Here is a 251660-nt window from a genome sequence, read left to right as displayed (position 1 = left end):
GATGGAGGTTTGAAGAGAGGGCCAGCTCGCTTTCATTCGATAGCACACGGAAATTCCACACTGTAGAGCACTATAGGCAAGGGTTTACGGGGCAAAGCCAAGGGCAGGAGATGGAGTCTTAGCACCATTCTCCAAACTCTCCCAAGCTGATTCTGTGCTCGGGAAATACCACAGATGCTTCTTTGCTGAAAATCTTCCATGCGCCAATTTGTTGGATCAATTACCACCAGAGCGAGTTAGGTATTTCTGACCCTGAAATTTCATGGAATAACCCAGGACCCAGGGTTATAAAAGCCAAATGGTCACCTTGAGTCACCTTCTGTTCCCAGACACCCTCGCCCCTGAGAAGAGAGTGACCCAACTATTCCAAGTGAGGGTGACACCCCCCCTTCCCCCCACCCCTGCCAACACCTGCCTCTCTTGGGGCTTTTACCTGACCTCTGGCCTAACCTCCTTCAGCTGAGCTGAGTTCCCCATCTCCTCACCTCACACATTCCCTCCTTTATCCCACGATAATTGATAATTAAAGAAAGAAAATTCTCAGTCCTTAAATGTTTTCCAAACGTTCAAAATGAATGCCCCCAAACAGTACACGCATCTGAACATGTAATGTTCCCTCCTCTGCCCAACTCTCCAGTCCACCACCAACTACATGCCCACCAAAAAAAAAAGAAAAGAAATCCAAGGAAGCTGATTTTGAACAGGAATTTCAACCTCTCTTCTCACTAGAAGTCTGACAACTTAGGGGGAAGAGCCCTTCTTCCTTCTGGCAAAATACAGGAGAACAAAAAGGGCCAAATGCCTAGAAACTACATAGGTAATCTCTGACCTAAAGAGCTGACAATACTCTAAATAAAAAACTATATATTTTTTTAAATCCTAGTTTGGGATTAACATATGCACACTACTATATATAAAAGAAACAACAAGGATCTGCTGCACAGCACAAGGAACTATACTATTATCTTGTAATAACCTATAATGGAAAAGAATCTGAAGAAGTATGTGTATATATAGACGTATGTATGCATATGTAATATACAACTGAATCACTTTGCTGTACACTTGAAACTAACACAACACGGTAAATTAGTAACTACACTAATTTTTTAAAAAGTTCTTCAGCCATGTGAGTACAGTAAGTTCTTCCCAGACCCAATGGCTCTGGGTGAGCAGGACCCCTAGTGCCCTTGCAAGTCTGTGATCCTGAAGCTCTGAATGAGTGATTTTGCCCTTATTTCTTCACCAAAAGATTGAAAAACAGGTACCTAATGATCTTCCAGTTCCCAAGGTGAGGCTTCACCCTGTCAAACGGCACAGGGACAGATAAATGCACCGCAAGATGAAATGCTCTTGGGGGAAGAAATCTGGCAAACAGTCTGACTTTTAAAACAATTTTCCTGTATGTGACCTCAGTATAGATAATATAACTTACTTCATCATTCAGGTTATTTCTTTGTTTATTCACGGATTACTTATTTCGCATCCCCCAGCAGCTTTCGTGTTCTAACAGTATCTGCAAACAAAGGAGATACAGGTACCTAGTACATAGATTAAAAACCTGCCTTGAATACAGAACTTAAATTCTGATATGGGAAGGCAGATAATAGACATATCAATATGTATGTCAGGCCTCGATCATCTTTCTAATGGAGAAAAATTTCGTAGAAAAGGATGACAATGTGAAGCGCTCTTTTACTTATTTATTTTTAAATCATTTTTATTTATTGATTTGCTTTTGGCTGTGCTGGGTCTTCACTGCTGCGCACAGGCTTTTCTCTAGTTGCGCCGCCGCCCGCCTACTCTTGGCTGCAGCGCTCAGGCTTCTCAGGGCACCAGCGCCTCTTTCCCTGGAGCTCCGGCTCTGAGCACAGGCTCAGCAGTTTCAGCATACAGGCTTGGTTGCTCCACAGCATGTGGGATCTTCCCAGATGAGGGGTCAAAGCCGTGTCTCCAGCACTGGCAGCTGGATTCTTTACCACTGAGCCACCAGGGCAGCCCTGAAGTGCTCTTTTATAACGGGTGCTCAGACTCCCAATCTATCCCTTCCCCCTTCCCCCACCGCCCTGGTAACTATAAGTTTTCTCAGTAGGAACAAATCATAAGTCTGGGAGTTTTGGAGTTTGGAGATTTGGGATGGACATGTACACACTGCTGTATTTGAAATAGATAACCAACAAGGACCTACTGTATCACACAGGAACTCTACTCAATATTCTGTAATAACCTAAATGGGAAAATAATTTGAAAAAATAGATATATGTATATGTACATATATGTATATGCAGCCATTCCCTTCTCCAGTGGATCTTCCCAGCCCAGGGATCGAACCCGGGTCTCTCGCATTCCAGGCAGATTCTTTACTATCTGAGCTACCAGGGAAGTCTGAGATATACATGTATGTATAAGTGAACCATTCTTCTGTACACCTGAAACTAACGCAACATTGTTACTCAATTATACTCCTAACTATACTCCTAAAAACTATAGTAATATAAAATAAAAATTAAAAAATAAACAGCCCCTCTTCCCCGTCAAAAAATGAAATGGGTGCTCAGGACATGCACTTCTGAAAAGAAGTGAGATCTCTAGGGGAACATCCATCCTTCTGGGGAGAGGAAGAGAAGTGGAAAGATCTTGGACAGGCAGGGAGCCTGGGGAGTTAAGGAAGGACAAAAACCCCGGGGGCGTGGAACACAGTCTGGGAGGCTAGTGAGACGGGTGACATCAGGGAGCAAGCCGTGACTGGGCTTTATAACCTGAGGAGGACATGGTATTTTATTCTGAGGGAGATGAGAAGCTACTGGAAGGTCAGAGCTAAGGAGAGTTAAGGTCTGACCTATTGTTTTCTTCTTTTCATCTTTTTTGTTTTAAAAAAAAGTTTATTGGAGTCTAGTTGATTTATAATGTTGTGTTAGTTTCAGGTGACAGTGATCCAGTTATACATATACATGTATTCATTCTTTTTTTAGGTTCCTTTCTCATGTAGGTTATTACCTGTTTTAAAAGGATCACGCTGCCTGCTGTGTGGAGAGGAGACATCACAGGGACAAGGATGGCAGTGGGAGGCCAGTGAGAAAGCTATAGCAGCCATCTAGGGGAGAGACTCGGGGGGTGGTCAGACTCCAGGAGTGTTTTGAACGAGAGGCCAACAGGCACTGCTTGTGAGTGGGAGGTGGTGGGTGAGGAGGAGGCAGACTGACTGGCTGGAGTGACTAGAAGAACCAGCAAGGTCAGCAGACCCCATGGTCCAGTCCTGCTCCATCACCAGGAGCATGACCTTGAACAACCTCTCTGGGTCTCCATCTCAAAAGTGAGATGGCTAGACTAAAAATGTCTAAATTTCCTGGGGACTCTGACATTTTTCACTTCACTTCACTTTGAAGTAAGAATATAAAGCAGATCCTTTTTAAATACTCAGGTACAACATCTGTGTTCTTATGGCACAAATAATTCTCTTTTCAAATTCTATACTGTCATCATCCCTTTCAATTGTCTCTTCTTCCATTTCCAGTTAATCCAGCTCTACCAAGTCTCCACTGTCAAAGGCTTTGCTCCATGTCGCTATCAACAGCTTAGTGAAAATTTGGATCCCCTGCAAGATTCGCAACTTCACTCCGAAGTCTATTTATATTTTGTTTGCATTAGGGTTGTCAAATGTTTCTAATACCCTGAAATTAGCTGAGATGAACTGAGAGCCAAAAATGTTAAAGATATTGACCCAATGGGCAGGGTTAAAACTCCAGTGTTAAACAGGGAGGATTGTTTGAGTGAAGACTGATTTTATAAGTGGTCACATTATTACCAAGAATTTCCTTGTTAGAATGGCTTTTCCTTCCACATGCAACTGCGGACTCGGATAATGAATACTCAGAGAACAAAAGGATCCTTACTCCCAATAAAAAACAGCTTTAAAAAGTTTCCCATAATGGGTCTGAAATGTCATTTAGCAGATAGGCATGGCATTTTAACACCTAGCTCCCTGGTGGCTCAGACAGTAAAGAATCTGCCCGCAATGCGGGAGACCATGGTTCAACTCCTAGGTCCAACTCCTAGGTCGGGAAGATCCCCTGGAGAGGGAAATGGCAATCACTCCGGTATTCTTGCCTGGACAATCCCATGGGCAGAGGAGCCTGGCAGGCTACAATCCATGGGGTCTCAAAGAGTCAGACACGACTGAGTGACAAACACTGCAAATCTTTATGTGTGTGTATTATAATTATGAGTACTAAATATTCCATGCAAAGACTTCCCTGGTGGCCCAGTGGTTAAGAATCTGCCTTGCAATGCAGGAGACACAGGTTCAATCCCTGGTTAGGGAACTAAGATTCTACATGCTCTGGGGCAACTAAGCCTGCATGCCACAACTAAGACCCAAAATATTCCATGGCCCCCAGTTGAGAAAATATTTTGGAAAACCTGTCCTTAGACTTATCATATTTATTATATAGACATAGATAATAAGGATGAAGAAAAATGTGGAACAATGCACTTACTATTTTCCCTTGTAAATAAATTCTTTTTTTTTCCTTTATAAATTTTGGCAGTAGCCCACGGTCATTATACAGCCCTTTACTACTCAGAGCTGGCACAGTATTGACTTGCTGCCCACAGCACCATGAGAAGGTCCCAAGCAAGTCCTGTGCTCTCTGGAATGAGAGAGGCTGGGGGAGCCAGCAGAGGCATATTGATGGGAGCAGAGAGAGACAGGAACTGGTAAACTGACCATGGAGGTCGTGCTGGGGCTCTCTTGTCCCATTTACCATTTCACTTGAGTTTCATAGTACAGATTCTATGGGGAACCCATCCCAGAGTCCCAGCCAAGAATGAGCCCCTTTGGAGATCCTGCAGGTCTTAACACCACTTCCCCTAAAGCAACTGATGAGGAAGGTGACATCCATCCTGGGCGAATTAAAAAAAAAAAAAAAACGTAGAGGAAGCAGAGGAGGGACATTCATATCATTCCCATTTGCTAGTTTAAGCATTTAAGACAAGAGAAAATTCTGTGTAAGGCAATGGAATCTGGGACCTAATAAGAATAAAGTTTTACTTAGCATCCAGAAGAGTAAGCTAGGGAAAGAGAAACATAAAAGGAGATGGTGCTCCATTAACACCTTTATTTTCTTTGAAAACACATGTCACAGGGAGGAAGCATATGGTTAGTTCTGTGGGACTCATCAGGATCAGGGGAAAGCACTTCAAAACCTGCATCCTTCTTATGGGGGTGCATGTGAGAGAGTGCCGATTAGCAATTGCTTCTATGGCTTGAATTAATGTGGCACTAACTGACAGCCACATTCGCTCAGAGATGGAAGGATGAAGACAATAACGTGCCTCCACTTCCCTGACCCACAAGACACACACACCCACACGTGTGTGCACGCAGGCATCCCATGACAGACACCACTAAAGGATACTGATAATTCCATGTGAGCTGCAAGCATCAGCACTCGGAGGAGAGCTTGCTGCAGTAGCGCTTTGTAAATATCTGTTGAATGCATGGATTCCTGCCCTCTTCCTCCCTGAGCCTAGAGGCTGACTTAGAGTCCTGCTCAGTTCAGCGGTTGAGTTCTAAGAAGTTTACCAATCAAATAGCATGGCACACAGATTAAAACCTGCCTGTGGTCCCTTCACAATTAGCTAAATCATAATGCTCTCCCTTTAAAAGATGCAATTTGTATAGAAAATACAGGTAGATTCCTGGATTACTTTGAGCTCCATAATGACATCCAAGTTAATTTTATGTTGTTGTTTTCACTGTGGGGCATACAGCTTCACATATTTGTAAACAACAAATTCTATTTGAAATATAAAGCCTATATAATAGATGCTCTCATAAGTCACTATTTATTGGTGCTGCTTACACATATTTAATAATGATGTTTTTCTCTAATTACTGTGTTTGGACTATATTTTAAGATCTCTCTCTCTCTCTTTTGGTAATTCAGATAGACATCATGATGCTCACCCATATTTCCAGTTCTCTTTCCCCTCTGAACATACAGACAATCACATTTTCCTAACCCCAGGTAATCAGGTGAGGTCATGTGCTTGGTTTTGACCCAAAAGCTATCACTGTATGTCACTTCCAGGTTGAAGCACTTAGATGATGCTCAGTTTTCTGCGTACTCATCACTCACCTTGGTTATCCTGAAATCATGTTTTAATATCAAGGGGCCATAAAATCCAAGCAGGCTGGACTGTTGGGTTGTACTCCATTGAATGACAGCCACCTGAGTGAGAAAGAAACCTGATTATGTAAAGGCCCTAAGCTTTCGCTGCTCCTGGTTACTGTAGCATTATCTAGCTGACCCTCAAACAGTAGTGATGAGGTCTGTCAGTTGTGATGAAATACCTGTCCCCTTATCTCACTCCAGTGCAATTTAAGAGCAGCAATCTGATTCTCAAAAGTTACAGGTCAAAACAGTTGATGAGAGACCTCCCCGGGTAGTTCAGTGACTAAGACTTTGTGCTCCCAATCAAGGGGGCTTGGGTTCGATCCCTGGTCTGGGAACTAGGTCCCACATGCCACAAAGAAAATTGAAGATCCCATGTGCTATGATTAAGACCTGGAGCAGCCAAACAAGTATATAAATATTTTTTTTAAATAGTTGATGGAAGAGCAAAGCAGAACAGAGATGAAGGTAGAAAGGGCCAGGGAATCTGAAGAGGGGAGCTGGTAGGGACAAAGAAAGATAGCCAGAAGAATCCATTACCAGGAAGTTTGTGGTAATGCACTTGGCAATGGGATTTGTCCTTACCCAAGACATCAGAAACACTGATGCCATCTAAGTGAACCCCCAGCTGTCACTCCTAACTTCTCCTACTCTCTGTTTCAATGCCTCCCTCAAGCTCAGCTATGGGCACAGTCTCCCATTCGCTGAGTCAAACTGAGCTAAGCAGAACCCTCAACTGATTGAAGCTGAGGCTTCTGACTCTGCACTTCTCAAGCAACTAGTTCCATATAAGCCAGAGCAAATTACTTTAGGAGTAAGTTTCTGGAACCTTACTCCAGAAACTGGTTTGGCAAGTATATTGCAAAGTATATGTTCAATCCTAACTTGATCTAGTAGTAAAGAGTTTGCATGATTTCAGACTGTTTCCCAAAGACAGGCTCCAGGAAAGAAGACTATAGCATTATTAGTAGCAGCAAAAACTGGACATGGTCTAAGTGATCAGTAACAACAACAAAATCAGAGAATAACCACGTAAGAGAATATCATGGGTAAAGCAAAATGGAGTTTTCAAAGAATGTCTCAAAGGATGTGAAAATGACTTATAATGTTATATAAACAAAAAGATGCAAAATTTTCTAAACAGAATCATCTGAATTTTACATAACAACACATTATATGCATAAAAAGACTAGAAGAAAATATATTAAAAAGGTTACCAGTGACAATCTTTGAGTGATGAGTTCTTTTTATTTCTTCTTTGAAAGTGTCTACATTTTCACATTCTTATTAATGAATATATATGATTTTAAATTAGAGGAAAACTTTTATTTTAAACAAACTGAATTTGTATCAGGACTTCAGTGATTTTAATTATTCCAGGGTGTGTTCTAGGGTGAGGAAAGCTTTGGCTCCATCTTCTATACTATCTAAATACAATCCTAAACAATTGTCATTATTGAGCAATATGATGGCTCTGTCAAAGTGGTGTTTTATTTTTATATTTTTCAGTTGATCTACTAATTAAATAAAATACAATTACAACACTACTCAGAGCCTTGTTGTTAAATCATTTACAAAACCTTTTGGTAATATAAGACTATACTCAAGTTGGCTCTTCTGAAATCCAGTGGTTCATAAAATAATTCAGCATGGCTGGGAGGAAGGTGCTGGATTCTCTAGGCCTTTGGCCCATCCTACACTGACCTTTGTCAGTTGACACACAGCCCTGTGTAGAGAAGAGGCCGCCCCCCGCCAGGGCTGCACTACAGGCCAGGGCCAGGCAGCCAAGCAGGTATGGAGTCTGCCCTAATGTCCAAGACCCCACAGAGCTGGAAGGAGTCTGGGATGGCACTGAGTTTCCAGAATTGCTTTAGGAATGGGAGGAATCTCAAAGGTCAGTTTCAGTCTGGAAAATTTTGAGATGAATAGCGTAAGGAACACCGGATGTTGTTCCTGGGGCTTCCAAATAGGTTCGAGTTCCCAGGCACCAAGCAAAGACTTTTCCTTACCTTCTCCTCTCCCTCCCGTCTTGGAGTTCACCAGGAGCTCACGCATGGAGAGCCCCCTGCTCACGCTGCCGCCTGGGCTGCTGAGGACAAGCCAGTCGGCTAGTACTTCCTGGACAGCCAGCACACACCAAGCACTGCCCAACATTTGAGGTAAACAAAGCAGAAAAGCCCCATTGTGTAATGGTTCTCAAACTTCCTAAGTATGCCTGCACATCACCAGGGGATCTTACTAAAACTACAAATTCTGTCCCAGGTTAGGGCCCGGGAGTCTCACAAGCTTCCAGGTGACATTGCTGTTTCTACTATGTGGGTAATATGTTAAGTGTCCAAGATCTAGCGGGAGGGGAAAAATATATACAGAAACATACATATATAAATAAATATTAAAAATATAAATACACAAAAGATCTAGTGGGAGGGGAAAATAGATACAAAAAAACATAAGTGGTTGTTGCCATTCAGTTGTTGAGTCATGTCTAACTCTTTGTGACCCCATGGACTACAGCACGCCAGGCTCTTCTATCCTCCACTGTCTCACGGAGTTTACTCAAATTCATGTCCACTGATTTGGACATACATACAAAAAGAAATAAGCTACCATTATTAAATACCTCAGTTCAGTCACTTCAGTCACTCAGTCGTGGACTGCAGCATGCCAGGCTTCCCTGCCCATCACTAACTCCCAGAGCTTGCTCAAACTCATGTCCATCGAGTCGGTGATGCCATCCAACCATCTCATCCTCTGTTGTCCCCTCTCCTCCTGCCCCCAATCCTTCCCAGCATCAGGGTCTTTTCCAATGAGTCAACTCTTCACATGAGGTGGCCAAAGCATTGGCGTTTCAGCTTCAACATCAGTCCTTCCAATGAACACCCAGGACTGATCTCCTTTAGGATGGACTGGTTGGATCTCCTTGCAGTCCGAGGGATTCTCAAGAGTCTTCTCCAACACCACAGTTCAAAAGCATCAATTCTTTGGCACTCAGCTTTCTTTATAGTCCAGCTCTCACATCCATACATGACTACTGGAAAAATACGCTGCCTAGGTTAGTCATAACTTTTCTTCCAAGTTGTAAGCATCTTTTAATTTCATAGCTTCAGTCACCATCTGCAGTGATTTTGGAGCCCTAAAAAACAGTCTCTCACTGTTTCCATTGTTTGCCCATCAATTTGCCATGAAGTGATGGGACCAGATGCCATGATCTTAGTTTTCTGAATGTTGAGTTTTAAGCCAAATTTTCACTCTCCTCTTTCACTTTCATCATGAGGCTCTTTAATTCTTCTTCGCTTTCTGACATAAGGGTGGTATCATCTGCATATCTGAGGTTATTGATATTTCTCCTAGCAGTCTTGATTCCAGCTTGTGCTTCATCCAGTCCAGCATTTCTCATGGTGTACTCTGCATGTAAGTTAAATAAGCAGGGTGACAATACACAGCCTTGATGTACTCCTTTATCAATTTGGAACCAGTCTGTTTTTCCATGTCCAGTTCTAACTGTTGCTTCTTGACCTGCATACAGATTTCTCAGGAGGCAGGTCAGGTGGTCTGGTATTCCCATCTCTTTAAGAATTTTCCACAGTTTATTGTGATTCACATAGTCAAAGGCTTTGGCGTAGTCAATAAAGCAGAAGTAGATATTTTTCTGGAACTCTCTCACTTTATCGATGATCCAGCAGATGCTGGCAATTTGATCTCTGGTTCCTCTGCCTTTTCTAAAACCAGCTTGAACATCTGGAAGTTCACGGTTCACATACTATGGAAGCCTGGCTTGGAGAATTTTGAGCATTACTTTGTTAGTGTGTGAGATGAGTGCAATTGTGAGGTAGTTTAAGCATTCTTTGGTATTGCCTTTCTTTGGGATTGGAATGAAAACTGACCTTTTCCAGTCCTGTGGCCACTGCTGAGTTTTTCAAATTTGCTGGCATATTGAGTGCAGCCCTTTCACAGCATCATCTTTTAGAATTTGAAATAGCTCAACTGGAATTCCATCACCTCCACTAGCTTTGCTCGTAGTGATGCTTTCTAAGGCCCACTTGACTTCACATTCCAGGATGTCTGGTTCTATATGAGTGATCACACCATTGTGATAATCTGGGTCATGAAGATCTTCTTTGTATAGTTCTTCTGTGTACTCTTGCCAGCTCTTCTTAATATCTTCTGTTTCTGTTAGGTCCATATCATTTCTGTCCTTTATTGTGCCCATCTTTGCATGAAATATTCCCTTGGTACCTCTAATTTTCTTGAAAAGATCTCTAGTCTTTCCCATTCTGTTGTTTTCCTCTTATTTCTTAGCTTTGATCACTAAGGAAGGCTTTCTTATCTCTCCTTGCTATTCTTTGGAACTCTGCATTCAAATGGGTATATCTTCCTTTTCTCCTTTGTCTTTTGCTTCTCTTTTTTTCTCAGATGTTTTTAAGGCCTCTTCAGACAACCATTTTGCTTTTTGCATTTCTTTTTCTTGGGGAAGGTCTCGATCACTGCCTTCTGTCTAATGTCACAAACCTCCATCTATAGTTGTTCAGGCACTCTATCAGATCTAGTCCCTTAAATCTATTTCTCACTTCCACTATATAATCATAAGGGATTTGATTTAGGTCATACCTGAATGGTCTAATGGTTTTCCCTACTTTCTTCAATTTAAGCCTGAATTTGGCAATAAGGAGTTCATGATCTGAGCCACAGTCAGCTCTCGGTCTTGTTTTTTCTGACTGTATAGAGCTTCTCCATCTTTGGCTGCAAAGAATATAATCAATCTGATTTTGGTATTGACCATCTGGTGATATCCATGTGGAGTCTTCTCTTGTGTTGTTGGAAGAGGGTGTTTGCTATGACCAGTGCGTTCTCTTGGTAAAACTCTGTTAGCCTTTGCTTTTCTTCATTCTGTAGTCCAAGGCCAAATTTGTCTGTTACTCCAGGTATTTCTTGACTTCCTACTTTTGCATTCCAGTCCCCTATAATGAAAAGGACATCTTTTTTGGATGTTAGTTCTAAAGGGTCTTGAAGGTCTTCATAGAACCATTCAACTTCAGCTTCTTCAGCATTACTAGTCGAGGCATAGACTAGGATTACTGTGGTATTAAATGGTTTGCCTTGGAAACCAACAGAGATCACTCTGTCGTTTTTGAGATTCCACCCAAGTACTGCTTTTCAGACTCTTTTGTTGACTATGATGGCTACTCCATTTCTTCTAAGGGATTCTAGCCCACAATAGTAGCTATAATGGTCATCTGAGTTAAATTCACCCATTCCAGTCCATTTTAGTTTGCTGATTCCTAAAATGTTGATGTTCACTCTTGCCATCTCCTGTTTGACCACTTTCTATTGAATACCTACAGTGTGCCAAAGCACAGTGTGAGAAGAGTATTACAGGAGCTCTGACCCTGGGTTTCTCCCAGCCTGAATCTTAGTCACAGGTGTCTGGAGGGACTCTAACACTCCTGGGACAGAGAGGAGGTGCCTATGGTCAAAACTGTGCCCTGTGCAGATGAGCCACCGTTAGAGCAGTTGGCATGTTAATCTCCTTGCACACCTCAACCCTTCCATCAGGTGCTGTGAAGACATGATCCAATAATCTCAGCAGCTGAAGCTTAACTCATAAGGAAACCACAACAGGAATATAAGCACTACAAACGGGTCTTTAGATCACTTCTTAGGTCCTTTCCAGTCCTAGGACCCTGGGAGTATAACAGATGTAGAAACCCATAATGGCCATTAGCCAACTTCTGGCCAAGCAGAGACATTGTAAAAGCATAGATGAGCAGAGAAGATTACTCCTGAGCCAAGTTCATAATGAAAGTAAACGTCTTGCGTGCTAGAGACTTCCTTCTAATGTCTGTTCACATTGAAAATGAAGTGCTCAGAAGCTGACTGGAAGCTCTGTGTGGGTGGACAGGCTTATCTGTTGGGAAAATCTCAGCCCCTACCCTGGATCTACTGAAACAGAATTTGCATTTTTAACAAACCCCCAGGTGATGTGCATACACAAAAATTTGAGAAGCACTGAACTATGTGCCTTTTCTGCCCTGTTTGCCCCTGCACTCCGAGGGCCATGACAATGTTTGGCATCTACTAGCTGCCCAGTGAATATTTCTTGACTGGCCATTATATGGACTGTAATTTATAGTGAAATCTCATGCTACATTTTAATTTTAAAAGCAGCAAAATTGTTTTCTTTTTAACTTTTTATTTTATATTGGGGGTATAGCCAATTAACAAACAATGCTGTGATAGTTTCAGGTGAACAGCAAAGGGACTAAGTCATAACATATACATGTATCCATTCTCCCTGCAAACTCCCCTCTTATTCAGTCTGCCACATACCGTTCAGTAGAGTTCCATGTGCTATACAGCAAGTCCATGTTGGTTATCCATTTGAAATAGAGAAGTGTGTACACATCCACCCCAAACTTACTCACTATCCCTTCCCTCCATTCATCTCCCCCCTGGCAGCCATCAGTTTGTTCTCTAAGTCTTTGAGTCTGTTTCAAAAGTAGCGCAACAGTTGAACCCAACATCTAGAAGTTCTGAGGAACCAGGCAGCCTGACACTCTTTCTGGTGGCATTGTCATATATATTAGCAGGACACTGGAGCTTTGCCTCCTTAAATCTCTCTCTGCTTTCCTTCTATACCCTGCTAAAATAATGAGCAAAGGAGCAAAGGACAAAGAAAACAGGAGAGGAGAAGATAGTTCACAACAAATATTTCCCAACATTTTGGGGATGGAAGGTTAGATGCATGAGTGGTAACTGGTTCAGTAGAGTGGGAAAATATGACCATAAGAGCTTGTAGAGAGGAGGCCCCAAAGTGGGGCTGCTTCACAGTAGAGGCCCAGGGAGGCTCAGGGGCCTTCCTCAGGAGGCAGGGTGAGGGTGGAGTTAGGAGGGGAGGACTGGCTGCTCCCCATTCCTACCTGTGGCAACCTAGAGATCACTCTTCCCCAACTCCACGAATTTGGAAGATTTATTTTTTGCATTATTAGATCAGAGTGGCTCTCATGAAGACACCAGGCACTACAGAAGGAAGAGGTGAGATGTTTTACTGACGCAATGGCATTAGGTGAACAGTGACAGCATCCTGGCCTCCTCCACTGCCTCCAACACTGACAGCCAGGTTCACACACACTAAGGAGACTGATTATACTCTGAAGAACCCAAACTAAGGACAACCAAAGATGCTGATCTGTGACACATCCCCAGTAAGATGACCTGTTCCCGTCAATCACCCTTCAGTGAAGTCTGCCAACACATAAGTCTGGCCCCACACACAGACCTTGCAACCAATCTCTAAGGGCTTTGGTTTTAGTAAACAGGTGTTAGAGGAACGTCTTCACCATGAAATATAAGGGAACTTGGAACAGATCACCACAATATTTCTGTTCTCACATTTTCTTTAAAATTTTGCTCCTTCTTCCATTGAGAGGTGGGGTTTATGTTCTCTTTCCTTGAATCTGGGTGGGACTCCAACTAACAGAGCCACTTGGGAGCCAATGGCCACCAGGCACGTGTGGCTTTTGAGCACTTGAAATGTGGCTATTGCAAATGAAGAACTGAAATAATCATTTTATTCAATTTTAAATCATTTAAATAAAAAAACTGAAACTGTAGAAAATATTTTACCAATAAGTAGATTGTTTGGATGGGACCGTACTTCCCATTAACTGTTGAAAATTTTGCATCTGAAAAAAAAATTAGCATTTGGATTGAGATGTGTTACAAGTCTAAAATCTAAACTGGGAACTTCCCTGGTGGTTCAGAGGTTGGGAATCTGCCTGCCAATGCAGGGGACATGGGTTCAATCTCTGGTCCAGGAAGATTCCACATGCCACAGAGCAACCAAGCTTGTGTGCCACAACTACTGAAGCCCGCATGCCTACAGCCGATGCTCTGAAACAAGGAAAAAGCCACCACAATGAGAAGCCCGTGCACCACAGCAAAGAATAGCCCCCACTTGCCCCAACTAGTGAAAGCCAGAACACAGCAGTGAAGACTCAGAGCAGCTGAAGATAAATAAATGAATACATTTTTTTAAAATAAATAAAATCTAAACTGAATTTTGAACAGTATGAGAAGAAAGACTGTAAAATATCTCATTAGCAGTTTTATATTAATTACATATTACAGTATTTTGTATATATTAAATTAAATTAAATATAAGAATTCTGATAGCAGTCCTCACTAATGGGTTTTAGACTGTAATTGGACAGGAGTTAGATAATTTGAGTGAACAAATCAGAATCTGATCAAATGATAAGACTTATTCTCCCTGTTGACAAAGAAGAATTCTAAGAGACTCTAAGTAACTAAAAATTTCCTGCAGTGTCCCTCATATGTCATGGCCCTGGAGCTGTTGGTCTCCAATTCTTGATAAAACCCAAATTTCCCACCCAATGCCTGTTAAACCACAGATCTATTCCTCTTCATTCCTCTCCTCCCTCCCATCTTACTGATGCTCTGGCCAGTTTCCTTCTATACCTGCTGACTGTGGTTTTGCTGTTTAACCACTTTGTACTCTCGTGGACCAAGAATGCAAGGGGATAATGAACAATTGAAAACCATTGCTGTGTTAGGGTAGTGAGACTATTAAGACTTTTTCTCTAAGGCAATTATATTATCTTAGCAGCAATTACATCTCCTAATGAAAAAGGGTAGGCATGTATTGCTCTGTTCCTACTTCCCTGGTGGCTCAGACTGTAAAGAATCTACCTGCAATGTGGGAGACCTGGGTTCAATCCTGGAGGAGGGAATGGCTACCCACTCCAGTATTCTTGCCTGGAGAATTCCATGGACAGACGAGCCTGGTGGGTTACAGTCCATGGGGTCACCCAGAGTCAGACATGACTGAGTGACTAACATGCACAGAATTACAACCCCTCTAACAAAAGATTTCCAAGAACACCGTAAGAATTCTATGTTTTCCCCGAAGTTACTCAAGATATGTCTTGAGTCATCTAGAATATTGATTTCTTTTTTAACTTTTCCTTTACTTAAAAAAAATAGCCTGTTTCTCCAGTGGAAACATAATATTTGGTTTAGAAATGACCAATGTCTCAAAAAGCATTGATTTCCTGCCACCTACTCTTCTCCCAAATGCCAAATTAATGGTATCTGATCCTAACAAAGTAAGGCATCCACAGCTAAAAATGTCTTTATAATGGGGGTAGGGAGAGCGGGGGTGGGGGGGGGAAGCAGGGGTAATTTTTTTCCCAATATGTTTGTCATTATTATAGGTTATATATACAGAAGGAAAGTTAATTAAGCTTTAAAAAAAAATCCATCACACATCAATGGCTGCATTTTAATGAGTACAAAAAGTTGAGGTGTTTACTACCAATTAAAGTGGTTTTTAAATAAGCATTAATTAACACAGAAATTCAGAAGAAAGTTATACCTTGTCAAAGAAAGGCCAGTGCAGGCTATGCCCACTTCTGCTCCCATTCATATTCAGATAGTAATTACCACCAACCCTATATTTTCCATAATAATGAGGAGATGCTGTCATGTCTATCAAACAACAACACACACACAAAAGTGGTAGAATTAGAAATTCTCAACCTGAAGTAAACTTTTCAAATTTTTCCTTCTGGGTTTTCCCCTCATCTGTGTCAGAGTTATTCAAAGAGGAAGTTGGCCTGATTTTAATGGTGAGGTTTCTCTCTTTTTCCCTCTTTTGCAAAGAACACTATATAAGGAGTACTCATTGGTCAAGTTTACATCAGCAAATCTAAACAATTACCCAATCATGATTTAAGAGGGCCTGCAGTTCTTCCTTTGTTTCTTCATGATTATGTTAATTTGCATAATACTACTTACTACTCCACTTCCTTTTAGAAAATTATTGTCTATCTTAAGGTGATGAGGAGAAAGACATAACATCTGCAAAGCCCACAACCTAACTAGCACACAGTTTGATGGACAGTCTCCTCCTTGAGTGAAAAGTAATGGGGAGCATACTCGAGTCTGGGTAGCACCTAGGAAGATGCCAAAGGGTGGTCACAGGAAAAGGGTTTTCAAGCACCTCAGGCAACATGTTCCAGAGACGGATCCCCACCTCACAAATCAGGTTTTCTTACAGATGAATGTATTCATGCCAAATTCACATATAATTAGCCAGTAAATCAGTGTGTTAATTTACTAATCTGTAATAGAGGAGTTAAGAAACTCTCTTTCTAGAGCTTGGAATTCTCATGTTTCCTCTCCCTCCCCAATATCAATGTATTTAGGAAAGAAAGCTGAGTTATTAATCAGAAAGCTCCTTGGTGAACTCAAAATCAGATCAGGAAAGCAGAATGGTGTGGGAGGGTTCTGCCCAATGGAATTTCCCCTGCACATAACAGGGAACCTCTTTCTTGTAGTCAAAATACTCTGACCCTTTGCAAAGAAGTGCCTCTCACTTATTCAGTGTAAACAGGTTGACTTTGGTTTCTCTGGACTCCAATTTTCAGTGAAGATTCTTCCTCTATTTCACTGGTACATATCTTGCTTTATCTACCAGTCAAGTTCTTCTCTTTGCAGTAATTTAAGTAGTCAAATTCTCACCATGTGAGAAGCTCCTCCCAGCCAGTCTTTAGTGATCCAAGGATAGAAATCAAACAAGAAAGGTCAGTTCCAGGAGTCTGCACAGGACATGTTTTCAATCCAGTTGCCTAAGTTGCTGTAGAATCGATTCTTGAAGCTAAAGGGTGAGAGGAAACTAAAGGGTGGAAGAAATTTCATCATCTCCCAGAAGGAGGTAGTTTCTCCCCAGTGTGCAAAAGGTGACACCATGTTTCCAAAAGTTTGCACAAAAAAAGTGGGAGGGAATCTACTGGTCTTCTTCAGCCTTGAATTGTGCATGAATAAAGAGATGGATGAAGAGATGGTTTGATTATGCAGCCCTTTAATTGCCAGAGTGTATTTTCAGTGCACACCCAGTGTAGCTTCAGAATTTCTATTTATAAGACAGGTTTAGGGAGCAATCCAGTTGGAAGGGGCTTAAAGAACTTGTCTGGAAGCCACATTTGCAAAGCAAACATGCCATTTTTACCTAGATTGAATGTTTCTTGGAGTGGCCTGGGGTTGCTGATGAACACTGAGGGAGGAAATGAGGACTCTGCCCGTTGCTATGGGATTACTGAGGGTGGGAGCCAGGTCTAATTTATCTTTGAATCATGTAAATGCCTAGCAGGATGAGCAGTACAAGTGGTCAAAATGTTTATTAAATGATTGATGAGTGAGTTTTTAGTTCCATGTTAAAGATGGTAAGTTCATGCTTGGGTTTGATGCCTTTATAAGCCCACTAGCTTCCCTCTAGTTTTATGACTAGTGATTGAGCTCTTAACTTGTACCAACCAACTCGTATACCTGCTCTTCTCACAACCAGGCCCAGGAAGAGGCTGATAATTGACCAGCAAAAAGCTACAAAGAAAAAAAATCTACAAAACCCAGAAATTTAGTTGGAAAGAGAACAGGCTGAATTGATATGCAAGAGAAGGAGGGGCTGGTAATCAATGAGGAGTAGGAAGCAGACTGTGGCCCATGCCTCACTGATGAACCGCAGAGCACAGATATCTTGCCATTCAAGTTGCAAGCATTCTCCATCATACTTTTTTTTTTAACTGTAGCTGTTTACAGTTGATGTTCACCTCTGTCTTATCTGATCCATTTGCACAGGAATAAACAGTCTTTGAAGAACAGTGAAGTACCAGTGTGCTTCTTAGAAGAGAATAGTAAAAGGCTGGCAAAGTCTCAAATTCCAGAAGTATGAAAATCTCCTACCTTGACCGCCACTTTGGTCTTTGCTTTTTCTCATTCTTTTCACTCTTCTTGCCTTTATAGGAAAATGCTTGTTTGGGGCACTGTTTAAACATGCAGTCAATTGTACTTCTTTTTGGAAAAGTGTGCAATTTTCCCCCATAGTATAGAGAAGTGTAACATGCCTCCTTGGTCAAGTTTGGCAAAAGGAAGTGTCTCTTTTTCTGAAGCTCCTCAGTTATGTTACCTTTATCTGGCCTTATTAAAATGGAAAGAACTTCCCCTATGTGTGTCCCATTCTTCTACTTATCAGACTTGAGATAGATTGTGCCTTTCTACTCAATTTGGACAATGAACTGAGTTTCATTTTTATTTATGGGCTTCATAAATCCGTTTCACTTGCTGCTTTTCATGCCCCAGTTCCATGCTGTTGTGTTGGGATTTCCCACTCTGCCAGGCAATTAAACAAAAAACTCATGGAAAAGAAATTTCTTTACAAAACTCTTTTAAATCCAAAATACACACAATCATCTCCATTTCAGGTCCAATATATTTAATGGATGGGGCTTTTAAGTCTTTTTTTTAAGCATCCAACTCTCCAAATTAATTCTTTCACTGTCATAGCCAACTCCTCATTTGAGTTCTAAAGATTAGTTCAAAATTCCAAGACAGAAAGCACACTTAATTTTAAACCCTCTGTTTGCAGACCAGGTGGCAGACATGTGAGATGATACTACAGTGGCCACGTGGCTGATGGGTTTGAAGAACAGGAGGGGACCGCACATCATGGTCACCTGAGCTCAGAGCAGGACAAGCCCAGAAACCTAGGGCAGCACCAATAGTTCCTTGTCCTAGGCTGGATTAAAAAAACCAACCAACAAACAAGAGCAGCCAAACTCAACCACACAGACCTACACTATTAAAGGAAGCATGGAGAGATGTAGTCCCCTTTCTCAGTGCTTTGTCACCCTCAGAGGAAATTACTGCTATTTCTTTAAATACATGCTGCTGCTGCTGAGTCATGTCAGTCGTGTCCGACTCTGTGCGATCCCATAGATGGCAGCCCACCAGGCTCCGCCGTCCCTGGGATTCTCCAGGCAAGAACACCGGAGTGGGTTGCCATTTCCTTCTCCAATGCATGAAAGTGAAAAGTGAACATGACCAGACAGCAATTTTCTACCTGACAGTTCAGTTCAGTTCAGTGGCTCAGTCATGTCCGACTCTGCAAACCCATGGACTGCAGCACGCCAGGTCTCCCCGTCCATCACCAACTCCTGGAGTTCACCCAAACCCATGTCCATTGAGTCCATGATGCCATCCAACCATCTCATCCTCTGTTGTCCCCTTCTCCTCCTGCCCTCAATCTTTCCCAGCATCAGGGTCTTTTCCAATGAGTCAGCTCTTCACATCATGTGGCCAAAGTATTAGAGTTTCAGCTTCAGCATCAGTCCTTCCAATGAATATTCAGGACTGAGCTCCTTTAGGATGGACTGGTTGGATCTCCTTGCAGTCCAAGGGACTCTCAAGAGTCTTCTCCAGCACCACAGTTCAAAAGCATCAATTCTTCGGTGCTCAGTTTTCTTTATAGTCCAACTCTCACATCCATACATGACCACTGGAAAAATCATAGCCTTGACTAGACGGACCTTTGTTGACAAAGTGATATCTCTGCTTTTCAAAATGCTGTCTAGGTTGGTCATAACTTTCCTTCCAAGGAGTAAGCGTCTTTTAATTTCATGGCTGCAATCACCATCTGCAGTGATTTTGGAGCCCAGAAAAATAAAGTCTGTCACTGTTTCCACTGTTTGCCCATCTATCTGCCATGAAGTGATGGGACCCAATGCCATGATCTTAGTTTTCTGAATGTTGAGCTTTAAGCCAACTTTTTCACTCTCCTCTTTCACTTTCATCAAGAGGCTCTTTAGTTCTTCTTCACTTTTCTACCTGACAGGGCTTCCCCCAATAGGACCCAATAAATCAGAATCCCATCTAAGAAAATTTACAGATTGAGTTCAGGCATAGTTCAGTCCTGTTACACAGAAATCTAAGAAAAGAAATCCAATAAAACTTTATTTAGACAGAGACCCAGTAATCTGAATCTTGCATTGCTCAGACACAGGCCAAGCTAAAGTTTACTTTGATGCTTTCTCTGATTTCCATCTCTCTCTCACACATACCCTATAGACAGATGATAGATAGATAGAGATACCCCAGTAGAAGTGGGCAAAGAATGTTTAAATCTGGCCCTATCAGGCTATAAGCGATTTAAGACCAGAAACCACTGCTGGTTCCTCTTTGTGTCTAGTCCATGGAAGGTGTTCCAAGTCTGTTAGATTCATTCACCTGAAATTCTTTAAATGTGAAGTGAGCAGGCTGTTGCAGCTGTCATGTCACCAGTCACTAGGGTTGACCCAGATGTTCTGACTGTGAAGGTGTTTCCTCTCTCCCTCTATGTGGAGCTGAGGAAAAGATAAACTAGAAAGGGAGAATTTATAAGTGTGTACACTGCACGATGTTGACACGGTTGACACAAGTGTTTTGGTCCAGCTGGCAAGTATCTCCCTGGAGTAGACGGGGGTGGACCAGAATGTGATGAGAATGTCACCAACCATTAGGATCATCCACTTCACTTTGCAAACCACATAACTAACTGGCTTCAAACGTACTTACCTAGTAGGGAGAAAATAGAGATAACGCAAGTACCCTCATTCATTTAGCAGTTACTATTATTATAGGAAATTAATCAACTGACATTCTGATTTATATCACAATCTTTTGAACCTTTGCTAATGTGGATCTATCCCCCTGAACCTGATGAATTATGATGAATCAAGTTCTGGACCTGGCCAATGTGGGGTCTAGAGCTCGCCTTTGTGCTAACCAGAGCAGGGGTATAATACCATCGAATTTCCTGCCTCCGCAGCCATTCAGCTCTCTTAAACCTTTCTAACACTGAAATATTAGCTAGAATAGTACTTTGTCTATCCCACTGGATTGGTAAATTGCACTGAAGTAAAATCCCTCAAAAACCAAAAGGATGTTTGCAAAAAGGAAAAAAAAATCCTTTTCCGTAACAGCACTGAACAGAGACGAACCTGAAACAATGTAGAGATTCGAGGCCATTTCATAATGTCGTGCAGGTTGTACACTATACAAAAGCATCATCAAAGAGTCACTTTTCATTCATAGTCATTATTATATATTTTTGCATTTACTGGCCAATAGCAGTAAGTGCCCAAGGAAGCGCTGTCTTTTTCTAATGTGATGAAGACTAGCAGAAGCTCTGTAGAAACTTACATCTAGCAAAAGGACAAGGCAGCGAGTATCCTCTATTTCTACTTACACATTTATAGAAAAATATATAGAAATAGAAATAGCAATTTTATTTTTATTTATGTCTTATGTTTGTGTGTATATATTATGTGTATATATACATATTATCCCTGGAGAAGGGATAGGTTACCCACTTCAGTTTTCTCCTGCCTGGAGAATCTTGAACATGGACAGAAGAGCCTGGTGGGCTACAGTCCATGAGATCGCAGAGTCGGACACAACTGAGCTACTAAGCACAGACAAACACACATATATATGTATTATATATATGTAATATCCCCAAGAAGTCCCTCCATGCACCCCACCCAATCATAATCCCTCCTTTCCCCCAAAGGAACAGTTATCCTGTTATAATTTTAACTTCTTGGCATTTAAAAAATCATTTTATCACCCAAACATGCATCTCTAGATACTGTTGTTTAGACGTGCCCTTAAAAACTTCAGTGTGTTTCTTTTCATCTATCATTTTCATATCTCCATTCATCTCCATCATTTTCATATCTTTATAAATTATCTGTTTGAGACTTCAGAAAATTTGACATATAATTTCCCAATGATTTGACATTGCTGACTACATGTATGTGCATGTTCAGTCGCTTCAGTCATGTCCAACTCTTAGTGACCCCATGGACTGTAGCCTGCCAGGCTCCTCTGTCCATGTAATTTGACAGACAAGAATACTGGAGTGGGTTGCCATGCCCTCCTCCAGGGGATCTTCCCGACAAAGGGATCGAATCTGCATCTCCTGCATTGCAGGCAGATTCTCTACCCACTGAACCAACTGGGAAGCCCCTGCTGACTACACACTTATGGAAAAGTTCACATTCCTATGACTTCTGTGTTCCCAGCAAATGGCAAACTCAGTCCAGTTAAGTATCAGACTACTTTTGGACCTCTTCATGAAGACTACGGGTGGTGTTTAGCAACATTATTAAGAGTCACAAAATGTCTGGTTGTCTTTCTTTTTATAATCTTAGCAGCCATTGGTGTTTAATTCTTGTATCCATCCATTGAGGGTCACAAAATTGTGATAATCTAATTCTATTCCTTCTTTTTCAGTCTGTAGCTAGAATAACTCTGTAAGAAACTCTGTCCCTCATTTAATATTTGGATACCCAGAGATATAGTTCATATAAAAATCAGGATAAATGCTTCCTTTCCTTTGTTTCCTAGTTTACAAGATAATGAATTCAGTTCAGTTCAGTCGCTCAGTCATGTCTGACTCTTTGCGACCCCATGAATCTCATTATGCCAGGCCTCCCTGTCCATCACCAACTCCCGGAATTTACCCAAACTCATGTCCATGGAGTCCGTGGTGCCATCCAACCATCTCATCCTCTGTCGTCCCCTTCTCCTCCTGCCCTCAATCCTTCCCAGCATTAGGGTCTTTTCCAATGAGTCAACTCTTCACATGAGGTGGTCAAAGTATTGGAGTTTCAGCTTCAACATCAGTCCTTCCAATGAACACCCAGGACTGATCTCCTTTAGGATGGACTGGTTGGATCTCCTTGCAGTCCAAGGGACTCTCAAGAGTCTTCTCCAACACCACAGTTTAAAAGCATCAATTCTTTGGCGCTCAGCCTTCTTCACTGTCCAACTCTCACAACCATACAAGACTACTGGAAAAACCATAGCCTTGACAAGATGGACCTTTGTTGGCAGAGTAATGTCTCTGCTTTTCAATATGCTGTCTAGGTTGGTCATAACTTTCCTTCCAAGGAGTAAGTGTCTTTTAATTTCATGGCTGCAATCACCATCAGCAGTGGTTTTGGAGCCCAGAAAAATAAGTCTGACACTGTTTCCACTGTTTTCCCATCTATTTGCCATCAAGTGATGGGACCAGATGCCATGATCTTAAGTTTTCTGAATGTTGAGCTTTAAGCCAACTTTTTCACTCTCCTCTTTCACTTTCATCAAGAGGCTCTTTAGTTCTTCTTCACTTTCTGCCATAAGGGTGGTGTCATAGGCATATCTGAGGTTATTGATATTTCTCCTGGCAATCCTGATTCCAGTTTGTGCTTCATCCAGTCCAGCATTTCTCATGATGTACTCTGCATATAAGTTAAATAAGCAGGGTGACAATATACAGCCTTGACGTACTCCTTTTCCTATTTGGAACCAGTCTGTTTTTCCATGTCCACTTCTACCTGTTGCTTCCTGACCTGCATACAGGTTTCTCAAGAGGCAGGTCAGGTGGTCTGATACTCCTATCTCTTTCAGAATTTTCCACAGTTTATTGTGATTCACATAGTCAAAGGCTTTGGCATAGTCAATAAAGCAGAAATAGATGTTTTCCTGGAACTCTCTTGCTTTTTCAATGATCCATCGGATGTTGGCAATTTGATCTCTGGTTCCTCTGCCTTTTTTAAAACCAGCTTGAACATCTGGAATTTCACGGTTCATGTATTGCTGAAGCCTGGCTTGGAGAATTTTAAGCATTACTTTACTAGTGTGTGACATGAGTGCAATTTTGCGGTAGTTTAAGCATTCTTTGGCATTGCCTTTCTTTGGGAATGGAATCAAAACTGACCTTTTCCAGTCCTGTGGCCACTGCTGAGTTTGCCAAATTTGCTGGCATATTGAGTGCAGCACTTTCACAGCATTATCTTTGAGGATTTGAAATAGCTCAACTGGAATTCCATCACCTCCACTAGCTTTGTTCATAGTGATGCTTCCTAAGGCCCACTTGACTTCACATTCCAGGATGCCTGGCTCTAGGTGAGTGATCACACCATTGTGATTATCTGGGTCGTGAAGATCTTTTCTGTACTTAGAACATCTCAAAATGATTTGTTTTATCCCATATTACACAGCAACAATCTCAGAATGACAGCAGTAATATTACCACCAAAATGATTATCAAAAATATTTTTAAATTTTTGTATATGCTCTCACTATTTCCCCAGTAAAAAATGGATCTGTTACATCTACACTGTCAGGAAATATTGTCATTATACACTACACACTTTCCCCCTTTGTCCTAATTCTACAAGCATCCGTTTATTTAATGCTTATGTTTTATGTTGGTGTCTCTTTCATCAACTCAGTCATCTACAATATATTCTCTAGTAGATTTTTCAGGAAAAGTTCATGCAAACAATACTCTGTGAATACTCACATGTTGATAACTATTGTGCCCTTTATACTTAAAAATTAGCTTTGTTGGGTGTAAAATCCTTGGCTCATTCTTTTTTCCCTTATTTTAAATACAAAGGTTGAACAACACAAAGGTTGGGGACCTGACCCTCCACACAGTAGAAAATTCAGGTATAATTTATATTTGGTACTCCATATTCACAGTTCCTTCATATCCATGGATTCACACTTACAGATTCAAAGAACCACGGACGGTGTAGTATTATAGTATTTAGTATTGAAAAATGCATATAAGTGAACCCACAGAGTTCAAATCTGCCTGTTCAAGGGTCAACTCTATGTGATTCATTTCTCTCCCTCAATAAAACACTGTTGATGAGAAGTGATTAATGATAAACTTGTCTCCTTTGTAAGTCATGCACACTTTTTCTTCTAGAAGCTCAAAGGATTTTTTCCTTTTCTTGGTGTCAGTCATTCTGTTGCCATTCTCAGGTCTGCAGTGTGCTATTTCTGTATTTAGCTTCAATTTTTTTTTAACTTTCAAGAAAGTTTTCTTGAATTAGCTTTTATACTTCAATTGCCTTGCTTTGATTTTCTTTGTGATCTCCTACCAACCATATATTCTATTTCTTTTGCCTACTTTTGGGACTTTTCTTTTGCCCATATTTGGGACTTTTTCTTGAACCCTTTTCATCTCTTTCTCTCTTAAATTTTTTATTTTTTAAAATTTTCTGGCATTCAGTTTCCAGTTCCACATATAAGAAGTTTAGAAGTCACCATTCTAGCCTAACAGCTTGTAAAATTCTATACAGAGTGAGAAACCAACAACTCTTCCTAGATTTGTAAGAAAGGAGCAAGGACACAGGGAAACTGCTGTCCCTAAGACTGGAGAGACAGACAAGTGAATAAAGGGAGTCATGGCTCACCAGAGCAGAAATTCACATATGGAAGACTCACAGGTATGAATCAAGGTTGTGGTAAGAAAATCTGAATTGTCATTAACAAAGTGATAGAGGCTCAGTGTGGACAAGCTTGAGATTTAAAGTCTCCAGGGGACTCAGTTATCAGGGTCCCCACAATACCATGAGATTTACCTCCAGAAACTCAACCAGGTTTCCATAGTACATACCAGAGAAAAAGTCCCTTGTGCTTTCATGCTCCCAGCAAGGGAGCAAAAAAGGAACCATTTTGTAATATGTCAGGGCATTCTGTTCTTCTTAACAAGACCTTTCCTTGGGGGAAACTAGTTACCCCAGCATAATCTGCTGGGATATTATCAGAGCCTAACTGATCTGGGGAAGGAAAATAACCAACTTCAGTCTCCTCTAGTCTTCCATGTGGGAGAATGGAAATACCAACTCCAGTCTAACCACCCTGTCCTACCTAAGGGGGTTGAAATAAACTAAGAAACTCCATGAAGTTCACAATCCAAAGGCATAGTTTCACTAAAAGAGTGAGCCCTAATCACAAGACTATAGAGTGCTTCCTTTCTTTCCATACCTCACAACGACATTACTAAAGGCCTATTTACAGCAGGCCACTTTACACATTATATCATGTCTGGCTATTAGGAAAAAATTACAAGCCATGCCAAAAGGTGGAAAAAAAAACAAAAAAAACACCATCTGAAGTCACAGAGCAAGCAACAGAACAGAAATGTTGGCATTATCATATTGCAAATTTAAAACAAGCATGATTAATATAGTAAGGATTCTAATGGGTAAGACAGCATGCAAGAACAGATAGGCAATGTAAGCAGGCACGTGGAAATCCTAAGAAAGAACCAAAAAGAAATGCTACAGATAAAAACAAAAACACTAAAAGAAATGAAGAATATCTTTGATGGGCTTCTTAGTAGACTAGAGACAGCTGACAAATGAATCTCTGAGCTAAAGGATATATCAAGAGAATCCTTGAAAACAGAAAAGCAAAGAGAACAAAGACTGGGGGGAAAAAATAGAATATCCAAGGACTTTGGAGTAACTACAAAAGATATAACACACGTGTCGTGTTAATACCAGAAGGAGGAGAAGGAAAGGAACAGAAGAAATATTTGAAACACTAAAACAGAATTTCCCCCAAATTAACGTCAGACATCAAACCACAGATCCAGGAAGTTACATCTAGAGGAACAAAGATACAACTCACATCTGACTTCTCCTTAGAAACCACGCAAACAAGAAGAGAGTAGAGTGAAATATTTAATGTGTTGAGAGGGAAAAAAATCGGACTAGAAATTTGCATCCTGAGACACTAACATTCAAAAGTGCAAGATTAAAAAAGACCCTCAAACAAAAATTAAGGGAATAAATAACATTCAAAAATCAATTAACAGGGACTTCCCTGGTTGTCCAGTGGTTAAGAATCCACCTGCCAATTCAGGGGACACAGGATCAATCCCTGATCCAGGAAGATCCCACATGTTGAGAAGCAACTAAGCCCATGTGCCACAGCTACTGAGGCCACACTCTGGAGCCTGGGGGCCACAAATATTGAAGCCCAAACGCCCAGAGCCTGCGCTCCGCAATGAGAGAAGTCACCACAGTGAGAAGCCCATGCGCTGCAACTAGACAGTAGCCCCCACTCTCTGCAACCAGAGAAAGTCCATGCACAGCAACAAAGACCCAGCACGGCCAAAAATAAAAACAAATAAATATTTTTAAAAGAAATCGATAAATGAATCCATCATATCAACAGGCTGAAAAAGAAAAATCACATGATCGTATCAGTAGATAAAGAAAAAACATTTGAGGGGCTTCCCTGATGGCTCAGTGGTAAAGAATCTGCCTGCCAACACAGGACACATGGGTTCAATCCCTGATCTGGGAGGATGCCACATGCCGTGGAGCAACTAAGCTGTGACAAGAGAAGCCAGCACAAGAAGGAGCCCATGCACTGCAACTAGAGAGTAGCCCTGCTCGCCGCAACTAGAGAAAGCCAGCACACAGCAACGAAGACCCAGCATAGTCAAAAATAAATAAATGAATTATTTTTAAAATCTTAAAAATAAATGAATAAAAGTGTACCTTTAAAAAAAAAAAGAAAAGCCACTTTACAAAATCTACCCCACATTCATACAGACTCTCAAAGAAGTAGGAATAGAAAGAAGCTTCCTCAGCTTGAAAAAGCACATTTATAAAAATGTCTACAGCAAGGGGTAAACTAGGAGATTGGGATTAATACATACACTCTACAGTATATAAAATAGATAGCCAACACGGACCTACTGTATAGCACAGGAGACTATACTTAGTGTTTTTTAATAATCTATAAGGGAAAAGGATCTGAACAATAATATATATATATATATTTTATATAATATATCATATATATGTAACTGAATCACTGTGATATATACCTGAAACTAACACAACACCATAAATCAACTATACTTCCATTTTTTTTAAAGTACAAAAAAAAGAGATGAAATAAAGTATTCCTTATTAAAAAAATATCTACAGCTAATGTACTTAATGGTGAGAAACTCAAAGCTTGCACACTAAGATCAGGGAAAAGACAAGAATATCCCTTCTCACTGCTCCTTTTCAAAGTCCTTCTGGAAGTTCTAAGCTTATGCAATAATATAAGAAAAGGAAAGAATAGGTATGTGGATTGGAAAGGAGAAATAAAACTGTATTTGTTCACAGATGACATGATTGTCTATGCAGAAAATCTGAACAAACTGACACCCCCTAAAAAAAATTTCCTGGAACTAATAAGCAATTATAGCAATGTGGCAGGGTACAATTTCCTATATAACAGCAGTGAAAATCTGAAATTTTAAATTAAAAAACACAATACCATTTACATTAGCACCCTCCAAAAATGAGATACTTTAGTATACATTGAACAAAAATAAAAAGACAAGACCTTTGTACAAGGAAAACTATAAAATTCTTATGAACAAAATCAAAGGACTAAATAAATGGAGAGATAGTTTATTCTATTTCATGGATAGAAAGACTAAATATCGTCAAGATGTCAGTTCTTTCCACTTTGATCTATAGGTTTAGTGCAATCCCAATCAGAAACTCAGCAAGTTATCTTGTGGATATCAACAAACTCATTCTCAAGTTTACATGGAAAGGCAAAAGACTCAAAATATCCAACACAATATCGAAGGACTAAGTTAGATACTGACACTACCCAATTCAAAGATTCACTATAAAGCTATGGTAATCAAGAAAGTGTTGGGGGAAAAAACAGAAAGTGTGGTATTGGTGAAAGAATGGACAAATAGATTACTGAACAAAGTAGAGACCCCAGAAGTAGAACCACGGACAAAGCAATACAAAGAAATATTTTCAACAAATGGTGCTGGCATAACTGAACATGCAAAAAAATGAATCTAAACACAGACCTTACATCTTTCACAAAAATTAACTCAAAATGGAATAACAGGCCTAAAGATAAAACAAAAAAAATCCATAAAATTCTTGACTATAACACAGAATAAAAACCTAGATGAATGTAGGTATGGCAATGACTTTTTAGATATCAGACCAAAAGCACGTTCCATGAAAGAAGTAATTAATAAGCCTATGACTTTGTTAAAATTTCAAATTTCTTCTCTGCAAAAGACAATGTCAAGAGAATAAGAAGACAAGTCACAGATTAGGAGAAAATATTTGCAAAGTACATATCTGATAAAGACTGTTCTCCAAAATATTCAAAGAACTCTTAAACTCAACAATAAGAAAATGAGAAACCCAAGTTTAAAAATGAGCCAAAAACCTTAACAGGCACCTCACTAGAGAAAATATACAGATGGCAAACAAGCATATGAAAAGATGCCCCACATCATGTGTCATTGGGGACATGCAAATTAAAACAATAAGATACTATACCACACACGTATTAGAATGGTCAAAATCGCAACGCTGACAATATCAAATGACATTGAGGATGTAAAGCAACAGAAACTTTCACTCATTGCTGGTGGCAACACAAAATGGTACAGCCACTTTGGGAGACCACCTGAGTTTTTTAACCAAACGAAACATCCTTTTACCACACAATCCAGCAATCATTCTCATTAGTATTTATTTAAATGAGTTGAAAACTTACACCCACACAAAAATCTACATATGGATATTGATAGCAACTTTATTCATGATGGCCCAACCATCTTAGAAGCAACCAAGATGTCCTTCATCAGATGAATGTATAAATAAATTATAATACATCCAGATAATGGAAAATTATTTAGCATTAAAAAGAAGTGTAGTGTTAAGTGTTAGTCGTGTCCGACTCTTTGCAACCTCATGGGCTGTATGGACTGTAGCCCACCAGGCTCCTCTGTCCATGGCATTCTCCAGGCAAGAATACTGGAGTAGGTTATCATTTCCTTCTCCAGGGATTAAAAAGAAATCAGCTATCAAATCATGAAGACACAGAGGAAACTTATAAGCATATTACTAAGTGAAAGATGTCAATCTGAAGGTTGGCATCACATATGATTCCATCTATGACATTCTAGAAAAAGCAAAACTATGGAGACAGTAAAATCTTCAGTGGTTATCAGATGTCAGGAGTTGGAGGAGGTAAGGAGGGATAAATAGGCATTTGCACAAAGTATTTGGGGGGCAGTGAAAATATTGTTTATGCCATAATGATGGATACACATCATTATACATTTGTCAAAACCCATAGAAAGTGCAGCACCAAGCGTGAACCATAATGTTAATTTGGACTTTGAGTGGTAATGATGTGCCAAACCACGCTCATCAGTTGTAACGAATGTATCAGTTAGTCTAGTGGGGGATGTTCACAGTGGTGGAGGCTATGTATGTGTGAGGCAAAGGGCATTTGGGAATTTGTAACTTCCCCTCAATTTTGCTATGAACCTGAAACTGCACTAAAATGTTTTAATTTTTTTTTAATTATAGTTTTTCATTTTCATTTTATATTTCTCTTAAGGTATTACCTGTCATGTTTATGCACGCTTTTGGTCCTCCTACTTTAGTCTTCATTTCTTGAATAACTTTTTCTTTTACCTCTGTCTTTCCTGAGTTGTCATCTCATTTCTGAGTTTTCTACTTATTTCTGTCATTCTTTCATGTCATATAATTTTCTTAATGTCTTTCAGTTCATTTTGAAATTGTAAATTTTCATCTGTTTGTGAGAATGTCTTTCTGGAATGCTTTCATTGTCTCTAAGGACTTTATTCTAGCCCTAATTCTCTTTTTTCTTATAATAACTTTGTATGGGACATGATTATTTTCTGTTGTGCATTTTTATGTGAAATTAGTTTTCCTTAAACTACGAGAATGAAGCAGGTCAAATTTTCAAAGGCTCTAACTTCACAGAGCTCCTTCTGTTGTTTTTGTTAAGGTTTTTTATTTTGTTTTTAGGTATGTCATCTTGCTTTCTGCAGTTTCCTCGCTGCTCTTCCTTTCCTTTGAACTGGGCCTTTCTCTTGTCCCTACTCTGCTCAGTTTTGATTCCATTCCCAGCAATTTCTTCCCATTCTAGGGTCCTGGACTAGAAGGCGGCTCTGGCAGGTCAATTTTGAAAGTTCAAGGAACCCGTCCCTTTAATCTCTTGTATTGCAAACTCTCTGCATTTACCAGTTGTTTAAGCAGGCAAAACACCTTCACCTTCAGTTGCTGTTCTCAACTTGGTCCACTGAGTTTCCCAGTGAGTACCGGCTGGCTAGCCAGGAATCTCCTGTTCTCTGGTCCAGTCAGAAGCTATACTTTTGCTTCCTTTTGTTTCCCACACGAGTTTGCTTATCATGCGAGTCTTGTGGTTCTTGGTATTTTGTCCCCAACTGCTTGCATTCTGGGGTACCAGGTATCTTGTTACCTAGTTTTGTTGTAAATGTCATCCATGAATTTTTGACTTCACTAATCTAATTGCACTGTTATGTTTTTACGTGGGATTATGAGCAGTATGCTACTGCCATCATTATCACCAACTTGCCAGAATTATCACCATCTTTTAATTCCAGCTAATTTTTGCTTTGTACTTCCTCTTGATTCCTTCCTTCAGCCTGTCACAGGAAGAACTTGGCTTCAGCTTGTCCCTGTATTAGAGAGTGTGTGTGTGTGTGTGTGTGTGTGTGTGTGTGTGTGTGTGTGTGTGTGTGTGTGTGTGTGTGTGTGTGTGTGTGTGTGTGTGTGTGTGTGTGTGTGTGTGTGTGTGTGTGTGTGTGTGTGTGTGTGTTGAGGTGAGATGTATGAAGACAGGGTCATGAATGAGTCGAGGCTGCTAATTGGGGGCAAAATTGCAAAAAGTTAAAGACACAGTCCCTGCCCTTAGGTGTCCTTAGGTGTTTATAACCTAAGAATCCACACACACTTGCTTAGTGAAGCAGAAGTATAGCTACCTGGTTTTCAATCACAGCTCTTATTAGCTTGCCATGCCAAATGGAGGAAGGCAACTCCTAGGGACTTTAGTTCCTCCCTTTGTAAAACACAGGGCGTACTACAGCCCTGTTCAGTTGTGTAGGTTGTGGGGTAAGAAATGAAATAACAGAAGCATATATGGTCTGGTCATCAATGGCCTGCGTCCTAGGGGGTGGGGGACAGCAACTCTATGCTGTTCTTCACCCTGTCTCTGCCCTTCAGGGCCTCACATAGTGCTTGACACATTCTGAGTACTCAGTGCTTGCATCTTGAAAAAAAGTACTAACAGCCCTATTATGGGATTATTAATTTAAAGAGTTCCTTGGCTGCATCAGCGATAACAAAAGTTAATCAGCCCACGTTTGGGACTCGAGAGGGTAGCCTCCAAAAGGACCCTTCACATGGAAGAAATGGCCTTCACTCCAAAAGTCAAGCGTCAGAAGACAGAGAAGAGCTGAGTTTTTAAAATGCATGCTTTATTATTCAGCCTTCAGCAGAAATGTCACCTTTCTAAAGCAAGCTGTTATCATGCACTCCCCGTGCCAAACAGGCGCCTCTGAGGAGCAGGATTTTATCTCAACATTTTTAGTGATTTGTGTTTCTCTTTCAAGGAGCTCCATGCCTTAAGGCTCCTGAAACACTAACAGCACAAGACGGTAAGGTTACAGGAGGAGCAGACTCCAACAACATGAAACAGGGATTTTTGCAAAACAGGTCTAGGATCGGCATCAAAGCTCTAGTCTGCAGCCGCCCTGCCCAATAATTCATGCCCTCGCAGTGCAGCTCATTGTTTGCTGGTGGGCTCCTTGGTCGACACCATATTCTCAAAGAAACTCCGTTTTGTGACAGGGCCCCCATTAGCAGGCTCAGCCACATGACAGGCCTCGAAGCAGCCAGCACAACTGCCGGCAACGCTTGCCAATAAGCCAGATGCTGCCACATATTGGCATCTGGGTCCTGGAATCGCAACCATGTTCTCAGTCTGGCTAGGGATTCTGACCCCAGCTACGGAAGGAGACAAAGGAAGGAAAGAAAGAGACGGAGCGCGGGGAGGGCGGGCAGGCTGTGGAAGAGTCTCTAGGTAATTTCCCTACCATGGATTTAGAGCCTCCACAACAAAAGACTCCTTGGAAAGCTGCTACCAACGCTGCCATGGGCGGGAGAGGTAGAGATGGGGAGCATTCTAAACCCAGCGAGCTGCTTTGGCACCTGGGGAGTGGGGTGGCTGATTCGAAAGGAGACAGCTGCAGCGAGCAGCCACATTCTCCAGGCTCCAGGCACAGTGAGGCCCACAGAGGAGACCAGCCACCGTATGGGGCTTCGACCCGCAGCTGGGGGGCAGAGAGTGGCAACACCAGGGTGGCTATCGCTTTCCGCTTTCTGGGTGCCAAGACCGACCAGCGCCGGCAAGGCCAAAGAAATGGCCAGGGTGAGATTCAGACCAGCCATCTTCAGGGGATCCTCCTGATCCAGAAACGTGTGATCGGGGTGGGGGTGGGGGCGCAGTTTGAGCACAGGAACGGGGTGCAGGCAAAAAGAAGCTCTTTGCCTTCAAGTGACTTTTGATGCTAAGATGACACCAGCCCAAGTGAAGCTTCGGATCCTGCTGAAGTCCTGTGAGGTGGAGGTATGGCCCAGGAGGGCTGGGCTGCATGAGCAAAGGTTAGGGTTCGAAATGAGAAGAAAAAGGAGGCAGCAGTTCTTCTTTCTTAAAATCCTGAATTGTACCCCGCACCTCCTTTTCCCCCATCATGTCCGTCAAGAGGTGTTCAGGGCCTTAGGCTTGAAATACTGGTCGGACGAACAAGAGAATGAGTCGATGTAGTGGAAAGAGCCCAGCTTCTACTGTCAGAAGACTGGGGAGACAGCCCCAGAGGACATCTGCCAGCGAGAGGGCTGCTTCTCCTAGGGGCACACTGGCTTTTTTCTGCTCATTAGATACTGTATTCGGGTACTAGAAGCACGTGGTGGTGCCTCTGCTCACAATTTAGTGGTGAGGAGGAGGTGTTAGGGGGAGCCTCTGTCTGCCGGGGCTTCCTAGTGGCTCAGATGGCAAAGAATCTGCCTGCAATTCAGGTTCGATCCCTGGATCAGAAGATCCCCTGGAGTAGGAAACGGCAACCCACTCCAGTGTTCTTGTCTGGAGAATCCCATGGACAGAGGACCCTGGTGGGCTACAGTCCATGGGGTTGCAAAGAGTCGGGCGCGACTGAGTGACTAACACTTTTCTATCTACCAGCAAAAAAATTCTTCAAAGCATGTTCTATCAATGGTGGCTTAAGCAACAGTGTCACTTTTGAAAAAGGATAGCACATTACTACTGAGACTGAGTCCAGCCATAGCAAGAGTGTAGAGACCCTTCCCCCTGTTGTCCTCATTATCTATCTTCTGCTGTCACCTGTTTCCACTGATGCAAAAACTCCTTGGGCCAGCCTCCTGGGAAATAAGCTAAGTGCTGGGAAATGTCTTCAAACTCAAAATACACACACAGGAAGAATGCTGGTGTTGATTCAAAGCAGAGGTTATAAACTGAAAATGAACTAAGCCAGTGGTTCTCAAACTTCATCGTGAATGAGAATCACCTTGAAGGTCTTGTTAAATAAAATCAATTGCTGAGATTTGGGATAGGGTTCGGGACTATGCATTTCTAACAAGTTCCCAGGTGATGCTAACATTGATGGTCTGGGGACCTCTTTTTTTTTAATCTCCCTAAAACTTTCTTATTTGGGAGTAATTTCAAATTTAAACTCTCAAGAAGAGTAAAACTCTCGCTGTTCCTTTGACTCAGACTGGGATCTCTTTTTGAGGACCACTAACTAAGCTAAGCTATGTCTGAGGAGAGAACAATCACCTGGGAGGACACACCGCCTTCTAAGAACAGGAAAGTGAAAGTCACTCAGTCGTGTCCGACTCTTTGCAATCCCATGGACTTAGTTCCTGGAATTCTCCAGGCCAGAATACTGGAATGGGTAGCCTTTCCCTTCTCCAGGGGATCTTCCCAACCCAGGGATCGAACCCAGGTCTCCCACATTGCCGGCAGATTCTTTACCAGCTGAGCCACAAATGAAGCCCAAGAATACTGGAGTGGGTAGCCTCTTCCTTCTCCAGCGGATCTTCCCGACCCAGCAATCAAACCAGGGTCTCCTGCATCGCAGGTGGATTCTTTACCAACTGAGCTATGAGGGAAGCCCCTTAGAACAGGAGCGGAACACTATCCACGTAGAAAACAAAACAACTGTTTAGAAGGTGGGATGAAGTGTCACAAAATGATGAAACTGAGAGGGGACCCCGAGGGTTTTAAGCTCAGAACAGTAAACAGCATTGTCAACCAATGGGTGGAAATATAGAAATTCCTGGTTTGTTTCTCTAGTGATTCCTTAGGGGTGATTTTACAAACTACACATCCGTGACTCCTAGGATAAACTGACTTCGAGAAAAAAAAAAAAGGAAAGCAATTATTTGATAGCGAAACTCGGCACCTGGGAGACACGGACGCGCGGACAGTCATGCACCACTCTTCTGCATTCTGTCGCCTGAACTCGGGATTTTATCTCCTGCCTGTATTTCTGCAGTTAACTCCTAACTGATCTCTTGACCTCTTATCACCCTCTCTCCAATTTATCTTCCATTCTAACCCTGAAGTTATCTTTTTAACAGCAGGCTGCAATAATGTCATCTCTCTGAAGCCCCCTACAACTTAGAGAAGAAAGTCCAAATGTCTCTAGGTGGCATTTAACCTGGCCCCAACCTACCTTTCGAAAGCATATGCCTACACACCAGCCCAAATAGAATAGGCACAGTTTCACCTTTTCCTAGCTCCGGGCCTTTGTACACAACTGTTTTTTGTTCCCCTGGAGACTTTCCTTCTTCCCAAACAAAATCTTGAAAAAAAGAGAAGTCCTTATGTTTAAAAATACTATTCAAAGGTCAAGGTTCCATTCCAGTACAGGCAGCCTTCCCGCAGTTGCTCTGATCTCTCCTTTGTAGGCTAACCATACTCTATTTGTACCTTCTAACACTAACACGTCCTGCCCTACTTATTATTTATGCTTTCTTCCCCCTGAGTTTTATAAGGTCCTTGAAGACAAGTACCATGTCTTTTGTTCAGTGGCCAGAGAAGCCCAGGGGAGGCATGGTGGGCAGAGGAAGAAAAGATGAAGGGAGGAAGATGGAGAAGAATGAGCAAAGGCAAGCACAAGGAGGGGAAGCGTTCCGTTTTACAGTTTTCTTAGGCTTTTAGAATGTTCTGCTGAAGACAGATCCTTCAAATATCTAATACATTTTCTTTCCAGAACCACCAAGACTATAAAGTTGTACAGATTTTTGTCTTGCCAACACATCAGGTCTTTTGTTAATTTTTCTTACTTTCTATGTCACTACTGAGTCTGTCTATTCCATGTCACTATTTCATGCCTGTCTCCCATGGGATATGTGCAACGTCACATTGCAGTTGTTATTTTGGTTCAAATAACGAAACAGGTTCAAGTCTTCTCACATGTGTCAAATCCCCTTTGACATTTGCCTCTTTGGATGGGGCTGGTCAAACTCCTACCTTGTGGTTTAGCTTTAGAAGGAATTTGATCAACATGCCCAGAAGAGTTACCTTTTTGATATGAACACTTTTTTGAGATTTACAAAAGCAGGATGCCAACATCTCTAAGTGTGACCAGAAGCTGGTTTGCTGGCCATTCTTCCTTATTCATTGAGAGGTGTTCTTGCCCAAAGAAATCAAAGCAGCTGTTCGGAGACACTCCTGGCCCTTCCTTTACTGCAGATATACCAGCTGTCCTCTGCAAGAAAGCAGAGCTAGAACCAACTCTGGGTAAGTGAGTCAATTAATTCTTTCCAAAAGGTAGTTTAGCATCTCTTTTCCTGGAAGAAGAGAAATAGTTTATCTTTCTGCCTAACTCTCGCTGGGGGAAGAACAAAGAATAGCACTTCAGCTCAAAAAAGCATACTCTATTGTTCCAGAAACCTGGGCCAACACACCTCACCAGCGCCCTGCTTCACTCTCATAGAGTAACACTCAAGTCATTTTCTCTCCTACACCTCCTCACATTTTCTCAGTCGCTATTTCTCCCTGCACCAGATCCCTGGATGGAGGGAAGAAGTCATGTGGCAGGGACAAAAAAGGCAGGGCTCTGCCATCTGACTACATATCACCACTATTATAAATCTTCCTAAAAAAGGAAGCTTGTCCTCTGGTTTCCTATTTACTGCTCTTTAGAGAGTCAGTGCTGCTGAATCATAAAAACCTGTAGTACTCTGCTTCCCATTTCCCTGCTACGTTTACAATCTTACCGAGAAGTGACTGACTCCACAGCTTTTGCCATTTAGTAACCCTTCAACATGGACTTTATATGAAATCCTTGAAATGAGCTGAGCAGACCCCAAATACTCAAAAGTCCAAATTACCTAGACTGGTAGAGGTTAATGTTCTGTATTAAAAAGGAACAGAAGGTATCAATTTTGTACTTTGATTGTGCCTACCCAAGAAGTGAGTCAAATAAGCATATGAAATATGATAGATGAGGGCAACAGGGGTAGGAAAACCACAGAGTTGTGGAGAAAGGTCTAAGAAGTGAGCAAATGTAGGTGTGTCCTACTCCTTTCACCTCCATGCACTTCTATCTAGACCTTCAACTCTCCTTTTCCAGTGTAAAGCTGACAGAGAAACAGCCCTTTAATATTTCAATCTATTTTTAATTTTTATAGCCACATAACCACTAAGAACTGTGCTACTGAGCGAATACATGGCAGTAACCCAAGTATCTGGGATTACTAAAAAATAATTACAAGAAAACAGTTAAGTACCAATTTAAGATTTTCATTAACTTTGTACTTTTATAATGTTGGTTAACTCTGAAAAAGTCCACCATATACTTGTGACGCTTAGAACTCAACTACCTTTTCATTCTATAGGTAAGGGAACAGATCTAGAATATTGTTATTAAAGTTAAAAGGCTAGTTAGTCACAGAGGTGGGACCAGATACCACCCTAAGACTTTCTATTTCACAATCCTTAGAGAAAGAACTTGAAATACCAGGTTTCATTACCCAGAGCATTTAGATATACCAGAGGTTAAATCCATTACTCTAAGAAGAAAGATGATCCATCTTACGCCTTGGCCTCTGCTATGAAGTAATCCCTGTGTGTGCTAAGTTGCTTCAGTTATGGTCTGACTCTTTATGACCCTGTGGACAGTAGTCCACCAAGCTCCTCTGTCTATGGGCTTCTCCAGGCAAGAACACTGGAGTGGGTTGCCATATCCTCCTCCAGGGGATCTTCCTGACCCAGGGATTGAAACCAAGTCTCTTACATCTTCTGCTTTGGCAGGCGGGTTCTTTTCCACTAGCGCCACCTGGCAAGTATTCCCTAAGTGAGTCCAATAAAGATGCTAGAAAAGGCTCCCAAGCTAAACTCAATCTTGGTTTGCAATGATTTTGAAATAAGACAGTGTAGGAAAAGTCTGAGGGTCAAAACACAATAGAAATTATAGCTGTTTAGAAAGGCTTAAAATACAGGTTTAAACATGTTAACAAGAAGTCAGTAATTACAAGTAAATTGAAGACATACATATCTCCCAAAAGTCTTAACTCATACCATTGTTAAAACAAACTGTTAAAATCACAGCATTTTTTTTTTACTCTTAGGGACCTTAACTTACCCCTTCTGTGAAACAGAAATGGTAGCTTTTCATATCATGTCTGAAGATAGGTGGCATTATGCCAAATTATTGGCAACCTGCTGGAAAAGCTCTTTATAAAGAACGTAAAAAAAAAAAAAAAAAGAATGTAGTAAAATGACAGTCAATGGCATCGGTAATTTCATACAAAAATATAAAATCAAATGAGAGTAAGGACTCAAACGGATGTCTGTACATCAATGTTCTTAAAGACACTGCTTACAACAGCCAGAAGGTAGAAATATCCAAATCCACTGACAGATGAATGGATAACAAAATGTGATATATACATATAATGGAATATATTCAGCCTTAAAAAGAATGGAACTCTGACATATGATACAGCATGGATGAACCTTGAAAAGACTATATCAAGCAAAATAAGTCAGACAAAAAAGAACAGATATTATATGATTCCACTTCTGTGAGAGACCTAGAAAATAAAGATTCATATAGAAAGTAGAACAGTGGTTACTAGGGGGTGGCAGGAGGAGGAATGGAAAGTTCTTGTTTAGTGGGTAAAGAGTTTCAGTTTGGGGTGATTTAAAAGTTCTGAAATGCAGTGGTAATGGTTGGGAAAAGTGAATATACTTAGTAGCACTGACTTGTATACTTAAAAGCAGTTAAAGTGGTAAATTTTGTTATGTAAATTTTGATACAATAAAAAACTAGTTGAGAAAAAATAAATTAAAAAAAATCAAATGAGAAACAGTAAGTGGTAAGTTCTCTGATTTTGATTTTTCTAATACATGTCATCAAGTAAAAACAGACTTGGGTCCATCACCTCAAAGCCATTCACCCTGTGTTTATTACTCTATGTAATTCATGTCCACCATGATTTTGAATGATGTATTTACATTAAATACAAGTTCCAAACACAGAGAGAAATAGAGAAACTGAAGCAACGGATGTATGTCAACACAGTTCCATCTGTTAACACTGCCCTTTGAAGCCAGGGGTGAAAGTCACATGGCAGGGCTGGGAGCTCCACCTTAGCTGTGAAGTCCTACTTTCATGTCATAGGGCACTTCTGGAAGGAAGCTCTGTAATGACCAACTCTAACTACTTGCAGATTTCCTACTAGTCCTACACAGGAAGTCATTCTTGGGTCTCACCTGCCTGAGTTCCTGTTTTGAGACCTGGGGGCTGGTGAGTTGAAATCCAGTTCCAGGGAGTGATGTCATCTCAACTGAGCTATGATCCTGGTGACCTGCTCCCCATCCTGGTGTTGTTGCAGCCCTTCAGCTGGGGTTCGGGTTATAAGGGGACCAAAAAGGAAAATGGGGGAGTAGGATAACAGAGCAAGGAAAAATGCTTGCACATTTCCTTCGTTCCACTAAAGCATTTTCTGCTTCTATTTAATTTGATGGGCAGACCTGGCCAATGGCAGCTGGAAGCTGCAGAGGCTTTTGGGGTGGGGATAGGCTCTGTCACAGATCTTGAAAATACAAAGAATTAAAACATACAGAAAACTTTCATTATGTTTGTGGCACCATTTGGAAATGGTGACTTATTCTTTCATCTTTGGATAAAGTTTAAAAAAAAAAACAGAAATTAACTTAAAAAGTTTGCATTCTGTTATAACCACAGTACGACTACAGGAGCTATCTTAGCAACAGAAAGAAATAACAAACAAAAACCTATAAATATTCACGTTCTTTCAGCACAATGTCAAGTAGATGAGGAGGTCAAATCTAGAAATCCTGTCAATAAGTAATAAAACAGGACTGCAGTTCAATCCCACTGAGATGAGATCCTTTGGTTCTTAGGATACTCAGCCAAAAAACTAAAACGATGTCAAACACAGTAAGAAGCAGAAATTGCTAACCTTTCAAAATGAAAGGAAGAGAGGTCTTTGAATAGAAAAAAACTGTAAGCAATTAAAAGAAAGAGAGACTTCAATTTTTAGCACATTTATTTTACATCATGATTCTTTTAGTTCTTATTAAGTTGATACAATTTGGGGAAATAAATACTCCCTTCCCTTTTTTGTTGCATATGTATTAGTAGGGGTGGGAAGAACAGAATATGACAATAGGCAAAGGGTGTAGAAAGGGGAAAGACAGAGGGAGAGCAGAGTGCTCATATGAACCCTACTGTTAGCAATATCAACCAAGGAAGTACAGAGTTGACAACAGGACGTGTTTTTTCTTACGCGGACTTCAGAAAGAATGAATATGGGACCACATTTGGTATACACTAATTATATAGCATTGTGGTTGAGGTTTCCTATCAGACATGATGTGTATGTTCTTTTTCTTCTCATTTTTTAAGCTTCATAGATGACATTACTTGAGAAGCACTTTTAGTATATATACCTTGGTTAGCGAAAAGCATAGTCAGCTGCCATGTAGAGGTCGTCCTTTCAGGTAACACTTCATTCTACACTTGGAGCCTCATCTCAGAGGAAGTTCTTGAAGGGCATTCCTCTTTTAGTTGGGTTTACAGCTCACCTGCACCACTAAATGCAGATAAAATAAAGATCACACCTTGGTTTGTATATAACAGCCCCTTGCAAAGGTAGCCAATATCTTGTCCAGACAGTAACTGTAAAGGAATTGTTCTCTCTCAGGCCTTTTCTCTCCATTTCCTCTAAAGCCCTTCATCCCAATGCTTGGTGTCCCATGAGTATGAGGCAGGCTGCCTCCGTGCTAGACATGCCTGTTGCAGACAAGGCCAGAATGTGTGCAGAGAACCCTGCATTCTGTTCATCTCATCAGTTCTGCCCAATCCACAGGGGTAAAAAAAGGATGAGATTTGATATCTTCAACACCAGCAACTCCAGCACCAAGCCGCTCCACAGGGTTGAACTGTAAGAGCTAAAAAGGAAGGATTTAAGTAAGTAGCGGGAATCCAACTAAAGAATCAAAGGAAAATAAAAACATAATGAAAGGAAACTACTTCTAAATTCAACCTCAGTAACAAACGGACTTGATGACAGCCAACTGACTATATTTCCTTTAAAGAGGATTGTGTCTGTAACACCACTCTAGCTATGGGGTGGGGTGCTAGGGGATATATATCTGAGTTTATGGCTTTTCAAATGATATCACCTTGAGTAACTCACTTTGTTACTATGTACTACATATCTATAGTATATCTAGTATATATCTAGTATATCTATACTATATATCTATCTATACATAGATAGATATATACTATATATTTATATACTATAGGATAGTTACACCTATCAATTTCCTACTCCAGAAGTATGATCATGACATTAATTAGATATTGCACCAAATTCTGAGAGATCCAGCTACTCCTTTCATGATTAGAAAGTCTGAAAGGGGCACCAAGTCTTTCAACCTCTAGTGAACTATATATGCCCTGGGACTAAACTTTACCTAAGGTCTGAATGTGTGTGTTAGTCGCTTCAGTTCAGTTCAGTGGCTCAGTCGTGTCTGACTCTTCGCAACCCCATGAATCGCAGCACGCCAGGCCTCCCTGTCCATCACCAACTCCTGGAGTCTACCCAAACCCATGTCCATTGAGTCAGTGATGCCATCCAACCGTCTCATCCTCTGTCGTCCCCTTCTCCTCATGCCCCCAAGCCTTCCCAGCATTAGGGTCTTTTCCAGTGAGTCAACTCTTCGCATGAGATGGCCAAAGTATTGGAGTTTCAGCTTCAACATCAGACCTTCCAATGAACACCCAGGATTGATCTCCTTTAGGATGGACTGGTTGGATCTCCTTGCAGTCCAAGGGACTCTCAAGAGTCTTCTCCAACACCACAGTTCAAAAGCATCAATTCTGCAGTGCTCAGCTTTCTTCACCGTCCAACTCTCACATCCATACATGACGACTGGAAAAACCATATCCTTGACCAGACGGACCTTTGTTGGCAAAGTAATGTCTCTGCTTTTAAATATGCTATCTAGGTTGGTCATAACCTTCCTTCCAAGGAGTAAGCATCTTTTAATTTCATGGCTGCAATCACCATCAGCAGTGATTTCGGAGCCCCAAAAAATAAAGTCTGACACTGTTTCCACTGTTTCCCCATCTATTTCCCATGAAGTGATGGGACCAGATGCCATGATCTTGGTTTTCTGAACGTTGAGCTTTAAGCCAACTTTTTCACTCTCCTCTTTCACCTTCATCAAGAGGCTCTTTAGTTCTTCACTTTCTGCCATAAGGGTGGTGTCATCTGCATATCTGAGGTTACTGATATTTCTCCCAGCAATCTTGATTCCAGCTTGTGCTTCTTCCAGCCCAGCGTTTCTCATGATGTACTCTGCATATAAGTTAAATAAGCAGGGTGACAATATACAGCCTTGACGTACTCCTTTTCCTATTTGGAATCAGTCTGTTGTTCCATGTCCAGTTAGTCGCTTCAGTCATGTCCAACTCTTTGTGACCCTATGGACTGGGGCCCACCAGGCTCCTCTGTCCATGGAATTTCCCAGGCAAGAATGCCCTCCCCCAGGGGATCTTCCCAACCCAGGGATCAAACCTGCATCTGTTATGTCTCCTGCATTGGTAGGTGAGTTCTTTACTAGTGCCACCTGGGAAGCCCAAGGTCTGAATAAACAAATTCATATTCCAAAATTGCTTTCTTTGAAAGGGCTGACTCATATGGAACAATTTGATCCAATGAGTGAAATGTGTTTCAACTTCTTCACTAAAGGAATCAGGTCTAAATTAAGCTAATAATGTTACTTGCAACAGGATTTGTTAATAGTGGGAAAATAAAAGTAGTCATATACAATAACAGATGATGCTGGTCATACTGAAACAATGTGTTACTTAAGACATTCATGTATCCTCAAATTTTTGTTTTAACAACTTTACCGAGAGATAATTTATATAGCACAAAATTTATCTATTGCAAGCATACAACCTAATGATTCTTAGCAAATTTGAAGAGCTGTGCAACTATCACCATAATCTAGTTTGAGATCACTTTGATCACCCTAAAAAGTTCCTTCATGTTGTTTGCAGTCAATCTACATTTCCATCCCCACCCCCAGGCAACCACTGATTTGCTTGTTATCTCTATAAACTTGCCCCTTCTGGATATTTCATATAAATGAAATCATAAAACATGCTGTCTTCTGCAGCTGCCTTCTTTCACTAAGCATAATGTTTCTGAGGTCCATCCATGTTGTAGAAGGTGTCAATAGTCTGTTCCTTTTGTTTCTGAGTAGCATTCCACTATCTGGATAAAACTACTTGGGCTTCCCTGTAGCTCAGACAGTAAAGAATCTGCCTACAATGCAGGAGACCCAGGTTTGACCCCTGGGTCAGGAAGATCCCCTGGAGAAGGGAATGGCCACCCACTCCAGTATTCTTGCCTGGAGATTCCCATGGACAGAGGAGCCTGGTGGGCTACAGTCCATGGGGTTGCAAAGAGTTGGACACGACTGAGCGACTAACACTACTACAACTATTTGGATATAACACATTTTGTGAATCTGTTCACCAGTTAATGGACATATGGACTTCCCAGGCTGTGGTTACAATTAATTGTATTGCTTTCAACATTAACATATATATGATTTCCTGCAGACATGTATTTTCACTTCTTTTAAGGACATTCCTAGGAGTGGGACTAGTAGGTCGTGTGTTAAGTCTATGTTTAGCTTTTTAAGAAACTACCAAACTTTTCTGAAGTATCTGCACCATTTTACATTCCTGTCAGCAATGTATGAGAGTTTCAGTTTCTCTATATTCTCATCAACACTTGATACCATCTTCTTTACTACAGTCCTTCTAGTGGGTATTAATGATATCTTATTTTGGTTTTAATTTATATTCCCTAATGACTAATAATGCTGAACATCTTTTCATATTCTTATTAGCCATTTATATAGCCTCCCTGTTGAATCTTTGCCCGTTTTTATCCTGAGCTGTCTGCTTACTGAGTTAAAGGGTTTCTTCATACATTCTGAAAACTTATCAGTTACTTGATGTGAATGTATTTTCTCCCAGTCTATGGCCTGTCTTTTCAATTTTTTACTGGTATCTTTTGAAGTGCAAATGTTTTTAATTTTAATGAAACTCACTTTATCACTTTTTTTCTTTATGGATATTTTTGTGTCACATCTTATAATTCTTTTCCTAACCCAAAGTCATGAAGATTTTCTCCTATTTTTTCCCTATGATTTTATAGTTTCAGCTGCACATATAGGTCTTATGAACTACTTTGAGTTAATTTTTGCATATGATATGAATTACGAATCTTAGTTCATTTTGGTTTTAGCATGTGAATATTTGATTTTCCCAACATCATTTGTTGAAAAGACTATTTTTCACCAAATTATCTTGGCATTTTTATTGAAAAATCATGGAATGCAGAGGGACGTGAGAGGGGGGTTCAGGATGGGGGTACACATGTGCACCTATGGCTGAATCATGTCAATGTATGGCAAAAACCACCATAATATTGTAAAGTAATTATCCTCCAATTAAAATAAATAAATAATTTTTAAAAAAAAATAACGAAAAAGAATATTAAAAAATGAGTACAGTTAATGCAGGAAGCCTAACACCCAACTAGTAGGTGTTCCAGGAAAAAGAAGAAATTGTCAAATAAATAATATTTTAAAAACTTCCCAGGACTGAAATAAACTCATTTACAGATCAAAAAACAAAACAAAACAAAACAGCATACTACTCAGCTCCGGCCAAAGCCATAACAGAACGAAGCCATACATCACCATAACAGAACAAATTTTTGAAGTATGAGTATTTCAGTAAAAAATTATCAGTATAAATTTTTATTAAGCATTTTAAGAGCTGACTTTTAATTGACAGTGTAGTATACAATTTCTCATCTGCTATCAGCTGTTCGGTTATTTCTGTAGTCTCTAGTCTGTACATACTCTGTTCTAAATAAACGCTCAATTCCAATTGAAAAAAAAATTGTTTTGGATACTCTCGGTCCCTTGCCTTTTTTAAAATTAATTAATTAATTTTAATTGGAGGCTAATTACTTTACAATATTGTAGTGGCTTTCCCCATCCATTGACACGAATCAGCCACAGGTGTACACATGTCCCCCATCTTGAGCCCCCCTCCCACCTCCCTCCCATCCCATCCCTCTGGGTCATCCCAGTGCACCGGCCCTGAGCACCCTGTCTCATGCATTGAATGTGGACTGGCGATCTATTTCACATATGGTAATATACATGTTTCAATGCTATTCTCTCAAATCACCCCACCCTCACCTTCTCCCACAGAGTCCAAAAGTCTGTTCTTTATCTCTGTGTCTCTTTTGCTGTCTCACATATAGGGTCATTGTTACCATCTTTCTAAATTCCATATATAAGCATTAACATATTATATTGGTGTTTTTCTTTCTGACTTACTTCACTCTGTATAATAGGCTCCAGTTCATCCACCTCATTAGAATTGATTCAAATGCATTCTTTTTAATAGCTGAGTAATATTCCATTGTGTATATGTACCACAACTTTCTTATCCATTCGTCTACTGATGGACATCTAGGTTGCTTCCATGTCCTAGCTACTGTAAACAGTGCTGCGATGAACATTGGGGTACATGTGTCTCTTTCAATTCTGCTTTCCTCGGTGTGTATGCCCAGCAGTGGGATTGCTGGGTCATATGGCAGCCCGTCCCTTGCCTTTTTAAAATACTCATTTCTAAAGTCAGCTAAACATTTCCCAATTTTGCTAATCTTTTCAAAGAACCAACTTGAGATTTAATTTTTCTCTTATTTTTATCTTCTAGCCAATGAATATTTTCTCTTCATTGATTTCTGCTTTCTTTCTTCTGCTTGTTTCGGATTTTGCTTTTTACAGTTTCTCTTTCTAGTTTCCTCAGTTACAAGGGGAGATTTTCATTTGAGACCATTCTTTTCCTATATAGGTTTCTAAAGCCATACATTTTTCTCAAGAACTGATGCACCTGCGTCTTGTAAATTTTGATATATTGTGCGTTTGTTTTCATTCCATTAAAAACATTTTATGGCTTTTCTTGGGATTTCTTCTTTGACTCAGGCTATTTAGAAACATGCTGTTTAATTTCCAAACATCTGTTATGGATTCACCAGATCTCTTTCTGTTGATGATTTCTAACAAAAAATTGTTACGGTCAGTGTATGTTATGTGATTTCAATCCTTTCAAATACTGAAACTTGTTTTATGGCATAGCAAATGATCTATCACAGAGAATATTCCGTGTGCATGTGATAAGAATGTATTCTACAATCATTGTTCTATACATGACAGAGTTGAGTGTTATTCAAGTCTTCTCTATATCCTTGCTGATTTTCTATCAATTATCAAGGATAGGGTATTGAAGCCTCCATTTATTATTGGAATATCTATTTTTCCTTCAATTCAATTGGACTCTGCTTCATATGTTTTGAAGCTGTTACTAGAGCATATACATTTATAATTGTCATATCTTTCTTTGTATTGATCCTCTCATCATTATAAAACATCTTAGTTCCTGGTAAGTCTCATTTTCACATCTATTTTATCTGATATTTAATAAAATCACTTCATCTCTCTTGTGGTCACTGTTTGCATTGTTTATCTTTTCCCACCCTTTTTCTTTCAACCTATTTGTGTTTATTAATTTAAGTATGCCTCTCACACACTGATAACTGGATCTTTTTTATCCAGTGAACAATCTTTGTCTTTTGCTTCACATGCTTAGAGATTCACATTGAATGTTATTATTAACACGGTGAGTTCACATTTGCCATTTGCTATGCTTTCTACAGTTGCTGCCTTTTTTATTCCTCTTTACGCCTTGTTTTGTACCAAATACTTTTTACTGTACTGTTTCAGTTCCTCTATTAACTTACTATTTTTTGAGTGGTTGCTATCAAGATTATAATATGCTTCTTAATTTATCACAGTCTACTTCAGATTAATACTAACTTACTTCTTCCAGCGAAATGAAGAAATTTTGCTCTATTATGGTTCTATGCCTTCTGCCTTCCTTTGTCTTAAATATTGTATCGTTGTTGCTGTTTAGTCGCTAAGTCGTGTGTGACTCTCTTGTGACCCCATGGAGTGTAGTCCACCAGGCTCCCCTGTCCATGGGATTTTAGAGGCAAGAATATTGAAATGGGTTGCCATTTCCTTCTCCAGAGGATCTTCCCAACCCCAGGACTGAACCCAAGTCTCCTGCTTTGGTAGGCAGATTCTTCACCACTGAGCCACCAGAGAAGCCCTAAATACTGTATATTATATCTATATGTCATTAAATACTACATATATAGTCATTAAGTACTATATATGTTGTAAACGTACTAGCATAGTGTTATAAATATTGCTTTGTTCAACCTTATGTTTTTTTAAAAGAAGTTGAGCAGAGAAATGAGAAAAAATCATATTTAGTCTTCTCTATTAACTCATATTTATCTTTCTAACATTCTTCATTTCTATGAATTCGAGTCACTATATGGTAACTTTCAGCCTAAGGACTTCCTGTATTTATTCCTCATAAGACAGGTTTGCTAGGAATGAATGCTCTGCCTTTACTTGGAAATTTCTTTATTTCATTTTTATTTTTTGAAGGATAATTTTGCTGGATAAGGTATTCTTGGCTGACAGTTACTTCCTTTCAACACTTTAAATATGCCTCTCCACTAACTTATCTTCCATTGTTTCTGATAAGAAGTCAGATATCAATGTTCCCTTGAATATGAGTTGTTCTTTGGCTGCTTTCAAAATTTTCATCTTTGTTTTTGTCTTTCAACAACTGAAAGATGAAATATCCCTATGTGGATCTCTCAGTATTTTCCAACTTAATGTCCACTAAGTTTCTTGAATGCATTTCAATGTTCTTCATCAAATTTGGGATGCTTTTAGCTATTATATCTTAAACATTTTTTGCTGCCCTTTTCTCTATGTCCTCTCTTTCTGGAACTCCCATTATATCTATTTTGGTGTAGTTAATATCATCTTACAGGTCTCCATATCCCTGCTCATTCTTCTTCAAACATTTTTAATCTGTTTTTCAGACTGGATAATTACTATCATTCTGGTCATCGAGTTCTTTGACTTTCCCTTTACCTATCTCAAATTTGCTGTTGAGATGCTCCAGGGAATTTTTTTTATCTATTTAATTCTTCATTTCAATCATTGTACTTTTCAACTTGAGAATTTCTATTTCGTTCTTTTTTATATATATATATGATTTCTATATCATTGAGAATCTTTATTTATTGATTCATTATTGTCTTAATTTCCTTTAATTCTTTTTTAATTAATTAATTATTTTTAGTTGTTCTGGGTCTTTTTGCTACATGCGGGCTTTCTCTAGCTGCAGCGAGCAGGGGCTATCTCTTCGTCATGGTACACAAGCTTCTCACTGTGGTGACTTCTCTTGTTGCGGAGCACAGGTTCTAGGTGCACGGGCTTCAGTAGTTGCAGCATGCAGGCTCTAGACTGCAGGCTCAGTAGCTGTGGTGCACAAGCTTAGCTGCTCCATGGCACGTGGAATCTTTCTGGACCAGGAATTGAACCTGTGTCCCCTGCATTGGTAGGCAGATTGCTATCCACTGTAACACCGGGGAAGTCCTCCTTTAAGTTCTTTATACACAGATTCCTTTAGTTCTTTGAATATAACTATAATAACTGCTTTGAAGTCTTCATTATGTCCAAAATCTGGGGACACCTAAGAGCAATTTCTACTGACTGCTTTTTTTCTCTATTTTGTTTCTGTGAATATCTTACAATATTTTGCTGAAAATAAGACATCGTAGACAATATATTTTAGCAACTCTATAGTCTTATTTTTTCCATGAAGATGGTTATCATTGCTATTTGTTGGTTTATTCTTTGGTAACTTTTTTCAGCTAGATTTGTAAATCTGCTTTCCCCCATCCCTACCCCCAACTATAATAAGCAGAGGTTGATAGCCCTGCTCATTTTTTTTTTCTTTCTTAAAAAAACAAGTTTTAAGTTTTCATTTTTAAGCATCGTTTCCTAAGGGTCACCCCTGTGCCTGCATAGCTTAGGGGTCAACCAGTGGTTGAAAAGGGCTGCCAAGTCTGTCCAACTTTATAGTTTTCTTTTTTGAGAAGAGAACTTTCCAACCCTGTCATATATGGCTAGTCATTTGTATCTGAGAATATTCCTAAAGCATGTAATTTTTTTCTTCAGAATTTAGTCAACTGCAATTAAATATTTGGATGATTACATTAATGGTTCCACAACTGTAGGAAATCCCACTACTCAAATTAAACCTACACATTTGTTTCTTCTTTTTCGTTTATTTCTATTTTTTCTTTCATTCACTAATCATTAATTCAATTATTTATATAAAAATATCAGTTGATTTCCTATTGGGTGCCAATCCACTACTTTTCTAGACCTTTTCAACATATATCACCAGCAGTTGCCTCACTCTTACACTGGCAACCCTATACGATAATTCAACTATATACTTCATCAAATTATAAACTATTACATGTCATGAGCTCTCAATGCTGCTCTTTCAATAATAATAATACAAAATATTTATGTGACACTTACTGTGTACTAGGCATTATTCTAATTGCCTTGTATAAATTAGTTCATTGAATTCACAACAACTCTATGAATAGTTTACTATAATTATCTCTGTTTTATAGATGAGAAGATAGAAACTTGTTTAAGGTCATATTAGGTAGTAGACAGCAAGGTATTCTGAATTCAGGCACTAGGTCTCCAGAATCCATGCTGTTAACCACAACATTACACTGCCTTATGAGTGTGTGATCTGCAAATGCCAAGAATCTATTACTTCACTTTGATATTACCAAATCCATAAGGGCAGTGAAGTATATACTTCAAAAGACTGTACTCTCAGTCTTTTCACTTGAAATTACTGTATCCAGCATTCAAAATGACTTTTTATTAAAGTGCATTGAGTACAAAGAATTTTTATATTAGAAGTTGCTAAAGTGTGTTAAGAGAAAAGCTGCTATTATAAAACAAACATCTAAGAATATTCTAACATAGCAAATCCATTTTCAAAATCAGACAATTCATATCTACTGATTGAGGTGTGGAAGGCATCAAACATTTGAATATAAAACTAAAATACCACACATTGGTAAGAATTAACTATAACTATAGCATGTTTTTTAACATTTCAGCAAATATGTAAACATGTAAGTTCTCTCTTTCTTGTTACAATTGGTTTTTCCACCCCCATTCTCTCTAAAACATGACCTCATTAAGAAATTCCAATGAAAGCTCATATTTTGACTTTTACTAAGGCCAATTTACCTTAGTTCGTGAACTCTTCTATAAACTTCTAAGTATAAATCCACAGGCAAAAGTATAACTGTTTTACCCATGACTGTCTTGCTTATGCTGCCATTTAAAATAGTAATACTATCCCAGATCTTCTGAGAGATTTCACAAATATTCTACTGCTAAGAGAATGTGTTGACCAGTGGCAAAACCAAGACAGTCACTGCCAATTTCCTTTCTCTTAAAGAATAGACAATAAAGCTGAGCAATGGAAGCACAGAAATTTGTTTTGATGGTCTTTTTCTCATATAATATCTTTCAACTGACAAAACAATTGTGTCATGAAGAACTAAATGTACCACTGTGAAGTACAAACATATATGCTCTGAGGATCTGTAAATTGTAAATATATTTTTTTAAATTGCATTCGAAATGTAACTATGCTTACTTTAGCACCATTCACTTGGACTGAGATGACTAAACCATGGGTACAGGGAATTATGAACTCTAGGAAGAAAGCAAGCAGCTAAAAAGACCAAAGAGAGGAAAATCTCCTCAAAGTGGAATAATTCTTTCCATATAAATCATTTGATGATTTTTTAAAATAACCTCTATGAACTGTGAGGTAGTGGAAGAGGAAAGTCAAAATGACAGATTGCTAATCATGCCAGGAGACCTCTTTTCCCTTTCCTGATGATGTTTCCTTAACGTGAGTGGTAGTTTCCTTAGGCAGGCCAGGGACAGAATGCTGCTTTACTATATAAGTATACTTATATGCTATATAAGTGTACTATATAAGATATACACACATCTGTATAGGGGAACTTAACATACCTTAACCTCAGACTCCTCACAATATAAATTCTGATAGACAGGAGCAGCAGACCTTTATTAATTAATGTGGGGAATTCTATTCTCAATACTTGTCATGATGACTACTTCTTTAAGAAAGAGAAACAAACAACAGCAGTTGCTAGCCTTCCTTAAATTGATAGACAAAAAAATACTTTGAATTTACCTTGCTGTTCCACAACAAATAAGAGGAAAATAGAGGAGGAGCTGTCCTTTCTCTCCATTAGAATGAAATGTTTTATGAATCTTTACATTACCTCTTAATCCTTGTACAAAGTGCTCAGGGTACTCTCATCTCACTATTTTCAACCTGATTGTTTCTTTATATTTTACATACTCTGGACAAATGAACCTTCCTGAAGCGCAACTCTGATCCTTTCACTCTTTGTGCACAAAAACTCCAAATCTCAATTTTTTACTGAATTAAATACTATCATTCTCCCCTGGTATTCATGATAAGAGAATCCCAGCTTCTCTTTCCACACTCATTTACTACTATTACTCATCCCTATATTCTCCCTGTACTCTAGATAAACCAAACTTTTGATTTCCCAAATTGAGTGTTTCTGACTCAGTCCTTGCCTTCGTTCAAACTTTTCATTCCGCCCAGCTATTCCCCGACATCTAACCTTGCAATGCCAAAATTCTGGCTAAGGCTCCACAAAAACAACACTCACTACACAAAAACTTCCCTACCACCACCACTGCATCAGTTATAACACCTCTTTATCCTGACTTGCCAAAGTACTTTTTAAACCTCTCTGATAGCCTTTATCAAATCCATCTGTGGTATAGCTATTTGTGAGTCTTAGGTTTGCAGCTTATGATACCATTCCTTTATATATATTTGCTGAATGGAACCAAAATCACTGTCTAAGAAAATACTAGGTAAATCTTTTCTTAATATATTATCCCCTCCTCTTTTTCTCTCTCTCTCTCTTTTTTTTTTTTTTACAAATTTTGTTTTCCCTGATTTAAAAAATAATTTATGTTTCATTAAACAAAAACTTTGGTTCTTCATCTTTTTCAAATAAGTTTTCCCTTGATATTTTCCCCAAAGTGTAAAGGAACACAGTTTTGACAATTCTTGCTGATCTGTGGTGAGTCTGCCATAAAGCTAGACAAACATTTTAAATGTAGGGAATCAATTTAAGGAGCTCACTAGAGTGAGCCTACCTCTGGGATACCAAACTTTAATTATCAATAGTCTCTTTTTTCAAAGCCACCAGAAATATACTAACTGACAGCAATATTCAAGTTCCATGAATGGATCTAAAGTGATTTAACTTGGCAAGATTTTCTACCACTTCTCTCCCAACCAGCCAATTCCTAAGCTTATCAATATGGATTAAAGATTTAAAATAGCCATTTATGAAATGACTAGCTCTAAGGAATAAATGCTTCAATAACTTAAAAAAAATGAAAAAAAGAGCCATTCATATATGGTTACAAAATATAAAGCAGCTACAGACAGGCTTAAAATCAATACTTAAATCTCACGCCTACACAGATATATGGAACTGCCTAAACATTACCATGGATTTCAGAAAAAAAAAAGTAATACAACTTTTAACTGTTCTCTCTGACATCACCAATACTTAGATAATAACAGAAGCCTAAAGATACACAGTACTAGTTCTGAACGTGTAATTACTAATGGGTCCTTCTTGCCCAAAACTAATTTCTTTAAGGTTTTAGAGCTGTGGGCTCTGCCAATTTGCATGGTTGGCCAATAGGTCAATTAAATTACCTGTTGAATGAGTGAGCGAGCCTCTTCAGAGACACATTCTGGCATGTTCAAAGTGGTGTGAGTATTTATTCCTGCTGGATGGCACTCAACCAGAGTCTGAAACAATCAATCACATACACCTCTTATCCGAAATAACATCATATTCTGCTCCATCACAGGGTTTATAGACAGCAAATTCAGACAGCTCAACAACCACCTTTGCCGCAGTGCCCTTTAAGCAGTCTAGGACAAAGGCTATGGGCCTAAAGAACTTCTAACTGGAAAAAAGGCAGTCATCAAAATCACATCATAAGCTTATGCCACTTGCCCTTTTCCCTTAGATATAAAGAAAACGGCCCATAATAGAAAGATTCCATTGCAGCTGAAACCTAAAACAGGATTCGGTATCTCGGAAAATTTTTTAATGTTCTTAAAAACGTCCGAAGTCAAGAATTTGTTAATAATGCTTTATATATGTATAGCACCTTATGGCTCAAATGTATTAATATGTACAGGTGATGTGTATATTTCACAACAATGGTAGGAGCTCAGTATTAACTACATATTTAAGGTAGATGACTGCTTACAAACGTATGATTTTTCATTTCCTCTGTTTTAGTCCCAGGAGGCAATTTGCACAATACTCTATTAGAATCTATTAACCTCAAATAGCTTACTTAAAAGTTATTGATCAGAGAAAGTATGAATTCTGTACTTAAAGCCAGAACAGAGAGGAAAAATTTACAGTATTGAGAAAAAAAATCATGCTACCTTTAATATTGACATTAATTTTCTAAAATGATAATTCCCTCCTGATTTCAGACAGGTGTTTAACACAGAGAATTCTAACAAATCCTTACACAACCCTTACAGGTTTAACTCTGTTAAAACTGAATCATAGAAAAAGAAGAGAAAGAATGTCTAGTCTTATATCTCGCTACGTCCTAACACTGTGATATAACAGAATTTTACTATCAATTTATTCAGTGTAATATAATCCTACTTCTTAAAAAATCTGGAATCTTGATAAACTTGCATTTTTCTGGTGTTTCATCCCTTTTGATATCAAGGTTTTCTTACTTAGTCCCCAACCTAAAAACTAAAAGCAAAGGCTAAATATTCTCAATTTGAAATCATGGTAGCATCTGGATAAACTTATTAAACCTCCAGGTCACTGCTTACCTTGCCAGTGAGAAGTTCAAAGAGGACAGCACCCAAACTCCACCAATCACAGGCTTCAGTTTCTTCCGTGATTGCTCCAACCTCTAAACACACCAAAAAAGGTTGATATTAAAAATTCCAAAGGTCAATTAAACTCTCAAAATTAACATGTATTAGCAAGGTGACCTTTTTAATGCTGAGAGAGCACATACTAAATACTACTGGGCTTTCAAAATTCCTGAAAGTTACTTATCCCTTTGGTCACCTACTGTGGTTGCATTTTTTTTTCCTATGCAGTCATATATTAAACTGAGACATTTGTTCTTTAGCTGATAGAGGGACACCTTCAAGATGCTACACTTAAAAGTTACATGAATCGACTAGATCAGCATTTTGCTTAATTTTTCAAATTTGAGGATATACAGTCAACTCTATCTCAGAGGTCATTTTTTGTTTTAGAAATAAAGACTCTAGGTTTCAGAAGGAACTTCGAAAATTATCTAAACCAGTATCAATTATCCTTTGAGTTACAGACCAGAAAGCAGAAAAGTGAAATGTCTTGTCCAATGTCATACAGTAAATCAGCAGCAGAAATAAGACCCAGTTTATAGCATCACCCCTCTCCTATATAATCAATTGTTTTCAACTAAATAAAGAGCATGTGAAATGCAAATTTACTCATTTTGTTATTCAGAAGTACAGACAAATACGGTGTTTTAAGCTACAACTGAAACTACTGGCTAAGATAAGGGCTTTTAGAATATCTCCAAATTACAATTTTATCTGTGTTATCCCTATCTCTCACCAGCACAAGTTCCTGAAATGTAATATAGTTTTCAGGTGTCATCTTTCAGGTTTCTCCACACATCAGCAATAATTCCTCATTTCACCATTTTTGAGGTTTTTAGCTAACTTGTGTTTTGATGTCTTCTTGTCCTTTCCTAATAAGATCCAACTAGTCACTAAGCCTGAATATATCTACCCTTTCATTTCCATCAAACTAACAAAACATGCTTGCTGTTTGTCTGCAGGTAGTCCACAACTTACAGTAATCATGCTGAAAAGGCTTTGTAAGTAGTTGAGTTGGAACTTGGACAATAATAGTAAGTGGAAGAGGTGCTCAGGTGCCCAGTCTTTTAACGGATACTTAGCAAATCTGCTATGTTGGAAAATCAAAAAGACTTGTAATACAGCTTGAGTTTTAAGTCTTCAAGTAAAGGTCATATGGATCAGAAAAAGAGCCCTTTCTATAGAATACCGCAATTACTCCACTGCAGCAACCTTCTTCCTTACCCCTACCCCACTATGGGTTGCCAAAGGTCTACATTCAACTACACCCTCCACACTTGCTCCTACTCAGTCTTTCCTCCCCCAGCTGTGCTACCCACCAAATGACAACCTCTATTCTCTAACTCAGCTGCTCTCAGCTAGGTGGTAAGAAGAAAACACAGATATTTAACTAACTCAAACTATGTGTGAATGACCAAAAGTCTCCTAATCCGCTGAGAGCCTTTGCATTCATAAAACAGCAATTTGTTTGAAAAACTGAGAGCTACCTTTACTATCTGACAACAGAGGGTCAGTTACACATATATTGGAACATGATGAAATATTACTACATAAGCATTTTACATAAGCATTTACAAGGCTGAAGTATGTAAGTAAATGTCTGGATATATTAAATTTTAAAAAACAAGCTATAAAACAATAGAATCTTAATTTTAAAAATATGTATTTTTTTCTAAGAGACTGGTGAGAAAATACAACAAAATGTTTTAGTTTTTGCCTCTGGGATGGTGAGATCTTTATTTTCATTCTATACTTACTAACCTACACAAATATCTAAGTGGTATAATTTTAAACATATAGTGAAACGACATGAAAACTTCATTCAGGCTTGTTGGAGCAGAAAAGATGAAGCTACATAGGCCAGTCCTCCCTAAGAATCTGTCTGCCTACAGCTTGCTCTACGTTACACTTGAACTTAGCCAAAAGGCTGAGAAGCGATAGCGATCCTTTACTTTAACGTGTCGTATAATATATTTGAGACAGTAGAGGACTTGGGAATCAAGAGTCCTGGCCTAAGAACCCTGAGGAATTCACTTGATCTCATCCCAACACAAGGATTAGATCTGAGGGCCTCTAGGTTAAATTTAGCTCTATAATCTACAATTCTGACACGGATTTCCTGAAGGAGATTTTTTTGAGGGACCATTCCTTGGGGGCTCTCATTCAAAGTACTCACACTACCCCTCCCAGATGCAAATCCACTACCCACACCCTCATTCCAACATCCACACAGAGAGCCACCATCACCTTCAGAAGAGTGCTCTAGAAACTTTAGAAAGGATGTGTGTTCTTAGAAACGTTTGGAAAGTAGAAGAAATTTACCACAGCCCTGTCATCATATATAACCTTTTGCACATTTCCCTCTAGCCTAAGGCAGGCAATGGAGTATATCACTTACCTATTCAAAATTCTGAAATGGCTTCTCACTAAACATTCAGTAACATTCAAATGTCTTGCTTAACCAGGCATGTATACATTCAGGTCTCCATAATGAGGCCTTAATGTATTTGATTCATTCAAATCAACACTTATAAGCAGTACAAACTAGGTCCCCTGCTAGGCACTATTGCTCTGCAGAACTCTATGTACTTACTCCATTGCTAAATAATGTGAAGCTAAAGTCAGTTTTCCCCCTAGCAGGGTTAATGGCTTTCTTTTTAAATACCTTGCTCAAGAATATGTTATGTCATTTTCTTTAATCATATAGCAAGTACTATATACTCCTTACTTTTATAAAGGTGTTATATGTTCACAACTCAAGACCCCAAATTAATGAACAGCCATCTGTTTTGAATGTGGCACCTCCATGTCTCACTTTCTGTGTATGAATGTTGCTAGTAGGTATCTATTGCAATAATGATAGTTGCAACAATAAAACAGTAGCTAACATCTGCTGACTGCTTACTATATGCAAGGAACCGTGTTTAACATTTTACACAAATTATTTAAAATTTCCAAGCCTTCTTATGGAAAACTTACTTGGGTAGAATGAGTTTGGAGGAGAAAGAATACTATATATGTGTATTCAGGGAAAGGGGGAACACCTGACCCCATCAGCTCAGATTAAGTTGTGAAAATCAGACATGTGTTGTAGGGTCTAACAACATGCCCTGAGGAGCTCTAGACTAGAATCACACCCCAAGCCTCTGCTCACAAAGGCTTCCTGTCACAACTGAGCAAAGGGTCACTGGGGTAAGTCTTCGCAAGGTAATCAATGGCTAATTCAATTTATAAAGGGACCTTTCAAATTCAGCAAAGGTTCAAAGTGCCATCACCAGTGCAGACTAGACGACCAAACACGATGTGTTTGTTTGCCTGCTTCCCAGATCACTGCTAGGAAGGTGACTGGGGGTGAAACGTGTTACCACACGTGTCGGGGTGGGGGGGGGGCACTCCTTGATGCTACCATAAGCACAGTGCATCTTCCTGAGCATCAAAGATTTTTGTGTGTGGGAGGGGACAGGATGTTGTTTTATTATTAAAAGAAACACAGACCCATCATGGAACAGAATGTAAACCTTGCATGGATTTGCAAGATAAAAAGACTTCAAAGCAACGTCAGGATCATATGACTAGTCTCAGAGGTCCCCATTTCATACCACCTCTACAGTCAGAAATACTTGGACAGAAAAGTTTGAGAGGCACTTCGGGAGACAGACAAGGTGCTATTCCTCTATTGGTTTTCTGCAACCTTGCTCAACTAAGGAGTCTAAGAACAAGGTTCGTTGATTTTAATGCTGCTTTGAAATCTCTCACAATTTTCTGCCCGAGTCCTTAACAAGTAGGTAACAACCAACATACCACTTCAAAACGAGCCTAAGTCTGAATGTGAGACAACACAGATAGCAAGAGACCCAGACAGGCCTAACGCCAATTTACTTCCCATTTTCAGTGGGCTCACTGTCCGGTCCAGGATGCACCTCATATAACCGCTGGCGACACTCTAGCACCACCAGCCTTAGCCTGCTCCATCCCCTCCCCATTTCCTTCCCGTCTTTCCTTGATCTTCCCCCCTTTTTTCTTCCACAAACAGCCTGTCTCTTTTCCCCTGATTCTCCCTTTCCTCCCCTCACCCCTTGGCCACCATTGGTTAAGTGGAATTTCTAAAGCACTTGAGCCTAAAGAAACGACTGAACCCCCAATCTAAGAAAAACTGCCCCTGAAAACCTGGAGGCAGCTAGGCTGAATATCATCTTTAATCTGACTGGACTAATAAATAAATAAAGACAGCAACTTTGAAAAGTTAAATTTTTTTCTCCTGGAAATCTGGAAAAAGACACTAAACAATTTTAAATCCATCCCCTTAACAATGCAGCTTGAACCACTTCAAAATGAGTTTATATTAAGCAGGGATTCATTAATTAATGTGAAATTGACATCATAACCAACTGTCCTCGATTTTAATAGATAACTCTGAACTACAACAAAGAGCTTTGTATACAAAGAACTTCCCAATGGCTAAGAAAACGTAAATGTTAGAACAACTGGAAGCAGAGTCGTAAAATTTCTCCTTTAGAGTTTTAAAATAGAACTCACTTTCTTTTAATAATCATAATAAAAGATTTTGGTTGTCTTTTTAACATTCCTTACAGATCAATAATTCTTAGATTAAAATTTTAAAGATACACTCTGAAATCGCATTGCCAAAAAAGACTGAGGTTGTGCAGTTATCAAAACTAATACTGTAAGACTGCTTATTTGTAAAGTCTATACAAAATTTCAAGCATTGAACAAGAGTACCGATTCATATGTAAAGCTACATGACAGCTACTGCAAACACGAGGTGAGTAGGTATGCATATCTCAAGTCAGACACAGAGAATATAAAGAAATATCAAATAATCTGTGAGGCTTCTTTTAAAAGCTCTTATACTCTTATACTCTTTTAAAGTATAATGTAGTAAAGCTGAGAAATTCCTTTAAACTCCCACCTTGAATTTTTAAAATCTCTGGGGAGGTGGGGGGGAGCAGAAAAAAAAAAATTTAAAGGATAAATTCTACCACTGCTTTGTCAATTTTCAAAATATCTTCCCCATAAAACCCAACGTGTTCAGTTTCCATGCGGACCCCTCCCCTGACACTACATCCTGTATTTACAGTTTCCAGGGTGGTTGAGCAGTCTCCCTAGTCTCCATAAGTACAGCAGGGCCACAGGCATTAAGCAAAGTGATGGGAGGATGGAGGGGAGGAGGAAGTAAACTATTTCCTACGGAAACAAACAAATCCTCAGGTTATTCCCGCGAAAACTCAAAAAGAGATACTGATATCAAAGGCTGCTGGGTTTTTGTCTTCCAGCCAAAGAAATGTACCGATGGGGCTCTAGTTCTGCTACTGTTTGAGCTCGGCTGAATGAGGACAGCCAGACGTCTAACCTTCTTTCTACCTGTAATTTTATGATCCTGAAAGTGTTTTCAAAAGCACTCATGAGCCTTTCTCATAACGTCTCTCTGCATTAACCTAAGATGCCCAAAGAGTGGGATTATGCTAAAAAGAGCCAGCATTCCACAGCCTTTCTTCTCCTTTCTCTCCACAGTGACTCTTCCCTTCCCCTGAGACCTGATATTGAGCTAAATGAATCAGTGTCACTAAATCTAACTGCTATCATCATTTAACGTAATGGAGACACAAACTCAGCTCCAGATTAGATTTCAACTCATCCAAATTTTTTGGAGGACATCAAATATCTAAGAACTCTTTAGTAAAATTCTAGAACTCCCATTTTAGCCCTATCAATCCTCATAGCCTAACAATATAAAATCTCACTGATTCACACTAATGATTCAAACTACCAAAATTCACAAGTGAAATTACAAGTTCAAATAAAACAATCAAGATATCACAAGTAAAATAACAAATTTAAATAAAACAGTAAAGATATTACAACATAAAAATGTGCCTTGTTTACCTCTGTTTCACTCATGTTTAACTCACAGAACACTTCAACAAGCTAGGATATTTTTCAGAAAAATAATGCTGCTTTAGTAACCCATATTGTCAAAAGGCTTGCTAAAACATAGAGTAAGAGTTTTATAGTCCTTATGATAGTCAGAGTTTACCATCTCCTTCTTACAATCAAAAATAATAATGTTAACTTGACCCCCAAACTGCGTTATAAGCAGCCTCACTCCAGAAAAGTAAAAAAGCAGAAACTCTGGACTCAGGAGACAAAAAAATATCTCCGTGAGAAGTGAAGGGAAAGAAGCAAAGTATACACTTCTAGACTACGTGAAGTCTGAGAGACACGGGAGAGACCAGGCGATCGCAACATTACTGAAATCATAACATGTACTATCTGCTGAGCCAGGCCCTGCCTTTTAGGGCTGTACAGAGCAAGCCACGTGGATCTGTCCAAGACATGGCTCAAAAATAGCTGCAGATAATACTAAAACTAAGCGAGAAATTGTACAGAAAATTTTTAAAAGCTAGAAAGTGTGTCTCAAACTCAAGCTTTAAAAATGAATACCAACCTTCCTATAAAGCTGTATAAAGATGGAACTACCTTGCATTTTAAGTAACTGTGAATTCCCAGATTTAGAATTTACTTTTCTTCAAGAGACATTACTGCTACGGTGCTTGATAAAGACGGGAATTGGATATTCCGCATGTGGCTCTTTGATGCGTTTGTTAAGGCACATTTTCAGACTGGTGACTTCCCTTGATTCTGCTCCCTGGTTTTTCCACTAAGGGAGATCCACACACGTCGTGGCATCCCTCTCCTTACCTCTACTGATAACAACAAATAGCTACTCACCCACATTCCAAAAATACCAAGAGACAGTCCCTTGACCTCCCTCTGGCAGTATATTCTGTTGCTGCTCTCTTCCATTCAGAACATGATAGGAAATACAGTAAGTTCACATATAGAGAAATTCTATTTAAATTTAGAGTATTTAAATATCTCTCCCAAACTCTTTCCCTTAACGACACTTCTTTTTAATAAATAGAATCTTAGACGCTTCATTTCTCTTCACTCTCAAACTTACAGTGTAGAGCTGTAACTAAGAAGTCATATAAAACTCAATGAAAAAGCAACTATTGTTGCAAATAAAGTATTTATATAATAGTCAAATTAAACCAATATTTAGATGCTAAAAGAATTGGTCACATAAATGATGGAGTACTTGATTCAAATATCAAAATGATGGGACAATTTTAAAGGTATACACCTATAGCATACATTAAAATGATAATCAGTAGTAAGTATACTCTGAGGGGAATGGGGGGGAGGGTAAATGCAGTTTTCTAATGTCACAGGATTTTCTTCTCAGAACAATTCTTTTAATTTTGAAGTTACTTATATGACTCAAGGATTCCAAGTCTCTCTTTTAGGGAAAAAAAAAGTAAGAAAAATGTATAAGCTTTTAGAATAAAAGAGAGATCTTTGGTGAATAAGACAATATAAAAATTAAGCCACATTCTTACAAACCTTAAAATTAAGCACCACATACACTTTTACAGTATCAAAAAAAAAAAAAAGCTGTGGTGTTTAAATTTTCCATAAATTCTGTCAAGTGTTCAGTAAAATTTAAAACAAATAGTTTGTTAACTTTCCTCCAAAGGAGTCAGACTTCATTAATGGCCTTAGATAGAACTTTTTATTTTAATGTGATCTTTCATTAGTGATATATGTGAACCAAGGAAAAGAATATCTTTCTTTTGCAATGAGCATTCCATGTCAGCTAGAGCATGGAAACATTAGTCCTGTGTTTCTACACAGACAGTCTTTCCCTGCAGCATCTGTTGCTAATTGAAAGGAACTAGAATTACAAAATTCTAGTCAATTTCTCTCACCAGCTCTTGCTGTGTATAAAGATTTTCTATGCAGGGGCTGAGCATTAGTCTTCCACTACAGATAATGACTAAAGAGCTAAGAGAAACATGGAATAAAACATTTCTTTTTTCTTTATATATCCAACAATACATAGAACTAAACTGTGAGAAGAGGGACAGCCAAGCATATCTTTTGTTAGCTTGGTAAATTACAATTCTATAAACATAACTATTCACCTGTAAAGTCTATTAGTGTCCTAGTTAACTAACTGTGTATGTCTACTGTTTGGGCTGTCTCTTCACACAAATCTTCAAAAGTAACTGTCAATATCAAACCAAATATATCTTATTTCTAGCTCCGAGGCACAGTACCTGGCACATAGGCAGCACATTCATAAATGTGTGTTGAACTATCTCCACCTTGTGTTTTGTAGCATGATGCATTCAAAACACCTGCAAAGGTTGCATTGCATGCATTTTCTTTAAGTCGCATTGAACAGAGAGATGTACAGCAAGTCTTTCTGCATCTTTCATGTGGTAGGCCAGAAAGTTTTAAACCTTATCTAAAGCATCACTCTGGCTGCTAGATGAAACCCAGATTAGAACAAGGTAGAAATGGAGGTCACTGAGCTAAGGACTGCAATAGCCCAGGGAAGAGATGATGGTGGCTTAAAGAGGGGTGGTCAAGTGGACACCTTCCAGGGCTCCCCTCTGCAGAGTGTGACTGCTACAGTCTGTCCTGGCAGGGATGGCATTTGGTAAGGAAAAGGAACTGGAAAGCCCTGGGAGTAAGAAGAAGACAGAACTGGGAGGTCAACTGAGCTTTCTTCTGCCCCCATTGAATGGAAAGAATCTAGACACAGTTACATGAAATGTGCTGCAAATGGGTAAGCTGGAGATAATCCCTAACTAGAGCCTGGAATCTGCATTTCCTAGCCCATCCTTTCAAATGGACGTTTTGCTCCTTTGTTATGTAATAAAGTTCTATCTGTATTTCAGAAAATGCAAGCTGCCCAGTTATCTGGCTCCATACTCCATAAAGTCCTTCAACATCGTACTCAACTGATTATTCAAATACCTTATTGTCAAGTAGAGCCTATAAACTGCTTAAAAGTTGCTGGTGTCACATCCCTCTGACTCATTAGAGTGTCACCAGGGAAGACCGACGGCAGGGGCGGGCACTTTCCATTGGGGAGAGTTTGCAGCGCTCTGTGCTTCTCCTCATGCCTCAGGTGACAGGAGGGAGGCGGGGCTCCTGCCCTCTCTTGGCTCATCCCAGTCTCTAGCCTTGCTTCCTGTCACCACCAGACTAATTCGGGTGGTTTCCACGTAATCTCATGATATGAAACCCTGGGCCCTGGGTGGTATTGTGGAGACTTGAACATAAGTAACACACCACACTAAGGCAATTCAGGTGAGGTTTGACAGAATTCTGCTTCTCTCACTACCCATGTTTTAATTCCTTGTTGTCGTGGTGACCTGGCAACCATGTTCTGAGCTTTTACACAATTATCTGCACAACTTGGGTCAGGACTAAGGTACCGTTACTATATTGTTTCCTTGTGAGATAAAATAAGAAACAGATAGCTACCAGATGACTTCTGGTTGACTGACTGGTTACAATTCTGAGCTCTGTACAGTCCTGCTTACTTAACTCTCACCCTGCATTTCTGGTAGGAAAAAAACCAATAGCATGCTCCACTTTCCATTGATCATATCACAACAACTCCATTCTGAATAGCCATCGGGTGTCACAGTGTTACCCAACCAAGGCCATTACAGTTGATTGATGAGAAAAAGGCTAACTGAAAACTGTGAGGGTGACAGGCGCAGTTTCCTCCCGCCCTGCTGCTGTCCTGCCGTGGTAGGCAAGCAGAGCTGCATGCACTGCTATGAAGGAGCTTCAGGAATTCTATCTGCTTTATCATCAATTTTTTAAAACCTTAGGATTTTTAAACATTTATTTCAAGGAAGTATTTATGAATAACTGTTTAGTTATAATAATAATCAGACCTGGTTACTTCCTGGCAATTCAAACTGACAAGATTTTACATGGTATAAAAACTGAGGATTTGGTCAAAGTAGCCTGCCAAGAGTTCTGGTGTGGAACGTTGAACTCAGCTTTCATCTTCGTGTTAAATATCAAGAGTGAAAGGTAGTTCCCTGTCTTCTTCAGAATAATATGGTGGTGAGGCCAATTAACTGAACAATTGCCAAAAACACACTTGGTCTTAAAATTAAGAAGCATTACAATGCAGCTATTACTTAAAACTATTTAAGTATCTAATCTCATGTTCCTCTTCTAAAAAAGAAATTTGTCTAAGATCATAAAGAGAAAGATTAGGAAATAAGAGATGAAAATTAACTTTTTTTTAATAATCTAAAGCTTGAAGTAAACCCCTTATTCCCCAGTATCAGATAGTACTAGGAAATGGACAGAGACATTGTTTTGACACAGAAGAGGTGAAATACAGTATCAATTCGTTTACCTTATCAATTCTCTAGTTCTAATAGCTGAAGAATTTCTTCTCTTGAGAGGGACTAATATATTATTTACTCAAGTGCCAAATAAGAAGGACTAAACACTCTATTACTCTGTCTCATTTTTACCACTAGATCCAAATCACATTCTGATCTGATGAGAAGTATGGTTTCAGAATGCATCTATTTCAATACAGAGTGACCTTAATGTAGAGGTGAAGGTGACTGGCCCATTATTAATGGATTCATGAGGGCTTCAGGATACACCCTGCCTAGGGATCGATCCCAAGGTTCCAGACCCTCAAACATACATGAGTGAAAGTGAAAGTCACTCAGTCATTTCTGACTCTTTGTGACCCCATGGACTATACAATCCATGGAATTCTCCAGGCCAGAATACTGCAGTGGGTAGCCTTTCCTTTCTCCAAGGGATCTTCCCAATCCAGGGATCGAATCCAGTTCTCCTGCATTGCAGGTGGATTCTTTACCAGCTGAGCCACAAGGGAAGCTCAAGAATACTGGAGTAGATAGCCTATCCTTTTTCCAGTGGATCTTCCCAACCCAGGAATCGAACCAGGGTCTCCTGCATTGCAGGCAGGAGCTATCTGGGGAGCCCAACATACATAAAGTAACCCTTTAATCTTCTTTCCATCAGAAAGCTCTTGCCCTCCTGGACACGGTTAATTAAGACTTAAGTTGACTTGAACCTCTTTTTGCTTAACCTAATATACTCAGGGCACAAGCTTCATCAGTGCACAGTGGTACTGACGGGGGCGGAGTGCGCTGATGGAGGGAATTTTCCCCACGTAAAATTTCCACTATTCTATGGCAAACTTGAAAAGATACTGGTTCTCTCAAAGAAGATATAGATTTAGTTTTATAACATTAGGAACTAAAGGCAAAAGATTAAAAGTACTTGCTAATCATTCGAGGAAAACATTAAAACATTTACTATGTACAAGAGAGCTACTGTTGAAGTTTTGCTTAAGGGTAAATCAAACAAAAGAGCTTCTGTTTGAAACATAATGTTTAAATATTAACCACAGATATTTCACTCTTTTAAAATTACTTCTATGGTTCCCTCTTGCTTTTTTCTTCCTTTTCCTATGGGGTGGAGGACTAGACCAGAAATACAGCCATACTTCCTGGTTATAACATTATTATTTCAAAATATACATCTATATTCGTCTGCTTTCTCTATCAACTTTGCATGCTTAAAATTAGATTCCTCACTCATGGTGAAGTTACCTAGGATCCAGAAATTCTGAGATCTAAATGATTCTTCTTTTAGACAACTTTGTTAAAAATCTTGGCATTTAAATTTCACACTACTCAAGAGCTGTCTTGGCTTTTTTCCTCCAAATGAAAATATTTTCCACAAACTCCTCATTTCCATATTGCATATCATTTATGTACAAATGATAAATGAGTAAAAACAGAATACTTAGAAAGTCCTCCAAGTGAAATAATTTTTTAACTTACTGATGTTAGACAAGAAATCAGTATTTATTCCTCAGGGGAAAAGTTCTTGCCTTAATAAGATGGACTTCAATTTTGACTAAAGTTTGTATAAGAAGGCTATTAGATCATCTGACATCTGGGAACTTCTCAACATTCAATAAATCTACTTCCAGTAGATATATGATAAAGCAAATATTAGTATCATAGGATGTTAACTGCAGAATCTAGGTGACAGGTAAATATGAGTGTACAATTCTTCCAACTTTTCTGTATGTTTGAAATTTTTTCAAAATAAAATGTTAAGAAAAAAGTTTTAAAAAATCTATTTTACTACTGATAAATTAAGGCCTAAAAAGTCTTAAAGAACTTGACTAAGGTCATGCAGTGAGTTAATGGCTGATTTCAGAAAATTGAGTTTTGATAATTCTCAATTCCATCGTAATATTCTAAATCTTAAACCTATGATGCCCTCATGGTATTTTTAAACCATCCACAGTCTGAGTCTTAGATCTAATTATCAAATACATAACTGTCACACAGAACACCATGCTTAAAAGGCAACTAATCGTGTGTAAAGCATGCTTATGGAGAAAGGCAGGAGAGACTATGCCCCCAAAATATATTCATGGATTATTTGAAAAAATCAGGCAAGAAGAGCAAAGAGTGGTAGTAAATAAATGTCATGCTCTAAAACTGAATTTTGCAGATAGTTTCCAGCATGGTTTTTCTATGTTTCACTCTTCACCGTCAGCTGTGAGCTGTTTCCAAGTATGAAATCGCCTAAGAGAGGAAGCAAAGCTGTCATTTGACATCTGGGAGCGTGGAGATTGGGCTGTGGTAAAAAGCACTTCGGACTTCTTCAATTTACACACACATTCACCTATAAATTCTCAAGTGTGAAAAGTATTCAATGAGAAATATCAATGTAAATCTCAAGCATTTATAAAGGCTCATAATAGGGTGGAAAATAAAGGTGAAGGACACACTGATGGGATACCATATCAACTTGTTAAGACTAGAATGGGAAACAAGTGATTATGTTAGCATGATAACTAACATATAAACAAATTTTACTCACTTGTCTTAATTGTATATTAAACTTTCAAATCCAGTCTTTTGTGTTTTTATGTGCTTAATATTCTAAGGACTATTTTCTAGCTGCTTTTTTATGATGAAAGATGAGACCGCTAAGAAAGAAATACTGGTAAAAGAAAAAAATACTTTTTTGACATTTTATTTTTCCTTTATATTTAAAATACTGTAACAAAAATTTTATTCTATATTATGATAAGCTAATAGCTCCAGTGATAAAGCACATAAAATCTTTTACATAAATCTATGTTTGTAGGTGATACAAACAGAAATAAAATCAGAGTAACTATAAGGAAGCTCTCTGGAGAAGAATAAGCAATTAACTCCAGTTTTTCTATAATACTCCAGATTATCCTAAAACCTCTCATAACAAAAACCAGGAGATTGATGTATGGCAGAAACCAACACAATATTGTAAAGCAATCATCCTTCAATCAAAAATAAATAAGTTTAAAAAAATAGGGGAATCTGTCTAGACATCTCAATAAATATCTAAAACTCTCCTCATATGGGAACTAGATAGTGTTATATTTATATTGTCACACTATAAAATCTATTCCCACTTTGAGGACTATTTCTTCACTCTTTCTTTTCCTGAACTCTGTTCTCTGTTTCTATGGTATGAAAGGAACCCATTTGCCATGAATGATGTTTATTTAAAATAAAACCTTTCTAGAGAATCATCCTAGATAATCTAAGGATACAAAGTGAATATAAAAGGAATGGCTTCTACTTTGAAAATAGGGCTGGGTTTGATCAGTGAATTCGTATTCTCAAGACCCTCTTGATGGGTCTGCAGCTGCAGCCATTTATTTGCTGGCTTTTTCACAGATGTAGACAGAGAAAGCTCCATGGTTTTTGTCTTTTTGTTGTTGGATTTGTTTTCTTTAATATAAAAAAGTGACAACTTTTTTTTTTAAGTTCTTCATTTCACTGTAGAAACTTGTGAACATCGGACATATACATCGTTGAAATAACTATGACTTTTTAAAATCTAAGATCTCAAAGTTGGCAGAAACAATACTTAAATAACAGAAGGTGATCATTTGCATTTCAAAATTTATCTATCTTGCTTTTCCCCTCAATTAGACCAAAACATGTTGATTCACAGGTTTCTGTGTGTGTGCTTTCTTTTTTAAACTTATTTATAGAGCAGAATAATGGCCCCCTGCTAGTTTGGCATTTGCTCAAGTTTCTGTCGAATCTGTTACTGGAAAATTTTCTCAAAATATAAAGGCACATCATCCACAAGATAAAAAGATACACCGCTGATATTATAGAGTACAGGGCAGGTGGACAATGTTTTTAGGACAAATGTGTGATAAGGATTCCCAGGAGGGAGGAGTGGTGAGGGAGAGGCTGCATGCTGTTTAAACAGAAGTGAGTCGTTCTCATCACAATCTTCTGACGACTTTACTTTCTAACCAAACATCAGCTGCTTAGCGTGCTTCAGAGTTACTTGGACAATAACACTAAGGTTAGAGCTGGGAAACAGGAGGGAAAGGGAGACATGGGAGAAGTACTTCAACCCTTGGTACTACAAGGGGTAGATCAAACGATAACTTAGTACTCTGTCCCCGTGTGTTCACTGATTTGTGATTTTAACCACTGAACGTTAGCTTCTTATCTCTGCTTCCACCCCTCTGAGAAGAGGAGCAAAGTCTACTTGTATTTTTATCAGCAGCACTGCTATTCAGTTTTGAAAGAAACAGTAAATCACAAATTTTTGCTCCTTATAAACACAATTCCCCTTCATTATAAGCAATGGGCAGGAGTACACAACTTAACTTTGAGTTCTGCAACTCTAGGTTTCAAATCATCTAAACTAGAACACCAGCGTTACTTTTCAATTAAGGCCATTACTGATCTGAGTTTTATCCTATTGATAAAACAAATCAATAGGTCCAAGGAACGAAGAGACTTCTCACATTGTTCAATATATGCCACAATACTATAACACTTTTGTAACTCACAAAGCTTTAAAGTGCAATTCTTTTATGCAAATAATTAAAACAAAGCCCTTCTTCAGACGACAGCTTTTTTCAAGTGTTAGTGAAGGACAACCTAGATGATGACACCAAAAATCCATTAATGGTAGACTGCCACCTGCTGGTAAACTTTGGGAATTGTGATTTCTGGGAAAAGGCTTAAAAATTAGAACTTGGAAACTGATCTGTATTAAATTCAGTACACAAAACTGTATTCAGCCGAATACAAAGCCGAAAGTATATACCTGCTGATGAACGTCATATGGTTTTGTTCCATATATATTAGAATTCTCAGGGGGTCAACATGCTATGGATGTTAAACACGTCTGTACTTTGAAGAAAAATAATCTGCTAGAAAGCCAAAGTACAACCCTACAGATAGCTTTCAACAAGAAAGGGAGAAGAAAAATAGGAAATAAAGAGTCAGTTATAAACATTAAACTACTCCACAAACATCTGGTTTTGATGTGAGGTTTATACTACACTTAAGGATTTAACAGGTTTTACTAAAAAAAAAAAAAAAACTCCCAGATTTAATGTTGACCCTAAATCCTTGCATCTGAGCAAACTCTGGGAGAAATAGTGAAGGACAGAGAAGCCTGGCATGCTGCAGTCCATGGGGTCGCAAAGAGTCAGACACGACTTAGCTACTGAACAACAATAAAACCTTGAAATTCATTACATTAACATACATATTTATATACATTGGTACCTAAAATATTATTTATTATCAAATTAGAAAGGAGAAAGTCTGTCAAAAAATAAACCAGATAACCATAATAAAGTGATTTCACTATGAAATTTTTTTTGTTATTCCATTAACTAAATCATACTAATAAGATCAAAAGCCAGCATAATACTATCTATTTGTGAGAAACAAAAAAATGTAGGCACGCTCTATTGCCCCTAGGAAGAAACAAAATTAAACAACCCTAATTTGGGGGACGAAAGAGAAAAGAAAAGAGTATAACAGTAAGAAGAAAATCTAAATCATTGTTTTCAGGGAACAGTTTGAGGATATCTGCTTGGCATATTGAAAAACTTTTCTATTCCCCAATAAAGAAATAATTCTTAACAATGAAAATTATAACTAAAAACAATATAGCTCTTTCAATCCTAATTATAATCATTTCCCATTATGCAGGGAAACAATGTTAGAATCAAGAAAATGCTGGTTTGCTAGTAAGCATTAAATACTGTATTAATCAACAACTAAGCAGATCATGTCAGCACAATCAACTTGAACCTCCTTTGAAAGCCAGAGCGGTGATGAGTAAAGCAACTCTGGCCATCCAAAGGGGCTGAAAGTGAAAGTCGTTCAGTTGTGTTCAACTCTTTGCAACCCCACGGACTATACAGTCCTTGGAATTCTCCAGGCCAGAGTACTGGAGTGGGGAGCCTTTCCCTTCTCTGGGGGATCTTCCCAACCCAGGAATCGAACCCAGGTCTCCCTCCCTGCAGGCGGATTCTTTACCAGCTGAGCCACAAGAGAAGCCCAAGAATACTGGAGTGGGTAGCCTATCCCTTCTCCAGCAGATCTTCCTGACCCAGGAGCCAAACCAGGGTCTCCTGCACTGCAGGCGGATTCTTTACCAGCTGAGCCATGAAGGAAGCCCACACTAGGCAAAAGGTGAACAAACTTTGGATTAAAACACAGCCCCATCTGCACTGATGAGAGAGAAAGTAACTCAAACCCAATTCGTATGCTTAAGAGACCTGTAATTATCAGCAAAGGACCTAACACCCCCAGAAATAAGTCTCTAATTTTAGAAAACAAAGATAATACAGTGAGAGAAACCTGCTGGGTCAGACATTTGGTTATTTCAAAATAAGAAGAATATGCTTTCTAAAATTTCTCAAATGTGGAAAGAATCCTTTAAAATCTGTTCTAAAATATCAGGATAGCTCATCACTGAAGTCACAACATTGTATGTGTTTTTTTTTTTTTTTTAATTTCAATTTGTATCCATTTTTAGCCTTACGAATTTTATTGTTTTAGTCATCTACCTCTCACATCATAAAAATGATCCATCTGAAGAGGCTCAGGAGGACTTCCCTGGTGGTCCAGTGGTTAAGAATCTGCCTTGAAATGCAGGGGACAGAGGTTCAATCCCTGGTAGGGGAACTAAGATTCCACAGGCCATGGAAAAAACTAAGCCTGCCCGCAGCACCTAAGGCCCAATACAGTCAAATAAATAATTTTCTTTTTAAAGAAATTCAGGATACTTAGAGGTCCTTTTAAACACTAAGAAGTTAAGACATTTCTACAAATTCATTGCCAGTTCTAAGAGAAGTATAAACCCATTTAACAGCATACACTAACAAATATACATATACATATATGCTATGGACCATCTAATGATTTTATCCCCCAAACAATCTTTTTTAAAGGGTTAAAGAGATAACCAGATCCAATATATTGTCAATGGTTAGTGAAAATACAACTTTGATCAAGAAATGAGAGCTGCTGAACTACTTTTGCAAGTGAGACATTTAAGAGATGGCTCTAACCTGGGGCACAGTACATTCTCTCTATGGCATCGCTGTCACAGGAATCTTCAACCTCACTCCACCTGCTAAAATACGTTAGCTGAATGTGTCCTAAAAACAAAACGACAGGAGAAATCAAAACATTTTTCTCTTCCATTTTCTGCAGAAGTGAACTGTAATTACTCCTTTTGTAGCTAAAAACAGTATCATTAAGAATAATGGCATCATTAAGTACTAGAAGCTATTACTGGGGGTGAATTTGCTGCACTGATAATGAAGCTCTAGACAGGAAATGAAGATACTAATTACAAGATAAAACGCCTACTCAGTTAATTGGAAGCAACAGCGAATAAAAAGAAATGCATTTGCAGAAGTTCCTGACCTCTATCATTCAATAAGATGTTGTTTGGGTTCAAATCGCGGCACACAATCCCCTCTCTATGTAAAGCATCAAGGGCTACCACCATTTCAGCTGCCCATCTTTGAATGCAGCCCTCTGGGATGTAAAACCTGGAGTTTAGTGCTAATTTTTTATCAAGGTCCTCAAAAATCTGATGTATTTCCTTGTCTCCTTCTTGTGCTAGCCCACTCTCTCCCTTAGGCTCCGAGTCTCTCTGAAATATAGCGGGTTCCTCTTTAGCCAAATCATCAGTTTGATCTGTAAACAGCAAGACTTCTTCAGTTTTTAAAGTGTCTGTATTTACGTTATATTCATTAGCACCTGAGAGTGGGTCAGAAATGTGGAATAAGCTTTCTTCTGTGTGGTTTGCAGTTCCTGGTGACTCAACCACGCTAAGTCCTTGGAACTTAGACTCTGAACTGTGTAACAAAGACATGTCTCCCATATTACTATGATCAACAGCTGATAAAAATAACATCCCAAGATCCCCCTGTATGTAGTGTTTCTCTGTTATACTATGAGCTTTAGGCCCACAGGGATCACTCAGTTCCTCTGAGCCTTTTTCTTCATGTGCTTGGCACTGTTCAGTACTAAGCCTGAGGCATAAAACATCAGGGGTTTCCAACAGTTTACTTTCTATTATGCCTATATTAGTCTGTGTGAACTTAGTAGGTCCCATTGCCACACCATCTTTCATTGGCTCCAGTTCACCAGGTAGATTTACAAGAAGATCAGGCCTTCCTTCATCAGTACCACTGACATCATCAAAAGCAGCATCTTTGAAAGAAATAACGGGGACTGAGTCATCTGAGCCCCTGCTAATAGTGTCCTGAGCTATACACTCTACCTTGCTTTCACTAGTACTAACACTCCTGGGAGTGCTTTCTCCGTCTGACAGAGTGAAGAACGGTTTCAAAGGTTCTGACTTTAGACTATACAATTTTTCTCCAAAATCAAGTCCTAGGAGTTCACTAGTGCTGTCCTTACTATCTATCCTAAAGAATTCCATGGGGATGTTTTTAGATCTACTGAGGGAATCTGATGTTCTTGGAGAATGAGCTGCTTCAAGGCCGTCATCTCCAGGGAAGAACTTCAGCTGTCTGCTGGGGCTGTCGCTGTCTGCAGCAAGGTGTCCTGGGAAGTTTTCTACAGCTTTGGTATCAACATCATTCCTTTCAGTCTTCATGAAAGGCTCCTCATTCAAAGACCCTGGCTCAATCTTCTCTTGCCCGTACTCATTGCATAATGTTAAATAACTAGTAGTGCATTCCTCTTCAGAACTTGAGCCAGAGTCTGGCCATTTTGGAGAGCTGTCTTGCCCACCATCATCTTGGGTGCTATCATCCTGAGAGCTTGGAGTAAGACTAGTCTTCAAAGGCAGAACTTGGAGCGCGGCTCCACCATCACTTCCTCTGGACTCAAAGCTGGTGCTGTCCTGGGGACTGTAACTCGGCTGTTGCAGGTGAACTGAAGACTTTTTCATTTCTTTGATGTCAAAGCTTTCTTCAGGACTTCTGTTCAGAAACTTACTGATATATGACCAGAGTTTGCCACCTGTAAACAAGTACAACCAAAGAAAAAACATTAAGAACCCCAAATTAATGGTTTATATTGAAGCCACTAGAAAAACAAAAAAGGATTCTAATAATCAAAAACAAGTCAATGATACCCATTAATGCCAAGTACGCTGTAAGAAGCATTTTAATAAAAATGCCTTCTTGAAGAATAGTCGAGCGTGGATTTGGGGTTCATGACAACAAAGAGTTTAAATAGAATTTTTGCAATGAAAAAAGAAACCAAATGAAATAAAATATTTTATTACTGGTGAGTGCAGTTTCAAGCATATCTCCTAATAGCAATTATTTTGTCAAATATCAACCTATTTCTTCCTTTGAAGAGCAACTGATTATAACAAAAACTAAATACGAAATTTCACAGCTAAAATTCTACTTAAAAATAATTAACTCTAGAAATATCTATGTTTTGCTCTGTTAATAATTTTTTCAAGCATGGCCACTGAAGCTCTACAGACAAGAAAACAGTATTACAAAAAGAAAGAGTAAGTCTGATCCATAAATCTTAAAAACAGTAATTATGGGAACATACTTTGTGAAGATATAACTATTGCTTCCAAAAATAGGAAATAATGCACTAAAAATGAAACCCTGTACTAAATAAGAAGGCAATTTTTTCAGTACATTTCTAAATGTCGTTATTAAATATCATGTAACAAAGGTAACTAAATCTTAGGGGAAATAATCATTGACAGTCAATTATATGTGTAAAAAGTCAATGGAAGTATCCAAAATCTCTCTCTCTCCTTGGCATTTCATTTCATTTAAAGGAACTCAGTAAATAACATAAATAACCAACATGGTGACCAGCATAAAGTAAATGCTATAAAGGGTAGTTGTCATAGCATTAATCCTAGGATACTCAGACATCTTCTACCAGTGATCTAGTTTACAGACTTATCCCATTTTTTAAATTCGGAACATTGTGGTTTTTAACTTTTCCCTATGGCTTTTTCTTAGCTAACCTTCTGCCACCACTAGATTATACTCAAGAGTCTCATTTCCCCGTATTCAAACTAGTTTAAGGATTCATATATGGCTTTGAAATTCACTCACTCACACACAAACTATGCATTGATTCCACCTTTTTTGATTTCTTTGACAACAATGATGACATTCCTCTTATCACAAATACCTTCACTGGCACAGTGATAATAACACCTACCGTGGGGCTCTCCTGGTGGTCCAGTGGTTAAGAGTCCGTTTGCCAATGCAAGGGACATGGCTTTGATTCCTGGTCTGGGGAGATCCCACATGCCACAGAGCAACTAAGCCCACGAGTTGCAACTACTGAGCCCAGTGCTACAACTACAGAAGCCTGAGGGCCCAGAGCCTGTGCTCCGCAACAAGAGAAGCCACTGCAATGAGAAGCCTGTGCACCACAATGAATGAATGTGTGCACACCCCACTCACCAAAACTAGAGAAAGCTCGGGGGCAGCAATGGAGACACAGTGCAACCAAATAAATAAATACGCAATGCCTGCCCTGAAGCTGAGATTTTTGTGTGAAATCCAAAAATAATGTTGTATATTGTTTTCAGTGCTCTCAGATGATAACTACTGAAAGGACAGGATCATGTCTTTTTCATCTTTATATATCTACTGCCTATACGGTTTGCAGGAAGTGACAGGCATCACTCAATGCTTGTTATCTCAAATGGTTACTCATTCGTGATGAGATATGCCATCACAAAGTGGACACTATCCGTAGCTGTAACGTTCCAGTAATCGGCAAGGAACAGTACCTGATAAAGTTCTAAGAAAAGTCGCATTTATTTTTAGATTATTGGGCTTCCCTAGTAGCTCAGACAGTGTTAAAAAAAAAAACAAAACAAAACATCCACCTGCAATGCAGAAGACCAGGTTTGATCCCTGGGTCAGGAAGATCTCCTGGAGAAGGAAATGGCAACCCACTCCAGTATGCTTGCCTGGAGAATTCCATGGACAGAGGAAGCCTGGCAGACTACAGTCCATGGGGTCGCAAAGAGTTGGACACGACTGAATGACTAACACACACAACCTGGATGAGCTGCTCAAATCTAAAACTGAGTGTGCTTAAACTCTTTATTTTTGCTCCCCAGATCACTTCCTCTTTCTGACTTCAGAGCTACTGAGGCACAAAAGCTTTGGACCAAACTTGGACTATTTTCTCTCCCTTGTTCTTCCTACATCTGACAAGTTTCAAAGTCCTATAAGATCTACACATGCTTCCCATAGTCCTCCTCTTCTTTCAATTCCTCCGATCACTCTGTGTTTCCTGAAACAATGTTACAGCTACAACTAGACCCCTACTGTCAGTCCTTCTTGTGGTGCCCTGCTATACTAATTGCTACCCAATTAATCTTTTCACTTAGCACAGATCTTATCATGTCATTTCTCCAAGAACCCAAATTCCCCTGCTGCCCACCTACTGAATGATGTACATCCTCAGTCATTTCAGTCGTGTCCAACTTTTTGCGACTCCATGGACTGTAGCCTGCCAGGCTCCTCTGTCCATGGGATTCTCCAGGCAAGAATACTGGAGTGGGTTGCCATTTCTTCTCCAGGGGATCTTCCTGACGCAGGGATCGAACCCACATCTCCTGCATCTCCTGCATTGGCAGGTGGATTCTTTACCACTGTGCCATCTGGGAAGCCCCACTGAATGATGTACCAACACGATATGGGCATTTAAACCCCTACTAATGCAGTATCAATCCATGATTTGGTTCTCTCCCTCAAATCACTATGGCATTTTACCTGAACAGAATTTCTTCACATATAACCCATGATGGGTTTTTGCTCAAATGAAAGCTGAGTGCCAAAGAATTGATGCTTTTGAACTGTGGTGTTAGAGAAGACTCTTGAGAGTCCCTTGGACTGCAAGGAGATCCAACCAGTCCATCCTAAAGGAGATCAATCCTGAGTATTCATTGCAAGGACTGATGCTGAAGCTGAAACTCCAATACTTTGGCCACCTGATGCGAAGAACTGACTCATTTGAAAAGACTCTGATGCTGGGAAAGACTGAAGGTGGGAGAAGGGGACGACAGAGGATGAGATGGTTGGATGGCATCACTGACTCAATGGACATGAGTTTGAGTAAACTCTGGGAGTTTGTGATGGACAGGGAGGCCTAGCGTGCTGCAGTCCATGGGGTTGCAAAGAGTCAGACATGACTGAGCGACTGAACTGAACTGAACTGATAATTATACCACTTAGAATTTTCTTCCCTGTTAGTTTCCCCAATATCTGCTTGTCAAAATCCTATCCATTCTTGAAGGTCTTTCAGAATTTGTTTTCTTTAATCAGTTTTTTTACATGTCCTCACTGGATACAATTCCTATCTTCTCAGAATCCTCTGTATCACTTCATCCCTCTTATTACATTTACAACATTCTATTTCCTACTAATATTACTTTTATGCTTTCATCAGCTCCTTTACCAGACTGCAGGGTCTTCATAACTACAAAGAGAGGATTCTGTGTAGTAAGTAAAATAATAGGAATTAAATATTCAGTAAATAGAGTTTTAAAACAATGATATTTCTACAAATTTTTAAAAATCTTTCAAGGAAAAACTTATGCACACTAAAAATGTCATTTTTTTTGGTCATACTATCTTCTTATATTAAAACAGCTACATATAATAGTTTTACTATAAAAAAATTTAAATACAGAAAAGGACAAGGAGAACAGCAAAAAATTCAGAGTATATAATTCACCCACAAACACTATTAACCATTAGTATATTTTTTTCAGACGTTTCATAGCTAACATCTTACCATAAACATTTTCTAATTTCATGAGAATATAAACTTGAATGGCTACAGAGCATATCCATGAGATAGACAGATAAGGTGTTTAAATGTTCCTCTACTGTTGAACATTTGCTTCCAGGATTTTACTATTAGAATTTAAATAATGTATATTCATAGTTTAACTTACAAATACCTAACACCTCTGACTATTTCATCAGAATACAATACCAGAAATTAAAGTGGTAAGTCAGGAAGTATGAATATATTTAATGCTCCTGATATGTGTCATTAAACTGCTGTACAGAAAGGCTATGTCAGAATCCACTCCTATTACAATGTGTACCAGAGCCATCTTCATAGCATCTTACCTATACTGAACATTAGCAAGTTTACCAATTTGATTAATCAACTATGGCATCTTATTTAATGTCCATTCTTTTCATTATGAGATAAAATTTTAATGTTATCGTTGGCATTTTCTTTATGAAATTTTACACTAGCCTAAATGAGTACCCTAACACAAAATATAAAAACTGTGCATTTTCAAGAAAGAAAAAAACTGTTTCAGCTCATCTCCATTCTATTTGGGGGAACCAGTTAGATTTAATGCTCAACATACAGCTACAGAAACAAAAATTTTGTCCTATGACATACTTTTTTTCAATTACAAAATCATGAAAACCACGTAACTTAAAAAAACATATTATTCCACAAAGTTCCGGATCCACAAAAGCTGAATGGATTTTACTTTCTACAGAGTTAAGATCAGGCCTAATACACAAGCTTACACAAACATCAACATTAGTTTTGTAACATTAATGACATTAACCTAGAAAATCCTATTATTGCTAAATCACAAATATAAATAGAAAATACCTAAAATATTTATAACTTTTAATAGTCTAAGAATATAAATGACACTTTTCTAAGCCCTATTGAAGCATATAAAATTGTAGATATTAGCTATTTTAAGCTACAAAAATAGCAATCCATAAAGTTTAATAAAAATTCTTCCTCATTAAGATTTTCATCTACTGGTTTTCTACAAGTTTTGCAAAGAAAATCTGTTCAATTTACTTGATCAGAATTGGAATTGTTTCAATACATATGATAAAATATTTCTGAACAATCAAAAATAATCTTTTGACCCAGCAATTCTACTGCACAAAATTTTTTCCATAAATAAACAATAATTTATTATTACTTAATTAATTCAATTTCAAATAAATATTTACACACTTAGGTTATTTAATTCAATTCTAATAAATTATTGGTTATTTTAATAATTTATTTTAATAAATAATCAATAATTTATTAGAATAAACTATTTAAGTAACTATCAAAACAAAAATGTACAAAGATGTATAGGGACAAGTACTGGAAACAATTTAAACAATTGACAGAGGACTACTTAAATCAATTATGGTAAATCAGCACAACCAAACAAATACCCTGTATCTATTCAAAAATAAATACACAACAATACTGCAAACATGTTAAGTTCAGTCGCTCAGTCATGTCCGACTCTGTGCGACCCCATGAACTGCAGCAAGCTAGGCCTCCCTGTCCATCACTAACTCCCTAAGTCCACCCAAACCCATGTCCATCGAGTCGGTGATGCCATCCAGCCATCTCATCCCCTGTCATCCCCTTCTCCTCCTGCCCTCAATCTTTTCCAGCATCAGGGTCTTTTCAAATGAGTCAGCTCTTCGCATCAGGTGGCCAAAGTATTGGAGTTTCAGCTTCAACATCAGTCCTTCCAATGAATATTCAGGACTGATTTACTTCGATGGTCTGGTTGGATCTCCTTGCAGTCCAAGGGACTCTCAAGAGTCTTCTCCAACACCACAGTTCAAAAGCATCAATTCTTCGGCGCTCAGCTTTCTTCACCGTCCAACTCTCACATCCATACATGACCACTGGGAAAATCATAGCCTTGACTAGACGGACCTTTGTTGGCAAAGTAATGTCTCTGCTTTTTAATATGCTGTCTAGGTTGGTCATAACTTTGCTTCCAAGGAGTAAGCATCTTTTAATTTCATGGCTGTAGTCACCATCTGCAGTGATTTTGGAGCCCAGAAAAATAAAGTCAACCACTGTTTCAACTGTTTCCCCATCTATCTGCCATGAAGTGATGGGACCAGATGCCATAATTTTAGCTTTCTGAATGTTGAGCTTTAAGCCAACTTTTTCACTCTCCTCTTTCACTTTCATCAAGAGGCTCTTTAGTTCTTCTTCGCTTTCTGCCATAAGGGTGGTGTCATCTGCATATCTGAGGTTATTGATATTTCTCCCAGCAATCTTGATTCCAGCTTGTGCTTCCTCCAGCCCAGAGATTCTCATGGTGTACTATGTGTATAAGTTAAATAAGCAGGGTGACAATATATAGCCTTGACGTACTCCTTTTCCTATTTGGAACCAGTCTGTTGTTCCGTGTCCAGTTCTAACTGGACTGCAAACATGTACTAGGAACTATTTTAAGTATTTTACATATATCAGCTACTTAATCCTTACATCAACCCTATGTAATTACTATAGTTAATTACATAACTATCATATAATTCTTATTATCCCTATTTTACACATAAGGAAACAGAGGCATAGAAAGGGTAAATAATTTGTGCAAGGTCACCACTAGTAAATTATGAGCCAACCTTCAAGCTAATGTGGTCTGGCTCTAAGATCCTTGTTTTCAATCACTATACTATACTGCCTCTCTGAATATAGACACCTATACGAGGCACTGATAAGGAAAGATGATCAAAGCACACTACTAGGACGGGGGGAAAGCAAGCCATAGAACAATATGTGAAATCCATTTGTTTTAAAAATCAGAAAGATGAAGAGGGAGTTCAGTTCAGTTCAGTTCAGTTGTGTCTGACTCTTTGCGACCCCATGGACTGCAGCACGCCAGGCCTCTGTCTGTCACCAACTCCCGGAGTTTACTCAAACTCATGTCCATTGAGTCAGTGACGCCATCCAACCATCTCATCCTCTGTTGTCTCCTTCTCCTCCTGCCTTCAATCTTTGCCAGCATCAGGGTCTTTTCAAATGAGTCAGTACTTCCCATCAGGTGGCCAAAGTATTGGAGTTTCAGCTTCAACATCAGTCCTTCCAATGAATATTCAGGACTGATTTACTTTAGGATGGACTGGTTGGATCTCCTTGCAGTCCAAGGGACTCTCAAGAGTCTTCTCCAACACCACAGTTCAAAAGCATTAATTCTTCAGTGCTCAGCTTTCTTTATAGTCCAACTCTCACATCCATACATGACCACTGGAAAAACCATAGCCTTGACTAGATGGACCTTTGTTGGCAAAGTAATGTCTCTGCTTTTTAATATGCTGTCTAGGTTGGTCATAACCTTCCTTCCGAGGAGTAAGCATCTTTTAATTTCATGGCTGCAGTCACCATCTGCAGTGATTTTAGAGCCCCCCCTAAATAAAGTTTCTCACTGTTTCTACTGTTTCCCCATCTATCTGCCATGAAGTGATGGGACCAGATGTCATGATCTTAGTTTTCTGAATGCTGAGTTTTAAGCCAACTTTTTCACTCTCCTCTTTCACTTTCATCAAGAGGCTCTTTAGTTCTTCTTCACTTTCTGCCATAAGGGTGGTGTCATCTGCATATCTGAGGTTATTGATATTTTTCCTGGCAATCTTGATTCCAGCTTGTGCTCCACCAGCCCAGCGTTTCTCATGATGCATATTTAAGTTAAATAAGCAGGGTGACAATATATAGCCTTGATGTACTCCTTTTCCTATTTGCAACCAGTCTGTTGTTCCATGTCGAGTTCTAACTGTTGCTTCCTTACCTGCATACAGATTTCTCAAGAGGCAGGTCAGGTGGTGTGGTATTCCCTTCTCTTGAAGAATTTTGCAGTTTGTGGTGATCCACACAGTCAAAGGCTTTGGCGTAGTCAATAAAGCAGAAATAGATGTTTTTCTGGAACTCCCTTACATTTTTGATGATTCAACAGATGTTGGCAATTGATCTCTGGTTCCTCTGCCTTTCTAAAACCAGCTTGAACATCTGAAGAACTATACAGAGGTTCGTGACATTGTACAGGAGACAGGGATCAAGACCATCCCCAAGAAAAAGAAATGCATAAAAGCAAAATGGCTGTCTGAGGAGGCCTTACAAATAGCTATGAATAGAAGAGAAGCAAAAAGTAAGGGAGAAAAGGAAAGATATTCCCATCTGAATGCAGAGTTTCAAAGAACAGCAAGGAGAGATAAGAAAGCCTTCCTCAGTGATCAATGCAAAGAAATAGAGGAAAACAGTAGAATGGGAAAGCCTAGAGATCTCTTCAAGAAAATTAGAGATACCACAGGAACACTTCATGCAAAGATGGGACAATAAAGGACAGAAATGGTATGGACCTAACAGAAGCAGAAGATATTAAGAAGAGGTGGCAAGAATACACAGAAGAACTATACAAAAAAGATCTTCATGACCCAGATAATCACGATGGTGTGATCACTCACCTAGAGTCAGACATCCTGGAATGTGAAGTCAAGTGGGCCTTAGGAAGCATCACTACGAACAAAGCTAGTGGAAGTGGTGGAATCCCAGTTGAGCTATTTCAAATCCTCAAAGATGATGCTGTGAAAGTGCTGCACTCAATATGCCAGCAAATTTGGCAAACGCAGCAGTGGCCACAGGAGTGGAAAAGGTCAGTTTTCATTCCAATCCCAAAGAAAGGCAATGCCAAAGAATGCTCAAACTACCGCACAATTGCATCATCTCACATGCTAGCAAAGTAATGCTCAAAATTCTCCAAACCAGGCTTCAACAGTACATGAACCGTGAACTTCCAGATGTTCAAGATGGTTTTCGAAAAGGCAAGAAGAGGGAGTAGTGTATGTTTATATAAAAGGAAGTTTCTGAAAATATTCCCCCTATTTCTTGGGCATCAGAGTGAATAAGGAAGAATTTTCATTTCTATTTTATAGACTTCCATCTAGTGTGAATTTCTTTCTATATTCGTTTTATAATATTTTTTAGAAACTAGCTAATAAGAATCATTTCATCCCTTGGGTCCCCAGGTATCTTGAGGAGAAACTCTTTTCTATCCCCCACCTAATTGGTATGTTCATGCTCAGATGCTTTTCCAATCACTTTCTTGTAACCTAATCATTCATCTTTTTTTACTCAGTATTGAACAGTTACATACTGAGCACCTTCTGGTTACCAAGCATTCCTGTAAATGCGGGTATCTGTATACACAATGAATCATAATCGCTAATCTTAGGAACCTAAAGTTTTTAATGACACACATAGCCTTGACTGAATGTATTTGTTTCTCCCACCTTTTCTTCTTCAGACAGAATTAAAGTAAGAGATCCATTCATAGGAACAATACCTGTTTTAACCCTCTCTCCTAAAATCCTGTCTGGCATTTCCAACTGCCTACGCAACACCACCTAGAAATTTAATTCAATAAGCATCTCAAACTCAAAAGGGGCTTCCTGGGTAGCTCAAATGGTAAAGAATCTGCCTGCAATGTGGGAGATCTGGGTTCGATCCCTGCGTTGGCAAGATCTCCAGAGAAGGGAATGGCAACCCACACCACTATTCTTGCCAGGAGAATTCCATGGACAGAGGAGCCTCGCGGGCTACAGTCCAAGGGGTTGCCAAGGGTCGGACGGGACTGAGTGACTAACATGTTCAGTTTCAAGCTCAAACGTCCAACACGGAACCTCCAGTTTTTCTCTCTAAATCTACTCTTCCCAGAGCTTTCTGTATCTTAGTAAATGGAAACCATTCTTTCAGTTATTTGAGCCCAAAACCATGGAGTCACACAAGGCAGAACCATGCCAGTTCTGTCTTCAAAATACAATCAGAATCTAACAACCATTTCTCACCATCTCCACCACTATGTCCACACCAGCGCTGACTTCTGGATTACTTCAACAACCTCCAAAATGGTCTCCCTCCTAAATTCTATTTTCCCTCCTACACTGCCCCCCTAGATTCTGTTTTTCACCAAGCAACCAGAGTGATCCCTACCTTGTCACTTCTCTGCTCAATATCCCCCGTAACTTCCTATCCATTCAGAATAAAACTATGTTCTTAAAGGGTCTTAGGAGACCACACCAGATCTGCCCACGTGTCCCCACTTCTATGAGATCACTTCCTATCACTCTTCCCATTCTGCTCCAGCCACAGCTGACCTTGCTGTTTCTTGTACAGCAAATACACTCTTGCCTCAGGCCTATGTACTTGTTCTCTCTTGCCAAGATACTCTTCCCTCCCACGTCCACATCTGCTCCCTCTCTCACTTCCCTCAGGTCATTTGCCAAATGTTCCTTTCTTAATAAGATTGACCACTCTATGTAAAATAGAGACCCTCAACTCACCCTTCTGGCATCGCCTCATATATTTACTGATGTATTTGGTTATTGTCTGCTCTGCCTCTATACTGTTAACTCCATGAGGGCACATTCTTCGTTTTGCTCATTACCACGTTAGAACTGGGGCTTCTCTGGTGGCTCAGATGGTAAAGAATCTGCCTGCAACGCGGGAGACCTGGGTTTGATCCCTGGGTTGGGAAGATCCCCTGGAGTAGAGCACACATGACAAGCCATTCCAGTATTCTTGCCTGGAGAATACCATGGACAGAGTAGCCTGGCACCCTACAGTCCGTGAGGCTGCAAAGAGTCGGACATAACTGAGTGAGCGAGCACAGCACATGTTAGAACTAGGGCTTCCCAGGTGGCACTAGTGGTAAAGAACCTGCCTGCCAATGCAGGAGACCTAAGACACGTGGGTTCAGTCTCTGGGTTGGGAAGATCCCAGGGCATGACAACCCACTCCAGTGTCTTTGCCTGGAGAATCCCACAGACAGAAGAGCCTGGTGGGCTACAGTCCATAGGGTCACAAAAGAGTCAGACACAACTGAAGCGACTTAGCAGGCATGCACGCATGTTAAAACTAAGAGCCCAGAGAGTGCCCAAAATATTTCTAACTGAATGAATTAAAATGTTAAGAAAATTAGTCCGAGAGACTCATGTGAAAAATGAATAGTTCTGTAAGCAAAGGGAAGTTAAAGCCCAAATCATAAATATTCACACATTCGTATTATGGAGAAAACAATTGTTCAATGTTTACTTTTTCAGTAATAGCTACTCATGAATATGAAAGTGATATTTTTATGATAAATGCACAACCTCCTATTTCATAGAGGTAACAAAGTACCAGTGACATGTAAAAGATAACACACTGTCCACCATCCAGTTCACTTGACTGCTCATGCCAAATCTAGAAATTGTCCTAAATTCTTCTCTCCCTAACCTTAAATCCATCATAGGTCCCACTGAAAGTGAAAAGTGAAAGTTGCTCAGTCGTGTCCGACTCATATACATATACAGTCCATGGAATTCTCTAGGCCAGAATACTCGAGTGGGCAGCCTTTCACTTCTCCAGAGGATCTTCCCAACTGAGGAAGTGAACCAGGGTCTCCTGCATTGCAGGTGGATTCTTTATCAACTGAGCTATCAGGGAAACCCACATAGGTCTCACTGATTACCCTCAAAGCAACTCCACTAGTATCCCAGAAGGCCATGCCATCATCATTTCTTGCCCAGGCTACTTTACTAGCCTGCTCACTGTGTCTCCTCTTGACTCTCTATAATCCATTCCACATACAACAGTCAGAGGGATTTTCCTGAATGTGAATCAGACCTTGTCACTGCTGAAAATGCCCAATCATTTCCCAAGGCACTTGAATGAAAGCCAAAGTCTCTACCTTGCTCCTGCCTGCTTCTTCCGTAGCTTCATATACCACCAAAGCTGTCGATTACGAGATCCAACTAAATGGTCTCCATTTTTGTTCATCAAACAAGCCAAGTTTGCCTCTGCCTTCAGTTTTTCACACTGATCCCTACACCTAGGGCAGGCTTCCACCTTACATTCAAAGGGTTATTCTTTTGTCATTCAGGACTCCTCTAAAATGTCACTTTTTTAGAGTACGCTTCCTTGAATAACTAAAGTTGTCACCCAATCATGCTCAATTAGATCTCTCTGTGTTAAAAATGAGTATGAGTGAGTGCTAAGTTGCTTCAGTTGTGTTCAAATTTTTGTGACCCTATGGACCATAGCCAGCCAGGCTACTCTGTCCATGGTATTCTCCAGGCAGGAATACTGGAGTGGGTTGCCTTTTCCTCCTCCAAGGAATCTTCCCAATCCAGGGATCGAACCCTTGTCTCTGGCATCTCCAGCATTGGCAGGCCAGTTCTTTACCACTAGCACCACCTGAGAAGCCCCAGAAATGAGCATACTCCCCATTATTAGCTGATATTATCACTCTTTCATTTTCTGTTTGACTCTCCACAAGAAGAATGTAAGTTTATTTTCCTGACTTGTTCATTGAAAAGAAAGCCAATAGACAATACATACTCAATAAATTTGCTGAATATTAAATGAATCCAGAGTCCCTATTTCTACTATCATATATTTGTATTATAAAATCTTTTTAAAATTAAACAATAAACACCCAAAATGAACTGTCAAAAGCAATTCCTCTCCTCTCCCCACCCCCCCCACCTCCCCCCCATTTAAATAATCCAGGACAAATTCCATGGCCATGTGATCATTCAAAGTCAGGCATGGTCAACAGCAAAGGAAAAGAGATTTGGTGAAGATAATCTAAAATAGTGAAAAATTTGAAAGCCACATGTCTATGGCTTTAAAGCAGATTATAAACATCTTCTATAGTAATAAGGTAAAATCAGTTGAAATATGAGCTGTAGGAAGTATAAGAAATGATAAGAAGACGGCATAAGAAAAAATTAAGTATTTGGAGAAGGAAAAGGAAAAACAGGAAGAGGAAGCTTCAAATAGTAGGAGTAAACTAGGATTGAAAATTTACCACAGATTATCTCCAACATGAATAATCCACACTGGGTAATAGAATATTGACTATAATTACATTCATCCTACTGACCTTGTTCTAAATTATTATGGATTATTACTACGCAAGTTATTTTGTTCCACACCAGAGGTGGCTGTATTTCGCTATCAGATGACATGACCTCTAATTCAATAATGTCTGTAATGCACTGGTATCCTCAGATAAAAGCTGTCTATAATGTCTGAACAAAGGTGAATTAGTTATCCAATTCACACACGTAATTAACTCTCTTAATACCTGAGAGACCATGGAGCCCCTTCTGAATTTCCTATTAAATACTACATATGGAGGTCTTCCCTCCATCTGCAGTTATCTTGTGCTGTACTTCATAATAAACAATATTAATAGTTTATTGCCCCCGTCAAAAATCTTACATTAGTTATCATAAGAGACCTCATTCCACAAAGCAATGACTCATTTTCCTAGCAAAATGCATTCAATTCAAATGTTACGCCTATTACTAAAGCACAACAGTTCTTTATTCTCAGTGATGTAAAAATAATAACAACATCTTCTTGAAATATGGAAAATTATTTAATTTTCTTTACCATTTTAAAAATACCTCTCGAAATCCAAAAGGCAATGTTTATCTTGTGCATTTATATTTATATGCTGTGTTCATTTTAATAAAAGACTAATTATTTAAATTCAGGTGTTAAAGGGCAAAAACAAACCAAAATATAGTATTTTTTTGCCACCTGTTCCCTTTACTAAGAGCTGAAATCTCATAAAGAGTCTGAAGGCAGAGCATTGCACCTCTGTTTTGTACCCATATGTGATGCCAATGGCTGTATTCATAAAAACCCAGATCAGAATAACTAGTTAATGTCAAACGTTAAGCAAATACCTATGCCTTCTAAAAAAGGAGGTAATTAATTAATTCTTCAGGGGATGCTTTTCATTTTGTCATCTAACATTAATGTATCTTTTCAGCAGAGAACAAGAGAAATCCCTAAAATAAAACCTAGTCTTCTTAGCACACGGCCACATTAAAGTTCTCATCATATTGGACCCATCCTCAGAGTAAGGAAGCAGTTAAGCGTATCTAAGAATGTTCCTACAGTTCAAATGAAATCTGCTGCTCGCCTGGGCTTTCATTGTCCCTCGCAACTCAAAGTAGGGGGGGGGGGGCCGTGAGCAGAAGAATAAGGAAACAGTTTCCTACATGTGTTTCATACGTTTTATCCGCTCAAGTAATGACAGAAGGAAGAAGGACATTATAGAAACTAAAAAGCTAAGAAGGGTGCTTAGCTTTCAGTGCATAAACAGTTTACGCTACAAACCAACCTTCTGCGTGCTGCAGCACAAGAAATACCGACTCCTCGGAAATGATGTACTTGTGCAGGCACACCATGTTGGGCACACAGCGGGGGACGATGGTCTTTCTGTTCCTGCTGTATTCACTGCTTTTCCTCAGACCCTGACAGAGAACACAAAGGTCAGTTGTGCCCTCAGCTGCCTTTGGAGCCTGCTGTGCTCTGTGTTTATCAACCAAACTAATCTATCCGAGTTACTCTGGGCTTCAGAGAAACCACTCATCTGCTGCTCGATGCCCCTCGGTCCCTGGAGGCGCTGCTGATGGCATCTGGCGTGAGTCCAGAGCACTGAAGATGCCACAAAGCTGCCATTAAAATCAATTACGTGGGTCAGTGTTTTTATTAGAGATGCTCTCAAACTAAGTCATCAGGATGACACACAGTTATTTTTCTATGACCTTTTCTTAAGTTTTATTTTACTTATGTGTATCTTTAAAGCAGTAGACATTGTGAGATCAATTCAAATTCCTGAGACACAAAAGGTAATCCGAGATTAAACGGGCAGTTTTGAAATTCTATTCCAAAAAAATACGAAGATCATTTTAAGATTTCTCCAAAGGATCAAGGTATGTGGAGTTTCTCACGTCATACCCTGGTTTAAAATTCTGAGGAAATATCAGCGATAAAAGTATACGCAGAGAGAAAAATTAATTTCAGTGTATGTCAATGTGACCCGCTGCCAGGCTGATAAGTAAAAGAAAAAATACCAGAAAAACATAACACTAATTTGAAATTCATTAATTCTGCATGCTGAGGAAATGCTTAAAATTAGGATATGCACTATCAAAATCCACTTCAACTACGATTTTGAATTTACAAAATTGAGGGGGTTTTCTTCCCTTATTCACTTAATTACAAATTGAGTAATACAGAGAATCAAAATTGAATTTAGGTAAAAGACATGGCCAGGGATGTAGATATCACTTTTCCAAATACCTTTAACAAAGACCTTAAGGTAAAATTTCAGCTCTTAAGAACTGTAATCATAATCAAAAGTATGACTGCATGTGGTCATCATAAATTATGCAAAATATATTAGAGATGCATTTAAATTATACACTATACATTTAAACAGCATAAAATGAGTCTTCAACTTATCCAAATTATTTCCTCCATACTCTTTCAAAATGTATGCTACAGAGTATTTATCAACTATGATGGAAGGACACAAAGTAAAGTGAATACAGATGACTGTAAACACACAAAAAAATTTAAACACCCAGAAAAAAATTAAATACTTTCTTTCAGAAGCATAATTTGAAGACACATTTCTAAACTCACTAAACAGAAAAATTCTACTTACTTTTAAAATAAATGTCTGTTCTGTCCTTGTGTCCATTACAAGTAAAACCTACAAAAAAGACATGAGTAATAAATTATTTACAATACAACGAAATACGAACTCATAACCTTTTGAAACTATACTAAAGGTTTGGGGGGAAAGTGTTGAAACTGACTCAGCCAAAACCGTTAATTTCTGAATAGGCTTTTTTTTAAGCCACCAAACCATACAACAAAAAATCTTATCTAAAGGGTATTTCCTTTCTAAGAATGACATATTTTAGAAACACTACCATGTTTTCCTAGATTTATTTTAAAATATAATTCTTAAAAGGAAAAATTATTTTAGAAAAAGAGCTTTTCCTTATGAAACATTAAGTGGCTAAAAAACAAAATTGTTTTTACAGAAATTGAAGTCTCAATTTTCTTCCCAAAACCTCAAAGGTAGCCACTTGCTACAATGTGATCTCAATAACTCAGGCTCCAACACAAAGCACCCTTCTGGTGCTACTTCTCCATCTTGGACTCATCCTTAACTCCTCTTTACCCATCAGCAAATCCTGCCAGCTCTATCTTCAAACTGTATCCAGAATCTGAACTCACCTCACCCTTTCCACAGGTTTTACCCTGAATGAAACAAAGATTTACCCGGATTATAATAATGGCCTCCAAACAGATTTCTCTGCTTCCATCTTTTGCTGCCCTATGCTCTATTTTCAAAATAGTAGGCAGGTTTTCTTTTTAAAACATTATGTTATATCATGTCACTTTTCTTATTTACAGAAAAAGCATACATCCAAAAAATGACCTCAAGACCCCTTACAATCTCACACATCACCTCCTCAAACCACCTACTCCCCCTACCCATCTTGATGAAAAGAAAGAATGAATAGAGATAGGGAATTATCCTCCCATATTTATATGTATAGTTTATAAATATATTCAATATTTATATATTTTATATCATGTTGATCTTTTTAGAGACATTATAGCAGAGGTTGGCAAACTATCCTAGAGAGATACAGGCAGTAAATATCTTAGGTTTTGCAACCCACGTGGTCTCTGGTGTAGCTACTGAATTCCACTGCTGTAGCACAAAAGCAGCCCCAGTCTGAAACTGGCCATGGCGGGAGAACTTAACCATGGAACTCTGTAAACACACAGCAATCTGTAAGCACTGTATACAAGGCCTTTTTTCCTGCCCTCTTCAGAGAGGTGGGAGTCAAGGGTAAAAGAAGCTATCAAGTTTGGGAAAATAAGAGAATGGTGAGAAGAAACAGGCGAGCTACAATGAGGAATCTGTTTAAGACCTGATGAATTTGAAGTCATAGCGACAACTTCCTCTTCGACCCCTCTTCTGAGTGCTTGATCGATCCTATTCTACTCCATCTAATCTCAAACAAATATTCCCACGGATACCTCCTGAACTCCCATCCTCTTCCCAAAGCCCTGTCCTCACTAAAAACAAAACCCCGTTTCACCTCTTAACAGTATTAAATAATATTATCACCCATGAAACCCCCTAAATCAAAAAGCTCCCTAACTCCTGTGAGTTCTCCCCTGTCCCCCACCTTCATGACCAGTGACCAAGTCTAGTCAATTCTACCCCCTAAGTATTTCCCTTCTCCACCCTCCACTCTCTTTCGCCTACCATGATTTAAGTGTTTACTATGTGCTATGCTTTAGTCATGTGTAATCACTGTTAATTCTTTCAATCACCCAATAAGATAATTTTACCATTCCTATTCCGTATGTGAAGATATTACAGCTTCATCTGTAGAAGATCTAATGGTGAAGTGAAAGTTACTTAGTCGTGTCTGACTCTTTGCAACCCCATGGACTGTCCACAGGATTCTCCAGGCCAGAATACTGGAGTGGGTAGTCTTTACCTTCTGCAGGGGATCTTCCCAAACCAGGGATCAAACCCAGGTCTCCCGCATTGCAGGCGGATTCTTTTACTAGCTGAGCCACAAAGGAAGCCCATAATGGTAGATAATCATAGTATCTACCATTTGTGAGAATTTCAGTGACATGGTCTTTAAAAGTGCTCGGTACAGCCAGTTGTTACTATTACTGCTGCTACTATTATAGCTTCTTCTCCCTGAAATGTTCACCCAGCCCCTTATCAAACAGGCACTGATATTTCCATATTTAGCTCAAATGTCACTGATGCTCTTCTTCCTATGCTTTCCTACTGTATATGATACCAGCCTCTTTAATATGGTTTTATTTGGTCACTTTGGTTTATATCCCAACCAGATTTCAAGCTTTTCATCAGCATGTTGTAAGTAGAATAACAGTTGCCAATGATGCTCATACCTTAATCTCCACAACTTGTGAATATGTTATGTTATTGGCCAAAAGGACTCTGCAGATGTAATTAGGATACAAATCTTAAAACAGATTACCTGGGATTATCTGAGAGGGCTCAATCAAATCACATGAACCCTTAGAGAACTGTCTCAGTCCAGAACTGTAATGATACACAAAACTGATATGGCAAAAGGGGAAATCAGAAGGATTCATAGTATGAGAGAGAGGTGTTGCTGCTGGCTCCAAGATACAGAGGTCCACATGTAAACACTGGACGTAGACCTCTAGGAGCTCACAGTAAGCATAAGGAACAGGCAGCTTTTAGGCACAAAGACCAACCCCTGGCTGAAAGCTAGCAACCACAGTCCTACAACCCCAAAGAAAGGAATACAGCCAACAACCTGAATGAGCTTGAAAATGGATTTTCCCCCAGAGTCTCCAGGAAGGAAAGCAGCCCTGCCAGCACCTTGATTTCAGCCCAACACAATTCATGTCAGACCTCTGATCCAGAGAACTCTGACATAATAAAGTGAGTTGTTTTAAGCTGTAGAGTTTGTGGTAATTTGTAATGCAGCAACAGAAAATTAATACAGGGCAGAAACTGTATTTCCTGCAACATATAACCTATCCGCCTCCCAAAGTAACTGTTCACTAAATATACGTGAATGAATTTAGGCATAAAAGTTTGAAAGGTAGATAGAAATATGGGAATGGAGTTTAGAAAATAAGTCAGGACTAGAGATGTATATGAATAGCTAAGAATTCTCCATTAAAAACAATAGCTAAAGACAGGAGAAAGTATCCTACTAGAATGCTTCGAGCAGGCACTGTGACGGGGTTTAAAGAATCAAATCACATAGTTCATTCAACAATAAATAAGGTAGGTATACTTTTTTTTTTTGACCACACCATGCAGCATGTGGGATCTTCGTTTCCCAATTAGGGATCAAACCCACATGCCTTGCAGTGAAGTGTGGAGTCTTAACCACTGGACTGCCAGCGAAGTCCTGAGGTAAGTATACTTTTACTAATCACTTTCATATATAAGAAGGCCTTTCCTGGTGGCTCAGATGGTAAAGAATCCACCTTCAACACAGGAGACCTGGGTTCAATCCCTGGGTTGGGAAGATACCCTGGAGAAGGGAACAGCTACCCACTCCAGTATTCAGGCCTGGAGAATTCCATGGACACAGGAGCCTGGCAGGTTACAGTCCATGGAGTCATAAAGAGTTTGACATGACTGAGCGACTCTCAGATGAGAAAACAACTCTCAGATGAGAAATGACTTTCACAGATGAGAAAACAAACATAAAATTATTAATGTGCTCAAGCTCACAAAAAGAAATAGAGGAAAACAACAGAATAGAAGAGACTAGAGATCTCTTCAAGAAAATTAGAGATACCAAGTAAACATTTCATGCAAAGATGGACACAATAAAGGACAGAAATGGTATGGACCTAACAGAAGCAGAAGATATTAAGAAGAGGTGGCAAGAATACACAGAAGAACTATACAAAAAAGATCTTCATGACCCAGATAATCATGATGGTGTGATCACTCACCTAGAGTATCCTGGAATGCAAAGTCAAGTGGGCCTTAGGAAGCATCACTACAAACAAAGCTAGTGGAGGTGATGGAATTCCAGTTGAGCTATTTCAAATCCTCAAAGATGATGCTGTGAAAGTGCTGCACTCAATATGCCAGCAAATTTGGCAAACTCAGCAGTGGCCACAGGACTGGAAAAGGTCAGTTTTCATTCCAATCCCAAAGAAAGGCAATGCCAAAAAATGCTCAAACTACCACACAACTGTACTCATCTCACACACTAGCAAAGTAACGCTCAAAATTCTCCAAGCCAGGCTTCAACAGTACATGAACTGTGAACTTCCAGATGTCCAAGCTGGTTTTAGAAAAGGCAGAGGAACCAGAGATCAAATTCCCAACATCCATTGGATTATCGAAAAAGCAAGAGAGTTTCAGAAAAAACATCTATTTCTGCTTTACGGACTATGCCAAAGCCTTTGACTGTGTGGATCATCACAAAATGTGGAAAATTCTTCAAGAGATGGGAATACCAGACCACCTGACCTGCCTCCTGAGAAATCTGCATGCAGATCAGGAAGCAACAGTTAGAACTCAACATGGAACAACAGACTGGTTCCAGATGGGAAAGGAGTACATCAAGGCTGTATATTGTCACCCTGCTTATTTAGCTTATATGCAGAGTACATCGTGAGAAATTCTGGACTGGATGAAGCACAAGCTGGAATCAAGATTCCTGGGAGAAATATCAATAACCTCAGATACACAGATGACACCACCCTTATGGCAGAAAGTGAAGAAGAACTAAAGAGCCTCTTGAGGAAAGGGAAAGAGGAGAGTGAAAAAGTTGGCTTAAAGCTCAACATTCAGAAAACTAAGATCATGGCATCCAGTCCCATCACTTCGTGGCAGATAGATGGGGAAACAGTGGAAACAGTGGCAGACTTTATTTTGGGCGGCTCCAAAATCACTGCAGATGGTGATTGCAGCCATGAAATTAAAAGACGTTTACTCCTTGGAAGAAAAACTATGACCAACCTAGACAGCACATTAAAAAGCAGAGACATTAATTTGCCAACAAAGGTCTGTCTAGTAAAGGCTATGGTTTTTCCAGTGGTCATGTATGGATGTGAGAGTTGGACGGTGAAGAAAGCTGAGTGCCGAAGAATTGATGCTTTTGAACTGTGGTGTGGAGAAGACTCTTGAGAGTCCCTTGGACTGCAAGGAGATCCAACCAGTTCATCCTAAAGGAAATCAGTCCTGAATATTCATTGCAAGGACTGATGCTGAAGCTAAAACTCCAATACTTTGGCCACCTGATGCGAAGAACTGATTCATTGGAAAAGACCCTGATGCTGGGAAAGATTGAAGGCGGGAGGAGAAGAGGACGACAGAGGATGAGATGGTTTGCTGGTATCACCAACTCAATGGACATGAGTTTGAACAAACTCCAAGTGTTGGTGATGGACAGGGAAGCCTGGCATGCTGCAGTCCATGGGATCACAAAGAGTCGGACACGACTGAGCGACTGAACTGAACTGAGAGGTGAAATTTAAACCCTACCAATCTGGCTCCAGGGTTCTTCCTCTTTAACTGCTAAACTATACTATTTATGTCTGTATATACATAGCTAGAATACTGAGGGTATACAAGACAATAACCACCATAGTACCATAAGAAATGTACCCCAAAAATGCAGAAAATACAGTAGTTCAGACATCAGGAAAAGAGACTGCTTAAAATGAGAATAATCACCTACCTGTGCCAAACAACAAAGAGAAATCATGAAGAATGAGGACTTAGAAAGGACTACAGCCTAAGGCAGTTAGGAAGTCACTGATAACTTTCAACACTGCACTATGCAGTGACCTGGGGACAGAAGCGAACTGCTCTGAGTCAGTAATGGGGGATAAGAAAATGGAGGAAACATATATACATATCTTTCCATAGAGAAGTATGTCAGAAGAAGGAAAAACACTAAAATGAAAGCGTCAGTAGGATTATCAGGTTTGAACTTTTTTCAGATTGGGTAAAACTGCTCTCCCTTAATTTCCCTTGGAACTTGTATTCACCACCAATCTTGAACGTCCAAGTCAAGGAAATATATTCAAAGAACTTGAACCTTGACAGTTAAATTAACATATCATGAGTGCAAAAGGAGGCACATCTCTGTAAAGGAGCGCTCAATAAACATCTACTGAGTCTGTAAAGACATTCAGTCTTCCTTAAATCTTATTTGTTTTCATATCAGTTTGTGACTCTTTTAAGTCACTCACTAGATTCCAATTCTATCTAAATAACATACATCGATATGAAACGGAAAACATTTCACCAGGTAAAAGGTATGGAAGCTGTAAAAAGGAAAGAACTTTTTTCTTCTTAATTGACTGGACAATATGTACCTGTGTAAATCAGCAGTGATATCTCTTTGCTGGTCTCACTTAGCCATGAAACATGAAGTAGATCAGATAAAAAGGCCAAATTAAGATTGATAAACATGGCTGAGAAGGGCTTCTTTGTTTACATTTACTTTCTTATCCTACCAAGTTTGTTTGTGACTAGACAATGTTCACATTGAGGCAATAAACACAAGAACATATGTGATTTTTTTTAAATGTGCCCTTTGACTGTCAATTTCTCCCAAACAGGTGTTGGCTAAATGATTATAAATTGGCCTCTGGATACACCTCTTCAACTGAGCCGTACAGGGCTGGTGATAATATAATTAGACCTAAAAACATCAGGCTGGTGAATGCTTTCCATCTGTTTGGCAATAATGTTTAGTTAACAATAGTCTTTAAAAGAAGCACCTTCAACTTCAGTTCTTAAAGTTATTTATAGAGCCATTCTTAACACACCAGCACTCCTGCTAACAAGAGCTTTAGCCACTTGGAAATTATTAGCCATACGGCTGTATACAAAGAGAAACGACTGCATTTAACATCTGTATCTTTCCAAATTTACACGCTTCAACCTCATTTAGAGTCATTTCTTAATGAACAGTGCTATGGTGCTGCATTAATATTATAGTTGCATGCACAAAGATCATAAGGAGCCAAACATTTTTTTAATGCCAACAGTAGGCCAATCTGTAATGAAGCTGTCAGCATAAAGGACAAAATAATAGCTTCTTTAACCCTCAAACAGAATTTGTTCATTTGTGGACTAGAACATATCAATTCAAAAACTGCTCATGGGTTTGCTCACCTTTATAAAGACAAAAATCTAATCTAGTACTAATTTGATCCAATTGTCTTTCCAATAAAAGGCTCCTAAAATCAGCTTTTATTTCATGATAAAACAAGTTCTATAACTCAAACTGTCATGAAGTAATTATCTTGGATGGCATACCTTCTTGAGAGAATACAATTAATGTATTTTTGCCTTTCATTTTTCACACTTACTTATCAGCACTATATTAGCATATGGTCTAACAGGAGAGATTACTCCATCTTTGCCCATGGTAATATATAGAATCACCGCTCCTAACTGGGAAAAAAATAAAGCAAACAACTTATCCCTCTAGGATTAGCCTCATCTGTTCCTCAATTCCACCAGCACAATAAGACTTGCCTACTTTCCTTTCACAACAGTAGCAGGAAAAGCTCCAGCTGATTATCAGTAAATTTTGTTAACTAGAATGGGGAAGACTTGACATTTAACTAGGTTTAACTAGGTACTACCTCTGGAAAGAGAGGGGAAGTAGGAGAGCATATCAAAAGTATCAAATGACAATTATTTTTTAGGCACATGAAAAATAAATGTGGAGAAAAGAGAAGAGACAAACAGCAATAAAGACAGGATAAGTGTGGTGAGGAAGCGCAGAAAGTTCCCTTCAGTGAAGACTATATGTCACCTATTTTTGAATTTTTTTAGATTCTTAATTTAAATGCTGACATTCAAAGTCTGTAAGCCTCTAGAAGTAACTTCAGCTCCAATTCCTTTAAGAAGAAAGATTATCTGGGTAATCTGAGGGAACATCTCTCACTACTTTGGTGCCACTTATTTCACAGGACTCCAGAACAATTAATAAAAGGTTTTTGTTTCTGTTTTTTTAATGTTTAAGAAAAGCCTACAGAGATAGCCATACTGGGACAAACGGCCTTTCCTTTAACAGCTGTCACAGTACTACTCATGTTGGCTGGAGGTCATCTAAATGGGCTTCAGTTGTGCAAGTTATACCACTTAGAATTCACTTATAAACACACCAGAGAACAAGGGGGTCAACATAAGAAAGAAGCCAGAGAAAACAGAGAAGCCCAATCACACAAGTTAGTTAGTTTTTCTCAACACAGTTCCAGATAAATAAGGTTAAACTTACTATACTCTCTTGAATAGTCCACACTTGACCATTATTAGATTCACTAAACTCATCTTGGCAGCATTATAGGTACTGGTAATGTTATTCTTCTGGAGAAATAGTCACAAACCTAAAGTACTAAACCTTTGCTTTCCCTGTCAATACCACATGATGATAATCAAGTGTTACTTACACTTATTGCTAAAACTCATCTCATTTCAGGAGAAGGCAATGGCACCCCACTCCAGTACTCTTGCCTGGAAAATTCTATGGACGGAGGAGCCTGGTAGGCTGCAGCCCATGGGGTCGCTAAGAATCAGACAAGACTGAGTGACTTCACTTTCACTTTTCACTTTCATGCATTGGAGAAGGAAATGGCAACCCACTCCAGTGTTCTTGCCTGGAGAATCCCAGGGATGGGGGCGCCCAGTGGGCTGCCATCTATAGGGTCGCACAGAGTCGGACACGACTGATGCGACTTAGCAGCAGCAGCAGCAGCAGCAGCATCTCATTTCATAAGCTTAGAATATTCAAAATGTATTTTGACTGTTAACTGTTAATTCCATACCTTGCTCTCATGAGATATATCTTACAAAAATTCAACAACCAGAAAACAAAGAGTACTTGGTGAACTTTAATACCAACAATTCTTCCAATTCTTCCCACCAGGGTCTAACTTTCTCTTTCTTGGACATTAGAAGCTAGTAGTGTTCCCTGTACCACTACCCAGCAACTCCAAAAGCAAAGGATACTCAGCCTATCACTTTTGTCCATGAGAAATTGCAGCAACAGGAGCGTCAGCATGAACAGACAGTGGAGAGGCACTTCTCGCCCTTATGCCATGAAACTAATCTGTTCTTGATGGTTCTGTGCTCACAAAAGTTGTTTCACTGATAAGAACTGAAGTATGAAGAGTAACATTTGACATGGATACTTACAACTCCATCCTAAAGGACAGAGAGTTCAAGGGTCTGTTTTCAGTAAAGCATAACAAGTACCCTTGTGATTGAAGGGGAACAGAAAAACAATTCTTTGGCATCTTATCAGTGTTTTATTGGTGCTAAAATTTCCAACATAACACAACATCATGAAGTAAGTAAACAAACAATCCAAAAGGATATTGTTTTGTGGATTGATGGCAAAGCCAAAAACACCACCAACCAACTTACAGCAAGGTGAAATATTCTGAAGTGGGCTGAGTTCTCTAGGCATCTATATAACCTAGAAATATCTTCAAATGCAGGAAACAACAGAACTGATCTACTAGGATTGTATGGAAGTAGTATGCAAGATCCACATTGCTTTCCAGTTATTAAATTACAAATTATCATAAATCAAAATATAGTTTAAACGTTTATCCCAACACATTTAATTCCCCAAAACATCCCATTTCAGTTTACCTATATCTCTTATCTGCCTTAACTACAAACAAATTGGGGCAGGAACAAAGGGAAAAGAACATTAGGACAAGCAAGTAACACAAAACTAAGCTGGTAAATAACTAATTTCTCTATAAGAAAACAACTGATCTTAGACTTCTTTAAATGCCCACACATTTGCAAAGGTTTGCGTATGCTAATTTTTTAATTAAAAGATATTTCAGCAGTGAAAGCTCTTTCATATGCACTACCGATTCTTCATCAAACGTTAACTTTCCAACTTAACACCAGTATAGCCGGTGGCAGCCTGAAGGTTCACCATCTGCTGCTACCCAAAGTCACTGTGGCCACCTTCAGAACATATGCATCAAAGCCTGGAGATAAGAGACTGAAGGAATACTGCCTAAGTCAGCATAAGGGCGATGACAAACCCAGAGGCAGGCAACAGGCAAGCTACCAGAAAATTTAGAACATCACGAACCATCAGTCACCTCTTAGAATACATACCCAAGGTCATAAGGGACTCTAGCAGCTGAACAAAAAGCCAAGAGAAATACTACCACTACCACAATTTACTTAAGTAAATAAGTATGATGATTTTTTTCCTTAAAAGAGAGGGGATAGTTATTTTTTAAACCTCCTATAATTTATTCAAAGCAAGCATATGATAAATAAAATGAAATATAAAACTGAAGTTATATTAATCTATGAATAATAATAAAGGTATAAGTATATATTTTAGGCAGTCATAAAATAAGGTACTTTGCTTTGAAAGATTTATTTTCTGTGTACCATCATACCCACCATTCAAATATTACCAAAGTACTTTGAGATGAGATTTTATAAAATTCACAAAATAGCAATTAAAAACCCTGAATTCCGGCTACTGAAAAATGTCATTTATTTAAGGTAATGATCATATTCACCACAATACTGTATATAGAAACATAATATTGCAGTGTCTTTTAAAATACTAAAAATAGAGAAACTTAAAAACCTGGCTACATTCAATTATAATACTGAATAATTGACATGTTCATCTTAAAAGAAATTAACTAATATGAAATTTTCTTATACATCATCTTTGATTTCTAGGTTGTTTATTTTGGTTTCTTAAATATAGTTAGAAAAAAGCAATATAGAAAATATCTTTTAGAGTATATAAAGCATCTTTCAATTCCTAATTTTAAAATGGCAACGGATACATTTAATTAGAATTCATTCTAATCTTAATCCAGATGTATAAAAATTCTTCCAAACTTCCACAGCAAATTAGTTATAAATTAATTTAAAACTAGGGCATTATTATGCCAAAGTAATTATGCCATTATTATTATTATTATTATGCCAAAGTATTATGCCATAGTAATTATGCCATTACTATGCCAAAGCCTCTGACTGTGTGGATCACAATCAACTGTAGAAAATTCTGAAAGAGATGGGAATACCAGACCATCTGACCTGTCTCTTGAGAAACCTGTATGCAGGTCAGGAAGCAACAGTTAGAACTGGACATGGAACAACAGACTGGTTCCAAATAGGAAAAGGAGTACGTCAGGGCTGTATATTGTCACCCTGCTTATTTAACTTATATGCAGAGTACATCATGAGAAACGGTGAGCTGGAAGAAACACAAGCTGGAATCAAGATAGCCAGGAGAAATATCAATAACCTCAGATATGCAGATGACACCACCCTTATGGCAGAAAGTGAAGAAGAACTAAAGAGCCTCTTGATGAAAGTGAAAGAGGAGAGTGAAAAAGTTGGCTTAAAGCTCAACGTTCAGAAAACTAAGATCATGGCATCTGGTCCCATCACTTCATGGCAAATAGATGGGGAAACAGTGGAAACAGTGTCAGTCTTTGTTTTTTGGGGCTCCAAAATCACTGCAGATGGTGATTGCAGCCATGAAATTAAAAGACGCTTACTCCTTGGAAGGAAGGTTATGGCCAACCTAGATAGCATATTGAAAAGCAGAGACATTACTCTGCCAACAAAGGTCCGTCTAGTCAAGGCTGTGGTTTTTCCAGTGGTCATGTATGGATGTGAGAGTTGGACTGTGAAGAAAGCTGAGCACCGAAGAATTGATGCTTTTGAACTGTGGTGTTGGAGAAGACTCTTGAGAGTCCCTTGGACTGCAAGGAGATCCAACCAGTCCATCCTAAAGGAGATCAGTCCTGGGTGTTCATTGGAAGGACTGATGCTGAAGCTGAAACTCCAACATTTTGGCCACCTCATGCGAAGAGTTGACTCATTGGAAAAGACCCAAATGCTGGGAAGGATTGGGGGCAGGAGGAGAAGGGAACGACAGAGGATGAGATGGTTGGATGGCATCACTGACTCGATGGACATGGGTTTGGGTAGACTCCAGGAGTTGGTGATGGACAGAGAGGCCTGGCATGCTGCGGTTCATGGGGTAGCAAAGAGTCGGACACGACTGAGCGACTGAACTGAACTGAGGGCATTATTAAGCATTCATATACCATAAGAAATGTCATAATGAAGCCCATTTGTCCTGCCCTCTATTTAACACAACCTGTTGAGCACAACTATCTACAGCTTCTACAACCAAATACAATAGTGTAGTCTGTGTGTGTTGTGTCCCAGGTGAACACAATTCATACCTCTGTATACTTAGTAATTTCAACAATAATCATGATGATTTCTTAAAGGGTCATAGTTTGTCATTGTGACAGCTAAAAATAGAGTAAATATTATCAAAATCACTTTATCTTCCAAGAAATGTTATGAATATATTATGAATCATAACATTAAAAAAAAATAAAGTAGGTGGGTGGGGGGTTCAGGATGGAGAACACATGTAAACCCATGGCTGATTCATGTCAATGTATGGCAAAAACCACTACAATATTGTAAAGTAATTAGCCTCCAATTAAAATAAATAAATTTTTTAAAAAAGTAAGCATATTTTGGTGGTGCTAAAAGAATTTGCAAATACGAGTAATGCACTCAAAATTCAAAACCAGTCATTCTCACACTATTTCATTGCTCCAAAGGGCACTGAAATATGGCTGGCAAAGTTTGTTTTCTTTGACAAACTAATATCAGGGTCAGAAAAGATAAAAAGGATTTTAAGGATGTTTCTCTACTTCCCACCTAAAAGTCATTTGGCCAACACCTGGATTATTCATCCTTAGGCAAATAGGTAAATCTAGTCCTGCCCTACAGCAATACAAAACACATGTGATTCTCTAGAAAATAACCCAGGGAGTAATTATTTCAACCACAAATATGAATTCTAAATCTCTTATATTCCTATTAGCCGAATGTCAATGAATGTGAGCCATTCCTCAGTGATATCTCATATTAGGATGTGAAGTGAATGATTTAGTGAACAATAATCTATACAGAAATGTCTTATATATATATATATACACACACACAAACATAAACACATGAAAAAAAGTTTTACTTTGTATAATTTTTAAAATCCTAGGCCTATACATCTATTACTTCATAAAACATGCTTCCAAAGGACATGGTGTGTCTTTGTAAGAAAACAGGATATAAATAGAGCAGAAAGCAGAATATAAAAGACAGAGAAATCAGGTTTAAAACAGAAAGGCTGAAGAGCTAGGAAAAACATCCACTTAGGAGGCTCTTCTCAGATCCAAATGCTTTAAAAGCTAGATCTCTACACCTTTGTCATTCTCATTTTGATTGTCTGTTTTCTGTTTTTGCGAAGCAACTTGCCCAAGGCCACAAAGAGATTACGCTAAAGAGAGGTTAAAACTCTGAAGTTCTGGGTTTATAGGCCCAAGTTCAGCTTATGTCATTCAATTCCATAATGAAACCATTTATTTTATTTTTTTGGTTTGAATTCTTAAGTTCACTTGGGATAATGATTTGACACTGTTAATTTTAGATGAAAATTAACTCAAAAGTATGATCTGTTATACTTAGCTTTAGATACATTTTTTTTTTTTTTTTGCATTTGCCAGAAACACCTAATACTCTAGTGCTGATAAAAACTATCTCCATGAAATTAAAAGACACTTACTCCTTGGGAGAAAAGTTATGACCAACTTAGACAGCAGAGCTCAACTTCAGAAAAATAAACAACCCAATCAAAAAATGGGCCAAAGAACTAAATAGACATTTCTCCAAAGAAGACATACAGATGGCTAACAAACACATGAAAAGATGCTCGACATCACTCATTATTAGAGAAATGCAAATCAAAACCACAATGAGGTACCATTTCACGCCAGTCAGAATGGCTGCTATCCAAAAGTCTACAAGCAATAAATGCTGGAGAAGGTGTGGAGAAAAAGGAACCCTCTTACACTGTTGATGGGAATGCAAACTAGTACAGCCACTATGGAGAACAGTGTGGAGATTCCTTAAAAAACTGGGAATAGAACTGCCATATGACCCAGCAATCCCACTGCTGGGCATACACACCGAGGAAACCAGAATTGAAAGAGACACGTGTACCCCAATGTTCATCGCAGCACTGTTTATGATAGCCAGGACATGGAAGCAACCTAGATGTCCACCAGCAGATGAATGGATAAGGAAGCTGTGGTACATATACACCATGGAATATTACTCAGCCATTAAAAAGAATACATTTGAATCAGTTCTATTGAGATGGATGAAACTGGAGCCCATTATCCAGAGTGAAGTAAGCCAGAAAGAAAAACACCAATACAGTATACTAATGCATATATATGGAATTTGAAAGATGGTAATGATAACCCTATATGCGAGACAGAATAAGAGACACAGATGCACAGAACAATTTTATGGACTCTGAGGGAGAAGGTGAGGGTGGGAAGTTCTGGGAGAATAGCATTGAAACATATTATCATATGTGAAACAGAACACCATTCCAGGTTCGATGCATGAGACAAATGCTCAGGGCTGGGGCAATGGGATAACCCAGAGGGATGGGATGGGGAGGGAGGTGGGAGGGGGGTTCAGGATGGGGAACACATGTAAACCCATGGCTGATTCATGTCAATGTATGGCAAAACCCACTACAATATTGTAAAGTAATTAGCCCCCAACTAAAAAAAAAAAAAAAAAAAAAAAAGCCTCTGGAAAGCCCCAAATTAGGTACCCCTCTTACATGTTCTCATAATACTCTAGTCTACTTCCCTCACTGAAAACAGTTTCACATTGTATTGTAACTGCTATCTCCCACTAAATTATAAAGTCTGAGAGGGTAGAGATGAGGTGTTTTATTTACCATTATATCTCCAGTGGCTATTATCACATTTGACATATAGCGGGAGCTCAACAAAATCACTGCAGATGGTGACTGCAGCCGTGAAATTAAAAGATGCTTACTCCTTGGAAGGAAAGTTATGATCAACCTAGACAGCATATGAAAAAGCAGAGACATTACTTTGTCAACAAAGGTCTTTCTAGTCAAGGCTATGGTTTTTCCAGTGGTCAGGTATGGATGTGAAAGTTGGACTATAAAGAAAGCTGAGCACCGAAGAATTGATGCTTTTGAACTGTGGTGTTGGAGAAGACTCTTCAGAGTCTCTTGGATTGCAAGGAGATCCAACCAGTCCATTCTAAAGGAAATCAGTCCTGGGTGTTCATTGGAAGGACTGATGTTGAAGCTGAAACTCCAATACTTTGGCCACCTGATGTGAAGAGCTGACTCACTGGAAAAGACCCTGATGCTGGGAAAGACTGAGGGCAAGGGGAGAAGGGGACAACAGAGGATGAGATGGTTGGATGGCATCACCAACTCAATGAACATGAGTTTGGGTAAACTCCGGGAGTCGGTGATGGACAGAGAGGCCTGGTGTGCTGCGGTCCATGGGGTCACAAAGAGCTGGACACGACTGAACTGAACTGAGGAGCTGAACTGAACTGAGTGACTGAACTGAACTGAACTGAGAAGCTCAACAAATATTTTCTGAATGAATGAATGAATGAGAAAATAAAAATAGAAATAGAAAAGACCTGGAGAGAAATGGTGAAGAGGTAGGTCAGTTAGAATAAATGGTCCCTAATAATGTGAGTAGATAAGATAGTAAGATAATGTGAGTAGAGAGGTATCATTCATTCATTTATTCATTTTTTTCACCATATATTTATTCATTCATTTATTCATTTATTTCACCATATGCTGTTTCTAAGTCACTATGCTAAATGTCAACTATGCTAAATGTCAAAAATACAAAATTAAATAAGATATAGTCACCAAGCTGGTATTTGACATGTTACAGCGGCTTCCTCTTCAAAGACACATTATTTTCTGCCCAAGATTTAGACTCTCTTTCCTGTCCAAAATTAATAGATGCCTGTGATACTGTATCAAAATACATAAAAATGTTAATTTTTAGGAAAAAAAGAAGAAAAATATTTGGTATTTGAGGCATGTGAAGGCTTGTTGGAGGAGGCATAGAAATAGGATCAAAAACTACCATACAGGGATTTCCCTGGTGGTCCAGTGGCTAAGACTCTGCACTCCCAATGCAGAGGGCCTGGGTTCAATCCCTGGTCAGGGAACTAGATCCCACATGCCATAACTAAGAGTTCGCATGCCACAGCTAAAGAGCCCAGAAATCATAACAAAGATCGAGGATCCTGCATGCTGCACTTAAGACCCAGAGCAGCCAAATAAATAAATATTTAAAAAATAAACCTACCATATAATATGGATGAATGCTACAGCAGAAAGGTTCAAGGAATTAAAAGGACACAGCAAAAGATATTCAAAAATATCACACAGTAGAGGTAAGCAAGGGAGCCTTCCAAGAGAAGGTAATAATTCAGAATGAGACAAAATTAAGTGAGGAAGAAAAAAAAAAGTCACTCCAGGTAGAGGGGAGGGGTACATCCTGTGTAAAACATGACACCTTGTGTATCTTACAAGTTCCACAGGGCTGTAACCAAGGAAGCATGCTGAAGTGGTCTGGGAATGGTCTTTGCAGGCTTAGATAAGAAATGTGAACATTATCCTAAAAATCTATGTGATGGTATTAAAGACTTATAGGCAAGAGAGTTATTAGCTTTATAAAAATCACTTTTCTAAAGCACCCATTTTATGAATTATTCTGACAGCAGCGTCAACAATGAACTGGAGGAAAATCAGATTTAGAGGCAAGTATAGTATGTATTAAAAGGGGGATAAAGAGAATAGTGTATGCCTTTAAACTTACAAGTAACTTGGGATGCCTACGTTTTGATTTGAAACAGTTGAAGGTTAGTTGTAACTAGCAGTGCCCAGAAGGTACTGGGTCAACTTGAAATAACTATTCTAGCTATACGTCATCGACAGGATTCTTTGTCCTATTTTGGTAGGAAAAAAAAAATGTTAACTTGAAAAAGGTCAACAAAGACATGTTGATCAAAATCATGGACACCACGAAGCTGAGAGGTCCACACAATGTGTTAAATTTAACATTCTCTGAAATACGGATCACTATCCCCTATAGAAACTGGTGATGGGCAGGGAAGCCTGGCGAGCTGCAGTCCATGGGGGTCGCAAAGAGTCAGACAGGACTGAGCGGCTGAACTGAACTCAAAGAAATTTTTAAAGCTATATAATAATGACTAAAAAGAAAACAAGAGAGGAAATGAGAAAAGATGTAAGACAGTAAAGATAGAAGACAGAAAACAGAATGAATCAGATACTACAGACAGCTAAAGCAGGGACTCAAGAGTGGCACTGAAAACAGGGCCTTATATGAAACCTACACACCAAACTGATGAGGACAGTGGGCTCCCAGAATCCTGGTGGGTCTAATACTATATCCCTCAGTAACGGACCGTAAAGTTCTTTTCTAAGAAAACCAAGTAGCCTAAAAGATAAGGCATATAGATATTGACATCATTAGATCTCCTAATGAAACATCTGTATCATTACCCAAATTGAAGGTCACCAAATGCTCAACTCAACAAATGGAAAAAATAAAATAAAATCCCACCACAACAAATCACTCTGAAATTCTGGAACAGTGGGGTCAGAGAGAAGAGCCTATAGGCCTCCAACAAGGGAAAGAAGGTGGGGGTGGGGGCGGGGGAAAGGTCAGGAACTGGAATTCAATACAGAAGACTGATGAAAGGAATTCCCAGGAGAACAAGTGAAAGTGTGACGAGGGTAGCTATGCAGAAGACCAAGAGAACAAACCAACCCAGACTTGAGAAGAACAAAGAAGGAATCCAAGAGAGAAGACTACAAGAAAACCACTGATCCAAAGTACTGTCTGAGGCACCTGATGGTACTGAGACGTTTTAAAGTTTTATCAGATGGTTTAGTAATCTTACTGAAGATTTAGTAAGATAAATAAGAAGGACAGGGACACAGGAAAAAATAAGAGGAGGGTGATGGGGTGAGAAGGAGGCAATTTATTAACCCTAAGAAAAAAACAAAAAATGTGTCCACAGAAAGTCTGAAGATATTTCAACAGATTGAAATTTTGGCCAAATTTAAGCAAAATAAAACTAGAAGAAACAAACAAAAACAATACCAAGTGGAAAGACAAACACACTTTGTTGAAATAACTAAAAAATGGTTATTGGAGAAGGGCAGTACTAAGGACTAAAGCAGCAGTACTTGGCTCAAGAGAAAAAAAAAAAGACTTTCTAAGAGTTTCAATTGTGTAAAATGGAATGACTGACTGAGACATTAGGTAGCTTAGTCTTTATTCACACTTCTTTATAGTCCCTTCCACGTTGTTTTAGAACTTACATACTGACCTACATCTCTCCTGCTAGACTAAAAAGAAGAAACAAGTCCTATACAGCACCCAACACAGTGCCTGTCACATGGTGGCATTCACAAGAAATTTGTTAAATTAACAAACAAAGACCCTAAAGCTGAACAGCCATTCAGTGGGACACTACAGATGGGCCACAAGATCTGTAATTCACTGGGTCAGATGACCTTAAAGTCCTTTCTAACCCTGAGCTTGTATATGCCAAGCCATTAGGAGGTAAAATGAAACTAGTTCCTTTAATTCCAAAATTACTTAGGTTATCATATCATAAAACTGCCCATACAAATCTATCCCTAAAAATATATTAGATCATACTTTAAATACAAAAAGAATGAGTTCTTTAGAACAAAAAAATATTCTATTAATCTATTAACATTAATATCACAGATAAAGGGTTTTGCAAGTATAGAATTCATTTTTATATATTCAATTATAGTTAAGATGTATGTTCCAAGAGATAGAATAAGATATTAAGTATCGAACATAATGAAACAACCAAAATGCATGTGTGTCTGTTTATCAAACATGTGGCTGTCCCTTGTTTTAAAAAACAGGTATACAAAAAAAAACAAAAACAAAAACAGGTATACTAGATGCCGTTCCTTAAAGATGATATTACTAGTTATAATCAAAGTCTATTCTGATTTCATGTATAAAAACTGTGGCTAAACTACATGCCCTTCAACAATATGCATAAATTAGCTTGTGGTTATTAATGTTATCAGCACAATCCAACTCTACTGTTAACTATTCCTTAGCTTCTTGAAGCAGTTTTAGGTTCACAACAAAATTGAACAGAAAGTACAAAGTTTCCATACATTCCTCCTGCCCCCAAACACCCTACAAGCTCCACCATTATGAACATCTTACAGCAGAGTGGTACATTTGTTGAAACTGATGAACCTACAGTGACACATTATGATCACCCAAAGATCACAATTTAGAGTTCACTCTTGATATTCCAATGGGTTTTGACAAATGTACAACATGTATCCACCATTATATCAAGCAGAATAGTTTCACTGCCCCCTAAAATTCTGTCTCTATCTATTTATCCTTCCTTCCTCCTCCTAATCCCTTGTAATCACTAATCATTTTACTGTCTCCCTGATTTTTTGTCTTTTCCAGAATGTCATATAGTTAAAATCGTACAACATGTACCCTTTTCAAATTTGTATCTTTCACTTGTTTAGGTTTCCCAGGTGGCATTAGTGGTAAAGAACCCACCTGCCAATGCAGGAGAAATAAGAGATGCAAGTTCAGTCCCTGGGTTAGCAGGATCCTCTGGAGGAGGAAATGGCAACCCACTCCAGTATCTTTGCCTGGAGTCTCATGGACAGAAGGAACCTAGAGGGCTACAGTCCATGGGGTTGCAAAGAGTCAGACACGACTGAAGTGACTTGGCACACAGGCAGGCAGCACACACATCTTTCACTTAGTGATATGCATTTAAAGTTCCTCCATGTCTTCCAGTTTGATAGCTCATTTCTTTTAAGCACTGAATAATTTTCCATTGTCTAGATGTACTACAGTTTATTCATCCCATGAAGAGCATCCATTCATCCCATGAAGGTTGCTTCCAAGTTTTGGCAATTATGAATAAAGCTGTTATAAACATACACATGTAGACTTTGGCGTGGATGTTAAGTTTTCAACTCATTTGAGTAAATAACTAATAAGCACAGTTGCTGGATTATACAGTAAAAGTGTATTTAAGAATCTGTCAAATGTCCTCCAAAGCGGCTGCTCCGTTTTGTACTACTCCCAGCCAGCAGTGAACAAGAGTCCCTATTGTTTCACGTCCTCGCCAGCATTTGGTGTCGCCAGTGTTTCAGATTTTGGCCATTCTAATGGCTTCCCTGGTGGCTCAGCAGTAAAGAATCTGCCTGTAATTCAGGAGACTTGGAGGAGACGTGGGTTCGATCACTGGGTCGGGTCAGGAAGATCCCCTAGAGAAGAAAATGGCAGCCCACTCCAGTATTCTTGCCTTGGAAATCCCATGCACAGAGCAACCTGGCAGGCTACACTCCATAGGGTCACAAAGAGTCCCACATGACTGGGCAACTCAACAGCAAGTATCTAGTGGTATTTCATCGCTGCTTTAGTTTACATTTCCCTGATGATGTATGATGTGCAGTATCTTTTCATATGCTTACTTGCCATCTGTATATTTCCTTTGGTGAGGTTCCTGTTAAAGTCTTCAGCCCATTTTTAATTGAGTTGTTCATTTTCTTATTGTTAGGTTTTAAGGGTTCTTTGTATATTCTGGATAACATTCCTTATCATATATGCTTTTACAAATATTTTTTCCTAGTCTATAACTTGTCTTCATTATCCTGACAGTGTCTTTCATAGAGGAGAAGTTTTTAATTTTGATGATGTCCAGCTTATCAAATATTTCTTTCATGGATCACGTTTTTGGTGTTATATCTAAAAAGTCACTGCCATACCCAAGGTTATCTAGATTTTCTCCTATGTTGTATTCTAAGATTTTTATACCTTTGTGTTTTTCTTTAGGTCTATGATCCACTTTGAGTTAATTTTTTTTCAATGATGTATCTATGTCTAGGGCCCCTTTAAGGTCTGTGTCTAGGGCCCCTTTCTTCATGTGAATGTCCACTGGGTTTGGTGTTTCAGTACCATCTGTTGATGCAACTATCTTTCCTCCATGGTACTGCCTTTACTCCTTTATCAAAGACCTCTAAACTATATTCATGTAGATCTATTTCTGAACTCTATTCTGTTCCATTTATCTGTCTATTCTTTCACCAATCCCACACCACTGTCTTGATTTCTATGGCTTTACAGAAAGTCTTAAATTCAGGTAGAATTACTTCTCTGAATTTGTTCTTTTCCTTTAATATTGTGTTAGATTTTCTGGAACTTCTTTTCCTTTATAAAAACTTTGGAATCATTTTCTCAATATCCACAGAATAACTTGCTGTGATTTTGACTGAGATTGTACTAAATGCATAAATCAAACAGGGAAGAACTGACATACTGACAATAATGAACCATCCTACATATGAACATGGAATATCTCGCCATTTATTTAGCTCTTCTTTAATTTTTTTCACTAGTCTTATAGTTTTCCTCATATAAGGTTGTATACATTTTGTTAGATTTATGTCTAAGTATTTCATTTTTTTGGAAGTGCTGATATAAGTAATATTGAGTTTTTAAGTTCTCCTTGTTCACTGCTGGTATATAAGAAAGTGATTGACTTTTATACACTAACCATGTATCATGCAGCCTTCCTACAATAGTTCATTAGTTTCAGGAGATTTTTTTTGTGCATTTTTTATATAGACAATCATGTCACCTTCAAATGACGTTTTCTTTCTTCCTTTCCAATTTTCGTATCTTTATTTCCTTTCCTTACCTTACTGCAATCATGAGAACTTTCAGTAGGATGCTGAAAAGGAAGAAGGAGAGAGGACATCCTTGCCTTGATCATGATCTTAGAGGGAAACTTCAAGATTCTCAGCATTAAGGATGATGCAAACTATAGGAGTTCTGTAAAAGTTCTTTATCAAGTTGAGACATTTTCCCTCGATTCCTAATTTGCTGAGAGTTTTTATCATGAATGGGTATTGGATTATGCCATATGCCTTTTCATAGTCAATTGAGAGGATGATGTTATTTTTCTTCTTTAGCCTGTAGATACACTGGATAACATGAATTGACTTTGAAATGTTAAACCAGCCTTGCACACATGGGATAAATACCACTTGGTCATAGTACATAGCACACAGCACATAGTACATAGTACATAGCTCTTTCCATACAGTATTAGATTCAAAATTCCTAATATTTTTGTTAGGCTTTTTATATCTATGTTTATGAGAGATACTGGTCTATAGCTTTAATTTCTAGTAATATCCTTACTTCTGTTGTTAGGCTAACACTGGCCTCAGAGATTGAGTTAGGAAGTATTACCACTGATTCTATCTTCTGGAAGAAATTACAGAATTGGTTCAATCTCTTCCCTAAATGTTTGGTGGGATTCACCAGTGAATCCATCTAGGCCTGATGCTTTCTATTTTAGAAGCTTATTAATTATTGGTTCAATTTTTTAAATAGATATAGACCTACTCAGATTGAGTATTTCTTGTGTGAGTTTCAGCAAGGAATTGGTCCATTTCATCTAGATTATCAATTTTGTGTGCAAAGCATTGTTCACAGTATTCCCTTATTACCCTTTTAATGTTTATGCCTAAAGTGATGTTCTCTTACATATCTGATCTTAGAAATTTGTGTCTTTTCTCTTTTTTTTTAAGTTAACCTAGATAAGGGTTTTGTTAATTTTCTTTTTTGATTTCCTGTTTTCAACTCTTATGATTTCACCTTAATTTTTATTATTTCTTTTCTTCTGCTTGTGCATGCCCGCTAAGTCACTTCAGTCATGTCTGATTGTTTGCAACCCCATGGACTGTAGTCTGCCAGGCTCCTCTGCCCGTGGGATGCTCCAGGCAAAGAATACTGGAGTGGGTTGCCATGCCCTCCTCCAGGGAATCTTCCTGACCCAGGGATTGAACTCATGTCTCTTACATCCCCTGCACTGGCAGGCAGGTTCTTTACCACTAGTGTCATTTGGGAAGACCCAGTGTTAGTCACTCAGTCATGTCCAACTCTTTGTGACCCCATGGACTGTAATTCGCCAAGCTGCTCTGTCCACGGACTTCTCCAAGCAAGAATAATGGAGCAGGTAGCCATTCCCTTCTCCAGGGGATCTTCCCAACCCACGTATTGAACCTGGGTCTCTTGCATTGCATGTGGATTCCTGAATCCATGCCTGGTGGACTACGGTTCATGGGGTCGCAAAGAGTCGGACACAACTGGGCGACTCCATATTTACTTTGCTCTTCTTTTCCTCATTTCCTAGGATAGATACTTAGATAATTGATTTTAGATCTTTCTTCAGTTTTAATACATACATTCAATGCTATCAATTTCCTTCTAAGCACCACTTTCACTAGATCTCACAAATGTGGAACTGTTTATTTCTCCTTTCAGTTTTATCAGATTTTTGTATGTGCACATCAGTACACTGCTAATCATATACCAAACTTATATTTGGTGAGTACATGTCTAGGACTGCTACATGTTCTTAGTGTATTAACTCTTTGATCATTACACAATTTTCCTGTCTCCGGTTAATTTTCTTTGCTCTGAAGCCAATTGTTACATTTTCTGTTTGTTCTCTTTGTTTTTTGTTTCTGTTTTTTCTTGCCTTCCTGTGGGTTACTTGAATGCTTTTCAGAATTCCATTTTGGTTTATCTAGAGTGTTTTTTAGTGTATCTCTCGCTACGTCTACCTTTTTTACTGCTTACTCTACTTTTCACTTTCATGCACTGGAGAAGGAAATGGCAACCCACTCCAATATTCTTGCCTGGAGAATCCCAGGGATGAAGGAGCCTGGTGGGCTGCCGTCTATGGGGTCACACAGAGTCGGACACGACTAAAGTGACTTAGCAGCAGCAGCAGCAGCTAGCCATCAGATACAAATAACATCACTGCCTACTGGTGTCATCATTTTACCATTTCAAATGAAGTGCAGAAACCTTACATTCCTTTATACTCCTTCATTTATAATTATCTTAAACATCTTCTCTTTATACTTTTAGAGCTACATCGGACGCACGTGAAGCAGGGCATCCAGGGCTGGTGCTCTGTGACGACCTGGGGGGATGGGGCGGGGCGGAGTGGGAGGATGGGGGACGCATGTGTACCTGTGGCCTATTCATGTTGATGTATGGCAAAAGCCATCACGATACTGTAAAGTAATTACCCTCCAATTAAAATAAAGAAATGATGTTTTTTAAAAAAGAACTATATCGACAGGATAGTTTTTGTTCAACCATAAAACAACCTAGCATACTCAAGAGGGACAGGAAAACACCCACTCGTATTTCAGTCTTTTCTTCTTTCTTCCTTCTTAATATTTTAGAATTCCTGCCTTTATTATTTCCTTTCTGTTTAGAGAACTTACTTAAGCTATTCTCTCACAGTAGATTATCAAGTAACAAATTCCCTTAGTGTTGCTTCATCCTTTTCTTCAGCCTTCAAAAGGGTCGATTTCCCCTTCATTCTTTAACAATATTTTTACAGGACATAGAAACTGGGTTGACAGTTCTTTTTCAGCACTCAAGTGTTACGCCGTGTCCTCACGGCCTTGATGATTTCTGGTGAGAAATCCACTGTCATTTGAACTGTTTCTCCTCAATAAGTAAAGTGTTGCTTTCCTTGCACTGCTTTAAAAATGAAAGATTTTCCAATCCCAATTAAAGAACAGAAAGTCACTTATTCCTCTTTGAATTCTAGACCAAGACACAACTATGTAATTACTGTCCCTCTGGGTAAGGACATCTGAGTGTCTTGAACCATGATGCTAGATAGCAGTCTCACGTTATACCAGTAGGTGTCACTCTATATATGATATATTAAAAGTCATTTAAGTCTCAATTTCATCCCTTCAACAAATATTGACTAAGTGTCCATTATGTGCCAGGCATGATTCTGGATGCTGAGATTATAAAGGTGAACAAGAAAGACATGATCTTATTTTCATGAAGCTTACAGTCTAGATATTAATGAACAAATCTGCTTTACTTGTTTTCATTATAAAAGTCTGTCAAATTCTATTCCTAAGGAAATTTTATTTTCCTAAGTTATTAGATAATAACACTTAAAATAGCTCTTAAAGAACATACCATAATGAAACAGAATCAGAGAATCTGTGTTCAGTACAGGTGAGACTGGGGCTTCCCTGGTGGCTCAGTGGTAAAAAATCCACCTGCCAATGGGGAAGACATGGGTTTGAGCCCTCGGTCAGGAAGATCCCCTGGAGGAGGAAATGGTAATCCACTCCAGTATTCTTGCGTGGGAAATCCCCTGGACAGAGGAGCCTAGGGGGCTACAGTCCATGGGGTCGCAAAAGAGTTGGATACAGCTTAGCAACTAAACAACAACAGGTGAGATTAATGTATCCAGTATATTTTCTAGAATCGACACAACACTTCTCTTCCAAGTTTCTAAAACCCTAATATTAAGTATCCTTCATTACAATGGAGAAGAATCAATCTTAAAAAAAAATTCAAAGTTTTAAAAAATCTATCTATTCATGTTTTTACAATAGAGACTATTACAAATTTTTAAAGATTATTTGCAAAGTTTATTAATTCCAAAGTACAGATTTCTTTATTTCTACTCAGAAAAGTTAAAATGTCCCCTTCTAAACACCAACATACCCCCCCAGTTAAAAGAACAAAGATAATAGTGAATTATCCTTCTCAGCATAGAATTTAGGGATTCCTCCACTGTCAATATCCTTATTTGGATAAACATGTGAGACTTATAGCTATTACCAGGACTTAAAGGTGACCTACTCATGATTAGAGTCGAGCAATGAAAGGTCATATTTTATCAAAATAAACAGATCTAAGAGAGGGAGCAGACACGGTATCTCAAAAAAGTATATTTGCCTGCACAGAAATCCAAGAACTTTTAATTAATCCAAGAACTATTTAACTGCTATTTTACTTCTCTGAATTCTCAAACGGAATGTTCTCTAATCTGCAAAGGCTAGAAAAAATATGGTTAAGGAAATATTTCAAGATCAAAAGTTCTATTGCTTAGAATTCTTTAACTTCAAAATTCAGTCAAATAAATTTCTCTGAGACAAACTGATGCTGATAAGAATTTAAAAAGACCACAACAGCTTCATGTAATATCTAACCTAATATTCCTTTTGAAATGCCTCAAACTCTTAGTTACTATTGAAATTATCTGAAATATATTCCACATTGTTCAATTTTAGCTTAGAATCACACACATACTTCAGAACACAAGAAGCAGTGAATGAATGTGAAGTTATAAATAAACACTAAGGTGCTTCATAAAGGATGACTGACATTAAAAAGATTAAATTAATTTATATCTAATATTAAGTCATTTTCTTTCACTTTGAAAGGTATTAAAATGGTGGTGGTTGACCAAAAATATTTAAAACTGGCTTACTGGGTATGATTTTTCAATTATACTTGTAAACTTTCTGACATCCCAGTACTGCTGTTTGGCATACCTGAGATGTCACCCAAATTTGGGGAAAGTGAATGGCAGAGACATCTGCTATTGCAGTCCTTGTGTTTCAAATACAAAAATGTGTGTGAGTAAAAGGGGATTTAGCGTACAGGAAAAAAACACAGCTCTTGATGTTACAATGATCCTGGTTTGAATTCCAGTACCACCTTAAACAGTTCTATGTGACTTTTGGGGCAAGTTACTTAAACTGTTCTAAACATCACTTTTCCACCAAGATGCAAACAACAGGATTTAAAAAGGATTATGTTGTTTATATTGTAAACATATATAAAACATACATAAAACATTGTATTATGTTGTTTATATTACATAAAATGCCTAATACGTGGTCTGATACATAGTAGGTACTCAATGGCAACCCACTCCAGTATTCTTGCCTGGAGAATCCCAGGGACGGCGGAGCCTGGTGGGCTGCCATCTATGGGGTCGCACAGAGTCGGACACGACTTAGCAGTAGCAGCAGCAGCAGCAGCAGCAGCAAGAAACGGTAGTTATTAGGAGAGCATCCTTCTTCTTTTTGACCACTAGACTGACTATACCAGTTAATGCTGAACAACTACTGACTCACTAGCTTTTGTAACTAACACATAGTGTATCTTTACCTGCTATAACAGGTTTATAAAATCAAACTCTTTACTAGACTGAATGCCAACAAATAAGCACGTTCTCCTTTAACGTAACATATTTTGCATGACCTTACATGAATTGCTTAGATAAAAGCTTTTTCTTTTCTGCTTTTGTTATTTTAAAGTGCAGATGCATTTGAGTCATTTTCTCCTTTTGTTTCATATCCTTAAGATCCAAAGCTTCAAAGACATAATGTCAGCATGCAGTCGATTTATTACTGAACTCTTGAAGAGACACTGAAGAATTACCTTGTCAATCACCCCAAGGACTCTGAAGGCCTTCAGCTCCTCGGCAGGGCTCCTTAGGTTCCAAGGGGGCCTTGAACTTAGTGATCCTGGAGGCTAATGGAAGATATCAAAGATTACACATCAATCAGGGAGGTACTTGAAGGAAGACTGCCTGCTGAAGCAAATGTCAGGCCAAAGGAATTAAATTTATCATAAATCAGAGAATGGGAAGATGAAAGGAGGAAGTTTCTGTTTGTCTATAATATAAAGTAAAAAAAAAAAAAAAAATCAAAAATGAAGGAAATCAAAAAGAAAAAGCAAGAAAAAAGTTGCAAGTAAATAAATCATGATAACACTGAAAACAAGATTTTAAAAAGAAAAATTAATGAGCTGATATAGTTTCCAGAGCAACAATTCAATTCAGAACTGCACAGCTATAATGAAACTTTGTAACAAATGGATAACTGAACCAACAATCAATCACAGCCTTATATTTACCCCAGAAGGCTCAAGAGTAATTTAGAAGAAAAAGACTAAAAAACAACAGATAAACTTGGGGAGAGACAGAACGTAAGTCATTTTCTCTCATCATAAAACTTCACTTCCTTTAATGCTACTTTATAAATATATACTATGTATGTTAAGAGGGATTGGCAAATTCAAGGTCAACCAAAATTGCCAACAATGGTGAAGAATTAAGAAACCCTATCATACAACCAATAATTATTAGAACTGAGATTGGTTAAGCCTAGAAAAGAGATGATTTACAGAAGAAAATGTTTTTTAAATATTTGAACACCTGTGATGTAGAAAACTTCATCTGTTCACCATAATAAAAAGTACAAAAAAGATCAATGAATACAGAAGGGATATTTCAGTACCACTTAAAATAAAAGAATAACCCTAACTTCCCATCCATTGGTCTTAGTTTTTCACTATCAGTAATATAAAACATTAGACTAGATAAATTCCAAAGACCTTTCCATTTGGCATTTACAATCAGAAAGCAATCCTTTATTAACCTTTATGTTAAAATGGTGATGCAATGACAGGACATACAAAGCCTTATTATATCTTCAAAACAGAACTTTCTGTTGTCGACAATCTGTTAAAATACAGAGGAAACATTTATCACCCCACTGAGTATCTGGTAAATAACTTGGTTAACCAAATGTCATGAATACTAGAGTTACTGAGTTACCATTTTTGATACTTCAAGTCCTAGTGCAGCCCAACATCATTAGACAAGAAGCTCCCTGAGAACAGGAAGTATGCCTTATTCACCTGTATATTCACGGTGCCTAGAATGCTGGTTGGAAGCAAAGAGGAAGAGCAGAAAAGAAAGGAAGGAGGAAGAGAGGAGAGGGACAAGTAGGGGAGGTCACATAGACAAATTAGGTGTCTTTGATAGCTAGGAAAACTATCACTTTGTGAAATTTTCTAAAAGCAGCAATTCTAATTGCTTTCAAATTTTTTTGTTTGTTTGTTTTTAGGTTTAGCAAGCAAATACTAACTTCAATATGCCTAAAGAGGTGATATTTTAAAAAAGATAACTTTTTACTTTTTAAGGAGACTTGAGAATGGTGATAATGGCAACTCAACAGGGTAATAACAATCTTTTTAAACCTAGGATATGCTTCCAAAAAATTATATTTTTAATATCTCACTTATATTAAATGCTGAGCTAGATGACATAAAACACAGATATATCTCTGTCTCCCTAAAGCTTAAAACCCAAGGGGAATTCTTAAGGATAGAAAAACAGTTAGCAGGGCATTTTAATAGAAATGAAACAGAAATACAGACTCTTCTCTCTTAATCTATATTATATTATTTCATCCTCATACCTCACCCTGGTCTGAGTGTAATACTTACAAGAAGTTATCAATATAATCCCGTTTTACAGATAAATAAAAGGAAGTTCAGAATGGTTGGGAGTTTATAGTCAGAAAGAGCAGTGAAAGATCCCAGACTAGATCCCAATTCCTTACTTGATTGCTTGCAGTCCTTCTGCTACACAACACATTCTGATGATTAAAAATTTTCAGCTGTCCCTACTCTATTACCAAAGAAGAGTAAGAATTGCTTGTGAGTTTTGTAAAAGGAATGGCCAGAAAATGTTATAAAAGGAAAAAGAATAATATGGGCAAACATGTCCAACATCCCTATCTTCTACTTACCCTCTTATTCACCGTCATCATTGGATCTTTCAGTTTTCCAAAGAAAGCTATCAGTTCACTTCAGCAATCTCAACAGCAAAGACAGAAAACCACAAGCTCTCTACTGTCTTTCAATAAATTCCCGTGCCCACTATGTGCATCATAATTTAAAGGGATAAAGATCACCAAAAGACACAGTCCCTAGTTTCAAGACATTTACAATTTACTTGAGGAGATAAGCTAAACATATGAAAAGTTAAATAGCAGTAAAACATTTTTTAAAAATATAAGACAAAAGAGATAAGTCACTAGTTAATGTATGATAAACTGTGGTCTCAGAAAGAAGTGGAATCAAAGGGGATTTTAAATGTTACATAGAAATTAGGTTAGGAAAGGATGTTATACATAGGATTGGGGGAAAAAACTGGCTTGGTAGGGGAAAAAAATGTTGAATTTGTAGAACAGAGGAAAATAAAATTACACATTTAAGGTTGGTTGGTTTTATTGCCTTAACAGGCCTTGAATGCCAAGAAGAAAAGTCTGGACTATGTTCTCCAGAATCTAGAAAACAAGTTTTTGTATGAGAAACAACTCAATGAAACAGTATTTAGTAAGGTTACTTTTGCAAAGACAGGAATGGTGAAATAGTAATGGGGAAAGACCAAAGGCAAAGTGATCATTCAAGTTCTCTTTCTACTTTAACCATCTATAAAAGTCTAAGATCAGAGAAATGAACAAAGAAAGATCATGAAATAAAATCATCAATAAAAAAATCCTGTATTTCTGATATGCAGTGTTTAAATTGGTAGAATCCCTATAGATCTATTCCTTTTTTTAGAAGGCAAAAGGAAACATAAATCCACAGAATTTTAAGAACAGAAGAGGCAGAGATCAAGTCCAACATTCTTTTTTTTTTTTCAGATGAGAAAACTGAAAAGCAGCAAGGTTTAGCAATCTGCTAAGATGACAAAGCTAAGTAACAGGTAAGAGGGGATTAGATCTTATTCATATAATTACATAACGCTGTTTAAAGAAACTTCAGCAGATACTATTGGGGCAGAGTGAATGGAAATATTTCCAGGCAATATGGCTGATTTACTTAAGGAGGAAAGTAAAAATTTTACTTCTTTGTATCAGCTACTATATCAGAAGATGCCTAGAGAAACAAAACGTTCAAAACTAAATACAGGAGGTGTGGAAGCAGGGGAGAAACACAAGAATATGTGATAATCCACTAACTTTCAGAAGCAAAGATGGCAAGTATGTATCACTCAACTGCTCAAGCCTATGGCAGACTCTGTTAGTCCACACTCTGTCTTGCAATATAGGGCTCTTGGCAGCCACCACCAGTGGACCAGAGTTATCAGCACACTAGTGAAACCTATTTACCATCACTGTTTGACACTGTCTACATGGCCAAGTGAAGCTTGCCTTTGTTTTCATTTGGGTTCTTTTTTTTTTAAGTTGTTACTTATCCAGCCCAGAGTCTTTTTTACTTGATATTATTCCCTTTTCTCAATGAGATCTACCTCAATTCTTTACAATCTGTTAGTGAGGTACTTTTCAAACTTTTAACATGCATGCACATCACCTGAGGACTTGGTGAAAATGGAGATTCAGACTCAGTCAGTCTATGGTGGAGCCTATGAATCTGCATTTCCAAGAAGCTTCCAGGTGATGCTGAGCTGCTGGTCCACCAACTGTATTGGAATAGGGTTAGCTATTTGTCCTTAAATAACCTGAGAGTTAAGTCAGCATTATCTGGGCGGGAACAAGCAGTCAAAGGCAGAAGGAAAGTTCTACAAAGAACATTATCAAGAATCCACACTCTGAACCATGATAGCTAATTGCACTAGTTTCTGAACTTGGCTTCATCTGTAGATTTTTTGGCTTTGTCGAGACTTTCACTGGCAACCTATTAACCCTCAATACTCAACCTCCTAAACAAGTCTCTCTTAGATCAATTTCAAGCTTGACTCCTAACTGCAGTCCTATCACTGATCTGGAGTGCGCCTGACTGCCAGCTTTGCTTTGCCCATGTCTCATTAAGGGTGACACGACACTCGTTCTAAAGTATTTGCTGAAGAAGAATTGAGACATACCAGTAACACTAGTAAACAAAATGCACAACAGTGAAATACTTTCAATATTATAGCAACTATACTCAGAATCTATGAAATACTCAGGAAATGCATACATTCTACACACAGCTATCCCTGGAACCAATACACAGGAGATCGATTCCAGGATCCCCATGAATACTAAAATGCACAGATGCTCAAGTCCCTTAGATAAAATGGTGTAGTACTTATATAACCTACGCACATCTACCCATATACTTTAAATCATCTCTAACTACTTATACTACCTAATGCAATTCAAATGTTATGTCAGTAGTTGCTGGCATGCAGCAAATTCAAGTTTTGTATTTTAGAACTTTCCAGCATTTTTTTCTCCCCAACTATTTCCAGTGTATAGTTGGTTTAATCCACAAATGTGGAGCTCATGTGTATAGAAGGCCCACTGTGTTTCCATTCATACCTTATAACTGCAAGTAAAAAATGCATTCATACTTTAGAAACTACACAATCTTTTTATGTCCTAAATTTAGACCATTTACTTTTTCTAAATTTCATTGATCTTGAGTTTTAAATTCCTAGAGCTAAAAATAACAAATAAGCTATTCCATGTCTTTTACAGGGAAATCTCCTTTAAAACTACTAATTCTTAAATCATTCAAAGTCATCTATAGTTCAGTTCAGTCACTCAGTCATGTCCGACTCTGCGATCCCATGAATTGCAGCACGCCAGGCCTCCCTGTCCATCACCAACTCCCGGAGTTTACCCAAACCTATGTCCATCAAGTCAGTAATGCCATCCAACCATCTCATCCTCTGCCGTCCCCTTTTCCTCCTGCCCCCAATCCTTCCTAGCATCAGGGTCTGTTCCAATGAGTCAACTCTTCACATGAGGTGGCCAAAGTATTGGAGTTTCAGCTTCAACATCAGTCCTTCCAGTGAACACCCAGGACTCATCTCCTTTAGGATGGACTGGTTGGATTTTCTTGCAGTCCAAGGGACTCTCAAGAGTCTTCTCCAATATCACAGCTCAAAAGCATCAATTCTTCGGCGCTCAGCTTTCTTCACCATCCAACTCTCACATCCATACATGACCATTGGAAAAACCATAGCCTTGACTAGACAGACCTTTGTTGGCAAAGTAATGTCTCTGCTTTTAAATATGCTATCTAGGTTGGTCATAACCTTCCTTCCAAGGAGTAAGTGTATTTTAATTTCATGGCTGCAATCACCATCAGCAGTGATTCTGGAGCCCAAAAAAATAAAGTCTGACACTGTTCCACTATTTCCCCATCTATTTCCCATGAAGTGATGGGACCAGATGCCATGATCTTAGTTTTCTGAATGTTGAGCTTTAAGCCAACTTTTTCACTCTCCTCTTTCACTTTGATCAAGAGGCTCTTTAGTTCTTCTTCACTTTCTGCCATAAGAGTGGTGTCATCTGCATATCTGAGGTTATTGATATTTCTCCCGGCAATCTTGATTCCAGCTTGTTTCTTCCAGCCCAGCGTTTCTCATGATGTACTCTGCATATAAGTTAAATAAGCAGGGTGACAATATACAGCCTTGACGTACTCCTTTTCCTATTTGGAACCAGTCTGTTGTTCCATGTCCAGTTCTAACTGTTGCTTCCTGACCTCAGGCAAATTTGGCCTTGGAGTAAAGAATGAAGCAGGGCAAAGGCTAATAGAGTTTTGCCAAGAGAACACACTGGTCATAGCAAACACCCTCTTCCAACAACACAAGAGAAGACTCTACACATGGACATCACCAGATGGTCAACATCGAAATCGGATTGATTATATTCTTTGCAGCCAAAGATGGAGAGGCTCTATACAGTCAGCAAAAACAAGACCGGGAGCTGACTGTGGCTCAGATCATGAACTCCTTATTGCCAAATTCAGACTTAAATTGAAGGAAATAGGGAAAACCACTAGACCATTCAGGTATGACCTAAATCAAATCCCTTATGATTATACAGTGGAAGTGACAAATAGATTTAAGGGACTAGATCCGATAGACAGAATGCCTGATGAACTATGGACAGAGGTTCGTGACGTTGTACAAGAGACAGGGATCAAGACTATCCCCATGGAAAAGAAATGCAAAAAGCAAAATGGCTGTCTGAGGAGGCCTTACAAATAGCTGTGAAAAGAAGAGAAGTGAAAAGCAAAAGAGAAAAGGAAAGATATTCCCATCTGAATGCAGAGTTCCAAAGAATAGCAAGGAGAGATAAGAAAGCCTTCCTCAGCGATCAATGCAAAGAAATAGAGGAAAACAACAGAATGGGAAAGACTAGAGATCTCTTCAAGAAAATTAGAGATACCAAGGGAACATTTCATGCAAAGATGGGCTCGATAAAGTCATGACCTAGACTGCCTCAAAAGGAAAAACAGTGATCAACAAAAAAATTCAAAACCGAAAAGGAAGGTGCTTTTATTTTAACAACCAGGCTAGAAACAAATGTCTGTTTGTGTGTTCAAGAAAGAAAAATATCTGCTCTGCAGAGAATTAAAGATTTGCCAAAAATCATTTATATCAAATCCCTTGTTGTATTGGTTGACACTATGGTCCAAATATGGTTAAAGAAGAGAAATAAATTCATCAAGCTAATCAAGAACCTCCTAAAGACATTTACATTAAATTTCAGACAAAAAATAATCAAGCATGTCTCTAACCTAAATAAGGGCCAGGTTTAATAGAGTAAGGGCTTCCCAGGTGGCACAGTGATAGAACCTGCCTGCCAATGCAGGAGAAGTAGGAGATGTGGGTTCAATCCCTGGGTTCAGAAGATTGCCCCGGGGGAGGAAATTGCAACCCATTTCAGTATTGTTGCCTGGAAAATTCGACAAATGGAGGAACCTGGAGGTCCATGGGGTCACAAAGAGTTTCAGACACGATTGAGCACACATGCGTGCGCGTGCGCGCACACACACACACACTCATACAGTAAAATACAAAAGTGAAAATAAAAAGTAAATACTTACTCTAAAAGAAAAACACCTTGCTCTTAATTGCCTAAGAAGTGGGGAAAAAAAATCCTAGCATATCAAATCTAATTCACTAGGTACCCCTTTTAAACCCCTGCCAATACAAGTTCTTATTATTCTACATGGCTCTTACAATTCTAATGCTTGTTACCTCAATTATGCACATATATTGGGTCCTCAATTATGCTTTAGGGCAGTGGTCCCAAACCTTTCTGGCACCAGGGACTGGCTTCGTGGAAGACAATTTTTCCATCAACCAGGGTAGAAGGGGGATGGTTTGGGGACGATTCAAGCACATTACATTTATTGTGCACTTTATTTCTATTACATCAGCTCCACCTCAGATCATCATGCATTAGATCCCAGAGGTTGGGGACCCCTGCTTTAGGGTGTGCAAGAGCAGAGACTGTGTTGATATAACTCCAATGCACACCTAGTTTGATACTGTATATACACAGAGTCTTAGATGCTAGTGAGTTTATATAATCTAATACAATCAGCTTCCCTATACTAAATCTCTTTCGATTTATTTTCATTTAAAGCTATGCCTGAAAGAAAATTCTGAGTGATACACATCATGGTTCCTTTCTCAAAGTCAAAAGTTACACAGCAGGCTTTATATATTTATTTGCTTAATAAGTTATTGCCTTATGGAAGTGATTATGGGGAACTGTAACAGAGAATGTGTAAATATGGAGTTTAAATGAGCAAGGATGAGTAGAAATGCCAGGCTGGATGACTCACAAGCTGGAATTAAGATTGCCGGGAGAAATACCAACAACCTCAGATATGCAGATGATACCACTCTAATGACAAAAAATGAAGAGGAATTAATGAGCCTCTTGATGAAGGTGAAAGAGGAGAATGAAAATGCTGGCTTGAAACTCAACATTAAAAAAACTAAGATCATGGCATCCAGCCCCATCACTTCATGGCAAATAGCTAGGGAATAAAATGGAAACAGTGACAGACTCGTTTTCTTGGGCTCTAAAATCACTGTGGATGGTGATTGCAGTCACAAAATTAAGAGATGCTTGCTCCTTGGAAGAAAAGCTACGACCAGCCTAGAGAGCATATTAAAAAGCAAAAACATCACTTTGCCGACAAAGGTCCATACAGTCAAAGCTATGTTTTTGCCAGTAGTCATGTATGGATGTGAGAATTGGACCATAAAGAAGGCTTAGCACCGGAGAATCAATGCTTTCAAACAGTGGTGCTGGAGAAGATTCTTTAGAGACACTTACACTGCAGTCAATCTTAAAAGAAATCAACCCTGAATAGTCATTAGAAGGACTGATGCTAAAGCTCCAACACTTTGCCACCTGATGCAAAGTGATGACGCACTGGAAAAGATTCTGATGCTGGGAAAGATTGAGGAGGATGGCAGAGGATGAGATGGTTGGATAGCATCACCATTGCAATGGACATGAATTTGAGCAAACTCTAGGTGACAATGGAGGACAGAAGAGCCCGGTGAGCTACAGTCATGGGGTCACAAAGAGTCAGACACAACTCAGCAACTGAACAACAGATCCTGCAGTACTACTGTTGAAAAAAATTCACATGTAAGTACACCCGCACTGTCCAAGCCCATGTTGTTCAAGATCAACTATATTTATATACAAGATGGATTTAGTTTTTAAAAAAAAATGAGTTCATAGAGGCCCATCCTATTTAATATGTTTATCAATGTCCCCCCAAAACAGATGGAGAGTATACGCACTCGGCTGCACACAGGGCCAGTTGCCAACTCCACAGAAAATAAGAACTGAATTCAAAGTAACCTTCAGATAAATATTCCATTTAAAAATGTTTAAATGCAATCCTGTCATTTGCAACAACATGCATGGACTTAGAGGATATTAGGCTAAGTAAACTAAATCAGACAGGAAAGACAAATAGCATATGATTTCACTTTATATATAGAATCTAAAAAAACAAATGTATAAACATAACAAAATAGAAACAGACACACAGATACAAACTGGTGGTTGCCAGAAGGGAGGTGGGGAGAGTTGAGTGAAATAGGTAAGGGAGATTAAGAGGTAAAAACTTTCAGTTTAAAGTAAATAGCACAAGGAATACTGTTAATAGTACTGCAATAACTTTATATGGTAATAGAAGATAACTAGACTTACCATGATGCATCTTTTGTAATATATAAATATAGTGAATCACTATGCTGTACACCTAAAACTGATATAATATCATTAAGTCAATTATACTTCATTAAAAATACTTTTTAATTTTAAAATTAGGAAGAATAATTCAATAGTAAAGAAATAATAATAGTAAAAGAAATACTATAATTGAAACAACAATGACAGAAAACAGGAAAAGATTAGCAAACACAACAGAGTTATAAACATTAACAATCTGAAAATGACTCAGTAGGTAACTTACTTAAACACATTCATTATGTTAGAAGAAGTAGCAAAAGTGTATTACTTCCAAGCTGTAATATAGTTTGTCCTAAAAAGAATGGTCAAATGCTTAACAACAGAAATTCTTACACTAAGAAGTATAGTTCTGATAACTGTACATTTTAAAAGGTCACACAGAAAATGAAAAGGACTCAGAAAAGCAGCAGAAATGTTTCTAGTGGTCTGATGAATCAAGATTATAGTCTGTTTCTAAACTAGAAATTGAAACTTTTTATAATTTTAAAAAAGTATAAAAAGCATTTATAAATGTGCAAAAAGGTATATAAAGCAAATATATAAGCGGAAATGAAAAATAGGTTAATGCTTACTAAGCTAGTCTTAAAAGCCTGGCTTATCAGCCAGTCTTTTTACAAGGTAGGCACTTGATTGTTTACATATGAGTGTGTGCATGCATCCACATACATGAGTGATTTTTTTTAACCCATTTAATCCTAACAACAACCTAGCAGGGAATTACTATTATCCTCATTATTCACATGTAGAAACTGAAGCGAAGAGGTGGAGTTAAGTATCTTGTCCAATCTTCCATGGCTTCAAGGGACAGATCTGAGACGGAGACAAGCCTGCCTTAGATTACTTAAGAAACATTTTCACTCTAGAAGATGTAACTCTTAAATTGCATCATAAAAATAAAACCTTAGTTTAATTAAAAAAATTTTTTTCTTCTACATATGCCAAATCCAGATAGATATAACACAAAAACAATAATGATAAACCACATGCTTCTAACATTTTAAGCATTCACCTGCTTTCTTAATAAGACTAGGAGTAGCCCCAAATAACCTAAAAATCCCTGTTAGAATTATGCCTTTGTAATTCCAGGTGATCTATAGATGCCACTTATAGGACTTATGCTTAAATTATTAGTTTTAGCATGAATCAATAAAACTGTATGTGAATGCTGTAAGAATCATAATTTAAAATCTAAAATCATAAAATAAAATTTTATTTTATTTAAATAAAATAAAGTGCAAACTACTGTCATTCTATACACAGTGATATTAAGGATGTTAGGGATGGAATTCCTGCCTGGAGAATCCCCACAGACAGAGGAGCCTGGAGGGCTACAGCACATGGGGTCACAGAGAGTCAGACACGGCTGAGTCACTAAGCACAGCACAGCACAAAGAACAAAGGGCCAAGAAAAAGAAGGAGAAGGTAAGTCCCATTTTCTTTCCCCTTTGATGGTTTGCTTTAATGCTTTTCTTCCCATCAGTAACTTTTAAGAAAATCACTGATGGAAAAGGAAATGGCAACCCACTCCAGGATTCTTGTTTGGGAAATCCTATGGACAGAGGAGACTAGCAGGCTCCATGGGGTCACAAAAGATTCGGACACAACTTAGTGAGTAAACGACAACAGCAAAATAAAACCATGAACAATCAAAATGACAAAATTGATAAAGGGGAGAGTTGTTATATATACCTTGTTTAGACTCATTTCCTTCTTTGGATCCCACTTCTATGCTTATTACCTTCTAACACTGTGCAGGTCAAAATGAGCAATCAGAGCTCCTTTAAGCACTTTTAAGAACTTTTTGTTTAAAAAAAAAGTAAAAGTTTTCTTGACACTCACAGAGTAAGCTGCTTAAAAGGGACTGACTCAATATTGTCAGTACCAGTGTGAGTGAAGAGAAACTGAACTTCTGGCCAAGAGATGTTAACTTGGTAGGAAGTTGTCTTCTAAGAAGTATAAATAATTTTGCACTGCATGAAAGAGATATACATGATTTGATTTACATTACATTTTATAGATTGCCGGGAGAAATCTCAATAACCTCAGATATGCAGATGACACCACCCTTACGGCAGAAAGCAAAGAAGAACTAAAGAGCCTCTTGATGAAAGGGAAAGAGGAGAGTGAAAAAGTTGGCTTAAAGCTCAACATTCAGAAAACTAAGATCATGGCATCTGGTCCCATCACTTCATGGGAAATAGATGGGGAAACAGTGGAACAGTGTCAGGCTTTATTTTTTTGGGCTCCAGAATCACTGCAGATGGTGATTGCAGCCATGAAATTAAAATACACTTACTCCTTGGAAGGGAAGTTATGACCAACCTAGACAGCATATTAAAAACCAGAGACATTCCTTTGTCAACAAAGGTCCATATCTCCTCAAGGCTATGGTTTTTCCAGTGGTCATGTATGGATGTGAGAGTTAGACTATAAAGAAAGCTGAGCACCAAAGAATTGATGCTTTTGAACTGTGGTGTTGGAGAAGACTCTTGAGAGTCCCTTGGACTGCAAGGAGATCCAACCAGTCCATCCTAAAGGAGATCAGTCCTGAGTGTTCACTGGCAGGACTGATATTGAAGCTGAAACTCCAATACTTTGGCCACCTGATGCAAAGAACTAACTCATTTGAAAAGACCCTGATGCTGGCAAAGATTGAAGATGGGAGGAGAAGGGGACAACAGAGGATGAGATTGTTGGATGGCATAACCGACTCAATGGACGTGAGTTTGAGTAAACTCTGGGAGTTGGCGACGGACAGGGAGGCCTGGCGTGCTGCAGTCCATGGGGTCACAAAGAGTTGGACATGACTGAGCGACTGAACTGAACTGAACATTTTATACACACCTCTTCAAAAGGAAGAAACAGATTTCCTAATTAGTATTAGTTTATGCTTAAACTTAATATTTTACTTTGAACTCTTTTGAATTTTACCACAGCTTTGAGAATTTAATATGTGTAATTTTGATCATGGTGGAAAAAAGAAATGTCTCATATATCCTACTGTCACTAAATTTAGCACAAATTTACACTTCCATGTTCAGTAAATGCTTGGTTAACCAGCGAGTAAATATTGTAGACAGCAGTGGATATACAAGTAAGGTAAAACCAGTAATTTACTGTTTATTACAGAAGACATCTCAGCTTTTCTATGGCATTTTTGCACAAATAAGTTACTTTAGAATCACTTTGGCCTTTTTTCCTCAAGTAACCTTGTAAGCTGCTCCTTTGGTTTAATACAGGAATATTGGGAATTTCCATTTTGCATGCTGGGTTAGACAGGAACTTGGTAGAATTGGGACTGTGGAACGTGGGTCACTTGAATTTTTGTATCTTTTTAATTTTTAATATAAGAAATTACCATATTCCTATTACCCAGTACTTTAAGGGCCTGTGTATAACATTCTATTTCATTTATCCCAGGTATATTTTCATCCAAAACTCTTTCAAAGGTATATCTTGAAGGTGCTTCTATAAAAGCAGCATTACATATATTCATTAAATTATCTAATATTCCTAAAATAGTTTTTCTCTTTTTCCACTCTAAATACTAAATTTTAATAGAGCTTCTCTTTATTTCTTTGGGTTTTACTTATTTTCCATCTCTTTTCATTGCTGCTGCCAATGTAAAACTTCTCTTTCGCTGGCAGGAAAACAAGCTTTATTTTGAATTTTAATATTTGAATTTTATGTATCATGTATCATACATCAATTAGGCTCAATAAAGTTGCCATTTTGGACTAGAGGTATCCTGTCAAGGGCTTGCCAAATAGTCTCACTGCTTCCTCTAAGAGCAGCAAATTCAGGGATATATCTGCCCAAGTGATATTTTGCCCCAACATTTGTGAGTCTGATCAATAAACAGAATGGGTCTTCTGTGTCAGAAATACTGTGAATGAAAAATTGCCAAATCCTTTCTTGTATATTTTAAACACCCCTATAACACTTTACCTCCCTGTCTTTAATGGTCTCTAAACATATGGCTAAGTTTGATCTGGGTTTGATTTCTTTGGTGAAGAGGATGCCATCAAAACAATTCTAAATAAACATCTGAATACAAGGCTAGGTTGAAATGTCAAAGATTATCTTGTAATTTGGTTTGAAGATACTAGACTGAGCAATTATGATTTGCCTAAGAAGAACACAACAAGCTCATAATGTATATTTTGCTTTTTTCTAACTGAAGACATTAATGTATATATTTTAACCTCAGATATATTTTAAAAAAATAATAAATGATTGTATCAAAATTCTTCCAATAAGATTTCTGTTAAAAAACAAATAAAAAAGAAAGAAAATCACTGATAAAATTCCAAAGACCAAAATTCTCAAACATCCTAGTTAGAAATAAAACCAAGAGACAAAAAAAAAAAAAAAACAGCAAAAATGGCTAAGAGGAAATGCAAAATGAAACATAAGACATACCTGAGATACATCATCAAGTTGAGGTTTCGCACAAAGGCTAGAGAGCCTCTCTGCTCGCATGAGATATTCTGCGGTTCTTCTCTTCACAGCTTCTCGCCGGGTAGGGCTTGACTCTCCTAAAAGGAGAAAACAAAAGTCACGACATGTGAAAAGTAAACTTTCTCTCATGCAAACTGAAGATTAACTTCCTTTTACCCAATTTATCACCTGTTCACATTTCTAATTGAAAAGACAAGAGAGATCAAAATTTTAACAGACATCAAAGTTACTAATATCTGCAAGGTCTAAATATTACCCACATAAACTGCATTTATCTAAATTCTGAAATTCCCATATTTAAATATGTATAGAGAACTTGATGTATTGTATAAGAGGAATCAATATATAAAGAATGTGATATAAAAAGCTCTGTGGACAAAAGATTAGGCTAGTCCAGACAGTATACAGTTGTCCAACTCAACAAACAGCACCAAATGGCAGAGATGTTTAGTAAGGGCTGTGACATGGATGTGAGATGCTGTAAAAGTACCACCAAACTGGAGAATAAAAGTATTCAAGGCAACTCGAATATTTGCAAGTGTCATGGTTTATTCATTAATAACAAATTGTCACCCACCTTACAACTGAACACAAGAATGTGACTTCAATTCTTATAACATAATTATCTGAAATTGAAATAGGGTCACTATCCTGTCTGGCTCTCAGTTTCCCGAAGGGAAGGGTATTCAAAGCGGCCTCTAATGAACTCAGGATCTCAAAGAGGAGGCGGTCCACTCCTGGATCTCTCCTCTCCAGAGCAGGATGATCCGATGCTTTTATCCATTTTATATACTCAACTATGACATTTCATTTAAGAAAGGATTCTAAGGCTGAAGGTCAAAAAGTTTGACACCACTGTACTATACGATATCTAAGGTTCCTTTCGTAAATACTATTCAATACTGTGCATGACATTTTTATCAAAGCACTTAAAAATACACAGTATTGTTTTTATAATTCACCCTATGCACCTTCTGAATGAAGCTGTTAACCAAAATGTAAGTATCACACAGTGGAAAGTACCCCGGATTACATCCCAGAAACCCTGGTTATCTGAATTCTGGGACCGCCTCTCATTAGTCATATGTCTCATGGTAAGTCATTTCAACTCTGAACCTCTTCCTCATTCTCTAAAACGGAAATATATACTTCAAATGACTATAGAGATTAAAAGAGACCAAATATATAAAAAGTACTAAAACAGATCCAATACCAAAGGAAGCAATAAATTATAAAAGTTTTCGATCTTGGTTTTCCTTTCAAAACCAAATCCTATGTAATAATGTCACCTAGTTTGCTGAATTAGAAGTGAACTGAATTACAATAAAGCAGATCTTTTCCCTCAAAAGACTACAGGTAGAAAAATCTCTTCTTTTTTCTGCCTAGAATAACATCTATTTCTTCTGGGAAATGTCCTTTTCTCCTCCCCTTCATACTCTTCCATCTCCTGCCAACCACTACCAACCCTTAGTTCAGTTCAGTTCAGTCGCTCAGTCATGTCCAACTCTTTGCGAACCCATGGACTGCAGCACGCCGGGCCTCCTTGTCCATCACTGACTCCCAGAGTTTACCCAAACTCATGTCCATTGAGTGAGTGATGCCATCCAACCATCTCATCCTCTGCTGTCCCCTTCTCCTCCTGTCCTCAATCTTTCCCAGCATCAGGGTCTTTTCAAATGAGTCACCTCTAGGCATCAGGTGGCCAAAGTATTGGAGTTTCAGTTTCAACATCAGTCCTTCCAATAAATATTCAGGACTGATTTCCTTTAGGATGAACTAGTTGGATGTCCTTGCAGTCCAAGGGATTCTCAAGAGTCTTCTCCAACACCACAGTTCAAAAGCATCAATTCTTCAGCACTCAGCTTTCTTTATAGTCTAACTCTCACATCCATACATGACCACTGGAAAAACCATAGCCTTGAGGAGATGGACCTTTGTTGACAAAGGAATGTCTCTGCTTTTAAATATGCTGTCTAGGTTGGTCATAACTTTCCTTCCAAGGAGTAAGCGTCTTTTAATTTCATGGCTGCAGTCACCATCTGCAGTGATTTTGGAGCCCCCAAAAATAAAGTCAGCCACTGTTTCCACTGTTTCCCATCTGTCTGCCATGAAGTGATGGGACCAGATGCTATGATCTTAGTTTTCTGAATGTTGAGCTTTAAACCAACATTTTTACTCTCCTCTTTCACTTTCATCAAGAGGCTCTTTAGTTCTTCACTTTCTGCCGTTAAGGGTGGTGTCATCTACATATCTGAAGTTACTGACATTTTTCCTGGCAATCTTGACTCCAGCTTGTGTTCACCAACCCTTAACGTGGTATGAATGAAAACTTCTACCTTATTTCGGATCTCAGCCCCTCCAGTCACTACTTGCTAGCCAAGGGTGAGCCTCGCTGTTACAGAAGAGCCAATCAGAACCCCACCCTCCTGGCCACAGCTGAAGAAGGGAGAAGTTGACCCAACACAAACTGGGCCAATCTTCTGTGTAACTGATGCTGGAAATAAGATGAGTGGGACTGCCAACAGCCAGAGTTTCTGTCAAAGGAAAAAAAAAAAAAAAACGACAAGAAGGAAGTTGACAGACGCAAATATGAGAGACAAAAAAAAACCTCTAATGTGACTGGGTCCCCTGATTTTAGCTGGACCTACAATCCTAAGGTAGTAGACTGTATCACATGTAAACCAAAGAACGCTAAATGAATACACACCTCAAAGAAAAACCGCAACAAAGCTGGGATTGCAATTTTGCTTAAATATCTTTCCTTTCACAACTTTTACCTTAAAATTCCATCTCTCCTCTCCTTTATAGTTGTTGTTGTTCAGTCTCTCAGTCATGTCCAACTCTTTGTGACCCCATGGAGTTTGGCACACCAGGCTCCTCTGTCCACGGGATTTCCCAGGCAAGAATAATGGAGTGGGTTGCTATTTCCTCCTCCGGGGGATCTTCCCAACCCAGGAATTGAACCTCTTGTGTCTCCTGCATTGGCAGGCAGATTCTTTACCACTGTGCCACCTGGGAAACCTTCAGTGTAATTAACCTCTAATAAAACTTCAAAATATTCTTTTTTCAAAAGAAAAAAAAAAATTAACTTGTCTCACAAAGTAATCTGAAATTCAAAAATGGCAAGACTATAAAACACCTATTTAAAGCTAGAGGTAAAACCTTATTTTGTAATCAAATTGCTGCTTTTTAAACTTTTGGTATTTCTGTCGCTTTCTAGGCAGTCACCATAGTAACAGAGAAAAAAGAACCGGAAACTAGCAGTTGAAATGGACTCCTGCTGATGATAGTGGTTCCGCTTCCATGGAAACAACAATGAAGTGATGGAAATACTGGAAGGCTTTTTAAATGTAACCTTAAATATACATACTAGGACTCCTTCCTTATCAGCCCCTTAAAAGTAGGTCACAAGCACTGCTGATCAACAGCAGCAGCCAAGGAGGAAAACCACCTCTTGCAGACTGCTGCTGCAGGATACTTGCTGAGGTTTGTGAGTCCCAGAAAGAAAAGATCAATCTACTGATTTCCAGAATAAGTCCAACTAATCACATTATTTATAAATGTGACTTTAAACGGATTTTACTTACGAAACCTTTTGACTCTAACCTTCTTAATTTCTTAATCTTCCTTTTAAGACACACACAAAGCTTATGATTATTTTTCGGGGAGACCAGAGTACCTGGAATTTAACTGCTATCCCCATACTAGGTCATGTGACTATTATTTCTTCAGTAATACATCTATAAATGCTTTTAAAAATGGATACATATTTAACATGCTACCTAGAAATAAATCAATACCTTCAGTAAGTTCTCTACATTTCTGTTGATCATTCAGAACAAGAATTTCCACTGTGCAGTCAAAACAGAAAAGCTACTTCCATTATTTCTTTAGTAACCGTTAGGTCAAAAAGTTCTGGTGTCCAATAAAAGATGTTTTGTATATATTGAGTCAACCCATATTTCTTTACTTCAAATCAAGAGAGAGAATAGAATCAGGGTGATTATAGAGCGTGTAAAAAAAGACACTGTAGCTGAATAGAAATGAGAAATTTCAAAGCTGTTATTGAGGGACTTCCCTGGTGGTTCAGTGGATAAGACTCTGAGCTCCCATTACAGGGGGCCCAGGTTCGATCCCTGGTCGGTGAACTAGATCCCAAATGCCACAACAAAGAATTTGCATGCTGCAACGAAAAAGATCCCACATGCCACAGTGAATTCAGATCAAAGCCCCCGTCAGCTGCAACCAAGACCCTGTTCAGCCAAATAAGTATTTTTTTAAGTTGTCACTGACAATTTTAGAAGCACTGGCCTGCCTATCCTGCATTTCTCAGAGCACCAACTCTCACTCAGTTTCCTCAGAGAAGTTTTTATAGAAGGCACCATCTACAGATAACAGAATAGTGAAACTCTTATTTACCCAAGAGGCCGTCACCATCTGGCCACTCCTTGATCACAACAAATTCATTTACTGTATTACCTTTTTTATAACGAAGGAAATAGAGGCTTGGAGATGTGAAATGCCTTTCTCAGTCACAAAGTTAATCTAAGAACCTAAACCTAAACCAGGTCTTATGCTACCACACTTCACGTAAATTAATTTGAATTAGATTATTCTACTATTACTGAGTAGAACAAAAAAAAAATACAGAGCACAGGGCAAGAACAATACAAGCGAGTATGGGAACAAAAATGAGGAGAAAATAGATGTAAGGAGTTGAGGCAGGAGCCTGAATCAGAGAGAAGGAAAGAGACTGAAGAAATCAGACAGCACGTGGTGAAATCAGAGCTATGAAGAGGTATAAGTTTCACACTATGTAAAAGAGAATGGGCCTCTAGGAGAAAAACATCCTTCTTACCCAAGGACTTCTTTGGAAAATAAAGGCCACTCATTTATCCGTTTAGAAAAAGGGGGGGGGGGCATTTTTATTCACAGGAAAAATGAAAATCAGTTTCAAGAACTAGAAAAGTTAATTCTTCCAGTTCTGTTCTTCTACCCTTGGACACTAAAAAAGAATATAGCTAATGCCTCGTCACTGATTCAACAAAAGAAAAGCAATGCTAAAGGAAGAACTGACCATGTTGAACTTTGTTTTTTAATAATTTTATGTATTTATTTTTGGCTATGCTGCCAAGGCCTCACTGCCGCACGGGCTTTTCTCTAATTGCAGGGAGCCGGGGCCACTCTCCAGTTGTACTGCATGGACTTCTCATTGGGGTGGTTTCTCCGTTGCAGAGCACAGGCTCTAGTGCACCGGCTCCACAGATGTGGTGACAGGCTTGGCAGCTCCGCAGCATGTGGGATCAAACCTGTGTCTCCTGCACTGGCAGGCGGATTCCCCACCACTGAGCCACCCGGGAAGCCCCCCGCTAGGCTTCTTGAGAGCCAGTGTGTCTACATTTGTACTTTATGGGAAACTTTAGGGGATTTTCAAGGGCATTTTGATCATACTTGATCGTCTCCACATGCACAGAATTTAATTCCCATATAAGACTGTACTTAATCACATCTTATATTCTGATCTCTACTCCTCTACTCCACACTGTCCAACAGGCTCTATGCCACATTACTCTTGGTCAAGGGTGCTTGGTTTTCATTCAAATTTATCACATTAGAAAGAACATCCAAATCAACCTGGGTTTGCTGCAATAAGTTTTTGTTTGTTAGTGATTCTTTTTTTTTTTTTAAACAACTTCAGTCACATAAAAGAATATGCCTATTTGAGATGGCCTTGGTGGTGAGAGTTGTTTTTTTTTTAAGTGCTGATTTAATATATTTAATGGTTTTTTTGTTCTTTTCAGGGAAAGCCTACCATTTCTGACTTATGCTAAGTGTTCTGACAACAAAAGGCAACCTTGAGAATAACTGTAATTTATGGTTCTACACACAATCCACAAACATGGAGCCATCAGCCTTTCCGTGAATAACACAAACCTGGTCAAGAAAGGGAATCTGCTTCCCATTTGCATTTAACCAACCTTCGATTAATGTTTTTTCTAAACTCAATGTTATGTGAACCCTAGAAGTTCAAAGAGTCACCAAAGAATAGTAAAAGCAATAGTTACAATAACATTCACGCCCAGGCACTGCCTCGATTATAATTGTTTTCAATGTTGTTTTGCAGTTTTTCTGTTCTTAAAAAAAAAGAAACAAGCAACCCAAAATGGAGCCACCTGAGCTAAGCCCAGGTCACCAAACCAAGACTTAATACCTAACCTAACTGTAGTTTCAAACTTCCCCAGGACTGGAATCTTAACCAGTCAGTCTGGAATTTCCTGGTCAGCACCAGGGAGGTAACTGGCCAATAAACATTTTTGTCTCCCAAAGGAAGGTGCCTTGCTCAAATAATTCTTTTCTGTTTACGACTTCCTTGCCCCATCCCCTCTCTGGCTTTAACAACCTTTTCCCTTTCTGGAGTTCCCTGGAGCTCCTTTCTGCTTGCTGCATGGGAAGCTGCCTGGTTCATGAATCAACTAATAAAGCCAACTAGACTTCAAACTTACTCAGCTGGATTCTTTTAATAAATAGGGTGTCAGTGTCAGGATCCAAAGTGAACAAACTTCTGATGGCATTCCAGGACAAGACAGACAGGTTTGGTACCTGTGGAGCGCTTTTCGCAGTTGCTGTCTTTCTTGCTATTTGCAAGGACCAGGAGTAAGTTTCTGTCAATACTGAGCTCCTTTCTCTTTGCATCAAGCTCCACATCTGATTGGCTTTCCTTTACAGAGCAAGACAGCTTGAGCTGATGGACACTTCTGCCTGGAACTCAAATCCCTCACTTTATTATGGATTGTAATTCCCAAGTTTTTGAGCAGAACCCTCAACCCTTAACTCTGTCCCAAGATACACTTAGGAACTGAATGTGCAGTTCCCTATTTATGTGGGAGCCCCAGTCCACCGCCCTCGTTTATTGAGATCTGCTAGTTTAATCCTTTCCCCTGTCCAAGGTCCCACATTGGGGCATTGGTGTGGTACACACAGGGCCTCTTCTTGGCTGGAACTTAGTTACCTTAAGGTACATTTTTTTTGGTCGTATTCTATGTAAAGGCTAAATGCTAATAATATCCCAGAATTCAAAACAGCCTCAACACTGATAGTTAACGATTAAGGATTTAAGATCTGTTAGAGCACCTACCACCTAACTCAAAGACTCCCGAATTAGGATAAGCTGGTCACAGAACGGGATATTGACACTCAGTCACCTGCTAACCTTAAGAAAATTTCCACATAAATGAAAAGAAAAAAGAAAAAAAAAAAAAAAAAAAGAAAGAAAATTTCCACGCACAGAGGCAGACTGTAAGACACTACAAAATCCCCAATGCTATGACACACCCCTCTTAGGTATCAGTTTGGCTCCAAGAGACCCAAAGGCTTAGCTAAAATAATAAAAATAATAATGGAATCTTTAAAATCCAGAGTTAAGCAAACTCTTCTGAAATACCTGATGATTTTATATGTCTAACAACTATAACCCTGGAAATCTACAAAACTGGCAAAAATCTTACTAAAAACCACCTAGAATTATGATGGCCATTATGGGGAACTTTGCAATTAGACAAGATCATTCACTTGAGACGCACATTTAAGAGCACCCCGATTAAATTACAAACAGAAGGGGATACATATTTTAATTGGCATGCAGAAGCTTCCAAAGGCTTCAAAATGCCAAAAAGAACTTTAAATTTTCATTACAAAAAACTAATAAAAAATTAAAGACACAAGAGGTACCTAAAACAAAGGATTATAAAACAGACACAACTCCTACTTCCCCCTCTATCTCCTTTTATCTAGTACTCATTCTAGTAGTCCTCTGTTTGAACTGTCTTTCTACTCTGAAGGCACTACAAGGCCATGAACAAAAGTCTATCAGGTTAACAGCCTTAAAGGCACCCCCATATAGCTTTGAAAGAAGGACCCTGTAAAGACCCCTCTCAGAGATAACGAGACTGAGGATTTTCTGGTAAACTGCTACATCATTCCCTTAAACAATCAAGGGGAAGCTAAAATCAAAAATTAATTTAAAAACCTTGACAAATTCTGGCAAATATCAGAAATACATTCTCTCCACTTAAACCCCACTTGGAATCTGCAGACAGGATCTTGGAAAAAAACTGGCAGAAGTTAGCTAAGGGTAAAAATTACTATAATCCTCCTGGATCTCTGTCTGTAGTAACCAATGAAGAGAAAAATATCTTTTTCACCCCATTAGGGGATGCCTCTTAAGTCCAAAGGGTTGTTCAATACTGTCAGAAATATTTACTGTTTATTCAAGCCGAAAACTGATAAGATTTTATTTTTACAATTTTAAGCAGTTCTGTGGTCGAAAGTTGACCAAACTGGAAGCTGATATACAGAGCTAGTAAGAACTTTTTAAGGCCTTCTCCCCTAAACTAATGTATCCAGCAGCAAAGAAAAACCTTCTAAAGCCCTTAAAAGGACTTATGGGTGTATCAACCTATGATGTCATTTAAGTAACCACCCAATTCCTTGAGTAATTGAGAGCAACTGTCCTTATCCTACAAATCTTTGCAAGACTGGAAATGCAGCTAAAGGCAGTCCAAAATTCACCTATTCCTTTTTCCAGCCCCATAACCTCCCCTATATACCTTAAAAATCTTATAACTTGAATTTTTTCCTTATGCCTTTGGGATGTAAATATTAATGTACAAACTTCAGAGAGGTAATTCTTATCAGTAAAAAAACACAGGAGGAGGGAGTTGGGGGTAGGTCATCTGGAACTTGAGCAATGGAGAAATCTTAAGTGTAGAGAAGCTATGTGGTCCCTGTTCACACCTGTCTATAGGTTCACATGCGCCTATACCTGTGATGTAGATATATTTTCTACTTCTGGATAGTACAGCAAAAATGAATTTATAGAAGAGCTCTATTTAATTGGCTTACAAAAAATTAAACACTTGTATAAATCATATATTCATTAAATTCTTTAAAAAATAAGAAAAATTAACCCCAATGCCTTTCAGGTTCACATGATCTGAGATAACATTTAGTAAACAAGCTTGTTTTAAGTTTGTTGATTTAATTAAAACAGACAGACATGTCTTTAAAGTTATTGATATTAAAAATAGTGAAAGTATACACCTTTCATTCAACCTAGGCTCATTAAAGATCAAATAAGTTCATGTTATCTATAACAAATTTTGTCAGCAAGAAAAATGGCTTAAAATGAACAATGACATTGTCTAATGTCTCATGAAGCTTTTGTGGGCAGTCTAAGCATAACTGTTAAAAACAAGTAAATGAAATAGATGTAAGGAGGATAAAAAGCTTTTAGGTGAATCTTCTAATAGTGTCTCCAAATCTTTATGGTAACCTAGAATTCCATTAAGTTAAATGACAGTCATTAAATATCTAGATCATTTCCAAACAAAGTAGAGCACTGAAATATTAATTACTGAACACAAGTATATTTCATTTTTGTTTTCTTTTATAGAAAAATTAAGGCATTTTGTTCTCTTAATAAGCATGTTTTTACCACACTAAGAAACTATTAGAAAACACATTTCTAGAAATTTAAAAAATATTTATGACTCTGCCAATCCACAGAATGCTAATGTGAAAGACAGTTCATAATTGCTTACTTCCCAGTTTTCACTAGAAACAAGTCTTCTAAACAAGTTTAAAAACAAGGTTTCTAAGGGTTAAAAATTCTCATACTGATAATTAAAACTATTAGAAATAAGAAGGAAAGGAATTTTATGTGTTATCAGAAGTGGCTAAGATTGGAATGAGTCTGATTAAGTAAGTTTTAATATCAAAAATAAGCTGGTATAAAATTGGAATTTGACTTTCTCCCTGTTGAAAGGGACAAAGGTTTCTTAGACTATTGGTCTGTTTTTGACAATCAGAGATTATAAAAGGTTTATCTTTACCTTTCGAACAATCTGCCAGGGAGGAGGTAGGGGACACAAAGATCTATGTTCTTGTTGTCTATATCAGATCTTTGACTTCTTAAACCTAGTCCTCTCAATACTAAAAGAGCTAAGTTTCACTCAGAACTATGTAATCTGTATTTGCCTGTAAAGTCTTTGCCACTTTGGTTAAATACATAAGTATTGTTTTGCAGTGTCCTATGACCCTATGTGACCAAGTGTTTTTAAACCTTTTAATATTTTTGACAAACTTCCCAAAAATCAAATTCTAAAAGAAGTCTTTTTGACCTCAAACTAACTTTGGGATATTTTTAGAGGGCCCCTAGCATATTGCAAAAGATTTGTTCTCTCTTTTCACAAGAAGATCGATGTTAAACTAATTAGACTTATTTGATATGTTAAATTACATGTGACGAAACACTGAGAAATAAAAATACTAAGCTTTCTTTATGTTGTATTTATATAGGATATAAGTACTTTTAAAACTATATGAAGTTCCTAGAAATCTGATATATGTTAGTATCTGGTAATATTGTGATAAAACATTATAATACACATAGTAATACAATAATAACAGATAATGTTATCAGTCATAATTCTAGTTATTGTCTTAGAGTGCTATATATCATAGAAAAAATCAAATTTCCCTGTCAACTACGCTGTAATGAACTCTAATCAGATCTTTAACCATGGCATTTTAAGTCTTTTGACATTTACAGTTATTGCTTTACTCTGAGGTTTTTCCTAAAGCATTCCTAAAAAGTGTTCTTTCTTCAGAGAAATTTCTAAAAAGCTTTCTGACAGGTACTCTAGGATACAAGTTTATGGTAACTTTCATATCATAATACCAACTGGGTAAGATGAGATGGCTAGATGGCATCACCGACTCGATGGACATGGGTTTGGGTAGACTCCGGGAGTCGGTGATGGACAGGGAGGCCTGGCGTGCTGCGATTCATGGGGTTGCAAAGAGACGGACATGAATGAGCGACTGAACTGAACCGAACCGAAGGAAAAACCAGATTCATAAAACTGCTAACAAAAGACGAAGATCAAAAACTAACTGCATAGGACTGAATGAACTGATAAAGATGAGTATAATTTTTTACAATTTTTTTGCTTAAAACATTGCTGGTTCTTTTGTGTTTTGTTTTTCCAGATTTAAGGAAATACTCTTTTCTCTTAAAAGCTTTCAGCAATTTGGCAATAAACATTTGTGAACTAAAGTGAAACTTTTACTTTTTCTCCTTACTTGATCTCACCAAAATTCATAAACTCTTGATATTCATCGTAATAAATTTCATTATTTGCATAAGTTGAGTAAGAATCTGTTCTCATTATACCAGAACACAATTGGAAACACTGGCTATATCACAAAGGCTTTAAATAGAATGTCATATTTGAGAGAAATGTGTATAGACCCAGATATGACCAGACAGCTTGGAAAAATTGGCCTAGTGCCTTACTTAACACATTTACCATCAGCCTTACCAGATGAGTATGGAAGGTTACACTTCCTGGTAGGCCCAGCAACCTTGAAGACAGGAGTTCACTCAGACTGTAGGTACTGCAAGGAAAAATCTAGTGATGATTCTTAGACTGGTTTCCTAGTCTCAAAGGATTTTAAGAGTTCAATCTGAGATCCCTACGAAAATTTCCACCAAAGCAGTCTTAAAAAGAACTTACACAATCAATCATTATTCTTGCTGCATTTGTGTAAATAATCAGGCCAGTTTAATGCAAACTAATTAGTTTTACTGTAATTATCCTTAAAAAAGAGAAGTAGAGATAATTGAATGGAGAAAAATTATGCCTGGACTTTTGTCTATTTTAGAGTCTAACTCTATCAACTGTTTTTGAAGTTTTATGATATACCTAGGAACTTAACTAGATCCTAAATTCTTCTAGTTTTCTCAAATATCTGGCTACAACTCTCCAAACTAACATTTCTAATTTTCTCTGACCCTTCTAATTTAAAATTACCAAAAACAAAGACTGCCCTTGAATCTTCTTGGAAGGGACTATAACCAGGTCCTCTTCCCTGCCCAGATGGCAGTCAGACTTCAGGCACTTGAGCCATGGATATGTGTCTCACAGCTCCACCTGACATCTGGTCCTGGACAGGCACGAGGGACCTGTGAATCAAACTGTCAAGGGAGAGCAGTAGCTGATATCAAGGTAGATTGCTTCTGCCCATGATGTCAGATCAAGACAAAACATCTTTCTTTCCTTTAGTCTGCAATTGGAAAGACATTCCCATATCTCTCAGTCCAGTCCTAAGTAGGGTAACATCTCAGCCTGCTGGGTTTGTCACTAAAGATTCTGATCTATCCAACACTAGAGGTCTCCTGGTCCTCCCTGTGACCAATTTCTCTTCTATTCCCAATGCCAATGGAAACTATGATCAACACCACCCCCTCAACCTAGAAGTCTCTTACCAACTTCAACTCTTGTGGTCAGAATATCAAATACTGTTTTTATCTTTCTCCAATGATAATACTTACCCAATTAGACACAACCATCTGTATAATTTTAGGTTATTTGCACCCCCACATTCCCATGATTATCTAGACAAATCTGCCCCCACTCACTAGATCTCACCAGCAGCACCCATCTTTGTAAGGTGGGTGCATCTTTATTTCATACTAAAAGATTTTCTTTCTGTATGCACTGAAATCCTAATTGACTCCTGGCTTGAACACTAAAAACAGCAATCCCTGTGAATGATCCATTAGCAGCATCATTTTAACAGGAATGGTTTGTGCCTGACAGGGTTTGTCTTTGTTTGTTTGGTATAATTCTCCTTGGGCCCATGAATGCCTAGATGGCTGGTATATAACTATGCGATGCCTCTTAGGTTATCTAATGGTACCCCTAACTTTCCACGAAGGAACTAGTCACCTCATTGGTTAACTCCCATGGATTTACATCAGAAAGTTAGAAAAGACCTACCAGGAGGTGTTCATGACTCAGAATTCACTTCCTTTAGCAACGCCATGCCTCCCCGGTAAGGAGTAAATGTAACTGAGAACGTGATTTTAAAATTCTCCTTAGTTCTTGAAGATATTCAAGAATCTGCTGCTAAAACAACATCTGTCCCCCAAAAATCCTCGGACTCTTCAGCCAGAATTGTTCCTCAAAATAGACTAGCCCTTAATTATCTTTTAGCTGAGCAGGGAGGTGTTGTGGCCAACACAACCTGCTGTGCCTAGATTAACACTTTGGGGGAAGCTGAAACAATTACATAAGATCACTGAGCAAGCCACTTGGTTAAAAAGGTGGCTCCTTCAAGAGGGTTGTTGTTTGATTTATTTGGTCTCAATTAATTTGGATCCTGGGGACCATGGCTCCAATATTCACTCCAAATACTGGGAATTATCCTGCTTTTGATTATTATAATCATATAATCTCCCTGGTACATTATATTGAACCTTAAACTTTGATCACATGTCTCAGTTAAGCTAAGGGTTTGATCAAAGGGGGAGAATTGTTTAAAAAAAAGAAAAAGAAACAACAGGTCCAGAATGGAGTCACTTGTGCTAAACCCATGTCACCAAACCAAGACTTAATACCAAATCTAACTGTAATTTCAACCTTCCCAAGGATTGAAATCTTTTTCTTTTTCCTTTTTTTTTAAATTTTTATTTATTTATTTTTTTTGGATTGGAATCTTAACCAATAGATCTGGAATTTCCCAGTTAGGACCAGTGAGATAATATGCATAAAAACCCTTTTGGGACTTCCCTGATGGTCCAGTGGCTAAGAATCTGCCTTCCAATGCAGGGAACACGAGTTCAATCCCTGGTCGGGGAACTAAGATCCCCACATGCCATGGGGCAGCTAAGCCCACGCACCACAACAAAGAACTAGCAGAGCCAAAATACAAAAAACAAAAACAAAAAACCTTTTGACCCCAAAGGAAAGAGACCTTGCTCAAAATAATCCTTATTTTTATTTTAAAGGTGAGAATCCAAAAGACCAATCATTCAATTCCTTCAAAAGAATACTACCTAGACATTCTCTTTCTGACAATGAACTCTTCTAAGTAAGAAAATAAGTAAATAAACAACGCCCTAAATGTTCCAGATGATGATAATCCCCTAAAGATTATGTTGTAATTAAATGACTTCTAAAAGATTATGATAAAAAGATTAAAAGAAGCTATAGATATATTGAAGGAAAAGGGAATAAATAATTAAACCCAAGGAGTTAAAACTTTCTCTTAAAAGATGGAATAAAAATAAGATAGGAGAAAATTTGGAAATCAAACTCCACATAAACTTAAGAGTTTTTTTATCTGCCACACAGATAAATATGGAAAGTCCCCCAAGCCATACAAAATCTTTTACTCATTTTTTCACTGCTTACAGGAAACATCTTAAAAGAAGTAGCAAATCTATGGAAGACTCAGTTCAACAACTGTTTTCTTGATGTCATGATATGGAATCACTTTTTTTTCCTTTGATGATATAAAATGATAAACAGAAATATTGACTATAATCTGTAAATTCTTCTCAATTCTAGAAATTTTACAGACTCTTAATGCATCCCACTGGTGGCTCAGGTGGTAAAGAATCTGCATGCAATGCAGGAGACCCAGGTTCTATCCCTGAGTCAGGAAGATCCCCTGGAGAAGGGAATGGCAACCCACTCCAGTATTCTTGCCTGGAGAATCCCATGGACAGACGTGCCTGGAGGGCTGCAGTCCTTGCTATCGCAGAGTCGGACATGACACACTTTCACTTTCACCTTAAAAATTAAATTGATTCATGTCAATGTATGGCAAAAACTATTACAATATTGTAAAGTAATTAGCCCCCAACTAAAATAAATAAATTTATAAAAAAAACAACAACAACAACAAAATTAAGTTGACTTAGTGCATACTAGAATTAGAACAGACGCTATCCCATCTGTCTTCAGACTGATCTAAGATAGAGATATACATATCGCCACGTTTAAACAGTTCAAAGTATGTGTCAAGCAATACTCCCAGAATACATCACATGTGAAGCCCATTTCAAGATAACAATGAAACTCCTCCTAGCAACTGGCTTTGTTTAAGTAAGCCATCAAAGTGAAAATGTTCTCCATATCACTTATTCCTGCTCCTCCTACCCCTTTCAGAAGGAAAGATGTCTACTAGTTACCAACCATATATCACGTTCCAGAAAGTCATCTCAATGTTTATAGTCATTTCAGTGTTATCATAGAACATGACATACAGAAGATTTAAAATTTTGTTAAACAAATGAATGGAAAAGTGAATGATTTTGCACCAACAGTACACAGTCTGATAACAATACCTTCCCACCTAGAGATGATCCAATTATAACCTAGTGCCTTTCATAAGAGTCACATAAAATGCATTTCAGAAATGTGTATAATTATTATCTTTATCATCTGTGTAAGTAAAAAGAATACAAAGGAATATAGCATAGAAGGGACATGGCTGAACTAAAAAGAGAATCTGTATTTGGTCTAATTTTATATCATAACTATCAGTGAGGAAAATACAACACAGATATTCTAAGTAATTATAAATCACTGTGAAGTCTATGAACTCTCTATTGTTTGACAATTTTGGAAAATGTGTTTCTTAACAGTTTATAAAAGTATGATGTGTCTGCACAGTGATCTGATTATTTTTCAAATAAATACACTTTGAGACCACAAACAGAAATACAGTATAATCTTCTGAGAAAAAGCAGATTTACATTTTTAATACTCCCTAAAAGAGAATAAATAAGCTGAACTTCCACGCAATTTATTAACAGCTCAATGTTTAAGATACAGCTGAAGCTCTAAGTTATATAAAAGTATGTAACTCAAATAATAATAAGAAAATAATGATTAACTCCTTGCCCACATGCCTAACAACCTGCCAGAATTAAAATAGTAGTAGGAGTTTTTCACCTAGAATATTTTAGTTTTGCTTGGTTTATTTTAAAATACTCACAGATATCTAAAATTCTTCTGATCAGAATCAAGGTTTTTTCCTTTTTTTCCCCCCAATAATCGCAGGGATTAAACCAACCCTCTCATTTTAATGTTTTTAAATTGTGTTGCTAAAGATATAAAAATGTGGTGATACTGATGACAGAGACCATCTAATAGAATAAAAAAACCCTTCGAGAATCCTCATCTGTCTCACTGCTTTTGCTGTAGAGCAGCTGTGCCTCACAGACCCACATGAATGAAAATATTTAGACGAGAAACCACCCACTTAGTTTATTTTCCATATGACTTTCCTGTAATTATTTTGTAAACTGTTCACACAACAATACATAAAAACATCTGCAAAAACAGGTAATTAATGTGTCAAGCCAAACTAATGCATTTTTTATGGTGTCCATGCTTCGTCAACTGTAATTATAACTCTTTTTTAAGCAAATGATGATGTGTTTGTTGCAATGTGCAAGCGGTTATTTTAGATGCTCTGTTTACTCTTCATACATCTGAATATAAAACTCCTCAGCTACTTTACCCCACATCAATGCTTTACCTAGCTTTTTGCAGAAGCAGGAAAGCGGCTCTCTTTTCCAAGCTATAATTTCCAGTAAACATTTTTGTCATTAAAACATGAAATTCTAAACATGAAAGTCATTACCAAAATAGCCAACAATTCAAGAAACAACATGTCCACAGATGATTCGACAGGACTTTCTTCCTTCAGTTGTAACCACGTGAGAATGCAGCACTTTTTGCCAATCGACTACAGTATGCTAAGCCTTGTGAACATCAGAGATTTAGAAAGTGCATTGTTTTCTGAATGTATAATTTTCATTCCATCTAGACCACCAAATACACATATCTTCGACATGAGACCAACAAATGAAGAATCAAATCCTGCCCAAAGTATACTGCTTCATAATCAATTTATCCTGCTTGAGTTCTAACTATGTGAAAAATCATCTTAATTATCATTACTATTATTATACATTAATAATATTGTTAATAATCATCCTTAAATGGACATTCTTCTAAGCCCAAGGTATGTGATATGGTAAATTCTGTTTCCAGAGGAAACAAAACCTAAAATTAAGGAAGAAGCACAACAATATAAGATTTTTCTGGGGTTCCTTCTCTTCTTAAAAAAGGTCGTTTTGGGGATTTCTCTGGTAATCCAGTGTCTGGGAATCCACCTCCCGATGCAGCAAACGTGGGTTCAATTCCTGGTCCCAGAAGATCCCACATGCCACAAAACAACTAAGCCCGTACACCGTAACTATTGATCCTGCACTCTATAGAGACCATGAGCTGCAACTACTGAAGTCCACACACCTAGAGCCCACACTCTGCAACAAGAGAAGCCACCTCAATGAGGTGCGCTGCAACAAAAGAGTAGCTCCTGCCGCAACTAGAGAAAGCCAGCACACAGCAATCAAGACCCAGCACAGCCATAAGTAAATAAATAAATATTTTTTTAAAATAAGAAAGGTAATTTTTAAAACATCTATGATTAAAACCTACAGTATTAAAAAAAAAAACCTGTGGTAATAAAGAACTCTTAGCACACGAGGTTTTTCTGCTTATTTTCACAACCAAAATTTTGAGAGATAATGTAAGAATTAGCCCTTCTGGATCCAAACTTTTATAACTCTTAATTTTAATACAAATATATCTAAACTGAGTTATTCCATTCTCCCCCTGACTATCAGCTACTGTGATATGCTATAGGTGTCTTCTGAAACACAGTATAGATGTTTGTCTATCCCTACCTTGTTCTCAAAAAGAACATGAAGAAAATATTAGAGTAAATCAAATGACAGTTTCCAAGCTGCCAAGCATGTGTTTTAGGTCGAACGCTAATTCTGGACAAATTAGTGAAAGTGAAAGTCACTCAGTCGTGTCCAGCTCTTTGTGACCCCCCTGGACTGTAGTCCGTGAAATTCTCCTGGCCAGAATACTGGAGCGGGCAGCCTTTCCTTTCTCCAGGGGATCTTCCCAGCCCAGGGATCGAACCCAGGTTTCCCATATTGCAGGTGCGTTCTTTACCAGCTGAGCCACAAGGGAAGCCCAAGAATACTGGAGTGGGTAGCCTATCCCTTCTCCAGAGGATCTTCCAGGCCCAGGAATCAAACTGGGGTCTCCTGCATGGCAGGCAGATTCTTTACCAACAACTTAGGGTTGAGTCTAATCAAAACAGAACAGAGTCCTGGTCTGTTCTGTTCCCAGTCCAAGGATGCTGGGATAGGAAACACAAGACCAAGACCTGGAAAGGTACCAAGACAGAAGTATATTTGTTGAAGCTAGAAATCAAACTTAGGGTCACATTAGCAGAAATTCTCAATACTGAGTTCTCACTATTTATGTAGCAACAAACATAAATGTAATAATGCATATAATTAATGTCATTTCAAATGGCTGAATTCTACACATTGTCAACCTTTCAGGATAAATACACTAATGTCTGTGTGGAGTACTAACAGGACAGGCAGAGGTCATTTTAAACCTACCTGACATTTTCACAAGCTACCTTAATGCATACTGGCTATTTACTATACATACTTTAAGATTTCACTTAACTATCACCTCTTCCAGGAGCCTTTCCTACAAGCCTTCTCCTTCCCTTGGTCAAGTGCCCACTTACATGTATCTACAGAAGCACTCTCATTCAAAAATACTTATAGGGAAGTTTCTATGGAAAAGCCACTATGCTAGAAGATACAATAATGAATAAGAAAATTCCTTGCATTCAAGGACATTTACAAGTAAACAAAGAGACATTAATTCAACAAATAATTAGATAAATAATTATTTCATTGTAAATATAAGCACTTGAAACAACACAGTGTACAATGACCACAAGGTTCAAGGAATCTATTCTGGTCTAAACAGAGGTAAGGAAAGGCTTCCTTGAGAAACTGTCATTGAAACTGAGACCTGATAAACAAGGAGGTATCAACTGAGGAAGCACAGGAAGGCACTCAAACACAGCACAGCTTACATGAAGGTATTAACACAGAAAAGACCTTGGTCCCTGCCAGGAGGTAAAAGAAGGCCACTGTGGCTAAAGAAGAGGAAGTGAAGAGCCGTGGTTCAAGATGAGCCTGGAGAGGCAGGCAGAGCCACATAATTCACAGCCTTGGAGACCATAATATCTTCGGATTTTGTCCTCAAAGCAATGAGTTTAATGCAAGAAAGTAACAGAATTACACTATTTTTAAAAGATCGCTCAGGCTACTGGTAGAGAAAGGATAAATTAGAATCAAGCAAGAGCAGAACAGGGGAAAAAAAAATTATAAAGTTGTTAGAAAAGCAATGATGGACGGTGGGACTTCCAGATTATTAGGGAGAGGAACTGGAGAAAACATCTTCCCAGACAAAACTGGTCAAAATTATCAAAACATCACAACTCTGGAAATTGACTACAAACAAACAGAAAATTAAGAAATACGTATGTAAGAAAAAGTACTGAACTGCAACAGAGAAGCAAGGGTGTTTTAACACGCAGCTACTCCTACCCATCCCTAGCCAAATGTTGGTAAGGGATGTGGGGATCAACAGTCTTCCTGATGCTGGATGGGGCTAGTCTGACATCCACTGGAGAAAGCTCCAGGCTATTAAAATCAACAGCAAACAGTGACAACAGGCAAGACAAAAATTTAACAGAGAAATCTGAGAAACTAGGTAAGTCACAGTGTGCTTTGATAAGCTCCCACAGATTCATGGGGATCTTGAAAGTTATACACGTGCACAGAAGAGGTCGCAGAGGGTCACCCACTCACTCTTGGTGAACAGGAGACCCTGCAAAAACAGAAAGTAAAACTGGGGAAGACTTATAAACCACCTGAATTTTTAAAGCCCCAGCCCATACAAAGTCTCAGCAAATGGCAGAAGCCTCACTGACTGAGGCAGTTTAAGCATAATCTCTACATAATCACTGACTGACCACAAACAACAACAAACAACCTTAGGTAAATGGAAGGGAGGAGGCAGAATCTTAAGAGTTGCTCTATTATCTAAAGTGTCAACTTTTCAACAAAAAAATACGAGACATGCAAAGAAACAAGAAAGGTATGGCCCAATGTCAGAATAGAAAGCAGTCAGTAAAAACTATCTCTGAAGGGCACGAGTGCATGTTAAGTCACTTCAGTCGTGTCTGACTCCTTGGGACTCTATGGACTGCAGCCTGCCAGGCTCCCCTGGTCACGCTATTCTCCAAGCAAGAATACTGGAGTGGGTTGCCATGCCCTTCTCCAGGGGATCTTCCCAACCCAGGGATCAAACCAACGTCTCTTATGTCTAACCTGCATTGGCAGGCAGATTCTTTAGCATGAGCGCCACTTGGGAAGCCCATCTCTGAAGGGACTCGTATCTAAGAAGATTGACAAATATCAATGGATACAACAAATACCAACAAGGATAAACTTAAGAGTTTCACACCCAAATACATAATACAAAATACAAAACATACCAAATACAAAAGCCAAAAGAGAAAATCTTAAAAGTAGCAAAAGATAAACATTACTTATCACATACTAGGAGATCTCAACAAAAGTTAACTGACTTCTTATCAGAAAAATGAAAACCAAAAGGAAGTGATATAGCCTATTCAACATGCTGAAAAGGAAAATAAAAACCTGTCAAACAAGAATCCAACATCTAGGGAAACTATCTTTCAACAGTAAAGACAAAACAGAGACCTCCCCGGAGGCCTGGTGGTTGGGAGTCCACCTTCCAGGGTGGGACATGTGCGTTCCATCCCTGGGCAGGGAATTAGGATCCCACGTGCCACAGGGCAACTGAGCCCACAAGCTGCAACTACAGAATCCACACACTGCAGCTAGAGAAGCCTGCACACCGCAACTGCTGAATCCAACTGCTCTGGAGCCCTGCGCCCCGGCAGGAGAGGCCCACATCCTGCACTAGCCAGAGCATTAGATAAGAAATAAAAGGCAACCAAACTGTAAAAGAATACATAAAACTATATCTATTCACAGATAAAATAACCCTATATATAGAAATCCCCAGGAGTCCACAAACACCTACCTAGAGCTAACATATGAATTCAGCAAGTTGTCAGATACAGGATAAACACACAAAAATCAGCTGTGTTTTAACAGACCAGAAATCAACAATCTGCCAAGAAAATTAATGAAACAATTCCATTTATGATAGCATTGAAAAATATAAATATCTAAGAACCTATTTAACCAAGGAGGCAAAAGACTCATATGCTGAAAACCACAAAATATTGTTGAAAGAAAGAAGATCTAAATAAATAAGACATCTATGTTCACAGATTGAAAGACTTAATATTGTTAAGATGGCAATATTGCCCAAATTTATTTAGATTTAATTCAATGCCTAGTAAAACTTCAATAGCTTTTTTTTGGAGGAAACAGAAAACATGATTTCTAAAATAATAAAAATAAACTTTGAAAATAAAATATGTCAATTATACCTCAGTTTTTTAAGCTGATTTTCAAATTCAAATAGTTATAAGGAGACCCCACAGTAGAAACAACATTGACAAAGGAAAAAATTCTCAAAGAAGATCATAAATCAAAAAACCTAGGAGCCAATGTATTAGATGGCTAGACAATCACACCACTATTGCTTATCAAAATAAAAGTTTGGGGATTTCCTTGGTGGTCCAGTGGCTAAGAATCCCCCTTGCAATGCAGGGGACGCAGATTCAATCCCTGGTCAAGGACCTAATATTCCCACCTGCTGCAGAGCAACTAAACCTGCATGCCATAACTACTGAACCCCCACATTCTGGAGCCTGTGCATTGTAACTGAAGAAGCTGTGCACCACAACTAAACCTGCATGCCATAACTACTGAACCCCCACATTCTGGAGCCTGTGCATTGTAACTGAAGAAGCTGTGCACCACAACTAAACCTGCATGCCATAACTACTGAACCCCCACATTCTGGGGCCTGTGCATTGTAACTGAAGAAGCTGTGCACCACAACTAAACCTGCATGCCATAACTACTGAACCCCCACATTCTGGGGCCTGTGCATTGTAACTGAAGAAGCTGTGCACCACAACTAAACCTGCATGCCATAACTACTGAACCCCCACATTCTGGAGCCTGTGCATTGTAACTGAAGAAGCTGTGCACCACAACTAAACCTGCATGCCATAACTACTGAACCCCCACATTCTGGAGCCTGTGCATTGTAACTGAAGAAGCTGTGCACCACAACTAAACCTGCATGCCATAACTACTGAACCCCCACATTCTGGGGCCTGTGCATTGTAACTGAAGAAGCTGTGCACCACAACTAAACCTGCATGCCATAACTACTGAACCGCCACATTCTGGGGCCTGTGCATTGTAACTGAAGAAGCTGTGCACCACAACTAAACCTGCATGCCATAACTACTGAACCGCCACATTCTGGAGCCTGTGCATTGTAACTGAAGAAGCTGTGCACCACAACTAAACCTGCATGCCATAACTACTGAACCGCCACATTCTGGAGCCTGTGCATTGTAACTGAAGAAGCTGTGCACCACAACTAAACCTGCATGCCATAACTACTGAACCCCCACATTCTGGAGCCTGTGCATTGTAACTGAAGAAGCTGTGCACCACAAGGAAAAATCCTGCGTGCCTCAACTAAGACTTGACGAAGCCAAATAAATATTTTTCTTAAAATACAGGTGTTTGTCTTGTTAGCCTTATAAATATACTTTGTACTGAACTGGGCAATCCCTTAGAGAAAAAGTGGGCCAAATAATATTTTCGTAAGATCATCAGAGTTAACACCATAAACAGCCAAACAAAGTTTAAAGCTGCATATTTTTGCTTCTGGAATTCAGCAATAAGAAATCATGTGACTTGCTTCTCTTCATCAAACATACACTTACTACCACCTTTCTCACTTACCCATCCATTCTAAAGCAAACAAAGTTATCCTTTGAGCTTCCTGATATTTGAGTAACTCTCATTCAAAAGAACAAATCGATGGTCAAAACTGTTTTATAAAGCATGTGAGTATATATCATTATGACTGCACAGAGACTAGCCACATTCATAGAGCCTAGACATGTTCTAGAACTAACCCTGTAATTCTCAGCTAGTCCAAGTGACTCAAAGGAAACCTAGACGTATATGTAGATTTATGATTTCTCTAGAAATTCTATTCCTCACTGTATGAAGGGGAAGAAAAACAATCAAGACCCAGTAAGAGACCCAGAATGATGTAGTACCTCTACACTAGTTCAGCTTTTGAAATATGTCTGGACATCCCTGAGAACCTAGCACACATAAACCCAGGGTATGGGTAAACCATGAAAACTTGTTTGAAACAGCTTATTATACCATTTACCAGGAGGAAGACTACACTGTTTCCACCTTTCAGCTGAGTAATAGTACCACAAGTAGTCTCACAGGTCAAAAATATCAATAAGTTTGACAAAAAAAAAAACCAACAACATCAAGAAACTCTCTTCATCAGTTCAGTCACTCAGTAGTGTCCGACTCTTTGCCACCCCATGGACTACAGCACACCAGGCCTCCCTGACCATCACCAACTCCCAGAGTTTACTCAAACTCATGTCCATTGAGTCGGTGATGCCATCCTACCATCTCATCCTATGTCGTCCCCTTCTCCTCCCGCCTTCAATCTTTCCCAGCATCAGGGTCTTTTCCAATGAGTCAGTTCTTCACATCAGGTGGCCAAAGTATTGGAGTTTCAGCTTCAGCATCAATCCTTCCAATGAATATTCAGGATTGATTTCCTTTAGAATGGACTGGTTGGATGTCCTTGCTGTCCAAGGGACTCTCAAGAGTCTTCTACAACACCACAGTTCAAAAGCATCGATTCTTTGGCGCTCAGCTTTCTTTATAGTCCAACTCTCACATCCATACATGACTACTGGAAAAACCAGAGCTTTGACTAGATGGTCCTCTGTTGGCAAAGTAATGTCTCTGCTTTTTAATATGCTGTCTAGGTTGGTCGTAACTTTTCTTCCAAGGACTCTTTTCATAGTGATATCCATAATGCATGCAGGAGACTTAAAAAGAAACAGAAAAGAGAGAGGAGAGAAGAAAAGGGGAAGAGAAGGGGAAAAAAGGAATGGGGAGAGAGGAGAGGAGGTCTCATTTTGAAAGGCCATCATTCAATTTTATATTTTTATTAGAAACCACTATATAGTCACTATCACAATACCTGGTACGTTCAAGTAGTAAAAAGCTTGTTGAACAGTCAACTGAATGAATAGATGGCTGAATGAGCAAAGAAACAAATGGGTAGAATAAAAAAGAAAAAATACTCAAAGTTTAAAAATATTTGCTTGTGAAGAAGACATATGTCTCCATTTTAAAAAGTTAATCTAATAGGAGAGATATGTAAGAAGTAGCATGGCAGAGTTTAAACAAGGCAAGATTTGAACTCAAAAGGATCTAGATTTAAATCCTGGATGGAACTTTTACTGGTCTGTGCTGCTAATATTTTATATAAGCCTTAGTTGACGGGTTCAGGATTGAGAAAGGAGTACAACAGAGCTGTATATTGTCACTCTTGTTTATTTAACTTGTATGCAGAGCACATCATGCGAAATGCTAGCTGGATGAGTTACAAGCTGGAATCAAGACTGCAGGGAGAAACATCAACAATCTCAGATATGCAGATGATACCATTCTAATGGCTGAAAGCAAAGAGAAACTAAAGAAGCTCTTGATGAGGGTGAAGGAGGAGAGTGAAAAAGCCGACTTAAAACTCAATATTGAAAAAATTTATAAGATCACAGTATCCAGTCCCATCACTTCATGGCAAATAGAAGGGGAAAAGGTGGAAGCAGTAACAGATTTCCTCTTGGGCTCTAAAATCACTGTGGATGGTGACTGCAGCCATGAAATCAGAAGACGATTGCTTCTTGGCAGGAAAGCTATGACAAACCTAGACAGTGTGTTAAAAAGTAAAGATATCACTTTGCAGATAAAGGTCCGTATAGTCAAAGCTGTGGCTTTTCCAGTAGTCAAGTATGGATGTGAGAACTAGACAGTAAAGAAGGCAGAGTGCTGAACAACTGATGCTTTTAAACGGCGGTGCTAGAGAAGACTCTTGAGAGTGCCTTGGAAAGCAGGGAGATCAAAACAGTCAATCTTGAAGGAAATCAACCCAGAATACTTTTCGGAAGGACTGATGCTGAAGCTGAAGCTCCAATTCTTTGGCCACCCTATGCAAAAAGCTGACTCACTAGAAAAGACTCTGATGCGGGGAAAGATTGAAGGCAGAAGGAGAAGAGGGTGACAGAGGATGAGATGGTTGGATGGCATCACCGATTCAATGGACATGAAATTGGGCAAGCTCCGGGAGATGGTAAGGGACAGGCAAGCCTGGCGTGCTGCAGTCCATGGGGTCATGAAGAGTCGGACACGACTTGGCGACTGAACTAGTTTTCTCCATCTGTAAAATGGGGATTCCAGTAACCACCTTACAAACACAATAAACCAGCAGCGTTGGCACCTAGAACAAACTGAACAAAACCAGCTCTCAATCAATTCTGTAATTCATAATGTAGCTCACAGATGGGTGTTACTAACAATGCTCGCCATCTGGTAGCTTCCTCTTTTAAATAATTATTCTTGCTAACTAGGTGCCAAGCTTTTAGAATCATTATATTGAATGTTTGCACCCTCTAAATTTTGGTGTCCTTAGAAAAAGCCCAGTATGACCAGCCATAGCTCAGTATATAGGTTTGCTCTGAGGATTAAAAATAACATTAAGAAAAACCATTGTACAGTAACAGACACGTAATCAATAATAAATTATTGTTATTCAAATATTTCATGAATACCTTTATGTCATCCATTTGCCACTCCACATTATCACAATTATTCCAATAAGCCCACACTAAGAATACAGATTAATCGTATCAGTCACTTGCAGAAAAACATAAATAAGACAGAAATGAAAGGTTATAGAGACAGAAATGAGAAATCCTAAAACATTCTCTTCAAAGAGCCAATTTGATTCCTTCAATCTTGACTTTTTGGATTTTCTCTCTTAAATCCAGAAAAACCTGAGGACTTAGAAGAGTAGAGGGACCCCAATTTCAAGAGCCATTTCTCGGCTAAGGAAATAACTGTTGGATTCAAAAGGAGAGTTCAAAGTTACCACTCAGTGTATGCTTTTTCTCTGCTGGATGGGCAAAGAGAACTGCTGCTATTGTGTTTTGCATCTAGTCTCAGCTGTGCAAACACCAGTTAAGTAAGAAAAACATCAAGCCATCTTTATAAGATCTACAAACAACTTAGACAAATTCCTTTAGAAAGCATAGTTTAGTTAAGCTGAATAGTTAGTATGCAAAATAACAAAATATGTCAACTCATAAGAACCCCTGCACAAAGCCCTATTACTTAGCTTTGAAAGTTTATTTCTCTGGATTATCAGATATCCAGAAATAGTTATTTTATTTTAAAGCATGCTAATCTAATCCAAGGTCACAGGTAACAATTCTCACAGTCAGAGTTAAAATGACTCATAGGTATAACTAGTTATAATGATCTCTCAATAACAGTTTTTCTCCAAGAAAACATCTCTTCTGCTCCTAAATGTTAAGTTAGTTCACAAGCTAGAGTCCCCAGTCTCTCCACAAATAAAAGAATAAAGTCTTTTTATACTCAACTTCAATAAACAGTAATAAGCCGAAAGCTTTTCCTCTAAGATCAGGAACAAAACAAAGATGCCCACTTTTGCCACTTTATTCAACACAGTACCGGAAGTCCTAGCCAGAGTAGTCATGCAAGAAAAAAGGGGGGGAAAAGGAGATCCAAATCAAAACGAAGAAGTAAAACGGTCTCTTTTTACAGATGACATGATGTTAGATATAGAAAATCCTAGATTCCCCCCAAAACTGTTAAACTAATAAACAAATTCAGTAAAAGTGCAATATACAAAATCAATACACAAAAATTAGTTGTTTCTACACACTAGCAACAATGTATTAGAAAGAGAAATTAAGAGAGCAATCCCATTTAAAATCGCATTAAAAAATGAAATACCTAGGAATAAATTTAACTAGGGAGATGAAACCTAAGTATACAGACAAATAACTGATGAAAGAAACTGAAGAGAATGATGAAAGATATTCCATGCTCATGAACTGGAAGAATTAATACTGTTAAAATGTCCATACTACTCAAAGTGATCCATGATTTAAAGCAATCTCTATCAAAACTTCAAAAAGCAGAAAAAACAATTCTAAAATTTATACAGAATCTCAGAAGACCAAATAGGCAAAGTAATCTTAAGAAAGAAGAAAAAAGCTGGAGGTCTCACATTTCTTAATTTCAAACTATATTATAAAGCTATAGTAATCAAAATAGTATGGTACTGGCATTAAAAAGACACAAATATCAATGGAGCCAAATAAGAGTGCCCAGAAATAAAACCATGCATGCATGGTTAACTAATTTTCAACAAAGGAGCCAAGAATATTCAATAGGAAAAGAATATGCACAATAAATAGTGCTAGGAAAACTGGGCAGTCACTTGAAAAAGAGTAAAACTGGACCCCTACCTTACATCATACACAAAAATCAACTCAAAATGGATTATAAACTTGAATATAAGACTTGAGACTGTGAAATTCCTAGAAGAAAACATAGAGGGCATGGTATGTTCCGTGACATGAGTCTTGGTAATAATTTTTTGGACTTGAAACCAAAAGAAAAGGCAACAAAAGCAAAAATAAACAAGTGGGACTACCTCAAACTAAAAAGCTTCTTCCACAGAGCAAAGGAAACCATCAACAAAATCAAAAGGGAAACCGGGGTGGGGGGGGACAGTTGGGGGGCTTGGGATTGACGTGTGCACACTGCTTTATTTAAAACGGCTAATTAACAAGGACCTACTGTGTAGCGCATGGAACTCTGCTCAATGTTATTTATGTGGCAGCCTGGATGGAGATGAGTTTGGGGGAGAATGGATAGATAAATATGAATGGCTGAGTCCTTTTGCTGATCTATCACAACTGAAACTATCACAACATTGTTAATCAGCTATACCCAATACAAAATAAAAAGTTTAAAGAATGATTTAAAAAAATCAAAAGGCAAGCCCAGGACTAGATGGCTTCACAGGAGAACTCTATCAAACATTTAGAGTAGAGCTAATGCCTATCCTCCTAAAACTCTTCCAAAAAACTACAGAGAGAGGAACACTTCCAAACTCAGTCTACAAGACCACCACCACCCTGATATCAAAACCAGACAAAGACACCACAAAAAAAGAAAACTACAGGCCAATACCAGTGATGAACATAGATGCAAAAATCTTCAACAAAATTTTAGCAAACAGAATTCAGCAACACGTCAAAAAGCTCATACACCATGATCAAGTTAAGTTTATTCCAGGGATGCAAGGATTTTTCAATATACACAAATTAATCAATGTGATACACCATATCAACAAATTGAAAGATAAAAAACCATATGATAATCTCAATAGATGCAGAAAAAGCCTCTGACAAAATTCAGCACCCATTTATGATTAAAACTCTACAAAAAATGGGCATAGAGGGAACCTACCTCAACAGAGTAAAGGCCATATATGATAAGCCTACAGCAAAGATTATTCTCAATGGTGAAAAACTGAAAGCATTCCCCCTAAGATCAGGAACAAGACAAGGGTGACCACTTTCACCACTATTATTCAACATAGTTTTGGAAGTCCTAGTTATAGCAATCAGAGAAGAAAAAGAAATAAAAGGAATCCAGATCGGAAAAGAAGAAGTAAAGCTCTCACTGTTTGCAGATGACATGATACTGTACATAGAAAATCCTAAAGATACTAACAGAAGATTACTAGAGCTAATCAGCAAACATAGCAAAGTCGCAGGATATAAAATCAGTACACAGAAATCACTTGCATTTCTATATACTAACAATGAAAAATCAGAAAGAGAAATTAAGGTATCAATCCCATTCACCATTGCAACAAAAAGAATAAAATATCTAGGAATAAACTTACCTAAGGAGACAAAAGAACTGTACACAGAAAATTATAAGACACTGATGAAAGAAATCAAAGATGACATAAACAGATGGAGAGATATTCCATGTTCCCAGGTAGGAAAAATCAATATTGTGAAAATGACTATACTACCAAATGCAATCTACAGATTCAACGCAATCCCTATCAAATTACCAGTGGCATTTTTCACAGAACTAGAACAAAAAATTTCACAATTCATATGGAAACACAAAAGACCCTGAATAGCCAAAGCAGTCTTGAGAAAGAAAAATGGAGCTGGAGTAATCAACCTTCCTAACTTCAGATTATACCACAAAGCTACAGTTATCAAGACAGTATGGTACTGGCACAAAAACAGAAATATAGACCAATGGAACAAGATAGAAAGCCCAGAAATAAACCCATACACCTATGGGTACCTTATTTTTGACAAAGGAGGCAAGAATATACAATGGGGCAAAGACAGCCTCTTCAATAAATGGTGATGGGAAAACTGGACAGCTACATGTAAAAGAATGAAATTAGAAAACTTCCTAACACCATACACAAAGATAAACTCAAAATGGATTAAAGACCTAAATGTAAGACCAGAAACTATAAAACTCTTAGAGGAAAACACAGGCAGAACACTCGACATAAATCAAAGCAAGATCTTCTATTACCCGTCTCCTAGAGTAATGGAAATAAAAACAAAAGTAAACAAGTGGGACATGATTAAATTTAAAAGCTTTTGTACAGCAAAGGAAACTATAAACAAGGTGAAAAGACAACCCTCAGAATGGGAGGAAATAATAGCAAATGAAGCAACGGACAAAGGATTAATTTCCAAAATACACAAGCAGCTCAAACAACTCAATACCAGAAAAACAAACAACCCAATTCAAAAGTGGGAAAAAGACCTAAACAGACATTTTCCCAAAGAAGACATACAGATGGCTAACAAACACATGAAAAGATGCTCAACATGGCTCATTATTAGAGAAATGCAAATCAAAACTACAATGAGATATCACCTCATACTGGTCAGAATGATCATCACCAAAAAGTCTACAACAAACAATCAATGCTGAAAAGGGTATGGAGAAAAGGGAACGCTCTTGCACTGTTGGTAGGAATGTAAATTGATACAGCCACTATGAAAGATGGTATGGAGATTCCTTAAAAAACTAGGAATAAAACCACATATGACCCAGCAATCCCACTCCTAGGCGTATACCCAGAGGAAACCAAAACTGAAAAAGACGCATGTATCCCACTGTTCACTGCAGCACTATTTACAATAACTAGAACATGGAACCAACCTAGATGTCCATCAACAGAAGAGTGGATAAAGAAGTTGTGGCACATATACACAACGGAGTATTACTCAGCCATAAAAAGGAATGCATCTGAGTCAGTTCTAATGAGGTGGATGAACCTAGAACCTCTTACACAGAGTGAAGTAAGTCAGAAAGATAAAAATCGTATACTAACGCATGTACACGGAATCTAGAAAAATGGTACTAAAGAATTTATTTTCAGGGCAGCAATGGAGAAACAGACATAGAGAATAGACTTGCAGACATGGGGAGAGGGGAAGAAAGGGTGAGATGTATGTTGAGAATAAGATGGAAACTTACATTACCATATGTAAAATAAATAGCCAACGGGAATTTGCTGTATGTCTCAGGAAACTCAAACAGGGGCTTTGTATCAACCTAGAGAGGTGGGATGTAGAGGGAGATGGGGGGGAGGTTCACAAGGGAGGGAATATATGTATACCTATGGCTGATTCATGTTGAGGTTTGACAGAAAACAACAAAATTCTGTAAAGCAATTATCCTTCAATCAAAAAATAAATTTTAAAAAGTCAAAAGGCAATATACCAATGGGAGAAATATTTGCAAATTACACACCTGATAAGGAGATAATATCCAGGGGCTTCCCTGGTGGTCCAGTGGTTAAGAATCTGCCTGACAATGCAGGGCACATGGGTTTGACCCCTGGTCAGGAAGATCCCACATGCCACAGGGCAACTAAGCCCATGCACCACAACTTCTGACCCCATGCTCTAGAGCCTGCAAGCTGCAACTACTGAAGCCCCTGCTCTGCAACAAAAGAAGCCACTGCAATAAGAAGCCCATGCACCACAATAAGAGAGTAGTCCCCACTCGCCACAACCACAGGAAGCCCATGCACAGCAATGAAGCTGCAGTGTAGCTATAAAATTTTTTAAAAGTTAATATCCAAAATACATACAGAATTGTCATAACTCAAAAGGAAAAAAATCAACCAGATTAAAAAATGGGTAGAAGAAGTGAACAGACATTTTCCCAAAGAAGACATATAAATCCTTAAAAAGTATATGAAAAGGTACTTAACATCACTCATCATAAGGAAAACCCAAATCAAAACCACAATGAGGTATCACCTCACACCTGTCAGAATGGCTATCCTATCATCAGAAAGACAATAAGTAACAAATGTTGACAGGGATGTGAAAAAAAGGGAACCCTCATACACTGTTGGTAGGAATGTAAATTGGTGCAGCCCCTGTGGAAAGTGGTATGGAGGAAAAATTAAAAATAGAACTACCATATGATTGAGCAATTACATTTACAGGTATATATCCAAAGAAGGCAAATCATTATCTCAAAGATACATTTACATCTCCATGTTCACTGCAGAATTATTCACAACAGCCAAGACACAAATCAACCCAAGTGTCCATCAACAGATGAATTGATAAAGATAGTGTGGTGGAATATTATACAACCATTAAAAATAGATTTTTTATGGTATATATAGTGAATAATATACACTGAATAATATACAGTGGAATATTATTCAACCATAAAAAATAAATTCTTCAGGGCACTATGCTAAGTGAAATTAAGTCAGAGAAAGACAAATACCACATGATCTCACTTATACGTGGAATCTAAACAGAACCAAACTCAAAGAAACAGAGAACAGACCGGTGGTTCCCAGAGGCAAGGGGTGAAGGTGGTCAAAAAATGCAAACGTTCATTTATAAGATTAATAAATTCGGGGGATGAAACATACAATATGGGCTTCCCAGGTGGCTCAGTGGTTTAAAAACAAAACCCGGCTGCCAATGTCAGAGACTCCAGTTCAATCCCTGCGTCAAGAAGACCCCCCCCGGAGAAGGGAACGGCAACCCACTCCAGTATTCTTGCCTGGGAAGTCCCATGGACAGAGGAGCCTGGAGGGCTACAGTCCATGGGGTCACAAAAAGTCAGACACGATTTAGCGACTGAACAATAACAACATACAATATGGTGACTACAGTTAACAATACTATATTGTATATTTGAAAGCTGCTAAGAGAATAATCTTTAAAGTTCTTATTACCAGAAAAAAAAATTATAACTATGTGAAGTGATGTATGTTAACTAAACTTACCGCAGTAATCATTTCACAATATATACATATCAAATCATTATGATATCATATGTCAATTATACCTCAGTAAAACTGGGGAAAACATTTTTCAAAAATAATGTCCATGTGTGGTGACTGGTATATTTCTAAACAGAATCCACAGACTAGAAACACTGCCCTAATGTTACATTGAAACATGGTTAAATGTATAACCATGTGCCTAAAACAGACATTATTATACATTTTGGTTAAAAGTTAGAATTGTGACTATGGTCACCATGGTTTGTATCAATAAAGTTGATCACATTATGGATAAACAATAGAAGGCTAAAAGCAATTAGCTGATTATAACTTTTTAGACTGATGGCATATTAACCACAAAAACTAATCCAGGCAGAAATAGAGATTGCAATTTCAGAAATGTGTTAAGTTAAATAGGAAAAGTATGTTTAAATTGTAACATTCCTTAAGACAGAGGTCTAGTAGGTTTGGTATCAAGTTGCAGTGGAGAAATAACTCACCACCATAATCACAAATAACTAATGAAACAATATTATTTTTTGTTATTTGCTGATATGCGTCAATAATTCTCATTTTGAATTCTGGTGCCATCAAGTGGTAACATTATGAAGTGTTCTAAAGTTACATACTAATAACTTTTAGACAGAAAAGTAACACACTGATATGTTTTATATATACCAATTTTGTGTTTTAGCACAAAATTACATAGAAAGAAAAGAGGGTAACACTAGATCTAATTGTTTGCAACTCAACCCCATTTTAAACTCCTAACTCCAAATGAGAAGTAAGACGAAGAAAAATGAGTAAGTCATTAAGATTGGAATGTTCCCCTAGCAGACAAAAAAACCCAAAAGACAATGAAACTACCTGAAAAACAAAATTCATATCAAAATGATATATCAATCAAATCATAAGAGATGCTCCCTCCTGGAGTTCCATTAATGTAGCAGTAAAAGAAATTATTTTTAAGGCAAAACCCTTCAAGAACAAAAAGAGAGAAAAGAGCAGCAACAAAATTTTAGAAGCTAAAAAGCAGACAAATGAGAGGTTCCTGCTTGGGCAACTAGAGAAAGCTGCCTTACCTACAGAGCACTGTAGACCTCTCCAAAGTTTCAGCACTGGGGGTTTTAGATAGCTGTGGAAGTGAGTGCGAAAGCTAAAACCAAGAAAATTCACCAAAATCCTGGTTAAGAAGTTGTTAGGACACCACTACACACCCTCCTTCTTCCACTCCTTATGGCCAAGTATCCATTTTTACACACTCATACTAGGAGACGGAAAGTTTATACTCGAGGAAGAGCAAACAGAAGGCTTCTGGGCTGCAGGACACCAGGCATAGTGAGGGTGGAAGAACTGGAGTTAAAAACAAATTGTTAGTAATCCAGGAGACTGTGATAATAACAACGATGATTTTCCAGAAACAAAACCACTGGAAGAAGGTCCGACTAAGCTTTGACTATTGTGTCCAGGATGCCAGATTATGAATTGCAGTATGCTTCAATCGGCTTCCCTAAGGGAAAGGCAATGAGGAAAAACTGATACTTAAATAACAGGCTAAGTTCTACTTACAGACATTTAACAGCATTCAGAATCCAGCTCTCCATGTCCTATATCACCCCCATTAATTGGCTGAGAATTTATCGCAACTAACAAAAACAGAATAGTAAGCAAATCTAAGAACTCTTTACACTCTCAGTTTAAAATCCCATTTCATCTTGTCTCTTCAGGCCATCAAGAGTAAATGTGCTAAAGAATCTCTGGGAATGCCCCTGACAGAATCAGGTGAACATGGCAGGGAAAAAAAATTATTATTCAAACAAAGGACTTAGAAGCTTGATTTTTTACAATTCTGTTTGTGTTGATTAACTGATCAAAGCAGAGACTTAAGTATATTGTTGTCCACCATGTAATTAAAAGTTAAATTACCATATTTAGGTAATTTAATCTCCAGTGATTTCTTTTTTTCAGTCTTGTTTTTTATACAGGATTATACATAAGAAACTGCTGTGTGTGTATGTGTGTGTATATGTATTTCCCCCCAAATACCAACATAAGAACATGCCAAAATACAATAATACAGTTAAAATTGTACCTTGAACACCTTCCAGGAGCAAATCAACTCCCTTCCTATAAAAATCAGAGGCAGCTTCATAGTCATCTTCTTCTTCCTTTTTTAAAGCCAGCTTTATTAATTCTCCTGCTTTCTCCAAATAATCTCTCTTGCCAAGCTTGGATTTTAAACTGCCAGGAAAAAGGCTACGACTTTCCCACTCTTCCTCTGTTTTGTTCTGTTCACTGTCAGAAGCAACAGCCCCTAGTGCTGAAGAATCTGAAGAAAGATTGGGACCAAAAGTCCTGATGGGAGAATTTTGATTGGAAGCCATTCCATCATCCAACTCAGCAAGAGAATCCACATCAACAGTAAGAGATACCAGATCACTGTCACTGGAGAAACCTAGAAATATAATCACAATAGTGAACAGATATTAAATTGAGAATCAGCCAAAAGAATACAAATCATACTGACTAAACATTTTTTCATACTACCCATGTCAATCAGGAAGACTGTAATTTACTGATGGAAGTCAGTGTCTAGCAATTTGTTTCAGCTTAGTTCATTCATTTTTGCACTATCTCCCTACAGTTCTGGAAGACAATATCCTTGCCTTAGCCTTAACCATCAAACTAAAACTGAAGAAAAGTCTTTATCTAGCCCTGTTGTTACAAGGAGCCTTTACCACAGAATCTTGTATATACAGAAGGTTGATGCTTATATACATAGCTTCTGTGAACAACAGAATTATGATAAAAGGAAAAGAATAAGCACTTTAGAATAAAAAAGAGAAGTGCTTGAATCCCAGCTCTTAAAACTTACTGTGTGACCAACCACAAGTTACTTAATAATAAAACTTATTATATGGGGCTTTAAATGAGAAAAAGAGCTAATGCATATAACAGGCTAAGATTAAATTATAACTTTTATAGCAATTACATCATAATAATTTTACTACACCTAATATAATGTATCCTCAGAGATGTGCTTTTAGGTAACCATCCATACCTGGAAATGTATGCCATGCATGTTTTTTTTAACTGAATTTTTTGAAATTCATGTTTCAGCCTCTTCCACAAGCTTTTGGAGATGGTTTGGTCAGTATTTGCATCTTAGTTTTCTGACAGAAAATGAATAGTGGATGCTACTGAACATTTACTCAATGAAAATTACTTCTTCCATTTCATATAACTGACTTCATGATACATAAGCTTGAACTACAGTAACAGTTACTAAACCTGCTCTAGTTTTACATTCTTAAAAATGATTAAGGACCTCAAAGAGCTTTTGTTTATATGGATTATCTGTAAATATTTACCAATCTTGGTATTTTAAAAACAGACTGAATTTTTAAACACTTAAAGCTCATTATATGTTAATATATACATATAATTTCTATAAAAATAATTAAGAAGTACCACTGTTTTACATATTTGCAAATCTTGTTAATAGAAGATGGCCAGATTCTCATGTCTAATTCTGCACTCAATCTGTTAGATGTCGTTCTGGTTAAAAGAGCTGAAGAAAATGTCACATAGGTAAGTAACTGAAAATGGGGTGAGTATTTTAACAGCCTTTTCAAATAACTATACCCATTGTTTTTTTGATACTACAACAAAACTTAACAAGTAGTCGTTTCTTAAAGGTTAGTCTACATGTGGAATATAAATTTCTATCAGTGTAATTTCTGTTTCTGTTACATTCAAATCCATGGGTCTGTCTCACACACTGAATGGATCTTTTATCATGTATGAGTCTGTAACATCACACTCTGTTCATTTTGAAAATATTAGTTTCCTGAGTTACACAGAGCCTCCACATGGTGATAAATTTCATCATTACAATATCTCCAAGAAAATCATATTTGCTACTTATCACCACCGACCTCATCAGAAAATTGTTTATGTATTGTGAAACTGTTAGGCTCAAAGTGGCTGATACAGGTTCTCCAAAATTCTATTTTGGTGTAGAGAACTAGAATATTATCACTATTTGGCAACAAATACTGTTAACTGTTTTCCTTGAAGTGCAAGTTTCCTTTATCCATTAAAAAAAAAAACAAATTGTTAAATACTCAAGTCTGAACAATGAGTTGTCTGTTAATCATTCTTTCAGGCAAAAATGGGGTCCCAGGAAAAGAGTAGTTAGTTTACGGTTCAAATAACTGCAAAGGTGCTTTTTTTCAAGACAGCCAGGGCAGTTCAGTATGTAAAGTGTTTTTTCACTTTCACTTCATCACACATAATAGCATATAAAAGACATATATCCAAGGGTTGAGATTCAGTAAAATTAACAATTTTTACTGCTTTATCAAGGACCTCCTAGGTGAAATAAGCATCGGTATTACTGCAAGTATGTGCAACAAACACTGTTACAGTCTCATCTCACTGTCTTGACTCATACTCAAGTACAGCAGTTTTACCACTGCTTTTGGACCATCAGTGCAAACGTCAGCAGAGTAGAAACAGAAAATAACTTCCTAGATTATTAGAAAAAATCGTTTCTGCCTTGGATTGGAGAGTCCCTGAAAAGATCTCAGGAATAAATACCCAGAGATCTGAAAACTGTACTTCAAAAGCCACTGACTTGTATCATTAAATAAGATTCACAACAGGGTTAGGCAAAACTTAGGTTTGGGAACAACTATGAGATCTGCATCATCACTAAATACATACCGACTGCCAGGTTTCTCAGGAAGGAAAATATTGGGTTGGCTAAAAAGTTCATTCAGGTTTTTCCATAACTCGAACAAACTTTTCGGCCAATGTAATACATAAAGAAGAAAATGATCTCCCCAGCATCATACATTAAGTCAAAAGCAAAGGTGGATCTGAGTGTACAATTCCAGATCAGGGGTCAGCAAACTTTTTTTTTCTGAGGGCCACAGGGTGAATATTTTAGGTTTTGTGGGCCATACAATCTCAGTCAAAACTAATCAACACTGTTGCTGTAGCACCAAAGCAGCCACAGGCAACACCTACACGTCAAGTCCGCCTGTGTTCCAATAAAGCTTCTTACATGGAGGTTGAAATCTGAATGCCGTATAATTTTCACATGCCACAAAATAATATTCTTCGGAATTTTGTCAACCATTTAAAAATGTAAAAACCATTCTTAGCTTATAGGGCAGGTCATGTAAAAACAGCTGGCAGGCCAGACTTGGCCCATGGGCCACAGTTTGTCAACCCCTATTATAGACTCAAATTGCTTCGGTTCAGTTCAGTCACTCAGTCGTGTCCGACTCTTTGCGACCCCAGGGACTGCAGCACGCCAGGCCTCCCTGTCCATCACCAACTCCCGGAGTGTGCTCAAACTCATGTCCTTGGAGTCGGTGATGCCATCCAACCATCTCATCAAACTGCTTACTTCATATCGAATAAAGTAAGTTGGGATAGAAACATTTACTGGCAGCTAAGCTCTAATTTCAAATCAACTTCAGACACTATTTTGGCGCTCTGTCAACATATCCTGCTTTCAGGGTTTGGCTTTTTTTCCCCACAAATCCTTGGAATGTCCATAAAATACTAATTTTGTTCCCTGAAAGCAAGAGATTTCATTAAAGCCACGATATCAGATGAAATTCACTGGACCTAGTGGAAATCTCTTCAATTCGCCACATTTCAACTGTATAGACAGCATTTAAAATCAAAATCTCTTTATAGCCATCTACAAAATTATTTATGCACTGCTCTGAGAAATATATAAACTTTCCAAGATTTTTTTTTAATAATTTTAAATATTTTCTATATTCAATACAAATTTACTTCCTTAAATGGTTATCATTGTATAACCTGGTCCTCTGAAATTAATAAACAGACAAAGAAAAAACTGCTGTGGTTTATACAGCTAATCACAAATGAAAGGAAATGTTGTTACAGATCTTTCGTCTGCTCTCTGATGTCTTGTCACTATAACCTCTACATCATCTATCACATCACACTGTTTCATGCTTTGCTTGATTTTCCTTTCTAACAAGAACAATAAAGCAAAGGGCAAGAGGGTAAAGTTATGTGTACTCAGTTTCTTGGCTTTTGACCATAAAAATCTAGTCACATAGTCATATTTCCTCTTACTCTTCCAACCTTCTTTTATTAGCAAAGAAGTCATGATTACATGAACCTAGATCAGAAAAGTAAGATCATAAAAACACCTAGGGAAAAAGTCAGATAGTAAAATAAAGTAATAAATAAATGTTCTATACAAATTGTTCTCTTTTCAAATTCTACCTAATTCTAAATGAGAAATGTTTCAAAATAAGCAAACAAACGAGAACTAGCAGGTTAGGAAGAGAAAATTTTTTAGCTTAAGCAAGAGAAGCAAAAAGAAACAAAGTGACTTCTCCTGGTTTATGGAGGACCATTTTAAAATGTATGTCAGATGCAAAAGTGCTTATATCTTTCCAGAAATTTAGCAATTTATACCAGAAATAATCAGAGATGTAGGAAAAAAAGACCTACACGTAAGAATATTCATCACAAAAACTAGTGCAATTGAAATAACAAATTCGTGACAACAGAAGAATATGGTATATCCTATGATAAAATATTATAGAGTTATTAAAAACTGCTATCAGTTCAGTTCAGTTGCTCAGTCGTATCCGACTCTTTGCAACCCCATGGACTGCAGCACGCCAGGCCTCCCTGTCCATCACCAACTCCCTCAGCTTGCTCAAACTCATGTCCATCGAGTCGGTGATGCCATCCAACCATCTCATCTTCTGTCGTCCCCTTCTCCTCCCACCTTCAATCTTTCCCAGCATCAGGGTCTTTTCCAATGAGTCAGTTCTTCACATCAGGTGGCCAAAGTATTGGAGTTTCAGCTTCAGCATCAGTCCTTCCAATGAATATTCAGGACTGAGTTCCTTTAGGATGGACTGGTTGGATCTCCTTGCAGTCCAAGGGACTCTCAAGAGTCTTCAACACCACAGTTTAAAAGCATCAATTCTTTGGTGCTCAGCTTTCTTTATAGTCCAACTCTCACAACCATACATGACTACTGGGAAAAATCATAGCTTTGCCTAGATGGACCTTTGTTGGCAAAGTGATGTCCCTGCTTTTTAATATGTTGTCAGGCTTGGTCATAGCTTTTCTTCCAAGGAACAAAGAGTCTTTTAATTTCATGGCTGTAGTCACCATCTGCAGTGATTTTGGAGCCCCCAAAAATAAAGTCTGTCACTGTTTCCATTGTCTCCCCATCTATTCACCATGAAGTGATGGAACCGGATGCTAGGACCTTAGTTTTCTGAATGCTGAGTTTTAAGCCAACTTTTTTACTCTTCTCTTTCACTTTCATCAAGAGGCTCTTTAGTTCTTCTTTGCTTTCTGTCATAAGGGTGGTGTCATCTGCGTATCTGAGGTTATTGATATTTCTCCCAGCAATCTTGATTCCGGCTTGTGCTTCACCCAGCCTGGCATTTCGCATGGATATTTTGCAGACTGGTTCCAAATAAGGAAAGGATTATGTCAAGGTTGAATATTGTCAGCCTGCTTATTTAACTTATATGCAGAGTATATCATGCGAAATGCTGGGCTGGATGAAGCACAAAAATTGTTATAGAAGAATATTTAATGCTCAAGTATTCATGCTTTATGAATCAAAAATAACAAACTGCAAAGCAGTATATATACTATAATTCTAGTTTAAATAAACAAACACACACCAATGTTCATAGCAGCACTATTTACAATAGCTAGTACATGGAAGAAACCTAGCTGTTCATTGACAGATGAATGTATAAAGAAGTTGTGGCACATACATACAATGGAATATTAATCACCCATAAAAAGGAATGAATCTGAGTCAGTTGTAGTGAGGTGTATGAACCTCATGAAGTAAGTGAGAAGGAAAAAAACAAATATCATTTATTAATGCATATATATGGAAATCTAGAAAAATAGTACTGATGAACCTATGTGCAGGGCAGGAATAGAGATCCAGATGTAGAGAATGGACTTGCAGACACAGTGGGATAAAGAGAAGAGGGGCAAACTGAGAGAACAGCACTGACATATATATACACTACGGTGTGTAAAATAGACAGCCTAGTGGGAAGCAGGTGTATAGCACAGGGAACTCCGCTCAGTGCTTTGTGATGACCTAGAGAGGAGGGAGGGAAGCTCAAGAGGGAGGGAATATATGCATAGTTATAGCCGATTCATGCTGCTGTACAGCAGAAACCAACACACAACACTGTAAAGCAATTATCCTCCAATTAAAAATACCTAAAAAATAAAATTAAAAAAACATAAACAGGAAAAAAGTACACAAAACATTAACAGTACTTTTCTCTGTATGCTGGAAGTACAGGTGACTCATCATATTTGTTGTATGTGTGTGACAAGTCCTTAAGGCTATGTATGTGAAGGATATCAAAGAAGATTCAGCAAGAGCTAAAACTGGGGGTTTGTTTGTAAATAAAGATATGGTATACAGACATAATTTATAAAATGTAGACTTATGTAAATCATCCAGCAGCCAGTGCCAAGAAATTTCTAACTTGAGAGAAGACAGATGATTATAAAAATATATCTGTACAAAGAAGATTAACCCGAGACTTCTTCCTTACTTATTTTCTTCCTTTCATTCTCCTCTTAAGATGTACCCTAATATACCTGAAAAGCCTAGCACTATCATATTTCCTCAACTATACACTGCAACTAACCTAGTATTATCTTATATGTTTCTCTTCCATACTGAAGCAATTGCTAACTCCCCTTCTTTTCATTGAAGAATTCCCCAACCAGCTCAAGAAGAACATTTCCCATCACTACCTCAACAATGAGTACAAAGATACAGAGAAAGAAATGCAAATACTCAGTACCTATTCTATTCATTTTATATCTTCAATATATCTACTTAATACAGTGCTTCCTCAACTCCTTGAAACCACGGTCTTGTCATTCAATCCGCTTTTTATAAAGCTACACATAATGGACACTAGCTCCCTGAAACCCAGAAAGTTAACAAGTAAGATAAAAAGAGCTGCAAGCAAGAAAGAGGTTCTCAGTTAAAGTGAGTAAGAAGAACATTGTGGATAATGCAGGGCAACAACTGACAATACAGAGGCTATTTGTCAAAAGTTAAGCCAACCTGAAGTCAATCCATGTTTAAAGGGGCCCTCTGGGCCATCAGAACAGTAAAAGGTGCATCCTTTACCAACACCATCAAGTCAAAAACTAAGCCTTTTTTGGAAAGGATGGGGGTGGGGGGGAGTCAAAGGTTCTATGAAAGTGTTCAGCCTCCAGGTTCATATCACAGAGATTCAAGTCTCAGGGCTATTAGAGGACCCCAGGTGACTGGTTAAAAAGCAACTACAGACATGAGGGGTTTGTACAGCGTCCCAGTTCACCTACCTACCCTCACCTTCTGTGCTTTGAACTGCTCAGAGTAGGGCAGTATAGTGTAATCTGTCTAGGACACCATCTCTGAAAGACAGGCACCAGGGGAAAAGGTTGAGTTGCCACAGAATAAATCTTTATACTATAAGCTATCAGAAATCTGTATTTGAAGACCTTCTGCAAAAAGAGATCAGTTTCCTTTAGAACAACAGGTGGTCTCTCATGGCCGACTATGCCTAAAATACATGGCCTCATTATTATTAGCTGATAGCTTTCACTGAGCCCTGAGGTTCAAATATTGCCATAGTCAATGAAAGGGAATTTCTACTTTTCCTAGTAGCGATGACTCAAGCTTCACACACAAAGCAAGATATCTAGCTAGCAGAACAAAGGTCACCCTGAGGTAGAAGACATACATACCAATCTCCATTAAGAAGCAAGCCTTTATAAATATGATTTTAAGTGACTACCTAAACCTAAAAGTTGATGTTAGTTAAGATTCCTCTATTTGATTACCAACTCATCACTCAATAATAGCTATTGTTACTAAAAAGAGCCATTTCTCTGACATTTCACATTTTTATAATGTTCTTGATACATGTCTTGCTTCACCCTTGAAATTTTATAAAAAGAACATCAGAATATCTACTGCATATTTGGTTAAAAAAAAAAACAGAATAAGCACAGGAAACAACACATCAATCACAATTACAACCCTAGTACTGTTACCTTATCGTGAACAACAAAGATCTATGAGTTGGCTTCCATTTTTACTTAATGAACATTTTATGCTGCTCCATAATCTACTCTGCAAATCAAATCTGTAACCAGCACACAAGCAGTTCATACTGAGCTTTCTATACCAAATTAAATCTCATTTCAGAATACAGGTCTGTGATTGCTGTTAAATATCTGGAGTGCTTTGACTGCCTTAGGCACCTGGCTTAACTTTTCTGAAATTCCAATTTTTAACTATAAAGTAAGGTATTTATCTATGTCATTCCCAGTGTTCCTTCTACTCTAAAATCTATTCCCACAACATATCATGAAATTTTTATTTGCCCCATCAGACTGCTAAACTCTTAATATACAGTGTTATCCTCAATAGTCACAGAATTGCTAAGGGTCAATTTTTGTAATTTGTGTCAACTGTTTTATATGCACACATACATATAATGACACACTCTCATTTCTGCTTATCTTAATAATAACTTACTCTTTTTCTCTTTACTTTAAAATTCCCCACAAAGAAAATTCAACTAATTATGGACAGTGAATAAAAGTTAAGTAGATAAGCACTCAGGAGAAAAAGGAACTTCAAACTGAATAAGCCTACTCTGAATACAGGAGCGCCTAGAATTAGCCCAGTAACAAGATTTAGCGTTCTTGTGGTGCCACCTGGTGGACATTTGCTATAAATTCTACTTTAAATTTAAAATATTTTGTCATCTTTGTGCTTTTCTATATAATGAAAAGAATTATTACCCTGACACCAAATAAATACACAAATTTTGAACTGAAAATGACTTTGAAAAGGTCCCTTACATGGACCAGCAATAGATTCTATTCTCAAAATGTACATCTCATTTCCTTTAAAATAGCTAATTCAAGACAGCTTACCTAACAGACCCTTTCTTGTGTCTCTAATTGCTACAGTGAGCACTCAGAGAGCTCTCACTCCACAATTTACAGGCAAAAAGAAAAAGAAAAAAAAAGGTAAATCTGACTGCTTTAGGAAACATTTAAGAATATTTACTCTTAAGATATGCTACATATAAGAAGCTGATCTCTCAATTTGTATCTGTGGTTATGATCACCTAATTGCTTTTTCTTACTTGCTGCATACACGTGGAAAACGTCCCTCTCAAAACTGCAAAAGAAGTCAAGTAAGGTACTGCGGAGAGGAAATGACGTAGTTTACCAGATGAGCGTACACAAACATCAAAGGCTCTGATATTAGGGCCAGCATGGCAGTAAAGCGACCTATATCCTTCCAAAAGGCCGACAGATGAGAGAGACATGCCAGGAAGTCCAGTTCCCATGCACCACTTTGACCAGGTCCCCACAAGTGCCACTGGAACTTTATGGCTAAATTTAATTCAACAAAAAGATGGAATTTAAAAAAGGAAGTAAGATGTTAACAATCAATTAAATCTTCTTTCATCTTTGAGAAAATATATAGTTAAATTTCACAGAACAAAAGAGATAAGGAGCAAACCAGCACTTCATTTTAAAAATATAGAACAATGTTAATGTTTCATCTAAAAACCTACCGAATAATTTTTAATTTTATATTAGATAAAAATACATTAATCACCAAACTGTTGGTTTTCTAAAACCTTTAAAGGGGTTTCCTCTCTCACACTTTACTGTAAAATAATGAAAGTTTTTAAAAATCCCCTAATCCAACTCTTTATGCTTTCCTTAGAAAACTTTCTTTCAAGGTAAAGACTTGTTGACTGCATTTTATGGGACTAATAAAAATAATGATCACTTAGCCTCTGCATCTGTTCTCTGAGAGGGGATGTACTTGCCATGTGTCATTCTAACTCCAACTGAAGGGCCTTGGCACAGCAGACTATACATATTAAGATTCGCCCCGCTGGCTCATTCCACTGGCAAACTAAATGACAAGTATGAAAAATGAATCCACCTTCAAAACACCATTTAAAACACTACACTCAGAGGAGCTGTTACGCAGTGTATCACCTGCTCATGTTCTGGCTCTAAATCCGCCTCGCCAGCACCTACCTCCACAGTCCCTCGACAACCTTCCCTTGCCCTGCATACCTGTGGGGCTTGGCTGGCTGTGAGCTTTCCTGCCCCCTTCCTACGAGAGGCCCTCTCTCTTGGTTGTCTCTGGGACTGGCAGACCTTTTGGTGTGAAAGTATATCTTGCTTGCCCAGGATGCCAGGCAATCTCATAATATTTAAAAGTCATTTTTCCTCTCAAATACCAGCGAATTTGCAAGATGTCTGATACTCGAACCTGTATTTGTCAACAAGGTATCTTTGGGCAGGATCAATGAGCCAGGCAGAGAGGTTTTTAAAGGGAAGGGGTGAAAAACAAACATTAACAGCTTTTCCAGTTCCCTGTTTTTCATTCTTCATGGATCCCAGGGTGTTTCAGAGGTGGTAATGCAGTTAGAAAACTAAATTATGCACTGAAAAGATAAAATTTCAGTATTACTTTTAAGTAGCGTTATTTTTTTCTGTGTTTTTAACAGAAATGTTGCCCCCAGTTTCTCCCATAAAAGCATATTCCTAAAATAATAATTGCTTACAAGGAAAACTCATTGTTTTGAAATGTTAAAAGATAAACTCTGAAACAAATACACCCTACCCCTACTGTAGGTAGGGTGGCCCATTCACCCAGAGAGCAGTCCTGGTCTTGGCGAACAGTAAGTACAATAGCATCTTCTTTAATTCTCAGAAGTGTCTCAGTTGGGACAATAAATTACAAACTCACCCATCCTGTAAGTTTAAGGTTATAACCCACCTTAGGTTATATCTCCTTTAACATGAATACCTTTTTATTCTGAACAGCCTTCCACGTTTTAGAACACCATCTCAAGAAAAGTAATCCTAATAATAACTCTTCCCCTTCTCTCCTAAACTTAAGCAAAGGACAAAAGACCTCTACACCACTCCTATCCTTGATTACCTTCTGCTAAAATAGGCTCCTGAGACACCCTTCTCTCACCATGGCTGACTCCTACCTAGGTAATAAAGACTTATCAAGGATATAAAAGATTAGAGTCATCCTCAAGTCACCTGAATCAAAAATCAAAGAGAGAAAAAAAGATTCCGTTATTTTCAGGAACTGTACTCCTCACTGAATATTCTCCCACAAATCTTTCTAAGTCTCCTGCTTAGGAGTCCTCTCTTGGACATCACCAAATCTGCAAATTTTACAAGCAGAAAATGTTTTCTCCCTCTTTCTCAAAAGTACGAGGGTGTATCTTAGGCAACAGCCAGATCAGGTTATCCCGGAAAAGTCATCCTCCAAGGAAACTTGGTTTAAAAATAGTCACTTTGGGATCCCAGAGTGGTTAGATTTTTCCAAAGCCTAGCAAGGATCTCAGATCAAAACAACTCATGGAGAATAGATGTATTTTTCCCCAAAAACACCTGATGGATTGTAAAGTAAAATGACTATCAATATTGTTTTTCTATAATCTTAGCTGATTTAGGATGGAGTTGAAGATACTGAGGACCCAAAGGAGACCCCAGCCTAAGGTCCCCCACACATTACACAGAACATTAGATATAAGTTAATGGACTGTGCTTTTAAGTCAATGGGAGCTATCATGAAAAATAAGAAATTTTCATTATTTCTCAGTGTGGGTTTTCTTCACCAAAAGAAAAAGAAACTTTTAGTGCATCAACCCACAAAATGGATGGGAACTTGTTGCTCCTACCAAAACATGATGAGAATTTACTGCAACAGATATGTTAGTGTGTCAATCAGTACACATTCCAACAAAAACATCACTACAACGAGATCATGACCACCTCTCATGTCAGTCATAAACCATTCTCCTCTACCATAAATTCTCACTCATGAAATACATCAAGAAATATTCTCTAGTGCATGATTTCTCTTTTATATAAACCAAACCTAAGCGACTTCAAGCAAATCTAATTCACCTATTTTTAAAGACTTTCCCTGGCGTGCTGCAATTCATGGGGTCGCAAAGAGTCGGACACGACTGAGCGACTGAAATGAACTGAACTAAAGACTTTCCCCAGCCCTGTCCCCAAATATATCTCTCTTTTAATTCTAAAATATTTTCTGGAAGAAAACTAGCTCAGAAAATTTTTTAAATCTTCATTAAAAATTCAAGAATGGCTTTATAGAGGAATAAAAACAAGAGATTAAGCATTGTTGAATTAAAGGGATTAAAAGTCCAAAAATTGCTTTGGTTTAGACTCATGTTATTATAAAGAATATCAAAAATACTAAAACTGCGTTAGATTTATTCTTTCTGGTACATGACTAAACTTTTAAAGCCCTTTTTGAAATTAATTGTCTGAAAGTCAGATCCAGCTAAATAAACTTTAGAAAGGCATTCTTATATTCAGTTCAGTTCAGTCACTCAGTCGTGTCCGACTCTTTGGGACCCCATGAACTGCAGCACGCCAGGCCTCTCTGTCCATCACCAACTCCTGGAGTCTACCCAAACCCATGTCCATCGAGTCGGTGATGCCATCCAACCATCTCATCCTCGGTCGTCCCCTTCTCCTCCGGCCCCCAATTCTACCCAGCATTAGGGTCTTTTCCAATGAGTCAACCCTTCGCATGAGGTGGCCAAAGTATTGGAGTTTCAGCTTCAACACCAGACCTTCCAATGAACACCCAGGATTGATCTCTTTTAGGATGGATTGATTGGATCTCCTTGCAGTCCAAGGGACTCTCAAGAGTCTTCTCCAACACCACAGTTCAAAAGCATCAATTCTGCGGCAATCAGCTTTCTTTACCTTCCAACTCTCACATCCATACATGACCACTGGAAAAACCTTGGCCTTGACTAGACGTACTTTTGTTGGCAAAGTAATGTCTCTGCTTTTAAATATGCTATCTAGGTTGGCCATAACCTTCCTTCCAAGGAGTAAGCGTCTTTTAATTTCATGGCTGCAATCACCATCAGCAGTGATTTTGGAGCCCAAAAAAATAAAGTCTGACACTGTTTCCACTGTTTCCCCATCTATTTCCCATGAAGTGATGGGACCAGATGCCATGATCTTAGTTTTCTGAACGTTGAGCTTTAAGCCAACTTTTTCATTCTCCTCTTTCACTTTCATCAAGAGGCTCTTTAGTTCTTCTTCACTTTCTGCCATAAGGGTAGTGTCATCCACATATCTGAGGTTATTGATATTTCTCCCGGCAATCTTGATTCCAGCTTGTGTTTCTTCCAGCCCAGCGTTTCTCATGATGTACTCTGCATATAAGTTAAATAAGCAGAGTGACAATATACAGCCTTGACAGACTCCTTTTCCTATTTGGAACCAGTCTGTTGTTCCATGTCCAGTTCTAACTGTTGCTTCCTGACCTGTATACAGGTTTCTCAAGAGACAGGTCAGATGGTCTGGTATTCCCATCTCTTTCAGAATTTTCCACAGTTGATTGTGATCCACACAGTCAAAGGCTTTGGCATAGTCAATAAAGCAGAAATAGATGTTTTTCTGGAACTCTCTTGCTTTTTCGATGATCCAGCGGATATTGGCAATTTGATCTCTGGTTCCTCTGCCTTTTCTAAAACCAGCTTGAACATGTGGAAGTTCACGGTTCACGTATTGTTGAAGCCTGGCTTGGAGAATTTTGAACATTACTTTACTACCATGTGAGATGAGTGCAATTGTGCGGTAGTTTGAGCATTTTTTGGCATTGCCTTTCTTTGGGATTGGAATGAAAACTGACCTCTTCCAGTCCTGTGGCCACTGCTGAGTTTTCCAGATTTGCTGGCATATCGAGTGCAGCACTTTCACAGCATCACCTTTGAGGATTTGAAATAGCTCAACTGGAATTCCATCACCTCCACTAGCTTTGTTCGTAGTGATGTTTTCTAAGGCCCACTTGACTTCACATTCCAGGATCTCTGGCTCTAGGTGAGTGATCACACCATCGTGATTACCTGGGTCGTGAAGATCTTTTTTGTACAGTTCTTCTGTGTATTCTTGCCACCTCTTCTTAATATCTTCTGCTTCTGTTAGGTCCATACCATTTCTGTCCTTTATCGAGCCTATCTTTGCATGAAATGTTCCTTCGGTATCTCTAATTTTCTTGAAGAGATCTCTAGTCTTTCCCAATCTGTTATTTTCCTCTATTTCTTTGCACTGATCATTGAGGAAGGCTTTCTTATCTCTCCTTGCTATTCTTTGGAACTCTGCATTCAGATGGGAATATCTTTCCTTTTCTCCTTTGCTCTTCGCTTCTCTTCTCTTCCCAGCTATATATTCTTTGCAGCCAAAGATGGAGAAGCTCTATACAGTCAGCAAAAACAAGACCGGGAGCAGACTGTGGCTCGGATCATGAACTGCTTATTGCCAAATTCAGACTTAAATTGAAGAAAGTAGGGAAAACCACTAGACCATTCAGGTATGACCTAGATCAAATCCCTTATGAGTATACCGTGGAAGTGACAAATAGATTTAAGGGACTAGACCTGATAGAGTGCCTGATGAACTATGGACAGAGGTTTGTGACATTGTACAGGAGACTCGTGACATTGTACAGGAGACAGGGATCAAGAAAATTCTTACACTAAACAATACAAATTCTGAACACTTACTATACTACATTTCAACAAATATAAGAAGTCATTAATTGTAGGATAAATCATTATTTTATATATCATTAAGAAAGAAAAAAGCTGTCAATTAATATATCATCAACCCAATACCATGTACTCAATATCAATGATGTTAAAATGTGAAGAAAAAAGTACCTTAGAATTAGTGCAATACTCTCAAACTCCTATATCCATCTGATTTGGGCAATGTAGATATAATTTACAGTCTGCAGCAATCAAAACCACTGAAATGAAAGAAATAAATATAAAAATCTCTTACCTTCTGTGCTGCACTCAGGAAAGCTATCAGTGAGGGAATCTGGATAAGCTTCAACGGGACCGATCAATTCAGAGCCATCATTGATTATCCCACCCTAAAAAGATCAGAGTAACTGTGTTTCATGGTCAATATGACTATTTTAAAAAATCAGTAATGAACAAATGATAGTTATCGCAACTATTTATAAGAATTACAAAAATGTTCATCTATTAAACTAGATTACAATTGCTTTTAAAAAAATCAACAGGAATAACCATATTGGTTTATCAAATGTAACAAATGTACCACATCAAGGCAAGATGCTAACAACAAGGGAAACTGTGAGGGAGAAAGGTGAATATATGGGAAAACTCTATACTTTCTGCATAATTCTTCTATAAACCTGTACTGTTCTAAAACTTCTTTAATTCAACAGGAATTTTATAATGTTTATAATAATGTGTGACTTTTTACAAAAGCATGCTATTTGAAATCTATCAAAAGTGTTCATCTTTTTAAAATGCAGAAAAAGAAAAAGCCCACCAGCTAAAGTAGGGGACATTATTCAGTATCTTTAGAGTCACTAGTCTTTCTAATTAGTGATAAATGATGGACTCCATTAGGGAGTGATTTAATTTTACCCAATTAAAAACTACAACATACCACACAGAACCTCGAGTGATCCAAAAAGTATATTTGAGAATCATTTGAATACAATGCACACAAAATGAAATAAATGTAAGATGTTTATCAAGGAAACTTTTTTAAATATTTATTTGGCTGCATCAGGTCTTAGATGTGACATGTGGGATCTAGTTTCCTGATCAGGGATCAAACCAGGCCCCCTGCATTGGGAGCTCAGAGTCTTAGCCACTGGAGCATTGGGGAAGTCCCTAAAGAAACATTTTTAATAAACATAAAACTGATTTATCTGTGTGACCATCATTTTAATTCTATGTTTAAGTTTCCAAATTCATCCCTAAAAGGATTATTTTCTCTTACTCTGTGTGCAACTAGAGACGGCTCTGTCAGGCAAGTGGTATGGTGTGATTTTGTGCTGTGGCTTTATGGACTGAATGCTCTAAAGGCTTATAACCCTTTAAGAACTAAATTAATGGGCTTCCCTGGTGGCTCAGTGGTAAGAATCCGCCTGCAATGCAGGAGACCCGGGTGTGATCCCTGGATGGGGAAGATCCCCTGGAGAAGGAAATGGCAACCCTCTTCAGTATTCTTGCCTGGGAAACACCATGGATGGGAAACACCATGGACAGAAGAGCCTGGAGGGCTACAGTCCATGGGGTCGCAAAAGAGTCAGTCATATGCGAGACAGAATAAGAGACACAGATGCATAGAACAATTTTATGGACTCTGAGGGAGAAGGTGAGGGTGGGACGTTCTGGGAGAATAGTATTGAAACATGTATATTATCATATGTGAAACAGAACACCATTCCATGTTCAATGCATGAGACAAGGGCTCAGGGCCGGGGCAATGGGATGACCCAGAGGGATGGGATGGGGAGGGAGGTGGGTGGGGGGTCCAGGAAGGGGAACACATGTAAACCCATGGCTGATTCATGTCAATGTATGGCAAAAACTATTACAATATTGTAAAGTAATTAGCCCCCAACTAAAATAAATAAATTTATAAAAAAAAAAAAAAGAGTCAGTCAGACACAACTTAGCGACCAACCAACCATTAAAATAACAGCTCTTCTGCTCTTTAACATCTTTCCTTCTACCTTCCACCAACAGTTCTGAGAGAGTCAATTCCTAGGCAGATTGATAAGAAGTTCAGAGTCCTCAAGGAGGAGAAAGGGGTCTGGGGCTCTGGAAGTGGAGATTGGGGGTCTGGAATTCTCAAGGAGGAGAAAAGGACAAACTTTTTTTTTCCTCTACATTCCTTGCTGCTGCTGCTAAGTTGCGTCGGTCGTGTCCGACTCTGTGTGACCCCCATAGACGGCAGCCCACCAGGCTCCCCCGTCCCTGGGCTTCTCCAGGCAAGAATGCTAGATTGGGTTGCCATTTCCTTCTCCAATCTACATTCCTTAGTCTTAATCAATTACACAACTCAGTTTAAACTCTGTACTAGGGATTATACAACAACAAGGTAACCAGCTGGAGGACAGTTTCTGCTTCCTGAAAACCTTCCGACTAATCCTGATATCTTAGAATGTATATTATGGGAGTGGGTCTGGAGGATCTTTCTATTGTTAAATTCTAATCTTGTTATCCTAAAATGTAAACTGTGGGAGTAGGTCTGGTAAAATTTTCACAAACTTGAGACATTCTTTTGATTCATTGTAATAACTAATTAGAAGGTATATAACTCCACTGCTAACACTAGCAAGGGGGTACTCTTTCTGCCCCCTTCTGATGTCTGTGTCAGAAGCTTTCTCTACCCCTCTTATACTTTAATAAAACTCTTTTGCACAAAAGCTCTGAGCAATCAAGCCTCATCTCTGGCCTCGGATTGAATTCTTCTCTTCTAGAGGCCAAGAATGCCAGCGTCTTTTCGTGGGTCAGCAACAACCTTTCAGTTCTACACCCCCAAACACTATTACCAGGATAGCAAAGCCCAAGAGAACTACAAGCCCCCTATTTCCTCTCTGTGTTGGCACTCAGAACTCAACAAGTATCCTTCCCCCAACTCCCAACAACATCTTTACCTCATCAAGTCTCCCTGCCAGTTTAAGGAGGAGAAATGTGAAATGGTCCCTCTCAAATTATCTAATTTTACTTCCTTGAGTTTTAAGTGAACTGAAACACTGGAAATGTTTGAATTTTTATCACTTTATTCTATGTATTAGAATATTCAAATCACAGATTACAACTGACTTTTTCTCCAAAAAGTAGAGTATCTATTCTACACTAAGCCATCCTTTAAACAACATCCAAACCAAATCCTAAGAAAATCTAAAAGTATTTTTGAGCATTTTAATAGACAAAGTTGATTTTACCTACAATCTCACATAATAGAAAGTGCCTTTCAACTATTAACTACCTCTTCCGCTACCAGGTATATGACTTTAAGTTACCTACCTATAAAATGGAAATAACGTGTATCTAACTAACTCAAGGATTTCTCAGGACTAAAAGATTTCATGCATATAAAGTGTTTAAAACAATGCAAGTACTCAATAAATTATTATGTTATTATTACTAGCAGATACAAAATCTGCTTATAAAAGAAAATAAAAACAAAATACTAAAGAATACAAAAAATGTTTTAGCTCATAATTCTAGGGAAATTTTACTTACCTAATTTAATAAACAATTTAATAAAAAATAGATAATAAAGAATAAAACTTTAATGAAACAATAATAATAAAAACTGTTCTAGAGGAATTTAAGTAGTAGGAAAATACACCACAATTCTATTTTAAATTTTCAGTTCAAAAATATTAACCTTTTAGTGTTTCTGAATATGCAGTAAAAAGCAACTCTTATTATACAGCATCTCAAAGGTTTTGATTATGAAGAGTCAATCTGAGGGTGGGGGGAAGCGAGTTCAGATGTGCTGGAATATCCAAATATGACGGGAAGTTAGCAAATGCTCTCCCCCCAGAAGGCAACGACAAAGCTAGAGAAAACTATCAAAGCAACCATTCCAGAGCTCTGGAAACTGACAAAAAACACAGAGCAAATGAGTAAGTAGCTACTCATGAAAAATTAAGAACCACAGGTAAGAACTGTGGGAGTTTGGGGCATTTTTGCCTGGGGTTGTTTCCATCTTCCATCCCATCTGGGTTGCCATGGTAATCATACAAGGGAAGACAAACCTTAAAAACTAGCTGATTCACTTGCAGAAGAGGCTGGCATGATTCAGATTTAGCAGAGAAAGAGATCCACTCCAGTGTTATCAACAATAGTGGTAATCTCAGTGCCGAACGTGGCAAGAACGCAGACTCAGTAGCAGCACAAAGTTGCAGTTAGCAAAGGACCAGCACATTGGCCAGACATTTGGCCAGACATTTAGCAGGAAGATCCAGAAAATGGCAGAGCTATAAGGGTTCTTAATAAGCTCTCCACCTATCCATGAAGGAAAAATCAGACAGGGATCAAGCTATCTGCAAATCCCTGGCAAACCATGAGAGGGTATACATGCACAGAGGAAAGGCAAGAGATCCCAGAGGAAAACAAAAGCCAGAGCAAACTTAAAACCTGCCTGAACCTTTAAAACACACAAAGAATCATCACCATTAAGGGAGGAATAGAATGAAACAAAGTGTACAAGCAAAGAACAATCACTGGCTGACCCAAGCTATGCTTATACAGGGCTAGCCAACACCAAGCCAGGTTTAAAATACAATAAAGATATTATGTTGAGCAGAAATATTAGCAGTCACACACTGTACATCAAACAGACTCCACAGATTTAGTACAGACATGTTACTAAACACACTGCTAAAACTACAGCAAGAACTCTCAGGGAAAACAAATCAGAACACAGATTTGCTGTATTATCCAAACTTTTCAGTTTTCAACAACAAAATTACAAGACATACAAAGAAACAGAAAAGTGTGATGAAGAGTGAATATACAAAATGTGACATATTCATACCCACTTAATAGAATATTATTCAACCATAAAATGGATTTAAGTATTGATACATGCTACAATACAGATGAACCTTGAAAGCATTAAGCTACGTGAAACAAGTCAGATGCAAAAGACCATATACTGGATGATTCCATTCATGTCCAGAATAGGCAAATCCATCAAGACAGAAAGAAGATTAGTGTTTTCTACAGGTTGGGGCAAATAGTGTAGGAAGGGTGAACACTAATGAGTATAAAGTTTCTTTGTGTGTTCAGTCTCTCAGTCATGTCCAACTCTTTGCGTTCCCATGGGCTGTAGCCCACCAGGCCTCTATCCATGGGATTTTCCAGGCAAGAATACTGGAGTGGGTTGCCATTTCCTCCTCCAGGGGATCTTCCTGACACAGGGATCAAACCTGAATTTCCTGTGTCTCCTGTGTAGGCAGGCAGATTCTTTACCACTGAGTCACCTGCAAAGCCTCTAAGGTTTCTTTATGGGGTGATAAAAATGTTCTGGAATTAGGTGGTAATAATGGTTGCCTAACTATGTGAATATACTAAAAAAAAAACACTGAACTGTACACCTTAAATGGTGAATTTTACACTATGTGACTTGATCTCAATTTCTTAGAAAAAGTACCAGATGAAAATCCTGGAGTTGAAAAGTTTAATAACAAAATTTTAAATTTACTAGAGAAGTTAAACAATAGATCTGAGAAAGACAAATAATCAATGAGCTTGAAGATCAATATAAACTATCCAATATGAAGATCATAGGGAAAAAAGGAACAATAATAAAGAGAATCAGGGAGAGCTGCCAGACAATATCAAACATACCAACTTATATATAATGGTAGTACCAGACAGGAGAAGGGAAAAAGGGCTAAAAAATATTTGAGAAGATGAGGGCAGAAAACTTCCCAAATTTGATTCATGTAAACCCACGGCTGATTCATATCAATGTATGGCAAAAACCACTACAACATTGTAAAGTAATTAGCCTCCAACTAAAATAAATACATTAATTTCAAAAAATAATAATAATAAATAAATAAATAAAATTAATCTACAAATATAAGAAGATAAACCCAAAATAAAATAAACAGAAAGAGAGCAACACCTAGTCACACAATTGAAAGACGAAGGCTAAATTCTGAAAGAAGTAATAGAAAAAGACGTATACAGTGGAGCCAAAGTATAATTAACAGCTGACTTCACATAAAAAACCAATAAAGGACAAAAGGCAGAGGAATGACAAGTTCAAAGTGCTAAAAGAAACACTGTGGGACTTCCCTGGTGGCACAGTAGGTAAGAATCCACCTGTCGACGGTGAATTTTATGTTATGTGACTTAAATCTCACATAAAAACTCACAAACCCAGGGCACATGGGTTCGATCCCTGACTCAGGAAGATTCCACATGCCGTGGTGCAACTAAGCCTGTGCCCCACAACTACTGAGCCAGCACTCTAGAGCCCTCGAGCCACAACTCCTGAGCCCACGTACTGCAACTCCTGAAGCTTGTGCACACCTAGGCCTGTGGTCCGCAACGAGAGAAGCCACCGCAATGAGAAGCCCACACGCCACAGTGAAGAGAGGCCCCTGCTTACGGCAACTGGAGGAAGCCCGCGCAAAGCAACGAGGACCCAGCACAGTCAAAAATAAAATAAATTAATTTTTTAAAAAAGAAACATGTCAATCGATAATTCTCTATGTCCAGCAAAAAAGAAAAAGAGAAAGATAGCGCTATGTCATGTCTGACTCTTGCGATCCCATGAACTGCAGCCTGCCAGACTACTCGTTAAAAATGATGGGTAAAGGCACACCCTTGCAAGGGGGTGTCGTGAGTGTGACGTCCAACATACAAGCTGAAGGGACTGCAGCAGTGACCATTGCTGCTGGGACAGCTGCTACTGGTTATCTAGCTTACAAAAGATTATAAAGATCATCGCAACAAATCTGGGGTAAACCCTCTCATCCAGAAAGACAACCCCAAGGTAGTACATGCTTTTGACATGGAAGATTTGGCAGATAAAGCTGTGTACTGAGGACGTTGCTGAAGGTCCAAAATAGTTCCCATTCTGTGATGTATCTGACACAAAACACAATGAGGAAACTGGAGATAACATGGGGCCTCTGATCATTAAGAAAAAAGACATTGAAATGGACGCTTTTGATGCTGTAGACCCACTTGTCCTGATGTTTCCTGACTCTCTAACCAGAATGACTATCACTTCTGTCTAATTCAGCTCCTCAGAGTTCTAGATGTGGTATATTGCAAACTACAGCTCTCATATTGACCGCATCTGCCTTGTATGCTGAACCACTGTGGTGCACGTTTGTTGAAACAAAAAAAAAAAAAAAAAAGGAAAAAGGAAAAACCAATCTCATGGCCTGGGGGTTACTTTGGTCCTGGAAGGATCCGTTTCTTTACATTTAAAACTGACATTACTATATAGTTGCATGTCAAAGCTAATGTATTAAATTAGTCTTAAAATTAAAAAAAAGATTGGTAAATAAAAATGTTTCCAGTAAGGAGTAGAGACTCTATTACTAGCAAATCTGCCTTACACACACAAAAGAAAACTGCAGTCCTACAAGCTGAAAGAAAAGAAAAGCATATGGTAATTCCAATCCACCTAAACAAATAAAGAACACTAAAAAAAAAAGAAAGAAATAGGACAAATAAAAAAACTCCATAAATATGTGGTCTTATTTTTTCCTCCCTTAACTTTTTAAAAAGATACTGTAACACTGTATTATTCTGTCTACATATGAGGTATCAGTTCAGTTCAGTCACTCAGTCATCTCCAACTCATTGTGACCCCATGGGCTGCAGCACACCAGGCTTCCCTGTCTATCACCAACTCCCTCAGCTTGCTCAAACTCATGTCCATTGAGTTGGTGATGCCATCCAACCGTCTCATCCTCTGTCGTCCCCTTCTCATTCCGCCTCCAATTCTTCCACCAGGGTCTTTTCTAATGAGTCAGCTCTTCGCATCAGGTGGCCAAAGTATTGGAGTTTCAGCTTCAGTATCAGTCCTTCCAATGAATATTCAGGACTAATTTCCTTTAGGATGGACTGGTTGGATCTCCCTGCAGCCCAAGGAACTCTCAAGAGTCTTCTCCAAGACCATAGTTCAAAAGCATCAGTTCTTCAGCACTCAGCTCTCTTTATAGTCCAACTCTCACATCTATACATGACTAATGGAAAAACCATAGCTTTGACTAGATGGACCTTTGTCAGCAAAGTAATGTCTCTGCTTTTGAATATGCTATGATGATAATAATAAAAAAAAGGAGTAGATAGAGCAAGTTTGCACCATAAAGCTCTATTTTAATAGAATTTAGTATTCTTCTCAATTGTCATAAATTAAAATGCATATATTAATCCCTAGAGCAAACAGTAAGACTATAACTTTTAAAAGCACATACATAAGGGACTTCACTGGTGGCCAGTGGTTAAGAACCTGCCCTCCAGTGCAGGGGACCTGGGTTCAAAACCTGGTGGGGGAACTAAGCCCACACCCTGCAACTACTGAGCCTGCGTGCCACAACCAAGACTTGGTGCAACCAAATAAGTAAATTTTTTTTAAATAAAAGCACACACGTAAAAAAAAAGAATTTACGTGGTACCATAAACAATACCTATTTAATACGAAAGGAGGCATAAAGTAGAAATGAGAAAACAAAAAATATGTAAGACGTATAACAAATAGCAAATGACAGACAAAAATTCAATCTTATCAATAATTGAATACAAAAAGACTAAATACCATATGAACAATAGCAGTTTTCAGACTAGATTAAAAAAATAGGATCAAACCATAGACAGTGCATGTAAGAGAACGCTTTAGATTCAATTATACAAACAGACTATAAAGAAAGCTGAGCGCCGAAGAATTGATGTTTCTGAATTGTGGTGTTGGAGAAGACTCTTGAGAGTCCCTTGGACTGCCGGGAGATCCAACCAGTCCATCCTAAAGGAGAACAGTCCTGGTGTTCATTGGAAGGACTGATGTTGAAGCTGAAACTCCAATACTTTGGCCACCTGATGCGAAGAGCTGACTCCTTGGAAAAGACCCTGATGCTGGGAAAGATTGAGGGCGGGAGGAGAAGGGAAAGATTGAGGGCAGGAGGAGAAGGGAACAACAGAGAATGAGATGGCTGGATGGCATCACTGACTCGATGGATATGGGTTTGGGTGGACTCCGGGAGTTGGTGATGGACAGGAAGGCCTGGCATGCTGCGGTTCATGGGGTTGCAAAGAGTCGGACATGACTGAGCGACTGAACTGAACTGATACAAACAGATTGAAAGCAAAATTTAAAAGAAAAGTACATGCAGATTGTAAGAAACCTAGACTGCCCATATTAAAATCACACAAAAGAGACTTTAAGACAATAAATATTACTAGAAAGAGGGACATTTCATAAGATTAAGCAAATCATTTCATCAGGAAGACAGAACAATTCTAAACATACATGGACACACCAAAAAAGGCCCAAAGTAAGGAAAAAATTAACATAACTGAAAAGAAAAAATAGAAAATTCAACAATAATAATTAGAGACTTCAATACCTCAATCTCAGTAATTGCTAGAACAACTAGACAGAAAATCAGCAAGGATAATGAAGACAATACTATCAGCTAACTTGAATTAATACTTACTCCACCTGAATTAATAAATATAACTCCACCTGACAACCGAATACGTCAACATGTAACATTCTCCAGGGTAGAGCACATGCTAGGAAATAAATCATGTCTCAATAAATTTAAAAGGACTGAAATCATACAATGCACATTTTCTGATCACAACCACAAGAAAACAAAATTAGAAATCAATAACAGATGAAACTTTAAGAAATCCACAAATATTTGGAAATTAAAGAACATATCTCCAAATAACCAATGGGTCAACAGAAAAATCATAAAAGGAATACTTTAAACTGAATAAAAGTGAAAATAAAACAAAAACTTATGAGATGAGGCTCAAACAATGCTAAGAGGGAAATTTATAGCTGTAAATGCCTATGTTAGACAAGAAAAACCATCTCAAATCAATCACTAAAGCTTTCAATTTAAGGAATTAAAGAATCAGATAAAGAGCAAAGTAAATCCAAAGCATGCAAAAGGAAGGAAATGTAGTTTAGAACAGAAATCAGTGAAACAAAACAGAAAAATAGAGGGGAAAAAAATCAATGAAACCAAGCCGATCTTTTGAAAAGATCAACAAAAATACCAAACTGTTAGCTAGATGGGTCAAGAAAAAATAGATAAGACACAAATTACCAAAATCATGAATGAAAGAGGGGAAATCACTACCACTCCTATAGGAGTTAGAAACACTGTAAGTGAGCAGTATGAACAAATTACAGATTTCAGATGAAAACTCCTAGTAAAACACAAGTTACCAAGCTATATCAAGTATCAAGCAAAAAGAGAAAATCAGAATAGACCTATACAAGAAAATAAACTGAATTAGAATTTAACATCTTCCCACATCAATTCCACTCCTAAGTATATACTGAGAAACAAAAATGTCCACACAAAAACTTATATGCCAATATTAATAACAGCATCATTCATAGTAGTCAAAGGAGACGACAATCCATATGTGCATCAACTTGATGAATAGATAAACAAAATGTGGTATATCTATGGATCCACACAAAGTAATGTTATAATTAGTATTTAAAAAGAAATTAAGGAATTAATGGATACTGGCTATAACATGGATAAACCTTTAAAGCACAATGCTAAATGAAAGAACAATTCCATTCACAATAGCATCAAAAGAATAAAATATTTTGTATTAAATTTGGCAAAAGAAGTACCTTATACAGGAAAATCACAAACCGTGCTGAGATAAATTACAGAATACCTAAATAAATGGTGATTATTTCATGTTCACAGATTATAATATTAAGATAACAATTCTCCCCAAACTGAACTGTATACTTAACACAATTCCACTCAAAATTTCATCAGAATTTTGTGTTCACATGGACAAACTGATGTTAAAACATCTTATGAAAATTCAAAAGAATCAAAACTACTGTAATAACTTAGAAAAAATACAAATAAAGTGGGATAACTTACACCCTTTCATTTCAAAACTTATTATAAAGCTATAGTAATCAAGACAGTATGGTATTAGTAAAAGAACAGGCACACAGATCAATAGAAGTTTATGTTTTTAAGAAACTGCCAAACTGTTTTCCAAAGTGATTTTTACCATTTTACATTCCCCAATAATGAAATTTTGCCATCCGCAACAACAATGCATGGACTCAGAGGGTGTCATGTTTAGTGAAAAAAGTCAGAAAGAGAAAGACAAATACGGTTTGATATCACTTATACGTGGAATCTAAAAAACAAACTAGTGAATAAAACAAAAAGAAAGAAACAGACTCCCAGAGAAACTAGTGGTTACAATTGGGAAGAGGGAAAAGGTGAGGAGCAAAACAGGAGTAGGGGATTAAGAGGTACCAGGATATACTGTACAGCACAGGGAATACAACAGTAACTATTAATAGGGTACAACCTTTAAAATTGTGAATCACTATACTGTACACCTGAAGCTTACATAATCTTGTAAATCAACTATCATTTAAAAATATATACATATATGGAAAAAGAAACTTTGCTGTGTGAGACAAACAAGATAATATGGTGAGTTTTGCCTTGTTGCTTACTTGGGAGTTAAATAACCTTCTAAGACCATAGTTACTTATCTCTACATTAAGAAACGAAGCATCACTGCTATGATATTAAATCAGTATACCTCTCCCACCAAACACACTGCTTAGGATATTTCCAAGATATTTTCCAAGACGAGCTTGACTTTTCTTACACTGCCCCATTTTGTCTTCCTCTTCTTTTGTTTCGCATTTCACATAGCCCAAAAGTAAGTGTCTTTCAGCAACAGTTACAAAGAGGAATTCCCAGATTCAAAAGAAACAGAATGAATAGCTTTTATTTAAGTTATTCAAAATCTACAATCCGATCTCTATATTCCTTTTTTAGCCCTTGGTATGTGTTAATTTGCAAGACTGTCTTTTATCATTTCTATAAAGCAATATTCTTCTTGCTTAATAATGCTTTCTTTTTCTATAAGCATAGATTCCCCGCCATACAGAAACAGCTGTATTTAGCAAACAGCAAACTACTCACCCCAGTTTGCAGAGTAATGAAAAATTAAGCAACAAAGTCAATCAGCAAGAATCTTATTATCACAAACTTTTCTACTATTATTTCTAAATCACAAGTTTGTAATGTCTTTCAAAAGATCAACTTCCTTCACCAAACTAAAATAGGCCATAAAAAATAAATTTCTTTTGTAGATAATATTCTTTTGTAAGATTCTCATATACCTTGCTGGCTACATGTTCTATGAAATTACATTTATACAACTGAGTAGATTTTTAGTTAAAGAAGGGAAAAAATAATTGTGGCACAATCATCTAGCTTTAGTCTAGAAAGCTAAATGTAATAGAAAAATTAAGACACTAATACTGAATAAAGACAATGATATTAACTGACAACCAGCACAAATTCAATACATAATAAACTAGAAAATTATTAGTAAAAATGATGATGAACTCCGAATGAAGGCATCTCATGTCAAACTTAAAACACTAATATCCAAAGCTCTCTGGTGATACAATTTATATTAGACTACCTCTTTAAGTTGTACACAGACTATTTTTGTTCTATCTTTACACAAAGAGTCTAATCAGAACAAATTTAATATGGACTTACAGTGGTTTCTGTCCCCAAAAGAAGTCTATTACTGAACGACACCTCAAAAAGTGAAGATGACTACTGGAGTTTCATGATATTTAAATGTTTTAATATATTTCAATCATGCTGAATTAGAAAATCTGTCAGCCCTCTGCAACAATTTTCTTAAATCTGTGAATCAAAAACTGTACACATTTCCACAAGAGAAACAGAAGACATGCCAGACATTGTTATTTACTATTAACTTCTAGTTATCTTAGTGAATAATGAAATTCAAAAGTAAATGACATTTTGTTTGGGGTGGAAAAAAAAAACTTAAATCTTGCTTTAATACAAATTAGAAAATAAAGACATTTAATAAGATACAAAATATTCCAGAAAGAACACCAAACCTTGAAAAAATCTCCAAGCTGTTTACTGTTATAAAGAGCAGGAATGTTGGCAGAGAACTGCAGCAGATCTTCAGCACACTGTCTCCTCTCTTCAATAACAGTTTCATCAAATCGTCCTAGAATTAAACAAGAGTTTATAACAGTTGAGGTTCACAATGAGAAAGCAGCAGCAGGCCAACACTGCCTATTTGCTGTGCCCATCATGCAGTCCTCTAAAGTCAAATCTGTCTCCACAACCGGAATCACTTGTGCTCCTACCAGGGAAGAAAATAACGTTTCTGATAAAACAAGAGGCAGAGGTGTCAACTAGTCAATAAATAGTGTTGTCATAATCTAAAGACTGTCAATACAAAAAACTTACCATTTAAGAAACTGGCAATTTGAAACTAAAGTTGAAAAGAGAATTAATTATAAAGAACTCAAATACTTTCTACAGTAATTTAATACTGCAATTACTCATATAACTTTCCCTTTCCCACTCTTTTTTGATTTATAAAGGCAGTCGAAGAGAGGAAATTATGAGAACATCTGTATGGCAGTGGGGTCAAAAACCTCGGCTTGAAGCAAAATGCTTTCAAGCCAATTTCCATGTGCGATGCTGTCAGTGTACATAAAGCATGCTTGTGAGAAAATAGAGAACCCGCACGGCGCAGTGAGCTCTGGTTTACAAGGTGATGGAAAGGTGGTTTCATAGAAATTTTTTTAATGATATGTACAATTTGAATGCTGATAAGACATTTTCAAATATGAGCATTTTGTACTACTCTCAGATAAGATAACCGGTTGGCATTTGTCACATGCCATGTATCATACTGATTGCAATTTAGGTTTAAAAAACTACAAAATCAAACGAGTAACACATCCCATACTTGAGTGGCTTTGCAAAATGTTAATGAAAACAGAGGCATAAAGAGATTCTTGGTTATAGGCACCACAACTCACTGGAAATAAATCAACTTCTTTGCAGTTATCACAGAGCCGCAAATGAATGAAAGGGAGGGAAAGAAACAGAGGATTAAAACCGAGCCCTTAGTTGCTTTAGTCAAAGCATTAAATACTGTACATCCAAGAGCAGAGAGAGAAAAGAGGTCACTTTTACACTGCCACACTTCTTCCAGTAGCTTACTAAGTATTTAATATACTGATAAAGTAAGCAAATCTGTGTTTTAGCAACTTTTTAAAATATCACATCTGTTTTCCATTCACTCAGAAACACAATTAATGATTAAATTTTGGTATGCTAAATTTGTGCCAAATCTCTACTCTCCCTTGTTTATAGGGAAATTTGTTTCAAAATGCTCAACTCTATTGTGAGAGCACAGAACTACAAAAAAAAAAAAAAGACGTTCTAAGCTAGGAAATATCACACACATCTAATCCAACATTCTTTAAAACCAGCACTTACATGTAAGGTTACACTATATCTCTGCTGACAAACTTGAGATAATAACTAGACTTTGTGAAAAATAACTGAGGTTCAAGCTTGTTGATTTTAATCATGACATCGCCTTAAAATGGTTAACAACAGGAAGTGAACAGGTTTTTAAACAGAAATAGAATAGAAATGGTTATATATATATAACAACAGAAATGGATATATATATATATTTATATAACAATAGAAATGGTTATATACATATAACAATAGAAATGATTATATATATATAACAATAGAAATAGTTATATAGAAAACGAACAGGTTTTTAAAAGTCTATGAAGTGTAAATAAGCAAGGTAGTATGATCATAAAAACACTAGTCAACCTTAAAAAAAAGAGAGACTCCTAGTTATACTACCCAAGGCAAGAATTTGAAACTGAACAAGTAAATGCCTCAGCTCAATGTGTCTCAAGTCTGATGAAACGTCTATTTCGTGACGACTGAAAGAAATGGTTTGAGAGACAGACCTGGATTCAAACTACTTGCTCTCTCATTCGGTAGTTACAAAATTTAGGCTGATGACATCCTAATTTACAAAATGGAGAAAATGAACAATGCACTCAAAATGAACAGTTCCATATCAAGCACATGCATGCATGCGCAGTCACTTCAGTCGTGTCCAACTCTTTGTCACCCCATGGTTCCTCTGCCAGGTTCCTCTGTCCATGGGTTTCTCTAGGCAAGAACATTCAAGTGGGTTGCCATGCCCTCCTCATCAAGCACATAGTAAGCTCTTAATAAACCAATCATGGTTTATTTAAATCTTCAAGTACCATTATAGTGTCCAGTATATAGAACAGGCTAATATATTTTTGCCGACTGTATGAATAAATAATAAAAACTTAGAAACTCTGTCCATGGAATTTTCCAGACAAGAATACTGGAGTGAGTTGCCATTCCCTTCTCCAGGGGATCCTCCCAACCCAGGGATCGAACCCACGTCTCCTACGTCTCCGGCACTGGCAGGCCCGTTCTTTACCACTGAGCTAACAGAGAACCCCAGGAAAAAAAAAAAGAGACTATAATTTCCAGCTTGCCTTGAGGTTACATAAGGACTAAATTCTGGCCAATAATATATAAATGAAATTTATTTTGCCGCTTACCAGAAATCTCTTTTAGAGATAACTGCTATATACCCTCCTTCTCCGCCTCCTCCTTTTTCTTCCATCTCCTTTTCCCCTTCCAGGAAGGACTAGGATGTGGGAGGTTAAAAACAATACAGAACAAGGCAGGAAGGAGCTTGGATTCGTGATTACTCTGGAGCCATCCTGCCTGAGGCGACATCCAGAGCGTATGCCATGAGAAACCGAAGAGAATATAATCCATTATGCCAAATCTACTAGTTTCCAGTTCACACTCAACAACTACATTAAATTCTTCCAATGACAAAAACACGTCTAAAGTGACTGCTAGCTTACCTATCAATAATGTTATCTGGAAACAAACTTCTCAGAGCTATAACACGTAGCACAAATTCTCTGGCCTGAAAACAACCTAAGATATTCTCAATCCTGGGGGAAAAAAAAACATTGGCCAAATAGGTTAAAATGACAGCTAAAAACGTCCATTATCCCTTCTTTTGCCTAAAGAAGAATTTGAGTATTCATCAGTGCTTATGATTATTGTCCAGCATATATATGCTTTAAACAAAAAAGCAAACTGCAGTACCTATAAATTTAGTAGTAGTAATTGTGTGAGCATCTTAGAACAGAAATCCAGAAAATGCACACATTATATTATGTTTCAACCCACAAGACCACCTGATATTATCTTTAAATGAACTAACAATTTGTTAAGAAATATAAATGAAAAACTTCCTCATATTTGATGACATCCTAAAAAAACACTAGTTTACTAGCTAAAACAAATACATAAAAATTTGGCTGCTTTAATCCTAGTGTGATCAATGACTCACCTCACCTCCCTATTAAACTAGATGTAAATGCTTAAGCTGTGAGTATATCAACTTCTAAGTAGAATAAACATGTCAAAAGTGCGTTTTTGTTCTATTTCTATTGATCTATGCATTTCTGTTCCACTCAAGTTGGACAAGCAGAGATGAATTAGAACATTTTTCAGAGTACAACCAAAATTAAAGGCTAATGCATTAAAAGGTTCAATTACACTGAATCCTATCATGAGAACAAATATGATGAAAGCACACGTTCACTTCTTTGTTCCTAAGATATTTCAGAATAACAAAAATAAAAAACAGTATTGGTAGCACAAAGAGAAGCAGATAAATTTTAATGCAATGACTCCTGGCTCTAATACATGTAACAAAGCCACCTAACTTGACAATTAAATTTAAAAATAGCAAGATTCAACAGTAATTTTAATAGGAGACAACACCCTAGGGGCTACTCTCAAACTGTTAATCTTTTAATATCATCAAAACCTCCCTTGAAAGTCAACAACAATGAGAAATTATAAACAGGTGCTTCTCTTACAGCCTTTAAATTTCCATTTACAGGAATGGAAATTTTATTTTCTTGTGAAGAGTAGAAAAATTATAGGTAATTTATGATAGAAAACGTAAAACAAATTTTTCCTGAGGTTTATTATGCAGTATTACACATTATGTACTACATTATTTGTGTATGAGTATGTATATATTATCTTTAAGTCATTCTACCACCTCCAAATTACTCCACAATGATTTGCTATTAAAAGTAGCAGAAGGAAAATTAAACCAAAGCCTTCTCACAAAGCTGGTAAAGCACTGAAAATAAAGTCTCTCTCTTTGATTTCTAAGCTGTCTTTGAAATCTTCTCTATTTTTTTTTTAATGATGAAGAACAACTCATGAAAGCAGGATTTACAGCTTTTTTAAAATGCAACTGTCAGTAACCAAAAACCAGTTAAACAAAACTAAAGGTTATCCTTGACCACTAAGAAACTAGCCAGAGAAGCTTGGTGCTAATTCCTAACTGTACTAAAAACTCATTCACCGGGCAAAAAGAAAAGAGAGAGGCCAAGTTCTTAGGTGTGAATTCCCTCTAGTCAACAGCACCAAGAACATACCTCTAGTTAAAGAAGTTAGATTTAAGACTCCTTACGACTAAGGAGAATGTATACTCTGGGCAACCCTGGGGCATTTCACTCAGAGGGTGTTAGAAAGGACTTACAGAATTTGAGTTTGTGTTGGGTGCTGGGGGAAACATGCAAAGAAGTGGGGCTTTGTTTGCCCTGCCAGGAAGTGGGAGCAATTCTAAGATTCTGTTAATTCTACATACTTCTACAATTCTATGGTTTTAATAAATCTTATCATGAGGCAAGAAGAATGAAGAGAGGCTAAGGCTGATTTATAAAAAAATCTGTAGTCATTATGGTAGCCAGGATGAAGTCAAGCCGGATCACTTTTGTGACGTGACAATGTTCATGTTTTTGTCTGTGTGCAGACATGATTACAGAGTGGTCTTGTTTTAGTCTTGATCCAAGGACACAGAGGCCCTTGTCTCATGTTCCTATTCTGTGAAACTGCTTATATTCAACAGGAGAACAACACAGCCTAGCCGTGAATGCCAGGCCAACTCGAATAAGAAACACCAAGGTCGAACAGATAGGGAGTGTCAGGCCACTTCTTTCTTACATCTGTCAGGAGCTGCTTTTCCCATTCTCACAGGAAATCACCGTGTGAGGAGAGATGTAACAAAACAAACAAAAAAGTTTTTTAGATCTGTGTGATTGTTTTCTCAAGATAAAGGTTGTGAAATCTACAAACAACTAATACTCTTTAAAAACGTCAGAACAAAGACCCAGCACAGCCAATAAATAGTTATTTTAAAAACAAAAGCAAAATAATAATTTTTTTAAATGTCAAAGTCATGAAAAGACAAAAAAATGCATAAGGAATAGTCTAAAGAAATGAACCTACAGATATGCTCCTGGATGCCAAAAAAAAATTAGAATAATTAGACAAAACTGAACATTAACTACATATTTGACAACAGTATTGTATCAATGTTAAATTTCTTGAGTAATAGGGGAAATATGGAAGTAGGGATGAAATGTCACAAAATCTGCACTGTATTCTCAAGTGGTTCAGTAAAAAAATGATACACACAGACACAGGAAAATGTGGCAAAATGTTCACCAGTGAACTTGAGCCAAAGGTATATAACTGTTCACTATATTATCCTTTAGGCTTTTCTGTAAATCTGAAATTTTGCAAGTTAAAAAAATTGGAGAAAAATAAAATGAGTTAAGTGTCAGACTGGTGAGACGTAGAGCCAGGAGGGGAAAAGGACCATCTCAACTATCCCCAAAGAAAACAGAGAACTTCCTAGAAGAGACAGCTAGAGCCCTGCAAGGCTAACCGGCAGCTTCTCAGTGGAGCCGGGCAACACTGACGAAGGAGACACGGAGAGTGAGGCACGTTAGGGGAAGGGCAGACCAAGCGACAGATGAGAGCTAACGGAGCTGACGTGCGTCAAGCACTGAGCTACACACGCTACCGATATGATCCTCAGGACAGGAAGCTATAATCCCTAACTCCTCAATAACAACACGGGCTCAGATGTTAATTTGTACAAGATCACGCCACTAGTAAACAGCGGAGAGAAGATTTGGGCCTAAATCTGATTCCAAAAGGCATGTTCTTTTCACTGAAACACTCAAATAGTAACTACAGATCTGATGGTTCTGTAAATCACAAACAGGACTCTTTTGCAGCTGAGGCTCATGTACTAAAAATGTGAGAATAGCTAAAAAGATAGATGATTAACCCAAACTTCCCTCCACACAGCCACAGCTGCTGCCTGCAGGGTTCACTGCAACTATAAGTATTACAAATGGACTGCACCATTTACTGAAAGAGATAAATTGCTTACTTAGTAAGATTAATAAGAAACTTTCACTCTTTAATATATAAGGATGTGGAGAAAAGTTGAAAATAACCCACTAGCAACAGACAATAATAGCTAAGAATCTCAACCAATCCAAAAGCCATTCCCTTGTACCCAGTGACAAGCTTATCGTTTAATTTGCACAAGATCACAAGCTACTTGGGCGCAGCTGAATTCCACACTACAGAAGCTATAAGGTAGAAAGCAAAAATATCCCGCCACCCACGTCACCACAGGCTGCACACATCAGGTATGTCTTCACATAAATATGTATGTCTATTTAAATACAGATGGGATCTGACTAAACATACTGCTGTGCAACATTTGTTTTCTGTATCTTAAAAATAAATCTTGGACATCTTTTCATACCAGTGTATCACAAATAAATGCCGAATCCTATAACTGGCTAGGACATGGCAGGCACATCCATACAATCATACAGTGAGAAACCTCAGTTTCAGTTTTCTTCTCCTGAAGGAGAGGGAGGGACGGACTGAGAGCAGCGCTGACATACATACACTTTCATGGGTAAGACAGATGGCTAGTGGGAAGCCGCCGGGTAGCACAGGAGCTCAGCTCAGCGCCCAGTAACGACCTAGAGGGGTGGGACTGGGGGTGGGGGAGGAGGAGGACGCAAGGAGGGGCTATGTGTATACACATGGCTGACTCACAATGTTGTATAGCAGAAACTAACTAAACTAAAGCAATTATACTCCAATAAATAAGGGAAAAAAATGCTGCAAGGACACTCATCTGTATATACATATATGTGTTCAGATATGTGTTATGTGTTCTCAAAGTGTAGTCCACAGACTGCTAGGGGTCCCCCAAGGGCCTTCAAAGAATCAATAAGGTCAAAACCATTTTCATAATAATACCAAGACAGCAGTTGCATTTTTTACCACATGGACATCTGCACTGATAATCTAAAAGCAATGGCAGTAAAACTGCTGACCTCTTGGCATGAACCAAGACAATGGCACCAAACTATACTTATTAGTAATAATCATATTCCTTATTGCCACTCACATTAAATTTCTTTAATGCCAGTTTTACATAAGAATGTCCGTGATGAAGCATAAAAATTAATTTTATTAAACCTCAATCTTTGAGATCATTTCTTTTTAAAAGTCTGTGGGTAAAAAATATATATAACTACTATGACTTGGATATCTGACAGGTATTTTCTCAAAAATAAACAAAATGAGCCTACGACTTCAAAAAAAACAACCAATGGCATCATTTTCAGTGATGAAATTCAAGCTGTCAATTCACTATAAGCTTGACAGCTTCCTAATACTTTAAAAAATTTCCTTTAGAGATCTGTGATGATAGTTAACATTTTTGTATACTATATAATGAAAATGGCCAACATTTGCAAAATCTGCATAACTCAGGGAACCAATACTTGCCAAATGATTAATGCACGTGACAAGCTCACACATAAGTAAAAGATACATTCAAATCTAAGACAGACGAATGGATTTTAATATAACAAAGGACCAAAGGTTCACTCATTGAGTTTCAGATTCCATAATGTAACTAAGCCTTTAAGAAATTACTGCTGTCAACCCAGCCATAGAAAAGAATAAAATTTTCCCATATGTAACAACATAGATGGACCTGGAAGGTATCATGTTTACTGAAATTAGTCAGACAGAGGAAGACAAATATTGTATATTTTCACTTACTTGTAGAATCTAAAAAAATAAACAAATGAGTATAACAAAACAGAAACAGATTCACAGATACAAAGAACAAACTAGTGGTTACCAACAGAGAAAAGGGTGAGGGGAGGGGCAATATAGTGGTAGAGGATTATTAACAGGTACCAACTACTTGGCATGAAATAAATATGATACCAGGATGCAATGCACAGCACAAAAAATATAGCCAACATTTTATAATAACTTCAAGTACAGTATAATCTATAAAAATATCAATTCACCATGTTGAACACCTAAAACTAATATAATACTGTAAATCAGCTATACTTCAATAACAAAAAAGAAGGAATTCACCACTATCAAGCTTTGGTGTATCAAAGAAGAGTATCTTCAACCATCTGAAAAGCTGTTAAAATACTCCTCCCTTTTTCAACATCATCGGTGTGACCCTAAATTTTCTTCATATACGTCATCACATTTCACCACAGATTGGATCCAGAAGCAGATATGAAAGTTAGGTATTTTTCTTTTAATCCAGGCATTGAAGATTCATATAAGTAAACTAATACTACTCTAATTTTTTTGGAAAAATCATTTTTCATAAAAATACATTACATTTCTATTTTTAACTAAGTACAAAAATATTTTGAAACTTCTAGTGTGATAAATATTAATAGCTACAACCACATAAACAATAGTTTTTCAAGCTTCAATAATTTTTAAGAGTGTAAAGGAGAATTCTGAAGCCAAAACATCTAATAATCAATAATTATCTCCCTGTAGACAAGAGAATAGATGTGTAGTAAAATTTACCAAAAAACAGGAAAAGGTATATTCCAATTGTCCTCCCCAAACTATACAAATTTTTACTCTTCCTATATCTATTTCCCCATACTAGGTATATAATCAAACTTTTAAATTTCTGCCATGAGACTGACTTTTAATGGTAACATTATCTGTAACTAGTCCAGCTCTTAAACCTTAACTCATTATTTCTTTATTTTTCAAGTATATATATGGTTAGGCATGGTGCTACACGCTGAAGATACATCTGTAAATAAGAACAAAGCAGTCTCTAAATAACAGCTCAGGAAAAGCGGCGGTAAAGACAGGTACAATACAAGAAGCTTCTTTCCTTTTAGAAACACAAAACACAACACTGTTGGTGTGGCTTTAGAAGTGTGATTCTTGAAACTCCTCAGATTAGTCAATTTTTTACATTACTTGCACCTTCATAATAAAAGTAGAGAATCACAAGACTTAACAAGTTGACCAGATGAAAGTCACATCCTAAAGCACTTCTGGATCATGACGCTTGCTTCACTAGGAGACTCTCAATTTCTGAGAAGGCAGAGGTTGAGTCACTGTATACACAGTGCCCATTTCTAAAATGTTTCTTGAATTAAATGTGCTCATAAAACCCCAATATAATTAAGGGTTAAGCTGAAATTAATCAGAGAAGACTCTAGTAATAGTCTTACATTCATGGCATGTAACCAGCTATGACTTGACAACCTTAAACAGGACAGGTGTCAAGAAAAAAAGGAAGGAACCATAGAGTTTGGAGAGTAACTGAACAGAAAGCAAGAGAAATGAGGAGAACCGATGGGATGTCTAGACTCAAAGACCAAAAGCAAGCAGTCAGAGGTTAACAGCCTATGATAACAAGAGTTCGTGGATCCCCTAACGCGGAGTACAAGAACGTAATGAATGGATGGAACCATCAGAACTAAGGGTTCTACAGCTAGTGACCAGTTGCCCACTTCCCTCAGTTGTTTTTTTATCTTTCTAATTATGCATCCAAGATACTTCTTGCTATTACTTATATTTTGAAATGTCAGTATATATCATAAATGGTTAATATTTAGCATTTATTAAAATTAAAGAATTGTAGCAAGAAGCTTTCAATGACCTCTTTATTTTGGCATAAATGTCACTGATGTTGCTATACTATATAAGATTCTCTGCATCTTGTGCCCAAATCTCAAGGAGCTGTGAAAACCTGCTGAACATCCTGAGGAAGCCGGTGTGAAGTTCAGGCGTACCATGATCCTGCAATCAAATCAGAATAAAGAAATCCCTATGCCACGTGAACTCTGAGCCAATGGAGATAGAATAACGTCAAATTATCCAGAATTCTTCTAAAATCAAAGACAGACAACAGGGTTCAGTCAAGAGATCAAAATCACACAGCAATTGGAACAGGAAAATTTAATATAAAGAATTACTAACCATGACAACGGAAAAATAGAAACTCTAAAGTGAAAAGAGAATCCTAACGAATACCCCAGGGTACCCAAGGAAGAAAAAACCTGGCAGGGGGAAGCCCTCCCCACGGTTCGATCTCAGATCCTCTTGGAAAAGGTATGGTTACAGCCGCTGGATTGGGAGACATTTGCTGGGCTCCGCGGACTGGTCCACAGTCGCCAGGAAAGACCCCCTCCAGACTTCAGAATGGACAAGGGCTGGCAGGTGGGCAACAAGAGAGTCACAGTGCTGGGACCCCACGCATAAAGCAAGGTCATGCAAGGCCTGGGGAATACAGTGTCAGGGTCAGGAAGGCTACAGGAAATGACTCTGAGGTAAGACAGGCAGGCCGCAGCTGTCAGACTGGCATGCAGAAGTGGGGAGTATCAAGAATCTGCTCGCCTCCAGGCCAACGAGGCCTGAGGTCTAGTGTCCTGTCGGAGGGGTACAGGGTGCTAACAGGCTGCAGCTGAGGGGCAGGTACACAGAGAGAGAGAGAGTGTGAAGCCCACTGTCCAACAGGCCTGGAGACCATGGTGTCCTTAGCTAGATGGCCACTGACTAACTGCAGCTGCAAGCTCATCAGGAGCCTGGGCTCCAGGTGTATGGCTGAGGCAGATGCTTCTGGCAACAGCCCAGCAAAAGCAAAAAAGAAAAACACAGTCCACAGCAGACTGCAAAGAGGGAGAAAAGACCTGACCCTCCCACAGCGCCCCTCCAGTGTCCCCTACAGTTAAGCATGCAGTTAAGTGAAGCTTAACTGCAATACTCACTGTAAAGGGAAACGCATAAGGAGTCCAGCCTATTAATGTGGAACAGGAAATGAAAGAAGGACCTGAAGGGAATTCCCTGGAGGTCCAGTGGAACTAAAATGGGGAAACTAAATCCCACAAGCCACACAGTGAGGCCAATTAAAAAAAAAAGGAACGGACCTGAAGCTAAGAGGCAATAAATGGATAATGGATAATTGGCATGGCTTCTTAGAACCAAAAAGAACCAATGTAAGAGCCCCAGGAATTCCAAGATGACCTTGCAAGGCAGCATTTCCCCAATGCTGATGAGAAATACAGCTAGCATCAGAACATACTGATATATAATGGCTTTTGTATAAAGCCATTATACAAAAATCAACATGGTATAGAAACAAGAATTAATGTAAGAATAGACAAATAAATGCCATAAAAGAAAAAACCCTTAATTAATGGCAATGCATATGAAAAGTATAACAAAGATTTCATTAAGAAAAATCCAAATTATTGAATAAGTGATCTGACAACAGATACCTAACCATCTGAAAGAAAGCTAAAATGGAGCATCATCTGATATCCCATTCAAATATAAATTCCACATAGATATTAAAAAGAATTTTTCAAGCTATAAAAATCATCTTACAAGGAAATGTAGGTATGGGATGACCTTTCTCATCAGGACCAAAACCATAAAATCTTTGCAGGGAGGTTAGTGGAGGAGCATTCAGGAATAAAACTGAACATATAAAAATTTGTTTGGCAAAAGCTATCATAAACAACTCTGAAATAAGCACATGTAGGTGTATACATATGTATATATGCAGATTTGTATATGAATGGAAGTATGTACAATGTATGCATTGTAATATGTACATAAATGCACTGTGTTTCCCAACTATAGCAGCTGAAAGAGCCTTGAAACAGGCTACAGTGGACCTGTCTACCGCCCAGATAGTGAGCTTATCTACCACCCAGATAGACGACCCTGCGGCAGCCAGAGTCCAGCCAAAAACTGGAATCCACACGGCAGTTTCAAGAGGGAAAGTTACAAAGGATTATTAACTATTTCAGTTCAGTTCAGTCGCTCAGTCGTGTCCGACTCTCTGCGACCCCATGAACTGCAGCACGCCAGGCCTCTCTGTCCATCACCAACTCCCGGAGTCTACCCAAACCCATGTTCATCGAGTCAATGATGCCATCCAACCGTCTCATCCTCTGTCGTCCCCTTCTCCTCCTGCCCCCAATCCTACCCAGCATCAGGGTCTTTTCCAATGAGTCAACCCTTCGCATGAGGTGGCCAAAGTATTGGAGTTTCAGCTTCAACATCAGATCTTCCAATGAACACCCAGGATTGATCTCTTTTAGGATGGATTGATTGGATCTCCTTGCAGTCCAAGGGACTCTCAAGAGTCTTCTCCAACACCACAGTTCAAAAGCATCAATTCTGCGGCAATCAGCTTTCTTCACCGTCCAACTCTCACATCCATACATGACCACTGGAAAAGCCATAGCCTTGACTAGACGTACTTTTGTTGGCAAAGTAATGTCTCTGCTTTTAAATATGCTATCTAGGTTGGTCATAACCTTCCTTCCAAGGAGTAAGCGTCTTTTAATTTCATGGCTGCAGTCACCATCAGCAGTGATTCTGGAGCCCAAAAAAGTAAAGTCTGACACTGTTTCCACTGTTTCCCCGTCTATTTCCCATGGAGTGATGGGACCAGATGCCATGATCTTAGTTTTCTGAACGTTCAGCTTTAAGCCAACTTTTTCACTCTCCTCTTTCACTTTCATCAAGAGGCTCTTCAGTTCTTCTTCACTCTCTGCCATAAGGGTGGTGTCATCCACATATCTGAGGTTATTGATATTTCTCCCGGCAATCTTGATTCCAGCTTGTGTTTCTTCCAGCCCAGCGTTTCTCATGATGTACTCTGCATATAAGTTAAATAAGCAGGGTGACAGTATACAGCCCTGACGTACTCCTTTTCCTATTTGGAACCAGTCTGTTGTTCCATGTCCACTTCTAACTGTTGCTTCCTGACCTGCATACAGGTTTCTCAAGAGACAGGTCAGATGGTCTGGTATTCCCATCTCTTTCAGAATTTTCCACAGTTGATTGTGATCCACACAGTCAAAGGCTTTGGCATAGTCAATAAAGCAGAAATTAGATGTTTTTCTGGAACTCTCTTGCTTTTTCGATGATCCAGCGGATATTGGCAATTTGATCTCTGGTTCCTCTGCCTTTTCTAAAACCAGCTTGAACATCTGGAAGTTCACGGTTCACGTATTGCTGAAGCCTGGCTTGGAGAATTTTGAGCATTACTTTACTAGCATGTGAGATGAGTGCAATTGTGCAGTAGTTTGAGCATTCTTTGGCATATTATATATATATATACACATATATATGTATATATGTATGTGTGTATATATATATATTGCATATATATATGTATATATGTATATATATATATTGCACATATATATATATATACACACATATATATAAACATCTTTATCCATCCATCAGTGGTATGTAGGTTGTTTCCTTATGTTACCTATTATAAATAATATATATGTGTATATATTTGTATATAAATATATAATATGTATATATATATATGTATATATGTGTGTGTATATATATACATATATACACACACATATATATAAACATCTTTATCCATCCATCAGTGGTATGTAGGTTGTTTCCTTATGTTAGATATTATAAATAATGTTGCAATAAACATAGGTCTGCATACATCTTTTCAAATTACTGTTTTCATATTCTTCAGAATACCCAGAAGTGAAATAGATGGATCATATGGTATTTCTATTAATTTTCTGAGGAATCTCCATACTGTTTTCCATAGTGGCTGCACTAATTTACATTCCCACTCCCAGTGTATGAGGGTTCCTTTCCCTTCGCATCCTCTCCAACACTTTCGACAATCAGCATTCTAACAAGCGTGAGGGGATAATCCAACTGTGACTCTGATTTGCATTTCCCTAATAGTGATGTTGAATATCTTTTATGTGGTTGCTGAACATCTATATGTCCTCTTTGGGAAAAGATCTATTCAGATTCTCTGCCAATTTTTTAATCAGGTTGTTTGGTTTTTTTGTTGTTGAATTATAGGAGTTCTTCATATATTTGGAATATTAACCCTTAACAGGTATATAATTTGCAAGTACCTTCTCCCACTCAGGAAGCTGTCTTTTCATTTTGTTAATGGTTTTATTTGTTGGGCTGATGCTTTTTAGTTTGATGTCATCCCATTTATCTCTGCTTTTATTTCCTTTGCCTGAGGAGACATATCCAAAAAAATTACTGCTAAGACTAATATCAAACAGTGTACAGCCTGTTTTCTTCTAGGGATTTTATACTTTCAGATCTGATATTTGTATCTTTTATACATTTTGAGCTAATTTTTGTGTATGGCATAAGACAGTGTTCCAGTTTATTCTTTTGCACACAGTCATTCAGTTTTCCCAACACTAATGGAGAGACTTTCCTTTCTCCATGGTATATTCTTAGTTATCCATATATATGTGCGGGTTTATTTCTGGGCTCTCAATTCTGCTCAATTGATCTGTGTGTCTTTTTTCTGCCAATAACAAGTTACTTTGATTAGTACAGCTGTGTGCATGCATGCTAAGTTGCTTCAGTTGTGTCCGACTCTTTGTGACCCTGTGGACTGTAGCCCACCAGGCTCCTCTGTCCGTGGGCTTCTCCAGGTAAGAACACTGAAGTGGGCTGCCATTTCCTCCTCCAGGGAGCTTTGCAGTATAATTTGAAATCAGGGAGTGTGATACCTTCAGCTTTGTTCATTTTCCTCAGGATGACTTCAGCTATTCCAGATTTTTTGTGATTCCATACAAATTTTATGATTTTTTGTTCCATTTCTATGACATCTGTTGTTGGGATTTTGACAGGGATTGACTCTGTAGACAGCTTCAGGTAATACAGGCATTTTAACAATGTTAATTCTTCCACTGCACGAACATGGGCTATCTTTCCATCACTTTGGGTTTTCCTCAGTTTCCTTCGACAATGCTTTACAGTTTCCAGTGTACGGTCTTCACCTCCACGGTTAAGTTTATCCCAGAGTATCCTATTCTTCTTGTTGTGACTGTAAGTGGGATTGTTTTAATTTCTCTTTCTGCTAGCTCTTGTTAGGGTATAAAAATGCAACAGTTCTGTATGTTGATTTAATATCCTGCAACTTTACTATATTTGTTTTATTATTTCTAACAGACTTTTGGTGAAATGTATATAGGGGTTTCTATATATAAAATCATGTCATCTACAAATAGTGACAGTTTTACTTCTTTTCCAATTTAGACATCTTTTCTTTTTCTTGCCTAAATGCTCTGGCTAGGACTTCCAATACTATATTGAATAAGAGTGGGCATCCTGATCTCACTGACAAAAGGACAGCTTTCAGTTTTTCACCATTCAGTATGATGTTAACTATCAGTTTGTCCATATATGGCCTTTATCATGTTTAGGTACATTCCTTCTATAATAATTTTATTTTATTCAAAGATTATCACAAATAGATGTTAAAATCTGTCAAATGCTTCTTCTGCATCTATTGAAATGATCATATAATCTTTATCTTCCATTTTATTAATGTGGTGTAGAACATTAATAGATTTGCAGATACTGAACCATCCTTGTATCCCTCGAATGAATGCCACTTCATCATTATGATCCTTTCAGTTTATTGTATTCAATTTGCTTAATATTTTGTTGAAGATTTTTGCATCTATGCTCATCAGAGATATTGGCCTGTAATTTTCTTTTCTGCATGTTATCTTTACCTGGTTTTGGTATCAAGGTAATGATGGCCTCATAAAACGTGTTAAGAAGCACTCTCGCCTCAATTTTTTGGAAGGGCTTCAGAAGAACAGGTGTTAAATCTTCTTTGAAAGTTTCATAGAATTCACTGCTAAAGCCGTGCGGTCCTGGACTTCTATTTTGGGGAGGTTGCTCTTTTTTTATTAGTTTCAATCTCTTTACAAGTGATCAGTCTATTCAGATTTTATACTTCATGTTTCAGACTTGAAAGGTTGAATGATTATTAGAATTTATCCAGTTCTTACAGGCAGTCCAAGTTGGTGGTATATTCATTCATAGTAGTCTCTTATAATCCTTTGTATTTCTGTAGTATTCATTGTAACTTCACCTCTTTCATTTCTGATTTTATTTGAGCCTTCTCTTTTTTCTTAGTGAGTCTAGCATAAGGTTTATCAATTTTGTTTACCTTTTCAAAGAACCAGCTCTTAGTTTCACTGATCTTTTCTGTCTTTAGAATCTTTATTTCATTTACTTCCACTCTGACTTTTCTTATGTCCTTCCTTCAACTGACTATATACTTCATTTGTTCTTTCCTTCTAGTTCCTTTAGTTTAAGGTTAGATTACTAGAGATTTTCTAGTTACTTAAAGAAGGCCTATACTGCTATAAACTTGTCTTAGAATTGTTTTTGCTGCATCCCATAGATTTTGGTATGTCATATTTCCATTTTCATTTGTCTTAATGCATTTTTTTATTTCTATTTTGATTTCTTCATTGATCAACAGTTGTTCAGTCTCCACATACTTTTGGTATTTTCCAGCTTTCTTCTTGTAGCTTGATCTTCTTTTAAAAACAAATTATCTATTTGGCTGTGTCGGGTCTTAGTTGCAGCTTGTGGGATCTTTTCATTGCCGTGCAGTAGTTGCAACATGCAGGCTCTCTACTTGTGGTGCCCGGGCTCAGCTGTCCCACTGCATGCGGGCTCTTAGTTCACCAGTCAGGGACTGCACTCACATCCCCTGCATTAGAAAGCGGATTCTTAACCACTGGACCACCAGGGAAGTCCCTGGCCAGTTTTCTTAAGGAGACTTAACTTGTGTCCCAACATACAGTCTATCCTTGAAAACAATTCATGTACACTTGAGAAAAATATGTATTCTGTTGCTTTTGAATAGAATATTCTGTATGTATCTGTAAGAATGGTCTAATGTTTCATTTAAGGTCAATGTTTCCTTGTTGACTTTCTGTCTAGATCTATCCATTGATGTAATTGGGATGTTCAAGTCCCCTACTATTATAGTGTTGCTGTCAATCTCTCCCTTTAGGACTGTTAATAATCGTTTTATATATTTTGGTGCTATGTCAGATGTATATATGCATATTAATGAGTCATGTCTTCTTAATGGACTGTCCCCTTTATCATTTATCTAACATCCATTTTTGTCTCCTGTAATTTTTTGGCTTTAAGCCTATTTTTGTCTGATATAAGTATGACTACACATACTTTCTTCTGGCTGACATTTGCTTGGAGTATCATCTTCCATCCCTTCACATTAAGCCTTTATTTGTCTTTAGAGCTGAGCTGAGTATCCTAGAGGCAACAGATAGTTTTTAATCCATCTGGTCACTCTGTTTCTTTTGAGTGAATTCAATCTATTTACATCTGGGGTGATTACTGACATTTGAAGACTTAGTACTGCCATTTGTTTATCATTTTCTGGTTGCTCCATATTTTTTTTTTTCTTGTGTTTCTACTAGTTTAGTTTGGTGGGTTTTGTGATGTTTTTCTCAGTTTCCTCTTTATTATGTTTCATGTTTCTGTTCTAGATTTTACCATACTGTTTTTGTTTCATGTTTTGGTCTTTTGGCTGCAAGGCATGTGGGATCTCAGCTCCCTGACCTGGGATCAAATCTGTAACCTGCACTGGAAGGTATTACTAACCCCGGACCACCAGTGAAGTCCAACACAGCAGCATTATTTTTAACAGCCAAAAGGTAAAAGCAATCCGAGTGTTCACTGACGGATGAAAAAGTAAACAAAATGGTGTACATACACCAAATGGACTATACTCAGACATAAGAAGGAAACTCTGATACATGCTACCACGTGGATGAATCTTGATACATGATGCTAAGTGAAATAAGCCAGCCACAAAAGGACAAATACTGTATGATTTTACTTATATGAGGTGCTGATACACAGTTGGTTGAATCCACAGATGAGGAACCTGCAGATACAGAAGGTCAACTGCACTACACCACACAAGGGACTTAAGCATCCACAGACTCTGGTACCCACAGGGGTCCTGGAAATAGCCCCCCATAGACACCGAGGGACAGCTATGCAAGAAAAATTCAATGTCACCTTATGTTCCTACAGGGTTTTTCTATTTGCTTGATTGGTTATAGAGTTTGAGTTGTTGCTCTGGTGCTGTTTTTTTCATGAAAGGGAGGAATAAATGCACTCTGAGTTAACAAAACCACAGCAAGAACAGGAAAAAACAAGTGACCCAAAAGGACTGAAGTCTGGCCTGCCATGTTCCTCTCTGTGGCATTTGAGCCTGCAAAGCTAGCCTCACCACCCAGAGGGGAAGATGTATAAGCAATCTGCATAAGACAGCTGTGCAGAATGGAGCTGGAGGAGCCTTATTTTGTGCACAGAGATACTCTTGAGAATAACCCAGATACTCCATTTGATTTCATACTGGAAAACTCTAAGACAGGAGCAACTGTAAAAAAGAAAAAAAAACTACTCAGCAGAGCATAAGGCAGTAGCTGTGTTTCCACTCCTGGATTTAGCCCAGACAGAATGGATGGCTGCCCATCTCTGCATGAAGAAGGTTACAAGAAGTTCTGCAATCATCTTCAATGAAAGTATATGAAGCAGCAACTTTTTATACAATGTACAATCCAAAGCCAGTTGTTAAGTATCATATTCAAGCCTGCACTACTATGCCTTGCATGCTTTGAAACTTGGACAGCACACTGGAGGCCACTCAGAAAAAAACCTGGAATAAAGGTTGCGGAGGCTACACCTGAACAACTTTTCACTCTTACAGAAGTGGAATGTTTAGAAGGCTGTGTAAACGCACCCATGGTTCAAATAAATGACAGCTACTATGAGAATCTGACACCTAAGGATACTGAAGAAATTATTGAGGAATTCAGTGCTGTCAAAATCCCAAAACCTGGGTCAAGGAGTGGATGCTTCTCCTGTGAGTCAGTCAGAGGTCTCACCTCTTTGACTGAACCACCTAAGACATTTGGTTTTGGTGTGCAAGCAGGCCTTTAATTTATGTTCAACTGTAAATATATCACTGAAGAAATAAAATATGAATCTCCTATCTTAAAAAAAAAAGCTATGAGAAAACAACTTTAAGAGCTTGTGGCATAATAGGAATTATCTTAGTAAGGGGCTTCTGACTTCATGGTACAGTGTTTTAGTGTTCAGTGTATATATATAATTAGCTAGTCATCACTTTTCAAAATCACAATTTCAAAATAATCACTTACCAAACACTATCCCTTTAGCAAATGGAGGAAACAATTCTGAATGTCGAAATAAGTTTTTGTGAATTTGCCATAGTTCTTTGTGCAGTTTCTTAAAGTCACTATATCTCTTCCATACGATTATCTAAAGAGAGAAGAAAATTAAATGTGTATATCACAGTCAAACCATTTAGGTTCAAGAAAAATATTTTTCATTAAAGTGCTCAAAACTGTCATGCAAAGGCAAAGAAAAATGTTCTAACCAATACAGTTACCTGTCTGAAATCAACTAATAATATTTGCTGTAAAAATATAAAGCAGCAATTCTCCCTCCAACTGTTTTGGTTTTTAAATTTCATTTTAAGAAAGTACTGTTTTCTTCATATTAGAAAAATAATTCAATCTAGTACAAAAAAGGTCTACACTACACAAAATGTCACTTAACCTCTTAAAACTTTAATTACAAATGCCCTGGAAATGAGTTAGATGTCAAAATATATATTCATCTCAAAAACAGCATGTTTATAAACACAAAATAATTTAAACAAATTTAAAGGTAAAGAACATACTCAGCATTTGCCTTAAAGAATAAATAAAATCTGAAAAATACTGAAGAAGAAATAGCTTTGTAGCAAGTAATTAACCTAAACTTTAGCATTTCATAAAATCTCAATTAAGATAGTAATAAGATTTCTGGAGGCAAGGTAAATCCTGATCAGAATACCACTAAAATTAGGATATTTCAAAAAACAAAATAACAATCATTTAGATTATATAACACATAAAAGTAAGGTACCTTCATTAATTTAACTTATTGTCTAGACTTATTTAGATTAAATTAAAAGGAAAAAAAATACTTGATAAAGAAAAAGAATTTGACACACGGTCTTAACACTGATCCAGACCTCAGTCTCTATACAGAAAAACTGAGTTTTAAATTCCATTACCTAGTATATTGGGGCCTTTACTTCTGAAAAATCTAATTATCTCACTTCTAACAAACTCAATAGTGTAATACTAATAAGCAAACATTAGGCCAAACAGGTAACCAAGTGTGATTTAAGAGACCTGTCAAAAAATCCACTCACTGCATATAAGAAATTCTTAGCAAAATTCTGTCATGCTATCAAAAATTCTATTATGATTACTAAATGTCATATAAGAAATTCTTTGCAAAATTCTGTCATGCTATCAAAATTCCAGTATGATTACTAAATGTGCTGCTTTTAATATAAGAGACTTGCTTTTAATCCTAGGAGACTAGTCAGACAATATGAATTAATTTAAACAAACTGCTTGCTCCTGATCTTTCCTTTTATTCATTTGCATGTGTGTGTGCTCAGTCACTCAGTTGTGTCCAGCTCTTTGTGACCCCATGGACTGTAGCCTGCCAGGCTCCTCAGCCCATGGAATTTTTCAGGCAAGAATACTGGAGTGGGCTGCCATTTCCTCCTCCAGGGGATCTTCCCGACCCAGGAATCAAACCCACATCTCCTGTGTCTCCTGCACTGGAGGCAAATTCTGTACCACTGAGCCACCTGGGAAGCCCTTTTTATTCATTTACTCAACAACGAAAATAGTCAACAAAGCAAATATTTTCATGAGCATACTTTATGCTAGGCACTGTGTTGGCACAAAGGACAAAGAAGTAAGAAACACAGTCTCTCCTTTAAAGAGTTCTCTGTCAAATTAAGAAGAATAAGCCAACACAGTAACTATATCACAAGACAGCATAATAAATGCTGACAAAGGCAGCCCAAGGGCACTGTGGAAGGAGCACCTTCACAGTGTCAACCTAGGTGAGCACACTGAAGGGAAGTAATGGCCGGAAAAACAAAAAGAGAGGGAGAGAGAAGTGGTCAGGAACGAAGCATTTTAAAAGGAGAGTGAAGGGCCAGATATAATCACTAAAATTTTGGCTTTTACAGCTGGATAAATGGTGGTGCTATATCCCCTAAGGTGAAGAGCCAAGGAGCAAAAGCTGTGACGAGATAAGAATGAAGCTCAATTTTAGATATATTTTATTCAGGTGCATGTGAGGCTAAGTCTAATTGAAGATATCCAATAGACATGTCGGGAGTTCAAGAGCAAGAACTAAACAAGGTGTAGTAACTGGGGAGTCATCAGAAGAGGGGTGGAAATAACTCAGAAAAGATTTCTCAGCATTTGTTACAAGATGAGGAGTCTAAACGGCTGAACGATGGGGGTCAGCCAGAAGTAAAGAAGAGGAAACCAAGCACAAAGTCAGGATTGAAGAAGCTCAGCTGTGCCATGAGACAGGACACCTGGAGGAAGAGGCTTCACATGAAATGGAAACGAACGAGACAAATGCAGAGAGGAGAGCATCTACAGTTCCAGCACAAGACAGAGTAAGAGGAACTGAGAGCCAAACCAGCGCTTGAAAAGTAAAAGGCCTCGGGACACTGAGATTACAAGTGATTTTTTAATTTTCATATTTTGCTTCCCTGCATTTTCTAATCTTGATACATTAACATAATTCTGGTCATGGGAACATAGTGCTATTTCATATTTTTTAAATAGATCAAATTATGGTGATGACACATCTGCCAAGGGCTTCAGGGTGAAACGGGGGGTGGGCTTCTGACAATAATCTTACATAAGGGAAGCACAATCCTTAAAGCTATTATAAATTAGACACGAGAGCTATTCAAAAGACCACAGCTCATGGAAAAAATTAAATCTGCAGATAAAATTTGTATTCCAGTTAGGGTCATTGTCAAATAAAGGCAAGGTAACTTAAGGGGCAAAAGTTAATAATTTAATCACAATAACGATAATAATACCATGGCATATAAACCAGCAGATAGTCTTTCAGAGCAAAAATTAGGAAATCTGTGTTTCTTCATTATGTCCTAATTTATTCATTCACATATTCACTCACATATTCTCAACACTATAGAAGTGAAATACCCAAGAGCAAACAAAAACCCTCAAAAAATGCAGGAAACCAAAGCATCCCAAAAATGTCTCAAGTCACTGCCTCCTTTTCTTCTTACTCCTTTTAAGCTTGGACATTTCTAAAAATCTTCAAAATGGAAAAGTGAACAAAAGCACACCTCCACTATGTCAGCAAGTATTGATGTCTATAACTGGACTATACAAAGTGCCAAAAGATACATGCAAAAAAAATATTTTCTCTAATAATTCTTTCCTATTAGGGAAAAAAAGGTATATTAACACTTATTACTCTACTGAATCAACTCTGTAGAAATATCCTATTCATTAAAGTTACTCTGCATAAAGTTTCTCAATTAAACATTCCTCAATTAAAAATTCAGTGACAATCATAACAGACTACAAAGAAAAGCTTAATTTTCACTAAAAACATTCCCTTAGATATTTTTTACATAAAACGAGTGCTTTCTATACAGATAATTTCTCTTAACAATACCAAAAAAACTTTAGATCTTTTACAAAACCACTCAATTAACTTTCTCCTTTTTACTCTCATACAGTATTTAAAACTTGCTAGATCAAATTTTCCTACAATGTCACCACCATACTACCTGCTTATGAATTTTCTTTCCTCCCCTTTTGAAGAGCCTTTTCCTTCCCTTGACACATTTCCAAATGTGCTCAAATAGTTTTTCTAAAACTGTTTTATTTATGAAATGACTTAACAGTGCGAGACTTCTGATACGATACACAGAAAGTTCTATTTCGGTTCTCCTTTCCCAGATTTCCCCAGCGAAATATAGAGACACCGAGCTACAGGTTACTTCTGTTCTTAAAGGTGGGGGGGGGCACATCTCTATCTCATTCCTTACGTTGTACAGGTGTGCATGCTCTAGAGGACTATGGAACAGCAGGTCACGTTAACTGTTGCTGTCCCCCCTTCAGAGTGACCCATGCTGCTCTTAGATTTAGAAAATTTAGAGGGAATTTTTAAAAGGTAAAAAGAAAAACCATCCTGGATAATTTTAAATTATTTACTCTATGCAAGTATTTTGGCCTACTTAGGAAGAAAACGCAACTATCTGGTAGCATGTGTCAAGGTGTGTCTGTGTGAGTGAGAAAGAGAGCTAAATCTCCCCAATCTTCTTAGGATAGCATATTACTAGTACTATATTTGATTAGACAAACAGGACATCTACTGATCTTCAATAGCCCTGGTGAAGCATAAGTAAATTCTAAGTGAATCAGTTAACAGAGAAAGAAAGTGAAAAGAAAGGAAACTGAAACAAATTCTACACAGTAAATTCCTTTCCTAAGTAAGAATTCCAATGTTTAAATGAAATAATACATGGGAAGCTAAAAAATGTTGTTATAATTTCAAGGTTATTCTATCCTTCAAGAAGCCAGCTAGACAGAAGACATTCTTTTTAAGATTTTATACCATTTTTAACAAAGGACCATGCAATCATCTAACCAAAGCACACTTACAAGAGTTTCTGATGAATGGTTCACCAACAGTTGTTATTATAAAAGAGTTTTCCCCAAAAAAGGATTAAGGAAATGGCAGAGAGTATGTTCATGGATAGGTTGGCTCAGGATTCTCCCTGGAAAAGGGGAACATCAAGCTACAAACTACAGCACAGCAATCAGACAAGGTATTCAAAGGAAACAACCCATTTTCAATTCTAACAGATGTAAGTTTTCAGAAGCAGAATAGCTGGTATCGACTATTTTTTTTTTGGTATTGACTATTAACTCAACAGAATTAACAGAATTCTAAGGAATAGTTCATACTAATGAACAGACACTTAAATAGGAAGAGTACTTTCTTAATCAAAGGTACAAGTTATTTTCAATGCCATTTTGAAAGGATATAGATATATATAAATATAGACTTAGCCTTTTCTTCCAAAATAACAATATTTTCTTCCTGGCTATCAGGGAGACAGGGAGTGAGGTATCTTAAAACCCCTAAGGAATACAGTATGGAATCTTTTTAAAATGTGTCTTTTATCAAACTTTTTTTTTTAACTCTTTTTAACAACAGGACAAAAACAAGTACCAGATTAGATATAGCAAGAAACAGTAATACATAAAAGTTAAAATATTATCAAAACATGTTCAAACCAACCAGAACCAATTAATTTAAATCTATGAATCAAGCCAGGTATGTTTAATAAGGAGTAAGTGGGGCTTGTGGTTAAATGGATAATATATAGCCCACCTGAAGACATTAAAATGCAATAAGAAAAAATATCTTGCAGAATAAGGACTTAACAAATTACAACATCTGTTTTAAATACTTAAGTAGGAAGAAAATATATATATATATATCCTTCTACTCCTACTGGAAATAAGCAAGGACCAAAATGAAAGTAAACTTTAAAATGTTAAAAGAAGTCAACTCCTCAGTTAGGATTCCTAAAGGTATATAACAAGGACAAAGTAATTACCAATAGAGAATTCTACAGTTCTAAGCAAAACTATAACAAGCTGGTATCATTTTAAAAACAGGGAATTAGTCTGCAAAAGAACTAAATACAAAATTCTAAAAAGAAACAATTTTCCAGGATGTCAACAGGCCAACTCAATATAAAAATGGAAGTAGAAAAGGAGGTGCAAGAGGGAAGGAATATATGTACATGTACAGCTGATTCACTCTGCTGTACAGCAGAGACTAACACCACACTGTAAAGCAATTATATGCCAATAAAAAAAAATGGAAGTACAGAGAAACCCATAATTTATTATGCTCTTTAAAATTAATACAAGTTACCAAATACTCTCTTTTTTAATTTTTTTCTTTACCATACAGGCATCATAATTTTCAAGTCAATAGGAGCCCTTAACTAGTACTGAAATCTTATGAGTGGTAATTATCAGAAAAAATATCACATTATTAAATGGCACTGTAATTCCTGAAATTTTTATTTATATAACTTAACACCTACTGAAAGTTAACACGTGCTCAATAGGTCTGAAATAAGATACTTCAGTTACTGTTCAGTGAATTGAAGATAATTTCCAAACATACAAAGACTGACATACAAATAACTGCTTCCTCAATGAAGCATTTAATTAAATTTTTGTCAAAATGCATAAAATAAAATTTTCATATGGATAAACATGTTACCTCCTGGACATCCTCTGGATTTCTTCGTGAAACAACCTAAAACAAAGAAAACACAGAAATATCTAATCATTATCAAAACTATTTTACACTTGCATGATTACTTTCAACAGCAGTTATATGAAAAATTCAATTTGGTTAAAGAAACATCATATCATTTTCACAGAACTCAGTTAAATAACTTTACTATTTGAAATACATACTAAAAAGTTAAAACAAAAAGCCAACTAAAATAAAGTCCACATGCTAATGTTCATGCACTATTACATTCACAAGAGGATGCCTCATCCTTTCACTCTTACTTGACATAATTCTACCAGCTTATCTACCCCCCTTTCCAGTCAATACATAAATAAGAAGCATAAAAAGGCAGCTGCACCTCAGCAAAGTATACAAAGGGATAGCTCTGTATTATTCCTTCTTTTTTATTTTTCATTTTTCTGTATTATTTCTTATACCTGTACATAAATCTACAATTAGCTCAATAAAGATTTCACATTAAAAAAAAAGCCACAATGCTCAGATACATCAATATCTATTAGAAGTAATCACTGACCTCCCAATGGTGAAAAAGAAAAAAAGTAACCTATTTAAAAAAAAAAAAGTATACACATTATTCACTGACAAATAATCCTATCATTATTGCCTGAGTAGGGAGGGTGGGGGTTGGATTCTTTCAGACATCTCTAATGACAAAAGCCAAAAAGTCTAACACCATTTACAAAGAATTCGTCACAAAGTGTACAAAAACCAGGCTGGGTGCTTAAATCATCAAATGCATTGTAGAGTGGGGAAAATCTTATATTAGATACATAATACCTTGTATGCAAATATAAAAAGTCATGAACTTGCTGCTACAAGATATATTCTGCAGAAACAAACAAAAAAATACATCAAACATATTAAAATGGTTGCCTGCGGATGAGAGAAGAAAAGTCTCTGATGATAGGTGACAATACTATGAACTGGAGATCACGATCAACTCAACACTACTCCTAAGGTCCAAAACAAAAACAAAAAGTATACTGAAGTCACACAAACTTGGGTTCAAATTACAGTTCCTCCACTCACAGGCTTGATGGCCTCTATAGAATGAGGATAATACTCTCTGTCTGGCCTGGCTGTAGTAGACATCGAACAAGAACACAAGAACTCCATGATTTAAAAGTTATCTTTCTCTTACTAGAGAATTTAAGTACCTTGAAAGGTCCCACACAACATTCCGAAAGAAAAGTTTCCCAATTTCTTGCCACTCTACTCTCCAACTTTCAGGATACAAAATTCGGTGAAATCTCTTAGCCATTTTCATTAATTGAGAACAATGCTGCCCAACAGCACTTTCTCTGATGATGGAAGGAAATGGCCCCGATCCTATCACCACTGTTCAACAGGAGCCCCTGGCCACACGCACGTGTGGCTCCTGAGCGCTGGAAATATGGCTATGGCAACTGAAGAACGAAATTTTTATTTTATTTCATTTAACTTAATTTAAATTAAAATAAAAGTAGCCACATATGGCTAATGGCTACCATACTAAACAACACAGATTTATAGTAAGAGGTTAGAACAGGTAACTAACAATGTATTATTCAAAAACTGAATTTTAGCTATTACTTTCAAATTCCACCCCCCTAAAAAACATCCACCTTTCCAAAAGCATGGTGTTTCACATAAATATAAATTTGCCTCCTAAAAATATAAGAATATATTTTTATAAAATGTGCTAAAGAGAAGTTAGATAATCAATCCACTAATATCCACCCACCAAAAATAATCAACATATAATCACTAGCAGTAAGATTTATGTACCTTACTATTTTAAATAACACTTTAACACATGCAGATGATCTTTTGGGGACAAAAGAAGTTATTTTCCTGCTTAGTGTATGTAGTAGAAGTATCACATTTTAGATTTTCCTCAGGTAAGCCGTTCCTGGAAATTAAATATATGTGTACCACATCATCAAAAATATATTAGCCATTCCCTAACAGCAACCACAATTTAAAACAGTTTCATCAGAAACAACCAATCTGGGGCTTCCCTGGTGGCTCAGTGGTGAAGAATCCGCCCGCCAATGCAGGAGACACGGGTTCAGTCCCTGATCCGAGAGGGTCCCACATGCCACAGGGCAACTAAGCTTGTGCGCCACAACTACGGAGCCCACACTCTAGACCCCCTGCTCCACAACAGAAGCTGCCGCAACAAGAAGCCTGTGCACCGCAACTAGACAGCAGACCCTACTCTCCACAACTAGAGAAAAGCCCACGCAGCAACGAAGACCCAGCACAGCCAAAAATAAATTTTTTTCAACGTTGGTTTAAAAAAAGGAAAGAAATGACCAATCTGGGACTTCCCTTGTGGCCCAATGGCTAAGACTCCTCACATCCAATGCCAAGGGTCCCAAGTCTGATCCCTGGTCAAGGGAACTAGATCCCACATGCCCCAACTAAAAGACCCACATGTCTCAACTAAGACCTGAGACAGCCAAATAAATAAATAAAAATTAAAAAAAAGAAAGAACCAATATGATTATGACTCCTCATCCACACTCTTTGTTGGCTCAAAGATTTCTGCTACATGGCTATGATGGCAAGCAAAAGAAAGTCCCTGTCTTCACACCTCCCAGAGCTTACAGTCTGGTGGCAGACTGTAGTTGTTAAGCAATAAGTTAATGGCTTCACCTTCAATGTTTTCATGGCAAGTCACTCATAGCTATTATAGAAAAGCAAAACTTAAGTACTCAAACTACCTAAGTGGAGATCTTTAATTTTAAGCTCTCAAAAAGAACTTCTCATCCTCACATACTTCTCATATGAAGTTGGTAAATCTACTGAGGCAGAGTTGAGAAAATTAGGTCAAAAGTTACTTCCTGGGCATTAACTATCCTTTTCCCAAACAGCATAAAAAAAGCTTAGCGAAAAGCATATCCGGAAAGTGGAGGCTATACTTGCTTGATTCTTTTTCCTCTTTGGTTCTTTTGCTTCTCTTTTGTAGGTTTTTCTTCCTCCTTCTACCCTCAACACCCTGGAAGCACTCCAAGAATCAATCCTAACTCTGCTTCTTAGGCTACTTTTTAGTATTGAGAAAGTCTGTATCTGTGTTAATACTGTTGAAGGCACTGTACTAGGAGAGTGGGAGGGAAAAAAAACCCTTGACTTTGTACATTTACATTTGCACAGCATTTTATATCAATCTTTCATTTTATTCCCTCAACAACCTATGAATTATGAGGAAATGGTTATTATGAGTCCCCCTTTTACCCCACAAGGAAACAAGGTCCAGAAACTCGTATAAGGTCACATAGCTAGTCACCTTCAGATTTGGCATTAGAACTCGGATTTTCTGATTCTTGATTCAGTACTCTTTCCACCGTAGTCTATTGCAAAGGTCCCCAACCTTTTTGGCACCAAGGACCGGTTTTGTTAAAGACAATTTTTCTACAGATGGAAGGGGGGGGTGGGTTTGGGGATGACTCAAAAGCATTACACTTACTGTGCACTTTATTTCTATTATTATTACATCAGCTCCCGCCTCTGATCATCAGGCATTAGATCCCGCTCTACTGCATCCCTCAATTTACCTGCAGTATTTTCTCCAATAACTTTACTTAACTCCACAACACCTTTCACCATTAGGTTTTATTTACTCTTATTCATTCAACAAGTATCAGTGCCTCCTCTGTTGATAGGTAGAGTAGCATAGCAGTGAATACACTGGGTCTGATTCTTAATAACATCATAAAAATATAATCACTTGCTAAATACATTACCAAGTTCAACCACTTGGTACCCCACTATAAGGATTCAGTATTCCCACGTGTGCAAACTCACTTAAATGAGTTAATAATGTGTCCTCTGAAATGAAAACCAAAAAACACAATGGGTTGGAATAACAAGGTGGTAGTAGTTTAGTCACTAAGTCATGTCCAACTCTTGAGATCCCATGTACTGTAGCCTGCCTGTCTTCTCTGTCCATGGGATTCCCCAGGCGAGAATACCGGAGTGGGTTGCCGTCCCCTTCTCCAGAGAATCTTCCCAACCCAGAAATCGAACCCAGGTCTCCTGCACTGCAGGAAGACTCTTTAGCAACTGAGCTATCAGGGAAGCCCCCTCATGGAATAACATGAGTTGAGCCCAAATGTCCTTTAAGGGTAACTCTTTCTAACTATGTAATTCTCTTCAGCAGGACTACAAAACTGACAAATAAATAAAAATATCAGAAATCTGAGTTTAAAAAAATATGATCATACTGAAAATGAACAAAATTGAACCCTCAGATCCAGATTTCTATAACTTTTAACATTATGTTAGCAATTATATTAATTAAGTAGTCAATTCCAAAACAAAAATACTATAAATTCAGGGACTTCCCAGGTGGTACAGTGATAAGAATCCGCCTGCCAATGCCAGGGACATGGGTTCGATCCTTGGTCCCAGAAGATTCCACATATCATGGAGCAACTAAGCCCACGCACCACAATACTGAGCCGAGTGCTCTAAAGCCCAAGAGCCTCAACTGATGAGCTGGCATGCTGCAACTACTAAAGCCCTCATGCCTAGAGTTTGTGCTCTGAAAAAAGGGAAGCCATCGCAACGAGAAACCCATGCACTGCAACAAAGAGAAGCCCCCGCTCACCACAGCTAGAGAAAGACCGCTCATGTCAAAGACCCAGCACGGCCAAAAATAAATAACTAAATAATATTTTTAAAAATACTGTAAATTCACCCTGATGTAGACTGCTAGCATTCAGTAATCTTTTTTCTGGGTGAATTTCAATATTCTGTTATAAAATTCCACAAAAGTTAGAATTTAAAGCAGTGATTCTTTTCATTTAAAGTTCATAAATTTCCATGGCAAGCACAGACAATGGCCTGGCTCAGTAAGTACTATACATATCATGAAGAGCCTTTTGCTATCGAGAATTCTATCACCAAATCATCTTGAAAATTATCTAAAGCAGTGCTTGATAAACTGCGCTGCAAGGAATACAGATATTCTTTAAAATCACCTATTTTAAAGAGCTTAATGATCAATTCAGTTTACTTTTGTTTAGAAAAAAATTTTTTTTACAGCAGAATTTCTCGAGGCGTCAAGGCCTCTCAGCATTATTATGCCTAGTCAATTTCTGAAAAAAAAACAAATAGTATTTCCCAAGGTCATTTATCCACCCAACTATTTATGCAACACTTATTACTGATAAAATTTGGAACACAACTGGGAAATGCTACTGCAACATTTGTAGTCCATTTGCCTCAGTTAATGCCAACAGCAAGTTCTGAATTTAGGGAAACAAGGGCTCACAGTAAAGGTTAACTATCTCTTACTATGCTATGAAATTAAGTATTTTATTACATTCAATCAACACAACAATCTTGCCTGGTAGGATGAGATAACCAAGGCCCAGGGGAACATATTAGCATATTTAGTACTAATCAGATTCATCAGTAATACACAGGACCCGGTCTCACAACTCTCTAGTTCTAAACAAAGTGCTCTTTCCAGGACATAATTAAACCGGCCTTCCTAGAGATTAAAATTCCAAGTAACAGCCCTAATGCCAGTTCAGTTCAGTCTCTCAGTCGTGTCTGACTCCTTGCGACCCCATGGACTGCAGCAGGCCAGGCTTCCCTGTCCATCACCAACTCCCAGAGCTTGCTCAAACTCATGTCCATCGAGTCAGTGATGCCATCCAACCATCTCATCCTCTGTCGTCCCCTTCTCCTCCCGCCTTCAATCCTTCCCAGCATCAGGGTCTTTTCCAATGTATCCAAGTAACAGTCCTAATGCCAGTTAGGCAAACCAATTTTGTCCTTCACAAAGAAACATGATTAAACCAAAAAACAGAAGCACTTTGGCAGATCAGAAGGAACGAAGAAGCGAGCCTGAACACTGGCTCTACCAGTAGCTGTAAACAGCTTTCTTGCCAGTTCTGTGATAAACCTAAGAAAAGCAATCTTAAGATGAGCTCTCTTGCCTATCTTAAAAAAAAGAAGAATGCTGCAGCTTGGCTTAGATAAGGCCTATAATAAACAACAAATCATACTGTCATTAGGTCCTCTAAATTCTTCCCAGTGCTAACTTCTTTTATCTACATCTTACCAAGTTATTACCTAGTTTCCTTAAGGAACTTTCCTGGTAGCTCAGCTGGTAAAGAATCTGCCTGAAGTGAAGAAGACCCCGGTTCCATCCCTGGGTTGGAAAGATATCCCTAGAGAAGGAAATGGCAACCCACTCCAGTATTCTTCCCTGGAAAATCCTAGGGGCAGAGGAGCCTTTCGGGCTACAGTCATGGGTCACAAGAGTTGGACACGACTTAGTGACTAGTTTCCTTAATAGTCAAAGTCAAAAGCACTCTTATCCAATTATCATAATAATGATTTGAAATCAATCTCTTAACTCGAATACACAAAAGAATTGTCTTCATAAGATTAAGAGATAGCTACTGGAAAACAAAACTACAAAATTTATTCAATCTAACCGTTATAGTTCCTACCAAAAACAATCACAAAATAACTCCTTTTGGAAACAAACAGAAATCATGATATCATGCTTTATATCACAAATTTAAACATAAATTTTAAAAAGCTACTTTTATGAGCAATTTATAATAATCAGGTCTTCTGACGGCCACTTCACTATCAGTATGCAGCTGCTAATTCACGGCAGAAGCAGAGGTAAGAGGATAAAATATTAAGAAAAGTAACATATTAAAAAAAAACTGTCATGACACAAATAATCAAACTCAATGAAAAACAGAGATATGCCCACACATTTTATTTCGCAAAGATATGACTTTCCAAATGTAGAAGAGAAAAAAAATAAGGTATACAGAAATGTATATATACTGAACATTTCCCATTGTGGTGATTAGGCAAACCAAATGGAACATCCATCAGTGTAATGCATGCAATCCTGACTTTCAGACATTTGACTTTCATAAAATCCACATTCATATAAACATACTGACATCTTTAAACTGCATTTCACACACACACACACACACACACACACACACACACACACACACTCTGGCAAGAAGAACAGGGGCCTCAAAGTGCCCAGCTCACACAGGCAAGCATCCCCTTACCAAACTCAACCCCCCTCCCCCTCCATCACCTGCATCTCAGCTTCTCTCCCTCTTTTCCCTGCAGAGCTGCAGGTGTCACTGGTTGGCAAGGATACCTGGGTTGGTTAATCACTTGCCAGCCAGGTAGTCAGGACCCAAGAGACAGCACCTGCACAAACTATAATTGGATATTTTACAATATTTTCTTTAGTACTCTGAAGAGAGAACTCCCATTAAGATAGATAAGTCAGTGGGGAAAATTTTAGACATTCAACTTTCTAGTAATTGCTTATGAAAGTAATATGTTGAAAGTAAGAAATATTTTCTACATTATTAAAATCCCAAAATCTATAGGGGAATAAAGACACTAACAGCAAGTTACCTTTGTATACTCAATAAACACTTGCTAAAGTTACTTTTCTCACTTCAAATTCTCCCAATGATTATAGCACTACTCTAAGGTAAACTATTTTCCAATCAAAGTTCAAGGAAAATAAAAATCCATCGTATTAGTTAACATAGGGACTTCCTTGGCAGTGCAGTGGTTAAGACTTTGCCTTCCAATGCAGGGGATGCGAGTGTGATCCCTGGTCCTGGGAGCTAAGATACCACATGCTTCACAGACAAAATACCAAAACATAAAACAGAAGCAAAAATGGAACAAACTCAATAAAGACTAAAAATTTGTCCACATCCAAAAAAATATCTTAAAAAAAATTATAGTGGCAAGTTACCTTGGTATACTCAATAAATGTTTTGCTAAAGTTGCTTTTCTCACTTCAAATTCTACCAATTATTATAATACTATTGCTGATTTTTAGTTGTGAAGTTGTATCCGACTCTTTTGCCACCCCATGGACTGTAGTCCGCCAGGCTCCTCCATTATCTTCTACAGGGGATCTTCCCAACCCAGGGATAGAACCTGGGTTCGATCTCCTGCATTGGCAGGTGGATTCTTTACCACTGAGACACCAGGGAAGCAACTATTTTCCAGTCAAAATTCAAAGAAAGTAAAAATTCTTAATGTTAATGTACTGATTTCTTGGCGGTCTAGTGGCTAGGACTCCGCATTTTGAATGCAGGGGGCGCAGGTTCAATCCCTGGTCGGGGAACTAATATCTGCAAACCCTGGGGTGAGGCCCAAAAAAGGTTAATGGAAAAATCTTTAATATTAAAATGTTAATATCTGAGCAGATAAGTTGTCAATAAACAAGATGAAAACAGGAATGGTTTACATTTTTTAAAACCTGGTGTCAACAAAGAGATTTTATTAGATACAGCACTAAAAGCCCATTTTTCCTCCATAAAGAAAAATATGATAACCTAGACTTCACCAAAATTAAAAATTTTTACTTTGTGAAAGACACTGTTAAGCAAATGAAAAGATATGCTACATACTGGGAGGAAATACTTGCAAACTACTTATCTGACAAAAAAAACTTACATTCAAAAAGAACTATCAGAAGTCAACAGCAAGAAAACAAACCCGCTGAAAAAAATAGGCAAAAGATGATCTCAACAGGTTAAATACTCTATGATTCTCTTTATAAAATGCCCTCAAAAGGACAAAAGTATAGAGGCAGAGAGCAGAACAGTAGCTAGGCACTAAGCGGTGGGAGGAGAGTGTGAAACAGGGAAAGCAAAGGGAGTTTCTAAGGCTGATGGGAACTGTTCTGCTTCCTGATTATGACAGAGGATATGTGAATCCATTCATGTGTAAAGATTCATAAAACTACACAACAAAATAACAAATATACTGTATGTTCATTTAAAAGATAACAGAAAGGAAAACACTGCCTCTTTCCAGCCTTCACTCAAGTCCCGACTGATATCCAGGCTCTGTGTTAGGCACCAAAAATACGTTAAAAAGACAGTTTGCCCTCAGAGCAAGCAAACAAGTACAACAAGGTAAAGGCTTTAAAGGAGGGATATATTAGGTTGGCGAAAAAGTAACTGCAGTTTCCGACAGTGAATCTTAAATCATTATAATTAGGCTCAAACACTTCTCTGTTAATCAAAATAGGAACCATTATAATCAACACATTTCTGCCAATGAGAAATAAGTTCATGCCCTTAGCATAAAAACCTGTGCTTCGAGATTCGATGAACTCTTAGAAAGCATTTTCTGCCTTCTACTGGTTGTGAAAGCGTTTTCCCTGTGAAAAGTTGTTAAGCTGTTTCAGTGGTAGTCACTCGGCGAGAGGTAAGGTGAATATGGAGGATGAGGCAAACCTTCGTAGCCAAAATCATTCAACTTTTGAAGTGTTGGTTGTGTGACATGCAGTTGGTCATTGTCGTGGAGAAGAATTGGGCTCATCCTGTTGACTAATGGCGGCTGCAAGCGCTGCAGTTTTTGGTACATCTCATCGATTTACTTCTCAGATATAATGGTTTGGCCGGGATTCAGAAAGCTGTAGTGGATCAGAGCGGCAGCAGACCATTAATCAGTGACTATGACCCTTTTTCTGGTGCAAGTTTGGCTTTGGGAAGTGCTTTGGAGCTTCTCCTCGGTCCAACCACTGAGCTGGTCATCGCTGGCTGTCATAGAAAATCCACTTTTCGTTGCACGTCACAATCTGATTGAGAAATGGTTCACTGTTGTCACAGAATAAGCAAAGACAACACTTCAAAATGACTATTTTTTTAAATTTTTGGTCAGCTCATGAGGTACCCACTTATTGAGTTTTTCACCTTTGCAATTTGCTTAAAATGCAAACAACCATAGAATGGTCAGCGTTGAGTTCTTCAGCAACTTCTCGTGTAGTCGTAAGAGGATGAGCTTCGATGACTGCCGTCAGTTGGTCATTGTCAACTTCTGATGGCTGGGCACTATGCTACTCATCTTCAAAGCTCTCATCTCCTTTGCAAAATTTCTTGAATCACCACTGCACTGTATGTTCATTAGCAGTTCCTGGGCCAAATGCGTTCTTGATGTGAATTGTCTCTGCTGCTTTACTACCCATTTTGAACTCAAATGAGAAAATCATTAGAATGTGCTTTTTGTCTAACATCATTTCCCTAGTCTAAAATAAATGTAAAATAAACAGATAGCTCAGACAGTAAAGAATCTGCCTGCAATGCAGAAGACCCAGGTTTGATCCCTGGGTCAGAAAGATCCCCTGGAGGAAGGAATGGCAATCAACTCCAGTAATCTTGTCTGGAAAATCTCATGGACAGAGAAGCCTGGTGGTCTATAGACCATGGGGTCACAAAGAGCTGAACATGACTGAGCAACTAACTTCACTTTCACTAAGTCATTAACAAGAAAACATAAAGCAAGAAAAGGGCATTAAAATGATGTATAACATAACCACATTTATTTAAGAATGTATTCCAATATCAAACAGCCAAGTTCAACCATGCAAACCGTATTTTCTTTTGCACCAACCTAATACAATACACTAAAACTCCAATACTTTGGCCACCTCATGCGAAGAGTTGACTCACTGGAAAAGACCCCGATGCTGGGAAGGACTGGGGGCAGGAGGAGAAGGGGACGACAGAGGATGAGATTATTGGATGGCATCACTGACTTGATGGACATGGGTTTGGGCAAACTCCGGGAGTTGGTGATGGACAGGGAGGCCAGGCGTGCTGCGATTCATGGGGTCACAAAGAGTAGGGCACGACTGAGCAACTGAACTGAACTGAACACAATACACAGAGTTCTCCATTTAAGAAAGGCTTCCTGTAGAACACAGGGCAGGAGAGGTCACTTGAGACGAGCAGCAGCGACTGCCAAGACAAAATGGAAGCGCATTCCAGACTGAGAAAACCACATCTAACAGAGAGGCAAGGAAGCATGCTTCCCAGGGGGTGCAGTGGCAAACAATTCGCCAGCCAATGCAGGAGACACAGGAGACGCAGATGAGTGTTCAATCCCTGGGTGGGGAAGATCTAGAGGAGGAAATGGCAACCCATTCCAATATTCTTGCCTAGCAAATACCATGGACAGAGGAGCTGGTTGACTACAGTCCATGGGATTGCAGAGTCAGACACGACAGAGCGCGCACACGAAAAACTCAGTGCACCAGCATACTTAGGAAACTACAGATAATTATCTTTCCAAGCACAAGCAGCCCATACAACAATGTGGTCAGGAATTGAAAGCAGGTTCCCTCCAAGCAATACACATAGTGCTTGAATTTGAAGCTTTGGAAGAGGCAATTTTCAGATTCAAGTCAAGCTGAGTACTTCTATTCATTTCCTGTTCCCCTTTGTTCACAACATCCTAACCACTGTAGTATATTTGCATCTATCACTTTTGTAAACTACAGTATACCCACAGCCTCTAATAAAGTGTGTTTATCAGCACAGCACTGGGATTAAAAGCACTGTGACTGGTAGACACCAGGGTTCAAATCTAAACTCTACCATTTGTTTGTTGTGTGACCCTAGGCAAGTTATTTAACATTTAGGTGCTTCAATTTCCTCACGTGAGAATGTGAGAATAATAATTGCACCTACTCATTGCACTGCTATGAAAAATGCGCTAATTTATATAAAGTGCTTAGAATAGAGCTTGACTCACACTAAGCATCACAGAAGTGTGTGCTATTAATACTCAACAAATGTTAGCTGTGTAAAATAGACTTATGTATTCTGATAGTTTGAAAACAAACCCAAATTACGTGCAAGACCTGCACACTAAAAACTGGAAAATATTGCTCAAATTAAAGAGCTAAATAAATGGAAGATCTGTGTTCATGGATTAGCAGATTCAATATTATTTAAAGACATCAATTCTAAAACTGATCTACATTCTCAATGTGCATGCATGCATGCTCAGTCGCTACATTTATGTCCAACTCTTTGGAACCTTATGAACTGTAGCCCTCCAGGCTCCTTTGTCCATGGGATTCTCCAGGCAAGAATACTGGAGTGGGTTACTAAGCCTTCCTCCAGGGGATCTTCCAGACCCAGGGATCAAACCTGCATATCCTTTGGCTCTTGCACTGCAAATGAATTCTTTACAACTGAGCCACCAGCCACCAGGAAAGCCCCACATTCTCAATGTAATTCCAATCAAAATCTGAGTAGGCATGTTTGCAGTTTAACAAGCTGATTCCAAAGTTTTTCTACAAATGCAAACAATCTAGAATAGCCAAAACAATTTTGAGAAAGAAAGAGAACTAAGATTATCAGATTTCAGCTTAGTATAAAGGTATATGGTTGTGTGCTATCAAGAGAAATAAAAGCCCACATTCACTGAGACTTCTATATACATATTAATAGTAGCTGTATTAATAATAGTCAAAAACTGGAAACAACCCAAATGTCCATCAACCCAAATGTGGATGGATTAACTGTAGCATAACCATACAAGGGAATGTGCGCGCGTGCTCAGTAGCTTCAGTCATGTCCGACTCTTTGCGACCCTACAGACTATAGCCCACCAGGCTCCTCTGTCCATGGGATGCTCCAGGCAAGAATACTGGAATGAGTTGTCATGCCTTCCTCTAAAGGATCTTCCCGACCCAGGGGTCAAATCCACGTCTCCCGCTCTCCTGCACTGCAGGTGAATTCTTTACCGCTGAGCCACCAGGGAAGCCCACAAGGGAATACTGGTCAGCAATAAAGGAGAATAAAAATACACAATATAGATGAATCTCAAATAATCATGCTGAGTTAAAGAAGCCAGATCCCTCCTCCACAAAAAAGCACAGTACAACAACAGAAAGCTGACCAGCGGTTGCCTAGGGACAGGGGGTGGGGAGAGGGGACTGAATGCAAAGGAGCATGAGGGAACTCCTGCAGTGATGACTGTGGTGGTGGTGGTTACACAATTACAGACACGTGTCAAAACTCAAACTGTACACTTAAAATTGGTGAATCTTACTGTATATAAATTATGCCTCAATAGAAACAAAGTCATAAGGCAGCACTGTATTTTAAAAATAGAAACATAAGATTTTCTTTTCATATTCATGAAAGAATACAGGCAAGAATTACTATTTACTTAATATTGTTAAGAAATCTATATTAGCTCATACAAATTTTGTAAACTTAGCATGATGAAACAATCAAAAACACTATGTGAATGGTTCTTTTACATCTGCGTCTCCTTTAACTAAACAATCAATGGAAATCTACAAAAGAACTTTCTAATGCTGAACAGAAGTACTTATTCAAGGTGAAAATTAATAAGCAACACAGGATTTAACTAGGAAATCCATTAGCAAGCTTGTAACTGGCCATAAGGTTATCTACGCCTGCCAGCTTCCAGAGAACTGAGGGGAAAAAAAAAAAGTATAAAGGAGATTTAAGAACATGAAACAGCTCTTATGCTACCCGAAACTTAGCAATGGTAATTCCCATGATTCTAATTCTATTCTTACATAAAGAACCTTGCAAGAATCAAGAATATAGAGATTGTTCCTTAAAGATATAAGTCAGTCAGTAATAGGCAACATAAACAGGACACTTTTATCTCACAAAGTTCTCTCAGGGGAGCACTACTTACCTGATTAATTCTCCTGAGGTAAGATGTTTTTCTCTTTAAGTCTCAAAAAATAACAAATATTTTAACTTATATTTTATATTATTAAGCAGTTATTTTTTAAGTATATCTCTTTTTTTTTTTTTAAAGAAATTCCAAAGTAGTCTCTTTATTTCTGGAAGGTATACTCTTTATTAATCCTCAATCTTTAAAATTAGAAAACAAAATCTGTACCATAAGCAATAAATGAGGACAAAAATATTTACAAGGAGAAAAAAAAGACAGTGTAAGCAATTTCCAGTTAAATAACCACAGTGATAACTAATATGCATATTACACAGATCTGGTTAGAACAGGCAATGTGCTACTTTATCTTCTAATTGATGTTGTCATATGTTAGTTTACAGCTTTAAAAAAGATATTTAAGATCTCAATTAGATTAACCATTCCTTTTGTAAAGTAAGACTACAAGTAATAATCATATTCAGTTTCTTTCAAGTTCTGCACCCACTCACACATTCCTTCTACCTGCAACGCCCTTCCCACTTATCCTACCCATCTGGACTCCTCCCATCTCTCACCACCTATCTTAATCGGTACATGTTCCCTGATCCCTTGAGCCAGAAACTCTGTGTTCTGAAACACCTTCTACCTTGCCCTATACTTCAAGTACAATAAACTAGAAGTATCCTTGAAAAGAAGGTCCACACTTGATTCTGCCTTGTAACCCTCAGAGCTCATACTACCTGAAACTAAACATTTAGTAAATGTGCTACCTAAAACACAGAGGAAAACAATAATTTTTAGGCACTCTGTGCCCCACAATGCCTTGGGAGATATAAAAGGAAACAAATGCCAATGATAGTGACCTGCTCTAAATCTGAGAGACACAGACAAGCACACAGGTTAATACAATATATTATAACTGTGATAAGTATTATAATAGGAGACGAACAGGGTGCTCTGAGGGGAAACATTAGAGTTAGGGCATTAAGTATGTTGAAAATTGTTCTAATTTCACAAACTATGTTAGGAAACCAAGTCTAGGTTTCTGAAGGGCCAAAAGAAGCTTTCAAGGGGGCTATATAGTAAGAGTACCCTTAATCTTGAAATTTTTTCTTAAGCTGAAACTAACACTCCACCTATATAACAACTTTACTTGCAAACAAAGAGTAACAATTTTCTCTGTATTCTTGGTACAACCCTCTGCAATAACCAGGCCTGGTCTTACTACATTTACACAAATTTGCCCATCCTATCCTCTTACACTTGTCTGAATTGTGCACCAATTCCAAAAAGCACATGCCATTCCCATGTCCTAAACTCTGTAGATCTAAATCTATTTAACCTTTAAGGTTCTTTTCAAGGCGCACTTCCTGATCTATCATCCAAGAGTACTACATCCCCCAAACATATACTGTAATATTACTACGATCTGTACCTCTCTTTTTTAACAATTAATGATGAAATTAATTCTTAAACATTTTTTTTACAACTTGGAGTTAAACAGAATTGACCTCATACACCAGATGTGTGAAGCTGGGCCAGCTACAACACTTTCTTGAACCATAGCTTTCTCTTCATTAAAATTAGGATTTAACTGGGTGATGTGTACATATGCCTAATACACACATACATTCATACTACATATAATACATTACATACATATATGTAATTTTAATACTAATTTGTATTTAATATTCATATTTAATTTTATTACTTTTATTTCAAGGAGGAAGATGCAAACTCTAAAACTCAATGTAAGAGCAATAAAACATGAACAAAGTCGGTACTAAAAACTGTATCAATTAGTCGATGTAAAGGAGCCTCACAACTTTCAAATGTGCTCTCAAGACAACTCACACAAGACACCCTCAGCAGAATTTCTCATGTTTCCTACGGAAAACCACGAAAAATTCAGAGGCGGAAAGACACAACCAGTTACAGAGGTCCTAGGATGGTGGCCCTACCACTGACATACTTCCCAAGGGTGTATCTGCCTCTGTGCAACCCAGAAGGAAGGGAAGAAATACCCTCTATTACATAAGTCAAATAGTACATCAATTTAACATTTTTTTTTTAACCTGCATTATCCCTAGGAGACAAACAAAACCACTTCTGCAAATTTCAGCCTCGGAAGAGAAAGTCCAAGTGGGATGGGGCTGAGTCATCTATTAAAAATCATCAACGTCTGCCCCACCCTGGAATGGGGACACTATTGAGACCATTTCCAGCGCGGTCCGGGACATCCCACGCTCTGCCCCTACCGCATCCTTTTTGAAGTCCCCACCTCGGGCGCCGGTCCCGGCCCTAGGTGCAACCCGGCATCCGACATCCCCACACCAGGGTCTCTCGTCCCTGGTCAGACTCCGACCCCCGCCCGGCAACTGCACTCACCCGGGCGGTGACCTTATACACCGTGTAGCCCCTCGGGTGTCGCTGGGGCTCGGTGACAGTGTAGAATCGGGCCAGATCGGCACCCCGCTCGCGGGGAGAGGTCATCCTCCCTCCGCCTCTGCCGCCGCCGCCTGCTGGGGATCATCAGTGCAACCCGGCGCCGCCGCGGTCCGGGTTCTCTGAAGCAGCGGCCAGGCGGCGAGGGGGCGGTGGCTCCTCCACGGCGCCTCCGCCGGGGGCTCTGCTTCCGGGGTCGCGAGAAAGCTTCCGGGTCAGACCCGGGCTCCAATCCTGGGAGAGGGGAGACTCCACCTAGACTCGGACCCCCATCTCCGGGCTGAACCTGGCAAGTGAGCGAGGATCAAGCAGTGGCACCGCCGGCGAAGAGATGGAGGGATACTCCAGCCTATTATCTTCTTTCCTTCCCTATTGACGGCCCATTGGTTTAAATACCCACAACCCCTAAACCCTTCTAAGACAAATCCGGTCCATCTGTGCACCAGTGTTTATACCACCACAAAGTGAAACTGAAGTCGCTCAGTCGTGTCCGACTCTTTGCGACCCCATAGACTGTAACCTACCAGGTTCCTCTGTCTATGGGATTTTTGAGGCAAGAGTACTGGAGTGGGGTGCCAGTTCCTTCTCCAGGGGATCTGCCCAACCCAGGGATTGAAACCAGGTCTCCCACGTTGCAGGCAGACGCTTTACCATCTGAGCCACCAGGGAAGCCACGAAGTGAAAGTCGCTCAGTGTCCGATTCTGCGACCCTCACGGACTGTACAGTCCATGGAATTCTCCATGCCAGAATACTGCAGTGGGTAGCCTTTTCCTTCAGAGGAGCTTCCCAACCCAGGGGTCGAACCCAGGTCTCCTGCATTGCAAGCAGATTCTTTACCAGCTGAGCCACAGCAAGCCCCCAAATTAAAAAAAAAAAAAAAGTTGCCTGTCATAAGAGTTTTATAAGGATTAAGCTTCAACCCTCTGCAGTGCGCTCACTGACAGTACACTCTAGGGGAATTCAAACTAAGGGAAATTAACATGCATTCCCTGCTTTGAGTATACTAACCCTTGGATAGTTAAGTTGCATATCTAAGGGAAATTTTCATAGATTTCGTGGTCGGGGCGCGGGTTGGAAAAGAATTTCCAGACATGAGACAGAATGAGAGGGAAAGTAAAGTTTATTAGAGTGGGAGATGCTATGAGAACAGCGGGCCAGCTCAAGGGAGGACTGACGTTGAATGGGGATCCTTAGTCCATTTTTATACCCAGGGTACAGGAGTGGGATAGAGGTGTTGCAGGTCATTTGCTGATTGGATGAGGCACGTATCCTGGGTGGGGAGAGAATAGGGCAAATACCTTCTCCCTACGAGATAGGAGAGGGGGACAGGTTATACTGTTCCATTAATAGTTACAACATGGGGGAGGGAAGGACGATACAGGTCTGGTTTCTTTGTTCCTGCATTCCAAGACCCTCCTTGGTTTTATCTGCTCTTTCGTCCTTGGATCACCACAATAGATTCTTTTATCTTCCATGAATGGAAAAGCATTAAAATCATTAACTGTGATGGCTTTTCTGTGACTAGTAGTAATGTTTCACTACTTCACGTTTTTCCCAGCAAAAAAAAAAGAATCCTATAAAACCTGTCTCCTGCCTTAGCTCTCCGGAGTAGTTTCTCAGCTATCTGAGACGCTATTTCTTGGGCTGTTGTTCTCATGAAGAAGGAATTCAAAGGGCCTGGACTCCATCTTAGGCCTGTTCGTGCTGATTATGCTTGGCCACCTCTCTAATGGACTCTGAACTCTGTGTTTAGTGCCTGTGGAAATGACAATAGAAGGATAAGACCCCCTCTGGACAGGTCATAAATTCTTATCTGTAACCTCAGGCTTATTGATTATTGACTGTTTGAACACATAACACATGAATGATGGAGTTATTGTGATTGTATTTACCTTTCCTTTGTTTATGTAAGTCACAAGGAAGTTGGGTGGTGGGTTCAGACACGTACACATGGGGTATAAAAGATTTTCACAAATGCTGGTCGGGGTCCTTGGCTAAGAGGATACTCTGCCTTGGGCCCGCTGGTGTAATAAACTGCACTTCACTATCAGCATCGTCCTTCTGAGTGAGCTTGTTTCCCGGAACGCGTGGCTATAACACTCAAAGCAGCCCCTGAATAAAACTGAAACTCATTGTTCTCATACGTGCATGTTTTTTAATTGACACAACCTGTATCAATTTTAAAATTCATCCATTCATTTTCTAAAGCTGGAACCTGTGTCTACTACAAAGATAAAGTTCCTGTTGAAATTCGTCACCACCCATAGCTTGATAATTCTCTACCTTCCTTCATCAAGATTTTCTCATTCCCCACAACATTCCTTCCAAACGGTTGCTGTTCTCCTCAGCCCTCTGTTCCTCTTCACCTTGCCTTTTTACCTGTCGGCCCCTCCTTCTTTACAGAGGGGGTTAAAGTTCTTAGTACCAATCCCTTCATCTTCACACATTTCTGTTTCAGTCTGAGACCTAGGCATATCCCTACCTCATTTTCCAGGACTAGTCACTTCCTGTGCCCTGATATCCACCCTCATTGGCAGACCTAAAGACCTTGTTCTATCAGTGGCATCCCAACTCTACTTTCGTACCTTTAGTCTCATCCTTGTCACTGGCTCTTCTTCTCAGCCTATGTATGCCTAAATCTATCATTTGTTTATTCAACCTGAACTTACCACCTATTATATGCCAGTCATCATGCTAACTAGGCATTGGAGTTACCAAGTCCCTGATCTCAAGAACCGTCTAGGAAGAAGAAGAAAAGAACATTTAAACTATATTGTTATTAAAATAAATACTATCGCAGGTGCATATATAGAGTGCTACAGCTGCTGCTGCCAAGTTGCTTCAGTCGTGTCCGACTCTCTGCGACCCCATAGACGGCAGCCCACCAGGCCCCGCCATCCCTGGGAGTCTCCAGGCAAGAATACTGGAGTGGATTGCCATTTCCTTCTCCAGTGCATGAAAGGGAAAAGTGTCAGGAGCCGCCATAGGCATTACTGACAAAATGGAGGCACGACCCCAACCCCCTCTCCTCATCCCGCAGGCACGGTCCAGGGATGAAGGAGTTAGGTCTTGTGATTCTGACTTGTCCTTTCCTTCCTCTGGTTGAGTTGGCTGGAAAGAATGTTATAATCCATAACGTTAACTATTGACATTTGTTCAAGGATCTTTACAAAGAATGCTCCAGGATGAACACATAGGCTGCAGCCTGAGATCATGGGAAACATTGTTATCTGAAACCTGCCTGTAAGGGGAATGTTTATGGCAAAAGAAGTTTGCTGAATTTAGGGGTTAGGAATAATTAAGAATAGTTAGAAGCTAAAGGTTTAAGGTATGTTGTAGTGTTGGCATATTTTACTATAGCTTATGGAAACTAGGTATTTTAGAGATACTAATAGCCAAAAGCCTTTTTAGGAGATGATGAGCTTAAGTTACTAGGGGATAGCAGGATTTAAAGAGATAAGAAATAAACTGAGGAATGTAATATACAGCCCAGAGACAAACTTGAGTTACAATGTTATCACAAGGACACTTAAGAAGAAACTCTGAAGGACAACAATGATTTATGGAGACAGTAAATATGGGTGAGGGGAAACTGAAGATGTCATACCTCTGACCTAATGCTTTTGTAAAAGTATAAAAGAAAACCTGATGCTTAAAATAAACATGCAGCCCAGTGCTTTGAGCGAGAGACTGCATCATTTTTGTTCGCCGACCGGTTCATCCCTTCAGGGCGTTTCCCTGGCTGCCGGAGCTGGACTCCGGCAAAAAAGTGAAAGTGAAGTCGTTCAGTCGTGTCTGACTCTTAGCGACCCCATGGACTATAGCCTACCAGGCTCCTCCATCCACGGGATTTTCCAGGCAAGAGTACTGGAGTGGGGTGCCATTGCCTTCTCCAGAGCACATGTAATTCTGTTTGGAAGATTAGCTAAGGTTTTCTGATACTGGGGAAACTATGGTGAATTTTGAAAGAGAGAAAGGAGTTAGCCAGGAAGAGAAGAGAGTAAAGGAAACCATTCATGTTCTCTTCTCTCCTGATTTTTTCTCCTGATACTGAACAGTATCAAGAGAAGGTAGTGGAAAGGGCATGAAAACCAAGGGCAATGAAAACCAAGTTCATGAGGAAGCTCTGTTCAAAGAGCTTAAAAAAAACACAACAAAAAATGTCCAAACTGCTTAATCAAAACTGGTTCAAGAAGAAAGAAGAAATCTTAATAGACCCATAATGAGTAAAAATATTGAATCAGTAATTTAAAAACTTGAACAAATAAAAAGCCCAGGATCAGATGGCTTCACTGGTGAATTCTACCAAATATTTAAAGAAAAATTAATGTGAATCTTTTTCAAAGTCTTCCCAAAACATAGGAAATGAGAAAACAATAACTCATTTTATGAAGCCAGTATTACCTGAATACCAAAGGCAGATGGAGCCTTCCCAAAAAAAGAAAATTGCAAATATCCCTTATGAATATATGTAAACATATTCAACTAGGGGGCTTCTCTGGGGATCCAGTGGTTAAGAATCTACTTATCAATGCAGGGGAAATGGGTTCAATTCCTGGTCTGGGAAGATCCCACATTCCATGGAGCAACTAAGCCCAAGTGCCACAACTACTGAGGCCTGAGTGCCCAGAGCCCATGCTCTGCAACAAGAGAAGCCACTGAAATGAGAAGCACTCACATTGCAATGAAGAGTACCCCTGGATCACTGCAACTGGAGAAAGCCTACTCACAGCAGCCAAGACCCACTGCAGCCAAAAATAAAAACAAACAACAAATCCTCAACTAAATATCAGCAAACAGAATCCCAGAGTATATTTAAAAAGTTAAATAACATGACCACATGGGATTTATCCCAAAAATACAAGGTTGGTTCAACATACGAAAATAAATCAGTATAATATACCATATTAATGAAATAAAGGGGGAAAACAGTGGATAATATCAATAAATATTAAAAAAAGCATTTGACAATATCAAACACCCTTTCATGCTAAACACAAAACAAAGAAAGAATAAAAGGGAATTTCCTCAACCTGATAAAGGGCACTGAGGAAAAACTCACAATTTACATCATACTTACGGTGAAAGACTAAAAGTTTTCTCCCTATGATTAGAAACAGGACAAAAATGTACACTCTTTCCACATCTATTCAGCATTGTATGGAAGTTCTAGCCAAGGCAACTAGACAAGAAAAAGAAAAAAAAAAGCATACAGAAGAGAAAGGCAGGAATAAAACTCTTCATTTGCGGGTGACATGATCTCATATATAGAAAATTCTAAACACACATACATGCTATAAAACTATTAGAACTAATAAACAATTTCCATTAAATGGTAGGAAATAAGATCAGAACACAAAAATCAATTTTATTTCCATACATTAGCAATGAACAGTCTGAAAGTAAAATTAAGAAAATAATTCCATTTACAATACCATCAAAAATAAAAAAATATATGGGAATAAATTTAGAAAAGAAATAAGACTTGTACACTGAAAACTCTAAAAACATTGTTGAGAGAAATTAAACCATACATAAATAAATAGAAAGTCATCCCCATTCATGGCTTAAAATATGGCTAAGATGGCAATACTCCCCAAATTTATCTACTGAGCCAATGAATCCCTATTAAAATTCCAACTTTTTTTTTTCCTTTTTTAGAAATGGTCAAGCTAATCCTAAAATTCATTTGGAAATGCAAGGGACTCTGAATGGCCAGAATAATCTTGAAAAAAAAAAAGATTCACTTTCTGATTTCAAATTTTACCACAAAGCTACAGTAATCAAGGCAGTGTGGTAGTGGTACAAAGATAAACATATAAATAAATGGCATGGATTGAGAGTTCAGAAATAAATTGATCTATTTATAGTCAAGTGTTTTTCAACAAGGATCTTAAGATCATTCAATGGCTGAGAAGGGTGGAAGAGGGTGGGGAGGGGTAGCAGACAGTCTTTTCAACAAGTAATGCTGGAAAAACTAGATATTCACATGCAAGAGAATGAATTTGGATCCCTACCTAACACCGTACACTAAATTTTTTTTTAAATTAACTCCTGCTCATGGGTCAAAAGAAATGAATCTGATGTTGATGTACATAATGTTCAGCTAGCTGCCAGAAATGAGTAAATACTCTATGATTCCATTTACATAAAGTTCAAAAACAATTAAAGCCAATCTGTAGTGATAGAAGTCAGAACGGTGGCTCTCCACGGAGGATGGGGATGGTAAGCACATGAGAAGGACGTGAGAAACTCCTCTGGGATGCTGGGAAGGGCCATGATCTGGTTAATAGTTACATAAGGGCTCCCCAGGTGGTGCAATGGTAAAGAATCAGCCTGCCAATGCAGGAGATGCAGGAGACAGAAGTTCAATCTGCAAGTTCAATCCCTGGGTCAGGAAGATCCCCTGGAGGAATACTCTAGTATTCTTGCCAGGAAAATCCCATGGACAGAGGAGCCTGGCGAGCTACAGTCCATTTGGGTCACAAGGAGTTGGATGCAACTGAGCATGCATACACAAGTATATATATGTGAAAACATTTATCAAACTAAACATGTATGATTTATTTACTTTACTGTGTATATGTTATACCCCAATCAATAAGCTTATTTCTTCGTTTCTCTATTTTTGGCTGTGCTCTGCAGCATGTGGGATCTTAGTTCCTGCAGGGATTGAACCTGAGCCTCCTTCAATGGAAGGCGAAGTCTTAACCAATGGACTTTCAGGGAACTCCCCCAATCAGTAAGCTTTTTAAATTTTTAAGAAAATAAAAGTCTGGTCTCCCTAGACACTTCCAATCCACCCTTCATATTCCCATTAAAATCATCCAGTTTAAAAGCTATGGCATTATGTAACTCTTCTGTAAACTCTTCAGTGGGTCTTATTGTCATGATTTTTCTGTCATAGATTTTTAGGATCCATTGTGTCTGGTCCTTGCTCACCTCATTTCATTTCTCTAAGTTTCAGTCAAATCACTTGCAATATCACACCTCCAGATTTTCAGACCATCTGTTTCTTTAGATATTCCCACCACCTCCAATCAGCCTTCAGGAATCAGCTCACCCAAGGACTAATGTCTCTCTGAAGTCGTCTTTCACAACCCAAACTTCTCTTTCAAGGAATAGTAGGTGTTTCTTCTTTGCTACCACCTCTCTATTCTTTTGTGCTGCGCACCTATCACAGGGTAGTGATATGTTGTGTGGACTAATTTAGGGCTGAGATGTTTTTATCCTACTGTCCTATGAACAGCTTAAAGGCAGGGGCTGTTCTTGCTTTGTATTCATTTCAGTCAAAAATAGATACATGAAGAAATAAGCTTATTGATTGGGGTATAGCGTATACATAGTAAAGTGAATAAATCATAAACGTTTAGTTTGATAAATGTTTTCATGTATTTATACACTCATGTATGCACACTCAGTTGCATCTGACTCTTTGTGACCCAAGTGGACACCACCACCACCCAGGTATCTGTTGCAGTGGCTAGAAGAGAAGAGCTATTTGCTAACTACATTAACTCTAAGGTTCTAAAGACTTTTTTCCTGCCAATCCAATTAAATATACTGTTATAACTATTTATCTTTTTGCCCAAAATAACTGACTTTTAACTACTGATCTGAGCTTCTGGCCAGAATGAAATAAAAAAATATACTCATATTAAACTCTTATAATATCAGTCAAAAGCAAGAAACTGTGGTTTTGGCAAACCTTTGCTACCTTGTTATAGACTTTTCTTTGATTTCTATTCGATAGTTTAAAATATTACAATAATTCAAAGATTCCCTTAAATTTTTTTGACCTCCAGGATCCTAAACTTCTGAGGTTTAGATAACTATTTATGAACTAAAGATTAGTTAAAGAGAATAAAGTGATATATTACCTTACACCTTGATGCTAGCCTTCATGAAAGACACATACTGCTTTCAACTAAATGTTTAGCTTTGGCATGGCAAAGTCAAAATACTTGGTAAAATACTATAAAATATCACATTATTTATACAAACCAAAGGCAGAATTCCTGTCCTCAAGTGGGAAATAGACAACCATGAAGAGCATTTTTGCTCTTTCTTACAGACAGCTTCCTCATGCTCTCCTCTGCTGTTCCATCATTCTCCTCTGCTGTATCTAAAGAACCTCTGCTGAGATCTGCCCTTGTTCTTTCCTAGCTTCCCAGAAAGATTACCACAGGAGCCTGAAGACGGACTAGCCCAGGCAGCAAGACCATTTGTCAGAGCTGAGCTCTATTCTGTGACATCCACAAGTGTCTGCACTGTTGAGACCCACAAATCTGCAAGGTTCCCATCCTGGGTCTGAGAGATGGGAATAAGAAAGGCTTTAGGGGTAGAGAGCAGAGAAGAGTTAATCTGAATTTTATATCCTGACTGCCAAATCTCTACCATTGTACCTCTGCTTTAAAAGCCTGAACATTAAGATGTTCCCAGTGAATTAAGGTTCTTGCTTCATGGCAAAAAAATTTGGAGACAAAGTAATAGGAAAAAGTGGTTTTATTTAGGGAGAAATACACTCTAAAGAGTGTAGGCCATCTCAGAAGGTGAGAGGCCCCAAAATCTGGCAGGGTTAGTTTTTATGGGCTGGGTAGTTCCATAGGCTAATGAATGGGAGGATTATTCCAATTATTTTGGGGAAAGGGCAGAGATTTCCAGGAATTTGGCCACTGTTCGCTTTATGACCTTTTATGGTTGGCCTCAGAACTGTCCTGGAGTTCATGGGCATGTCACTTAACATGCTAATGTACGACAACTAATGAGGCTCAAGGTCTACTGGAAGTCAAATCTCCTGCCAATTTGGACCTAGTTGATTCTAATCAGTTTGTGTCTTGTCCTATGACCATGTCATTCTTTTAAAGGTTGTGGCCCTGCTCCCTTCCCTCCTATTTCATTCCCCCCTCAGAGATTTTACTCCCATAGTCTTATGGGAAACAGAGGGGTAATCATCTGTCTTCTGTAACTGCTTTGTTTCAGAGAGTTCTTAATTTAATCAGTCCATTTGCAGGTTAGGAAAGAAATGAGAGATTCTAGCAAGGGCTGAATGCTATAGTGTTCATCAAGGAACACTGCAGAATATATACTCATGAAGACTTCCACCAACTTTCCAAACCAATTTACTGACTATTGGCTTTGTGAGTGAAGTCAAGTGAAGTGAAAGTCATTCAGTCGTGTCTGACTCTTTGTGACCCCATGGACATGAAATTCTCTAGGCCAGAATACTGGAGTGGGTAGCCTTTCCCTTCTTCAGGGGATCTTCCCAACCCACGAATCAAACCCAGGTCTCCCGCATTGCAGGCGATTCTTTACCAGCTGAGACACAAGGGAAGCCCAAGAATACTAGAGTGGGTAGCCTATCTCTTCTCCAGTGGATCTTCCCGACCAAGGAATCAAACTGGGGTCTCCTGCATTGCAGGCAGATTCTTTACCAACTGAGCTATCAGGGAAGCCCCACTGTTGGGAGGCCACTCATCAAATCTGTCCTGCTCTAAATCAAACCTTTAATTTGCCACCACTCTAGCAGGCTCAGATGCAATTTACACTGGGAAAATAAGAAAGAGCATGAAAAAAGTAAAGGAAAGATTTCATAACCATAAAGAGTTAGGAAACCACTGCACCAGACAACAAAATTCTGCAGAGGAGAGAATTATGTCACCATGACAACCTGAGATATTTTTATTGGGAGAGTTGGTAGGCTATACAGAAACATTTTCCAAAAATTGGAGTTGAGAGTGAAGTATAAGAACATGTGTGGGAGTTGAGATACACTTCAAATTTGAATTTTCATCTTTGTTTTTTTAGCTTTTTCTTGCAATCTACATATTGTCAAATCCTGCTTTATAAGTGCAAAAGGGCAAAAATAGTTTTTATACCCCATACTCACATACAAATGTTTTGTACATATGTATATGACTATGCAACTTCCGGAATTGGAGGGTTTTGTTAACAAAAGATACAAGGTTTCTTGAAGAATAGACATTTATATCAATCAACAGTTCAAATAGATTATTACATATATTAGCATATCTATCCTTGGCTAAGAAACCTGAGATTATTAGGTGGATACCTCATGTATTGAATCTATGCTATATTACTTAATATTTGATTTTATAACATTTTAATTTTCTATGTTTAATTATTTTCTACTGTTTCCCAAAATGTCTGCATAAAGCTCTGTTATATGTGTATTATCTACTAAGTATATGTAATTTATTTAATCAAGTTTATGTTCAAGTTTGTTTTGCACACAAAGTTGATGCAAAACAAACATTTCTGCCTATGTCTCATAACAGATACTTCACAGCTATCACTTTATTTAATCATTGCAATATTTCATAAGTATCATTATCGCCTTTTAGAGATGAGCTAACTATAACCAAAGATACATTTGCCTCATACAACATCTGGAAGTGTCATGTCTGTTAAATTGCAGGTCTATTTGACGCTCACAAATCTTCCCATTTCCTATGCTACACTGAATCTCAATGTCCTCATGATTCTTGAGGCATATACATTGAACTTATAAAGAAATTGCTTCTGGATATTACATAGTACAACATATTTGGACTTCCAGCTAAGATATCTTATAAGTTCTTATATTGAAATATTCTCTGCTCCAACACATAGCAATGAGACATAAAATAGAAAGAGAGAAATTAACACACAAAACAAAACCAAAAAGCAAACAAACAAATAAACTACCATGCTCAGAACCAATTTAAACCTCTCTGAGGTTCAAAAACACCAAAGTTGAGGCCTGCTGGATCCTCCATCTAAGAATTTTGCTCCTGCTCATTCACATGGACCTAAAGTCCTCCCATGAAAGAAAAGAGATGAATTCAGTCTCAGTGCAGACACTGGAGGCTCCTTCACCTATGAAAAAAAAGGCTGAAAAGTGCAGCAATGACTGCTTCCAGAGCCGTGACCCAAGTGCAGAAAGGTGACAGCTTCATATCCAGGACCTAGTCCACTAGCTCACAGGTGGGACCCGCAGTATTTCTTTTTTTTGTTTTTTTTTAATTTATTTTAATTGAAGGCTAATTACTTTACAACATTGTGGTGGTTTTTGCCATACATTGACATGAATCAGCCACGGGTGTGCAGTGTTTCTTAACAGCATAACTAGACAAGCCTAAAGCCAGCAATACAAGATCTAATTCTGGTCTGGGATTCCTTGCAGGGAAATGGAGGCAAATAAGACACAGCTTAGTACTGATAACTGGAGAAGGCAATGGCAACCCACTCCAGTGTTCTTACCTGGAGAATCCCAGGTTCGGGGGAGCCTGGTGGGCTGCCGTCTATGGGGTCGCACAGAGTTGGATGCAACAGAAGCGACTTAGCAGCAGCAGCAGCAGTATTGATAACTATACCAAACCCTGAAATATCATTCACAGAGAAACCAGAATGAAGATATTATCAATGACACTAAAAAGAAAAGATTTTATCACCTACAGACATTTGCAAAAAGGAGAAACAACGTTTGAAAAGAGAAACAACAAACCCCAGATGGACTCACTTTGCTAAGCCCTGTATCACCAAATCAAGACTTAATTCCTAACCTAATTGCAGTTTCAGCCTCTCCCAGGAATGTAATTTTAAACCAGTCAGTCTGAAATTACCTGGTCAGCACTGGCAAGGCAGTCTACTCAATAGGACGCTTTTGTCCACCAAAGGAAGGAGATCTTCCCTGAAACAACCCATTCTTTTCTAGAAACTACTTTATCTCACCCTTTCTGCCTCAAAAGCCTTCGATTTTGTACAGCTCTTTGGGGCTTCTCTCTGTTTGATAGGATGCTGCCTGATTCATGAATCATTGAACAAAGTCAATCATATCTTCAAATTTCCTCAGCTGAATTTTGTTTTCAATAACAACAAACAGCAAAGAAGTTGTTATCAATATGTTAGTGAATGTACTATTAAAAAGTGAATGTACTATTATTAATGTTGAGGGCACAAAAATTCAAGAAGTATGAAGTGAAGTGAAGTCACTCAGTTGTGTCCGACTCTTTGCAACTCCATGGTATGTAGCCTGCCAGGTTCTTCCATCCATGGGATTTTTCAGGCAAGAATACTGGAGTGGGTTGTCATTTTCTTCTCCAAGAAATATGGGCAGCAATGTTTAATGAAAAATTAAAGTCTGCTAAAGTTCTTGTCTCAATCATGAAAATGATAGTGATAACAAAGTTCTTATTAGAAATTTTGTGAGGAATTCAAGTGAAATTAGTGTTTGGAGCAATGGAAATTTTTACACGTCCCAAAGGAAATTTCAACCACTCTGGAGAACAATTTGGTTATATCTGGCAATATATAGTAAATATGGAACAATTTTATGTTTCCTATCATCGGAACAATTCTACCCCAGGAACACATAAAGAAACATCATAGATGAGAACAAGGAGACATACAAGAACATTTATTAGTAATTGTAGTATTAGTCATGACAGCAAAAATGGTAAACAACAAAAATGTGTACCAGTAGAATAAAAGAATAATAAACTGTGACTTGTATTTGGAAAACTGTACAGTATTGAAAAATAAATGAATCAGAAACAGAGGTATAAATATGGGTAAATCTTAAAATATTATATTGAGATTAAAAAGCAAGTTGCATAATGATACAGAGTATGCCATTTATATATAGTTTTAATATGTTTTATAAAACATTATATAATGTTTGGAATACTTACATAGATAGAAAAATATAACAGCATATATGGGAATGAAAAGCATGAAAATCAGGACAGGAGTTACATCTGGGGAGATGAAGGAGTTGTGGATGAAGTGCCAAGAGGCTTCAACTATATTTTTAATACATTATTTCTTAAGCTGGGTGTTGGAATAAATGAATAAATGAAAGAGTGAATGAATCTTAACTGCAAATGTCATTGGAGTCCAACTGGTGTAGCAATATAACAATAATAATATCTGGAAAAATTATTTAAATTGGAATTTAACAAACTACAAATGCTCTGCTCTTGTTATGTCATTAACTCCTTCCTCGATGCCCCCTATTACTAAGGTATGATTGACAAATAAAAACCGTATATATTAAGTTATAAAACGTGTTTTGATGTATATAAACATTTTGAAATGACTATCACAAGGTAATTAACATATCCTAGCCATCTCCTCACTTAATTACCATTTCGTGTGCATATGGTGAGAATACTTATCTTAGCAAATTTCAAGTACTCATTTTCATTAACTATAGTCACTCAGTTCAGTTCAGTTCAGTTCAGTCGCTCAGTCGTGTCCGACTCTTTGCGACCCCATGAACAGCAGCACGCCAGGCCTCTCTGTCCATCACCAATTCCCGGAGTCCACCCAAACCCATGTTCATCGAGTCGGTGATGCCATCCAACCATCTCATCCTCTGTCGTCCCCTTCTCCTCCCGCCCCCAATCCTACCCAGTATTAGGGTCTTTTCCAATGAGTCAACCCTTCGCATGAGGTGGCCAAAGTATTGCAGTTTCAGCTTCAACATCAGTCCTTCCAATGAACACCCAGGATTGATCTCTTTTAGGATGGATTGATTGGATCTCCTTGCAGTCCAAGGGACTCTCAAGAGTCTTCTCCAACACCACAGTTCAAAAGCATCAATTCTGCGGCGCTCAGCTTTCTTCACCGTCCAACTCTCACATTCATACATGACCACTGGAAAAGCCATAGCCTTGACTAGACGGACTGTTGTTGGCAAAGTAATGTCTCTGCTTTTAAATATGCTATCTAGGTTGGCCATAACCTTCCTTCCAAGGAGTAAGCGTCTTTTAATTTCATGGCTGCAGTCACCATCAGCAGTGATTCTGGAGCCCAAAAAAGTAAAGTCTGACACTGTTTCCACTGTTTCCCCGTCTATTTCCCATGGAGTGATGGGACCAGATGCCATGATCTTAGTTTTCTGAACGTTGAGCTGTAAGCCAACTTTTTCACTCTCCTCCTTCACCTTCATCAAGAGGCTCTTTAGTTCTTCTTCACTCTCTGCCATAAGGGTGGTGTCATCCGCATATCTGAGGTTATTGATATTTCTCCCGGCAATCTTGATTCCAGCTTGTGTTTCTTCCAGCCCAGTGTTTCTCATGATGTACTCTCCATATAAGTTAAATAAGCAGGGTGACAATATACAGCCTTGACATACTCCTTTTCCTATTTGGAACCAGTCTGTTGTTCCATGCCCAGTTCTAACTGTTGCTTCCTGACCTGCATACAGGTTTCTCAAGAGACAGGTCAGATGGTCTGGTATTCCCATGTCTTTCAGAATTTTCCACAGTTGATTGTGATCCACACAGTCAAAGGCTTTGGCATAGTCAGTAAAGCAGAAATTAGATGTTTTTCTGGAACTCTCTTGCTTTTTCGATGATCCTCTGCCTTTTCTAAAACCAGCTTGAACATCTGGAAGTTCACGGTTCATGTATTGCTGAAGCCTGGCTTGGAGAATTTTGAGCATTACTTTAGAACAAACAAATAAACAAACAAGCAAAACCTCACCCATCTGTCTTTAAAGAATTGTTCTTTCCAGTGGGCACAGAATTCTTGAGAGTCCTCATACTGTAGAAATGTGGGCTCTGAAGCACTTTTCTTTTTTTTTTGAAGCACTTTTCTTTTCTTTCAAATATAAGAGCCTCTGGGAGACGTTTAACTCACACTTAATTGCCATATTATGTCCTCACGCCTCTGCCCAATTGATTCAAGTTCCTGAGCTTTTAAGCAGTCCCCTTAGTACCAGATGAATCTCCATATGCTTGTCTGAAATATTTGGTTTCCCTTTAGTGCCATGTACCACGTGCTAAGTCACTTCAGTCCTGTTTGACTCTTTTCGACCATATGGACTGTAGCCTGCCAGGCTCCTCTGTCCATGGGATTCTCCAGACAAGAATACTGAGTGGGTTGCCATGCCCTCTTTTAGGGGATCTTCCCAACTCAGGGATCGAACCCGTGTCACTTACGTCCCCTTCACTGGCAGGCGGGTTCTTAACTTGAATGTTGAGGTATCCCTGACCATTCTTCACTGCCTCAGCCCCTGGCTATCTATACAATTATGATAAGATGGTATTTTGAGATATCGATCAGTGTCTCACCCCACTCATTTCTTATTACCATTAAACTACTTAAAAAATTCAATGACTTCTTCACTTAGAGACTGATTTTAATTATTTGAGCTTGGATTCTTAAAACATTTCTGAGTTAGTTTTTGCAAGAAAAATTTATGTTTCTTTTAAGTATATCACATTTAAAGTATTTTGGGGAGTTTCTAGCAGTCTGGTGGTTAGGACTTCAAGCTTCCACTGCAGGAGGCAAGGGTTGGATCCCTGGTCAAGTCACAGCTAAGGATCTTGGCCTTCCCCAGACAATAGAAATTGACTAGAGGCCAGGCAAGGCTTTACAGGGGCTGCAGAAGGGAGGGAAAACAAGTTACAGGTTTCCTTGCTGGCTCCCCAGGGAGGGAGGGCTGGGGGAGGGGGGTGTGTCCAGAGGTTGAACTGAAGGGTGGCACAGAGAGTTGGCCCATCCCTTTGTGGTGTTGTGTGCAGGGGGCATGCACAGTACCTTGCTTTTGTTCCTAACACCCGGTTTTTTGTTCTTGGCTCTTCAGAAATGGCAGTTGGGTTTTTTGTCTGTTTGTCTTTGTATCTTTTGGTCTAGAATTTGCCCCAGTTGGGCATGCACACAGTTATTTTGTTCCACATAGTTTCTTTGTATTTTGTTACTCTAGGAGGCATGTGTCCAACTGCAAGTTTTGCAGCATTGCAGCAAAGGGTCCCAGGTCCCAGTTGGGGGAACTAAGATCCTACAAGCCTCTCAGTGCAGCCAAACAAAAACAAAACCCCACATATGTCTATTTCTTTGTTTTCATCTAATTTGGGGAAGTGAAAATTTATGTACCTCTTTATCTTTATGAACAATTCAGAAGAGTTCCTTTAATAAACTTCATAATTTATTAGTACCATCCAGATGCAAAACATCTCCCACTCACATAATGCAAGATAAAGGTCTTTAGGAATAACAGACACATAGACATACAGGCATGTGGAGAGTTTATGGCTTAAATTCTACAGTTTCAGCTATGGGTCAAGAGTAAACACAGAAGTGTGAAAGTAAAACCTCACTAGTTTAGATATCAAAGAGCTATTCTACCCAGTAGAGGGAGAATTTTTTTTTAAAGATATATTTCTTTACTTTTGGGTGTGCTGGGTCTCCAATGCTGCACTCGGCCTTTCTCTAGTTGCAGAGCATGGGGGCTACACTGTAGCTGTGGTGCACTGGTTTCTCATTGCAATGGCTTCTCTTGTTCAGCAGCACAGGCTCTAGGCACTCGGCCTTCAGTAGCTGTGGCTCACAGGCTTTAGAGCATGGGCTTAGTAGTTGTGGCGCATGGATTTAGTTGCCTCTCAGCATGTGGAAAATTTCTAGATCAGGGATCGAACCTTTGTCCTGTGTCCCTTGCATTGGCAGGTGGCAGGTGGATTCTCAAGCACTGGACCATCAAGGAAGCCCAGACACAGAATTCTTGAACTCTAAATAGTCGAAAAACCAAACTAAGGAACCGCATTCTCTGTCTCTCACTCAACAGATAATAGATCTCTATAAATCATTAATCTTTTTACAGAGCCCACCATACAACCAAATTCTTGATCCTTGCTGCCACAAGAGGGGAATAATTTACTGATCACATGCAAACTCTAAAAAACTGATGGAGGAGAATATTTCTGTGAGGAAAACAGAGGACCTGAAGAGAATTCTATTGTGTTTCAGATTTACCTCAGGGAACAAGAAAAGAAATACCTGGATTTAGCTATCCATGAGGTGTACTTCTCTGATGGTGAAGTCCATCTGCTCGTCAGATGAATTCATTGGGCATCTCAGCAGACTTGTTAAAAGGATAATTCACACACACACACAAATAAAATCATATTGTTACCTGCCAGGGTTCTTGGCCTCCCTAATCAATAGAAATTGATCAAAAGTCACACAAGAAATTCAAGCAAGGCTTTATTGGGGATCCTGCTGCAGTAGGAGGGAGCAAGAACAAGCAACAGTTTCCCTTCCTCACTCCTTGAGGGAGGGTGAATTGGTTCCTTATATAGGGTAAGATCAGGGATGGACTTCCCTGGTAGCTCAGATGGTAAAGAATTTGCCTGCAGTGGGGACCTGGGTTCGATCCCTGAATTGGGAAGATCCCCTGGAGGAGGGCATGGCAACCCACTCCAGTATTCCTGCTTGGAGAATCCCCAAGGACAGAGGAGCCTGGTGGGCTGCAGTCCATGGAGTGGCAAAGAGTTGGGCAGGACTGGGCAACTAAGCACAGCACAGGGATGGGTCCAGGGGTTGGGCCAGAGGGGTGACTTAGTTGGTCTGTCCCCTTTGGTAGTGCTCTATGCAGGGTGTATGAACAGTACCCTGCTTTTGCTCCCAGCACCCTTATTTTGCTGGGGGGTTTGGTCTTTTTGTGTCTTTTGTTCATAATTTGTCCCAAGTACCCACGCACGCAGTTATTGTTAGTCCCTTAGAGTTTCTTTGTATTTTGTTCGCCCAGGTACAAGCACTGAGGCAAAAAGCCCCAGGTCCCAGCTAGTCTCAATACAAAATGATTTTATTTAACTTATTCATAAGGGAACTAAAGACATGCTACAATTTGTTCAAGGAGAATCCAAAAAGGAAACATTTTACTGAACAGGAATATTGAATTTAAAAATAGATGCAAAACTGGTTTATCTACAGAGGTGAGTTCTCCCTCCATTGGATAGAATTTGTTCACATGTTCACAGGCAACAATTATTTGCATTACCGTCAGTTCTCTACAAGTTAATATCTACAAAATTCTAAAATAGTCTAATCCAAGGTAAACATGATTATCTGTTAGGATCAGATAATCCTCCAAATTCCAGCTCCATTGAAAGGATATTCATTAATCTCTGTTGCTTATTTTATTTTATTTTCTTGTGAGACCTACTGGCTTATCAATCCACTTCCCAATGCAGGTTTGATCCCTGGATCGGAAGATCCCCTGGAGAAGGAAATGGCAACCTACTCCAGTAGTCTTGCCTGGGAAATCCCATGGACTGAGGAGCCTGGTGGGCTACAGTACATGGGGTCACAAAGAGTCAGACACGACTGAGTGACTACACAACAAACAACACTGGCTGATTTATCTTCTTGTCAAAGAATATCTCCAGAGGAGCCCCCAGGGATGTTGCTTATTTTAAAGTGCTACATTCCTCCTTACAAATCCTGAACAAAAGGTTATAGAGTGTATTCAAGAGAAAAGATTCTGTTAATTTGTAAGCCTTTATTTCTGGTCCAGCATTAACCATTCATTCAAAAAAATTCTATCCACAATCTATTGTGTAATTATCATAGCACCAGATACGGTATATTTTGAAATCAATGGGTCATGGTTCTTGCTCACAAAGTGCTTACAACCTCATTATGGAGCTAAGACATACAAGAAACTATCAGTCAATAAATTTAATAAACTGCCAAATTGAGACTACAGTTAGAAGTAGGACAGTATAAAATGGAAATATATTTGATCATCATTATTCATGGATTATGTATTTGTGTATTTGCCTACTGGCTAAAATAGATCTGGACCTCCAAAATCAATATTTGCAGTGCTTTTGTCCTCATTCA

General features: G+C 38.3%; 1 protein-coding gene, 2 long non-coding RNA genes, 1 other non-coding gene and 2 pseudogenes across 24 annotated transcripts; 4 read left to right on the top strand and 2 right to left on the bottom strand.

Moving 5' to 3' along the window:
- Positions 1–40273: 40273 nt before the first annotated feature.
- On the bottom strand, positions 40274–233212 carry RPS6KC1 (ribosomal protein S6 kinase C1). Of its 21 annotated transcripts, XM_081489843.1 has the most exons (16): positions 232970–233212; positions 217070–217105; positions 215425–215540; positions 211045–211165; positions 191788–191903; positions 179128–179221; positions 164258–164620; positions 129887–130002; positions 116079–116171; positions 88879–88926; positions 87547–87679; positions 72015–73586; positions 71654–71743; positions 54304–54386; positions 53143–53238; positions 40274–41195 (listed from the first exon to the last, which is right to left on the bottom strand). In XM_081489843.1, the coding sequence occupies exons 7-16, from the start codon at positions 164547–164549 to the stop codon at positions 41085–41087; spliced, it is 2634 nt and encodes an 877-aa protein (XP_081345969.1). In that variant the 5' UTR covers positions 164550–164620; positions 179128–179221; positions 191788–191903; positions 211045–211165; positions 215425–215540; positions 217070–217105; positions 232970–233212; the 3' UTR covers positions 40274–41084. The 21 variants fall into 21 exon arrangements, with proteins under 21 accessions (XP_081345969.1, XP_081345974.1, XP_081345972.1 ...); XM_081489848.1 differs by lacking the exon at positions 116079–116171; XM_081489846.1 differs by lacking the exon at positions 191788–191903.
- TRNAG-CCC (transfer RNA glycine (anticodon CCC)) lies at positions 104814–104886 on the top strand. The gene has a single exon. It is a non-coding gene; the product is annotated as a tRNA-Gly (tRNA).
- Positions 119727–124876, bottom strand: LOC145506093 (uncharacterized). The gene is made up of 2 exons (XR_014053541.1): positions 124698–124876; positions 119727–121108 (listed from the first exon to the last, which is right to left on the bottom strand). It is a non-coding gene; the product is annotated as an uncharacterized LOC145506093 (long non-coding RNA).
- Positions 132354–133869, top strand: LOC145506091 (uncharacterized). The gene is made up of 2 exons (XR_014053539.1): positions 132354–132582; positions 133146–133869. It is a non-coding gene; the product is annotated as an uncharacterized LOC145506091 (long non-coding RNA).
- On the top strand, positions 185454–185890 carry LOC145507387 (CDGSH iron-sulfur domain-containing protein 1 pseudogene; annotated as a pseudogene).
- LOC145507386 (NADH dehydrogenase [ubiquinone] flavoprotein 2, mitochondrial pseudogene) lies at positions 194423–210823 on the top strand (annotated as a pseudogene).
- Positions 233213–251660: the final 18448 nt, after the last annotated feature.

The sequence above is a fragment of the Giraffa tippelskirchi genome, chromosome 5, assembly GCF_054371585.1.
Source record: "Giraffa tippelskirchi isolate mGirTip1 chromosome 5, T2T-mGirTip1v1.2.pri, whole genome shotgun sequence".
Lineage (NCBI taxonomy): Eukaryota > Metazoa > Chordata > Mammalia > Artiodactyla > Giraffidae > Giraffa > Giraffa tippelskirchi.
This window is presented reverse-complemented; position numbering and strand designations above follow the sequence as displayed.

Coding starts and splice junctions, on each gene's coding strand:
- RPS6KC1 (XM_081489830.1), bottom strand. CDS start 233,074: ATGACCTCTCCCCGCGAGCGGGGTGCCGATCTGGCCCGATTCTACACT. Junction 88,927..116,078: donor TCCTTGGGGTGATTGACAAG/GTAATTCTTCAG, acceptor TCTTTTTTGTAG/GTTTTACTTGTAATGGACAC. Junction 54,387..71,653: donor GAGAATGTACTGTGCCCCAG/GTTAGAGCCATC, acceptor TGGTGTGTTTAG/AGGTTGGAGCAATCACGGAA.